At 36.5% G+C, this 288358-nt stretch overlaps 5 protein-coding genes across 6 annotated transcripts; 1 reads left to right on the forward strand and 4 right to left on the reverse strand.

The window, feature by feature from the left end:
- Positions 1 to 6319: 6319 nt before the first annotated feature.
- LOC131152157 (FHA domain-containing protein At4g14490) lies at positions 6320 to 7898 on the reverse strand. The gene has a single exon (XM_058103844.1). The coding sequence runs from the start codon at positions 7684 to 7686 to the stop codon at positions 6502 to 6504; it is 1185 nt and encodes a 394-aa protein (XP_057959827.1). The 5' UTR covers positions 7687 to 7898; the 3' UTR covers positions 6320 to 6501.
- Positions 7899 to 20085: 12187 nt separating this feature from the next.
- LOC131152278 (cellulose synthase-like protein G2) lies at positions 20086 to 26568 on the reverse strand. The gene is made up of 8 exons (XM_058104058.1): positions 25934 to 26568; positions 25248 to 25346; positions 22700 to 22831; positions 22290 to 22502; positions 21943 to 22042; positions 21626 to 21804; positions 21186 to 21533; positions 20086 to 20822 (listed from the first exon to the last, which is right to left on the reverse strand). Exons 1-8 carry the CDS (start codon positions 26522 to 26524, stop codon positions 20358 to 20360), a joined length of 2127 nt encoding a protein of 708 aa, XP_057960041.1. The 5' UTR covers positions 26525 to 26568; the 3' UTR covers positions 20086 to 20357.
- An 18145-nt stretch (positions 26569 to 44713) lies between these two features.
- LOC131150472 (uncharacterized) lies at positions 44714 to 55955 on the reverse strand. The gene is made up of 5 exons (XM_058101200.1): positions 55724 to 55955; positions 55305 to 55669; positions 54683 to 55022; positions 53150 to 54203; positions 44714 to 44816 (listed from the first exon to the last, which is right to left on the reverse strand). Exons 1-5 carry the CDS (start codon positions 55953 to 55955, stop codon positions 44714 to 44716), a joined length of 2094 nt encoding a protein of 697 aa, XP_057957183.1.
- A 20911-nt stretch (positions 55956 to 76866) lies between these two features.
- On the reverse strand, positions 76867 to 124626 carry LOC131151881 (uncharacterized). 2 transcript variants are annotated; one of them, XM_058103344.1, is made up of 8 exons: positions 124405 to 124626; positions 124290 to 124333; positions 123453 to 123569; positions 99012 to 99081; positions 98372 to 98628; positions 84566 to 84682; positions 83878 to 83929; positions 76867 to 77584 (listed from the first exon to the last, which is right to left on the reverse strand). In XM_058103344.1, exons 3-8 carry the CDS (start codon positions 123546 to 123548, stop codon positions 77016 to 77018), a joined length of 1161 nt encoding a protein of 386 aa, XP_057959327.1. In that variant the 5' UTR covers positions 123549 to 123569; positions 124290 to 124333; positions 124405 to 124626; the 3' UTR covers positions 76867 to 77015. The 2 variants fall into 2 exon arrangements, with proteins under 2 accessions (XP_057959327.1, XP_057959326.1); XM_058103343.1 differs by lacking the exon at positions 124290 to 124333.
- Positions 124627 to 144298: 19672 nt separating this feature from the next.
- LOC131150614 (TNF receptor-associated factor homolog 1a) lies at positions 144299 to 161078 on the forward strand. The gene is made up of 13 exons (XM_058101441.1): positions 144299 to 144462; positions 145405 to 145622; positions 149948 to 150059; positions 152071 to 152159; positions 152242 to 152310; positions 152399 to 152528; positions 153226 to 153384; positions 153801 to 154149; positions 155325 to 155437; positions 157800 to 157950; positions 158103 to 158578; positions 158661 to 158856; positions 159533 to 161078. The coding sequence occupies exons 2-13, from the start codon at positions 145445 to 145447 to the stop codon at positions 160922 to 160924; spliced, it is 3414 nt and encodes a 1137-aa protein (XP_057957424.1). The 5' UTR covers positions 144299 to 144462; positions 145405 to 145444; the 3' UTR covers positions 160925 to 161078.
- The last annotated feature ends 127280 nt before the right edge of the window (positions 161079 to 288358 follow it).

Genomic DNA, 288358 nt, shown 5'->3' on the forward strand with positions numbered 1-288358 from the left:
AGAAGTGGGAATTGGAACTGGCTGGTGTGAGTCACAAAATGTGGGAGAACTTTGAGTGGTTTGGTTTTGAAAAATATTTTTTATTTTTTAATTTTAAAATAATTATAAAAATATTTATTTATTTTAAATTTTTTTAAGTCATATAAAAAGGATAAAAAATAAATTGTTTACTTGCGCAAAAATCAACTTAAAATCAACCGACATGGGATGACTTGCACAAGTGAAAATTTCTAACAAATTTGTTGTAGTAGTGAAGAGTTCTTGGACCAAGTACCGAAATATTTTGATTTAAATTCAAAAAAAAAAAAGGAAAAGAAATGTGTCCGAAATTCATGCTTGGCAATTGTGCTTTTGTTTATAAGAAATTTCAAGAGAAAATTTTGTGCAATGTGATACAAATGCAAATGTGTTAAACTATGCAGGGATTTCTTATTTTGGGTTTCTCCACATTCTTACAAAGTAAATATTTTACCTTCCACCCATTCGAGAGTACTGTGCATGCTAATCTGATAAAAATTCTAGTAATCACGATCATCATCATCCCACTCTTCTATAATATTTAGCTATATAGATCTTAATTTTTGCAAATATAATCTGTTATTAACTAATGTAATATAACTTTTGTATCTAGCTATGTCCAAGCTACAATGGTAATGTTTATTGTTATGCATCCTTAAGAAAACATTCTAATGGTAAATTTGAAATTTTTATATTGAAATTTGAGTTCAAACCTTGAGAAGGGTATAGAAAAAAAGTGTAGGATGAGAGATGGTTATATCCAATTGTATAGCCCAAGTCCAATAGACCTCTAATAAATCCGTAAAGAAAAAGAAATATATATTCGCTATTATATATTAATTTTTTATTTTTAATTAATTTGTTTTATTAACTTTGTCATATCATGATTCTTGAATCCTTTTTTTTTTTTTTTGAAAAAATGGGCTCAAAAGATCCTCATGGTTTAGATGAAAATAAAGGATTATCAACTAATCAAGAAGATGAAAAATTAATAAAATCTCTTCTCCATTCACACACGTAAAGAGCTTTCATTCATCTTTCATTTGTCAATTACTTTGTCATCATCCTCCTTTAAGCTCATGCATCCGCACCCTCGTACTCATATTCGAAGTCTTTTTCACCTCATCTTCTGCTTCATCAACTTCCTTTTCTTCACCTGGATCCATATCCACAACAATGAATAATACAGACCAAGGAATCTTCCTCTGGTCTCTATATTCATCCTCATCCCTAGTGGTAGAGCACTAGGTGCTCGGAGGGTGGAGAGACCCTAAAAGTCTTAAGGGCTCAGAGCCAGAGGCGCTTTCACTGCCACATTCAACAGCCTCTTCACGGGCAAGGCCACATGCACTTCAACATAGCAGAACTTTGAGGTGCTGAACCAATGGCAAGAGTGTTGAGAATTTCACCTGTGAGTTTGTCCCATATTAGAAAATTTGAGTGAATGATGAGTATTTATATACACGGTTGGACCCAAGACCCAATGCTTATGGGTCAAGTTAATGTTTACCCATGTGTATCAAATCCACTCATGAGCTCCTCCAATCCTAACAAATGGTATCAAGGCCGACATTTCATAACTCTGGGTGAGCAACATCGTAAAAAATCAAAAGGTAAATCTAATTCTCCTGACGTGCTAACAATTGGAGGACCAAATGTGTAGTCGAGGCCAATAAGGATTATCTAAGATAAGGTCAAGACGTGAGAGGTAGGATTGATTCGAAGGCAAGTGGAATACAATCCGACGCACGTAAGGCGCCAGTGGTAAGAGATCCACTTGAGCAACTGTTGGGGAATTGGGCTTACTCCCATAAGGGAGACGATTTCCGTTCAAGGGGGAGCTCTACTTGTAAGTTTGTCACATTGAAAAATTTGAGTGGATGATGGGTGCTTATATACATGGTTGGACCCAAGACCCAATAAGCTAAAGCTTTTGGGTCAAGTTGGTATTCACCAATATATATCAAGCCCACCCATGGGCTCCTCCGATCCTAACAAAGAGGACTTTTCTGTTAAAAGGAAAAAGGATCATGAGAAAGACATGGCAATTTAGCAAGAAAAGTCTCCTACAATGGAGGAACCGGAGCCTAGGAGGTAGAGTCCTCGATGGAAGGAGTTCCCAATTCAGAGGGGCACCTTTGGGCTTGTTAAAAGGTAGAAGCAGCTTCTTTCGAATGATACCCTGCCAGGCAAAGGCAGTTATGTAATTGGCAATGGCAAAACGGGAGGAATTAGGAGACAACAGCCATCAAAAGAGAGAAGGGTGAAGGAACTGTGACAAGGAAAAGCTGAAAGGGGAGAAAAAAAAAAAGTCAAGGGCAATCTATAGAAAATAAAGGAGACAGTTTGTTTCCCTCAGTATTGAGCAGTGTATTGGTTCAAGACAGCCCACCCAGTTAACAGAATCATGTTGCATGAAAAATTCAAGAGACCTTCACAATAAGAATTGGGATCCACCAAGATATGATTCTCCAAGCTTAAATAAAAATGAAACACCAAGTGCACAAGGTTCCATGCTATCGGAGATAGTCCAGACAACAAGACGTAGTCTTAGCTTGGAGAGATTATTTCCGTGATTTAAACATGTGGCTTCAGGTTTGGATATACCCTTACTGTTGATTCTCCAAGCTTGTGTTAGTTCTCAATTGCCCAAAATTCACGAGTAGCTATCTTTTTTCTAATACAAAACCTTAAATGTCCCTCCCTACAAGGATGCAGAAGAATGCTAATTGTATAATAAGCGTGGAAATGAGACCACTGTCTAGAACATGAATGCTAATTGTATAATAGGCGTAGGTAAGAGACCACTGTGTAGAACATCTGCCTATTTGACAAAATAAGTATAAGACCACCTTAAACATTCAAGCAGTCCAACCGAGCTTTTTCACAACCAAAACATGAAGTAAGCGTTAACAAAATATCTAAAACAACCAGAAAATATAAAATATCCATAAAAATATAAGATACATATTAAAATAATCTAAACCTCCAGCACAATCACAAAATACCATATAGTTCTCTAAACAGACTTCGCCACACCAGCTGCATGATCATAGAGCATTAAAATTACTCGACATAGCTAAGCCAATAAAAATCAGCTTCATCAAAAACAATGAATCAATTCCTCTCACATTTCTCAAACACAGCATTTTGAAATTAATAACTTATTTTCACTTAATACACAACTATGCAGATTAGATATCATCTAAATTCTAACCTGTCATAAACATGTGATTTGAACCCAACCTAAGATGGCATGGCACAACTCCATCATGCAAAATCAAATTTCCCCGCAATGTATGTCCATGCTACCTACCATCAATGCAAAAACCAAGAGCAGAGGCTACATTTACACTCACATCCGTAATTTTTACCAGTTTGAAATTAAAGTAGTCCTTGGTCACATATCAATTTTAGCATCCCAGGAAAGGAATAATAGATAATGATTAGAGCTTACCTGATAAACACAGCTGAAAACATAAAGAATCGATCCCTGGGACTTCAGTGGCTGTTCAGCTAGGATTAGGAAGGGGAAGACAATCAAGGAAAGGTAGTGCTGCAATATCTTTCATGATTAACCATCTAATCCAGATGATTCTGCCCCCACTCAAGGCATCAACTTATCAATCAACATTCAGTTGTACATTTAATTTTCATCAGAGAGACAAAATATATATGCCCAATAGAAGCTACAAGAGATCAGATGATGTCAATTAGGAGCAGAATGACAAAAGAAGAACTTGAATTGACCATATTAGTAATACATATCCGACAACTATGCTAAAGGGGGCTAGAAGCTTAAACAATTGAAAATAAAAAAGGTAGAAGTAAATTCTCACTCTATTGGAATCAAATATGTGGGTTTGTTTCAACTTGAAAAGTATTGGAGAAATCTTTCAATAACTGAACTTCATATCACATGACAATATTGCAGCACAAAAATTATTTACAGCCCAGACACACTCTCAAGGTTCTATTCGCCTTTCCGTTAAATTTGCATAAAAACTAGCCAGATTAACTTCAAAGCTGCAAATACAAAGAGGAGTTAATTGGTTGTTGAAGGACTAGAGATTATCAATTCACAGAAGGGAAGTTTCCTTTTTCAGATCCAGCCCTAACCTGACCTAACAAATTCAGTAGATAGTTGACAATGTCCTTCAATGGGACATGAAATATATAAAGATGTGGCTGTTGAAGACAAATGCTTCAATAGGTAACAATCACGATTGATGGGACTATGAGAGTGATACTGAAAATAAATTAATCATGCGCTAACAAGACTACCTTCAACCATGAATCACTCAGTTGCATAAAAATGCATCACACCAAACAAGATAAAATATGAACACAAATGTTCAATGCCTTAGTGAATAACAATCATATACATATCAAGCCATATGTTAATATGAAATTATGGAGGCAATGATCTGAGAACATGGAGATAAGTGGATCATAGCCAAACATATCTCAAAATTTGTCTATCTTATGTTGATCCTAAGTTTCCAACAAACCAGCCTTTGAAGCTAGTCTAAATAATCCACACACTCTTATAGAATCTTTTGTCTAAAAATCTAAAAATGGAAATACTGATAAAAATTTGTTTTAATGATTTCTAATAGGTAATAGAGATCCAGAACAAATCTGACAAAATACTGTTCACATTACTGTTACATTGCTGTAGTGTGGTTACTCTTCATGCTCTAATGTAGCAGCATAATTCTTTAGATTTGTACGGGGGCTTGATTCTTTCTAGTTTATTTCATTCTGTATGGCTGGGAGTACTTTAGCACAAGGGATGGTATTTAATTACTTAATGTTGTTAGGATTTCTAGAGCTTACTCAACATAAAAAGATGTTTAGGACTCACAGTAAGCAGTTTGACTCTCAATAAATTCCAGCTTTTGGCTTTTAAGTTCTAGCAAGAACCTATCATTTCTTTCTATAAAAGTAGGCTTCAATAGACAAATGAACTAAATCCTTTATCTCACAGTGCTCCCAACTGTGTCAAGTTGGGAAGCAGAATTAATTTCATTTGGTAATCAAATATGTACCTGCTGTGTACAAGCAGAAACTGCAAAATTCTTTTCATAGCATTATAAACACAAGAAAGCACAAGTTTTATCTGTTACAAGCACCATAAATCCTCTATCCCACAGCACTCCCAACTTTGTCATGTTGGGAAGTAGATTTACTATGTACCAATAAATCAATAATGATTTACCTGTTTTGTACAAGCAGGAACTGCAGAATTCTTTTCATAACATTGTGAATATGAGAATGCACGTGTTATGTGTTAACTTATTCACACTAACACTCATTTCTTGGAACACATACTAATTTTTTTATTGCTTTGATAACACCCATGAACACATATTTGAAGTCATTCCTTTTTCTGTTTTTTTTTTATAGAAGGGATCATACAAAATATGTTTTACTTCAGATTGATTATGAATTAAAGACAAGCATAGAGCATTCAATAAATTTAAAAACTCAAACCAGGTGTTTCTGCACATAAAATGGGAATGCTCAGAACATCTAAGAGTGTTGTCAAATATCAGGGCTCACCAAGTGACAACCAGAGAGGTTTTTCTGCACCAAACATGGGAATACTCAGAATGTCTAAAGACTGTTGTCAAACAACAGGGTTCACCAAGTGACTTGGGCGGTTGGACCTGACATTTATAACATGTAGTGTTCTACCTGTGCAATAAATTGGTGCAAATCTGCAGTAATGTCAGCATAACTTGTGAAGGACTTTATTATGACTTAAATATATCAAATTATTATAAAATACACTAATTATTTAAATATCAAATTTGATATATTATTTACCCATAGTCAGCAGTTTGTTATGAATTGAGTCATATCCCGGACCTGGACTTAGGGAATCTGCTAACAGGAGTACAACAGCCAGGCCTTTTCCAACTTGTTTTTTTCTCCTATAAAAACTATTTAAGCTTGGCTTAATGGATCACAATTCAATTCAATTTTTTTTAGGCCATTGCTTTTACTAAACTAAATCTTATACTCCAAAAAGCACTTTATATTATCTCTGTCTTAGCCATCATACCATGATGCAATGTGTAATGTCTTCTTCAAACTAATGAAATAATCATTTTTACGGGTCTTGCCAAAAGTTTCCCGCACGCTGTATCCAAAGCACACATCAACGAAAACAGATTTTTTTTTTCCCTCTTGGCCATGCACTAGGTGTCATTCCCTCCTCTAAGACCACAAAAAATAGCTAGGCATCTTAGCTGTGAGCATGCATTTTACAACTGTGACAAAGGAAAGGATATAATGACCTAAATACAGCATATTTATTGCAGCACAAATCAGGTATGATGCAGTGATTAGAACGCTATAACATCATGCTGAGAAATACACGAGACCCTAATGGGAAGGAATATTTCACATTACATCACAAAAAGTCACAGAAGTAAAGCAACTCAGGTGCTGATTAACTTATAAATCAAATTGCTCCTACGTATAATCCATAGGTAGTTTACCCTTCTCATTCATCTGCTGGGCCACATACTCACTTACCTGCTTGGATTTTTGTCTCATAGCTTCAATTATTTCATCAGTTGCTTCACAAATCTGTTTTGGCAAATAGACTTCTAAATAATCAAACCACTCCCCAAGTGTCATCTTCTCCAAATCAGGCACATCCACAACTTTCCCAGTATCACTCTCTTTAATACCAGAGGTACTCTCAGATTGGTTACAAGTTTCTTGCCCAATATTGAGTTCATCTACATTCTCCTTGTCATTCAAAACATCTACTTCAACCACCTCCGGAGGGTCATCCTTTAAGTTCTTCCTCCTCGTCCTACCAGCTCGTGCCTTCTTACCTTCCACTGGAGCCAAATTCTCCACTTCTCTGCATTCATCTTGATTGAAACCAGAAGCTTCCTGCACTGTCTGAAGCATAGAATTAGAAGTCGACTGTTTCTCATTCTTTGAACTCCGAGTCCTCCTTGAACTCATTCGCCGCCCTTGTTTCTCTTCAACAGGACCTAGAGTGTCTACTTCTTCGTCTTTCCTAACCTTCCGCACACCCTCTTCATCCTCGTTTTTCAAAACCCCAGCTTTCTTTGTCCGCCCATGCCGGGACCGTTTATCCGCCACAGCCACGGCCCCATTCCCCAATTTCCCATCAAGCCCTTCCTGCAAATCACCATTTTCAGTGCCTAACCCCACACCAGCTTCCAAATTCTCTTCTTTCAAAGCCCTAGTCCGAGCTCTCCGGCCCCGAGTCTCGGCAACCGGAGCCGCAATCTCCGAACCCCCATCTTTCGCCGCCGCCCGCCGCCTCAAGTTTCGCCGCACCTGAGGTGCTTGATCGCTGGCGTCGATTTTGACCTCGATCGAGGTGCACTCGCCGATCTTGATGGCGTCTCCATCGTGAACTTCGAAGGGGGTCAGCGGCTGGAGCTTGTTGCCGTTGAGTAAGGTGCCGTTGGAGGAATTGAGGTCCTGGATGGCCCACTTTCCAGAGGTGAATTCGATAGAAATGTGCTTTGAGGAAATGCCAGCGTCTTTGATAGCGAAGGTGTTGCCACGAACAACTCTGCCGATTCGGATAACTGGTAGGGAGTTGGATTCTAGGGTTTCACCTTCTCGAGGACCTTTCACTACTATCAGTTTCAGGGAGGGGCCTTCCATTGCTGCGTGTGAGAGAATGGGACTGCTAGGACTTCTGGAAGGATTTGCTGCGGCTGAGGCCGTTTGAGGACATCTCCGGCTGGACCGGCTCTCGAGCTCTCAGCTAAAGGTCGACGACCATGGGATGTGATGGGTGAAAGAGTGGCGATGATGAATTTTGAATTGGCGGCAATGGCGTTCTGAACAATAAATTTTTTGAGAATTATCAAAATAACTATATTTAATTTTATAGATAAAAAGAACCTTTATATAGTCGAGCAACCATTGAATTCATGTGAAAAATTAGATTTTAATATTGATAAAATAATATTTTTATCCTTTTATTAAATTGTAATAAGATAAATTATAAAAATAATTTTAATTTAATAAATTAGGTTGAGAAAATTAGTTTATTAAGTACAATATTTCAAAAATCGGACTAATCAGTATTTTCAAGTTATTAAAATAATTATGACAAACTATGTTATTTCAAAATTCTAAAAAATTATATGAAAAATATACATATAAAAAATACTAATAATTCAAAAAAAACAATTAGACAATAAATTTTAATTTGAGCATTATAATTTGCAATCCTAGTACTAGTATCTAATATTATTATAAAGCATGTAAAAATTGTCCAAAAATAATAATTGGAATATATATAAAATTGTGATACTAGAACTATCATCACTTTTTTCAATGTTCTAAATGTCACGCTCCGAACCCGGAAATGAGACCCGATGGTGAAAATATAATCTAACATATCCCTGTATCATACAAATCATCACAGATACAATATAAAGAATGAGAATCCAACCTCGTGGGGTTTTCAGGAACCCTAAACACATCCAATCATAATCATATACGCAGCAGAAAAAAGTCTTCTATATACATATGCAGTACCATACTAGAATCTATACAAGAGCAGAACATGGCTCTAACAAAACGTACAAATTGGGTGCCCAAACACAACTCAAAATGGCAATCCAACAAAACTACAGTCCTAGCACTTACCCAAGCGCTAACGCAGTACATCGGCTACTACGCTCCCTACACTAGGACGCTAGTTCCGATTACCCGAAGAACCTATAAAAATGTACCTACAGTAGGGGTGAGACACCTCTCAGTAAGGAAGAACATAGGTTATATCGATGTGTGGCATTTGAGTGTTATCATGATACAATATACACGCAGTTAAATGCATTCCAGTACTAATTTATAGAGTGCATACACGCACACATACAGCGGCCATTTATACGTAGCCCCGTCACAATACATACACATGATCAGTAATCCTCAATGTCGTCACACTCTTCAGCCCGAAGCCGACCCGCAACATACGGCGTTGACCCGTAGCCAACCCGCGAACACTGTGCCACCGACACATAGCTAGTCCCTGACTCCCATGGCATCATACCGGCGCTAAGCTAGTGGATCCACACCCTTCGGCCTGATCTGCCGGAATAGGCTCATGCCCTCGAATATAGAGCCGAACACTCTTGCCTACATGGCAGGCGATAACACGCCCTCGGATATAGAGCCGGACACTCTCAGTACCTAGGACAATTTTGGAACCGCATTTCTACTAACATTTCAACATATCACACATACATGCATGCTCATATAACCAAACAAACCACACTCATTTGGTAATCTAAATCATGGTTTTCCAAACAAATACAGTTTAAACAAAGTCAAGGCATGGTCATCCCAATATCACAGTATAAATCACATATATACTCGGTTTTCAACAAAACCCAGGATTCAGCCCGTCGCCCCCTTTTTCCCAAAACTGTAATAATGAAAAACTCATAGTTTCCCCGGTTAGATCCCCCCAAATGAGTATCCAAAACACACACAGAACCGTGGACCACAGTTCCACCGAGTCTAATTTCAAAAATAACCAATATAAACATAGTTCCCCTTACGTTAACCCCATAAGCAAATCCCGAACTCCAAGGTCCCTAAACAGCGAACCGAGTTTCAAAACCTACAAATCACAGTACATAATATGTTCACAAGACAATTACCTACAAATCTACTGGATCAGAATTGAAAACCAGCCTTACCTTGGTTTTAAGCCAAAACCCAAAAATCTTTGAAACGAGATTCCAATTCCATAGAAGTTGTAGAGAATCCTTCCACGATCCTCGTGGTAGCTTCCATTTTTCGACTCCGTCAACGATCGACGAAGAATTCTAGAGAGAAGGAGTAGGGAGAGGATTAGAGAGAGAGAGAGGGAGATAAAAATCTAAGTTTGGTTAGCTTGGAAGAAATGAGAATTTCCTTTTATAGCCCTTTGACCCGAGCAATTTTCAATTTTGCCCCTCTCTTAATATTTAACCCATTTTTCATATTTCGAGTTCTTACAATCTCCCCTCCTTACAAAAATTTCGTCCTCGAAATTTGCCATCTCTTATTCTCAGATTCATACATACAATCAAATACATAGACACAACTCAAGAGCGAACTGGTGATCATCATAGCGCAGTCCCATCATACACATAGACATACATACCCTCACTTATGGCGGAGGAATACCGTGGTTACATATACAACAGTCTTAGGAGTTCACGATACTCACACTCCCGACGACTAACCACCTATCCCAACCCATAGTAGGATCATGTACAAGTGCTCAAAATAACTGTGGATACTTCCGGCATATTTCCGTTTCCAGTTCCCAAGAAGCTTCCTCAACCTCGTGGTTTCGCCACAATACCTTCACTAACGGTATCTCTTTGGTAGGAAGCTTTTAAACTTTACGGTCTAGAACCTGAATAGGTATCTCCTCATACGCTAAAGTATCCTCAATTTCCAACTCATCATAACTAATCACATGTGAAGGATCCAACACGTACCTCCTCAACATGGAGACGTGAAACACATCATGGACCCTCGAAAGTGCTGAAGGTAATGCAACTCTGTAGGCTACCGGACCCACTCGCTCAAGTACCTCGAATGATCTGATATACCTTGGGCTCACCTTGCCCTTCCTGCCGAATCTCATCACTTCTTTCATCGAAGAAATACGGAGAAATACCTTACCTCCCACTTCAAACTCTAACTCACGGCGGCGAACATCTGCATAACTCTTCTGCCGACTCTGAGACGATTTAATCCTCTCTCGAATCAAACCCACCTTCTCAGACGCCTGCTGCACAAGTTCAGGTCCTAACACCTGACATTCACCAACTGTTGACTTTATAGGTCACACCCTGGTTTTGATAATGACAAACTCAATTGTATTTAATAAATATCCAGTTCATGTGCAGGTTTATACTAACATACATTCAAGGGCACGCGAAAGCTTGAAGACAATTTCATATTCCCAATTGTAATATCTCTAAGTGAATTTTGTCTGTAATAGTAATTAGGGTTTTTCGGTTTGTAATAAGCTCACACACATCACATGAATGATTTACTTTGTAAGCTCAAACCGAACCATAGAAAGACCTTAGAGTGTACCTTCGGGCGACCGAAGGTCGACCGACACCGGATTTTTTCGGTGTCTTCAAAATTGGACCCCAAAGTGACCTTAGGACACTCACCTTTGCACTTGTATGTAATAGGCACTTGAATAGGGTTTGATTGTTGCAAAAAGGGACCGAAATGCACACTTGGTGCACTTTCGGTCGACCGGCCAACTCAGTTCAATTTGGCCCGGTCGACCGAAACTGGTCAGGGTCAACTGTTTGACCCAGGCCCGGTCGACCGAGCACTTATAGGTCATTTGACCTCGGTCGACCGAACCTCCTTGGGGTCAACAGTTTGACCCCCCCCGGTCGACCGACCACTTTTGTACTCCAACAACTCGGTCGACCGAAGCGCCTCGGGAGAATTCCCAACAACTCGGTCGACCGAGCCGTGCAGTTCAAAAAGGCCTCGGTCGACCGAAACTCGGAGATTTCAAAAATCGCCCTTACCCGGTCGACCGACCCCTTAGTTCAAAATGCCCTCGGTCGACCGAGCTACTTGAGTCCCGGTCGACCGAGCTACTTTTGGTCGACCGGACCTCTCGGGTTGCCCTGATTTTTTTACCGCGATTAAATTTTTTAAACAGGGTTAAATTTTCTTAAGTGTCATTAATCTTTTCTGAAAATTCCTAATAAGTCCCCAACGGTCAAAATTCTTGGTATGTCTATATATACTCCTTCATTTGGTGGATTAAGCACGGATTAGCAAATAAATTAAGAAAAATTTTCTCTCAAGCCAAATACTCATATTTGCCTCCTACTACTTACATTACTTTGAAAACCTACTCAAGCTTACACTCTTCATCTATCCAAATCATTTGTAAGTGTATTGAGTCTTTTATTTTTGGTTAGCTCTTCATATTGCTGTGTATTTGAATCGATTTTTGAGAGCATAACCTAAGTTTTCTTAGGAGGCTTTGCCAATAAGCCTGCCCTAAGAAAGACTCTTTGTGACATCCCAAGTATTGCACTCTAGTTGCAATATCTTAGGAAGTTCATTTTTGTTTGGAGATTGCAAAAATACTTTCAAACATATTTGAATATCTTGTGGTGTTCATATTGATATATTTGGGAAAGGATATTCGTGTGTGTGTGATATATAAATCTTTGTGGTATTGTTTGTACAAGTTTTATAAATATATATCATTTACCGAAAACAAAGATTATCTACTTTGCAATACAAGCACATACTCATTCTATTGATTGATAATATTGAGGCTTGCTTGGTATTCTGTGTGAACACTCTTGACTGAATATTTTGAAGTGCACAGATTATTATTGACACTCTCACGTACGTGTTACACTGATAGAAAACATAGTTGAGAGATTGACATTTTAGACCACACAGAGCTTACATTTTAAATCACTTGTGGTGTTTGTGGTTGTGCGCATTTGTGGTACATATCTGCTTTACTTGAAAGCACAATTGTATTGTACCTTTGATTGTATATCTGAGAGATTCCAGGCGTGGCCTGAGGGGGCGGTAATCCAGCCCGGTAAGGATTGGTGTAAAGGTTGAGGTCAGCCCCGCTAATTGACCTGGTTAAGGTTGAGGTCAGCCCTGTGGTAATTTGACCTGGTTTGTATAGGTGACGCTCCACCCGTTTAAGCGAGCAAGGTATTGTGATAATCCTTGTGCTGGTTAGCCAAGGCGGGGACGTAGGCGGTTGGCCGAACCTCGATAACATATCCGCGTGTCATCTTCTTTTTACTGCTTTCTGATACTTGTGTGATTGTTTAAACTGCTTCATCTGATCTCTGGCACATTTACATCATTTGCACTAGATTGACCCTAGGCTTGTGGACATACTGCTGCTAGGAGGAATACTTAGAAGGTAAAATTTAAAAATACCAATTCACCCCCCCTCTTGGGATCACGGTAAAGCTAACACCAACCTCATCCCAACACAAAGGAGATTGACACCTCCGACCATACAAAGCCTTGAACGGTGCCATCCCGATACTAGATTGGAAGCTGTTGTTATAAGCAAACTCCACAAGTGGCATAAACTGTATCCAGCTACCACCGAAGTCTAACACACAAGCTCGCAACATATCTTCCAATATCTGTATTGTCCTCTCCGACTGTCCATCAGTCTGGAGGTGGAACTCTATACTGAAAGTAAGCTTCGTCCCTAATGCCTCCTACAAGCTCATCTAGAATCGGGAAGTAAATCTCGAGTCCCAATCTGATACTATGGACATTGGTATCCCGTGCATTCTCACAATCTCATGCACATACAAATCTGCTAGCCTACTCAAAGGGTAACTAACTTTCATCGATATGAAATGAGCATATTTCGTCAATCTATCCACGATCACCTAAATAGCATTCTGCCTGTGAAGCGCTGGTGGCAAACCGATCACAAAATCCATGGAAATATGCTTTTATTTCCACACCGGAATAGGCAAAGGCTGCAACGGCCCTGCCGTCCTCTAATATTCAACTTTCACCTACTGACACATCAGACACTGCTTCACGAACTGAGCAATCTGCCTCTTCATATTAGACCACCAGAAGGTCTCGCGAAAGTCTCGATACATCTTTGTACTACCAGGATGTACCGTATACATAAAACGAGGCGCCTCCTTTAGAATCATCCTTCTGATCTCATCATCGTTCGGAACACACAGTCTAGTCCCAAACCTCAACACACCTCCTTTAGAGATGTTAAACTCTGTAGTCAATCCCTGCTGTACCTTTTCCATAGCCTCTGCCAACTCTGCATCACTAGCTTGCGCGACTTTTATACGCTCAAATAGGGTCGGTTGGACCACCAAACCAGCAAAATAAGCCTAATGCTCACCAATCACCAACTCTATACCTGAGCTCTCCAAATCCCGTCTGATATGACATTAAGTTACAACCGCAGATACAGCTGTAGGTCCTGACTTCCGACTCAACGCATCAGCCACCACATTTGCCTTCCCCGGGTGATAATTGATCATGCAATCGTAGTCCTTGATCAACTCTAGCCACCACCTCTGCCTCATATTCAACTCCTTTTACGTGAAGAAATACCTAAGGCTCTTATGGTCAGTAAAGATCTCACACTGCATCCCGTACAAATAGTGTCGCCAGATCTTTAGTGCATACACAACAATAGCCAACTCCAAATCATGCGTAGGGTAATTCTTCTCATACTCATTCAGTTGCCGAGAAGCATACGCCACAACCTTATCCTACTGTATAAGCACACATCCTAAGCCCTTCAGAGACGCGTCGCTAGAAATCAAAAATCCACCATCCCCCGAAGGAATGGTCAACACTAGAGCAGTAACCAGCCGGTACTTCAACTTCTGAAAGCACTGCTCGTAATCATTGGTCCACTTAAACTGGACTCCCTTCCTAGTCAATCGAGTCAAAGGTTTAGACAGTTTAGAGAAACCCTTTACGAACCGACGATAGTATCTCGCCAGTCCTAGAAAACTCTGAACCTCCTGTACATTCTTCGGCCTTACCCTGTCGACCACAGCTTCAATCTTTCTAGGATCAACTGATATTCCATCCCCAGTAACCACATGGTCTAAGAATGCAATCTGACTCAACCAGAATTCACATTTCTTCAACTTAGCATACAGCTTCTTCTCTCGCAGAATCTGTAACACTAACCTCAAATGTTCCACGTGTTCTTTCGTACTCCTCGAGTATACCAGAATGTCATCAATGAATACTACCACGAACCGATCTAGGTACTCATGGAGAACCCTGTTCATCAGATCCATGAACACCGCCGAAGCATTCGTCAACCCAAAAGGTATGACTAAAAATTTGTAGTGGCCATATCTGGTTCATAAAGCCGTCTTCGCTACATCCTCCGCTCTAACCCTCACCTGATGATATCCTGACCGCAAATCGATATTCGAAAAGACCCGCGTCCCCTGCAACTGGTCAAAGAGATCATCTATACGAGGTAAAGGATAACGATTCTTCACAGTTACCTTGTTAATCTCACAGTAATCAATGCACATCCGCATCGACCCGTCCTTCTTCTTCACAAACAGTACTGGAGCTCCCTAGAACGAAACACTAGGTCGAATAAATCCCCTATCCAGTAATTCCTGCAGCTGCTTCTTCAACTCCCGAAGTTCTGCTGGAGCCATCCGGTATGGAGCTTTAGAGATCGACGCCTTACCAAGAAGCAACTCTATCACAAACTCCACCTCACGATCCAGAGGTAAATCTAGTAAATCATCTAGGAACACATCCGGGAATTCGCTGAGTACCTGAATATCCTCGAGTCTCAACTCATCCCGTGGCGGTTCCTCCACACAAGCTAAGTACCCCTGACATCCGTTCAAGAGTAGCCTCCTTGCCTGTAGTGCCGAAAAAATTTGTAGCGCTGAATGCACACATGATCCCAAAAACTTATACTCATGCTCCCCAGGAGGTCTAAAAACTACCACCTTTCTACGACAGTCGATCACGGCATAACTGGAGAACAACCAGTCCATCCCCAGAATGACGTCGAACCCTGACATGTCGTATACCACAAGATTCACCGATAACAACTTTCCCTGAATTTCCACTGGGCAGTCTATCAACATCTTCCTACAGAAAGATACACTCCCAAATGGCGTAGTAACAACTAATACCTCATTCATGTCTCGGGTCTCAATCCCACACCGTCCCACAAAATTTACAGATACAAAAGAATGGGTTGCACCCGAATCAAACAGAACAGAAGCTTTATTCGAAAGCAATAATAAGGTACCTGTCACCACGTTACCTGCATGCTCAGCGTCCACTGGAGTAAGAGAGTATACTCTGGCCGGAGTTGTATTCGTCTAAGTGGTTCCCCGAGGTATCTGATTACTCCCTCGATCCCCACTAACTGTAGGCACGTCTCGCCTCGATACTTGACAATCACGAGACATGTGGCCTGGCTGGCCACAGTTGTAGCAACTACCCCCAAATGACCGGCACTCTCCCTCGTGCCACTTGTGACATCTGGCACAATGACCACCGATCTGGCTCATCTGAGAGTCCTGGCGCTTTGTATTCTGGCGGTAAGCCGAGCCCTTGCTCCTCTTCTTCCACAATCCCTTACGAGATCCTGTGTGAGAACTAGTAGATACCGTCCTCTTCCTCGATTCCTGATCTACCTCGTCCTCTCGGATACCAGTCTCGATCACCATGGCTTTATCCACCAACACCGAGAACTCGAAGATCTGAAGCATACCCACTAGTCTGCGGATATCCTTCCTTAAACCCTTCTCAAACCTCCGAGTATTCTCATACTCGCTCGAGATCATACATGGTGCAAAGCGGGATAGCTCTATGTATCGAGTCGCATACCCCTGCACCATCAAACTCCCCTAAGTCAACGCAGAAAACTCATCTGCCTTTGCATCTCGTACGAAAGCTAGGAAGTATCTGTCAAAGAACACCTCCTTCAATTAGCTCCTCGTCATCTCCTCAAGACCAGCTCTCTTCTTCTCCAACAGATTCACCGCAGTCCACCATCGACCTGCCTCCCCAGACAGTTGGAAGGTAGCATAAAGAACTCGCTGCCTATCCGTGTAGTGCAAGACCTCCATGATCCTCTCAATCTTTTCCATCCAGTCCTTTGCTATCGTTGGGTTAGGTCCTCTAGAGAACGTCGGAGGATGCATGCGTGTGAACCTCTCAATGGTGCACCCCACAACAGTAGGAGAGCGCTCACGTCTCCTTACACTCCGCTCGATCTCCCGCAATACCTGCCTCGTCAAACCCCGAGGCACAGAAGGAGACTCATCACTTGCAATCTCCTTGGAGCCACTTCCCAGATTATTATCCTTGGGGTCCATTCTATGACACAATAGGAATCAATCAATATCCCTACAACACATACAGTTAACATAATAATCTACACTAATCATGTTAACTACTCCCTGCCAGGTCTAGGTCTGTCCTATCACACCGACACGAAAGTCATCAATGATCTGCCCTGCTTTTATTGGAATCGTCATCCCAGGAAAAACACAGAATACCGTCGACGAATCCCAATCTAGCAACCGAACAACCCTCAACCAACTCTACCCATATACACATCCTATACGTTGGTATGTACTCATAACTAAGCCTAACCAAGTCTACAAGATCTAGTAACCTGGTTAGCTCTGATACCAAGCTGTCACACCCCGAACCTGGAAATGGGACCCGAGGGTGAAAATATAATCTAACATGTCCCTGTATCATACAAATCATCACAGATACTGTACAAAGGATGAGGGTCCGACCCCGTGGGGTTTCCAGGCACGCTAAACACACCCAATCATAATCATATATGCAGTGGAAAAAGGTCTTCTATATACATATGCAGTACCAAACCAAAGTCTATAGAAGAGTAGAACATGGCTCTAACAAAACGTACAAACTGGGTGCCCAAATACAACTCAAAATGGCAACCCAACAAAACTACAGTCCTAGCACTTACCCAAGCGTTAACGCAGTACACCGGCTACTACGCTCCCTACACCAGGACGCTAGTTCCAGTTACCCGAAGGACCTATAAAAATGTGAGTACAATAGGGGTGAGACACCTCTCAGTAAGGAAGAACACAAGTTATATCGGTGTGTGGCATTTGAATGCTATCATAATACAACATACACGCAGTTAAATGCATTCCAGTACTAATTTATACAGTGCATACACGCACACATTCGACAGCCATTTATACGCAGCCCCGGCACAATACATACACATGATCAGTAATCCTCAGTGTCGCCACACTCTTTGGCTCGAAGCCGGCCCGCGACATATGGCGTTAGCCCGTAGCCAACCCGTGAACATTGCGTCACAGACACATAGCTAGTCCCCGACTTCTATGGTATCGTATCGGCGCTAAACTAATGGATTCACACCCTTTGGCCTGATCTGCCGGAATAGGCTCACGCCCTCGGATATAGAGCCGGACACTCTTGCTTACATGGTAGGAGATAACACGCTCTCGGATATAGAGCCGGACACTCTCAGTACGTGGGACAATTTCGGAACTGCGTTCCTACTAGCATTTCAACATATCACACACACATGCATGCTCATATAACCAAACAAACCACACTCATTTGGTAATATAAATCATGGTTTTCCAAACAAATACAGTTTAAACAAAGTTAAGGCATTGTCATCTCAATATCACAATATAAATCACACATATATTCGGTTTTCAACAAAACCCGGGATTCAGCCCGTTGCCCCCTTTTTCCCAAAACTGTAAATAATGAAAAACTCATAATTTTTCCCGTTAGATCCTCCCAAATGAGTAGCCAAAACACACACAGGACTGTGGACCACAGTTCCACCGAGTCCGATTTCAAAAATAACCAATATAAACATAATTCCCCTTACCTTAACCCCGTAAGCAAATCCCGAACTCCAAGCTCCCTAAATAGCGAACCAAGTTTCAAAACCTACAAATCACAGTACAGAATATGTTCACAAGACAGTTACCTACAAATCTATTAGATCAGAATTGAAAACCAAGCCCTACCTCGATTTTACACCGAAACCCAAAAATCTCCGAAACGAGATTCCGATCCATAGAAGTTGTAGAGAATCCTTCCACGATCCTCGTGGTAGCTTCTGTTTTCCGATTCCGTCAACGATCGGCGAAGAATTCTAGAGAGAAGGAGTAGGGAGAGGTTTAGAGAGAGAGAGAGAGATAAAAATCTAAGTTTGCTTAACTTGGAAGAAATGATAATTTCCTTTTATAGCCCTTTGATTAGGGTAATTTTCAATTTTGCCCCTCTCTTAATATTTAACCCATTTTTCATATTTTGGGTTCTTACACTAAAAATTTATTAAGAATACAATATACAAATCTGGACTTGGTTTGTGTTGTTTAAAATTGATTCCAATAGGGCACTTAGCTGAATTAGGAACTAGCTCACTTTTTAGGTCAAGTTGAATATCATATTTAATAATATAACAATTTAAATATATAAAATTTAAAAAATCTACGAATCGGCTCAAATAGAGTTCATCCAAATTAACATAAATTTAAATTTATTTATTTATTTATCATTCACATTTTACACATAGAAATACAAAAAAACTTGTGAATCTTATGGATACCACCTCAACACACACCTCTACCAAATGAAAAAGCATCACCTCTCTCCTTTTTTATTAATTAGTAGGACATGGTAAGTGGTGGCCTATAAGAATTAAAATTTTTATAATTCTTTAAAAGATTAAAAATTTGGCCAATGTGGAAACCTAATCAACATAACCCTATAAGCAAGAACTTTTTTCTTGTTTGTCTTTGGCACCTTATTAGGCCCTTATTCCAACTCTCACAATAGGGGATAAGTCTCAATCTCAACCACCCATTTACAAGGAAGACATCGATCCAATATTTATAGTTCAATAACCAATGACGGACTATAATTTTTATTTTTATTAGTTTTATAACATAGATATCCTGTCTAATCACGTAAAATCTGTGTGCGTGTTTCTTTCTTTCTTTATCTCTATGTGATTTCGTATTATTCATCGTAATTGCTAGTTCATCATCATAGTTACACGACAAAGAGAAACTCACCCCTTTCCCAAAGTTTAACCTAATACCTGGGAAATGTACTTTTCCTTTCACATCCAATTTTGGCATTAAGGCATACTAACACTTAAAAATAAATTAGCTTTCCTTTAAGACAATTCATGCTCTTCCATAGAAAAATTGGTGCACGAGGTTCATAGCATGTCCTCTCCAAAATACAATACTATAACTAAGCGGCCAAATTTGAGAGGCTACAAGAAGAAAACGAGGAAGAGGAGAAGAAGAAGAAGATTTATAATTATTTGTGAAGCTATTTTCTTAAAAAAAATACAATAATTTTCAAGCGTTTGCTTCTCCCCTCCTTTCATACCCGTGACTGAGTACTCCATACACCCCGCATGATCAATATTTTCACACATATCAACAAGTATATTGAGGAAATTCTCATCAACGAACGTGGGACAATATTTTCTTTATTTTTTTATGGCTGAAATACATTTAGATGTCCCATAATCAAAGCATTCGACTTTCTCCCGAGGGATTGGTCTTTTCATTACAGACATAAAAGGAACAATATTCAACTCTTCAATAATATGCCTCAAACCTCACAAATGTATGACTAATAATATTGCTAATACACAGAGATTGCCGAGTCTTGTGTGCCGATCAGTTCCATAAAAGCATAAAACTTGGCCGTTTGATGATGAAGCCAACAGATGCTCAAGGCTTTCACTTGTTTCTCCTTGTTATCAAACCTTCAAATATTGGATAACTCATGACCAAAAGAAGGGAGGAGAGGTAAACCTGTGTAAACATCTCTCCAATGTTCTTCTCAATGATCACTCTTCTCATGCCACCGACGAAGCATACCAGGTTAAAAATTACTAACATTGTCAGGGGAACCATGAAGGTTGCAGCCCCCTCGAAATTGAATTTTCCTTGCTCATATTTCTCGAGCTTATCTTTATCCACAACTTTGTTTGTCAACCTGAAACTTGCTTTTTGTATGCCTACCCATTTCAATAAAACGTCCAATAGTCCAAACAAGCTAGCTGAAACTGTCTTTATTACCCAAATTCTCTGCTCATTCCACATGGTTCTAACAGTCCCATCGCTAGAGAGGACCTCAAACAAGTGCTGACAAAGGGAGGATACATGACAAACAACGAACACAGCAAACCATGGATCCGAAACCTGAAATAGTATGCAATCAAAATAAGAGCAAGTTAGACCCTTCTTTTGGTTAGCACGTAAGTTTGAGTTTGCTTGCACTATTAAAAAAGGTAAAACTGGATAAACAGAAATTATAAAATGAAACAGAACACACAGTAATTTACATGTCTTGTCACATAAGCCCAAGCCAAAGATAGCTATGTTTCCCTTAAAAAAAAATTGGAATACATCGAAACAAAGCAACATCAAATATGTGAAATAAATTCTAATCATTTGAATGACAAATTCTCATTGTTGGTGAATAACTACTGAAAGGTATAAAGGGTTATAGGATAAGGTGCCAACATTGAACAAGTGACTGAAGGCAAGAAACAACATTTTTACCTTAGGGAACAAAGGAATGCCATTAAAGAGACACAGTTGGGGAGCAATGCCATATATGACGAGAGCAACTGAGAGAAGGGGTGTGAACATGAAATATCCATAGCACATGCTTTGAAGAATGGACATTCTTGAAACCCCGTATGTGAGAGGGCAAAACCTTGACATAGCAACTTGGAACAATCCAGAGGACCATTTCATAAGCTGAACCAAGGCATCCTTCATGTCAATTGTGGTACAACCCAAGAAACAAGGCCTTTCTGGATAAAGGTAGACTGAAGTCCATCCCTTGCATTGCAAAATGTAACCGCCAAACGTGCTCTCCAACAAACAAGCATACAAGAATCCTATCTGTTACATATCCGAGCAACATGAGTTTAATATAAAATAGCATCAAATATGGTGCTGCATTAGAGGTTGATGTTTATTAAATCTGTACTTGCCTCCTGGCCCCATTTTGTGTTCTTTTCAAAGGCACAAGTAGCCAAATACTTTGCCTCCTGTAAAATTTCATCCGAGGAAAGATCTTTTGCAGCAACATAGGTTTCACCTTCACCATCTAGTGAAGCAATGAACTGGCTAGAAAATCCAAAATTCTTTTCGGGTGCATGCAGATTCTCATCTGTTTAAAGAACACAATTTTAAAAAAGATAATAAGAGTCTTTCACAGTATTGATTGTTCATCAATCATCAGCAATAAGTAAAATTCTACTATCTTGGATACCCGAAGGATGATAATAGAGAGAAAACTTGGGCATACCCTCATGCTTAGGACTTCCAAACATTGCTTTTCTCTTCATGTAGTATCCTGTACCCGTCAACACGGTTCCTCTCAGCCCATCCATACCTTGCCACTTTGTCTGCAATTTGATCCGTAGGAATTAAATAATAGACTAAGAGCATCAAATAAAGTCACTGCTGCAAAAAGCCTATAATTTAAGACTGCATTTTCAAGTTTTGGATTTGGGAAAGTGTGGAATTGGACAAATTGACCAATTCCACTTTCCCAAATACAACCTCAAGGAAGCAACACTGGCTTTAAAGGGTAATTTCCAAGCAAGACATTGACATCTGTCGAGGAGTTGGTTTTAGTTTGTAAGTATAAACCTTGTAAGCTGATCTAGCCTGACCATCATAGATATCGTTCTTGCTAACATTGTAGAAAATCTGAGGGTATTGCACAAAAGCCAACGAAGGAGACTTGTGAGGATCGAGATGGAAACACATTGCTTGCCGAGCTGAGGTTGGGTCATTGCAGTACATATCACAGTCCAACACCAAGAAGTATGAGCCATTGCTGATTATCCCAGAAACTCGAAGCTGCAAGAGTAATAACACTACCCATTCAAACAAACATAAACACAAACATTTCCGCTGCATTTAATGGGAAAGTGCAATTGGGAATTGGGATTTCAAGTTAGGTATGAAATTCGACAAAACCCAATAGAAAACTCTACTGAGTCCAAGGCCCAATTCATGTTTCCAAAGACAAGGAGAGAGAGAGAGAGAGAACTCACGAGGGCGTTGAGGGCGCCGGCTTTGAAACGATGAGGATAGTGCGGTGATCTTTCGCGGGAGACGTAGACGAGCAGAGGCATCTTGGTTTTGTTGTCCTGGTTTTCTCCATCCTTTCGATTGTCATGTATGATCTGGGGAAAATTATACGTATACAGATAAGATCAGGCACAGAGGAATTGCACGGTTTTTCAACTTAACTCCTTCGTTCCCTTTGATTCAGTCATTTAAACTTCTCCCATCCATGATTGCATTAGCATCAACGGGCACAGATAATTATGGCGAACTTTCTCGTCTTCGATCATAACCTTTTTAATTTTTTAAAAAAAATAAATATCTACCTTAGAAATAATATCTCAATGAATTGCATATTCAAAATTTCACCGAAAATAGAGAGCAAGTTTTTTTCAGTGTGAAAATAATAAATAAAATTATAACTTTGATATATAAAAAAATATGAAGTGTTCAGTAGTATTTTTTAAACTGCTAGTAGGACTTTTTTTTTTAAATATTCAACAAATTGTAAGTGGTAAAAAAAATTTCCCGACCATTATCAATAATTTTTAAAATTATTTTTAAGAGTTTACCAAAAATTATTGTGTAAAAGTTATAAATTTACTAAGCATTACTCTCATTTATTATATATTAACATATTCCATAAATTAATAAATAAAAAATTAAATATAATTATTTATTAGTTGCATATCACATATATTAATTTTTAACTACATATATTTTTTAAAAGTATGGGCAGAGAATTGGTGTTCACATGGTTGCTAAATTTTTTTCCAGCCATGTGATTGTGATCTGCACAATTTTTCATTGCATTCTGGTCGGCCACCAATGCAACAAGCTCCTTTGTTAATGGTTTTGTCACATGAGATCTTTATTTTATTTTTCATTGAGATTGTGAGTGGATCAAGTTTTGTTACCAAAATTTTACAAAATAAATCAAAGTCAATTTTAAAGCTTGTTTATCAATCAATTTAAATTTAAATGCATTAAAGATCATTTAAGTTTAATTTTAGTTTTATTTGTTGGGAGCAACTTTTCTCACCATCTTAATAATATAATTCTAAGCTCATTCTTTTCAAACTCGATAATATTTTTAGAAAGCTTTGATGAATCCAACTCACTTTTATATTATTAAGAACAAATGACTGTCTTAATCCAATATTAGTAAAAGATATTAGTTCCAGATATGAAAATAAAATGATTTGTTTATAGTATAAAATTAATTTACAAAATCTTGAGGCACTAGGCGTCACATTCTTATATGTTTTTCTATAATAATTGTCCTTCGATAGTCGTATCTACTTTATTTAAATTTGTCCGATGAAACTTTACTTAAATCTTATTCAATTTATTTATTTACTTTCCTTTCATGCCATCATGTCTTTATGAAGACTCCGCGCATATCTACTTTTGACTTAGCATGTAATTAGTTTAGCAAATCAAAAACATTATTAATTTGTTATTGCAACCGTTTATGTTGACCACTATGGCAAGCTTTTTAAATCTTAATTTATGTGATAAAATTATATTAATATTTTAATAATCTTTATAAAATGATCGACTCACCTTTCGAGCGCTACACGCCAAAACTGGTGACGAATACTATTACTTCATACATAGGTGTGTGTGTGTATATATATATATAATTTGAAGGTAAAGAGTTCGTGTGTCCTACAACTCTAAGGGTTTTAAATAATATTACTCAAATTAATTGTTTACTAATTGAAATTTTATTTTAAATATAAACTTAAAATGAAGAAAGATACTTTAAGATTAAGTAAGAAAAATATATAAATGAATAATTGCCTCATGTTCCTTCAATGAATATGTACATACGAACACACAAATATAGACCTGGTAGAGCGGACCGGGTTGGATAATCTGTGACGAATCAGGTGGATTATCAGGTAAAAATATTGCTATGCATATTCGACTCATTTAAGTTGCGGATTTATGGCATTTCGAATCGAATAATCCATCATTCTCATCTCCAATATAGTTTTTTTTATCATATAATGAACAATTTATTTTATAACACAATAACTAAAGTTGTTTTTAAATTTATAATTTGATAATATATTAAAATTCTAATACCTAATCACAAAATTATAAATTTTTAAAATTTTTCAGAAAATAAATTTAGAAACTTTTATTTTGATCACAAAATAAATTGAGCATTTGGACTTAAGTTTGAATGTGGGTATAAGATAGACCTAGAGACACATATAGGTACTGTAGATGTTGAGAGTACAAGATTAGGTCTTGACCAATAGAGCTCATGCTAATTGATTTGATGTCTAATAAGCATGAATATATTGGATTATCAATGAATTTAAATATCAGTTGTTAAAGAATAGGCAGATATCCTCGAATAAATTCATAAATTCTCTAACCGACTTATTTAAAGGCGGAAAAAAGAAGTTCAAATCATATTCGACTCATTTAAATGTATGGATCGATTATAAATCAATTTAAGCGGTTCGGAGATTAAAAAATTTAATTTAAACAGTGAATAAGTTAGGTATTAGTGCGCACCTCGACATGTGGAGCTCGGTCTAACGTGATAGAATTGGAGGCATCTCCGAGGCTTGCAACTGCTTTTTCTACATTTATCTTGAATAGTTCATACTTCGACTGCATCAATTAAGATTAATCATACATTAATTAAACAATAATAAAAACGTTGAAAATAACCTCACCCACCTTAAAAGAACAAAAAGAAAGAGACATTAGTTATTTAAATAATTTCCTCCTAAATTTCTAGGCAGCATAAAAAATAAGGGTCAGACCATGACAGCATATATCCAAAATATTTGAAAATTAACATTAAAAAACACCACCAACTAACATGACACCATTTTTATGACAACGAAAAATTTAAGACGCATTTCCAATTTTTAAAAATTATATTTTACTTTTTTTGCTTGCAATTTAAAATTTTTAATAATAAAATTACCATTTAATACATGTTTAAAATAAAAATAAGTAAAGCATTTAGTATAATCCATTTACTTATATCTATATATATATATATATATATATATATATACATAAATTTAACAACTAATCACAAAATTAATCACGTAACTTTACCCTCCATTTAATTCAATATGGTTCATGTAATATAATATTTTCCTCATTAATCGCTTACTAATAATGAAATTGATTATTATTATTTTTTAAAACAACAACAGTTTAGCTCACGCCAATTTCAAAATTACCTTTATATCCCTCTCGTCGCCCGCAAATTCCTCACTCCGAGCGAGACGTTCGTCGTCGGCTAACGACGAGAAATAGGCTTCCGGGCACCTGGTCTTGATCCCATACTTTCGGCAGAAGGGAAGCCACGCCCTCCCGAACACACTTGCCTCCTTTATCGCAGCCAGAGTCACGGCCGATCCGCCGTCATCGGATAGGTACACGGCCAGCTTCTCCGGCGGGTAGTCCAGCGCCATCGCGGACAGCACCGTGTTCATCACCTCCACCGTCGGCTCCTTCTTGGGGTCGGCGGTGCAGATGAACAAGTCCACCCCCGGCAGCTCGCTGTCGCGGGGGAGGTTCTCCGGGTAAACCCGCCGGGTCACGGGGCGCCACCGGAAAGACTGCGAGAGGAACCAGACGAAGGAGATGATGAGCTCGGAAATGGTGACGAAGGCCCAGGGCAAAACGGCGACGTTTTGACCGCGGAAGAGCACGGAGAATCGGTAGTAGAGCAAGGTGAGAATGGCAGCGAGGTGGAAGAAGATGTGAGCTCTGGCAATGGCGGCCTGAGGCTGCAGGACCTTGCAGCTGTGGAGGGAGGGCGACGCCATGGTTGCTTTACCGTTTCCGAGGTTGGATTTCTTAGTACAAGGATGGTTTCAATAGCAGCAGCTTCGGAGGGTTCTTTTATAGAGGGCAATCTGAAATAAATTAATGGGGAAAATGCAGAGCAGGGGGCGCGAGCTTGGACGTGTTTTTCCTTATTATTATATGACACTATTAAAAATTAGGCACGCGCACCACGAGGTTGAGCTTAATGGGAATTTAGTGTCTGTACCAAACAAGGCATAAAAAGTTGTTTGAATATACATACATATATATATATATATATATATATGGGAATACCGACAAGTACATTTAGCTAGATCATGAGTTTAATCAGTCAGCCCTTCACTCCTTCATTGTACATGTCTTTTTTTTGGGTCCCCCAACCAAATTATAATCATGCTTTGCACGAATTTGTCAGAAATTTGAGATTTGATTAGAAGTTAAAGGATAAATATCTGAGAAGAAAATAATGAAACATTTGATTTAGTACTTAAGATAATAGTTTAATGAAGTATTAAATAATGTGCATTTTCCTGCATAATTATTGGTGTACATATACCATTTATGTCCTGTTTAGGTGAAATATGTGTTATGGTTTCTAAACTTAGATTAACCGTAGAGCTTTGGACTAAAAAATGAGGAAAATAAGAGATGAACTTGTTGGCCTAGTATGAATTGACTTGAATAAAAGTCAATATTGGATCATTGATCAATGGTGAGAAAGGGAAAACCACCCCGTAACATTTAAATTTTTTAGAAATATTTTATTTTTAATTTTTTATTAACATTGTATATTATCTCCTTATTTAGATGTGTATCGCATTGCAATAGCATAAGTGTATACTTTTTCTCCACATTTATATTTATATGATTTGTTATCTATTGAGTTTCATCTTAGTAGCCTCAAAAACCTCTATTCCATTGCTCTTCAACCCTTAAATTTTTACTTCTTAAAAAAAATATAAGATTAATTTTATTGAGAATTCTATTTGTGAATTTGCCTCACATTGAAAAAATAAAATGGATGATGGGTGCTTATATACATAATTAGGCCCAAAACCCAACATGTTTAAGCTTTTGAGTCAATTAAGTTGGTGTTCACTCATGTGTATCAAGCCCATATACGGACTCCTTCGGTGCTAACAAGTGGTATCAGAGCCGACGGTTCACAACTCAAAGCTTGTTAGCCTCGGAGGAGTCTATAGATGGACTTGATACACATGCGTGAATACCAACTTAACCCAAAAGTTTAAGTCTGTTGGGTCTAACCATGTATATAAGCATCCATCATCCACTTTATTTTTTCAATGTAAAACAAACTCACAAGTGGAATTCTCAACAATCTTCCCCTCGCTTGTGAGTTCCAATTGCTCCCCCTTGAACAAACCGTCTCCCCTATGGGAGTAAGCTCAATTCTTCAATAATTGCTCAAGTGGGCCTTACTACCGTGCCCTGCGCGCCTCAGATTGCATTCCATGTGCGTTCAAACTAATCCTACCTCCCACGTCTTGACTTATTCGAATTCATCTTCCAGGCCTAGATGATCTTCATTGGCCTCAGTCACATACTTGATCTTCCAACTGTTAACACGTTGGGAGAATTAGCTTTACACCTCAACTTTTTTACGATATCGCTTACCCAGAGTTACGAATCGTCGCTATGATACCACTTGTTAGCATCGGAAGAGTCCATGGGTAAGCTTGGTACACATGGGCGAGCACCAACTTGACCCAAAAAAGAGAGATATGTGTTGTATTGTGATAATCAGAGTGCTATTAATCTTTGTAAGAATCACACTTTTCATTCTCAATCGAAACATACTGATGTGAAATATCATTGGATTAGAGATGCCCTAGATTCTGACTTGTTAGAAATCCAAAAGATTCATACTAAAGAAAATGGTTCAAACATGATGACAAAGTCCCTATCAAGGGAAAAACATAAAACATGTTACATGACTTCCAGTATGTGAACTTCTCCACATGGTCAGGAGGGGTAAATCTGTTGGGTTTCCCTCATATCTGAAGGATGTGTCACACCCCAAACCCAGAAACAGGACCCGGGGGTGAGTTTAGTAACCTAACCTGTCTCTGTATCAATTAAAACATACATGATACCATAAACAAAGAGGGTCCGACCCCATGGGGTGAACAGATGCCCTATATACATACATACATACATACATCCATACTCATCAAAATACGCAACGGAATACGGTCTTTTATACATAACCAGTATCATACCAGAGTCTATACTATACATGCTAGGATACACATTCCCATAATACAAACATACCCCAGGTGTCTACAAAAACATCCCGACAACCTGGATACCAAAACTCGTACCTAAAAGGTACTAGCAATAGCTACGACACCCCTTGCTTCCCGACGCTAGGATGCTACTTACCTCTACCTGAAGGCCCTGAAAATATTGTACGTACATTCAGGGTGAGACACCTCTCAGTAAGGAAGAAAACAGTTTATATCAGTGTGTGACATACTAGTATCATTTTACATACTTCATAACACTATACATATGATACAGTTTCAAACAATTCGTACAGTTTCATACAGTTCCAGTATTTTCACAAAAACCATTCCAGTTCATACGATATCCAACATACATACATACATACATACGGTCAGTGTCGTCACACTAGTTGGCAACTACACCAGGTCACCTCGTCTTACAGCGATTACATTGCTACATACACAACTACGCTGGCAACGATCAAGGCCCAATGGTGAATCCATTGCTTCATAAGCAACTATACAAGATCACCTAGTCTCACAGCGATTACGTTTCTACACATGCAACTATGAAGATCTACGACTCAGGCCCAATAGTGAATCCATTGCTACATACGCAACTACACAAGGTCACCTAGTCTCACCCCGATTACATTGCCACGTGCCAACTACGCTGCGATGACCTAGGCCCACTATGAATCCATTGCTTCATACGATGTAGCATATAGCTCACACCACTTCGGTGACCAACCGGAATTAGACTAGTGATATTTCCCACCCTTGGATATAGAGCCGGACACTCTTGCCTAGGGTAGTTAACTGTTCCATGGCATAGCATACGGTAATTAGCCGCCACTAGCCGATTTCACAAAACCTGGAATCATTTTGGAACTCATGTCCCTATACATTTCAGCATACGGTAATTAGTCGCCACATAGCTGTTTTACAAATACCTGAAACAAATACATACATCCATACATACCACACATATTTGGTTTACGGCAAATCATATCATTTACCAATTCAAGTATACAGTTTATGCAAATATGGATTACAGTCACCTCAATAATACAGTTTAAACACAACCAACAGTTTTCCAAATAAAATAGAGATGATACCCGAAATTTTTAATTTTCTTGAAAACTGTAACCCAAAAATCCCATATTTTTACCCAATAGATTTCCCCAAATAAGTAGCCAAAACGTACATAGGATCGTAGCCTACAAGCTTACCGATCCTGATTTCGAAAATGAACTGATATAAACAGAATCCCCTTACCTTAACCCGAATCTACGAACTCTACGGTCCTCAAAACTATGAACCGAGACTCCAAAACCTACAAACCATAATATAAAACATACTTACAATCTGTACTACTATACATATACCGAATCAAAAATGAAAATCGAGCCTTACCTCGATTTTAGCCTGAAACCCGAAAATGCTCGAATCGAGATTTCGATCTGCTAGAAGCGTAAAGAATCCTTCACTAATCCTCGCAGTAACATTGGATTTACAAACCGGGCATCAATCGACAAACAAAGCTAAAGAGAGAGAGTGGAGGGAGAGTTCTAGAGAGAGAGAGAAAGAGAGAGAGAGAGAGAGAGAGGATTTCCATAACTTAGCCAAGAAGAAAACTAACATATCTTTATAAAGACCTTTGACCCGAGTGGATTCGTCGATGAATTGGGATCCTCGTCGACGAATTCTTCAGAAGATTCGTCGACAAATCGGTGGCCTCATCGATGAACCAGATATTTCCATTTTCTTGAGCCTCTCTGTATTACTTCGTCGACGAGCTTTTGAATTTCGTTGACGAGTTCTTCACTATCTTCATCGACAAATTGTGGCCTCGTCGACGAAAACTATAAAATTCCATTTTTACCCCTCTTTTACATAATAAACCCATATTTCACGGTTCGGGTTCTTACAGGATGTGTGATTACGCGCTTAAATTGTGTAATTAGGTGGTTTAATTCATGCATTGAAGTTTATAATTTTAATTAAATACCTAATTACTCTCAATATTTTAACACTGTATCTTATTTATAATATTTGGGTTTTATTGAGTAATTTATGGATTTTTGGTATTTTTTTTATCACAGGCCGATTATTGAAAGCTAAAACCGATGCTACATCGTAATTTGTGTATAATTTTCTCATTCAAGTTCCGATCGAGATGATTCAAAATTATATAGAAACCAAAGAAAATTATCTACAATTTTTGTGTTTTAAATTTCGAGAGATACGAGCTCTAAGATGATCAAAATTTTCCTCGTTCGTTGGGAAACAAAAAAAGGAAAAAAGGAGAAACAAGAAAAAAAATATATATATATACAAACCTGATTTGACCTGGCCATGCAACCGGGTCTGGAATTCGCTTGCTTGAGCGTAGGGTAGCCTCCCTTTTTTCCCTTATATAATTCAATTTTTTCTTCTTCTTGGCAGCACACCCAAGCCCCCTCTTTTCCTTCCTCTCCTCTCCTTCCTCCTTCTCTTTCTCCTTCCCTTCTCTTCTCTTCTCTCTCACTCTCGGCTCTCTCTCCCTCTTCTCCCCTTCTCTTTCTTCTCCCTTCCCGTACCTGTTGCTACTCCACGGCTACTTCTCCCTGCTGCAACCAGCCACCCGAGCTCCCTCTCCTTTCCCTTCTCTCCAACTCTCTTCTCCCTCTCCCTCTCTTCCCTTCTTTCCTTATTCTCTTCCTTCTCTCTTCTCCTTTCTCTCCCTCTTCCTTCTCCTTATTTTCTTCTCCCTTCTCTTCCTCATCCCTTAGCTATTGGTGTTTCCAAAGCTCCTACTCCCTCAACCCAAGAAGCCCCTTGTTCTGGCTATTGTTGCTGAAGGACCCGAAAGCCTTGCCCCTCATGCTGCTGCTAAAGATGAGCATACGACTGTTGTTCCTTGCTGTAACCTCCCCTGTTGGCAGCCACCTTAAGTCCACGGCCAGTTGCTGCTCCCACGACCAATTGCTGCTTCCACGGCCAGCTACTACTCCCACAGCCAGCTACTACTCCACCGGCTAGCTCCTGCTGATAGACACACACTCTCTCTCTCTCTCTCTCTCTCTCTCTCTCTCTCTCTCTCTCTCTCTCTCTCTCTCTCTTTCTTTATTTCTATTTTCTTGTCCTTAATTTTCTTTGATTATTGCCTTTAAAAATTTTTTTGTTATTTATTTGGTAGACCTTTAATTAAAGTATCAATTTTTAATCTTGTTTGGGTGTTGTTCTTGAAGTATTTAAATTTATTCCCTCTTAGTTAATATTAGTATTAGATTTAATTTTGCTTGAATTAATTTTAATTGCTTAAGGTCCGGTTTGGTTTTTGAAAAAAAAAAAAAAAAGAGAAGAAAATACAAAAAGAAAAAAAATATTTTTTTTTATGATTTAAATTTGTTGTCTTTCTTTAGAAATTAAATTTTGCTGGGTTCTATTTAAATTAAGTTTGTCTAATTAAAGTCAAAATTTTTACCGTGTTTCCGTTTAATGTTTAGTTCTTAAAGTTTTTATTCCGAAACTCAACTATGTCTCAATTCGTGTTCGGTTGTTAACGTAAGATTTTCGTTTCTCGTTGTTAAATTTAGTGTGTGTTAGGAATTAGAATTTAAATTGTATGTTCATTTAATTTATTAAAAGAAATCTCGAACAATCTAGAAAATCCTAATCTGAACTGTGTTTAATGCCATTTTGTTTCTTACTTTCTGATTGGAACTATGTAAAATTTGATATTAAACTGCATTCTCTGATGAGATGATTTGGCACTTGGGCTAAGTATAACACGACAAAACTCCTATACTTGGAATAGCTTCCAAACTGCTCATTTTTTGAGTAAGTCAATGTAAAAAAAAGAAAGAAAAAGAATTAAAGATGATTGACAAGTTGATTAAGCAAACTGATGATTAACTTTAAATTTGATTGAGCAATCAAATTTGATTGGTAAATCAAATGGAATGCAAATCATTCTTTAAGCTCTATAAATAGAGGAACATTAGACAAAGAAAGACAGAGAAATTCATATAGTGAGAAACACACAGTGGAAAATTTATGTTGAGAGCATAAGGATATGTCCATGGAGAAATTCGCACAGATTGAAAGTCACACAATGAAATTTTCATACAAAGTGAGATTTGCACTGTAGCATTTACATTGTGGAGGATGTTCTGGAAGTTTTGGTAAAAAGGTTAGAGAAATTATGATCAAAGAGGAAATCTTGAAGAAATTCCAGAGGATTTGAACTGCGAGGTCAAACCAAACTAAAGGAGAATTGAGATGGGAGGCTATTGGGGTGATTTAAAAGTCAAAATTCAGGGCAGAGGAAATTGTAGACCAAACCAAAGGGGAACTAAAGATTGAAGGACTTGAGAACTAAATATTGGTTTTACATTTTTGTTTTTTTGTTTCATTTTTGTTCTGCTTATCATTCTTAATCCATTTCTAAAAATGGACTGATGGTTCGGATATGATTGGTGTATCCAACCCGTCAAACCAGGTCCATTAACCCAATCCATTGAACCTAAGTTGGCTCGACCCTTCTGACTAAAGGATCCACAAAACCCGAGACCTGAGTCCAATGTGGACCTATGTCTGTTAACCCTAAAGTTTAGTCAAAGCCCAAATGTCTTAGCCTAAGCATAGGCCAAGCCCAGGCCTACACACAAAGCCCAAATTCAATTTATAATATGGGCCCCAAACCCATTAGTTACCTCAGAGCCCAAAGCCCAAATGTCTTAGCCTAAGCATAGGTCGAGGCCAAGCCTGCACTTAAGGCCCAAGAATGGGCTGAGCCCAAATTCAATAATTCAAAGCCCAAACCCATTAGTTAATTAAGAGCCCAAGCCCATTAGTTAACTAAGATCCAAAACCCAAATCCTCATACCCAAACAAAACCAAACTTCATCCCAGAACTAAACAAACCTTGACTCAAACCCTAGTCCAAAACTGTAACGACCCCAAAAAATAATATGTAAGTGTCAAAAAAAATAAAATAATATCCCTTGCAAAATCTTTTGAGTGAGTATATCTTGATAGATCCTACAAAGCTATAACTCTCATTGTGTTTAGTTTTGTGATTGATTTTTTGATTGAGAGTTTAGCCAAAGTTTTTCCCTTGATTTAATTAATAATCTTTGTGTGGGAATAACTTAGTAGCTTGTGAGTCTTAGCATTTTTATTGTAAGATTCCTAAGCTTGTATTTTGATTTGTGAAGTAAAATATTTTTACGAGCTTTGACAACGAATATCTTTTGTGTTAGATTGTTGAGAAAATTATTTTATGAGATATTTTTATTACACTTGTTGGAGATCTTTGAAACCATACTTGTGATTAATATACTTTGGTTTATTATTTCAAAGATTGTTTGAAAATACACTCTTATGCTTGATTGAATATTGACATAAGATTGAGTGTTTAACATACGTATAGCACAGAGCTTATAGTTCATATCTTGTTGATGTGCATTGATTGATATTGGTACAAATCTTCTTGTGTTTAGAAGCAACTTTATTTGTACGTAAAATTTGTATTACATTTTTTGTATTCCAGGCATGGGCATGAAGAGGGAGACTAGTCCTAGTAAAAATAGCGGATTGACTTATACCCGATTAGGAAAGTTAGGTGCACCATCTTGGTAAGTTTTGATTGTAGGTTGAGGTCAGCCCTGTGCTAATTGACCTGATTGTATACAATGCCACTCCACCCGTGAAGTGAGCCTTATAGTGGAATCCTTGTACTGGTGAACGAAGGCGGGGACGTAGGCACTTTGGTCAAACCTCGATAACATATCGTTTGTGCAATTTACATTTATGCAATTTATTTACTGCATGTGTATATTTTATTGTGAATGATTGGATTTATAATTGCATAAACAGACCCTAGGTTGCGCAATACTGTTGTTAGATTGGTTGACCTAGAAAAGAATTTTTAAATATCCAATTCACCTCCTCCTTTTGGGATTGTACCAAAATTAACAATATGTGATTACAAAAATTGATATATATGTTTTCTGTGTATTCGAATATATGGAAATTAGATTTTGGATTATTATTATTATTATTATTATTATTATTATTATTATTATTATTATTATTATTATTATTATCATGAGTTGATTAAACTGGCATTTGTGAGCCTAGGGAATTTATAATAATTGTTATTTCAAAGATTAACCGATTAAATTTAGAATTTGGATACTAAAACACTATATATGATTTTTCTAATTATTTAGGCATATGGAAACGATGATTTTTGGTTATTATATTATGGTTTAATGCTTAAATCGTGTGGCATGAGATTAATATTTTTTAAACAAGGTTGTGATTGCTATGGTGCATTTAACTGATATGTTATGGTATTGTGTTGTTATTCATGTAAATTATAATATAACGTTGGCAGGAGTGACAAGTTCGTTATATTGTACCTATTATAAATCACAATATAACATTGGTAGGATTTGAGGAGGTCGTTATATTGTCATTTATATAGATGGGGGTAAGGCGTTGTGAAACGACCTGCTAATAAAATAAAATATTTTCCTCTAGTTTTAATATCAACACCTTTACCTGAACAACGGAATGCCAGACATATAAAATAAAACCACATGTAATGCAATACCAGAGTGTCAAACCAACCCACAATATATAATTATCACTGTTTTCCTGAATCTACCCTTCCTGATACCAAGGGTTTACAAAAACATGTCATCTAAAAATACTCACTTTCAAAAAGGGCAGTACAACAGCCCCTCTACCTACGAGCCTGCTCCGCTCGCTTAGCTGGTTTACCTGAAAACAATTTAACACTGGGATGAGTCAACACTCAGTAAGACGAAACATGCTATTACTAGTGTGTGGCTATTGAGTTATCTTTTTGTATTAATGATCTGATTTAGAAATAATATCATGAATAACTAAAATGGTAATGCTGGTATAAATAACATATGTTAAAACTATATAAATTTACTTTTCATAATACTACTACTATTTCTGGAAATCTACTTAAACTTATAATATTTAAGAAACTTTCCTTGGATGGTTGTATGTCATGATTTAACCCCTCACGATAGGGTTGTGCGGTCTGAAGGCGGGACCTATCCTGGCTGGCTGACTAAGGTAAGTCAACTAAACTCCGACAGTCTGATCGGCCCCCTCAATCCATATCTGATGGAGAGCCTATCCCGACGTGGGTACTGTGATACCTCATGGATGAAAGATTTAAAAGATTAGATGTTACTACCCATATTAACAAGGTGCACCTTTCTTTTCGGGAGCCTTCCCATAAGAACTTCATAGTTAAGCGTGCTTGGTTTGGAACAATATTGAGATGGGTGACCTCTTAAAAAGTTTTCTCGAGAAGTGTGTGAGTGAGGAAAAAACACACTGAAAAGAACACGTGTTGGTTTATGAGGCCAGTCATTAGTCCGATAAGGCATGCCCCCCTATTGTCTGGTCCAGGTGGAGGAGGAGAGACGCAGTGCTCCCTAGCAGACCCAGGTTAGGGCATTACAAGTGGTATCAGAGCCAACACCCAGCCTAAAGTGTGATGAGATTCACATCGCTTGGGTTTAGAAATGTGGGTTCGCAACGAGGAAATCGCGTTCTATAAGTGGGAGAGAATGTGATACCCCATGGATGAAAGACTTAAAAGATTAGATGTTACTACTCATATCAACAAGGTGCACCTTTCTTTTCGGGAGTCTTCCCATAAGAACTTCATAGTTAAGCGTGCTTGGCTTGGAGCAATATTGGGATGGGTGACCTCCTAGGAAGTTTTCTCAAGAAGTGTGTGAGTAAGGACAAAACACACTGAAAAAAATACGTGTTGATTTGTGGGGCCAGTCATTAGTTCGATAAGGCCCGCCCCCTGTTGTCTGGTCCAGGTGGAGGAGAAGAGATGCAATGCTCCCTGCAACCTCATACCATTTACTATCTGAGTGAAGTGGTTGCACTCTGAACTGAATATCTGTAGTTACGGTACCGTGCTCTGCTGTCTAATCCATCAGGGTCTGATACTATATAGGTAATTGATATCCGTAATATACTGTTTTTATTGTGGTTTCTAAAATAACCATAACCCTATAAAATTTATCTGAAATTCTAAATAAACTGACTGAAAATCTGATTTCTATATAACTGAACTGCTGTCTGAATTCTGTATATTGGGGTATTATGGTACTGATAAACGTGTTATTCTGAATTTACTAAAAATGCATATTTCTAAGTATACTGTACACTGAGAAATTCGTCATTCTATAAACATGCAAATATCATGGTATTTCTGTTAATAACTATAAACATGGCATTCGCAAATTCTATAAATATAGTATTGTTTCTGTTATCAACTCAAGCCACACAAATACATACTAATATTGTCGAGTTCTGGAAACTGTAAATATATATATATAATCTGAATAATAATTTGATAAAAATATATAATTCATGTTGAAATCACAAAAGAATTTCCTAGCATAGCATGTTTCCCTTACCTGACTACTAGAAAGCCCTTATGGTATACTAGTCCAACACCCGCAGGGCTTCCTACTCAACACCCTGAAAACAACATTTTCTAGAATAGAATATTATTATTTCTTTGCCTATTACATTTTCTACAACTGCTAGAAGGTCAAAAACTGACTAAAAGACCTTACTTTGATTTTGGAAAAAAATTCACTCGATTCCACTGACGATTCGCTCTGGTAAACTTGGAGAGAATTTCGCTAGAAGCGTCGTGGTGGTTTCAGATCGTCAATCCGACGACTGAAGGGGCCGAAATTGAAGAGAGATAGAGAAAGAGCCTTAGGAGAGATAGATAGATAGAGAGAGAGAGAGAGAGAGAGACGATGATTTTTGCTGAAGATTCTACGATTAAACTCAATTTAGGGCTATTTATACTACGAGATTCGTCAACGAGCCATGTCACTTCGTCAACGAGTCTTGTAGAAAGTTCGTCGATGAACTTGCCCCCTCGTTGACAAATTTCAGACTTCCCAATAATCCTCTCTCGATATCTTCTTGTCGATGAAACGAGACCTCGTCGATGAGGTCTTGAAGAACCCTCGTCGACAAAACCCCTGTGTTCATCGATGAGGTCTGGAAAAATTTCTTGGGTTATTACATCCCAAAGTACAACATCGTTGACGAACACGAAGCGTTCATCGACGAAGTTGGCTGCCTCCTTCTATTATTGTTCCCATTTACCCTTTTCTTTATTATTTAAATACTATTACTCTTCAGGTCGTTACATTCTTCCCTCCTTATAAAATTTCGTCCTTGAAATTTACTTATCCATATGATTCCTCCTTCTTTGAAGGCAAAATGGTCTACTTATTTTATTACCTACCCTCACTTATGGCGGAGGAATACCGTGGTTATATGGGTAGTTCTGGGAGATTACAATTATAAAAAGAAAATTTTCCCAAAACCAAAACACTACCTATCCTATACTCCATATTACAATTACATTATACAAAACAAAATAAAATTACTACTATTCTAATCTATACATTACCGTTGGGTTCACTACATAAGTGGGGGTATTTTTGTCTGATCTCATCTTCAAGCTACCATGAGGCTTCTTCTACTATGTGATTCATCCACAAGACTTTTACTAACGGAATCCTTTTACTGCGCAATACCTGTTCTTTTCTATCCAGGATCCACACTGGGGCTTCTTCGTATACTAGATCACCACTGAGTTCCAATTCTACATAGTTAATGATGTGGGAAGGATCTGGGACGTATTTCCTTAACATAGAAACATAAAACACGTCGTGAATCCTAAATAAAGATGGTCGTAGAGCTAGCTGATAAGCCACTGCCCCAACCCTCTCTAGTATCTGAAAGGGGCCAATGAACCTAGGCTTCAACTTACCCTTCTTCCCAAACCTATTGATCCCCTTCAATGGTGTAATTTTTAGAAATACATGATCAACCACTTCAAATTCCAGTTCCCGACGACGAGTATCCGCGTAGCTCTCTGCTGACTCTATGCTGCATTGATTCTATGTCGAATGAGTCGAACTTTTTCGCACATATGCTGAACCATCTCTGGACCCAAAACTCGCCTCTCGCCGACTTCATCCCAGAAAAGAAGAGATCGACATGCCTCGTATGGTGTCATGCCGATGTTAGCCTGGTAACTGTTTTTATAAGCAAATACAACTAGTGGCAAAAATTGAGTCCAACCACCCCCAAAATCCAGTACACATGATCGCAACATATCCTCAAATATCTAAATCATTCTCTTTGTCTGGCCATCTATCTGAGGATGGAAAGCGGTCTTGAATGCTAGCTGAGTCCCCAGTGCCTCCTGCAAGCTCCTCCAGAACCGCGATGTAAAACGTGGATCACAGTCCGAGACTATGGATATCGGCACTCCATAGTGTCGAACAATCTCCTATATGTAAATCTCCACTAATCTGTTCATAGGGTAGTTAACTTTAATAGGCAGAAAATAAGTCGTCTTCATCAGCCAATCAACAATCACTCAAATGGCATTTTGACCATGTGGCGCCGGCGTTAACCCAGTAAGAAAATTCATGGATACGTGGTCCCACTTCCATTCAGGAATGAAAAGTGGATGCAACCGACCTCTGGTGCTCAACTTTAACCTGCTGACACGTCAAACACTGCTACACAAATTCTGCTATTTTCCTCTTTATGCCACTTCACCAGAAATACTCTTACAGACCCTATACATTTTCATACTTCCAGGATGAACAGTATATAGAGATCTGTGTGCCTCTTCTAAAATCGTCCTCCTGATATTGTCATCTACAAGTACACACAATCTGGTACGAAATCTCAGAGCTCCATCATCGGAAATGTTGAATTCCTCTTCCTGGCCATCCTGAACTCTGGCTAGCACCTCCACTAATTCGAGATCATTTCTCTGAGCAGCTTTAATTCTTTCATACAATGCAGGTTGCACAACCAAATTGGCCATGATTGCTTGAGGATCATCTGCTACTAGTTCCACGTCGAGCCTTTCCAAGTCCATCTGAATTAGGTGCTGAACTACTGCTGCTAGCTGCTCTATATCCTATAATTTACAGCTTAAAGCATCAGCCATCACATTTGTTTTACCTAAGTAGTAACTGATGGTACAATCGTAATCCTTGATGAGTTCTAACCACCTTCTTTGGCGCATATTCAACTCTTTTTGTGTGAAGAAATACTTTAGACTTTTGTGATCATAAAATATCTCACACCTCTCACCATATAGGTAATGTCTCTAGATCTTCAATGCATGTACAACTGCAACCAATTCCAGATCGTGAGTAGGGTAGTTCTTTTCATATTCTTTCAACTACCTGGATGCATACACTACCACCCTACCATGCTGCATCAATACACAACCCAACCCTTTCAAAGACGCATCACTGTAGATAACATAACCATCACCTCCAGATGGAATCGTCAGGACTAGTGCAGTGATGAGCCGCTGTTTTAATCCCTGAAAACTTTGCTCGCATTCTTCATCCCACACAAATCAGGCATTTTTCCTGGTCAAACGCGTAAGAGGTCCTGATAAAGCTGAAAATATCTCAACGAATCGACGGTAATAACCCGCCAGCCCTAAGAAACTCCTGACTTCCAGCACATTCCTCGGCCTAGCCTAATTCACCACCTCGTCAATCTTGCTGGGATCCACTGATATACCATCTCCAAAGATCACATGGCCTAAAAATGTAACCTTCTCAAGCCAAAACTCACATTTACTAAACTTGGCGTAAAGCTTCTCCTGCCTGAGTGTCTGCAGTACCTACCTCAAATTCCCCTCATGATCCTCAGAATTCTTCGAATACACCAGTATATCATCAATAAAAACTGCTACAAAGTGGTCTAGATACTGGTGAAAAACTCTATTCATCAAGTCCACGAACACAGCTGGGGCATTTGTTAGACCAAACGACATAACGAGAAATTCATAGTGCCTGTACCTGGTCTTAAAGGTCATCTTAGCAACGTCATCTGCTTTTACTCTCACTTGATGGTACCCTGATCTGAGGTCAATCTTAGAATATACCCGTGTACCCTAGAGCTGATCAAAAAAATCGTTTATATGGAGTAGAGGATATTTATTCTTGATAGTAACCTTGTTGATTTCCTTATAATCAATACACATCCTCAACGACCCGTATTTCTTCTTTACAAACAACATTAGAGCTTCCCATGGAAATACAATGGGTCATATAAACCCTTTGTTCAGAAAGTCTTGCAACTGCTCCATTAATTCTCCCAATTCAACTGGAGCCATACGGTAGGGAAACTTAGAGATCGGCACTGTCCCTAGAGGCAAATCTATAGGAAAATCCACCTCGCATTCGTGAGGCAATCTTGGTAGTTCCTCTAGAAAAATATCTGGAAATTCTCGCGCGACTGGGGTACTATTGAACTTTGATTCATTTTCTAACGCTTCTTTTATAAAAGCCACGAATCCCTGACTTTGGTCCCGGAGTAATCTGCTTGCCAGTATAACTGACACCATCTGCGGTAGAGTACGTACCTGAGAACCAACGAATCTAAATTCTTGCTCATCAGGGATCTAAAAATTACTTCTTTCTGATAACAATCAATGTTGGCGTGATTAGCAGCCAACCAGTCCATACCCAGTATTACATCAAACCCACATATATCCATTACAACCAAATCAGCTGGTAACACTCTCCCCTAAATTTCTATTGGATGGCTTCAAAGTACCCTTTGACATCTCATCACTGATCCTGATGGTGTAGCTACTGACAATGCTATATCTAACAATTGGGTCTCACTTCCAGATAATTTAATATAAGATGCAGAGACAAAGGAATGAGTGGCACTTGAGTCAAATAAAACAATAACTGGATATGATAAAACAGTAATTGTACCTGTCACCACATCCGCGACAGCCTCCGCATCACCCGGCGTTAAAGCGTAAACTCGCACTGGGGCTACATTCCTCTGCTGGCCTCCATGAGGCGCTTGATATCCTTCTTGAGCTACCTGATGTCCTCCCCAATAGGGCCTTGGAGCTAGAACCTAGTCCTGCAGTCCTGGGCATACACGTGCCATATGGTCGGGTGTAACAACCTCCTTATAAAGATAAATTCCTTCGCATCACCCGGCGTTAGAGTGTAAACTGGCGCTAGGGCTACATTCCTCTCTTGGCCTCCATGAGGCGCCTGATATCCTCCCCAAGCTACCTGATGTCCTCCTCGATAGGGCCTGGGAGCTGGAACCTGGTCCTGCGGTCCTGGGCATGCACGTGCCATTTGGCCGAGTGTAGCAACCTCCTTATAAAGATAAATTCTCTACTATTTTAAATTAAAACAATTTCCTACACAGCGAAAAGCAAATAACATGAAACACAACCTTATATATATATACAATACCATAGTGTCTAAAAAAAATTTCACAAATATTACATATTATACTGTACTCTCAAGAACTGCTATTACTAATACCAGGGTTAACAAAATTGAACTCCAAAACATTCGCCCTCAAAAAGGGTAGACTAACAGCTCCTCTATCTGCGAGCCTGCTCCGCTCGCCCAACTGGCTTAACTGAAAAATAATTCAACACTGGGATGAGCCAAAACTCAGTAACACGAAACATGTTATCACTAGTGTGTGGCTACTAAGAAGTAGATTTGTAAATATTAATCCGAGTTAAGAGTAGTATAAATAACTAAAACTGAAAATGATGATACCACATAACATATTATAAACCTTTAACTACATAATTTAACATGTCAAATTGTATGAAATTACTTTTCATAATAATACTACTATTTCAAAAAATCTGATAATACTATAATATCTGAGAATATTTCCCTGGATGGTTGTATGTCATGATTTAACCCCTCATGATAGGGTTGTGCGGCCCGAAGGCTGGATCTATCCTAGTTGGCCTACCAGGGTAAACCACTCTACTCCTCAGTCAGATCGGCCCTCCTCAACCCATATTTGATGGGGAGCCTGTCCATAACTAGGCACGATCGACCTCATACCACTTACTATCTGAGTTAAGTGGTTGCACTCTGAAATGAATATCTGTATATCTGTACCTACGGTACCATGTTCTGCTGTCAGATCCATCAGGGTCTGATACTATATAATACATTTCTATATACAACTAACTGTTTTACCATGATTCTGTAATAACTGTATCTTTCTGAGATAAATTGTAAATCTACCTATTATGGTGCTGTAAAACTGTAAAATCATGCTATTCTAAAAGATACTATAAACGCATTTCATTGTCTGTATATTTTGTAAAACATATTCCTGAAAATACTGTATAAACATGTTTATATACTGTATTCATACTCTTATACCATAAAATAATTTAAAACACTTTAATTTCAATAATAAATTGCATAAATTTCTGCTCTGAATAATAATATGGTAAAAACACAAACTTCATACTGAAATCATACTAGGTTTTCCTAGCATAGCATGTTTCCCTTACCAAACTGTTGAAAAGCCTCTTTCGTACATCAATCCTACACCCGTAGAGCTTCCTATTCCACACCTTGAAACCCACATTTTCCATAATAGAACATTAATATTTCTTAGCCTACGTCATTTCCTACAACTGCCAGATGGTCAAAAACTAGATAAAAGACCTTACCTTGATTCTGGGGAGAAATTCGACTCAATCCCATCGACAATCCGCCCCAGCAAACTTAAAGAGAACTCCGCGAGGAGCGTCATGGTGGCCTCAGATTGTCGATCCGGTGACTGATGGGGCCGAAATCGAAGAGAGATGGAGGAGAGGTTGTAGGAGAGAGAGAGAGAGGAGAGAGAACGGCGCTGAATTTCTGTGTTTAACCGAGGTTTTGCACTATTTATACTGCAAGATTCATCGACGAGCTACGTCACCTCGTCGACGAGTCCTATGGAAAGTTTGTCTACGAATCTGCACCCTCGTCGATGAATTTCAGACCTCCCAAAATTCCTTTCTCGGTATCTTCTCATCAACGAGATCTTGAAGAACCCTCGGCAACGAAACCCTTGTATTCATCAACGAGTGCTTGGAAAATTTCTGGGGTTATTTTATCTAAAATGCAATGTCGTCAACAAACGCTTTTGTTGTCCCCTTCTGTTCCTGTTTCCATTTCCCTCCCTCTTTATTATTTAAATAACATTATTCTTCGAGTCGTTACACCGGGTCTCCCACACTGGTAACATACACCTCTCTCTGCCAGATACTCCCCCAAATGACGTCTCTCGCATGTCTGGCACGCTAGAAAGGTCTGCATACCCTGGAACTCCCGAGATCCTATCACCTGCCTCTGGTCTCCTCTATCACGGCCTCCTCTCCATGGACCCCTACTAGAGCCAGCCTAATAACCCTGAGGCGCCGCTCTCTTCCTCTGACTCTGAGCTGCTAAACTCCTCTAAATACGACTCTCAATGATCGCAGCTCTATCTACAACCTCCGTAAATTTTTGAGCTCTGAAGCCAATCACCTGCTCAAATAAGTTCTGCCTCAGTCCCTCTTCATACTTCCTGGTCTTTTTCTCTTCATTAGGTACTAGATGTGGAGAAAAACGTGACAACTCGATAAACCGAGCTGCATACTGGGATAGGGTCATCTGCCCCTGTACCAGATGCAGAAACTCTGCTTCCTTCGCGCTCCAAATGACAAAAAGAAAATATCGCTCGAAGAACAACTCCTTAAATTGATCCCAAGTCACTGGCACTGGAGCCGGCCTCTGCTCCTCTATCAGTCGCGCTAATCTCCACCAGCGCTTCGCCTCCCCTATCAATCTAAACGCTGCAAATACCACCTTCTATTCATCCGTACATGGAAGCATAGCCAACGTCTCTTTGATATCCTGGACCCAATTTTCAGCTACAATCGGGTCATCTCCTCCAGAAAAAGATGGGGGCTTCATCCGCGTAAACTGCTCGATCAAACAGCCCACGCTCCACAGAGCTCCTGGCCATCTCAGCCATCATCTACTAGGTGACGCTGCGCAATACTGCATCGGTATCGGCACCTCCCATACTAGAAGGTCCTGCTCCATCCCTCCCAGCATTCGTACTGCTACTTCCTAAATCCATCCTGAAAAACAAGAACATACTTAATAACCTTATCTTCTGCACAGACCCTATCTATTTCATTCTACTCAAATCCTATATTTATAATTAACTACTCTCCTCAATCTTAACTCAAAATCCAATTCTGCCACCTAGACACATGACCCAACAATAGTTTACTATGGTTTTCCTAAAATCGTCACCCTAAGAAAAAACATAGAAACCACCATGGAAAATCATGTACCCAGACCACAGAACAAGCCTCAAATTCTTCCTTATACTATGGTATTACTTCCGCTGTGCTCTAAAGTCTATAGAACCTAACAACCTAAGCTCTGATACAAAATTGAAACGACATGCCAATAAAATAAAATATTTTCCTCTAGTTTTAATATCAAAACCTTTACCTAAACAACGGAAGGCCAATCATATAAAATAAAACCACACGTAATACAATATCAGAGTGTCAAACCAACCCACAATATACAATCATCACTGTTTTCCACCCTTACTGATATCAAGGGTTTACAAAAACATGTCATCTAAAAATACTCACTCTCAAAAAAGACAGTACAACAGCCCCTCTACCTGTGAGTCTGCTTCGCTCGCCTTACTGTTTTACCTAAAAAACAACTCAACACTAGGATGAGCCAACACTCAGTAAGACGAAACATGCTATTACTAGTGTATGGCTACTAAGTTATCTTTTTGTATTAATAATCTGATTTAGAAATAATATCATGGATAATTGAAATGTTAATGCTGGTATAAATAACATATGTTAAAACTATATAAATTTACTTTTCAGAATACTACTACTATTTCTGGAAATCTACTTATACTTATAATATTTAAGAAACTTTCCCTGGGTGGCTGGGTGGCTGTATGTCATGATTTAACCCCTCACGATAGGGTTGTGTGGCCTACTGGCCTAATAAGGCTTACAATTCTTATTTTGATGACAACAACTCAATGATATGTTTAATATGTTTCTAGTAAAAATTTTTCATGAAAGTGACAAAGCTCAAATGCATAAAGAAGCCTATGGATTACAAAGAATTCTTGAAGAACACAAGTATAGTTTATGGATTACAAAGAATCCTTGAAGAACACAATGAAAAGCTTATGGATTACAAAGAGCGCGAGGAATAAAATTATACTGGTGAAAAGCTCAAATAAAATATTGAAACAACAAAGATGATGGAAGAACAAGATTTATATTTTAGGATGTTCTTAATGTAAGTATTTCAAAGGTTAAACTCAAATATAAAGTGGTTTGAAACTCATAGAAAATCAAAAATATTTTTTTTAAACATATATACTCTAAAATTTTTTTTTTTTTTTTAATAAATAAAAAGGGCTTAAGAAGGGAAGATTTTTTAAACCATTTTTTAAACATATATACTCTAAAAAAAATTTTTAGTAAATAAAAAGGGCTTAAGAAGGGAAGATTTTTTAAACCATTTTTTAATCATATTTATTTCAAAATATTTGGAAATGAATTTTAGGAATCTTTGGGAGTAATGGATGGCTTCTAAAAACATCTATAAATAGTCAAAAGTTTCAAAGGTTTAAAATAATGATCATAGAGATAATATTGAAAAGTTTTTGAAATTAAGAAATTCTCAAAAGTTTCAAATCCAAAAATCTTCAAAAGTTTTAAATCTAGAAATCTTCAAAGTTTCAGATCCAGCAATCTTCAAAGTTTAAGATCAAGCAACCTTCAAGGTTTTTAGATCAAGTGATTTTCAAATATTCAAATTTCTCAAAGGATCTAAATTTTCTTGTGCTTAAACTTTCTGACCTGATATTGATTTATATTTTTGAAGCAAAGCTTTAAAAAATCAGAATCTTTCATTTTCTTTGAAAAATCATTTGGTAATTCATACTAAGCGTTGAGCTTCAAATTTCTTACATTTGAATTACTTCAGAGTATAAGTGAGCTGATCGTTGTACTAATCTACTTTATTATGAGAGTTCTCTTTTGTACACAAATTTCTTTATCATCATTCTTAGACGATTCAGAGTTGTTGAATCGTTGGACCAAATAAGGAGTTATTGTTTGGAGAGGCGGACTCTAGCCTGACAGGAGTGGTTATAAATTGGTATTGTTCCACCAGGTAACGGAACTGATATAGTGGAATCCTTTGGTGTTTTGCCAAAGGCGAGGACGTAGGCTGTGTTGAAGTCGAACCTTGTAAAAATCTTGTGTCTTTCTCTCTGCTTTACTTTATATTATTTACTTTCTATTGTGGTATGATTTAAATGTGCAGGTTGCAGATTCTTAAGTGAGAAAGAAACAAAGGTACTTAATATTTAGAAAGTACGTTTTGATTAATCATTTGCAAAAACCCAAAAAGGGAGTACGTTGGTTAATCTCCGAAAATTTTGATCAAGTAAAGTGCATACTAAGAGTTTACAGAAAAATCAACTAAAGTTCTAATATTTTTGGTTGAGTGATTGAATTACGTTGATTTCATTAATTTACTTGTGAATTTAAATTTCAGTATTTTTAAGTGTAGTTATCGTTTATATATCTTGTTTTCTGGGTAATTAAAATTAATAGCTTAAAAATCATTAAAATTTAAAAATAATCCAATTCACCCCCCTCTTGGGAAGCTATTCCTTATTTCATAGCCCGAAGGCGGGACCTATTCTAGCTAGCCAACCAGGGTAAGTCAGCTGAACTCCGATAGTCTGATCGGCCCCTTCAATCCATATCTGATGGAGAGCCTATCCCGACTTAGGCACGATCGACCTCACACCACTTACTATATGAGTAAAGTGGTTGCACTCTGAATTGAATATCTATAGCTATGGTACCGTACTATGCTATCTGATCCATCAGGGTCTGACACTATATAGGTAACTGAATCTATAATATACTATTTTTACTATGGTTTCTAAAATAACCATGACCCCATAGAATTTATTTGAAATTCTAAATAAACTGACTGAAAATCTGATTTCTATATAACTGAATTGCTATCTGAATATCTGTATATTGGGGCATTATGGTACTGATAAACGTGTTATTTTGAATTTACTAAAAATGCATATTTTTAAGTATACTGTACACTGAGAAACTTGTCATTCTATAAATACACAAATATCATGGAATTTCTGTTAATAACTATAAACCTGGCATTCACAAATTCTATAAATATAGTGTTGTTTCTGTTATCAACTTAAGCCACACAAATACATACTAATATTGTCAAAATCTGAGAACTGTAAATATATATATAATCTGAATAATAATTTGATAAAAATATATAATTCATGTTGAAATCATAAAAGAGTTTCCGACCATAGCATGTTTCCCTTACCTGACTATTGGAAAGCCCCTATGGTATACTGTTCCAACACCCGCAGGGCTTCCTACTCAACACCCTAAAAATAACTTTTTCCAGAATAGAATATCATTATTTCTTTGCCTACTACATTTCCTACAATTGCCAAAAGGTCAAAAACTGACTAAAAGACCTTACCTTGATTCTGGGAAGAAATTCAACTCGATCCACCGACAATCCGCTCGAGTGAACTTGGAGAGAACTTTTCCAGGAGCGTCGTGGTGACCTCAGATCGTCGATCTGGCAACTCACAGGGCCGGAATCAAAAAGAGATAGAGAAAGAGCCGTAGGAGAGAGAGAGAGAGAGAGAGAGAGAGAGAGGATGATTTTTGCTGAAGATTCTGCGATGAAACTCAATTTAGGGCTATTTATACTGTGAGATTCATCGACGAGTCTTATAGAAAGTTCGTCGACGAACCTACAACCAACGAATTTCAAACTTCTCTATAATCCTCTCTCAGTATCTTCTCGTCAACGAGATGGGACCTCGTCGATGACGTCCTGAAGAAACCTCGTCGACGAAACCCCTATGTTCATCGACAAGGCTTGGAAAAATTTCTTGGGTGATTACAACCCAAAGTGCAACGTCGTTGACGAACGTAAAGCGTTCGTCGATGAATTCGGCTGCCTCCTTATGTTATTGTTCCCATTTATCCTTTTCTTTATTATTTAAATACTATTACTCTTCGGGTCGTTACACGTTAGCTGACATAAGGAGGTCGTCTTACTGTTTAACTATGAATAGGGTTGTGTGTTTTGTGACTGTAGAAGTGTGTGAAGTAAGAACGTGGGGGGAACGATGAGGAGGGATGCCCTAAGAACCACGGGTTATGAAGTAAATTTGCATTTTCAATTATGGGTGTGAGTACATGAATATGGATTGAATGTATGGTATATGTGGATGTGTTGTCGTATATGTGTACGTAGATTATGTGATATGATTGATGTTGAATGTGTGTGAGTATAGTTACAAGTGTCCTTACTGTTGTTGTTAATTAATAAACGAGTATATTTTTTATACACTAAAACTCATGTTGCCACACACTGATAATAATTTATTTCATCCTTACTAAGAAGTGTCTCACCATAATATACAACTCATTTTTCAACACCTTCACGTGATCGAGCTTAGCGAGCTCGGGGCGGGATTGGTTAGCATAGTGTAGTGTAAGTGTTTGTAAGAACTTTAAAGTCTTTAAATTTATGTTGTTTTAAAATTCTGGTTATGTAATGCGGACAGATGGAAATTCCTTTTTGGTCGTGTAATATAGTACTCTTGTATTATATTTTAGGATGTTTAATTATATTCCGTTGCTTGGATGATATTTATGGTATCAGAGATAAGTGAATGAAACACATAACACCCTATGCTCCACTTGGCGGGTTTGGGGCGTTGCAAAAACAACCTTAACCCAACCTAGGTGGACTTAGGTCAATTGACCTTGTTTGCTTCGTGGAGAAATGAAAATCTATAAAATGAAAAAGAAAGGGAGGACTGTGAAGGAGGGAAAAAAAAAATGAAGAAATCGGGTGTTGCCACGTGGCAAGGTGACGTCATGCTGACGTCACTCTACTACAGTGAATTTTTTAAATAAATATATAAACAAGTAAATGAAAAAGGATGCCACTTGTCACCACTCTGGGTTGACATGTGGCCCCCACTGAGCCAAACCGGTTGACTCGATTCAGACCAACCGAACTAGTCTATTTGACCTAAATCATTTTTTTATTTATATTTATTTTTTTATTTTAACAAATATTTTAGAAAGTAAATAAAAAAGATGTCACGTGTCACCACTCTGGGTGGACACGTGGCCCCCACTAAAAGAAGAAGAGATTTTGATTTAAATAGGCATAAAAATACATTTAGATATAAAGGTTGGGAGTCCAAGAATTTGAATTAATAGGTATAAACTTTAAAAGGTCCATAATGAAATGAATAATACAGGACTCTGGTGATCCATAATAAAATAATGATAAATATATAAGAAAGAATCCAAATCAAAAACTTAAAATTAATTTTCTAACACAATTTTATTAGTTAAATTATATTCCTTTAAGAAGAAGACGAAAATGAAGATGCATCTGTAAGTTTATATTACTGACAATCATTCTTAATTTGGGTGTTACCTAAGCTAGTTTGCAGGCATCCTCATTATTGTATGATGCCACTTGCCAGCGACGCCATTCCAGGTTCTTCTTGAAGATGGGATTTTTGTTTGGTAGCCCATCACTGCAGCTCAATCTCACTTTGAAGTCTCAGCCCATTTCAACATAACTGCGGACTAATAATGCTTCAACCTAGCCCTCAGGGCATGAGCGCAGTGGAAGGGTGCTGGCATTTTAGTAGAGGGATCGTGTGTTTGATTCCCGGTTGATGCATTCAGTGATTAGATTTTTTCAATCCTGACATGTGTCCCAGGGATTAGATTTGATGAAAGCCTAATCGGCCTGTGGAAGGTACAATCGCATCCGATTAATCTAGCCGGCGAGCCAGGGGGGAAGGCCGCTGACTCGTGAGTTTGGTGTCGCATCGGGGGGTCCGAAGAGTGGCTTGTCGATGGCTGGAGTTCTCACGATAATCCCAAAAAGAAAAAAAAAATGCTTCAACCTCACTCTCCTCTTGTCACATTAATATTTGATCTTACAATGAGTTGATTCCAAGACATTTAATTTCACAACCGTAAAACTTGCATTTACTATTGGGCTACCATCTAGGGGATAAACAAACTACCCTCACCATAGTGAGTATCAAATAATACAGTAGGATTTCCATAGACAATTGAATACACGACCTTTGACAATCCCTCAAATCATCATTATCTTTGTTCTTATTATCAAGTAATATAATAATTAATAATTATAATTATATATATTGTAGATACCCTATTTTGTTCGGGCCTTATACAATGAAAATTAGGCAATTTTTTTTTTTTTTATTTCAATGAAGTGAGAAAATACAAAAAATTATATATAAAATATAGAGAAATTGAATTTTTTACATTAAAAATAAAATTAATTGGTATTTTAAATATGATTGAGCAATTTAAATTGGTTAATCAATTTGATTACCCAATCAACTTTAAGTTTGATTGATCAATTTAAAATTAATTTATCAATCAAATTTAATCCAAATTGTTTTCCGTAGACCTATAAGTATGGGTTTTCTGAAGGTGAGAGACATAGATTTTTGAGATTGTATGAAAGAAAATTGAGAGTTTGAGAGAGTCAGAGAGGAGTTGTTTTTGTTGAAAAATTAAGAGTGAATTGTTGAGATATTGAGTGGCTGAGAGCAAAGAAATCAAGGAAGATTGAAAATTGAAGGGTTCGAATTACAGCAAGGGCTTGGAATTGAAAGGCTTGGGTATAGAGAAAGGACAAAAGCTTTGGTTTGAAGGGCAAGTGCAATAGAAGGGAATTCAAGAGGCTTGGAGTGGAGAATTCGAAAACAGAGGTAAGCACAATTTGATTTTCCATATCTCTAACCAATGTTGAATTTTAAATTTCTATAGTGTGTTCAAATTAAAATGATTTTCTTAAGAATTTAGACCAAATTTGGAACATTCACACTCAATTACCCGGATTTGAGTCAACTTGACCCGAATCTAACCCATTGACTTGAAGACCCGAGACCCAATTCCATTGACCTTTGACCCTGGCCCATAGCCCATTTAATTAAATCCAAAACCCAATTTGGCTTGAGACAGTTAAGCCCAATGTAGAATTTAGTTAAACCCAATTTAGAATTTCATTAACCCAAAGCCCAATTGGGGTTGAAACAGTTCAGCCCAATTCAGAATTTAATTGATCCAAAGCCCAATTCAGAATTTAATTGATCCAAAGCCCAATTTCAACCTAATCCAGAATTTAGAAGCTGAAAGAGAAAGAAAAATAAAGACAGTTGTGTAGAGAATGAAGAGAGAAAAAGAGCATAGAGGAAGAGAGAACTACAGAGAAAGAAGGAGAAATAGAGGGAAAACAAAGAGAATGGAAGATAAGAGAAGGAGAGAAACAGAGAAAAGAAAAGAGAGAGAGAGAGAGAGAGAGAGAGAGAGAGAGAGAGAGAGAGAGAGAAAGAGATTTTATATATATTAGTGGGACACGTGTCACCGTCGGTACGGTGACACGTGGCACAAACAGGGAAAATTGATATCAAGATTTTGAAATGGATGTGTTGTGTAAATTATAAATTATGTACAAAGGTTTTACAAATATCCCTAAATTTTCCAAAAAAAAAAAAGTTCAAAAGAAGTGAATCGTCACAAACAATTAATATCAAGAGTAGCTATTAGTGATTCATGGAATTCATCAAGAATAGTTAGTATTAGTGATGTTTTGCTTCCCTCACTAATACTCAAGACTTATTGGTGACTATTATTTATCCATCACTAATAGTGATAAATAGTACTAATAATTATTAATGATAATTTTATTACTATTTATTTATTTATTTATTTATATACCTATCAAAAATTGCCACTAATATTTATTAGCAAAGGATCTATATTTTTAGTGGTGATTGTTTTGAGTAACTATATCTGGGTGCTACCTAAGCTAGTTTGCAGGCATCCTCATTATTATTATTATTTATCAAATGGTAAATGTATATTGATCAAAGTATGTACAACTACTCTGGGCATCCCCAGGCAATACCAAGGAACAAAAGGTTCCAAACATACAAAAAGATACATCAACTTCCAAGGAACAAAGGTTCCAATCATACTAAAATTACATCAGGAGACTCGGGCATACCCAGGATACATCATTAGCCATACATGAGTTATATCAAAATCACATCAAAGCCTAGGCATCCCTAGGGGTCATTTAGACCATTTCATAAATAACTAGCTTTGGGTGATATACTTGGAACTAACTAACCATATACATATCAAATTTGTTAAATACGACCATGTAAGTGTGTCTTTGAATGACTTTAACAAGCTCAATGGGAGAGATAGCTTGCCCCTCAAATATGAATTTGTTTCTAAAATGCCATATAAAATACATGGTTACAGCCAAGCCAATTTTCTTCCCTGTAGATACAATGTTGTTTCCTTTAGCTTCCTTATGCTTCCATTTCACAGCAGCCTTTATGGTTGTCGTACCCCTCTTTAAGCCCAACCATTCTTTAATGATCTTCCAAACCTCATTTGAAAAGTTACATTTAAAAAAGATATGATCCATAGTTTCAGTTTCAGCTTTACAAAAGGTACATTCCATTTCAGTTTCGACCCCCACCAGCTTATCACATGTAGGGAGTCTTTCCTTCACTGCCAGCCAGAGACAGAAGGCTTGTTTTGGCTGGGTTCCATTGAACCATACTTCCCTAACCCAGGGAATTTTATGTTTTCTTTCTCTCCAAAAATCATAGCATCTATGGGAGTTACATTCCCACTCTTCCAGTAGTAGAGAAGCTCTTTCCACACCTCCAGATTTTTCCACTAGCTGATCTCGAATCTCCAGCAGTTTCTTGAACAAGTTAGAGTCCTCCTTCTTTGCTGTAACCTCCGATATGCTACAATTGCTTAAATAGTTATGGTGAATCCACTTAGCCCATAAGGAATCTTTCTTGGCATGTATGTTCCAAAGGGCTCTAGTCAATAAGGCCATATTCCAGGATTTCAAATCAACAACCCCGAGTCCTCCTTCATCCTTAGGGAGACAGATATCCTGCCAAGCTACTAGTGGTTTCCTTCTTCCATTCCACAAGAAGACCCTACATAGCTTCACAATCTCATTTAGCACATTCAAGGGGATGGGAAAAATGGCAAGCCAAAAGCATTCCACCCCTCGAATGATTGAATTAATAATCTCCAACTTTTCTACATATGAGAGGGTATTCCTTGGCCATACCTTCAACAAGTCTGATATACGATTCACCAAGGGACTGTAATGCAAATATGTCAACCTAGAAGAAAGCAGAGGAACACCTAAGTATCGAATTGGGAATTCACCGAAGCACATACCAGTTAAATTCAGAATCTTCCCAAGTTCCTGATCCTTAATCCTTGCTTGGAACAGATTTGATTTTAGGGAGTTAGCTGCAAATCCCGAGCCACCTAGAGAAGTTTTCCAAACAATCTATTAAATATTTTACAGACACAAAGTCACCCCTAGAAATTAACATGAGATCATCACCAAATATCAAGTGTGTTATTCCCTGTTCTTCACATCTCGAGTGGAATTTAAAGAAAAATTTCCCTTCCAGTGATTTCAGAAGACTTGACAGATACTCCATGCAGAGAACAAATAAGAGAGGAGAGATGGGATCACCCTGTCGAAGGCCATTCCTACCTTTAAAGAACCCACAGAATCTCTCATTTAGGGAAATGGAAAAGGAGGTGGAAGAGACACTCCATAATCCATCTGACCATCATAGGGGGGAAATTCAAGTGCACCAGTAAATCTGAGAGAAAAGTCCAGTCCACTATGTCGTATGCTTTCCTTAGATCTATTTTCAAGAGGCACCTAGGAGATATTCTCCTTCTAGCATATCCCTTAATTAACTCCTGCACTAGATAAATATTTTCCACCATACTCCTCCCTTGAATAAAGGCAGCTTGAGCCAGGTTTATAAGGTCCACCAGGCAAGGCTTGATTCTGGCTGCCAAGATCTTAGAGATAATCTTATATATTACATTGCAGCATGAAATGGGTCTATAACCACTCACTGAGTTGGCATGGGAAACTTTACGAACTAGGGCAATAATGGTATGATTAAATTGCTTCAACAATCTACCACTATTGAAAAATTCTTTAACAGCATTGGTGACATCCATCCCTACTATGGACCAGGCCTTCTTGAAGAAACCAGCTGAATAGCCATAAGGGCCAAGAGATTTTCCATCCTCAATGCTAAAAAGGGCATCCCTAATCTCCTAATCAGAGACAGGAACAATCATGATCTTACACCTTTCATTACTAAGAACAGGGCCTTTAGCCACCACTTGGGCATCCAGCTTTGAGCATTGTAACTTTTTCCCTAGTAACTATTTGTAGTATCTAAAGAACTCCTCTGCCACTTGATCATATGATTCAGTAATCTCCCCATTCTATTTAGTTATAGTAGAAATATGGTTTCTTATTCTGTTCCTTTTCAGGATAGCATGAAAGAAGGCAGGCCCTCTATCACTACCTTTTAGATACTTGTATTTAGCCACCTGTGTCATAAATAATTTGTTGGCCTCTTCTAACCTAACTGCTTCCTTCCTCTTATCCCCCAACAACCTTTGCAGCTCAGGGCAAGTGGGGGAGTCATGCAATTTCTCTTGTAACTCTAAGAGCTCATTACTTGCTCTTTCAGCCCTAGAAGTAATATGAGAGAAATGCAGGTTATTCAATGCCTTCAGGGGTTTCTTAAGTGATTGAAGTTTTCTTGCCAGATAGAATTGAGAACATCCATCATAATGGCCCATCCATACCTCCTCAACTATCTTTTGAAAGTCCTCATGGTTAGTCCACATATTATAAAACTTGAAGGGGACTATATCCTGCTCCAGCCCTGCAAGCAATGAGACCATGCCCACTGAATGGTCAAACAAAACACCAGGGAAATGGAAATGCACCTAAGCATGCCAACCTTTCATTAGCCATTCCTGGTTCACCATTACCCAATCCAATTTACACCAGACACTGTCGTTGTTCCAGGTGAGCAAACTCCCAGAAAAGTTAAGGTCAGATAACCCAACCTCACTGCAACACTCTCTAAAGTCTTTCATCTCATATTCTGAAGGGGGGACTCCATTTCTCTTTTCCTCCACACTGAGGACACTATTAAAATCGCCCAATAACAGCCAGAGACATGAGTGCATGCTACTAACCAAGCTTATATCCCTCCATAGGTCTCTCCTGGCTACCAGAGAGTTGAACCCATAAATAAAACTCACCATAAACTCCTTTGAGGTAACCTTACATTTGACTGTGCAGTGAATAGCCTATGGGTTCATTTTAAACACCTGAATCTGTACCTTCTGTGGGTTCCACAATACAGCAATCCTCATTATTATTATTTTTTTTTCGATTACGCATCAGGTTACCACGTGTCCATTTTACGGTCCACGTGACTAATCATGCACCCCTTGAAGCTGACCCCACAACTCCAAAGGAAGGTAAATTTCAGGAATCTAGGGGCGGAAACGAACCCGGGAAGGTTTGAACACCTAACCTCGTGAGAGGTACTCCCGCAACCCGCACTACCACCTGAACCACACCATGGGGGTCAATCCTCATTATTATTATTATTATTATTATTATTATTATTATTATTTTGGATTACGTATCGGGTATCCATGTGTCCGTTTTACGGTCCACGTGACTAATCTTGCGCCCCTTGAAGTTGACCCCACAACTCCAAAGGGAGGGTAAATTCAAGAGTCCAGAGGCGGAAATGAGCTCAAGAGGGTTTGAACACCTGATCTCATGAAAGGCACTCTCACAACCCGCACTGCCACCTGAACCACACCCTAGGTGTGTCAATCCTTATTATTATTGATACTGTGGGAAGATGCCACTTGCCAGCGACGCTACTCTAGGTTCTTCTTGAAGATAGGATTTTTTTTTTTGGGGAGCTCATCACTGCAACTCAATTTCACTTTGAAGTCTCAGCCCATTTCAGCATACCTGCAGACTAATAATGTCTCAGCCTCACTCTCCTCGTCACTTTTTATTAATTGCAACAATTACAATTGGGACAGGTAATGTGCTTTAATTTATATTTATAAAATATAATATAATAATATACGAGTTCAAAAAGATGTTGGTTTCTTCAAATATTTAGTATTAAAAATAAAAAAAAATTAACAAAAACAAGTTCAGTATGCAAATATTCTAAAATTAAATATTAATAAAATATCAGGAGAGGTCCGTATATTTTACCTAATTTCAGGGAAGGCCTGTAAGATTTTTAAAACTTAATAAGAGGTTGTCTAGGTATGATAAACCTCGAGTGAGATCGCTATTTTTTACGCGTAATTTTTCTTATCATATCATGTAGCATTATCATTTAATATAGTATTGCAACATAATAACGTATTATGAAATAATATTGTATTATTAATAAAAATAAACTAATAAAATATTGGAACTAGAGAAAACCATTATTATATTTGAATAATATAATATTATTGTATTAACAATTATAGTAATTATATATGCAATGATATTATAATAATATATAAAATTATAACATATTAATTTTTTTAAAAAATGAAAATTTAATTGTAAATTAATTAGTTGATTCTGGGATACCTGGCCCTACAATTCCATCGCAAATTTTCACTTAAATATAAATTTGATTTCACAAGGAGCTGATACCAAGACATTAGATTCGATAATTGTAAAACTTATTTACCATTGGGCTACCATATGAGAGGATAAACAAAATGTACTCACTATAGTGAGTATCAAATAATTCAGAAAGATTTCTGTGGAGAATTGAATGCATGACCTTTTACAGTGCCTCGAATCATTGTTGTGTTCGTTCTTATTACCAAGTAATATAATAATGAATAATTAAATATATAATTATCACCATATATTATTATTTTAATTATTATTAAAAATATCATTATTATTATTACTCAAATAAATACTTAGTTCTAATTTCTATTAGACAAAACTCAATCTTAAGTTACTAAATTTATTACAGAGTTAATAGTAATTATTAATTCAAGTTCATTTTTTTCTAATCCATAATTATTTATTAATAACTGTAATTGTTTCCAACGATCGGTTCCCAACACATGCAAGAATGGGATTCAAGAATTGTAAGGCATCCCCACTAGAAGCACATGCAAGCCAAATGCAAAGAGATAAAAATTTTATTATTGTTGTGAAATAAGGGCCTCTTCCAACAATGCACAGTCAAATAAACATTGTATAAAGAATCACACATACACACTTGCAACAAAGTAAATGATGCATACAGAATTATATCCACAACCATAGCAATATAAAGAGAGTAAAGATAAGAGTAACGACACCAGGAATTACGTGGTTCAGAAAAACTATATCCACGGGAGCAATCGGCAAGAGATTTCACTATGAAAATCAAAGATACACACTCAATGATCTTCTCTCCTTCTCTCACCCCTTTGTTACTCTCTTACATGTCAAAATATGCTCAGAAGAACATATATAACAAGTCCTTGGAGGTTTCCCTCCGAATCCCCAACCGTCACACCGTTCAAATTCAAAATTCAAATAACTTCTCGCTGCCCAGGTGCACTCGTCGATGAGAACAGGGGATTCGTGGATGAGTCCAAGAAGCCCATTCATCGATGATTCTATCTTCTCGTCAATGATTCTTTAATTCTAAAATTTTCTGAATCTCAGTATCTTCTCGTCGACGAGCACAGGGCACCTGTCGACGAGTCTTCTGCTACCAGCATAAGACGACTTCTCTCACATGTTTTTCTTCCTTTTATTGTGATCCCACTAAGTATAACAGCCACACACAAACAACAATTATAGAAGTTTGTGGAGGAATGGTTACCACTCAAATCAAATAAGGAGACAATGGTGACAAACAAGTGCACTATAAAGGTAGGAAAACTAAGATAGAATAAAAATTGAAGTAGTTGAAAATTATGACATGTTTAGTTTGTGAAATGGATTCAAATTAAAAAAAGAAAAGAATAAAATGAAAATTTGAATCGTAGATATGACGAAACTTTGGAATTGGTGTATTCTCAAGAGAGGGTGAATTGAAATTTTAAAAACTTCTTCCTAGGTTTAATTAGATATCAATAATACACAACCTAGGGTCTTTCTAATCATATACCAATAGTGCAAATAATGATATGCCGAAATTAAATCATGCGCAACATTCACAATATATTAAATATAACATACATATGCAGAAATATAAAGTGTTAGAAATTAAAGTAGACACACAATATGTTATCGAGGTTCGGCAAATACTGCCTACGTCCCCGCCTCTAGCTCGCAAGCTCGAGGATTCCACTATGGCTCACTTAATGGGTGGAGCAGCATCGGTTACAACCAAGTCAAATTACCAAGGCTAACCTCAACTTTTACATACAATCCTTCCCGGATGGATTATCACCCCTTCAGGCCACGCCTGGAATACAATAGATATTCAATTTAAATTTCATGTACAAAATACGTGCTTCTCCAACAAGTAGATATGTACCAATATTTACAATCAACTACACTTCAGTATGATACGGATGTATAAGCTCAATGAAGTCTAAATGCCAACTCTCAGTTAAATACAATAATAACAATTTATATATGAGAGTGGTGTGAATACATCTTTGAGTCAAAAATATGTATGTCAATTGCAAGCCATAACCTCAAAGATCTTAAGAGCACACTCAAATATCTCTATAACAAATATCACGTATAAAATATAGGAGATATTTGAAATTAGACTTGTTTGAAAAGTATTTCACAAAAGCACAAAAAACAAGCTCAAGAATCTTGCAACACAAATGCAAGACTCACAAGCCTTTGAGAGTTATTCCAAATGAAGACTTATGAATTAAATCACAAGGGAACTCTCAAGCATACTCTCAACAAAATCAATATCAAACAAATACGATAAGAGTGTATGCTAATATGAACAATCTCAATAATACTCTTACTAAAAGATTTTAGCAAGTAGGATGGGTAAGAGAGCGATTTTTAGCTTATGTGAGTATTTGGAAATTCAAAGCATTTTGGCTAATGATATTTGCTAATCTCTCATTAATCTTTCCAAATGAACTAGTATACATAGACATTCATAAAATTATGATTGTTGGGGGACATAAATGGAATTTTAGAAAAGATTAATGAAGGTTAATTAAAATTAACCCTGGTTTAACGCTATAAAAATAAACCAACCCAAGAGATTCGGTCGCCCAGTCCATAGGGTCGGTCGCCCGAACAGAAACAAGCCTATTCCAGGTTTCTGGTGGCTGAGGAGAGTTCGGTTGGCAGAATGTCAGGGCAATTTCCCAACCTTCGTGGTTTCGAGCGCCTGGTCCATGGTTCGGGTTGCCGAACGTCACAATTCGGTCGCCTGAGCCTATTTTGAACTATAAGTTCGGTCACATGGGGACAATGGAAAAAGTGAACTTTCATATTTGGTCGACCATGGACAATATGCACAAAATCAGTTCGGTCGCCCAAGCCATAGTCAACAATTTGACTTTAGGCTAGTTCGGTCGACCGGGCCATTTATAACACCAAGGTTCGGTCGCCCGAAGCCCTCTGAAAAATATTTCCTCTTCTTTTGACCTTATATGATTTTATCCCTATTTGTATATGCTTGCAATTAGGCTTGAGGGGATTTTTTCATGAAGTGAACTAAGGTCAATCTAGGGCCTTGAGTTAACCCAAAAAATATGACGTCGGTCGACCAAAGGTGATCCCTAAGGTCATTCTATGGTCATTGTCGAGCTTTCATTCATACCATGCATGCGATGCATTATTACACACCAAATAGAAAAACTAAATGCAATACAACTTAAATTTAAATATTTTCAATCTTCGTTGCTCTTATGACTTCCTTGGAATGCGCTAGATGATGTACATGTTTTTCGAGTATCTTCTGACTTCCATTTTCAGTCTCCTTATGTGTGTGTTCTGAAATGTTACCTATTCAAGCACTAAATACACACATAAGACACTAGTGGTTTTTTAGCATCAAAATAGAGATCGAACTCAAAAAGTCAACACAAAATTAAGTCAGAAACTCAATTTCACTTTTCTTGATTGCATTATATTCCTACGTACTAAATATATCGTTAATGATATAATAAAAATGTCAAGATAAATGAATAGTTTATAATTAGAATGTAGGTGATGAAAAACCTATTTGTTCTTGTTTTTCTTCTATCCATGCATCAAACCCAATCTCTCAAGATTCGATTAGATCCTTTGACTTGCTCCCTTCTCTTATCTTCACAGTTGCATTTGTTTATTGTTTTTTTCATGTGTTTAATTATATGTCTAAATCAATAGTAATAATTTTTTGCACCTCCAGAAGTGAATATATTGACATCTCGAGTATCTGTTATTTAACTGGCGTTACTATAACCTTCTATTAGATTAGAAAAACCTTTATAATGAAATATATAATCAAATGCTCCTTTTAAATATTTAAAAACTCTTTCCAAAGTATCCCAATGATTATCACCAGGATTTTTAGTGTATCTACTAAGTATGCCTGCTACATTTCTAATATATAGCCTAGTTCTATTTGTCACAATGTCCCGAAAGGAGTCCGGAATGGCGAGGGGTGAAGGATTAGTCTAATTGAATGTTCGATAAAGTTATTATTAACCAATTATTTACTTATATGCGGTTAGGCCACCTAATTACTACTCCTTGATTAGTCTTTAGTCTAATCCTAAGGCCAAAAAACCAGTAGTCTCGGTCTGCTCTTACCAAAACTAGGATTGGGAGTACAATTATGTGATGGAAATGTATTAGCATCTCATACGCACTCATTCTATGAATCATACCTAATAAACCATGAATTAGCTCAAATCGAATTAAATGATTCTTAATTAACTCTTAAACAATCAAAAGAACTCTAATTGAAATTTTAAAAGTGAACACACAAACAGGTGCAATTTAAGAATTTCTAATAAGACATACAAAGGAAGGGGCCTTATTAAATAAATCTCTCTCATAACTAATATATGTGAGGTCTCAAACACCTTTTAACCTTTGTTTTATCATCGGGTTGAACACATGTACAAGCACACAAAATATGATGCATGCAAATATTAAACATGCCAAATAATCATGCAAAAATGACCTCTAAAATAATCCCAAATTTTAAGAAATTTTTCTAGAAATTTTTGAAATTTTTCAAGATTTTCCTACAATTATCTGAATTTTTAGGGAATTTCTACAATTTTATTTATTTTTTGTAATTTTGGTTTTCCATTTTCTTGGACACCCTGAGTCAAAAAAGACTCATAGAATTTTTTATTTTATTTTTTCCTAATTTTTTTGGGTACTTTTTCTCTTTTTTTTTTTTGAATTTTAATGATTAAAAATTAATTTAAATTATTTTTTAATTAAAAAAAGGAAGTAGTTCAGGTTGTTTGAACTAGGTCAAATTGGTTTGACCAAGTCAATGGGGAAGACCCGATTTAACTCGATTCAAGTGAGAGAACATGGGAAATTGCCTAGACCTGCCACGTGTCACCCATCTAAGGGTACCATATGGCAGCCAACGGGCAACCTGATTCTTTTTTTTTCTTTGGAAGTTGACACGTGGTAGGGTAACGTTGTAACGACCTAAAAATTATGTCATTTTTTTTTCATATAAAATATAAACTACTCTAATACCCCTGTAATATTCACTATAACATCTCAGGTCCCAGATGAGCACTGAGGTATCCCTATACACAAATTGGCACACCTATGCAGCGGAAAACATAACGTCATACACCCATATTTACAATACCAGAATTCAGTGTTTTCAAACCATATATATACATATTACACATCATCCCAATACCATCTGCTCAAAAATATAATCCCCTGAATACACTTACCCTATAAACAGGGTAAAATAAAAGATCTCTCTATCTGGGAGCCTAATCTGCTTTCCTAACTGGATCACCTGAAAATCGTTAAACCATTGAGATGTGACAACACTCAGTAAGAGGAAATATGCACTAGTGTGTGGCAACTGAATTTCATAAATATAATAATGACAATATCTGAAACTGTATAAGCTGATAAATCGATATACGGTATAACTCGCATTTATCATAGTTTAAAGTATAATTGTAATATCTGACTTTTCTACTTTTCATACTTCTGGTATCATACTATATTGCTGATATTCTTTAAAACTGTATACATATACATAACTGAAATTTTTACCCTGAAAAATTGTACGTCATGATTTAATTCCTCATGATAGGGTTGTGCGGCCCGTAGGCTGGACTTTATCCTGGTTGGCCTACCAGGTAAGTCAACTGTACTCTATCAATCCTCAGCCTGGCCAAATTGTGTCCTCTCTTGGGCACGAAATTGGTAACTCCCCGTCAAACCGGCCTCCTCAACCCAGAATATTGGGGAGAGTGCAATCTCTCCATAGACACGGTTTGACAGAAACCACATATTATCTGAGATATGTGGTTGCACTCTGATCTGAAAATAGCAATGATACCATGCTCTGCTAACTGAACATAACTTGATTCATCAGGGTCTGATACTATATATATTATTTCTATAGATATCCTAATGTTTTCATCATGATTCCAAAATAACCATAACACTATAAATTTGATCTGAAAATACGATAATATCTAACTGTAATAACTGTAATATCTGGCTGGATAATCTGTAATATTTGAATGTTATGGTTTTGGAAAACATGGCATTCTATAATTAATGTAAAATACTTGTCTTTATAATATCTATAAATAACTATCTGGTAAATATATATCTGTCTATATATGTATACTGTAAATCATGATATTTGTAGCTAAGTAAATACCATGCTAATATGCCACACAATATAAATTAATAAATTCTCATGCTCTAAAATCTATATTTTCTGCTAAACACACACACACACACACACACACACACACACACACACACACATATATATATATATATATATATGTATATATATTATAATCTGAATAATAATAATCTAATAAAACATATAATTTCCGCTAATAATCATACTAAAATTTCTAGCATAACATATTTCCCTTACCTGACTATCTGAACACTAGTTGCTATCTACAGTCTCACACGTACGACATTTATAATTTCAACATCCTACGATTTACACATATATTTCCCAATCAAACCACTGAATTCACCTAGATAACTATCATTTACATATTCCCCAAATCCACATATGGACAAATCCTAAACTATAATCCATACATCATTTACCTGGGTTCCTGCAATACCCCCCCCCCCCATTGGGGTCCTCAACCCTTGCCTGCAGGGTCTCAAAACACCCTATTCCTGAAAATATAATACTCAAATTTTACTTCACAAAATTCCAGTATATTCGCATATAATACTAAATCTAACCTCAAATGAACTGGGATAATACTGAAAATGCTCACATAACCCACTCATCCTAGTTTTGGGATGGTTCCCAAACTTCTCAAATCAACATTTTACTTCGGCTAATAGAGAATCTCCCCAGGATCACCATGGTAACTTATAATCATCAAACCGGGAGAGACAGAGCCGGATTTCTAGAGAGAAGTGAAAGAATACGTTTAGAGAGAGAGAAAATTGTTAAAAATAAATTTCCTTCGCAGAAAATCTGTTTTAGGGCTATATATAAAATGCTGTCCACGTGGCCTCGTTAACGAGTCACGTCACCTCGTCGATGAGTCCAAGCAGTAGTCTCATTGACGAACACCTACTCCTCGTCGATGAGGTTCAAGTCTTGAAAACGGCTCTCTCGGTAATTTCTCGTCGACGAGACGAATGTCCCCGTCGACGAACCCAAGAAGGATGCTCGTCGACGAACACCCTATGTTCGTCGAAGAGGCCCTGTGATTCCCTTTTATAATTTTCCTGTTTCTTTCTTTTCTTTTATTATTTAATTACCATAATTCTATGGGTCTCTACAAACATCATTATGATGTCACCTAACACGTGGCACCACACCACTAGATGACTCAAAAGACATGGATCGTTGACATGAAAGTGATCTAGTTATTCGCAAAAAAACATAACGCGAATGGTTGAAATTGTACCATGTTGCAAGGTGACGCCACCTGGCAAATATGGTCCAAAACGTGCCACTTGTCACATTTTGATGGGTGACACGTGGACAACTATGGTAGATTTTTTTAAATTAAAAGTTAAATTTAAAAAAAAAATTTCTTTTTCTTCTTTTCTTTCTCGATTCTTCTTCTCTATCTTTCTCTCTACTCTTTGTCCCTCTCTAACTTTATCATCTCTCTCCAAATCTCTCCCTTTCTCCCTCTCAACTCCCCTATCTCTCACATCATTCTCATCTCTCTCTTTCAACTCTCTACTCTCTGCTCTATCTTTGTCTTTCATTCTCTTACCTCTTCGCTCTCTAGTCTCAACCCTCTATCTCTCTCAAATTCTCTCACTCCCTCCAAATCTCTTCACTCTCAACCTCTCTTTTCTCTCAAACCATAGTCGATGCCCCCCACTAAGGGTGTTGAAATGGGCTTCAAGTGTTCTACCCATATCTTCATTTTTTTTTTAAACCAACCAAAATATTATGTTGGTTGAACTTCCACTATCTATCAATATCATTCTTACTCAATAATTGGCAATAAGTAGTGACAGTACCAAAACATCACCGTTTGGCTGTTGAATTACTCTTGTATCTTCTTCTGTGAAGGTAATAAGCTCATCCTGCCGCAATTTTTTCCGACTTTACACATGGTTAGCATCCAGGAAAACTTGCTTTGCATACCTTTTCCTTGCCCCTCCAATATCTTCTCCACTAGCTAGTCCTCCAAAAATCATTGCAATCTCTCCTACAACCTGCTCTTTTTTTTTTTTTTTTTTAGTGGCTTCTAGTTTTTGATAATTGAGTGCTTTGGCTTGATGATCATGGTTTTTTAAAAAATTTGACAAGTGACCTCGCTATATCAAAGCTTCAATTTTTTCTTCCACATGGACTCGTTCCTTTATATCACGCCTATGGTCTCTGTGGAACTTGCAAAACTTCAATGTCTCTTGAGTTCTTCCTTTTCAAATAGGTCCTACTCCTTCTTATGGTGATAACCTCTTTTAAATTGATATACTTTTGGGCTTATGTCGTCAGCTCAATTGATCAGGGCCTTCTTTCCTAACGATTTTAAGAAATCCCATAGTTGAAGAGTTGTTTTCAAAGCCGCTATTGCTACCCTGTGATCTAAGTTTTAGTTTCTAAAGTTGCATTGACGAAGTGGCGCATTAACTATCATCGTCTTCCCACTGGGTGTTGTTTCTAACTGGGTAGCTTCTGGAGCACATTCTGTGTAATCATTTTTTTTTATACAAGATCATACTAAACATGTCTTGCACACTTTTTTTAAAAGTCAAAAATTCACTTAGGAGCATTGTTGACTTTTTGAGTCTGATCCCTGGTTTTGATAATGACAAACCGTATATTACTAATGTGCGTGCCTAAGTACTTGAACAGGTTAATCTTTCAGAACACACACATGAAAGTGAAATGGATGCCATAAAGACCTTAAAGAGCACATACTCACGGCATATTCATATATGGCATCTGAAGTAGCAAAATATTGAAGACCTCTCTCTTTATTGTATTTGCATTTATTATTTTGGGTCTGTAATATTTAATATGGTTTGTAATAACTGCATTACATGCATGATAGGATGCACAAGCTCAAAGACCATAGAATAACCTTAGGGATCACTTTCGGTTGACCGACGTCAAATTTTTGGGGTTAACTCAATGACCATAGTTTAACTTTAGGCCCCCATAAATTCTAGTAAAAATTTGGACTTAAATTAATATTTAAATGGGTTTCAATTGACCGAACTCAGTTAGGTATATTCATCTTAGTCGACCAAACCATTCAGTGGTCAACAGTTTGACCAAGGTTCAGTCGACCAAACCTTGGCAATGTAAATTGCCTCAATCAACTGAACTGGGTGGAAGTCAACATTTTGACTTCACTCGGTCTACTATATATTTTTGAATGTGTCTTCCTCATTCGACCAAACTCGGACGAGTTTGACACCCAATGGTTCAGCCAACCGAACTTCCAAGATCATTTATGATATAGTCGACCGAACTTGATGAACAGCAAACCAAACTCAAATACAGCCGACTAAACCTCGAAGGATTCCAAAATCACCCTGATTCAATCAACTGTATTCTGTAGTTCAAAAGCGGCTCGGTCGACCGAACTTATAAATATAGTCGATCGAACTTAAAATATAGTCGACCGAAACTCTCGGGTTGACCTAATTTTTATTGAGGTTAATTGGGGTTAAACAGGGTTAATTTTATTAAACTCACTCAAAACAATTTTAACAATTCCCTTGGTGTCCCCAACAATTAAAATTTTGGTCAGGTCTATTAATATGAGTTCTTTTGTTAAGATTAAATGTGATTAGCATTTTGATTAACAAAAAAATTCTCTGTATTTTTTAAAGACCTTTTTCCAAACAAAAATCTCATACACTCTCATAATACTATTCATTTGCTAAATCAATCCTTGAGAGTTGAGCATAAGTTTTCCCCCGATATAATTTAATAAATCTTTTGTGTGGGAATACTTAAAGTTTGTGGGTCTTGGCATTCAAATTGCAAGACACCTTAGCTTGTGTTTTTGTTTGAGTAAAAATTGTTTTCACAAGCTTACATTTCAAATATCTCTTGTGGTTGATTTTGAGAAAAATATTTTTGAGATATTTGCATGTGTGCTCAAGATCTTTGTTATTACACTTTGTGATTGATATTATTATCTTGACACAAAGATCCTAACACATGCACTCTCACGTACTGATTGCTATACTTGCATTATTTTTTAGAGTATACTTTTAAACTACATTGAACTTATCATATCCTATCATACTGTAGTGTGTTGATTATACTGGTACAAATCTACTTAATGGAGAAGCACATAATTTGTATACGAAATTTGTATTGATTACTTGTTTATTCCAGGCGTGGCCTGAGGGGGTGTTGATCTAGTCCGTAAGGATCCAATTGTAAGGGTTGAGGTTAGCCCTGGTAATTTGACCTAACTGTAACCGATGCCGCTCCACCCATTAAGTGAGTATTAATGGAATTCTCGGAATTGCGAACTAGGGCGGGTACATAGGTAGTATTGGTCGAACCCCGATAACATATCTTGTGTCAACTTTAAATTTTAGCACTTAAATTTAAGTACTTGAATGTTGTTATTTTGATTACTATTGTTGGCCTAACAAGGCTTACGATTCTTATTTTGATGATAACAAATCAAGATAAATTTGATATAGTTTCAAGTTGAACTATTGCAGGAAGCAAATAATAGAAAGCTCAAGTGTTTCAAAGCTAAACTCAATGATAAAAGCTCAAGATGGGCATATTCTATAAAAGCTTAAAGAATGAAAGAGTATTGAAAGCTCAAAGAATGCTTAATGATCGAGGAAAAGACTCAAAGCAAGGACCTTCATGAAAACTTAAGAAGCTCAAGGATTTAGAGTCTTAAGAAAGTCTTTATATGAGTACTTCATGTAAAGTTTAATATAAATTGAATTGAAACTCATTAAGAACAAGAATCTAAGAAACCAATTTTTGAAGACCATAAAATATGTTTTCCTAAATTAAAATAATAAAGGTCTTAAAAGAGAAGAAGTTTTCAAAGTTAAAATTTAGTTCGCTGGAAGCAAGGTGACTGCCCAACTCGAGCAAGTGATTGCTCATTTTAAATATTTAAAATCTAGCAGATAGTAGGGTCCTAGGCGATTGTCAGGAACTTGCCAGGCGACTAGGTGGTCAAGCCAGGAACCTTCCTATGCTTTGGCAGGCGACTGCCTACCGTCTGTGTTTTAGGAACCTTGGTAGGTGACTGACCAATCATGGCAGGCAACTGCCGCTCGAACAGATTGGTTAAAACTCTAATGGGAAATGTTTTAAATTTGGTTTCTTAGGCACTATACTTTTCAAGAACTTGGTCCATACTCTAAAGAAACTTGGGGGACAATGTATTAACTTTTAAACATCTATAAATAGCCCCTAAAAACAAGATTTTCAAGAACTCTCGAAGTTCTCTAAATCTCTCTTGTTCACATCTTGCTTTCATTACTAAGTTGTTGTTGATACTAACTCCGAATTTGTGTCTTCAAAGTTCTAAATCTTTCAATCCACGGAAGATAAATTTGGTGATTTAATTCAATGGAGCTTCAATCTCTTTATATTGAATTACATTGAAGTATATTGTGTTGATTATTGTACTAACCTGCTCTGTTTGAGAGTGTCTCTTGTACACAAATTCTTCCTTATTTCTTTGTTGTTTCTAGACGATTCACGGCTTTTGGATCGTTGTAACCAAGAGAAGGGATATCGTTTGGAAAGGTTTCTCTTCCTGAAAAAGAGGGTTTTGTAAAAGGTTTGCTCCACCCGGAAAGGAGCGGTTCATAGTGGAATCCTTTGGTAATATTTTCCAAAGGCAAAGACATAGACTGGGGATAAGACGAACCTCGTAAAATCTGGATTTCTTCTCTCTACCCTTCATAGAAGACTCTTAATTCTAGAGAGTACGTTGATTAATTTGCAAAATCTTGGTTAAGAGAGTGCATTACAAACAATCAAAACATGGCTTGCATATAACCACAGGGCTGTTATCAAAAGTATCAAGTGTTTAATCGATTGATTTCAATTTTGTTGATTGATTGGATTGTTTATCTTTCAAGTACTATTGTTGAGTGTTTGGGTTGTGATTTTTATTTGGTTAACTTAATTAAGTTTGCTGTTGTAATTAAAATACAAAAAATTTTAAAAGAACATAAATTTTTAATTAACACAATTTACCCCCCCTCTTGGGAACGCTATTCTATTTTCAACAGTGAATATTTCAGAAATACTAAGATTGCTTCAATTGTCTTACATTTATGCTCGGTTTGATTTCTGCTGAATTGGTTAATACTTAGAAAGACCCTAGGTTGGGAAATACTGATTGTGATTTGAATTTAACCTAGGAAAGTTTTAAATTTCTAATTCACCCCTCCTCCCCCTCTTGGGAATACACCAATTCCAACAAGCACACTTGGTGACGACTTCTTTGTTATAGTGGAATGAATCAATCCGAGTGATTGATCCCCAACAACAGGTTCTGACTTGGAATTAAGCAACGTGATCATGGTGAAAGATAGAAATCCTCCTATTTCCCATAGATAGCGCCAATTGTTACTGTCAAAAATTGACTGGTTGATGTAGACTTATTTTTGACTACGACCACCTACAAAGAATCAAACGAGATAGGCTTGGAGGACTCGGGGCGTACTCCATGGAATAGCTCCAATGTTGTTGTGAAAATAACGACCGTGCAATGCAGCAATCACGATGAATTATACGGAAACAGACACAGATTAATGAAAGCAATAAAAACAACATAAGGATTTAAATTGGTTCAACAGAATGCCTACGTCCACGGGAGCAAACGGTGACTGAAATTCACTATCCATCAAAACCAAGGTTACAACATTATATTTATACTAACCCCTAGATGTACAGAGGCATTAGAGAATCCCTCAAATACCCATGTAACAATTCGCGGAGGATTTACCTCTATATCCTTAACCTATTTATCTTCCCAGTTCAAATTTCAAAAACAAAGCCGAACAAAACCATTGATAGTTCACTGGAGGAAATCGTCGATGTGCCTACATCAAACTGTCGACAGTTTTCTTCCTAATTGGCTACTGGAAGAAACGGTAGATGTAATCGTCGATGCACCTAGCGAACCGTTTTCAGTTTGTCTTCAAACCAGCTTCCTTGTTTTCCTCAGCCTGCTTTCTTTGTATATGTGTTTGACTCGATATGAGCCACATACTTCAATTATCTCCACCTTGGCGAATATTCACCCCTTAGGAGAAAATAAAAACATAACCTGATGCTCCACCTAGGACAATAGGTTGGGACGCTTCCCATTTAGCACTTGGAGACGTTAATCCAGTCAAAGCAATGCTTGAACTTGTCCGTAGTAACAGGCTTTGTCAACATGCATGCTGCATTCGTAGAAGTGTGAACTTTCTCAAGCTATAGTTCACCAGAAGAAACCAATTCCCTGATCCTGTGAAACCTCTCATCTATGTGTTTGGTCCTAGCATGATACACTTGGTTCTTTGTCAAATAAATGACATTGTGACTATCACAATATAGTTGAACTCTACCTTAATGAACACTCAGCTCCTTAACCAATCTTGTAATACACAACACTTCCATGGCAACCTCAGTCACTACCATATACTCTGACTCGGTTGTAGATAGTGCAACTAGAGACTGAACCATCGAACTCCAACAAATAGGCCCTCCTACAAGAATGAATACATGCCCTGTGGTTTACCTCCTGTCATCCAAGTCCCCTATATAGTTTGCATCCACATATTCCATAACTGAAGGAACACCTTGTTGTCTGTCAAACATGATGTCATAGTTTGTAGTACCCCTCAAGTATCTAAAAATCCACTTGACTGCATCCCAATGTTGTCATCCTGGATTTGATAGAAACTTGATCACCATACTAACAGCTTGTTCCAAGTCTGGTCTTGTACAAACCATAGCATACATCAAGCACCCCACTGCTCTAGCATATTAAACATTTGACATGTCTTGAACTTCATCATCTGACTTCGGGCACTGGGTGATAGACAATCTAGAATGATTCACCAACAGTGTACTTACTGTTTTTGCATTATCCATGTTGAACCTCTCCAACACCTTCTCAACATAGCTATGCTAAGATAATCACAATCTCTTGGAAGCTCTGTCCCTGCGAATATTCATCCTAAGAATCTTCTTGGCCGCACCCAAATCCTTCATGTCAAATTCTTTGCTCAACAAGGTTTTCAGCTTGTTGACCTAGTCATACTCTTCGCAGCAATCAACATGTCATCCACATAAAAGAACAAAAAATAAATGAACCATTATCAAGGCTTCTCACATAAACACAACAATCACACTCACATCTCTTATAAGCAATTTGAATCATATAGGAGTCAAATGGCTTGTACCATTACCTTGGAGACTACTTCAGCCCGTAAAGTGATTTCCTCAATTTACAAACCAAGTGTTCTTATCTAGGCTGACTGAACCCTTCTGGTTGTACCATGTAAATCAGCTCCTCCAAATCACCATGGAGAAACGTTGTCTTTACATCCATCTACTCCAAATTCATATCAAAATGCGCCACCAGACCCAACATTGTCCTGATGGAAGTGTGTCTAACCACATGGGAGAAGATCTTATGATAATTAACCTCTTTCCTCTGTGAGTAACTCTTTGCTACTAGACAAGCCTTGAATTTTTCTCCTTCTTTTTCTAATACTACTTCTTTCTTCTTATACACCCATTTGCATCATATCGCTCTTTTCCCCTCTAAAAGCTCCATCAACTCCCATGTCTAGTTCTTATGCAGAGACTCTATCTCCTCCACCATAGCACTCATTCATATACTCTTCTCTTGGTTCTGCACTGCCTCTTGAAAATTAGTAGGATCCCCGCTACTAGTATTGAGTGCATAAGAAATCATATCATCAAAATCATACCTAAGGGTGGCCTAATAGTGTGTCTAGACCTGTCTATAGCTATACTGTGATGTTGCTAATCTCCTAAGCTAGAACTTCCTACATTCTGAACGTTCTCATCTCTACCATGAGTCTCTGGCTCCACTTGCACCACATGTTCATCGCTGCTGCAATTTTCTTGCACCTGTTTCTCTTCTTCCTAAGTATGCTACAACATGAATTCCTCATTAAAACCCACATCTCTACTGATCTCCAACTTATTTGCCTTCAGATCTCAAATCTTAAAATCTTTCACCCCTTTTTGATACCCCATAAGGATACACTGTCTATACTTTGCATTAAGCTTTGATCTCTCCTCACTAGAAACATGCACGTAGGCTAGACATCCAAACACTCTCAAACCATAGTAGTCTACCTCACTGCCTGTCCACATCTCCTCTGATACTTTCCCATCTAATGTTGCCCTTGGTGACCTGTTGATCAAGAAACATGTCATACTCACTGCCTTTGCCCAGAAGTTCTTTGCAAGCCCTGCATTCAACCTGAAACACCGAGCTTTTTCACCTATTGTTATGTTCATACTTTCCGCCACCCCATTCTGTTGTGGTGTCTTGTGTACTATAAAGTGTCTCCTAATTTCATATTACTCGCACAACTCCGAGAACTTTGAATTTGTGTACTCAGTACCATTGTCGGACCTGAGGCATTTGATTTTTCTCCTTGTTTGGTTTTCTACTTCAGCTTTCCACAACTTGAACTTGGCAAACGTTTCTGACTTGTGCCGCATGAAGTACACTCAGACCTTTCCTGAGTAATCATCGATAAAACTCATGAAATATGTATGTCCTCCCCGTGATGCTACCCTTACCAATCCCCAAACATCTATATGAACATAGTCTAGAATTCCCTCCGTTATGTGAATGACTGTCTTGAACTGCACCATATTATGTTTCCCAAGAACACAATACCTATATAAATTTAGCTTGCATGTTTTAACACACTTCAAAATATTTCTCTTATGAAGCTCCATCATCCCACGCTCACCCATATACCCTAACCGCATATGCCACAAGACTGTACTATCTAACTCAAACTCTACAGTTGCAACTCCACTTACAACTGTAGTACCTAGCAGTGTATAGATATTTCTTGCTAATTTATGCCCCTTCATCACTGTTAAGACACCTTACTAACCTTCATTACTCCACTTGCAGACTTGTAATTAAACTCATTACAATCTAAAACGCCAAATGAAATCAGATTCACCTTAAATTAGATATATACCTAACATCACACAATGTTTTAATAACACCATCAAACATTTTAATTCTGATATTCCCTATTCCAAAAACTTTTCATGTTGCATCATTACCCATCAGAACAAAACCAAAATTTACTAACATGTAGGTGTTAAACCAATATTTATTGGGTGTCAATTGATAGGATCATGCTGAATCCAGAATCCAAGAATCTATGAGATGATTTGAATTGGATGAAATAGAAAGCATATCCCCGTCACCGCTCTCTGAGTCTGCTTTTTCCACTACTTTCACCGATTTTGATGTACCCTCTTTATTCTCTGCATTCCCCTTCTTCTTCTCTGGGCAATCTTGTTTTATGTGCCCCCTTTTCCCGCACTTAAAACACCATATGTCCTTCTTATTTCTAGAATTGGGCCGAGATTTATTGTTACTTGGTCTGCTCCGGAACTTGCTTCTCCCACGTTCCTAGTTACCCCTCACCATAAGTCCTTCACCTTGTGAATTCTCATCACTAGCTTTCTTGCTCTCATGAAAGCCTAAAAGAGCACTTGTGATCTCCTCCAATTCGAGTTTCTTTTCCCCATATCAGAGTTGTAACCAATTTTTCATACGTAGGAGACATAGGTAGGGAATTAATAACATCAACGCCTTGTCTTCATCTTTGAACTTCACATCAACTCGCTTCAAATCACTGATGATCTTATTGAAAACATTGATGTGTTGGTTTAGATTCGAACCCTCTGTCATCTTAAGACCATACATTCTCTACTTAAGATAAAGCTTATTCTTCAACGACTTGGACGTATACCGACTTTCCAATTTCAGCCAAACTTTCTCCACTGATTCCTTATCCATGACGTGATACATCATGTCATCAGTCAAACAATGTCTGATAGTTTTCAAAGCCTTCGCTACCATTTCCTTCCAACTCATGTCGTCCATGCCTTCAACCTACCTTCCGTATAATTCCTTCACCGTGCCCTACAGCACTAACAAATCCTTGACCCTCCTCTGCTATAATCCAAAATTTCCAATTTTGTTGAACTTGACCATATTGAACTTTGCAGTAGAAATCCCAGCAATCATAAACAATGACTATGATACCAATTGTTGTTGCAGAAATAACGATCGTGCAATGCAGCGACCATGATAAATAATATGGAAACACACATATATTAATGAAAGCAATAAACACAATACAAGGATTTAACGTAGTTCGACAGAATGCCTACATCCACGGGAGCAAGCGGTGGCTGGAATTCACTATCCATCAAAACCAGGGTCATAACATTGTATTTGTACTAAACCCTAGACATACATAGGTATTTAAGAATCCCACAAATACCCCTATATCAATCCGCAGAGGATTTGGCTTCGTATCCCAAACCTATTGATCTTCCTAGTTTAAATTTCAGAAACAGTGTCAAACAAAACCGTCAACGGTTTTCCTTCACTGAAGGAAACCATTGATGTTTTTCCTTCACTGGGTGAAACCATCAATGTGCCTACATAAAACTATCGACGGTTTTCTTCCTAATTGGCTACTGGAAGAAACCGTCGATGTAACCGTCGATGTACTTAGCAAATCGTCGCTGGTTTGCCTTTAGACCAACTTCCTTATTTTCCTCAACATGTGTTCTCTGTACATGTGTTCCACTCGATATGAGCCACATAATCCAATGCCTAAGTCAGGGGACTGTGAGAGGAAAAGATTGCAACAGTTAGAAAAAATAGACGAGAATGAGATGCTTACCTTCTCTCCAAATGTCCCTTTTATAGTTGGGGTGGCATGCCCCTATTAAATTTGATATTTATTTGCTAGTTATTTTGATGGTGGGAGGTTTCATTTGGTTTAATAGTTGTAGTTCCTCCTATTTTTCACAGATGGCGCCAACAATTATTGCCAAAAAATTGGCTAGTTAATGTAGGCTAATCTTTAACCGCAACCACCTACAAAGAATTAAACGAAAGAGGTTTGGAAGACTTGGGGTGTACTCCAAGAAGTAGCTTCAATGCCCAAGTCAGGGACTGTAAAAGGATAAGATTGCTACAGTAAGAAAGAGTAGATGAGAAAGATGCTTACTGTCTCTCTAAATGTCCCCTTTATAGTTGGAATGACATGCTCCTATTAAATTTGGCATTTATGTGATAGTTATTTTGATGGTGGGAGGCTTCATCTTGATTTAATAATTATAGTCGGTCACATAACAAAAATATTGAAATTGAGAATCACCAATTTATGGCCATATTTGCATATACGTATTTGCACCTTTAATTTTCAATCTATTTATAAAACTATGAAATCTCCGTCAAGCTTCATAAACCAAATAAGAAACTAAATGAAAGTATCTTTGAGCTTGGAGACAGTTAAACAAACAGTTTGTGTGTCACTCGTTTCTTCAATCCCATCCAACCCCAGTCAAACGGGTAGCAATTTTGATAAGCGCCGTCGATTTATAATCTGACGATCACAAGTCGTTTGATCTTCACGGGGGAGAGCTGCAGGAGCCATCCCACATCGATAAATCATCACCTTTTTTATATCTAACTTATTAGACAGGAACGGCACCGCACGTGGAAGTCGGGGGGTGCGGGGTGTGGGACTGCACGTGCTTCGTCAAACCCTAAACCGTCTCTGTTGTCAGGGATAATAAGTAAGGGGGTGGTTTATCCGGTGTTTTCCCCGCGGTTGAAAAAAAGAAACACCGATGCAGCGCACGTGCGAGTTCCAAGGTCGGTCTGCCCTGGAGAGGCTAGAAGGTGGTGCTGCCACATGGGCCACATGTCTCGCGGTCACTGGTTGTCCTCGCCTCTCTGGCGCCCCCATTTTGTTTGTATTTCTTCCAAAATTATAATTTTAATTTTAAATTATTTAAGAAATGGGCGCAAATTGTTGTAAGTAACTTGAAAACTCATTTAGGAAAAAGGAAACATCGTGTTCGTTGTTGGTTGCAAGTACATTAAGTTAAAAAAAAATAAAAATCTCATGCAAGCGATTCTTCAGGCGAACGCAGTGTGCGCAGCATATTCAATGGGACTGATTCTTGTCATACGACCAAATTGCGGCGTCCACAATCAGGCAGGATAACTAGGAAGTAGGAAACATAACAGCAGGCCACGCCTGGCGACAATAGCACTGCAAAGCCAGAGCAGGATTTGGGGTCTAATATCATTAGCCCAAAACACAGGCAAGTATATTCAAAACTAAGAAAAGAAAATGCACCACTCTGAGCTTCTAAGTGTAAATTAGAATTGATTAGGCATGCAACGTGAATGGTTAAATTAACAGTAGTCACCTTTATTTTCCCACAAAGTTAGCAGGCTATGAAGAGACAAATCTGTATACTCGATTAGGGTAAGCACTATGTGTAAGAGCCTAAAAATTGAACTGGCCTAGTTGATGATACAAGCATTTTGAAGCACTCATTTTTGCATAGATGGTGCTCGATGTTCCAAAAATTTCCAGGGAGGGCGCACCGCATTGGACAAAGGAATTCCAAACTCTAAAATTCCTTTGAGCCATTTAACTTTGTTTGCAAGTTCCTCCAAATCTAATATTGAGGCTTCTAATGTATCAGAACACATGGAATTCAAGAATGTGTCTCCACCTGTTCTCATCTTTTTTGACGACCCACTGTTAGAATATCGGTCTTTCCCCACCTTGGTTCCCATCAATCCATCCAAATCATCTCCAAAGTGTGAACTTGATACACTATCAGACAAACTGGTTCTCCCGGTGCTACCATCTGCTACATCCAAATCCATATTGGTTTCTGGTGCAGACATCTCTTTCTTGGATCCAGTACCAGTACTGCTCAAAGGTTGCTTTGACATTTCCGTTGCTAGAGAGTGCTCAGATCTATCTGGAGGAGGAACTGAACTACCAGAAATGTGAGAAGAAAATGAAGCAATAACGCCAGTTGGCGAGCCAGCAATGCCCTGACCATCCCTTCTTTCTTCATCCACCATCAAGTTTGGAAGCACCCTTTGAACTACAAACAACTCATGTCAAGAAGGTTCATCAGTGAAGCATGATAAAAAGAAACACAATAGCAAAATGCAATTTAGATATCATATTCAAAAACCTCACTGCAATAATTTTCTCCAAAGAAAAGAAAATTTCAGGGGTAGTTTTTTTAAATTTGGAAGAGAAGGATCGAGTTTCTAAACTCCTTTTGGCAATTCCCTTGCAAATCTTTCTTTTGTCCTTTGAACTCAAGTTTGTCATTCTACTCATTTGTAACATTCTCTTATTTGGAATTTGGAAAGCTATCCGGCCTTCGAACTTTTAAGGTTTTTACTGACTCTGATCCTAAATAACACCAAGGCCCCATCTCTAGTGTTCTTGCATTTTCCTTTTGAATGGGTTCAAACAATTTGTCTGGGGTTCTTGGTTCGAATTAGGTTTGTCCCTCATCTTTGGATGCTTCAGTTTATTAATTTTAGAGGTTCTGGAAGGTGGAAGGAGAGAGAAGCCTTGTGGTTATGCACAGTTCTTGTTATTATTTGGTGTATTTGGATAGAGAGTAGTGCCAGAATTTTTAAGGGTGTTGCTGCTGCTCATCATTTGATCTGGAGCAGGGCAATTTCTGGTGTTCCTATGGTGTTTTGCAAATGGCTGTTTTTGCAGGGCGATTTCTTGTGTTCCTATGGTGTTTTGCAAATGGCTATTTTTGAAGTGTTTTTCTTGAAGACATGTAGGGAGATTGGAGTGTTTTGCTCGCTAGTGTTGTATTCTAGATTTTTTTTTTTCTATGGCATTTATTGTTTTCATTGAGTTGTTAGAGGATACCTTGTCATCCAAGTCATTTTTCCTTCTGTAAGGTGGAAGGAGAGGGAAGCTTTGTGGTTATGCACAGTTCTTGTTATTATTTGGCGTATTTGGTTATAGAGTAATGCCAGAATTATTAAGGGTGGTGTTGCTGCACATCATTTGATCTGGAGCAGGGCGATTTCTTGTGTTCCTATGGTGTTTTGCAAATGGCTTTTTTTGAAGTGTTTTTCTGGAAGACAGGTAGGGAGATTGGAGTGTTTTGCTTTCTAGAATTTTTTTTTTTTTTTATGCATTTATTGTTTTCATTGAGTTGTTGGAGGATACCTTATCCATGACATTTTTCCTTTGTGTGGTTCCTTCTTTCTTTCCTTCTCTCTATAATAAAGTTTTATGTTTATCAAGAAAAAAAATTAAAAGAAAAAATAACAATCAACAAGCCTTGGCTGCACAATCTCAGTCCAAATTATCATAGGTCTAGCCCTCCCCCAACGCTCCCCAAATCTCTTTCTCACGAATACCTTATCTAGAAAACTCCAGCTCACTCAGCCATAAGCTTTCTCGAAATCTACTTTGAAAACGAACCCCCTCTTCTTATTCCTATGGATGTCCACCACCTCATTAGCCACCAGGATAGTATTCACTATTTGTCCCCATTCCCATTCCCCCCCCCCCCCCCAACCCAAAACAAAAGCAATCCGGGCTATCATTGAGCACCTCACTCAACCTATTAGCTAAGACTTTAGTGATGATGTTTATACAAACTAGAAACAAGACTAATAGGTCTAAAGTCCTCAATCTTTGAAAGATCTAGTTATTAGGCACCAAGGCTATAAAGTTGGAATTGATACTCTTGCTCAAAATCCCATTCCCATAGAAGCCAGTTAAAACTGGCATCAAATCAACCTGAACTATCTCTCAACAATCTTGAAAGAAGGCCATGCTAAACCCATCTAAACCCGGAGCCTCATCCCTACCTATCCCAAATACCACCCCCCTCACTTCGTCCTCATCAAATGGTCTCTCTAATCAGTGCAGTTGATCAGCAGAGATAGGATCCCAATCAAACACTCAATCGCAGGTCTAAAATGACTATCCTCCAAATACAAATAGCGAAAGAAGTCTGCAATAATATATGATATCAGACGTTAATCATTAGTACGCCTCCCATCCCCCAAATCCAGCTCTCTCATCAAATTTTTCCTCTTGCTACCATTGGCTAATCTATGGAAAAAAAGAGGAACTGCAATCACCATCTTTCACCCACTTAAGTTTGGTCTTTTGCCTCCAACTCCTGACTTCCTCCAGCTCATTTGTTATGGAGACTCTTCTAGCCTCCTCACTATCCGACAACATTACCTCCTCCTTTCCATCCAAACCCGCCAACTCGCCTAAAAGACTAGACTTTCTAAGTCTTAACATCATTGAACTCCCCCATATTCCAAGCTTTCAATTTTTTCTTCAGCATTTTTAACTTCCTCATCAATCTAAAACCATCCCAACCACTCTCCGCTTCCTCTACCCACGAATCCCGAACCAAAGGCATAAAAGTTGCATGGTTTAGCCACATGTTCTCAAACCTAAAAGGGGCAGGACCCTATGACACCTTACTAGACTCCAAAAAATAGGGAAGAGATCGGAAGTATTCCTATGAAGAGTGGTATGAGAAAGGTTAGGAAACTCATCCTCTCATTCACTGCAAAACAAAAATCTATTTAATCTACTAGCCACCACTCTTAACACCCCCCCCCCCCCCACCCCACCCAAAAGAAAAAAAAAACTAACCAAGTGAAAGAAGCATTCCCTAAAGAAAGATCTCAAACCTGCAATCCCTAATTAAACAATCAAACTTAGGCATACTTGCAGTAGTTCTTCACCCCCGCTCCCACCTTTTTTTCACTCTAGGAAATCTAACCACGTTGAAATCTCCTCCAACTATCCACCTAGCGGAACAAAAGCCAAAGATAGAGCAAAGCTCTTCCCAAAAGGAGTTCCTCAAGGTAGGCCTAGAAGGACCATAAACCAATGAGACCCACCACTGCCCCCTCCCTCTGATTTCAAATGAAACCGACACAAGAAAAAACCCTGTCAAAGTATCCACTTTTGAAATAGAGCATGAATCCCATTTGATAAGAATGCTGCTTAAAACGCCTCTTGAAGGCAAAAATTCCCAATCACTACAACGCCAGCCCCAAACAGTCTTCATTAAACTCCCATCTATCCAGTCTAATTTAATTTCCTAGACAAGGACAATATCGGGGAAATTATTATCCAAAACTCCTTATCAAGCTCCTCTTCCTCAAACTACCTAAACCCCCCCACATTCCAACTATCATTATAATCGAATATATTTACCACCCTTCCCGACGCCTTTCCCACCCCCATAATTAATTTAAGAGACCAAAATTTCAGCTCCAGGACTTTCTTCTTCCTTCTCTCATACATCCTACAACTCAAACCCAACCTAATTGCTTTACCAACCGAGTCTACCAACTCCAAACCCATGTCTTCAGGGAGTTGTTGCGGGTCAAGACAGTCTCTCTCACCACCCTTAGAGCTAGGATTATGACCCTCCCTAGAAAATCATCCCTACAACAAAAAATTACTGGAGAAGGCGAATGTTTAATAGGGATGAGCAGATTGCATTTTCTTAGATATACAAGGTTCCCCTGAAATAAAATCTATTTTCCCAATATGAACCCCGCAGACATCACAAAAAGGAACAACCGACTCAGAAACAGGGTAAGGACTAAGCCCATGGCTAGGGTCAAAAGGCAAGATTCCCACAATATTTAAAGCATTCACCTGGTGACAATCATGCTTAAAAGAATTTATATCTGCTTGTGCAAGATCTGAATTCGAGTGAAGTCTATCATCACTCTCCATTTGCCACGAACTCAATTCTGTAATTTTCTCCTTGTTAGCCTCCCCCTCTTCCAGCTCTCCAGTGGGATTTTCGAACAATTGATACAATCTTTCATCCTCAAATTCAGCTCCCATCTGACCAACCAGAAGCTCCTTCTCAGACACAGCCCTACTCTTCTCAGACATACATTGAATCTTCTTTCATATCCCCTTCTGGAATCATGTTTGTCAAGTCAACATGAGCTCTTGTTGAAAAGATCAACTTGCTTGCCAAGATTTGCAGCCTCTTTATCAAAGCACTCTGTCACAATTTCTCCTGAAAGCAGACAGTCCCCTGAACTCAGCCCATCCACCTCTACTTGATTCTCCTGTTGACCCTTCTCCCTCTCCAAACCAGGCCTAGTATGCTGTAATTCTGAAGTTAGGCCTTCAGAATTTAGGTCCTTATTTTTAATGACCCATACAGCTTTTATCTGCCTCTGCTCAGTGCACCCCTTATGATTGTGAACGGCAGCCATACCTGAACCTGTCCTCAGTGTTGAACCTCCTCTTACAGCATCAGCATAGGCTATATTTGGCGAAAGTCTCTGGAACACACTTCTCTCACTACTGCCCTCTGATTTCATATTCGATGATCTGCAATCCAAACACCCCCAGCTAACACTCTTAGCAGGAATCTCAGCTGTGGTAGACAAGAATTTCAGCAGGGCATAAAGAAGGGCCCTCCATCCCCTTCTCTGATCACCCTCCAGAATGCGAACAAACTTGCTGTAACCTTTCTCCAGGCATATATATCTGCCCCTACCATTTTCAAGAAGTTTTAGACCCACTCTAATCCCAGACTTGCTGAATCATGCTCCTTGTCAACTCTCAGCAGTCCCTACTTTAGCCTCACATATCACTCCCAGCATCGTAAGGACCCAGACAAATTCCTCCTTCTCCAACACGGTGAAAGATACAAGTTTCCCGGCATATTCGTAAATCAGTATGTCCCAAAGTCCAACGAACTACAGAGAACACTTTCCTCTCAATTTTGAGACAAGAGAACTCTCCCATCCCTAATTTGAGCATTTGCAAGGGCCTTAAACAAACTAGAAAAGTCAAGAGGGATGGGGTAGAGAGACCAGAGGTACTCTGGCTCATAGAGCAAAGATTGAGATTGTAGGCTAACAAGAAAGGATTCGCGAGGCTAGGATTTTTCTCGTGATCTGTCTGATGATCGAGATTGGGAGTTCGATCGTCACAAGGGATCAGGGATGTGATTTCAAACGTCGGGGAGTAGAGAATGATCATCGCAACCCCAAGGGCGTTTCGATCGTGGTGTATACACAAACACTCCTCTTGATTCACCTAAAATCTCTTTAGTTATCTTTTTAATGAGATAGTTATCCTACTCCGAAGAGTGTGGGTGTATACACCACCCCTATTACCCAATCACCATCTTTGATCACTCTATCTTTAAATTTTATTACATTTTCTCCATTTAAGTTCCACCACCTAGTTCTCTTGCCTTTTTCTTCCATTTTCAAATACATATATCTAACACTAAAACTCTTATGTTGCATGCTTAAGCTTTCACCTAGGATAATTTTACAATCATTACATGATAAATAATCTACCCACCTAGTTAAGAAAAAATCTATTTGACCTTTATTTTATCCACTTTCGAATGTTGTAAGTGTTCTTCTCTCCTCTTAAAGCAAGTCTTCATTGTAATAATATTATATAACATGGCGAAGTCTAAGAACATATAACTAGACTCAATTTTATCTCCATATCCATGTCCTCTATATATCCTCTCATATCCTTTCGAATGGGTCCATTCAAACCAACTCCTATGAATATTTTTTCAATCCTTGATATCCCTTGTATAACAATATTCTGTATCCTCCCAAATTGTCTCCTAAGGTTTTATGCTCAACCTATTTAAGGAGCATAAGCACAAATGACATTCATTATCTCTTGGCCTAAGACCATCTTTATTTTTGTGGTTTTACTACCTACTCTTTTGACATCTACAACACTATCTTTTAAGTCCTTGTCTAAAATGACTCCGACCCCATTCTTATGTTTTTCTTCTCCGGTGTACCAAAGTTTGAATATTGATTTTTCAATTTTCTTAGCTTTCTCCCCTACCCACTTAGTTTCTTGAAAGCAAAATTACATTTATTTTTCTTCAAATCATTGTGTCCACTATCTTCATGCTTTTACCCGTAAATGTCCCTATATTCCAAGTCACTAACTAGATCCTAGTCCCTTGAACTAACTTCTTTACTCACGTAAGTCCAAAATTATGCAAGGATCTTCACATATTTGACACCATACCTAGGCACCGACACAACACATCGCTTCGCAGTGATGATCTAGCCCACCCTCGCTTATTTTTTATCTACACTCAGGTGCTATAGGTGCAACACGTTGCTCATAGAAGCAATCAGCAAGGATTCATATCATATAGATCTGACAACTTTTATGATGGCTATTAGCTACCTAATGCAAAACTCCTTTACAGGGCTTGGGACTAGCTATGTGTGAAAAGATTAGGACATTGAGTGCATCACAAGAAGAAACTATGTTGAACAAGAGACAAGCAATCGCCACTACAAAACACACCTCAAGTCACAAGTTGAACTAATCAAGAAACTTTACCTTGATTCACAGGTTGAATTAGTCGAGCACAAGGACAACAATTTTCAAGCTCCTGTAAACGGCAAAACATTGTAAAATAATAAGTAATGACGAGAGAAAATATACATCTATAAGTTAAGATGTCCCAACTAACAAGACAAAAGAAAAAGCTACAAATGAGAAGACAACCATGGTAACCTATAGTAATTGAAACATAGTTAGCACAGGATTTTCTGTCAATAAAAATTATGGTTAGTATCATGGATCAGGAGACTCTAAGATCTTTTGAGTCAAAATTTATGGTTTGTGCCATGGATCAGGAGTCCATGGATCAGGAGTCCACCAAGTTAAAAAGTAAAGAGTGATGATAAATCCTAATGACAAAGAAAAAAGATCAATCGAAGACAAATCCACCACTGGATAGCTAAAGATGAGAAATCCTCCACAGCACGCATAACATTAGAGAAGGAGCAAGGATAAATTTTCCTACTATTTGATAATTCAAGAAACATCAAGCAAATATTTATAATCCCTTTTGATATGATAAACTTAAAAGCGCAAATTATCCTATAATGCAAAAGGCATGGTAATGTGCAAATTTAATCTCTTAAGTTAATCTCCCTACAATGTTTGAGTAGCAAAATGGGAAAAAAAACAAAAAACAAAGCAAATAGATACAATTATACAAAGAGGAGAGAGAGAAAATCACTGTAGGGGTAGGCACTGTCCACCCAACTTCTGGACACCAATCCAAGGATGGGCGCAAGTCCTCAGAGGAAACTTCATATGATAGCCCTTCACCCAGAGGAGGAGGCGGCAGCTCAACCTAGAAAAATAAGAAATTTTAAAATAAAACAAAATTTAACATAATTCTAGCAATAATTATGTACAAATTCTTTACTTTTCAATAGTACACATTATGTCACCAAGACAAACTAAAAGGAGCTTGCAATAAACAATCATAGAATTAGAAGGTCAGTGATCCCATTGCAATGACATGGATAGAAGTTTTGATTAATTCAATTCTAAATGAGTAACCATCTTGGGGGGGGGGGGCACACTAGTGATTTTTACCACAAAGTTCATGCATGCTCCTGAAATTTATTAGAAATTGCAATAAGCCTGGATATGTGACCACTATGAATGGACAAATTATAGGAAATGATCTTTTTGAATAAAAGAAGCGAAGCTACCAATTCACTAGGATTTTCTTTGCATAGATTTCTAGATGGGAAACATTTTCGTACTTCAATACAAACCATGAGAGTGCATGGTATTAGATAAACAATGGCTGCAAATCGGCAAGCAAGCAAAATGATATGGAAACAACATATATCTTTTCCACTTATATCATAGAATAACAAACACAAGAAGCAAGCTCATTGCAACAATGACAAGCCAAACAGGAAATTTATTTTTAAAAGAAAATGACACAGACAATTTAAGGGCTGTTAAAATTTAAGAAAATGAAATCAAAAATGAAAACTAAAAATCAAAAATAAAAACTAAAAACCAAAAACCAACAACCTAATCAATTAATACTTCTAAATGAACAGAAAATTAAAATTGGATTAAAAAATTCTCATTTTTGTCTTGGTATCAAATAATAATTAAAAATAATAACAAACTAGAAATTATTATAATTATTTTACTTATTTATTATATTTGAAAATTCACTTTTTAGTGCTACAAGAACAATCTTATTGTATATGACAACTGAAAATAGTAAAAATATTGTATAAATAACTTCTTATTTTTTCAAATTTTAGAAATTTTATGAATTTTTTTACTTATATTTAAAATTGACATGGTGATTTTATATTAATTTCAATTAAGAATTATGTATAAAATGAATGATTTAGTCCACAATAGTTAATTTTGGCTGGTCAGGTTGTCAAAACAATTGAAAATCATAAAATTTAATTTTACATTTTTTGAAAACAATAAAAAAAAAAACCGACAACAAAAGAAAAAAATTGGCTACGTTAACTAACATGTTATTATAATCTAATTCTTCACCAACGAACACAAAGAGGGCAAAATTGCAACTGCACATCATTTTATCGCACTTCTTTAACTTCTAAAAACAGCTAAATTTACTATTTTTAAGCTTACTATAATTTTACCTTTAATTCACACTATTTACGCAAATAGATATTGCCAGAAAAAATTGTTGTTTCCACAGAAAATCAAAACAACTAATTACATGTTACTTCCTACAAGGCTTCATATATTTGGAATTATCGGTCTTGGGCACATAAATACATCTTTGAGCAACAATTGTCATTGAACTAATTACAAAAGTTTCAAGCAAACTTTGTCTATCAATACATGAGGTTTACCACTGGTATCATTTTAGAGTCGTCAACAAGTAATTATGATCATATCAAGCTTTCACTTGGCATAGTGTTTATTTCTGTAACAATTATGACGATATTATGTATTATAAAAAAAGTAATTCTATTGAAGGCATGAAATATGTAAATAGTGAACATCCATATCTTGCTACATCAATAGCCCCTAAAATGTTGATCAGTATTTGCATATAATGAATATCACGATAAAAGTGGAATTTAAAAGAATAAAAAAAAAAAAAAAAGAGTAAAACTGAAACTCAGATTTCAAAAACCTAACTTGACTGTTTAATTAAAAGAGGATATGCTGATGGAAAAATTCCACAAATTGAAAATATATATATATGAGTATTGGATAATGCTGGAAGAGAAGTGCCACACTTGGTTTGCTTTTTTGATGATAAAAAAATTGTATTGAGAAAGAAGAATAAGAGAATACATCCTAGGAAAGGACAACCTATCATGATAATAATAAAACAACAAAAGTAAAAAATAAATAAATATAGTAAATCTTAGCAAAAAACTAAATTAGAAACCCCTCTTTAAGCCTTTTCCATCATAATACACAGAGCTGTGCAAGTTTTCTAATTCACACTGGCCTTTCCTCAACTTCCATTTCACCACCAAGACGAACTTCATTTCCCCTGGAATGAGAAAGCCACAAACCCACGTTATCTAACAATTGTTGAGCTTCTAATTCCTTACCATTAACCTCTTCCATAAGAACAGGCAAAATTCCATCCATAGACTGCTGCTTTTTACCCACTCCATCATCTTCAAAAATAGGAATTCCCGCAAATTCTTCCATTGGAGGTAGTGGCACACATGATATCCCCAAGTATATCAGATAATTCATAGTGTTCCCAAACTCATCCAATAATAAACCATAATCAAAAGCAAACTTGCTGGCAGCATCTCGTCATCCGACACATCTCCCCATTGCTTCTTATCCTTACAGACCTTACCCTTGTTTACCTTTTTCTCTATATTACCCTTTTGAACAGGAGGAGACTCCACAATACACAACTTACCCTCAAGCTTTTGTTTTAAGAGTTTTTCATCATCCCTTTAGGGTTACCCCATCTGTCTTCAAATTCTTTCCACCACTCTCCTAAATCTCCATCTGACACAAATAAACTTTGTTGCACCTAGCACTATCAGAACTAGTTCCCTTCTCAACGCACTTTCCACCCCAACCTCAATTGTACCCTGCACATCATACCCACAAACTTCTTGATTCTTCGTAAGACCGTTCCCCCCCCCCCCCTCCCCCCAAAAAAACAAACAAAAAAAACAACAAGAGCATCAACCAAATACCCATATTTGGCCAATGCAATTACGTCCTTTAAAGTAGCATGACCCTTTACGGTGAAGAAGAAGAAGAAACCAACCTCTCCTTCTCCAACTATACAGCAACTCTAGCAGGGTTACGTGAATTTCCCCTTCACACCAAGCCTAGATGTGAAATTTGATTAATTCCACACTCATTACAAAAGCAAACAGCTCTAACATTGTGAACCCCCAACCCTTGAACTGTGTCCTCCTTTAACTTGGAGGAACCAAATTTAGGCCCAAAGCATTGAAGCAAATTTGGACTATAGGCCTGGTTATTATCAAAGACGATGGGCTTTTCTGGTTCAGATCTAAAGCCTAATTTAGAAGTGATGGGCTGACTGAAGCATCAACTTGCCCATTAGATTTTATGAAATCTAACCCTATATTGCCCAGCAACTAGCCCAAATGCGAAGAGACATTAATAGTACCTGAAAAATCCATAGGTAGCCTTGCTCACCACTCAAAGGAGTTTGCCAAAGAGATACAAAAGCAAAGAAACTCACCACTCTAAAGATACAAATAATTCACCATTTTAGAGATATAGAGCTTAAAGGATAAAGTTCACCACTCACAAAGGAGATACATAATTGAAGTGAAACAAGGCAAAGGCTAAAGTCTCCAATTTTTATTCAAAAACACTCCTTATTCAGCTAATATATGCCTGTATGTCGCAAGCCAATCTTGTTGAAGGCATTATGCTTACCTATGACTATCTGCCTTCTATGCATCGGATGTGCTACCATCATGTAAATAGTAGTATAGGTTTTATTCATAGAGTGTGTCAGTGCCTTTTCTAAAAAGGGAGTATAACTCTTCAATCAATTTTATGTTTCCTACTGCCAGAGACAAAATAGCATATAAAGCTCTTTAGGGGAGGGGGAGTGATCATCAATCATTATGCAAATCACAAGCATTTGTAAACGTGTTTAGCCTATTTGCCTCCCTCGCCACAAACACACATTGCCTACACAGATGTTGTTAATGAATTACATTGCTTTACAACGTAACTCTCATCTTCTTACATGCTTGCTCATTGCTTTTGCTTACTATATATTTGATGGTCGTGAATGTGTTTATTGTGGCAAACTGTGGTATATTCCTAACTAACTAGTTTCGCAAGAGTGCTTTTTAGTTAGTGCCATACAGCCCTTCACATGGTGTGAAGTGTTTGGTCCGTGACAATTGGTATCAAAGCTTGGTTAATTGCTTCATGAATTTGATTGCCTTAATGTTGTGGGATTATGTGAAGCATCAATAAGAGACTATGAACACCAATACTAAGAGAATTGAGGCGCTAGAGGCGCAAGCTAAGTTAGTCGACCATTTGGCCATGAAGATAGCGAAATTTGATGAATGTGCTGATGTATTGGAGGGATCACAAAAATATCAACAAGGTTACATTGTGGAAATGTCTAAGGAGTTCCACACTACTATAGAAGCTTTACATATCCAATTGAGTTATATGCATGCCAAGATGAACATGATAATTCATGCTATGGTAAATTCCAACTCTACGGGGATAAAGTATGGAAGAACGAAGGTGCCAGAACCCCCAGCGTATGGGGGTGCTTGTGATGTTAAGGATTTGGAGAACTATTTATTTGACATGGAACAATACTTTTGTGCAGCAAGGACCAACTCAGAGAAGGCGAAAGTATTATTGGCGACAATGTGCTTGAGTTGTGACGCTAAGCTGTGGTGGCTACCAAGTACAATGAGATAGAGAACAAGCGGTGTGTAATTGACTGTTGGGCAGACTTAAAGAGAAAGCTCAAGGCCCAATTACTTACTAAGAATGTGGAGTACAATGCTTAGTGCAAACTATGAGATCTCAAACACACTGGTACAATTGGGGAGTATGTGAAACAATTCATTGCTTTGATGTTGGATATCCAAGACATGTAAGAGAAAGGTATATTGTTCTACTTTCTTAAGGGGTTGAAACCGTGGGCAAGGGCAGAACTTCATCAACAAAGAGTTCAAGACTTGCCTACCGCAAAAGCTGCCAAAAAACACTTGACTGACTACGCTATAGAGAGTTCCACAATGTCTAAAGAGAAAGGCATGGGTAGAAATAGCAGAAGTCTTTCAAGAGGGGCAAACCCAAAAGTGGGCGAGCTGACACCAAAGCATCAACTTCAAAGAAAGCTTCATTGTCTCAATCTTTCAACACATCCAATGTAAAGGTAAGATGGCATGTTTTGTATGTCAAGGCCCTCACAAAGTTGCTAATTGCCCTCACAAGTCATTGCTCAATGCCTTGCAAGCTGTCATTACAGAGGGAGCACAAGGAGATGATGAGAATAAGGAGGAACCCCAAGGATGGATGTAATTCAATCACTCAATGCGTTGAGAAGGCGAACAAAAGAACCAAAAGTTACCAAGCAAAAGGGCTAATGTTTGTGGATTTGCGAATCAATGGGAAAAGCGTCAGTGCTATGATGGATACTGAGGCTACCCACTACTTTGTCTCACAAACGGAAGCACAGAGACTCAAGACTCAACTTGAACTTGGAGATGGACTTAGGAGACATGAAAATGGTTAACTCTACAACTCAGCCTTCTATAGGAGTAGCCAAGCAACAGTGAAGCTTGGACAGTGGGCGTGACATGCAAATTTCATAGCTATGTCAATGGATGATTTACAAGGGATAATTGGGCAAGAATTCTTAAGGGATATTAAGACGATATTGATGTTGTTTTCTAGTTCCCTTTGTTTGATGGAAGATCAGGCTCACATTGTGCAAGTTGTTACAAGGAAAGGAGATCACAAGGAGTTTCTCTCAGCCATGCAGCTCAAGAACGGTTTAAGGAGGGGTGAGCAGACATATCTCCCCACATTGGTAGTGAACAAAGATGTTGGCCAATAGCGGGGGTGCCTACTAACATCCTAGTGTTGGATGAATACAAAGTTGTGAAGCCAAAGAAGCCACCTCATAACTTACCTCCAAAACTGGTTGTGGGGCATGAGATCAAGTTGTTACCATGCATGAAGCCTCCTACTAAATGGTCGTACCAAATGGCACTTTTAGAGTTAGCAGAGTGGAGGAAGCAACTTGATGAGTTATTGGAAGCTAGGTATATATATCCTTCCAAAGCATCATTCAAAGCACCAATGTTGTTTCAGAGAAGACATGATGGAAGCATGCATGTGTGTGGATTACCACACACTCAACAAGGTGACTGTATGCAACAAGTATCCCATTCCACTAATTACTAATTTATTTGATCAAGTCATGTCAAGTACTTCACTAAAATTGATTATTAGTCAGGCTACTGTCAAGTGAGGATAGAAAATGTTGATGAGATAAAGACTAATTGAGTGACACGGCATAGGGCATGCAAATTCATGGAGATACCCTTCAGGTTGACAAATGCACCAACGACATTCCCCACATTGATAAGCCAAGTGTTTCATGAGTACCTTGACAAGTATTGATCTTGCTAATTAACATTATTCAAACACAAAAACAAGAGAGAGTGAGAGAGAGAGAGAGAGAGAGAATCTTGATTGGTTATTATGTTTAAATTTTGATTGGAACTAGGCCAAGTACTAATCTTGCTAACATATACAAACAAACAAATGAGAGAGAGAGAGAGTATTTGAATTTTAATTAAGGCTTGAAATTGAATTATAGAAGGAGAGTCTACATATGGGTCCCCAAGTTAGTTTTCCACTAATAATTGTTTACACATACGAAATTTGTAGATTTACTTTAGCAGAGTGAATGAGTACCTGGATTCATGTCCTTCTGGGTATCGCTTCACGCCGCTTGATGATGAACTCATTGCACATTACCTCCTTAAGAAAGTTGCTGATGACCCTTTACCTCCTAATAATATACCCGAAGTCACTCTTTATCAAAACAACCCCGCCGACCTTGCTGGTACTATGTTTCTACCTCCTAATAATATACCTGAAATCACTCTTTATCAAAACAACCCTGCCGACCTTGCTGGTACTATGTTTATAACTTTATATATATTCAATATTCATAGTTACTAGAATAATTGAAAATTTTCTTCTTCGTCATAGCAAAATGTTTTGAAATTTAATGGACTAAATTTTTAAAATCTCTTATATATGTTTTTAGTTGGCTTCGTGTGATTATCTACTACATGCAGGAAGGTATACGAATGATAGACAAAAGGAATACTTTTTCTTCATGCCGCAGGATAGAAAGTATCAAAATAGGAAACAACCAAGCTAAAGGATGAGGAATGGGTGTTGGCTTTTTGAGTTTGATCCCTGTTTTGATGCTGACAAAGTATATGTATCTTATGTGTGCACTTAGTGTGTCAACAGGTTTACATTTCTGCACGGACATAAGATACGAGTAAATGGAAGCCTAATGGACTTAAAGATTATGCATTTTAGGCGAATTCCACGCAGAAGAGCAAAGAAGAAAGAAGACATTTGTTCATTTTAGTTGTAACTGCATTTAGTTTTTTATATTATGGTCTGTAATAAATGCATCTCGTGCATGATAAGTATTAAATGCTCAATACCACAGGCTGACCATTAGGACCTAAATGCTATAACTTATTCACACATGGTTGAATAAGTTCAAGGACAAAAACAGGGCTTACACTTTAGTTGACCGACGTTGGATTTTTTGAGTTTAATTAAAAAGCCTAGGCCATAGAATGGCAATAGGAACTATGACCCTTACACTTGAATGCCACATGCTTTTTCACCAGGGTTGAAATAGCACAAGAGACCAAACGGGACATAAAGGCCATTTTTGTGATGTTTCGGGCGACCGAACCTTGGCAATATAAAATGTCTCGGTCGACCGAACTGACTGGAGGTCAACAAGTTGACCAAGCCTCAACCGACCAAGCGGTTTTTGAACTGACTCTCCTCAGTCGACCAAACATTGGATGTGACCATCCTCACTTCACTCGGCCGACCGAAATGTTAGTTCAATTTGTGCTCGAGCGACCGTAATTCGTAGCTCAGCCAACCAAACCTCTCACCGGGCAACCGAAAGCTCGAAGCTTTGGAAAATCGCCTAGCTCAGCCAACCGGCCAGTGGCCATGGGCGACGGAACTGGAAAAATCCCTGAGAACTATTGTGAGTGTTCGAGCGACCGAACCTCTCGGGTTGAAAATGTTTACCATAGGTAAAACAGGGTTAAAATTAATTAAACACAATTAAATTTTCTTCCAAAAGGACCTCCATGTCCCCAACGGTTAGTTTTTATGAAAAATCTATATATACTCTTTCATTTGGCTTAATTAGCAAGAGATTAGAAAAATCATTAGCAAAAAATTTTCTGGAATTCTTTTCGCTCATAATACTCATATAGCTCATATTCTTCCAATCTTTTGAGGCATATTGCTCATTCTCCTTGTTCCTTGATTGCAAAACTATCTCTTGAGGAGAATTATTTATTATACTCCTTGGCTACAAACCAATTGCAACTTGCAAAGGAGTTTAATCTCTTGATATTTTGCTTACATCTCCTACATATTATTGGTAGCTTACAACTCTCTCATTGTGCCGTGTTTGAAATTGATTTTAGGGAGTAAGCTACAGTGATTCCCATACTATTTTATTGATAAATACTATTCAAGAAGAAATCATATTTTGGCTTCTAAGTCTTGGCATTTTCATTGCCAGATTCAAGGGCTTGCTTGTGTTATTTGCTAAATATATATATTTGCAAGCTAGAATCCCTTATCTCAATTGTGCTTAATACTTTATATAAATTGTGTTGAGATATTTGCATAGAAATTTGAGTTCCTTTGATTATTGCTCTTTGATTATAATATCTTAAAATCAAAGGTATCACTCTCACATATATACAATATATACACATTGGTTGAGAGTTGACATATAACTTGAGCAATCTCACCTTGGGCATTAATACTTATCATCTGCGAGTGCATTGGTTGTGTTGTGCATATCGGTACATATCTGTTAGTGTAAGAAGCATATGGTTGTACGAAATATTTTATTTAATTATCTATTGTATTCCCAACGGGTGGTCGGAAGAGGGAGACTAGCCCTATGAATAGTCCCGAATTGCTTAGACTCGGTTAGGTGAGCACCGGACTGGTTCAGACCCGGTTAAGAGAACTAGGTACACCATCTTGATAAGGTGTTGTAATCGGTGTCGCTCCACCCGTAAGTGAGCTTTAGTGGAATCCTTGGGCTTGCGAGCTAGAGGCAGGGACATAGGCGGCCGAACCCCAATAACATATCGTGTGTCGCTTTCTCTTTTCCTTATCTCTTCACTTTCAGTATACGTATGCTTGCACTAAAATTATCGTGAATGATTTATTTGGTTTGAATTTCTACATACATATCTACTTGGGAAATACTGAGTCTGCTATAACTGTTACAACTTTTGCTCAGTGTTAAATTATTAGGTGATTGGTATTTGCGTAGACTGACCCTAGGTTGTGAAATACTACTTGTGATTAGGATTTAACCTAGGAAGAAATTTTAAATTTACAATTCACCCCCCCCCCCCCTCTTTTTTGGGATTACACCAATTCTAACAATGGGTATTGGGGGCCCGGTGCAGACATACCAATTTGGCACAACAGTGCAAAGATTGGGTCCAGGAAAGTTTTGGTCTACTTCGAGGGAAAACCCCCCAATGGCACCAAAACCCAATTGGATAATGCACGAGTTTATGGTTAATAATTTTGAGCCTAGAGTTAGAGGTGACCCAGAAGGCATGAGGGTATATGTTTAATTAATTTGTCATTAATAATATAACTCATCTCCTTTTGATCAAGCCTTGAAGTTTTTCTTCTTAAATTAAGTTTTTTGTATTATCTTGTTGGGTGTAGTTGGATGATTGGGTTTTATACAAGATTTATGAGAGAGGTGGAAAAGCTAGTGGCAGACCGGAGGAAGGCAATGAGGTAGCACATGTACAGATGGAAGTGCAAGTTGTCATGGATACTTCTGCTAATGATGCAATGAGGGATATTAACAATAATATTGAATCTTCTAATGATGAATTAATGGAATTGGATTTTGATGCAATATTGGATTGGGATCTTAGTGACACCAATGCTGAAATCTTAGTTGATGATGATCATGATCCACAACCCAATGAAGCAGCTACTGCACCCCCCCACTACTACTTCAGCTGCTCATGCTGATAATATTGTCAATCATCAAACTTTTGTACCATCTGATCATCATCAACAACCACTTGGCTCTTGTGATCAAGTTTTTGTACCATCTGATGATCAAATTTTTGTATCCTATGATGAACATCAAGAACGACTAGTTGGTTCTTATGATCAAATTGTTGTGCCACCCTCCGATGATCATCAACAACCACTTGGCTCTCATGATCAAAATTTTGTACCCTCAGATTATCATTTATAACAACCACAAATTGTTGTGCCATCCTTGATCAGCATAAGTTACTTCTTCTTCCTTATTTGAGCCATCTCCATCTTCTATCTCTTCCATTATAAAAGAGAAAATTTTGCAATTTGGACATCCAGAAGAAATATGTTCATAACTCCAACACTTAAAAACACTTTTTTGAACTATCACTTGATGAACTAGCTGACTTCGGGACAGCCTCAACATTACACCTTCTGCTGCCTTAGAAGAAGAGGATTTGGTTGTTGTATTAGGCTTCAACATGGATGCACTCCCTCAGTTTGAAGAGCTCTCCCTGATTCCAAATTTGAAAACCACTCTTTCAAACTCTATAGTTTGTTGTTTTCTACTATCAGCGCAAGTTTCCTCACATTGTTGCAACTCCAATAAGGCTGTAAACTAACCATTTCACATATTCCCTCCTTCAAGCCACCCAAATAGCAAGCTATTGTTTGTTCTTCACGTTCAACTATGTCACACTTCAACACTAGCTTCCCAAATTCCATTGTGTACTCCTCCACAGATAGATCTCTTTGCCTCATATTATGAAATTTTAGAAAACCTTCTTACCTAGTCTTCTGGCAAGAACATCTCCAATGACTTGCTTTTGCTCATTTTTTCATGAGATCTTTGCTTTTTGATATTTTCCCTCCATAAATAAGCATATTTTGATTATTTTCTAATTTTTACAGAAAATACCTTCAGTATGCATTCATCCAAGTACTCCTTGAAATTGAAGACCATCTCAACAATTTGAAGCCAATCAATGAAATCATCAAGTTGCATTCTTCCTTCAATTTTTAGAATATTCAATTTCACATCAGCAAACTTTCGAACCTTTCGCCTGCGGTGAGGAGAAGAAGAGTCATCACTTTGAGACATGATTTGGAATATGAAGGAAAGGGTTAACATCACCATCATCATTGCTGGAACCAGTCCTTCACCAACACATTTCTCATAATGTTTAACATCTAGCTGAAGTTCCTAGATTTGCCTTATCATCTCATCCATTTCCAAATCATGGATATCTCTCTTATGTTGTTCTTACTTCTTGCACATAACAACCAACTAAGCTCTGATGCCAACTGATAACCAGTTGTTAAAAATGAGGAACTAGCAAACCACACACAATAAGTAGCCTTGCTCACCACTCAATGGTATCCACTAATGAAATCCAAAAGGATAAAGTTCACCACTCACAGAATTGAAGAGAAACAAGGCAAAGGCCAAAGTCTCCAATCTTCAGAAAAAAAAACACACTATTTTGCTAATGCACGCCTATGGATGTTTATATAGAGTTGGAACCACCCTCCAAAAATAGGAAAATGCTCTTCATGTTTTCTAGCTATAAGTAATTAACGTTGTCTAAATAAAGACTCAAAAGAAGGGCAAAACACGTTTCTTACATGGGTAAAAGTAAAACAAGCAGACACATAGAAAGCTTAAACTGGAAGAATGCACACAAAAAATTCAAATGACCATAACTTCTAGCAGACAACTCCAATTAATGTGTAATTTAATCCACCGAAAAGAGCACTTATTCAACTTTAATTCCACAGGTGACATGCATATTTTCAAGCTCTATAAACTTTTCAAAAATTGGTCTCAAAATTGGACCAAAACCGTCCACAACTTCAAGAACCGAATTCTTTGCATTAAGTCACCTTCCAGCAGCCCAAATTCACTTGAACTCTTTGAGCGCACTCTTGTGTCACTGCCCCCAGCCCTTGTCTCGCAAACCCTAGCTAGTCTGAAGTTTTCTGCACTGTCATCCACTGCCACTCCTTCCCAGAGATGCACTACACTTCCAGAGCTACTGCAACACCTCCCAGCCTGCTGTTTATTGGCTTTGAACCTTCCACCATCACATCCTTCCAAGTCCAGCGATCTTTATCACCTGCAGTTTCCTCACAATCAAATTCTGGCAATCTCTAACCTTCTTTGCATCTACCACCAACCCCAACACTTAATAGATCTTCACCAACTCTCCCCATTCAATCCCCCTGGTATAAGAATGGAATTACCCTTGCCATTCAAAAGCAATCCCAGTTCCAAGAATCTGCCTTTATGATTCATCTTAATTGCCACCCAATACAGAATTTTACCAAACTTCGTATATCGAGTGAACTGCTCTAATCTTGAGAAGCCCATGGAAAAACAATTGCACACCCATTGTGCAGCCAATATCGTGATCCAAATCCACCTGCTCCTATATCAGGATTTCTCCTCCAATTGAACAAAAGCTCCTTCCCCAAACTTTTCCAAATGCAGATCGAAAGTCTTCCTTTCAATCTGGATGGACTTGATACTTCTCCTCCATCCCCAACTTTGACAACATCTATGAAGGAAAGGTAAAAAAAAAAAAACAAGTGTGAAAGCGAAGCGAGTGCGAGAGGCACAACTTTTTCTATGACAGGTTTGATCAGCAATCACAACAGCATTACACAACACTTGGTTTGTCATACATACATACATACATACATATATATACATACATACACACACACACACACACACACACACATATATATATATATATTATTGTAACCAGCAGAAACTTAATTGACTTCATCCCTCCACTTAATTGACTTCATCCCTCCACAAGAAGATCCACAGATCAAGAGATACAGAAGATCAATTAAAGACCTTCAACAATAGGCAGTATTGGGCAGGGCTAAATTCACTATGGATGAAACGGGAAACATCACCGGTGCTTAATTTGTTCTCGAATAATGCAATTTGATTATTTTACAAAAACAAAAGATTCAACAAGGTTCCCAGAAAATTAATTTTCCACTCTGTTGCACACCTGCACTACCATCTTGTATCAGCACATTAGTCATTTTGATGGTTTTAATGCCTATGTCAGAGGCCAGGCGAACACTTCCTGTCAGGTCTTATGTTAGCAGTTGAGGGATTTCTTTTCACATATATTAGCAAGTAAAGCACAGTAAATCACCATTCCCAAGCATTGGGTAAAAGTCATGTTTAGGCTTCTAAGCAAAATTTATAAGCTAGAAAAACCACTGAAATCAGTTAAACAAGATCAATCATCATAACTAGTTTGTTTGACCTTCAAATCAAAAAATCAAAGCTACAGTGAAGTGGATTTGAGTCCACAATGTCTCCATCAAATCTAGTAAAATTATACAATTTACACAAAGATAATATAACAGATGGTTATGCAAAAGAAAAGCATGAGTGTGTTATCAAAAACATTGTGAGCAGAGAAAGTGGTTAGAGTAAACATAGGGGTGTGAAAACAACAGTGAGAAAAACAAAGCAGTCGATTTTTACCTGCAAAAGAAAGACAAAAGGGATACAGCATGGAAACAAATAAGGGGGAAAATTAAGTTAAAACACCATTCAATATCATGCACTCATAGCATTGCAAACTTAAAAAATTAGCATACTGCCATACAGAACAATCAGAGAATATACAAACAGGCAAATAGAAAATGTTACCTGAACCTTTCCATCATCCAATATTTGAGATATTCTTCCACACCAAAAACATCCGTCAGTCCACCAATCCACCAAATCCCCCACTTTCCAGGCATCATTGACAATAACTACAACCTCTGAGATTGCATTGATGTCAGGTAGTTGGCTTTCACGATATATTTTAGGAAAGGAAGGACGCACCATTAACTGCATCTTTATATCCCTTCCCTTAGCTTTAGGAATTTGGGGTCTCTGATATAACTTTGTCCAATTAATTTCTGAAAATGACCACATTAACGATCCTATGTAAGTGGAGATGGAACTATAAAATCTAGTTTGGAGAAAGGATTTCTGGCATAGTATTTAAATTGTAAACCAGCATAAAAAATAACCAAGGATTTGAATTTCGGCGTAAATTTTTTACTACATGCCCGCACCATCCTTCAGCTCAATATAGAGATTTGCCTTCAGGATATGTAATCATGAGATCAGAAAATGTTCAAATCCAGAGATACTTCTTACAGATAAAAAATAGCAAAGGACAGCATATTATTAATCCCTGTAATGCCAAATCAAAACACAATCTGGAGTACATAGTTCAACACTACATGCCATTTCACATGTAGGTATCTGCGCAAAGGCTGCCAGGTGGCTAACTTACTTTCATCAGGAAAGTCAAAATATTCCAACACGTGCCCCAGATGACCTCTTTTCGAGCCAATCTCCTTTATCTGACAAGTACATAAACATCATACAAGGGCAAGAAATGTTTCTAATCAGGAGGTTGTCAATCACCAAACTACCCAAAGCAAACTACACAAAGGTCTTATAATCTGAAACAAAATTAAGAGTCACACTTCAGAAGCATGAGTTTATTAGAGCTTTATTTAAAACAACACCAATATAAATTATGTAATGTATATGAACACTAAGATAAGGCAGTTGATAATAAAAAAAACCTTTTTCATATCTAAATTTAGTCCAGAGAAGTAATTGACGATATCAGAAGAGTTAGATTCGGAATGGGAATTAGGAATAATATGATTTACTAGAGGTGATCCAAACAATAGAAGCTCTAGCACGCATCACACAAAAATTTTATTTTATTTTACAGTGTGATAACTCAACCCTCAACGTCAAGCCTAAGACCAAGCTGAAAAAAAGAGGTTGGTTGTGTTATTCTGCATGCGATCTTTCATTTTTTGTCCTATTCTTAGGAGATGGACTCATTCTCCTTTTATATCTTTCCTTTTTAATAAAATTTCTTATATCAAACATATATATTGTGATATATTAACATTAAAAACATAACATTTGTCATGTATAATGCAGTTACATATAATATTATATAATTATTAATTAACATGTCGCCACTGTATCATACCACATACTTAAGATTTGTCAGGTCCTCAAATCCCCTCATTCATGTCCTATCCTACCTATGTACCTTGTTCGTGCCCAAGCTTCATATTGAACTATCATGCCTATAATTTTACATGCATATTATGTCAACGATACAGCAAACAGCAAAGCAAAAGATTTCTTTCCTTAGTTCAGCCCACAATTATTTCCTTATTTCTCAATTCATTATTTTGAACAGTTAGCATATATTTAGTTTACATGTATAAGGCTTGACAGATTATAGTTTACATGTACAGGGCTAGAATCATGCTAGAACTTATTTACTATCCATGTATAGCATTCTTGTAAAGTCTATATATAATATACAGAACTCAAGGCCAAACCATTCAGTCATATTCACACAATACTTTGACATGGTATCAGAGCCAGCCAACTGCAAAGTCTTTTTTTCCCCCTTCGAATTTTTTTGTCTTCTCGGTTTCGAAGGTGTCTCTCGTTTCTGTGGCTGTTGTGGTTTTTTTTTTCTCTTCTGGAATTTTTTTGTTCTGTTCTTTTGGCATTTCTGTAGCTGAGTGGCTGTCGGCACAGCAGGTTTTCTGGTTTGCCATTTATTTTAGTGCAGGCAACAGCTTTCTGTTGCTGTTTCTGGTGCTTCTCTGTCTCGGCACAGCAGGTTTCTATCCTTGTGATTCTCGGCACAGCAGGTAACAGCTTTCTGTTGCTGTTTCTGGTGCTTCTCTGCCTCAGCACAGCAGGTTTCTTGGTTCAAGATTTATTTTTTAGTGCAGGAAGATTGGTCTTGGTTCTCTCTGTTGCTGTTTCTGGTGCTTCTCTGTTCTTGTGATTCTCGGCACAGCACGTTTTTTGGTTCAAGATTTATTTTTTAGTGCAGGCAGGTTGTTCTTGGTTTTCTTTGTACCTGCGTTGATTTATTTTTTGGGCTTCTAGATTTTCTGGTAGTTTTTTTTCTTCCTGCACAGTCTGCTTTTTTTTGGCTTCTCGGTTTTCTCCTTTATTTAGCATGGACTCCACACCTGTGTACCAAGTTTACGGGCAACAATTATTCTAAGTGGGCATGTCAATTTAAACTTTTCCTAAAAGGAAAAGATCTTTGGGGTCATATTGATGGCACGGATTGTGCACCCAATCCTGATAAATCCAAGGAGTCAGCGGCTTGTCCTTCATGGGCTGTGCTTGGTGCCAAGGATTCAGCACCTTGTCCTTCATGAGCTGTGCTTGATGCTCAAATTATGTCTTGGCTCCTTGGCTCAGTTGAGCCACATATTGTCCCCAACTTGCGATTTTATCACACCGCTCAATCCATGTGAACTTATTTAAAAACAGTATATCATCAAGATAACGGTTCCTATCATTTTCAATTAGAGCATGCGATTGCCATGTTTCAACATGACAATCATTCCATCCAAGACTATTATTCGAAGTTTCTGACTCTTTGGAACGAATATTCTGATCTGGTCACTGCGGATGTTCCTGTTACCTCTCTTCCCATTATTCAACATCTTCACGAGACTAGTCGTCGTGATCAGTTTCTTATGAAACTCCGTCCTAAGTATGAATTTGTTTGCTCGTTTCTATTGAATCGCTCTCCTGTTCCTTCTCTTGATGTTTGTTTTCGTGAATTACTTCGTGGGAAACAACAGCTTAGTACTCAAGTTACTCTGGCACAATCTCATGGTAGTTCAGGGTCTGTCCCTGTGGCTTATGCTGCTCACCGACGAGGATCACCTGTGCATTCTAGCACCTTGCATTGCTTTTGCTGCAAAGAATTTGGACATACAGCTGCTAATTGCTCCAAGAAATTTTGCTCTTATTGCAAGAAGAATGATCACATTATCAAAGACTGTCGTATCCGCCTGCAAAATCGTCAGGCCTTGGCATTACAGACTTCTATTATTGTACCCCCCACAATGACTTTTGCGGCCCCTGGCTCTTCTTCAAGTGACTCCTCTGTTCCTACACCTTTTACAGCGAACACACCCGAAATGGTGCAACAGATGCATATTTCATTATTATCAGCAATGGGGCTCCAAGGTAACAATTCTACTAAACTCTGGTATATGGACTCGGGTTCCTCTAATCACATGACGAACAATCCCACTACCCTATGTCATGTTCGGCCCTACGCTGGTCAATCCGCTATTCAGACTGCCAATGGCAGTTCTTTGCCAATAGCTACTATCTGAGATGCCTCTTCTAAGTTCACTGATGTGTTTCTTCAGACTCCTCGTCATCTTCATTTGGCTGCTCTCCATAGGATCATACACTATGTTCAGGGCACTTCTGCCCATGGTTTATTCTTCCTTGCAGGCAATTTGCTGCTTTTAGCGACGTTGATTGAGCTGGTTGTGCAGATACACGTCGCTCCATCACTAGTTGGTGTGTGTTCTTAGGTGATGCATTGATCTCTTGGAATAGTAAGAAGCAAGACAGAGTTTCTAAGTCATTGACAGAACCTGAATATCGGGCGATGTCTCTTGCTTGTTCTGAAATTATTTGGCTACGAGGATTGCTTGCTGAGCTAGATTATTCAAAGACCAATCCTACACCTCTACATGCCGATAATACGAGTGCTATCCAGATCACGTCCAATCGTGTCTATCATGAGCGCACGAAGCATATTGAATTCGATTGTCACTCTATCCATGAAGCATTTGAAGCTTGTGTTATCACTCTTCCACATATTTCCACTGAATTACAAATTGTGGATATCTTCACCAAGGCTCTCAATCGTCATTGACATTGCTTCCTAAGTAGCAAATTGATGCTTGTTGATCAACCCGCATCAATTTGAGGAGGGCTGTCAATGGAACAGCAAACAGCAAAGCAAAAGATTTCTTTCCTTACTTCAGCCTACAATTATTTCCTTATTTCTCAATTCATTATTTTGTATAGTTAGCATATATTTAGTTTACATGCATAGGGCTTGACAGACTATAGTTTACATGTATAGGGCTAAAATCATGCTAGAACTTATTTACTTTCCATGTATAGCATTCTTGTAAAGTCTATATATAATATACACAACTCAAGGCCAAACCATTTGGCCATTCACACAATACTTTGACATATTATACATCCAAAAACGAAAATTAGTATAAATTTTGAGAAAAATATTTAATTGATATGCACCAGCCTTTCATATCCTAGTTTTTTTTAGGTTGTTGTATATCTATGAGTGAGGCAAGCTTTGATTCAGTGGTGAGAGCATTATATCCAAATCTAAGGTTTGTACCACAGAAGCTGCCTCCAAGCATGGGGCTCAAATTACATACATCTTGCCTTTCCCCGACCTTGGGCTGCATGGGAACCTTGTGCATTGAGTGCTACACATTACATGCATGTGTATCTATCATGCCTTGATTGTATTATGAGTCGTCAGCAGTTCATAGCCAAGATATGTCTCCGCTAAGTAGACCTCTAACATCTGTTTTCCATTTTTGCCCCTCTTGGATATAGGGAAGGGATTATAGGGCATAAGGTGTGCAGTTCCATCCTATAACTGGTTTCAATTAAGTAGCACAAGAATAAGAGTATCATCCACATCATGCTCTTAAATTTCTGCAAAATTGTCAAAATTTCTGCTTTCCACCACCCTCGAAATCGAAATGACAATCAATCCCCTTCTGGCAAAATTTCTGTTGAAATTTCCACAAATCATCCAAAATTTAATATGAATGATAAATTTCATACTTACGAAATTGTATGGAAAATTAAAGTTGTATAATATCTACAACATTTTATTCGATCAATTATAATTATTGGTATTTATATAACAAAATATTTAACTAATTTATGGATTTCATTTACTTTAATTGAATACGAATAATAATATTACTGTATTACTTATAGAACCTTATACACCACATACATGTCATTGATGTATTTTATACAGAACATTTAGTTCTAAATATTGTATTATTATGTTTTCTGACAATTTCTAAAGGATAAAAAAATTCCTTGCTTTACTAATAATTTCCATCATTTTTTAAAATTGAAATTGAAATCAACATTGATATCAAAATTTCTGTATTTTGCTAGCCTCCAAATTTTGGTTGACATCGAAATTTAAGATCTCGATCCACATACAACAGAATTATGTTGCTATAGTCCCACAAGTGTCTTTCCATTAGAGTAGGTGCACTCTTTGAAATATCTCTGAACTTACCTTTAATATGTACTTTATATAAGGCTACAACAGTAGGGATAGCGCAAAACATTTTGTTGGAAAAAAAAAAGAGCCCTAATCCCTTGTCCTTTACAAGTAAAACAAAATATATTTAGAAATAATTAAATTCAAACAAAATCATTTAAAACCACATTTAAGAAATTTATTTTTATAAGTTAAGGTTTAAACCTTTAAAAAAAATTTAATTTGATTAAAGAAATAATAAAAACTAATCATGCCATAAATTTGAAATAAAGACTGCACATACGCTGAAAAGAACAAGAAGAAATATCGTTAGAGATGAAACAATGTAAAAAAAGGAGCATAAAAGATCCTCCTAAGAAGAAAAATGAACAAAGAAAAAAAATTGCAATCAAAATAACAGAGTCTTCCAGTCACACTGTAAATCCGAAAAACACACCCCCTTGAAGCACCCTGCCGCAAAAACCATAACAGTACAGGAGCAAAGGCAAAGACATCTTCTTCCCTGTCAGTACATTCCTCTCCAACCAAATACCTCACGAAACATCAAATATCCCACACCTCCACAAAGCCAAATCATTTCTACTCCTACCAAAAACCAGTGGAGGAAATAGCCAACAAATCCTCAACCAAATGTGGGCAAACCCAACTCTTGCCAAAAAAAAAACAAACAACTTATTCCACCCTCCATAAAAAAGATCAGTGCAAGAATACATGAGAAACAGATTCAAAACTGTCAAAACAAAGAAATCAACATCCAAAGTTGAATATTTTTAAAATATGTTTTTTCAAATCTCATACTTCTCCAAATTTTCTCTAACACTGAAGAAACACCCTCAATTTTTTAAAACATGCTTTAAGACATATAATAATTCATTTAAAAAAATTGTATTTTCTTCTATCTCATTCAAAAAAAATCAAAATCATAAAAGAAGAATAGTACAACTTTGGATCTTTTTCCAAAAACCCAAATGCTGACATTTTCAATAGATGTTGAATATTGAGGGTTTTTACATAATAAAAAGAAAGAAGATGAATGTTGTATGTATCTATTAGATTCCTTTTAATATATAGTGGTGTGTAAATATCAAATTTTAATATTTTCAATACTCTTAATATTTTTAAATATATATTACATAATTTTATTTCATAGTCTTCCTGTTATACTTATACCATGAGTATCGATCCTACATCAATATTTTATAATTTCAAAGAAAATATAAATTTTCATAAATAACTTCAAACTAGTAAAAAGAACCCACGCTTTGTGGCGTGGTGGAATTTGGAAAGTGGAACAAGAAGAAAAACATAGACTCTACAAATTTTATTGGAACATGCAAGAACAAACAAAATTAATCAATGATAATGAATAAAGGGCTATAAACGAAACAAATAACAATTCAATTAGGTTAAGAATAAATAAGATCAATCCCATACAACTTCTTTGTTGACTCTATGAGTCCAATCCGGTTTTGATAATGACAAATCACTTGGTATTTGATCTGTGCATTGAGAGTGTGAACAGGAACAATCTTTAGCATGCACAGAAGGCTAGCAAGTCATGGAAGCCATGAAGATTAAAGAATATACATCTTGGCAAAATCCATGAAACTAAAAGAGGAGAAAAATGAAGATGCAAGCGGCAAGTTTAAGAAAGTCATGGGAATGGGTATTTAGAACTAATGTATTTGCATATTTCATATGATTTAATTTGAGGCTCAAATTATACCCTAGACTGACCTTAGGATTCATGCATCTCATGAACATCAATAGGGGATATTTATGGACTTAAACATATTTTTGAAACCCCAAAAAATATTTTACAAAAAAGCAAAGAACGAGTGCAAAAGCAAATTTTTCAAATAAAAAGGGAAAATCCAAGAAATGAACAGTTCAGAAGACTAAACTCCACGTTCATTCGTCTGAAGATGTAACTTTAGAAGACTGAAGTTAAGCTCAGTCGTCTGAAGAATTTCTTCATAAGACCGAAGATTAAGTTCAGTCGTCTGAAGAATTTATGGTGAAACACAGAACCTGACAGAAGCACCTCAGAAGACTGAACTCAGACTTCAGTCGTCTGAATCCGACACTTCAGAAGACTGAACCCCAACTTCAGTCGTCTGACCCTGTGTCCTGGTTTATTTTTCGAAACTCTAAGGAACTTCAGTCATCTGGGCTTTAACCCTCAATCGTCTGAACCTGCAGGAAAGATTTAAAATTTAATTTTAATGAGAGAACTCGCGACTTAATTTTTGATCCAATGGTTAAGATTCATTCTAAGGGCAAGGTACTTATATAATGAACATCTAAACCCTAGTGCCTTAACTTAGATCAACAAAGATCAAAGAGAACAAGAAGAACAATAAGAAACAACCACAAGAAGAAGAAAATCAAACCTTTGGCATACGATTGAGCATATTAACACAACTTGGGAGATCACACTACTGAGGTTGTGATTGGGATTTCAAATCTTATACTACACATCTAAGCTAAAGCTACTTTGATCCTCAAAAGGTTTTCTTGTGATTATTGTGCAAGCATTTTGATATTGAGGTTTGGTAAATCAAACTACTTGTTAATATTTAGTCTCATAGAGTTCTTCATATAAACTAATTCACTTGTTGATATATATTTTTCAAAGAACTTTTCATCTCAAAATCTATTATTGAATATAAGTTGAGTGATTGAACTTGACTGTATTTATTTATAGATTATCTAGATAAGATCACTACTTAAGAAAGGTTTTCGCCATTGGTTAAACAGTTTTGATTCAAATGTGTATTTAGTTAAAGGCTCTATATTTTAGATATCTTAAAACCACTTGATTAAATATCCTTAGTGTTCATAACTATATATTTTATTGAGGGATATTTTCTGGAAAACATTATATTCAAATTTTGATCTTTGGAAATCATATTATATATATATATAGACTTGCGTATTACAAAGATCGTATTGTGGTTGAATATTTGATAGAAAGCTTTTTAATTTTAATCGATATAATATTCAAGACAAAGCTTTTGATAAGTTCACATTTGTTATTCGTGCATTTTCACAAAGTGAACTAGAACCCTAATTTTCTCCAAAGCTTTTACTTATATTATTACTTGGGAGATTTGATAAAAGGGAAATTGGTTAAGCATTTCATGCATATAACGATTGTATCGTTTCATACATATCGAGCTTCAAGTTTCATCATATGTATGTGTGATAGGTTTCAACTCACTAGCTTTGTTAGAAGCGAATCTTTAGTTGTTTTGCAGATTTGATATTATATTGTAATTACGGTTCGGGTTGTGAATCGGGTGAGGAGGAGGTTGTGGCCCTTGTAAGCAGCGGATGTAAGGGAAGCTCCATCCTGATTAAGGGAGTAGGGATATAGTGGAATCCTTGAGTGGGTTGCTCAAGACAAGGACGTAGGCCGGGTTGGCTAAACCTCGTAAAATCATGTTTGCCTTCTCTCTTCCCTTATCCTTTTATTTTCCGCACTGCATTTCATTACTTGTATTTTATGTGTGTATGTTTGAATAACCTCACACGCACTTAATTGGGTAAAAAGAATTCATTGATAAAATAAATTTAAATCAGCCTCAAACTCCTGCATTTAATTTGTTAAACATAGAAATCGGGGTTAAGTGGTAATTAATTTGAAAGATTTCAAAAATACCCAATTCAACCCCTCTCTTGAGATTACACCTTAATTAACATTCTTGTTTACCCCGATCCCTACATACATAAATTTAGCAAGATACATGAAAAGATCATTGAAAAAATAAGAGTATAAGATATAAAAAACAACCAAGTGAAAAAGTAGAATATAGTTAATAGAGCAATTTTATTTTGTTGCCAAGACATCTTTAATTTAGAACTTTATTAATAATTAAATAATCTGACAAATATTGTTACTTTATTATTTAATTATTTGTGAGAGAGAGGGAGAGAGAGAGAGAGAATTAAAAGGGAAAAGAAAGTAAAAAATAAAAAACAAAGGGAAAAAATCTCCAGTCAACACATGTCCATACTTTTTGTTATTTAATTATTAGATGGAGAGAGAGCGAGATAGAAATTAAAAGGAAAAAGAAAAGAAAAAAAAAAGGAAAGCAAAAAAACATTACTTTATTCTTTAATTATTAGAGAGAGAGAGAGAGAGAGAATTAAAAAGTAAAAGAGAAAAAAAAAAGTAAGTAAAAAAATAAAGAGAAAAAATCTACAGCCAACACGTACCATTCTTATTATTTAATTGTTTGAGAAGAGGGGGAGGGAGAGAGAGTGAGTTAAAGGAAGAAGCAAGAAGGCAAAGTGAAAAAATAAATCAATAAATAAAAAAAAAGCCAAAAAACTTTGTATCGACGCCTATCCAGCCCAGGGTTCAGCTTTAATACATAGTAAAGATAGGCATTCTTAATTTAGTTTATACACTTAATTATGAAAATGTATAATCACTTTTAAAAATATATAAATTATGTTTAGAACCATCAAATTATATCAATCAAGATTATTCACTTATAATTATGTGCAACATAGTTACTAGTTGTATGAAACATCTAGATACAAGGGAATAACAACCATACATCTTCATATCATTAGCCATTAAGAAAGGGAAGAACCAAAGAACACACATCTTCTACATAGAAGTAACATATGTGTTAAAGTTGTAAGCCGATGTGTTGGACCAAAATATCTCAACTTCTAAACCCTGATTTGGTTTATGGAATTAAGCCTAGAATGAAATCAAATCTCAGGAACAGAATTGCATTTGCAGAATCAAGGATGGAATCGTATTATGACCGGAATATGATTCCTGCAAATGGAGGAATCACAATTCTAGTCTTCATTCCATGGATTCAGATTCATTTTATAATAAAAAAAATCTAAAAACAAAAAATACTAATAATACTAATTATTTTTATATTATAATAAAAAATAATAACAATTAATGATAATAGAAACAATAATAAATCATATTTATTATAAAATAATAATAATAACAAGAACAATATTAATAATAAAAAAGGCCAAAATAATAGTAATTATTATTTTAAGGATAATAATTATTATAAAAATAATAAAAAACTAATAACAACTAATAGTAACTACAATAAAAATAATATATATTATTGTAAAACAATAATAACAGCAAGAGCAATAATAATAAATAAAAAGGCAAAAATAATAATAATTATTTTAAGGATAATAATTTTTTTATAAAAATAGTAAAATAGTAATAACATTAATAAATAATAATAACAATAATTGTTATTATTATTATAAAAACAATAACAACTAATAATAATTACAATAAAAATAATAAAAATTAATAATAATATTTTTTAATTTTAAAAAAATAATTAAAATAGTAATAACAACAAAAACAAAAACAACAACAAATAATAATAATAATAATAATAATAATAATAATAATACTAATTCTTGTTATTATTATAAAAACAACAACTAATAATAATTATAATAACAATAAAAAACAACCAATAATAATATTTATTTCTATTAAAATAATAATAACAAGGACAATAATAATTAAAAATGCAAAAATAAAAATTATCACTATTTTATGGACAATAAATATTTCAAAAATAATAATAAATAATAATAACAACTGAAAAATTACAATTGCAATAATTATTATTATTGTAAATAACAAAAATAATAATAATAATAATAATAATAATAATAATAATAATTTATTATTTTAACAATAATAACAAGTATAAAAAATAAATAATAAATAACAAAAAAAAATATTAAAACTCATAAAAATCACTATTATAAAACAAAAAATAATACAAAATTAAATAATTATGCATTAGAGATTTTTAATTAAAAATGACTATTTTTCACTCCATTATAAAATCCATCGAAGAATACCAAATGTTGAAAAGAAATTGAAACTGGACTCCTATAGTCATTCCATGTTACTAACCAAACGCAATAATTGCATTCAAAAAGCAATTCCATTTCTATCTTAATTCCATTCATTCCTCAATTCCTCTCTTGCTTCAATTTCATTTCGCAAACCAAAAGGGAGGAAAGAAGTACACATATAGCATTATACAAGCCTACCTTGTGCACAATATTGTATTTGTGAAAATATCCTTATTTTTCTTAATTTGTTTACACCAAAGTATCCTTATATGGCCTACCTAGTACAATATAACACTCGGCAAAAATACACTCATATTTAAATTCATTTCCATAAAAAATACTCTTTTCTGGACCTACCATAGCCAATCATTTCTAACGTTGAAATAAATTTGTATTAAGCATGAAAGGTTATCTTCTTAAAACTGCCAAACCCCCCAATTTCTCTCCTGAGGGATGCTAGAGGCAGTTGCCCCATGCACTCTCCTTATAAACTTGCATAATGATTGGGCAACTTGGCATCTTTTTAAAAAACAATTCCCATTCATTTGCATCATGTAAAATTAAATAACTGCAGAACCTCCATTAAAGCGCATGCATGATTAAATGTTGTCGGTTTAAAACATTATGTTACATTGTTACATCGTTACAGAATAATATACTTGACTATTTCAAAATACCCCTTACATGACTGTTATATAACAACTTTTTTATATCTATACGAGTTTCAAAATATTATATCCACAAATCTATCACTATCGGTCCAGGTTGTTTGTACTCCCCCTATCAAATAATAGCGTAACCATGATTTTTTCAGTATTTATTTAGTAATACACATTTTAAATAGAAATTTTTATTTTTAAAATTTAAAAATAATTGTACTATGTGTTATGCTATTTTCTTATGTTTTTAGTTAGTAAAAAACATGGGTAGTTATAGGAGTTTTAGGGAAAGCCATAAAGGTTCTTTTTTTAGATAAAAATAATTCATTAAAGCAAGAACAAAAAATAATTACAGAGAAGGAGGATAAGGCATCCTCCAAACAAACAAAAACAGAAAAGGTAAAAATATATACATAAAATAAAAAATATTAACATCAATGCTGCCCTTCAGTCCCTATGGATATTGGACAGTGAGAGACCCTCAAAAACGCCAAAAGAGTGAGCCCAAAATGAAGCCAAAAATGTAGATTTCTCCCACATAAAATTCAAGGGAGTCCTCTGATCTCTAAAAATTCTAGCATTTCTTTCAAACCAAAGTATCCACAAGGTAGCAAAAGCTGCAGAATTCCAAAAACTTATCCTTTTCCCATTCCTTCCAAAACCCCAAAAGTGCACGACTATTAATTCATGAAAAGTCTGCAGAACCACCCAAACCTCACCAAAGCAGGAAATGTCGCCACCCCACAATGCAAAAATAGATGACGATTAGTCTCATTCTCCTCATGACACATCATGCAAGCATTCGTCTTGAGAGCTTTATGATGCCTCTTAGTCTAGAGCAACTCCTTCATGTTAACCCTGTTGCGTATCAAAGTCCAAATGAAAGCTTAAATCTCAAAAAGGACTTTAGCCTTCAACATAACTTTATCTAAATGGAATGGATTGAGATTTTGAGATTTTAAAAGACTTATAAGAGAAAGACCTCAAAAAGTAAAAGTCCTCAATCCAAAGCCTAGCATTCCACCTCCTGTTAGGATTGAAAGAATTCAAAACGCTCAATAGGCAAGGAAGCTCATATACCTCCTCTCGTCAAGACTCCCAGAGCATGGAAGTCCCATAACACAAAACCCACCTTAGAATAGAATTCTAAAATTGCTGCATTATTGATGGAAGATAGTCTACAAACGAGGCACTAAAAATTCCAACAAAGTCTCACCCACCCAAATATCCACCCAAAAACAAATACTATCCCCAATGCTGATAGTGAAACAAATGAGGGGAAAAAAATAACTAGAGAACTATGAAAAAAAAATTCCAACGGCTCACATGAGTAACAAACCATGCCACTCCCCTTAGTATCCCACCCAATCCTAAGAATACCATACTTTCTCTTAGTTACCTTGTGGCATAAGGAATTGGGCTCTAAGGGGAATCCCCATAACCATTTACCTATTAAGGAGATGTTTTTAAAACCACATCACCCAACCCCAAGTCACCCGCTATAGAGGTATTGTACCATCATATTCTTTTAACTAATTTAGTGGATGCTTTTCTTAGTGAGAAGTATTTGGGCTTCTAGACTGAGAGATTGGACAGTATCTTTTAAATTTAAAATTATCTTTATTTTGGAAAGCATTATTTGAGTTTATGATGCAATGCAACTATGAGCTTCAAGGCCTACAACTGAAATTCAACACATTTTCAATTTTTGATATTTTTCAGTAATCTTGTAGTTTTATTGTTTTCCAAGATTTTTTTTAATATTTTTAGCATGTTTATAATAATTTTATTAGATAATAAACTAGTAGATTCCATGGTCTTATATTTCCATGAATTGTCGAATATTCTACTTTCCACCACCCTTGAAATTGAGATGGCTGTCAATTTCCATTTTTACAAAATTTCTGTCTAAATTTTCACAAATCACCCAAAATTTATTGAAATCTCAAAATTTGAGTGAAAATTTTCAACATTTTAACTATAAAATGATATTTCCTTGAAATTCAAATTTGAGATTCAAAACCCAAATTGAAATTTGTCTTAATTTATCTTCTTTCTAATTGAAACAAAATAACATTACACGAAGGATGTGAATAGATTTCAGATTTTTGAAATTATACTAAAAATTAAACTTTGATATCAAGTACAAACAGTTTATTTGACCATTTATCTCTAAATCTATATATAATATATAATTTTTAACACATTTATGAATTTCATTTATATTAATTGAATATGTTTAATATCATTTTAAGTCATTGCACTTCTCTCTCTCTCTCACAAACCTCATAAACCACAAGTACAAACAGTTTATTTGACCATTTATCTCTAAATCTACATATAATATTTAATTTTTAACACATTTATGTATTTCATTTATATTAATTGAATATGTTTAATATCATTTTAAGTCATTGCACTTCTCTCTCTCTCTCACAAAACTCATAAACCATATGCTTGTCCTCATGCATTCTATTTACATATAGTCATATCATGTCACCCCCTAAGAAAAGCACAATGGTGGTTGAAAGGAAGACTTTCAACCTAGTTCTTGAAGATGGGAATTTTGACCTCCTCGGAATCACGGGTTACAGAATGGCCATGAGCATTTCGATCTTTGATATAGATGAGATCAAGTGGTTCTTTGCAGCTTGGGAATATATCTAGGTTTCGAGAAGCAAAAGATCCACGACAACCACTTAGTATTGCCAAATAAGGAACAAGTGCAAAACTTTGTTGCAACAACTATATAAGGACAAACATGGTAACTACATTGCCCTAATGGAGATAAACAATGATGGCTGAAGAAACATCACTTTTCTACAAGATTTCAACTCAAAGGGATGGCATAAGATCTCATTTAAAGGTGTATTCAAGTTTTGTCGAATTGACATAGTAAAATACTCGAACTCAATCAATCACAAAATTCACAAAATTGTTAAACTTGAAGTCGACTCGACTACAAGTTCTTTAAACTCGAGCTCGAATCAATTATAAATTAATATTAAATGCATGTATAAATATACATAATATACATAATTACATATAATATTAAATATATTTACAAAACATATATTATATGACTTATAATATATAAAAATAATAAAAATTAAACACTCAATTAGGCTCGAAATTCAACTCAAGTACTATTACCCACCTCAAACTCAACTCGTTAAAATGCTAGTAGCTCAAACACAACTCGAACTCGAGTCGAATTCAGTTGAATTGAGTTAGGGATTGAGTTGAGTCTAAGTAAATCACGAGTAAGCTTGACTCATTTACACCCCTATCTCGCCTTTGGTTGTCAAGCTAAGTCAATGAGTGATTCCCACCTTAAAAAGGAAGGCCAAGGCCTATGCATCAAGAAAGATGATGCCAACCAGTTCGTAAATGAAGAAGAAGGTGCCCTTCTCTCTCAAAGCAATCCCAACTCTCACTCAATATGAAATTGTGTGTCCCTACCCCATTGCGGTAACTACATTAGGGGATTCTTGGTCATTGAGTAGAGCCATGATTTGCTTCGCAAGTATCATTGGGCTGGGAAACAATAGCCAAGGAACTTTTGGCCATTGGTTTGAATTTTATAGGCCAAGCCCAATCAAGCTCAAATCTTTCTCTTCCTTTGCAGACCTAAAGATGGGGGCTCTAATAGCACAAATGTTGGGGCTTTTCTAATTGGCCTCTCACTACCTCAAGCATCTAAACCTAGTTAGTGAAACCATCAAAGTCTCCTCTAAAGGATTTGAAGACGAGGCATTGAAACTATTTGAAGAAATTGGAACAAAGAGAAGGGAGGAAGGAAAAATTATTCTCAAGAAAAAAAAAAAAAAAACATAGGCAATAACAAGAAGATGGACACCAACAGTGAGTTAAAAAAACAGGAATTTTCAATGAATTACAAAAAAAAAATGAGAGGATACTCAGACATGGCGGACGCTAGTGATTGCCAAGGTCCCATAGTGAACTCATGTTAAGGAAGCTTATGTAAGGGAACGAGAGGGGACTCAATGATAGATCTAAAAAACAACTTCGATCAAGTCCTTTCTCAACGATTAGAGAGGTGATGTTGTTTGTTTGTAGGAACCCAAAGTAGAAATAGTGTATCATTTTTTGGTCAAAAGTTTATGGGGATAGATATTTTTTGTGGATTTACCTAACAACAAATGGTAGTGTGGGGGTATTATTGTTCAATCGAAGCATAGTGTAGTGGAATTGCTAGACCACTTTGTTACTTCCCTCTCGGTTTCCTGCTTGTTTAAGAACCTAGAGAATAACTTCCATTCGATCCTCACTGAGGTCTATGGCTCAAGTGAAAGCCCCTCAACTTTTTTGGAATAAGCTCTTAGATATTAAAATCTAATGGGATGCTCCTTGGATCATTAAGGGAGACTTCAATATGGTTGTTCATCCTCATGAAAGATGTAGGTGACTCTTAAGAACACTTGCATAAGAGAGTTTTTGGACTTTCATCAATTTGCCACTCATGTGTGGAACTTTCACTTGGTCCAACTCTAGGGAGTCTCCTTTCTCAAAGATTTATAGGTTCCTAATTTTTATAGATTGCGAAATTCACTTCCCCAAAGTTACTCAATCTCCTACCAAAGTCCATCTCGAATCACTTCTTTGTACTCCCTAACATGGGAGGGGTGAAATGGGGTCAACTCCTTTCCACTTCAAAAACATGTGGCTTAAGCACGATGGTTTCAAGGACCCTATTAAGCAATGCTGGTCCATGCTCCATTTCAAGGAAAAGCCAATTTTGTTTTTGTCTCAAAAGTGAAGGGCATTAAAGGTTATTTTGGTCATTTAGCACTATTAGTACGTGCTAGAGTAATGTAAGTGTGAGTTAGTAAGGGCATTATGGTCATTGAAATGTTCGACTTGGCATATATTATAAATAGAGGGAGAGGCCAATCATTGAGGTTAGGTCTTCCATTTACCCAATTATTCAACATAATATCAAAGCAAGATCCAACCTAAACCCTACCACCAAACCAAACTCAACCATCCCTAGAAAACACCCAACACTCGCTGCACTTCTCAGAATCATCAAAACCCTTCCATATTTCACAACAGCAACCACATACCCAAAAACAGAACCCTCCGATCAGTAGCCCTATAAAATCCCATCACTAGAAATCACCCCACACACCCTTACACACTGGCCAACCGCCGACAGTCCTAAGCCCACAAGCCGGCGTGTAAGAGAGTTTCCGACCAATTTTTGCCGCACTTGTTCTCCAGAATGTCCTGATTTCTTCCATAGACCATATAACCAAGCTCTTGCGCATGTTTCTTGTTCAAAGATCCAATTTTTTTTTACCATGCACTCGTGGCAATCTGTTAGTTGTTATTCGGTACTAGAAAAGACCATTGGTGAGTCTCTTGGAGCAATGGTAGTGTTCATACATTGAATTTGTGAGGCTACGGCAGTGTTATGTCCAGCCATTGGTGACCAAGTTATAAGGCCATGGCTCACACTACATGTCAACTTGTTTGGTTGAAGAACAAGTTCGAAGAACTAGGTTCTCCACATTCTCAGCCTATGGAGTTGATGTGTGATAATCGAGCTGCTATTTGTATTGCCTCCAACCCAACCTTCCATGAGTGAACATAGCACATTGAAAAAAATTGCCACTTTTTTTGAGAGAAACTTGTGCAGAAGCTCATTACAACCTTTAATGTGAAGCCTGATTTGCAGCTTGCTGATTTATTCACTAAAGCCTTGGGAGGTGCTCATGTTAAATTCATTTGTAACAAGCTAGGAGCATATGATATAAAATTATGTATGCTCCAGCTTTAAGGGGAGTGTTAATGTTTATTTTGGTCATTTAGCATTATTAGTATGTGCTAGAGTTATGTTAGCATGTGTCAGCTAGCAAGGGTAATATGGTCATTTGTATGTACCACTTGTCATATATTATAAATAGAGGGGGAGGCCTATCATTGAGGTTAGGTCTTCCATTTTACCCAATTATTGAACAAAGGGGTTGAATCTTACGTGTAATATAAGTATCTTTGGAAATGTTCACTGAGGTTAGGTCTTCCATTTTACCCAATTATTCAACAAAGGGGATGAATCTAAAGTTGTATAATATAAGTATCTTTGGAAATGTTCACGTGAGAAAGACCACGATTCTTAATGGCATCAAAGAGCTGGATGAAGAGGAGCCCGGCCAAGGTCTTACTGCTGAAAGGAAGGCCAGACAATTTTTACTCAAGAAAGAATTAGCTGATGTTATTAATCTCGAAGAGATCACATGGAGGCAGAATCCAGAGCATTATGGCTTTAAGGAGGGAGATAGAAACTAGTTTCTTCCACCAAACAGCAAATGCAAAGATTCAACACCTTATCTAGCATTGAAATTGGGAGGGCCACCTTGAGAGTTGAAGAGGATGGAAAAATGGCATTTGCGACTTTTTCAAGGATCTTTATGCTGAATCTGAAGCCTGGAGACCAGAAATGGACAGAATCAACTTCAAATCTCTTAATCTTCCACTGCGGCATGGTTTAAAAGGGCTTTTGGTAAAGCATAAATCTTTCAAACCATTAAGGAATGTAATGAGGATAAAGCACCTGAGCATAATGGTTTCTCCTTAGCCTTCTATCAAGCAAACTGGGGCCTACTCGATCATGATATTCTCAGCAACTTTTAGGAGTTCTATGGAACAGGCAGATTCATGACTTGCATTAATGCCACTTTTGTCACCCAGACTCTGAAGAATGCCAGGGCTTGCAACATCAAGGATTTTTGCCCAATCAGCCTTGTGGGGAGTATCTACAAAATCATGGCCAAAGTCCTGACTACTACGAGACTCAAAAAAGTCATTGTTAAAGTCATTGGGCAACACCAACATGCTTTCATGGCTAGCAGGCAGATCATGGATGTAGCTAGACCTGGAAAAATGAGTCGAATATGGTTTAAACTTTTCTTATCAACCTTAAAATGAGTCGGTTGGCAGATTTAGGATTTTATCCAATGGATCTCCGCCTATCCACTAACAACTAATGTTTAAATTGATTGAATTTCCATATGCCCATGCTTATTAGGCATCAATTCAATTAGCATAAACTCTATTGGCCAAGGTCTAGTCCTACACTCCCAACTCTTGCACTACTATATGCGCCTCTGGGTTTACCCCATGCCCACATTCAAATTCAAGCCCAAATACTCAATTTTCTCATGATCAAAATAAAAGCCTCTAAATTCATGTTATGAAAAATAAAAAATTATAAATTTTAAACAATTACCAAATTATAATTTTAAAAATAACTTCAATTATTATATTACAAAATAAATTGTTCATCAAAGGGTAAAAAAAAATATATTAGGGATGGGAATGATGGAATATCAACAATCTGCCATAGATTATCATATCCGAACCGCCATAAATCTGCAACTTAATTGAATCGGATATGAATTGTAATATCCTCACCCAATAACCGCCTAATCCATCATGGATTATCTGACCTGGTCCACTTTACCAAGTCTAGATGCAGCCCTTGTTGCAAATGAAAGTGGGTTCCGGGGGCGATCTACAAGCTTGACACATGTTAGCTCGAACTTTCTGCTTTACATCCTAAGGAGAATGGACTTTGGAGAGCTATGGTGCAAATGGCCTAATTGGTCTTCTAGGCTGCAAGATGGGGATCTTCTCCATAAAGTACCTTGGTCTCCCTCTTGAAGCCAATCTAAAGATAAAGGAGTTTTGCATCCTACAGTTGAAAAGTTCAAGAAAAGGTTGGCAAGCTGGCAAAGGAACTTCTTGTCAAAAGATGGAAGACTTGCACTCATCGAGAGCACATTGACTAACCTCCGTATCTATTAGATGTCACTTTTTCCTTTTTCCTTTACCTACTTCAGTTGCCAAAAGGCTTGAAGGAATTCAAAGGAGAGTCCTCTAGGGGAGCTCCAAAAGGAATTTACATACCACCTTGTCAAGTGGGGGTGGTTAAACAACCCATTAATTTAGGAGTTTTGGGGCTGAAATCCCTGTATACTTTCAATGATGCCCTTCTTGGGAAATGACTTTGGAGATTCATGAAGGAAAAGATCACCTTAGGGAATCATTGCTTCTATATAACGGCTCCAGCACAATGAATAAATCACCCACGCCATAATAGGATACCTAGGGAAGTTCTATGGTGGGTTTTAGAAAAAAAGGGTGTATGTTGTAGGTATACCGATGTCATTAAGGATATGTACGATGGAGTAATGACTAGTGTAAAGACTATAGATGGAGAAACTAGAGAATTTCCAATTACCATAGGTGTACATCAAGGATCTGCTTTAAGTCCTTATCTTTTTGCTTTAGTGATGGACCAATTGACCAAGAGTATTCAAAAGGAGGTTCCATGGTGTATGTTGTTTGCAGATGATATTGTATTAATTGACGAAACTAGGGATGGAGTAGAGGCTGAGTTAGAATTATGGAGAGAAGCTTTGGAATTTAGAGGATTTAAGATAAGTAGAAATAAAACAGAATATATGAAATGTAATTTTAGTAATGATAGGAGGAATATTGGAGACAAAGTTAAACTTGATGATGAAGAAATAAATAGCACTTGTAGATTTCGATACCTTGGATCTATTATGCAAGCTGAAGGAGAAATTGAAGCTAATGTAATGCATAGAGTTAAAGCAGGTTGGGTAAAATGGAGAAGTTCTTCAAGTGTTCTATGTGATCGTAGAATACCCTTAAAATTGAAAGGGAAGTTTTATAGGACAGCTATAAGACCAGCTATGCTATATGGATCAGAATGTTGGGCGACGAAGAAACATAATATCCAAAAAGTAAAAGTTGCCGAGATGAGGATGCTTAGATGGATGAGTGGTATAACATTGAAAGATAAATTAAGGAATGAACATATTCGTGGTAAGTTAGGTGTAGCTCCTATAGAAGATAAGATAAGGGAAGGGCGACTCAGATGGTATGGACACTTACAACGTAGGCCTTATAGTGCACCTGTGAGGAAGAGTGACTTAGTTACTGTGGGGGGTAGTAGAAGGGGTAGGGGTAGACCTAAAATAACTTGGGAGGAGATAGTGAGTAAGGATTTAATATCTTTGAATCTATCAAAAGAAATGGTCTATGATCGCATAAATTGGCGGAAAAGGATTCATATAGCCGACCCCACTTAGTGGGACTAAGGCTCGGTTTTGTTTTGTTGTTTTGTTGTTGCCAGAAGAGGATCCTTCGGAATTAGGTTTGGAAATGCATCAGGAAAAACTGGGGCAACCTTTTTCCCCTTTATCAGTTTTCAAGTGGGGAACGGGGAAATTTTACTTTTGGCACAATGTTTGGTGTGGCCAAAGGGCCTTAAGAGCTAAATTTCCATCCATTTTCAGATTTTCTTGCCATAAGGATACCCTCATTAGTCAACATCTTCAGATTTCATATCAAAGGACGCTTTGAGAACATTCCCTTGATTAGAAACGTCGCTGATTGGAAATTGATTACCTCGCTGACTTTTACAGCAGTTTGTGCAAGTTCCTGTACTGGAACATCGACATTGAACCAAAATAAATCCTGGACAGCAATGGTAGATTCACGGTCAGATCTTTATACAGGAAATTCTCCCCACAGGGAACAAACTGCATCAACCTCCCCTGGAATCACATATGGAAAACAGGAGCTCCCACAAAGGCTGCTTTTCTTGCATGAAAGGCAATGCATGGGAAATTTTAAATGATTGATAACTTGCAGAAAAGAGGACTGCCCCTCCTCAACAGGTGTTTTCATGTATGGTTAATGGCTTAATGCTGAATCTGTATTCTGTAGACCACACCACTGCCCCTGGACAAGAAATCTTTGTAGCATGGCCTTCTCCTTGACCAAGCAGCAGTGGGCCACTGCTAGTTCTGCAGGAGAGGAGTATTTTTTTTTTTTTATCAGCAAAAGGAAAATATATTAGCAAGGCATCAAGGGGATGCCAGATTGTCAGGCCATGGTACAAAACATCAACCAATCTGAAGAGCGTCGCAAATATCAAAGATCACAAAATGATCATTAACAATTTCCCCACTAAGCCAGCTGGAGCCAGCAGTAATCCATTGGGCTTTGCAGGTCTGAAGCAAAGTAGATGAATCTTTGAAGGCTCTGTTATTTGTTTCTTTCCAAGCACACTTCAAAGCCTTTCACTTCTACTTTATGGCTCTAATGCCTTTCCAAGCCCAAATCTCCCTTCCAACTGAATTTTCATAGGGGTGTATATGGTCTAGGGAAAGGACCCCCTAAGTCTCTTTTTTGGAATGAGCTCTTCGAGATTAGGGGTAGATGGGATGCTCCTTGGATTATTGGAGGTGATTTCAATATGATTGTGTATTTGCATGAAATAAGTGGGGGTAGCCTCGGGACCAGTAGCATGAGAGAATGTCTTAACTTTATCAATGTGAATGCCTTTATTGATCTCCCTCTCATTGCTGGCAACTTCACCTGGTCCAACTCCAAGGAGCCGCTTCCTTTTCAAGGATCGATAGATTCCTAACTTCGGTTGAATCAGAATTTCATTTTCCTAACATGATTCAAAATCTACTTCCTAGGCCCATCTCAAATCATTTCCCCATCTCCCTTGACATGAAGTCTACCAAGTTAAAATAAAAAATAAAAAAATAATAAAATAATAAAAAAATAATAATAAAAGATAAAAGAAAACAAAAAACACAAGATCACAAAATAGAACTGAACGAAGTTAAACAAGAAACCCTTTTTTAAACCCTTTCCATCACAATTAACTAAAACCTTCAAACTTGCTAATTCCCTTTTGCCCTTCACCTGGCAATTTTTTCCATCATCCAAACGCACTTTATTTCCTCCAATATCACCCAGGTTTAAATCCATCCAATAGAATTTGAGCTTCTAGCTCCTCCTTCAGGATTTCCTTCACTGGTATAGGTAAAATTCCATCACCATGTTGTACCGTGTTTGCCAACCCATCATTGTCAAAAATAGATACTCCCTCCAAACCTTCCAACAAGGGTGGGTGAACATAAGATAAATTTCCTATTTCATCGTAGGAATCCGAAACATTCCAATATTTTTCTCGTATCTCATCTAGTAACAACCCACCTCAACAACCAAAATCACTATTATCCTCACTGCTTGGAAAAAAAATCCCCCCATTTCTTTACCTCTTTGCCTTTTCTAGTCTCACTAGAACCCTCGGCATTCTTCACAACTTGAAGAACTTCCACAATACTAAACTCTCCCTTAGAATCTCTCCTTAATAACTTTGTCGTAGACTCACTAGAATTTTCTATCTTATCTTCAAATACCTTTTCATTTCAACACCCAAATAAGCTTCCTTTCGATGAGCATAAACCTTATTACCTTCAAATTTATCAGTATAGATACAACAATCAACTAATTTCTCCCGCAAACCATCTTCTTCTTACTCTTTTTCAAACTACCTTCTGAAAATTCTATGGGACTAGATGCAGATTTATCACCATATTCTTGAAACAAATATGACCTTCTAACATCCTAAACTTCCTTCAACTCTTGATCATTTCAATTCTTATTCTTAGTACTTGTAGGCTGAATATTGTTTCTTTTAACTAAATGTTGAATAATAGTTTCATTATCATAGGGTATAACTTCCTCCTTCCCAGTGCACATCTTCTGAGAAGTAGGAGCATTACTTTGGGCCTGGATTTTATCCGAAGCCACCATAGCTATACAAGAAGCCATCTTTTTTTAACCACACATTTGCTTATCACCAAGGCCCTTTTGTGAGAAGCCCATATGAGGTGAGCCTCCCCTTTGATCCAAATTGAGGCTTGTATCAACATCTCCTAAACACTGGGCCTTTTCAAATAATTGGCCCAATTTAGTGAAAAATAAATACTCGGTTTATGAATTACCTACACACCAGATCCAAGAGGAACCAAAAGAGAACCAATCTACGCTACAACTAAACTAACGACAACCCAAAAGCACTCACAGACCCTAGTTTCCTTCTCGCTCCAGACAATCGAAGCCAATTGATTAGTGACTACCTTAGATTCATTTCAATGCAACTTGCCTGCACACTGGCAGCACAAATCTAGTTTTCCAACTTTCAAACCATGATTTATGAAATAGGCTTGATTACCACATCCATCATCATTGTGATTTTTGCTTTCCAAGACCACCTGACTACATAATCTGTGTCGTGAAAAGCTATCAACACCCACACTGCCAGTTTCCTCAAGAAAGTCCTTTGCTATCTCGCAGAAGGCACTCATGAAGCTTCATTATTATCTTATTATTCTTAACAAAACATATTTACAACCGTCAAAATGCACTTAAATATTTTTTTATTATTCTAACAAACACTTAACGAGCATTACAATACTCTTTTACTAATATATTTCTATTCTTTTTTCATAAGCCTTAACTTATTGTATGAATTACAATCAATCTCATGAGTTGAGTTTTAGGAAGAAAAGTAACTGATGTTAGCAAACCTTATAGAATAAACCTCTATGTATTATTATTTGTAAATTACAAATTATTATCATATTATACTTGATAAATTCATTGACAACATCGAGTTTTTATTAAGTCTGCCACAAAGTGATTGCTTATCACTAATTAAAAATAAAATAACAGTTAAAATGACCAAAAAAAATGGCTGACTTTAAATAATTTAAAGAAATTCACTTTTGATAGGCCAACATACACACTCCTAACACCACATGCACATGTGGAAGTAGGGGAAATTTGCCTCCATGTGGAGTCCAAGAAATAAGTCACTGGGCCACAAGCCCATATTATCAACCAAATCGAAATCTTGATCAACTATAAGAGAACATGTGGAAACAACACAGAACATGCATAAATAACAGAGACACTGGCCACTTTTTTTTGTTCTGGAGCTCATTGTTAACAAGGTAGAAATTGATAGATTAAAACCCAGCAGTCCAGCCAATAAACAAACTTTTGGTTCTAAATTAAGTGTGGCAGCTACATTGACAGTATTGAAGAGACATGCGAAAAAGCATGGGAAGAAAAATTAATCTTCAATGTACATTAATTCAGAACATACCCTGCATCGGAACCATGCACCACGAAAACCTACAAGGAAAGATCTCGATTCTGCCAGTTGACCAACATTAAAAGGTAGGAGACTGTTCTTGTCCATTATGGCCCATTAAACATGTAGCTGCAGCATAAATATTACCCGATTCAGACACAAGTTCAGAAAACTAACTAGATAAATAAATAATTGAATAAAAAAATGGTCCATCCTACAAGACAATGAATAATTCTACTTACTTCTAAATTGAATAAATATTTCTTCCTTCCCTCATTCTAATTAAAGAGATTTAAGGCATGTTTTTTTCTGCCCAATTATTAGTAAAAAAGAGTAAATAATTACTGATGTGGATCCAGTAACCAAGGCGGAATAAAAACCCATCCCTCACCCCCTCCCCCCCCCCCCCCCCCCCCAACAATAACCACCGCAAAATTGCCTTGATCACTTGAAGGTTGCCATTAGGATTGTTAATTGCCAAATAGTCACGGCAGACACAACAAAATTCTAAACATGAAGCACAGATCAACATATAGACTCTGAAATGGCCTAATACATATGTCTACTTGATAGAAAAATAAATTTATTAAGAAAAAAAAATGTACGGGGATGATGAGGAATCTTCAGAAGGCAAAAGAAACGGAAAACTTTTATTTCCATTAAAATTGTTAATATCCCAAATCCAAGTCCGACGAAAGGGGGTTTGCATTATCAAGAACCGCCAGCATCACTAAAAGTTCAAATAAAATATTTTCATTCCAAAAAAGAAAATCATAGCTAAACATTTTATACCATCTCCAAAAAGTCAAAAAACAAAAACAGACAGCCACGAATAAAGAAGCAACATGCCTTCCCCGTACTCAATGTCCATTACTCCCTGACATTTCCATTTCCTGCAATATATCCCACGGATCCTCAAGTGAAATAAGATGTCGATAGCATCATAAACAAACGACAATATTACCTTTCTTAGGCCTTTCATTATGCCGCAGCAACAGAGAAGAAAACAATAGGGAGAAAAGAGGGGAAGGGAAGAGGAGGAGGAGGAAGAAGAAGGGTGAAGTGTTCCACGCTAGAGAAAGGAGAAAACAACGGTAGCTGGGGTTGGAATTTCTGGTTCAATTCCAAATTGAGAAACTCGCAAGAAAGCAAAATGGATAAAAATCTCTCCCGATCGTTTAGGTCTACTCCTTTTTTTTTTTTTTTTTTTGATATCGCCGGGTCCTCAGCCGTCATCTACCAGATTACCCTGGGATGCAACACAGCCAAGACTATTCCCACGCCCCATGATACCGGCCCCACAGCACCACGAGGGTGTAAATTCAGGAACTCGGGGGAAACTCGAACCTGGGAGGCGCAAAGGTTGAACTCGTGAGAGGCACACCCAGTGGATGAGTTTACCACCTGAGCCATGCCCTGGGGGCAGTCTACTCATAATTATTTGTACATTAAATGAGTGGAGTATAATTTAAACATTTTTATTTGATAAACATTATGTTTATTTATTAGACATCAATTCAATTGGTATAACTTCTAGCCCCAGGTATAAGTTTAGGTGTTAAGAAGGTTCACTGGATTGTCTTGGGTAAAGGTAAAGTTTGGGATTCAAACTCTACCGTCTGCAGCGTATATTCGCAATTTACCTCCTATTTGTTAGCTAAGGGCACAACTAGTGTAGGTGTGAAATTAGTCTGGTATGCAAGCACAAGAAACCTAGTTTAAAAGGTCGTACCTAGTGCACAAGGCTCCCACTTTGAGTGGGGTCTGGGAGAGGTGGATGTCGGCAAGCCTTACCCCCATTTTTAAAGAGACCACTCCCAAGTCTTGAACCCAAGACCACCCATACCGACGCGGAGGCACTTGCCATCGACCACGTTAACAACTCTGATACCACTCACATGACTCGACCTGCATTGGGTACCAAGTAAACAGACATTTTATTTATACTAGCCTAACAGCGAAAGACATAATGTACATACCATTCAAAATACAATATCTAGAGTTTCAACATACATATACACACATTTCTAGCATACCCAAAAACAATACAGCCGTAGGGGAATTACACCTCCCTAATCCAAACTCACCCTGTATATCAGGGTATCCACTCCACACTATCTCGGAGCTCTTTCCTCTGGTCTATCTCTGTTCCCTGAAAAGTTTAGATAATTCGGGTGAGACACATCTCAGTAAGACGGAATAAATTATTTATAGTATATGGCAATATGAGTTCAGTTATAACACATTTTACTTTTCAAATCATCAATTCATCTAAAAAAAATACACTGATATATATATATATATATGCTCGTGATCATATAGTTACAAAACACAAACTTTTATAAGCTTTTAATTCCATTTCCAATTTCATTCGCATGCAACCCATGTTTATGAGCAAAGTTCCCGATAATAGGGAAGTCTACCCACCCATACAAGTAGTTTCCCTTTACCCTAATACATTATGCAACCAGATATGGCTACATCTGATACCTATCAGAGCACTCACCTTACTTAGTAAGCCCTCAAACGTAGAGTTTTACTTTGCTTAATTATTTAGATTATTAAACTCACACTCTTTTATTTTCCATTTTTATCATTCTTTCCTTTTCCATTCCCATTTCACAATCCAGCCCATGAGTGTCCTTGATACTCAATACTAACATTGCATCTGTAACTCATGGCTGCCATGAGGATTTTTCTCCACGTCATGCTTCTCCCTATGAATAGGGTCATGTGGCCCAAAGGCTAGATCTAACTACGGTTGGCATACCCGGTTAGATCAATATGGAAATTCATCCATGCGTTTATAGTATAACTAACCGGCCTATAGCCCTGATCCAGACTCAATGGGCACAACAACACAACAACTCTACTAAACGGCTCAGTCGACTGCCCACACCACACTCTCCATGAGACTGTGTGGTTGCACTAACACCTTACTAACAACGATACCGTGCTCAATATCACAACCCATCATTAGGGTTTCCATATCCATCAATCAGGATTATCATTACCACATACCCGTAATCATTGTGTGATATTAGTATTTCATCGATCATATTTCAATAATCCCATTGCAGCTTTCGCACTTTACAATGTTCACATTTCCCAAGTATTCACAATCAGTATTCTCTTTCATCACATTTCAATTTCCATATTGCATTATTCACGTTGCAATATTCTCATTTTATCATTCTCAATTCAACATTTATTTTGCCATATTCACATTTTAGCATACTCATTTCAATATTTACATTTCAATATTCATATTTATATTCCCACATTTCAATGTTCATATTGCAAAATTTACATTGCTATATTCTCATTTTTATATTCATTTTCTAATATACATATTTCAGAATTCACATTTCAAAATTCATTTCATAATAATACATATATATCTCATTTCACATTAATTTCATTCTCATGCTAGCATATAACTCATTTCATGCTTTTCAATACTTCTCAACATACTCAAATCAGTATTCATACTTCTCATTTTCATAAAAATCATTTTTATACATGTATTTATATATCATTTTCATCATTTCCAGCAAACATATTGATACTTCTCATTTCATCATTTTCTTAGAAGATACTCATCATCATATTTCACATTTTTTAGTATACATCATATGCCACACAATTCTTATCTAATATTCATAATATATTAATTTCATGGGGGGAAATATCATAGCTTCATTTTTCACATATTCATTCAATAAATAATATAAAAAATACTACTATAATTTATTCCTCTTACTTGGTTTCTTGAACTACGCCTGCAGGGATCTCGAAATTATACTCGTGGCGCTCACCCGAGCTATGAATTCCAAAAAACCCTACTTACTCTGTAACGACCTCAAAAATCTTAATATAAAATGAAATATAATAAATAGAAAAGTCGACTCGAACCCGTGGGTAGCGGGGATATATGTCAATCACAGCGGAAACCTAAGCAGCAGTAAGTGTAAAATCTCAATCATCAAACCATAAAACATAAGACCAGAGTTTACTACATCATTAAAATACTGTATTTATATACAATTTCCAAAACATTAAAATAACTCTAGGATCATACAACAAAAATAATCCTGATCCTAGTACAAAATCTTACCCTCCTAGTGGGGTAACTTAATAAGCTCAACGGTGGCCATGACCCGCCGATCTCTCAGGGTCTCCTGAAAAAATAATTAGGTTCAGGGGTGAGACACTTCTTAGTAAGGTAAAATAAACTAAATACAGTTGTGTGGTAACATGAACATTTAAAGCAATTATGCATATACAGTACATTTCATATTTTTGTAAACATTCGTCATATCGTACTGAATAATCATATATTTTCATATTTGTTAATAATTCATATCGTACATAAAACATTTGTAATAACTGATAATACTGAAAACATACCTAGGATGAATAGCTAATTGATGTCATGTATTACCCCCCATGATGGGTTTGTAGCCCGAAGGCCGGACCCGACAATGATTGGCTGACCACTACCGAGTCAAAAATGTCTGTAAGTACGATGTGCCCGCCACACCCTGGTCCGGACTGCCAAGTGGACGTCTACAACTCTACATTGAAAGCCATATTGACTATCCATCTCCCACCCCCTCATGGGGTGGTTAGCACAAGTCTGAACATAAATATCTGATCTATATAGCTACGGTAGCGAGCTCCTAAATTGAACTAAACTAACATCCGGGTTCTGATAACATATAATACATGATAATATAACATATTTCATAATTTCGTATATACGGCCTCGTGCCGAAATCATTTAATAAATACGGCCTCGTGCCGAACATTTCTTAAATACGGCCTTGTGCCGAACATTTTATAAATACGGCCTCACACCGAATATCTCATACATATCATTTTGAAAATAAATCAATTATCATGTATTTTCAAAACTATATAGTACTACATTATTTCATGATTCCTGAAAACATGTTTTACACGTAAAATTTTCCATATCATAGTACTTTTCATGAAAACTAACATTCACGCCACACAAAGTTGGGTAAATCATACATTTCATTCTAAAATTATAATTCCCATACAACAGCAATATTTTCCCAAATATGCATTTATTCCATAATATTCAAATATCATACATCTTTTTCGGGAAATCAATTTGCTCATAAATAATAGTAATTTGCGTGAAAAATAACTGTTTTAGTTTATTCCTTTACCTGGCTACTGAGAAAAGCCCCTATAAACTTTGGTCTCACACCCATAGGATTTCCTAATCAATACCCTGAAAATGAAAACTCTCAATACTAAACTTCAGTATTTTCATGTGTATATCATTTCCTATAACTACGGTAAGATCAAATTTGGCTTAAAAAGTCTTACCTCAACTTAGGGATGATTTCCAACTTGCTTTCACCAACGATCCGCTCCGGTAGATTTGTAGATAACTTCCCCATGAGCATTGTGGTGGCTTCAAATCATCGAACCGGCGGAAATCCATCCCAAAATCGAAGAGAGAAGAGAGAGAAACCGTTGGGGGAGAGAGAGTGTGTAATTTTTCTTTAATTTTGACGTTTAATCCGCGTTCTTGATACTTATAAGACTGGATTCGTCGACGAGCCGCGTCATCTCGTCAACGAGTCCTTCAATAATTTCGTTGACGAAACCCACACCTCGTCGACAAAATTCAGATTGCTCAAAACCTCTCTCAGTATTTCCTCGTCGACGAATCCTGTCTTCGTCGACGAGGTCCTCTTATACCCTTGTCGACGAATCTCATGTGTTCGTCGACGAGGCCCTGATGATTTCCCTTGATTATTCTTTCAAAATTGCAATGTCGTCGATGAATGCGAAGCGTTCGTCGATGAAGTTGACTTCCTCATTCTGTTACTATTTCCATTTCCCTTCCTCTTTATTATTTAAATCTCATTATTATTTGGGTTGTCACATACTCAGTTCGAATGGAAGAATGTTTAACAACCGGAGAAAATACCTCATTATAATCAATGTCTTTCTTCTGTGCGTAGCTCTTAGCTACCAATCTAACTTTGAAGCGAACATTATTTGCATATGGAAATCCTTATTTCTTTACATAAACTCATTTTCAAGTAATTGCTTCTTACCCTTAGGCAGTTGGACTAGCTCCCAAGTCCGATTCTAATGAAAAGACTGCATTTCTTCATTCATCGCTCTCTTCCACTTGTCTGATTAAGAGTTTCTCATTGCTTCTTTGAAAGTGCAAAGAACACCATCATCTACAATTGGAAGTCCATAGACCACCATATCAGCATACCAAGGAGGTTTTTGAATTTCTCGTCTTGGCCTCTGAGAAACAATTGATTCTTGTTGCTGTGAAGATTCTTGGATTGAAATCTCTTCTTCTTGTACACTATTTCCCACCGTAACTGGAGAGTTACATCGTGTAGTCTCATTTCTCGCTGGGTTTTCCAAAATTGTCTCAACCTCCGCCTGTTGTTGAGTACCACTGGTATTTTCTTCAATTGGCGACTCCCTTGCATATTGTTTTCTTCATCATTGCAAATTCATCAAAAGTCACATTTTTGCGTAAAATCATTTTTTTCGTAGACACCAAAGACGGTATCCTTTGACTTATGCACTAATCCCCAAATATATTACTTTCTTAGCTATTGGATCCAACTTAGATCCTTTAACATGATAATAAGTCATAGTACCAAATACATGTAAAGAATCATAATCACTAACAAACTTTCCAAACCATATCTCATTGGGTGTTTTTCCTCCTATTGCAGATAATGGTAGACGGTTGATGAGATGACATGCATATCTAACAGTCTCAGCCCAAAACCTTTTGTCCAACCCAACATTAGACAACATACAATGAACTTTCTCCAGCAAAGTCCAATTCATGCGCTCTGCCACCCCATTCTATTATGGTGTATCTCTAACTGTAAAGTGTCGAGCAATACCTTCATCCTGACATACTTTCATAAATAGGTCACTCGTGTATTCACCACCATTATCTGATCTAAACCGTTCAATCTTTTTGCCATTTTGAGTTTCAAACAATTTTTTCCACTTAAGGAAAATATCACACTTCATTTTTATTCTTCATTAAATACGCCCAAAACTCTTCTGGAAAAATTCATCAACAAAAGTGAAAAAATAATGTATACCACCCAATGAAGTAGTTTTAGTAGGTCCCCATACATCTATATGGATGTAGTATAAAATACCTTCAGTCTAGTGGATTCCAGTGTCAAATTTCACTCTAGTTTGTTTTTCCATAATGTAATGCTCATAAAATTCTAGTTTGTGCACATTTGCACCCTTCAACAAACCTCGCATAGCCAATTGTTGCAAAGATTTTTCCTTTGCATGTATCAATCACATATGTCATAACCTGGTTGTATCTAAACTTACATTTTTTTCAAAAGCAACAACTGTTGAGCCAATAACTGTACTACCTTGTAAATAATACAAGTTATTTTTTCTTATTGCTTTCATCACCACCAGCGCACCTGATTTAATCTTTAAGATTCCATCTCTTAAAGTGATAGTGAACCCTTTAGATTCTAAGGCACCCAATGAAATCAGATTTTTCTTTAGGCTTGGAACATACCTAACTTCAATCAAGGTTTTAACAGTTTCATCTTAACATCTCAACTGTATTGATCCTATTCCAATTGTTTCACAGGTATTATCATTTCCCATAAAACAACCCCACCCTCTAATTTTTTAAAATTAGAAAACCATTCCCTATTGGGACACATGTGATATGAATAACTATAATCAAAAATCAACTCACCAAAATAATGTGACGAAGATGTTCCAACAAGAGAAAAATCTGACTCACTTCCATCATCATTGGCTATATTGACATTATAATGTGCTTCGCCCTTATTCTTCTATTGTAATTTAAGGCAATTTTTTTTTTCAATGCCCTCTCTCATGACAAAATGCGCATTCATCTTTAGTAGGTCTCTCATGAGATTTACTCCTCCCATAAGATTTACTCCTCCTTCCAGGCTTACGACTCTGAGAACGTCCCCTTATTGTTAGTGTTTCTATTATTTTCTTATAGACCCTCTAATCCTTCTTTATGCATTCAGTACTAATCAATGCAGTACAAACAACATCAAAAGTAACTTTATCTTTCCCATACAATAAAGGGTAGTCAAATGTCCATACTTATCAGGGAGAGAATTCACTAATAATAAGCCTTTATCCTCATCTTTCACCATTTCATCCAAATTTAACAAATCAGCCAAAATTTTATTGAAAGCATTTATGTGGTCATTAATTGAAATACCTAGTTGATACTTGAAACGAAACAATTTCTTTTTCAAATAGAGCCGATTTTTCAGACTCTTGGTCATAAATGTATCTTCTAATGTCTTCCATAATTTCTTTGCAAATGTCTCCTTCATAACACGATATTTCTAATTTTTAGCGAGACATAGATGAATCGTATCACATGCCTGGCGATTAATCTTTTCCCAATCTCTATCACCCATATCCACTGGTTTATCATCTAAAGAAATATCTAATTCTTGCTGATATAGGATGCCCATCACCTCACATTGCTGCATACCAAAATTATTGGTACCACCATCAAATTTCTCCGCCTCAAACCGAACATTAGCTATTGTCTTTGACGATGATGTCAAAGCCGTTGGGGTTGGAGTTCATGTGGATAGAGTTTCTTCTACTTCAATTTTTGCCATCTTCTATATATTCAATAGCAACCAACAAAGTAAAAGGTATAGAATGAATAGTACGTACCAATTGTGTCTACTTTTTTTTATCCTATGAAATTCCACTTTGACCAGGCCAACCTCTAGGGAGCGAATGAGCTGCAATGGTCTCTGAGGACTCGCTAAGATAAGGTATTTCTTAAGCATCAAATGTGGAAACAAGGATCCTAACAGAGGAACACTCTGTATCGACACTATTCAACCAAGCTCTAATACAAATTATTGTGTTGGGCACCCCACTTGTGTCAAACACCAATACTACTCTTGGAATTGGTGTATTCCCAAGAGGGGAGTGAATTGGAATTTTAAAACTTATTCCTAGGTTAAATTAGATATTAGCAATATTTCACAACCTAGGGTCTTAATTTCTAGGCAATCCCAAATACGCAGATAAATATAATATGTGAAAATTTAAATCATGTGCATCATTCACACTATATAACATACACGTGCAGGAATATAAATTGAGGAAATATAAACAGACACACGATATGTTATTGGGGTTCGCCCAATTGGGCCTACGTCCCCGCTTCTAGCTTGCAAGCCTGAGGATTCCACTAATGCTCACTTAACAAGTGAAGCGGCACCAGTTACAACTAGATCAATTCTTAGGGCTGACCTCAACCTACAATTTACCAGGATTGTGCACCTAACTTTTCTAACCTGGTCTAAGCCAATTTGGAACCATTCAACAGTACTAGTCTCCCTTTTCAAGCCCATGCCTGGAATACGACAAATATGAAAATTTACATACATGAAAATGTTTCTTGTACTAAGCAGATATGTACCACTATGCTCAATCAATTTATGCACTCACATATGATAGGATTTATGCTCAAGTGAGATCTTAAAATTTTAATTCAAGATAATATATTCAACAAGTGAATATTCAGGGTTACCTCAAAAACCCTAATCAAGTATGACCCAAATATTCTATCAAATATAATCACAACAAATACTTAAGGTTTAAGCTTGCAAAAGATTTATCAAATAAAATATGCAAGCTCTCAAGTCTTACAATTTGAATGCAATGACTAAGAAGCTAAAAACAAGTTATTCCCAATCAAATATTTACATACGAAATCTTATGGGAATAAACAGTCAAGCAAAACTCTCAAAAAGATTTTTCAAATATATATGAATGTGTGAGAGTAATGCCTAGAAAATAATTTGAAATGATGCACAATACCACAAACAAATCTTTCTACACCATGCAATTGATTTGCAAGTTAAGAGAACTTAGAAAAACAAACTTTTTTTTTCAAAATGATATTTGCTAATAAATATGTAAGAGAGTGTATAAAAATATGTTTGAAATATTGAGTATATAGCAAAAGGAGTATAAAATATTTGAGAGGATTTTTACTGATGACTTTTGCTACTCTTATGCTAATCAAGGCAAACGAGGGGGTATTTATAGATATCTCTCAAATTTTGACCGTTGGGGACCTATTGGGTATTTTGAAAAATGTTTAATGATTTTTAAAACAAATTAACCTTGATTTACTGCGGTAAAAATTTTGCCAACCCAAGAGGTCCGATCGACCAAATTCAAGGTTCGGTTGACCGAGTGTTTGAGTTCAGTCGACCAAGAGAAATTTGAACTAGAAGGATGGTCGACCGTACTTAAGGATTTCAAAGGCGATTTTCCAAATCCACACGGTTCGGTCGACCGGGTCATTTTTGAATTAAGATGTTCGGTCGATCGGACGGTTTGAAATTCCCACGTGGGGGTTCGGTCAACCAGGGCGTTGCCCATATATTTTTGGTCGGTCGACCGAGCAGTCAACTTGTTGACCCAAGGAGGCTCGGTCGACCATGACTTACCTATATACTTCTGGTCGGTCAACCGAACGATCAACTTGTTGACCCTATTGGAGTTCATTCGACCGAAGATCTTAATATAACTGAGTTTGATTGACCAAACATGTCATTTTTGCATTTTCAGTTCTTTTCTCTTTAAAATGTTATCCCTATTCATATAATGATTAACTTAAATTTGATAGGACACTCATTTATGCATGCATGGGGGACCTAAGGTCAGTCTAAGTCTTTTTGAGTACACCAAAAAAATTCGGTGACGATCGACCGAAGGGTGATCCCTAAGGTCTTGTGGCTCCCTATGGTCAGTCTATGGTCATGTTGAGCTAAATACTTATTATATATTTGATGCATTTATTACAAACCATAAATTATTATAGACAAATTAATGAAACAAAAATATATATACAATTAAAACAAAATATCTTCTTCTTTTCTTCAGTGGAAAAGGCCAGTTGATGTGAGCTTTAAGATTTTTTGGCTTCCACCATCCTTTCCTTTATGTGTGCGCTAAATATCAAGTCTGCTCAAACACTGGATACACACATAAGAAACTTGCAGTTTATCATTATCAAAACCAAGAATCAGACTTAAAAAGTCAACAACTACAACTAATGCTATTAAATATATAAAAAAAATTAAAGCAATGCAGAAACTAATAATAAAAGACAGTAAAAAGAACAAGACAAGAATTTAACGAGGTTCGGTACAAAATTACCTACATCCTCGGGCACCGACGATCAATCCACTACTTCTTGACAATGTACAAGTTTGAGATTTGTTTTACAAATGGAGAGTTAAGCTCTTTATATAGTTTCAACCTTAAGTCCAAAAAACATTTCTCACAAATGTGGGACAAATAAAAAAAAGAGTTCAAAACAACTTTTCTACCAATTTGGAACAAAAAACCAATAAAACAATGGAATTCGTGGTGCAAGGTACACTATTGTAAAATCCTAAACCGTTTTATGTCCATATGCTTACGACAGATTTTGGATATTGTAATTGTGTTTGTCGTGAAGTTGTTGTTGTGTTATGCAAAACAAAACAATTATTAGCCTATTTATAGGCGATTTTTTAAAAATTGATTATAAGAGCTGACCGTGGAATTCCTTAATGGTGAAGGATGGCTCAGGGATTAGCTTGTAGGGGAGGCGTCATTCCTTACTAAGGAAGGATGCATCGAGATTGGCTTGCAAGGGAGTGCGATTTCCCACTTGTGATTGCAACTTGTAGACATGATATTATTATTTTCAAATAAAATAATAAAAAAAAAGAATTTAGTATGATTTGGGTCTCGATTTGCTTTGAGCTAGATCAAATTTGGGTATTGGTCCAACTTTGAGTTGGCTCGAGAATGGGTTTTAGTTTGAGTCCAATTAATTCTATATCAAATTTAACAAAATTATAACAAGTGAAAAGTTAACATAATTTTAGCTCATAGTCTCAAATGGTCAACTAAAAATGGGTCCCAGACTTAAAAAAAGAAGTTTCAAAATCCGCTCATAATTCAAAATAGAAATGAAATTTAATTTAAATTTAACTTCTAAAAAATTCAAGACCCGATACAATAAATTTTTTAAATTTTCAAATATGTTCTTAAACTAAAAAATAATCGGGAGTTTAAAAATGGAGCAATGTAATTTTTTCCAACCTCGAAATCAATTTTGAAATGTCAATAATTCAACTAAACCCAAACTCAACCTTAAATTCAATGTTTTTTCATTTGAAAATTTCAATAATTGACCTTAAATGGATAATCAATTATGAGTTTTAGGTCAAAAATTAATTCAAACCAAGTTTATTTATCATCTAGTGGCGCACAAAAATAAGAAAAATGCACGAGTAAGAGAGCGTGTATTAGAGTGAATTTGTCACGCAATTTAAAACTGAAAATAGATATGTCAAAATTCATTTTACAAAAATAAAATTGTTTTGAAGGCTAGAATGTAGGTCAGACAAAAGTCGGTGCTAGAGTGATTTTTTTTGAAAATTTTGGAAACCCTACTTTTTGCAAATACCCAAAAGAAGACTCTATAAGCCTAGAAAGCAACCTAGAAAATTTATAGAATTTTCTACATTTTTGGATTTTTAAAAACATTAAAAGACAATTAAGAGGGATTAATAATAGTTATAGTAATAATAATCTACCAATTCTAATGATGAAAAAAAAACCAATTTTATTGATTTCTAATATTTTAAGTATAAAATAGTACAACAACAAACAAACAACAAAACCAAGCCTTAGTCCCACTAAGTAGGGTCGGCTATATGAATCCTTTTCCGCCAATTTATGCGATCATAGACCATTTCTTTTGATAGATTCAAAGATATTAAATCCTTACTCACTATCTCCTCTCAAGTTATTTTAGGTCTACCCCTACCCCTTCTACTGCCCCCCACAGTAACTAAGTCACTCTTCCTCACAGGTGCACTATAAGGCCTACGTTGCAAGTGTCCATACCATCTGAGTTGCCCTTCCCTTATCTTATCTTCTATAGGAGCTACACCTAACTTACCACAAATATGTTCATTCCTTAATTTATCTTTCAATGTTATACCACTCATCCATCTAAGGATCCTCATCTCGGCAACTTTTACTTTTTGGATATTATGTTTTTTCGTCGCCCAACATTCTGATCCATATAGCATAGCTGGTCTTATAGCTGTCCTATAAAACTTCCCTTTCAATTTTAAGGGTATTCTACAATCACATAGAACACTTGAAGAACTTCTCCATTTTACCCAATCTGCTTTAACTCTATGCATTACATTAGCTTCAATTTCTCATTCAGCTTGCATAATAGATCCAAGGTATCGAGATCTACAAGTGCTACTTATTTCTTCATCATCAAGTTTAACTTTGTCTCCAATATTCCTCCTATCAATACTAAAATTACATTTCATATATTCTGTTTTATTTTTACTTATCTTAAAGCCTCTAGATTCCAAAGCTTCTCTCCATAATTCTAACTCAGCCTCTACTCCATCCCTAGTTTCGTCAATTAATACAATATCATCTGCAAACAACATACACCATGGAACCTCCTTTTGAATACTTTAGTTTAAGTATAAAATAGTAGAATAATAATAATAATAATAATAATAATAATAATAATAATAATAATAAAAGTAAAAATAAATTTACCATAATTACTCAGTGATTGACCAAACAATGTCAATGACTTTTGGTCACTGCTCCTTAGTTAAGAGATTGCAAACCTCTTCCTACATGGAATGACAATGCATAAGAAGAGTTAGGGCTCTTATCCGTGAAGCTAATTCTTTTCCAATACCCAACCAAATTTGTTGCTACTATTTCTCACCTCTCTCTCCCCCCCCCCCCCTCACCAAAAAAACAAATAAGCATAAGAAGATGACCAGACAAAGAAGAAGGGAAAACCCTTTATCATGTGTGGTCAAGACTATGCATGCTTATACATATGGTGTTTTATGTATCTCGGGTATGTGTCATTGATGTGGGTGGTGATAGAAATGTTGTGATAGGTTGATTGCATTAAAGATCTTTAGCCCAATAATGGAAAAATATGGATACAAAGAAGCAATTATGACAATGAATTAAAAACCTTGCGCCTTATAGTGAAAGGAGACTCTATAAGCCTAGAAAGCAACCTAGAAAATTTATAGAATTTTCTACATTTTTGGATTTTTAAAAACATTAAAAGACAATTAAGAGGGATTAATAATAGTTATAGTAATAATAATCTACCAATTCTAATGATGAAAAAAAAAAACAATTTTATCAATTTCTAATATTTTAAGTATAAAATAGTAGAATAATAATAATAATAATAATAATAAAAGTAAAAATAAATTTACCATAATTACTCGGTGAATGACCAAACAATGTCAATGGCTTTTGGCCACTGCTGTGCGCACCTTAGTTAAGAGATTGCAAACCTCTTCCTACATGGAATGACAATGCATAAGAAGAGTTAGGGCTCCTATCCGTGAAGTTGATTCTTTGCCAATACCCAACCAAATTTGTTGCTACTATTTCTCACCTCTCCCCCCCCCCCCCCACCAAAAAAACAAATAAGCATAAGAAGATGACTAGACAAAGAAGAAGGGAAAACCCTTGATCATGTGAAACCCTTTATCATGTGTGGTTAAGACTATGCATGCCTATACATATGGTGTTCTATGCATCTCGGGTATGTGTCATTGATGTGGGTGGTGATAGAAATGTTGTGATAGGTTGATTGCATTAAAGATCTTTAGCCCAATAATGGAAAAATATGGATACAAAGAAGCAATTATGACAATTAATTAAAAACCTTGCGCGTTATAGTGATGATAAACAAGAAATTTTAGCCTATATTATTAAGCTCACTAAAACATAGAAAGAGGAGAAAAATAAGAGCCACATACCTTGAAGCCCCTCAAAAACTCCTTTAAGATTGACAAAGAGATCCAAGAAACCCAAGCATGAATAGTTCTCCAAATACTTCTTTCCATATGCTAATTCAAGCTATTACTTAGGTCTTTCATTGCTTTTCAATATGTGTATCCTTGTTTTTTGTTGAACGTAACCCTTTACCTTCTTGAATGTTAATCCTTACTTAAAGATGTCTTCTTTAGTTTTGAAGTCATTCCAGTTAGGTTTTGAATCTCCTTCCCCTCCTAATCTTTATGATATTGAACACTGTAAAATTTTTACCCCTTTATTAAAGAGCCCAAGTCAATTCTTTTATAGGTTTTAGGAGCTAGAGTTTCCTGCCACCAAATCAAACCATTATCTTGCTACTCCTACATCCATATTTATTACTTTTGTTATATAAATGCATACACAATTGCAAAAAAGACATGATTGCCATACATAGGATGTAACGACCCAGAAAATATTGATATTCAAATATTAAAGAGAGAGGAAAATAGATACAGAAACAGAAGGAGGCCGTAGACTTCGTCGACGACATTACATTTTGGAGATAACATTAAATAAAAATAATTTCAGAAAAATTGCCAAGCTTCATCGATGAACACAGGGTCTCGTCGACGAAGGTCCTCAGAATTTCATAATTTCGTGGACGAACACAGGGTTTCTTCGACGAGAAAATACCGAGAGGGGTTCTAAGGCAGCCTGAATTTCGTTGACGAATACAGGGTCTTTTTGATGAAATTTGTGAATGACTCGTCGACGAATACAGGGTCTCGTCGACGAAATCACCTGTTATATATATATACAGAATTCGGGATTCATTTCATGTTTTAAGAAAACCTCTCTCTCTCTCTCTCTCTCTCTCTTCTTTCTCTCTCTATGACTCTCTCTCCCTTCTCTCTTCGTTTTTGGCCCCACCAGTCGTCGGATTGACAATCCGAAGCTACCACAATGCTCCTGGCGGAGTTCCCTACAAGTTTGCCGGAGCAGATCGTCGAGAAAATGAAGTTGGATTTCATCCCAAACTCTGGGTAAGGTCTTTTATTGAGTTTTTGACTTCCTGACAGTTATGGGAAATGATGTAGACTAGGAAATACTGATGTTTTGTTCTGGGACATTGTATTTCAGGATGTTGGGTTAGGAATCTTGCGGGTATAGAGCCAGATTTTTATAGGAGCTTTTCAAAGTTGAGGTAAGGGAAATATGCTATGCTAGGAGTTTTAATAGAGTTAATAGAGATTTTATAAGCATATTTTTATGTCAGTCTATTATAAAGTTTTTATAGAAAATAAGCATAAATGTTGGTGTGGCCTAAGTAGACTTTCATGTGAAGAATGAATTTATACAATTGTTATGAAACATCATACCATACTAAATACAAAGATATAGATAGTATATACATTTGATATGGTTTTCCAGCATATGAGATTATATAGATATAGATTTATATTCACAGAGAAATGTACATGCTTATACAGCTTTATATGAATGGATTCATGAAACAGTTATATACATATATCCATATACATGTATACAGATACTCAAATCAATATTTTACACTACAGCTTATTACAGAACAGTATATATACATATACAGTGGTTATCTTTTTTTATTTTTTTTATTTTTTTTATAGCATTATTTTTATGGTTTTTTTTTTATAGCATGCCGTTTTTATAGAATGGCCATTTGTTATTCCTATGTACCCAGACATACAGAACACCACAGGAACCAAAGTATATATAATTAAAAAAGAATACAACAGATTAGATATATAGAAGGGGGGGGAGGCATCAAAGGATGCGTACAGATACTAGTTAGTTATTTACAGTACAGAAAAGATTAGAGTTTATGTTAAAAAAATTTTGGAGAACATTGATTAAAATTATTTTAAATTTAATTTTTAAATTAGTAAAAAATATATATGTAGATATGTATATAGTAATCATATTTGCCCTGAGAAAGATATCACAGGACAGACAGGATACAGATTAACAGAGCACGGTACCATTGCTCTGATAAAGATAGTTAGAGTTTGACAACCACATATTCAGGATAGTTATGTGGGGGTAATGTCAGCCGCGCGCGGAGAACTTATGCAAGCTCCCAGTTTTACTGGGTTGAGGGTTGCTGGCGCCAGGGCGGGGCCCTGGTTTTTTTGACAGTGGTTAGTAGCCAAACAAGTCTCAAGGCTTAGGAGGAGGGGAGGATTGCAGAAGTTTGCCGGGGCTGAGGTAGTAGTGTAGGTAAGTTATGGATGACTTATTTAGAGGGGCCCGGACCAGATATAGTCCCGCATATTGGGCCGCACAAAACCCTGTATGAGGGGGTCAAATCATGACGACCAGAAGGTCCTAGGGATAAACGCAACAGTTAATATATAGATATATATATATATTATATATAGATCAGTTTACCGTTATATGATGAGTAGAGTTTATGATATTATCAGTATGAAAAATAGAAAAAATACAGATGCGATGAGGATAAAAAGAAAAAAAAAACAGGATGGGATGAACGGTGTATTTTTGTATTTTTTTTTTAAAAATGTGAGGAAGGACGAAAGAATAGATATGGCTTCTTTTTTAAAAGATACGTTTTTTTACAAAATTTGTTGGGCATTACAATTAGTTGTTATATTTTTTAAAGTACTTTTTTAAAACTCGTTTGCCCACCACACAATAGTGATAGTAATTTTCCACTTTTGAGCGTCCGGACTCACCCATTGACCTTTACTTCCAATATTTTTCATGGTGGAGCCAGATAGACATACGGTGATGCAGGAATCAGGCATGCGGAGGATAGAGGGGAGATGTGTTTGGTCCAACCCTGGGTTAATTTTTTTGAATTTCTTTTACTTTGTATAGGTGTGGAGTGTTTTGAGGGTTTTTATTTGTGGATTGGCTTTATGGGGTGAAACGTGGCGTGTTTTTTATCCGTTTGAGTTTAGCAGGGCGTTGGTATGTTGTGTCTAGGGGTGTTTTGGGAAAATTATAGCGATTGCTTTGGGACTTGGTGGAGAGTAGTGACCATTTTTGTATATGGTTTGTATATTTTAGTTTTAGGAATCTGGTTTATATTGTACATGTTTATGAATTTTTAAAATGGTTTTATGATTTATGTTTCTGCTGCGTAGGACAGGTTATTATATATATATATATATATATATATATATATATATATATATATATAATGAATAGAATTTTGAGGGGTCGTTGACCATGGAGAGATGCAATTCGGAGTTGGTGATTTCTTGTTGTCTTTCTTCAAACAAAACAATGTTTCTCTTTTGAGCTTTTGTAAAGTTTTTTGATTTTTGAGATTTATGAAAAAAAAGAAGGAAAAAAAAAATTGGGCAAATGAAGAGGGGGGTAGGAAGAAAAATGAGTGGGGAAAGTTTGTAATTATTAAAACCAATTATTAGGGGACATCCATGGAAAATTTATAGTTAGAAATAGGAATTATCTTTGGAAAAAAAAATGTAAAGTAGATTAATCTGGTAAGGTTGATGGGTGAATGTGATAAGGGTGTTAATACATTCATCACATAATCACATTTTGCAACATATTCCTATTAAGCTGACTAAACTTATCAATTTATGCACCTAGGACCAACTTAACATTTAATAAGGTTTTAAAAATTAGGCTGAACTGCAATGATGGGAATCGATCCCCTTCTTTTGTTTGGGCTAAAGGTTAAATTAGTGTAATTGATACTTGGCAATTAACTAGGGAGGGCGGGGTCGAATTAGTTCCTACCTTAATTCCTATAGCTAGTTTCTAGATTTTTTATGGAAAGTCCTTCCCTTGCATTTTGTTTTAACTAGATAACCCTAGACCTAGAATTTCATTTGCTATTAATCGCATAGTTTGTGCTTGGACTTGGTTTAATTCTCCAACATCTCCCCTCGTCGATATCTCCTCGACCCTTCTTAGCTCTTAAAGAACCTTGCCATGAGAATGAGTCCTTGTTGTCATGAAAACATTGCTTTTACTGAACTAAAAGACCTTGTGCTAGCAGGTATACTCTTCTCCTCCTCCTCTCTCTCCATCCCTTTCTTTCTCGTGAAGAAGGGGGGCTATGTTTATTAAATGAATTCTTTTATGACTTATGAGGACGTGCTAAGACTTTCATTTCATTTACTTTATTTACTAATTATTAAATATAAGTGGGATAACTGCTCCCTTGTCTTGCTAGAATTTCATTGTAAACTAATCAATCAAATAATTTTGTAGTGTTTATTTAGGTATTCCCTTATTATTTTGCATTTTGGATATTTTATTATCACTTTTTCACATTTTTCTTTTGAATTTTTTGAAATAATTGTATAATAATGATGTATGTTGACATCACTTGGTCGACCTTGACTAGTTGATTGGTCACTCAGGAATGGCTACCAATTTACCTTCCTATCCAATTTGCAAAACATCTTTTAAAATTAGGGTAATTACATAACACGTCGAGTAAAATAAAGTGTTTGCAGAATTAAAATGTCGAGTAAAATAGAATGTTTGTAGACTTCAATATATATATTTTTTTGGAAAAATAACTCTTTGTGCATTCTTAATGTTTGTGGCTATTTCATTATTATTGGATCTCAAGTTTGGATATAGTGATGAGGAGAATTTCTTCAACGTAATTGAAGTGATTTTCTAATGAAATATTTTTACTCTTTCCTAGGTGTTTGATATATGGCCATAAACCCACCCTTTTTGGCTTAATTTATTTCATCAAAATTTCATTAAAAGTAAAAAAGAATCGTATTTTCTTGCAAAGCATTAGATGTGTACGATAAGTTACGAACTGCTAATTGATGAGTATTTTGATGAATAAGCATTTTCTAGTAAACATAATACAAAATCTTTTTTATAAGTGAAATTTTATTTTTGGGGTATGAAACTGTACTATTTTTTATCAAGAAAAGTTTTTAAAATTTTATTAATGTCTTATGTTAATTTTTTTTATTGTCCTCTATGCACTATCGTAACTTTTAATTATTTAAATAAGTGTGCCATCTTTCAATATTTTATGCGTATGTAATACAAAAATTTATTGAAAAATTTTAAAGTCATTATTGATCATAAATATACATAAATAACATTTCTAATACATTGCTCTAACAATTCTTTTAATAAAGATCTACAGATAAGATTTTGAAAAGTTCTCTGACCTTTATAACATTGCCATATATTTTGCCCATCCATATTATGAGTTGATTCATCATCATCATTAAAAGGGAAAATAAGCGTCTCTACTATATTTTTTTCAAAAAATTTTCAAGTCAAAAACATAGGTGGGGGCAATAGCTCAATAAAACCAGTTCATTACCTTTCATAATTCATAATAAACAAGTTAATCCCAACTTAACCCAACTACTAAAGAAATAAATTATAACTTAGGACCAATCTATCCGTACAATTTTTCTTCCAAATTCTCACTTATACTTGTGTTTTTTTAGTTAAAAAATTAATGATTTTTACTTATGATATATTATAATGTTGAAGGGTGGCCACTGCAATTAAGGAAAAGAGGGCTTTACTCAATTTCCAGTTCTTTCATTCAAACTGTACACTCATCCGTATTAAATGTCTTGTCCACGGTCTAAATAAGGAAAAGCCACACCGGGCCAGGCCCAGCGAACAACGGCCGAGTCCAAACCCAGCCCTAATTGTGAGGTCTGGCCCACAAAAAGTTGGGCCGATGAACCAAGCCCTAGGTACCCAAATCAGCCCAGCTCAAGTCCTAAAGTGGCAAACCGCAAAGGAAAAGAACCCTATTCGGCTTCCCCCACCCACCAAACGTATGTATATATAATAAAAATACATAATTTTTTTTTTACTTTTTTAATTTTAATTTTTTGCATTGGGGCGGGGGGGGATATCTCGCAGGCGATATATATATATATTTATTAATAAAAGCACATTATAAATAAATCGAAATATAAATATATATTTTTATTTGCGCCTCTGCTCTGCTGCTCCTTCGACCTCTCTCTCTCTCTTGCTCGCTCTCTTCTTTTTCTCTCTCTTCTCAGACCTTCGAATCAGCTTCTCGTCGCCATTAACGAAGTTCTGTTCTTCACCCTAGGTTCGATCTGCGAAGCCCAGTCTAGCGCTTCGATTGTCATCGATTTTTATTTGGTTTTTGATTTTGGGTTCTCGATTAATTGTTTGTCGTCTAGGGTTTGATTTTTGTCTGGGGTTTTGAAGATTTTTATTTGCGATCTTCTTTGATTGGATAGTGATTTCCAATGGGTGCTGTTAGATGTGAAGTTGGTGAATTGGGTTCTTGTAGATTATTTTGCTGTTTGAGGTTTTCTTGATAGTTTGCTTTATTTTTGAGGCTTTTGGTCATTGTTTAGCTTGGTTTCGAATGCTTAAGTTTTGTGGCCATTAAGGTTGGAGCAATTTGGTTTGTAAACGCGGGTTTGTTTTTTGTTTTGGAATTATAAATGCTGGGTGCTTCTTGATTTTTTTTTTCCCTAATGACGATATTTTAGGTTTGGATGCTGAGATAATAAAATAAATTAAAGTTTTGAATTTTATGTTGTAAGTTGTTCTGAACTTGCAAGAAAATTTGCATCAATTGAGCCATATTTTAATTTCAGGATCAGTTCGAAGCTTTCTGTTTTCTGCGGTCATATATATTGAAAATTCTAAAATTCAGTATTTCTTATCTCCCCTTAATTTTTGGAAGCAGAACACACCATTGTGCTTATTTAAATAAGTTGATTTGCATGGTCAGAATGAGTGAGCATGGACTGTTTCAACTGTTTTTAAAAATTGAACTTCTCGGATATATGTATGTATGCATATATATACATATATTATCACAGTTTGATTTAGGGATTTGAGGTTTTGGTCGAAAAGAAGCCCAAATGATTGCAAAATATCTAATGTACTATATTTATATGTATGTGGGTGTATCCATGTTCATGGCTTTTGGGAATGTGATATTCCAGTGAAATTTTGACTGTTACTTGTATAGAGATTAATTAATTAATTTATTATATGTATATTTTTTGTGCAGTTGGAAAATTTGAAGTGGGAAGAAGTTTTGGAGTGGGGAAATGGCGGGGATTGGGAATGAGGAGCCTGGAGTTGGAAGGTCTTTGGAGGGTATTTCAAGCGGGCAGCGTTGCCAATCTGGGGAGGTCTCTGCAGAATGGCGGTCTTCAGGGCAGGTGGAAAATGGGATCACGTCAACTTCACCTCCCTATTGGGACAGTGATGATGATGAGGAAGGCGGTAATCCTTCTATTCCTTCCATGCAACTGTCTCTTTTGCTGCAGGAATATGGTACAAAACTTTTTCTGGTTCATCGTAACTCATGCCATATCTAAATATAGGTAACTGCGAGGAGGGAAGAAAATTACCATGTCATATGATACTGCATTCATCTCACTTTCGTTTTGGGTTTTGTTGAGTAATTAATTTGGAGATGAGATTTGTCACTCCTAGATACTGAAAATTCTGTTGAACAATGGGGAGAATTCTGCAAATATTTTATGAAAGAAAACCATACTTGGTCGTAAGAGTGCATCGCAAAGTTGGAGTTGCCAAATCTTCCAGTTTGTGGGTGCTAGCCCACATGCATGCACTTTGTGCCTGCTTTGGGGGCATTTTTTGGAATAGAACTTGAACAGAAAGAGTGCATTTTCAGGGAAAAAATTAGGGCATTTTCAGGAAAAATAGGGGTCAAGGGAATTTTCCAAAATGGAGATGAAAGTGTTTCTTTCACAAATATAGGGATAATTGGATAACGACCATTTTGAAAACAAAACTGGAGACCAAAAAGGCTAGGACTTTGCTTAATACTTGTATAGATGATGCTGATTGCGACTTAAAACTGTTATTTTTGCATAAACTGTCCTTAGGCGTCCTCATAGATTTGCTGATTTGCAGAATAATATTATAAACTGATTAACACAATCACTATTCTGTCTCCTAAAGGGCAACTTAATGTTTGATTTGGAGACTAGGAGACTGGTGCAATCCTTAGGATGGAGTGCAGACATTTGGGGAAGTGAGATGGACTATTGTGTAGCCTAGGTCCAATGGGCTTCGTAATGTACTGAAAAGGAAAAAAAAAATATCAATGTTTGTGTTTCATCATTAAATTTACGTATTTTGGTGACTATACTGGGATATGCATCTTAAATTTTCTGAAACCATTAGCTAAGACAGTTTCCTTTCAACCAAAAATAAAAAGTTTCTTGTTGTTTTGGGTTTTGATGATTTCATCTTGAAAAGATAATCCTATGGAAGAGAAAAACAAGTGGTAGTACAAGAATTGTGCATCTTCTAAGCCTTTTGGCTTGATCTTAGTTCCTGGTTCACCCTCACTGAACAAAAAGAAAGGAAGGAATAAAGAAAAAATGCGTGGGGCATTGCTTTGGAGAATGGAGACATTCAAGGTGTTTGTTTGGATGTATTTTGCTGAGTTGGGAATTTTGACAACTAACGTTGGAAGTGTGATTATTGGTCGATCATCTCCAGGTGGCGTGTCAAAAAGTTAGGGCCCTAAGAATCTAGCTGCAAACATTATGAAGTGTTTTGACCATTTCTTGCAACTTAGCTCCTTTAGATAGGTTATAAAGTAAGGCTGTATTGAATGCTATGATGAGGTTCCTTAGTACCTGGTCTTGAAAATCTTGTAAGTTTAGTTTGAGTTATGGTCAGTTTTAGGAGTGTCCATGATTCATTGTTTTTCCGCGAGTTTCTATCTGCTCCTGACTCTTGAGTTAATAACTTACTATTAATATTTTTATTAATCTAAAAATGAAAATTTTCTGTGTGCATCTGTCCAGGTAGGTAGGTTTATCATCTGGCTTCATTTCTTCTATTTTACAGTTTAGGGAGACTTTAGTGTTATACACTTAAATAGTTCAATTTCACTTGCCAAACAAATATTATTGACATATGCAGGACGAAACATGCCGACTTTGACTGTGTCTTGTTTTTTATTCTAGATTTTAATACATATCATACAAAGTTACACTGCAGATGCCCATGAAGTAAAAATAATAAAAATTCATTACCACTTAACATTTTGGGAATACAAGTTGTGAGCTTTAGAAGAATGATTTAATATTCGTTTTTAGCAACTCTAGAAATACTACAAGAGAAGCATTCTTGTTGGATTCAATTTAGAAACTCAAAAAATGTGGTATTCGGCTTAGCTTCTAACATCTCAAAAGTTGAGGAACAATCTGGAGGGTATTTCCACCTTATCCCATTGTTATTTCTATCACTTTACTTTCTAATGATATTAGGTATCTTCCCCTTTTTATTTATTATTGTTTTTTAAATTTTTTGTATTCATAAAAATAAAGCTGTATCTTCCTTTGGTTGGTAATCCTAAATTTGTTGAGATCTAAAATATTTTGCTGGAAAATTTATTCTACTTAAATTTCTTGGCTCTGGAGTCTGAAGTTGAATTTCTTTTCTATATCTAATTCATTCCTGGGGCAAGTGGGGTTTTGAGGAAAATATCTTACTATTTGGTTGAAGTGTTGTCATCCCAAGTTGGTTTGATGCCTCAAAATTTGTCATAAAATATAACTTTGAAAACAAAGCATTATACAGTCATTACTGCTTATGGAGGTATCCGTGTGCTCATAAACCTAGTAGTTTATGGTACTTCTGTCGTTATGTGCTTGAAGGAAAGCTGAATGGGCTGGATTTGAATGCTAATTATCTTGGAATCAATTGTTTGTCGTTACATTATACAATTTTTCTAAGCTAGGAATAGGAGACTTGGTTTAAAAAGCAAACAATAAGTTATTAGATGAATTTTTGGTGAAAGAATGCTGGATGTTGCATTTTTTTTGTCACAATTTGTATGGGAATTAAGTGTTGTCTGCAAAATTTTGTTTTGTTAAATTATATAATTTCTCTGCACACTAGATGACTTGATTAAAGCCAAACATAATGGTAGAAGACTTTTGATATGGCGAAACAGTCACTTTGTTTTTGATAGGTATATGGTGAAACAGTTCTTTAGTTGCCTTATGTTGTTCCTCTTGCTAGGTGTTAAATGTTAATGATGCTTTCATTGCCTGTGTAAATGTTTCTTAACTGGATATTTTTATTGGAATTTGAAATTTGAGCATGAAAGCAATCAACTATACCTTAAGAACTCTTTGATGCATTTATCTTGTGACAGTGCTTACTTTGCCATGAGGGACTTGTCTTGATTGGTTTTAGTCTCACAAATCAAGTGTTCGATATCTTTTAATAATTGTGATTTCCTCATTCATTTGGGCATTGGAATCAGTGTCGTGGGAAGGGGAGAAGAGCATCTTAACGTTCTTGGGAATGAGGCATTCCCACAAAACATGAGCATTCCATTCCTAGCCTCTTCCATGAGCAAGAATGGAAACCTACTTTTAGGGTCAAATTGCCCTCACCATTTTGGATGGTTGGACATCAATGTTTTTGTTGTGCTGTACTATTACATGCTATTACTATTATGTTTAAAATATTAAATTATAAATGACCATAAAAGTAACATTATAATTTTGTTATAATAGCATAATGTAAGTTTTGATTTGTGTGATAAAAAAGTAATGGTTAAGATTTGGAGAGCATATTGCCCTCAATTATTTTGGTCTATTTGATTACTATTTGTTGTATTTTTAAATTTATGATTATTGAAAATTTTACGATGTGGATTTAATTAGATACATTTCTTAGTAGGTTTTTGTGTTGAAAATATAATTATTCTTATATTTTTTGTGCACATGTCAAGGGTAGAAGGATTCCCATATTGGCTCAAACGCTAACATGTACGTCTTGGTACATTCCGAAATCACAAAAAATATTCCCATAAGGCATTCCGTCCCTAAGAATGAGATTCTAGGAAATCACTCGATGGAAATATTTTTAATGGCATGAACCAAGTGCCCCTGAAATTCTATTTTTTCGTAGTTCAAAGACACCTCCAAACTGTTGTACTTGCATTATTTGGATGGGTTTCTTGGTTTCCAGTTTGTTTAGTCATCTGCTTTTTGGGACTTATCTTTTGATCAAGTATGTGTAGTTTTAGTTTTGGAAAATGATATTCAACAGGGCTCATGACACTGCTCTTTCCATGTCAAAAATTCATGATGGTTATGGGCCCATTTTGAAATGCACCGGCTGTAAGTGCGCATTATGATTTTATGTAACTTCTAATAATGATTTGTGCTGTTACCATTGCACTTTCACAACCCCATCACTTTTGGGGGCATACAAATATTTACCTAGGAACAAACCTGAACTTTTGTCCATTTACTGTACTGTAATTATTGTGCTTGCCTCTATTTATGCATGCATTTCTTGGTACACATCTGTTTATACATATATATATATATATATATACATAATTTGATATTTTGTGTTTTTGTATTTTAAACTTTGCTTTTAAATAATTTCAGTATGTAAATTAATTTTTTTCAGGAAAGCACTTTCTTTTGCAACACATATGTTCAATAAATCTTATTGAAATACTTAAATCCTGCTTTTGGCGCCTTATTAAATTTTGCACACTACAATGGGATTAAAGTTCTTATGATGATTTTACTTTATAGGGGCAAAGCCTTCCGAGTTATATGGAAAACATACATGGAAAATAGAGAAGTTTTCACAGATTAACAAAAGAGAACTTCGTAGTACTGTATTTGAAGTTGGCGGTTACAAATGGTATGAGTTTCTGAATGTAAATGCTTGTTTTCTCAGCTTTATCCATTGTCTCAAATGCTGTTCTCATAAGCACTCATTTCAGACATTTTTATGTGTAAAATTAATGTGTAGGTCAGAAGCAAATTGTGTTCTATGGCTTGTGTATATGAGTGCGCTTGTGTGTGAGAGTTTCCAAAGATTTATATGCATGCGTGGATAATAATTTGCATATACTTCAAAAAATTTCAATCCTTGAGGTACTTGTAATCCAGTAATAGATATGTGATAAAGCCATAACAGGTATTTGGGTGGATAAAGATACATGTAAGATCTTTTTATTTTTATTTTTTATTATCATATGTGAGCGTTTAATGTGTTTATGGATCATGCATGTGTATTTTCTGGGGGCATGTATGTTGTAGACTGTTATAGCATATACATTCTATAAATAAACTGTTTGATATATGTTACAGAGTGTGAGTTTGTAAGGCAAAAGGATTTCAGAAAATTTTAATTCAACATTTCATAGAATTTATCACAGAATCATATGCCAAATTTCCCTGATTATTCCAAATGTCGGAAGAGACAAACAAATAAGAAGAGGAGATAACTAAAATGGAAATAGAGTATGGATCTAAGATATATTTTTCAAAACTGTCAATCCATAGTTCCTTAACTTTAGGAAGTTGAAAAATCGAAATTGAATACAATATTTCTTTAAAAGTAACTTATATCAGGGGTAAGCGTGAGTTGGTTTGGTTGCAAACTGTAATTGAACCAGAATCCAACCAAACCGTCAGTGCCTTGAGTCAACAATTTAGACATTAACATGAAATTTTTATTAAATTGAACCCTTATGCATGAAATTTCATGCTTGGGTTAAAAGAATTTATAATTAAAAACATGTCAAAGAAGCATGGTCTATTATATATTTCGAAAGATATATATGAAACATATCACAGCATATGATATCTCAGTAAATATGAAAATTAAGAGGACTACAACACCGACGATAATCTTAAAACACATGTCCAAGCATTAAACTTATGAATCCCAAAAACTGTGCAAGAGTACAATTAGTTCATGTTTTTTATATATTGGCCAATGAAATTTTAGCATGTAGTTATACCATATTACTATATTACTATTCACAAATTTCTTAAAATTTTTTAAGATTATAATTATATATATGCTGATTTTGGCGATCAGGTTCAGTTTTTTGTGTGCCAAGCTGCAATACAAACTGAACTGTTTGTTTGGAAAAATTTTCAATCCATAACCAAACTGACCTAAAGTTCCTGGTTTGTCAGATTGGGGGTATGACCTAACTTGATGTTGACTCCTAGCTTAGTTCGTGCGAGGCTGTACAAATTCGTGAGCGACATATTACAACCTCAATATCCATTGGGAGTATGCGCATGTAGCTGTACTAGTTTTTTTGAGTTCATATATGAAAAAGAAAAGAGGAACAAAGGAGTGATAGCCCCAAGCTGAGTTTATCATGATTCATGCATATCTTATTGTATCTTGTATTGTAGTGTATTGTAGTTATATCGTGTTTTCTGTTATATATGCTGTGTGATACATATTGATTTCCTCCACAAAAAAGAAAGAAACTTCTATCATATTGTATATCATATTTTTATATTGCAAACACTTGGTAATTTTCATGTTTGGGCATCGCTTGCTTCTTAAGGCGCTGCCCTTATAACGAGGAACATTTGTTTCAGGCTTTCATACAGTGTTATTGTTGGGAATGTTGATGCTTGTCTTTCCAACATTTTCTCTTGCTGCATGTCAATCTATGAATTTGAACATTTTTATGCACAATTTCATTCTGTAACATTTTTTGTTAGGTATTGAACAATGGCAGCCATGGTATGAAACCAAGTGTCACATCTTTTTTTTGTTGTTCATTTTAATAGATGACAACTATTTTACATAAATTGGACAATGCGAAATCCAAAAGAGTATTATGCTATGAAAAGGTGCTATACTTAGTTTTAATGCAACCTTTCTGCAATTTTTGCAGGTACATTTTGATCTATCCCCAAGGCTGTGATGTTTGTAATCATCTCTCTTTGTTTCTTTGTGTTGCAAATCATGACAAGCTTCTTCCAGGTCTGATGATATTTAAGGATTTAAAGATTTCTTTGATGTATGCTTGTGTGAGTTCTGTGATTGATTGTATAGTTCTTTACAGGGTGGAGTCATTTTGCACAATTCACAATAGCTGTCGTGAATAAGGATCCAAAGAAGTCGAAATATTCTGGTTTGTTCGATAGATGTTTGGTTTAGTAAAAAATTTGGCACTGACTATCATTTATTTTACATTAATGCTGCAAATGAAAATTTTACAGATACTGTACATCGATTTTGGAAGAAAGAGCATGATTGGGGATGGAAAAAATTTATGGAGCTATCAAAAGTATTGGATGGGTTTATTGATGCCGACACTCTTATTATAAAGGCTCAAGTTCAAGTTATCAGGTGTTCTATATTGCATTGTCTTACTAATTTCTGATCAGCACCTCAGTAGTCTCTGTTTTTGTTTGCTTTGTTGGGCTGATGTTCATTGATGCTGTTATTTATTGCTTTCTGCTTATAATTTTCAACTTCCTAATTTGTTTTGCGAGATTGAGATTCAAGCTGCCAAGTATGATTATTTTTGTTATTGTATCCTGTTGATTTATGTTGTATGTATAAATTTCTTTTCCATGGGTAAGCCTTAGATTAGGAATTTCCAATGGCAATCATTTGTGAAAAAACTACTCCATTGTGTGTGCTAGGTAAGCTTTTGGAATATGTTGCTTTAAGAAATGGCTTCATTAAGTTGTTATGGGTGTGAAGCCCAGTTTTTTGGTTAATGACGGAAGGTGTAGCAATATAAGTGAGTTTAAGATCCAAAGCTTTGGATTGAGAATTGAAGTTTGGGTCATATCACTTTTTGCGTTGATATGGAAGGTCATTTGGCTTTAGTTTTCTGTGGCCTTATCCATGCCATGGACTTAATTTTTTGGATTTGTGAACAAGTAATTTAGAGATACTCAATTCTTTGATTAGGCAGTCCCATTTCTTTCAAAATTATTAGTTCTGGATTTTATAACTGGATGCATACTATTACCTTTTTTCCCACTTCAAATAGTTTTTTGATTGCCTTCTTCGATTTTATGCTTTTGATTTGTAGGGAGAAAGCAGACCGTCCCTTCCGTTGCCTTGATTGTCAATATAGGAGAGAGCTACTTCGGGTATACTTCTCAGATGTAGAGCAAATTTGCCGCAATTTTGTGCAAGATAGGAGAGGCAAGCTTGGGAAATTAATAGAGGACAAAACTAGGTGGTCAAGGTAGTATATGTTTATTTTGAATGTATTGCAAGTGTTTTTGATTTATTACATTCAAGAAAACTGGTTATTGTTTATAATTTCTCAGCATATCTATTTACACATTGTCTTCTGTGTTTCGAAGTCTACCAGTGTGGTTTCTGGTTCCTTTGGCCATTTGATGTTCTGATGTGTTTTATCTTATTTACTTGGGGGACGAATATTTTCTTTAACCATTTTCCAATGTCAAACACTTACATTGCGAGCTCTGCAGAAAACCTGTTGGACTTTTTCTTCTTTTCCATTTTGGGGCTATGGCATGCTGATTCAAATTTCAAAAATTCTGTTCTGATACTAATTTGTCAACTGATCCAACAAATTTTTTCATTGTCAGTTTGTTTTTTGGTACCGTGATGATAGAATATTTTCAATAATTGCAGCTTCTGTGCTTTCTGGTTGGGAATGGACCAAAATGCTAGGCGCCGCATGTCCAGGGAGAAGGCAGATGTGATTTTGAAAGTAGTTGTAAAACACTTCTTTATAGAGAAGGAAGTCACTTCTACTCTGGTGATGGATTCCTTGTACAGTGGACTCAGGGCACTTGAAGGCCAGTCCAAGTGCAAGAAAGGGAGGCTGAAGTTATTGGATGCTGAAGAAATGCCAGCTCCCATTGTTTGTGTTGAGAAAGATGTGTTTGTTTTGGTTGATGATGTATTATTGCTGCTTGAAAGAGCTGCCGTGGAACCGTTGCCTCCAAAGGATGAGAAGGGTCCTCAGAACCGTACAAAGGTGAGCATGGAATATTAGTGTTTGCCCTCCCCCCGAGCATTACAAAAAAAAAGTTCAGTGATAGACATAGCTGATTAGTATAAGGCATGGTTGTCTTATTTTTCTTATGCAATTAGGCCCTTATTGTGGCTCGGTGAGAAGAATCTGTTTCTATCTTTTGTTTTGTTTTGTTTTGTTTTTTTTATATTAGTAACAATTATTCTTGGAGTAGTTATATTTCTCTTCTTGAACAGTTTTACTTAAAAAAAAATTGATTTGCTTGCTGGATGTTTTAGGAAATTCATGCCCAACATTGGAGACAAACATGGTAGGATATTAATTTTGAGACTCTGTTTGACTTTGGTCTGCTATAAATTTTTACTCTAGACCACCAGGTTGTGTATTATTTTTGGAATGATAATTTGAATATTTGAGTTCTCATTCATGCAACTTAAACTAAGTTCATTTCTTAACTAGTTTTAACAATGCCAAGTTCTAACAATGCTAACGTTTTGGAGAGTAACAAGTTCCAAGCATATGCTAGACAGAAATCATTTACATGATAAAAAATACAGAAAATCTGTGGCATTCTATGTTCTGCATAGAAAGGCAGTTTGTCTAATACACTGTAACCTTAGGATCTGTATGGTTGTGGAGAACAGCTTTCATTTTCCATTTTCAATTTTCTGAAGAATTACAAAAATGCTACCTTGTTTTCTAATTTTCTGACATTTATGTAGGAAACTTGGTAAAAAAGGTAGCCTGTTCTATTTTCAATTTTCTGAGTTCCCTGTATAAATGTTGAAAAATTTGAAAAAAGGTGAAACTTCTGTAATTCTTTAGAGAATTGAAAACTTCAAATGAGAACTGTTTCCAACAACTAAACAGGCCATAAGTACTAATTAATTCCCTTATTTGTGTCATGAGGTCCATTAGTTTTTATATTCTTTATTTTGAAATATTTATTGATTTTACATCAATTGGTTGTAGATATTGTAATTTTTTTCTCTAATTGGCGCCTTTCCCGCAACATTAGTGCTACTACTTGATTTTATCTCTTGGCCTTTGAAGTCATTCATATTTTCTTTTCCTTGCCATCATGTCCCTTACTTAATATGATTTTTCATATCCATTTATTAGATTATATTAGCCATACATTTGTTTGATGGCTCAATAATCATTTCCTTTACATGTAGGATGGGGGTTCTGGAGAGGACTTTAACAAGGATTCCATTGAACGAGATGAAAGGCGCCTTACGGAATTGGGGCGTAGGACTGTGGAAACTTTTGTTCTTGCCCACATTTTCAGGTAACCTGCTCAGACCATTCTTCATTATATTCTTTTTGAATCTAGCCCTCCTCAGCCTTTATTCCCTCATTGTTACTACAGTGTTTTGATTTATGCTTTGCCTTTTCTTCTAGTCACCTAATTACAAAAATGATTCTTGAGCCTGACTTATGATCTGTTGACACTGTTTTATTTATTTTTAATTTTTTTGGGGGTTTAAAACCTCGATCATTGCTGTTTAAGTATTTCTTTCTGATTTCATGTATGCCATATACTTGTTTTTCAATTGCAAGCTGTCTCGACTGTAAGATCCTTTAGGTTGCAGTTGCAGACATGAATATTAATATGACAATTATTTGTGTTTTTTAGCACATTACAATCCTATTTTGCCAATTCACCTCAATGATTGTGCAAATCACTGGTTTCTACATAGCTTTAAAGTTTATTTCATATTTGATGCAGCAGTTTTATCCGTCCTGTATATAGTGCAGGTGGCACGGAAACTACTTTGGTATTTCAGAGAAGTGGCCGGTTTTTTGCGAATATATTAGAAAATGATTTTTGGCATTGCACCGGAAGGGATCTTTTCCCCCTTCAACCACTTTTTTTAGAAAGTTTTGTTTTTGGATGGTTACATATTATCCACCTGTGATTTGGTCTGATTTCATTTCCCTTGGTGATTTAGAGTTAATAGACTTGTCATTTATTACACTTAGCACCATAAGACCCGATACTTACATGTGTACTAGTGCAAGTCGTGTACAATTTACCTACTTGTGATTTGGTCTAATTTCATTCTGGCGACCTATGGTTAAACAACACTTGATGTCTCCTGCATGAACTTGTTTAAAGAGGGGTGAGCATAGCTAACCTCAAATGGATTAAATGCAACTTTCTAAGCTATAGGTGGGTAAAGTGAGATCAAGCTGAATCTTGGATGGAGAAATTTTATTTATTCCTTCTTAAATAGAAAATGACCTTTTGAAAGTGATACCAAATATGCCTTAAACTTCCATAGGCATCTGTATCACAAATCTTGGAATCTATTTATTTTATTATTTATCGCTTTTGAAGGAGAGAAATTAAAATGCTTGTGTCTGGGCCATGGTCAAATATAAAGTTCATAGCACTTTGTCCTTGGCATGGAAGCCAGAGTTTCTTGTGAAAATTTTGATGGAATTTCATTGTTCTGTGTGTGTGTGAGCATGTGGTGTTTTTCTCAATTTTACAAATGGTTTTCATTTTCTGTATGCCATTAGCAAGTGGCTTATAAAAAAGTAGGGGTAAGGCTGCGTACACTGTGATGACCCTCCCCTTACCCTCGTGAAGCAGGGGGCTTTATGGCCCGGGGATGCCCATTAGCATGTGGCCCAATAACAGACCCACCAAGTGGGGTCCTGGCCTCTTGGGAAGGGTGGTTTGTAGATGGCCCTAACCGTCGCTTTTTTTTTTATGGCACAAACTGGTCACTGTCAGGATTCATCACCCTTGTGCTTGACGTCCCAATTTTTTTTTCTGCTGCAACTAATGGCCGGTGCATGTGATTGTTTCTTGAAAATTCCATGATTGAATTGAAATTCAGGGACATAGGGCATATAAGAAATTTTAAGGACTTAATGAACTAAAAGACATGGTACTGGTACTGGACTGCCTTGTAGAGATGTTAATCCTGATATCTCGTATAGAGCCCTTTTGCCTCTTCGATAAATGCTTTGGCAGGTTCTATGTTTTGTGTTTCTAGAGCTAATTTTGAAAGAAAGAAATACGAGATTGGTCTTCAATTTTCAATATAGTGTGATTTCTACTGGTGGTGTAGGTTCTTATTTTTTATTTTCGTAGGTGTATGTGGCGACGGATTTTCTATATGCATGTTTGCACTTCTGAAGAAGCCATTATGTTGCCCTTTATGTTGGAATCCCAAATGTTAAGCTTGCAAGGAGGAATAGAGGCAGTGTGAAAATAATTTTTTGCTGGAAACTGCTTTCATAAGCAAAGTGAAGCTAATATTGGAGGGGGTGATGGAAATGTTGGTCAGAAAAGGGTTTTGATAGACGTGTTTATTGCCCTCTCCCCCTGATTGTAGGTGATAGTAAATGAATAAAGCTTTTTTTTTTTTTTTTAAGTTCAATTTCTATAATTATTTCTTCTGTTGCTATGAACTATGTAAGTATGTGGTGTGTGGGCAATGAATTCTTTCCTAATATACTATTTTATTTGGGCCTTTGATTGGATGACTCAACAGTGGACTACATTAATGCTTGGAAGAAAGTATTTATGGCATGTTTTGCATTTTACATTTCTCTTTTGATTTGTGATGAAGTGATGGCACTCAGTTTTGTTCATCTCTATCTATAGATGTTCTAATTTTTCCTTCATTGTGCAGCAATAAAATTGAAGCTGCCTACCAGGAAGCTGTTGCTCTGAAAAGGCAAGAGGAACTTATCCGTGAGGAAGAGGAGGCATGGTTAGCTGAAAGCGAGCAGAAGGCAAAACGTGGAGTAACTGAAAAGGAAAAGAAATCTAAGAAAAAGCAGGTTAGATGGTTTTTCTAATTTCTACCTTTAGGGAGTTTCTAGTAATTTCCATTCTTAAAAGTCTGATCTGGCTAGCATGTTTGTCCAAGTAAAAATCTTGGTCCTTTGTTTTCAAACTTCAAAATGTTTCCCTGCTTCTTTTTACATTACAGGCTAAACAGAAACGGAATAATCGCAAAGGGAAGGATAAAGGAAGGGATGACAGAAGCTGTGCAACTGTACCAGATAAACGAGAACAAGAAAGCGCTAGTGATGAAATGAAAGACTTAATGATGGAGCAGGCACAACCAGTGCTTGAAAAACCTGATCTGCTGGATGATGGTTCTGATGTGTCTGATTCAGTTGGTTTTGTTGCTGAAACACTTCAACCCGATTCAGAGGAGAGAGACACTAGTCCTGTTAATTGGGATACAGATGCATCTGAAGTTCATCCTCCTACTGAAGCGAGTGGTAGTGGAATTTCTGGCCTGTCATCTGTACAAAATGGAATTGTAGAAAAGAAGAGCTCGTCTGTGATGGATGATAGTTCCTCAACATGTTCTACAGATTCAGTTCCGTCAGTGGTAATGAATGGGCCCTATAAAGGGAGTTCTTTTCCTAGCAATAAATCCCAAAAGTCACCTAGCAGGTAAATATATAGCCCATTTTCTGTTTTGCTTATACTACACAAAAACTTTTGGTATTAGTTGTTTTTATGCTTCATTTTATAGAGGAAAGAGCCAGCAAGGTAAGTTGGCACGTGATGGGCCTAGTTGGGTCAATGAGACAGATAATCAACCATCTGGGCCAGTGACAGATGCAGGGGATCTAAATGATTCAGGGAGTTCTAAGGCTGCAGAATCTGAGGCTGAAGCTGTTACATTTTTGCATGATCGAATAAAGTGGCTTGAACATGTGGTGAAGAAGGTAGGGTTGCTATAATATTTGTTTATGGGAAAAGAAAGTAGGGTTATTATCATTGTCGTCTGTTCTTTTGCTTCCAATTTTTCTTGCTCAAGGATTTTGAAAGGGTGACACCATGGTTTAGCACATATAGTAGAGCATTGAACTGGCAAATGGGCTGTTTGCAAAATATGGTGACTTCAACCTTTTGTTAGTTTTTCATTCTTAAATATCTTCTGGCATGGTTCAGGTTTGTCTAGCTTGGGCAATGTTCTTGTGCTTGTTAGAACTAGGGTGTATTTTGCATGTATATTTCTCATCTTTGGCTTTCCTTTTTCCTCTTCATTTTTCAGATTGCTAGTTATTCAGGTTGGGGCTTGGATTTTGCTTATGTAAAGGACTGCTGCCTATTTGCATGGAAAAATAATTTTAAATATCAGAAGTTTTTACTTTTCTATTACTTTCTTTTAATTTCTTATTTTGTGCCCTTTGAGCTATAACAATACTGCAGAAGGACTCTAAAGTTTGGTCCTTCTATTTTATTTTCTTTTTACAATTTCTTCTACCTTTGGCTTTCTATTTTGCAGGACCATGGTATTCTCATTATCATGATTACATGTTTTTGTTATTGCTTTTTTCATTTTATTTTCTTAGAAATTGATCTTTGGTCTGAGATGAACTTTTATTTTCTATGTATTAGGAAGAAGAGGTGGTTTTGCTGCAAAAGAAACTGGGCAGCAAAGACCAGGTTGAGGTGGAAAGGCCCTCCAAAGAGAAGATAGCTGCAGTGCCATCCTCTCCCAGGAGTCCTCCCAGAAAATTTCCCTCTGCTGTTCAGCTCAAGTTGGAGTCCAGGAGCATTCCTGTTGCGGAACCTGTTCCAGTTAAGAAGTCATCCTCACGTAGCCCCCAACGAACTGATAAATCAGCACATTTGACAGCTTCCCAAGTTTTGGCTGCTTCCAGGCCTGACAGCCAAAAGGTGACTCATTCAAAACCAGCTGAAAAATCCACCACGGCACCCCAAGTGTCTGCAATGTCAAGGCCGTCTAGTGCTCCTCTAATCCCTGGTTCCCGGCCACCTGCTCCTGTTGTTTCAGTCGTTCAAACAACTCCTCTACTTGCTCGTTCTGTTAGTGCAGCTGGACGGTTGGGTCCTGACCCTTCGCCTGCAACTCAAAGCTTTGTTCCTCAGTCTTACAGAAATGCCATGATGGGTAGCAATGGTGCTCCAAGTCCAGCTGGATTTACTCATCCTCAATCTCCAGGGTCAGCTGCAAATCCTTCTCCTGCATACTCGCAACCACCTGCCTTGGTACCTGCAGCAGTGTTTGTACCTCAAAGCTCTGAAAGGATAGAACCCAACACAGTTAAACCCGCCTTCTCTTTTGGCCATGTGAATCGGGATGTTGCACAGAATGGACACCAGTGGATTGAGAGTCCTCAGAAGGATGCCAATAGAGGCATGCCTTCTGATGCTTCTTCCATCCTCAATGACTTTCACAAGTTCGATTTATACAAGCCTGTACACAGTGGATCCAGGGAACAAATCTCCATGGAGTCTCCAGCTGGTACATCTGGGCGGCAGACCCAAGGTCTGTTGGCAGATGAGTTTCCACACCTTGATATCATCAATGACCTTCTCGATGATGAGCACAGTATCATGAAGGTAGCCAGGGCAAGCAGTGTTTTCCAAGGCCCTGGCGGTGGGGCACACCACCTGAACCGGCAGTACTCTTTTCCTGGTGATATGGGCATATCAGATGATGTAGGATCCTCCTCAACCAGCCCATGCAGGTTTGAGCGGACAGTCAGTTACATTGACGATGGGTTCCAACGAGGCTACAGCTCTTCAGGCAACCATTTTAACTCCTTCCGGGATTTTATTCCACAGGGCAATCCGCTGCCTTATGCAAATGGACAGATTGATGGATTGATTCCAAACCAGTGGCAGGTGCCCAGTTCAGATCTGTCTTTAGTCGGCATGAGGAACACAGATGGTGATTGCTACCCGTATCATGTTCCCGAGTACCCAAATATGGCATGTGGCGTCAATGGATTTACTGTATACCGGCCGTCAAATGGACATTGAAAGGGAAACTGACGGAATTGCCTGCGAACTAGTGGGTTAATTTCCGTTGTAATAATGTATTTCAGGAAATTATTGGGTCTTAGATTTGGAGTGAGGTTGTAATCCTTTGATAAAAAAACCTTTTTGTAAAGAGTGATTCTGCCGTCTTTGCTTCCAGCTGTCTTTTTTTTTTTTTTTTTTTAAAATTTTTCTCCCCTTCTAAATAGAGGATTTGCACTGTTCGTTCATATGGGATTGTGTGGATGATGGCTGCTGCCTGTCATCTATTCTGAATCAGTGCATTGAGCGCTGGCTTCCTGCAATGGTGGGCTGGAGCCTGATATCTGGTTCTGAAAGCTGATTGATTTAAAGTTGCTTTATTTTACCATAGAAGTAAAACGAAAGGATTCCTTCTTATTAAACAGACATCAAATGATGCAAGGTTATTTGCTATGGAGGAATCGGCTGTGGCATGGAGACATCACCAACCTTCGACATGATGGAGATCAATCATCCATGGACAAAGGTGGGTGATTAACTGAATGTTAGAAGATGGTACCCCAATCTTGAAGTCCAGGAGGTCTAAATTATGGAGACATTCTTTCCAAAGCATGAACGTAAGATTGCGTTCCCAGTTGTGTGCATTTATGTTCCCTCTTGATCGCACCCAGAGCCTTGTGCACGCTTGTGTGAGAAGGGCAAACTTCCCCTGCTCTGTTTTGATATTTAAACAATTGGATCATGGTTCAAATTTGATTTGCTAGAATTATTTTTTGCCATTTTTCGTACCATTGCATATCTAGTATGAGTTTTCAAAGCCCAGCGCTGAATTTTGGTAGATGATACAATGTATTTCATCGACTAACTATTTGAAAATTGTAAAATTTACAGCATCAAATTCAAAATAAAACATGTGAACACACCTAACTCTATATCCAAATGATTGTTGGAACTATATTTATATCATTGATTTTCTTTGAGTACCTTTTGATAAGGTGAATGATGTTAGGAGAAAATTTTCAAATAAGATTACTATTATCCAAGACACTAGCGCGCACAAAAAAGTTGATGCTTGTACATAGTAATGTTTAGGGCATATCTAGCACATACAATTATCTAGCTCATATAATTAATATATTTTGAAATTTAAAAAGTTAAGTTACATTTTGCAAGTTTATCTTGGTTTAAGTGGGTTCTCATATAATTGTAAAATTATAACTTGAAATATGAGCTCTAGAAGCTTAATTAATGACTTTGATAAATAATATAATGTATTTTGTCAATTAAGATTACATAATTCATACCCACACAAACACAGGCAGTTTACATCTAACAAATAATTTTATTTTATTATTTCTAATGCAACACGCGATATTTTTGATTTTAATAATAAAAACAAAATGACTACTGAAATGATGATTGTGACATTGATTTTCATGAGCGAGCATCTTGACAATATAATAATGTTAAAAAAAGTATTTTGGCTTATTATGATTGTCAAATGAAGAGCTTAGACTTGACATTACTAAGTACTTTTTTTTCCCCTTTTTTGGAATGATGTAATAAGTATGTTGCTCGAAATTGACTTTTTTGAATTTCAAAAACTTTCACTTTCACTTTGCACCTCTCTCTCTCTCTCTCTCTCTCTCTCTCTCTCTCTCTCTCTCTCTTGTATTAATATTCAAAGGCACCAAACTTGCATCTCCCAATTATAAGTGTAATTTTATCAAAAGATATAAAATTATATCATGGAGATGCAAAATTATGAATAATGTACATTCATGATTAGAAGTGATACATACGTTTATTTGTTTTGTTAGTAGAAGCTCAAGGAGGAAAGTGATGATGATATGTTAATGGTGTGAAAAGGCCACAAACCACATTAACATTTGCCACTCTTGCCCTATGATTTTTATCCTTCTATAACATGTCTCTTTTTCATTGGTGTTTCTTATGCCACTCTTTTTTTTTTTTCCCCTGTAACCCTATTTGATCTTGCTTGTGCTCCTTATCATCATCTCCATGGTTGTTTTCTTTTGGGTACATTCTTATAGTGTTTGTTTCATTTTCTAAGTTATGGTTGTATGTGCGCTTTAAAGTCCATCCTCATTCATTCGTCAAATTCTAGGTTCCATGCCTAGAGATTCTTCTTTTCTTCATTTTTTTGGGGTCTCAGGGAGCTTCTTCTAGAAAGTTTAAAAAAGACGAAAACCACTATATTTTTAGAGGGCATCTCAGTGTGAGACCCATAGGCTCCCTCCCTATAAGGTCATTACTAGAAGGAGGAGTTAATAAAACTCAACAAACCAGGGCTCGATGTAGCATCTACTAATGATCTATCTTTGGGAGGTGGAAACTATCCTTTTTGTAAGCACCAGAGGAGCCCATGGATGAATTTGTTACACAAAGATAAACACCAATTTGACCCAAAAGTTTAAGCCTTTGGTTATTGAACCCAACCATGTATATAAGCTCCTATCATCCACTCAAAATTTTCAATGTGGGACCAACTCACAAGTGAAATTCTCGACAATCTTCCCCTCATTTGTGAGTTCCAATTGCTCCCCCTTGAACGGAAACCGTCTCCTTTATGGGAGTAAGCCCAATTCCCCAATAGTTGCTTAAGTGGGCTTTACCACTGACGTCTTACGTGTCTCAGATTGCATTTCATGTGCCTCTAAATTAGTCCTACCTCCCATGTCTTAACCCTAATAGGATCCATCACAGGCCTAGATGATCCCTATTGGCCTCAGTCACATACTTAGTCCTCCAACTGTTAGCATGTCAGGAGAATTAGTTTCACGTCTCGACTTTTACGATGTCACTCACCTAGAGTTACGAATCGTCGGCTTTGATACCACTTGTTAACACCGGAGGAGCCCATGGGTGGACTTGATACACATGGGTGAACACCAACTTGACCCAAAAGTATGCACATTCACATTTTTTTTTTTGGCTTTGTTTATTAGAACTACATTGGAGAGATAGTCTAGATAGTTTACCTCTTAGATGAAGCCAACTTTTAGTAGTTTGAGACCTCCTCATCAATTTCTTTGTTTCTTTCATGGTGAAAATTATTTTTCTTTTGTATTCCTATTTTGTTGGTTGGATTCAACCCCAACCGTTGCATAAGGGTTGGTGGACTTATTTTAGACATGTCTCTCATAATCCACGCAAATACCTTTGCATCCCACATTAGGGAATTTGGCCATTTAAATTTTTGATTTTGTGCAAAGGGAGCGGATGCAACATAGATTATCTTTGATGTATCTCTATTCTTAACTACCATAATTTTAAAGTATTATCTTTGATGTATCTCTATTATTAACTATCATAATTTTAAAGTCTATTGTAGGCAATTTCCTCTCCATTTGACGTGGAGCTTTTGTCATCTTCAATTTTCCTTGTTTTTAGAGTCATCTAGCCATGATTTGATCTCCCTAGAGCTTTTTTACTCCTTTTCCCTTTTCACCTCGAAATTCATAAATAATGGGAAGTAGATACAATGGCCTTGGTTGAGTTTAGACATGGGTGGCTTAGAATAAGATTGTAGGTTGACGGTGCCATTACTACTAGAAAATCCACCATGATCATGGTCTTCCTAGGAGTTACTCTATGGGACATAGGTAAGGACATTGTTCTTGGAGATGGATGAATGAGAATTTAAGTATACTCTTAAGAGAGGATGAATTGGGATTAAAATTTTTTTTCTTTGCTTGTTTTGTTTTACAAATTCCTTAATTGAATTTCAATTTCAGAAATATTTTCTTTCAGCAATTAATCAACCTTTACAATCAGTATGCTATTGATAATCAATTTTAATTAATATTCAACTCAAGTTCAATTCTTTAATATTGAAACCCAGTTGGTAAATTCAAGAATCAAGTTAGAATAGTTTAGAAACAAATGTCAGGTTTTAAACTCAAACTTAGAATTTATTCATTCACTTTAATCAATGAAAGATAATTTTCAGAGATTTGGTTATGTAGTACTTTCAATTCAAAATAGCTTTCAGTTGTTGATATTTAAAAATCAGAACTTTATTTAATATATCAAACCAACCAACAATTTATAGTATGTTGATTTTAAATATGGATCAAAAACCAAGATTCTAGTAATTCCCAAAATTTAGCAAGATGCAAAGATCATACACGCATATAATGTTCTTACAAAAATTTAAAGAGAGTAGGGAGAAGAGCTAAGAATTGGATTTTTTACAAGGTTCGGCCAGCAGCCTATGTCCTTGCCCCAAGCAACCGTTGTGAGGATTTTCCTTTCCAACATTTTTAATAGGAAAAGTTACAACTTCTCTCCTTCTCAGGTGGAGATCCCTCTCTAACAAGAATACCCCTTCTTGCTAGACAATGATCCAATACCCCTGAATCGTCAAAACAATAACAAAGAAACAAACTTTGTGTCGTACAAGAAAACTTTTTGTTAGAGTAGATTTGTACAAATAAAGAGCAATATACTTCAACAAAATAACAATATAACAATTGAAGCTCACGTAAATATCACCGTGGTTCTATCTTAAGTTGAAAAATCTCAGTGCAAGAGCAAGAACCAAGAGCTTTTATTCAACAAGATCTCGGCAAAAACTTTTAGCAAAAGTATTCAGCAAGATAGCTTTGAATGTATAAGAATTTGATTGATTGCTGATTGTTGGTGTATTTAATTATTGGGTTTAATTTGTATTTATAGATAGAAAAAAGTAAATTTTTGTATTCCCCAAGTTACTTGCAGTGTTTCCCAAGTTTTCTCAAAGATTGGGGACCAAGCAATCAAATTTGGAAACTTTCCCTTGCTGTTTTTAATTTGAAAATACTTTCATCAGTCGACTGAGATATCGGGGTTAGTCGCCTGTGCCTTTTGAGTTCAGCGTATTATTTAAACACAGAATGAGGTCAGTCGCTTGAGCCTACAAGGTTAGTCATTTGTCTCTAGATTGTTTGTTCAGATTTTTAACAGCATAAAAGTATCAGTTGCCTAATGAGGTTTCATCAGTCGCCTGTCCTTGCAAAACATATGCTTTCAAAAAAAAAAAATCTTTGTTTCCAAAACTTTTTAGCTTTTAAACTTGGAATATTGAAATGAGACTTAAAAAAAAAAAAAAAAAAATTTTTTTTTTTCAGGGTTTTCAAAAACAGGTCTCTAAGTCAATAATAATTCTTAAGAGCTTCAAACATTTATATTGAAATGTAACGCCTCGATTTTTCATACCATTTTTTTCCATATAAATAATACATACACCACATATCGGCCACGTCAACTATTGATACCATAATATATAACTCGACCCGAAAGTGGGTACTGGGTATACAATCATATCCATACACAACCCTAACAGCGGAAGTCATTTTAAGTATATATACATACATACCATAACGAATACACCTACCAGAGTACTACCATTCATAAATACAAGTCAACCACAAAACTCTAGGGGAATCAAACCTCCCTAGTACAAAATACTCACCCTGACTACTCAGGGTATCTGCTCCCCTCCACCTTGGAGCTTTATCACCGGGTCTAGCTTGGTTTCTTGAAATATTTAAATGATTGGGTGAGACACATCTCAGTAAGACTGAATAAATTATCTACAGTGTGTGGTAGTATGAGATTCATTATGTCATAACATATATTCGTTTTAGTAATATTATCTTCTGAGAAAACATACCATTTCCACAATCATAATCATATAGATATACAACACAAGCTTTCATAAACTTTTACTTTCATTTCCAAAACCATTCGTACACTATTCATGTTTACCAGCGAACGAACCATGGATTTAATGCATTTTTTGTCCAAAAAGAGTCATATCAAGATCTTGTAGTAGGCCATTAAGGTGATAGGATGAGTTCAATATAGGAGATAACCCTTTGATGCAGAAGTTATAAGGAGTTTTAACATAAGTGGGCTTTGCATAGAAAATCTTACATATTTTTGGGCATGTTGTCCTTTCATTTATGGGATTTGGATGAGAGGTAGTTTTCGAAGGTGGCTTTAACTTCTCTACCACACATATTGATGCATAGCATGTGCTTTGCTTGCTTAAATATTTGAAACGTAATAACAATTCATTAATGTAGGTTAAGTGATCTAAACCATGTTAAAGGAGATTTTTTTTTTTGTCTATTATGTGATAAAATATTAGTACGCAAATCATGGGTGCAATGTCTCAGTGTAACGCCCCGAACCCACCAAGTAGGGCCCGGGGACATTATGTGATCCATTCACCAATCTCTGATACCATAAATACCATTCATGTAACGAAAATAATTAAACATTCTTCATTAAAATACTAGATGTAACGCCCTAACCCGTCAAGTGGGCCCGGGGTGCTACTTTAGTGACGTCTGAGTACCTGATACCATATTCATAATATAAATGTAGCGGAAATGAATGATACATCCTCCAAATACATTACTAGAGTTCTAAACTATTTTATACACAAAAGTCTCCAAATATTCATATTACAATCCATAATATCATACAAAACCACTAAGTCCATACAACCATCATACACATCCAGAGACTTCAAATATAACTTAATATATTAGAGTTCTTATAGAGACTCACAAAAACTAAATTGGCTATCACCCCGCCCTGAAGTTTACTAAGCATGATCTCGAGATGGTCCTGAAAAGATGATTTGTATATTGGGGTGAGACACTTCTCAGTAAGGCAGATTAAGTTAATACCAGTGTGTGGCCAACTTGAGTTTTAATGTATACAAAATATCATTAGTTGTTAATTAACCACAATTATAAAATCATTCTCCAACCATACTCACACACACACACAATTATTTATCAGTGATAGTTCCCCGAGGATAGGGGAGATTACACGCCCATACATGTAACTCCCCTCTGCTCTAATACGTTATGCAACGTGATATGACTACAACTGATACTTATCAGGGTACTCGCCTTTCTCAGCAAGCCCTTGGGTGGAGAGTTTGCTTTGCCATAAACATTCATGCATTTTAAATAGTGAACAAATACTCACACCTTTACGGTTGAAAAGTATGCATTTGCTTCCTCAGTATAAACCAGTTTAATATATAATAACACCATTTAACATAAATTAACATATATGCATAAAAGACACTCCCTGGAACTAAACACCATTTACTTCCCCCATGGTACAAGTTGTGTGGCCCGAAGGCTGGACTTATGCCCTGAGGGATCAGCTCAGACACAGTCAAAGTAACCATTTGCAAGTACGTTTGCAGGCATCCATAACTCAGTTGCAGGTCCGCTAGCTTTACCACTTCCTGGTCTGGCCCTCAGGAAAGGTACTTCATCCTTACGCATGCTAAATGGCGGAGACCATCCTACACCTCTCAGTATAGTGTGGGTGCACATGGTCTCAATAATTTCCTAGTAATGGTACCGTGCTCACAATACAACTAGTCCTCAGGGTTCTCAAACCATATCATGCAATTTAAGTAATAAAAACTGTAGTATAAATCTCATTTCATTTACAACATGCCATTTAATAAAACTCGACCCTCGGCCGTCAAACAAAACCTGGCTCAGAGCTGTTAAATAAAACCTAACCCTTGGCCGTTATATATAACTTGGCCCCTGGCCATCAAGTAAAACTCGGCTTGCAGCCGTTAAATAAAACCCAGTATTTTGCAAAGGCAGTTCTAGTATATTTCACAAACAATTTAGTATTTTTCACAGCCATACCCAAATTCAGTTATACCATAACCCATATCGATTATTCACTTGCCACACAATTTCAATATTTGAATATATCCATTTAAACAACCAAGAAAATACAGTTTGAAGTTCGTAAGAAAAAACCTAATTTTTCACTATTCGTTTTATCCAAAATACCATATCATATATCCTAAATTTATAAAGTCTGAAATTAGGAATAGCTTTCCAAGAGGGGGGGTGAATTGGTTTTTTAAAATTTCTTTTAATTCATTTTTAGAATTCTTAAACTTATTTTATTTCTTATAACCAATTGGTGAGTGATTTTTTTAATTTGTTAAGCACTCAAGAACTTAATTTCTTTACTTAATTTTTAACCATACAAACATCCAATCATTCAACCATACCAATCAACTAAAATTAGAAAGTAAACAAACAAGCCAACACACAACACTTATGTAATAAAATAACTCAAGATGGTTGTTTGTTTATATTTGCCAAATTTGAACCAAGCCCTATAGTGAATGAGAATTTATGCTTGCTAATGTAAAGCCCTATATAGATGAATCAAATCACTCTTTCAAAATATTTAGAACTTAAATAAATTCTTGGTAAATTTATCTTTAGGATGTTAACCAAGTAACGTACTCCCGTAAGGTTTCGGCAATATATGGTGTAACCAACGTACTCCCTTTCGGTTTTTGCAACCCAAATAAAAATTAAACCTTAAATTTGTTTGATTTCCTTATATTACATAGTATATATGATTATCGAATAAACCATCCATGCAATTTAAATATGCTAGAAATAAAGAGTAAGGGAAAGAGAGAGTGAGACTTTGATTTTTATGATATTCGGCTTATACCTAGCCTACGTCCTCACCTTTGGCAAACCACCAAAGGATTCACTAAACCTGTTCCATTGACGGGTGGAATAAAACCTGATTACAAGTGATACCCCACGCTCAAACACTCCTTCACTAGGCTAGAGCCTGCCTCTCCAAATGATGTCCCCTCGTTCGGTCACTCCTTTATGCTAGAGCCCACCTCTCTAAGCAATGTCCCCTTGCTTAGCCAATGATCCAAACAACCTTTGGAACGTCAAAGAACTATAAGAAATACAAGATAAGATCTGCTTACAAGTATACTCTCTCAAAGAGCAAGTTAGTACAATTTCAACACTATATACTTGAATGTAAAATATCAACATGAAATAAAATGAAGCTCAAGTGTAGAATTCACCAATATACTTCTTAGATGAGGATTAGCAGTAGGAATTCAGAGGAAGAAGGATCAACACTTCAGAATTCTCAGCAAAAGAATTTTTCAATAAGTGAGCAAGAGAACTTAGGAAGAACAAGAGTACTTTCAGCTTTTCAAAACAAACTTTTCAATTCTTGGATATATTTTGATTTGCAAAACCATGTATTTATAGGCTTTTAAACTTGTTTCCATATTGCAAAAGTTTTCTTAGAGAGTTTCCCAAGTTTTTAGAAAGTTTAGAGCTTAAACGACTATATTTTAAAATATTAGAATTTAAAAATTTTTCCTGTTGAACAGTGTTTAGATGTCTGAAGATTCGTGGTCAGATGTCTGAAGTTCCTGAAACCCCTTTAAAGTAGAACTAGTTACAGGGTCAGATGTTTGATGTCTGGGTTCAGACGTCTAAAGTCGCGAGTTCAGACATTTGAACTGCTACTACCACTTTCTATCTTGTTTCATAAATTCTTTAGACGTCTGCACTTAATCTTCAGACGTCTGAACTTAAAGTTCAGTCATCTGAAGTCTCTCCCATGAACAGTGTTCAAATGTCTGATAGTAGTGACCCTACTTCAGTGTTTTGGTCATAACTTTTCCTCTATAACTCCAAATTAGGTATTCTTAGTGTAAAAATAAAGCTAAGAGAAAATAATATAACTTTCATGTTGAATACTTTTTAAAATAATAAAGTTTTAATAGAGAAAAATTCACCTTAATGCGGCTATATAAAAACTGACAGCATTTGGAGAAACTCTTTTTGGTGCTTTTCATTCCAAAAATGATTCTAACCTTTTTAAAATAATTTTTGAATTTATAAAAATATTTTTCAAATATTTTAAAAGGTATTTAGGTCCAAGAAGTTAACCTAAGAGTTTCAAAATATTTCAAACGATATTTTAAGCATTAAAGTACTTACATGAAAACTTCTAAGACTTTTCTCATTTTAGGTTCTTGAGTTTTCATGCTTTGTCCTTGGATTGAGTTCATCTTTTCTTCAAGCTTTCATATTCTTTAAGCTTTCTCACTTTGCCTTTCTTTGGCTCTTTTGGCTTTAATATTCCTTGACTTTCAACAACTCATTCATGTCCTCATATTCTTCAAGGTTTAATAAATCATCTTCAAATCCATGCTTGGACTCTTTTAAGCTTCATTTGATCCTTGTGAGCACTTTGACCTTGCTTTCATCATATTTGATCTTTGTGAGCACTTTGACCTTACTTTCACATATATGAACCCTGAAATATCATTACTCACATAAATACATTAAATTTTATTTGTTTGTTAGCATCAAAACAAGATAACAAGATTTTAAGCCTTGTAAGGCCAACAATCTCCCCTTTTTGACGATGACAAACAAGGAGCAAAAATGTGAGTAAGCCTTAAAAAGGCTCCCCCTTTCAATAAGCTTCATCTTAATAAAATCAATATTAATTATATCAATCATGCTCATCACTTCCTCTTGGTTTTACAAGTTTTTTCAATCAATATTAAATACTTAAATACTTCTTTTAAATAGATATTATGCTCATGCTCAATTTTTGCTTCACAACTTCTCCCCCTTTTGACATCAATCAAAAAGAAAAGAAATGATTTAAATTCAAGTACAAGTCATTTTAAGCATATCAATAATCATGTATTCCAAACATACGTACACACTCAAGTTATTGTTTTTTAATATAGCATGGGTAGTGTGTACCTCACAACATTTAATCAAGATACCAGCTTATATTAACTTGATGGTTTTTATGATACCAATTTAAAATTTAAAATTTAATTCATGATATCAATTGATTAATGATTCATGACACTCCCCCTGAATTCAATACATTCAGTTTTGTTATTAAATTTGGTTTTATCATCCCATGTAAAATATTGAATCATATCATGTATCAAATATCATGTTAAGATTATCAATGTCACATCATGCTCATAAACATAATCATGCTCATAAATAATTTGACTTTGTGATACCAAGTGAGCTTTTAGATTTGATATCTATTGAAATTTTTAACATATGAAACCAAAAATACTTTATAGATACCAAAACTTAATTTCACATAATGTATAGTTCATGGATATCAATATAACTACTATATCTTTCATAGCTCATAGATAAAAAACAGTATGTTTATCCATGTAATTCATTTAAAATCATGCATGTTCAAGAATTATCCTTATATAAAAAATTTATGCTTAAACTCAATAATCTCATTCTCAAGTTTCAACATTGTGAATCATACTTTTCAATATAAATCAAGTCAAGCTAATTAATACACATGTAACATATAGCATATCAATACATCACATGTAGACAAGTAAGCATGTAGCATGTAACATGAAGGCGCTTATATAATAAGCTCAGATTTGATATTTTCCTTATAATTTCTTAAGTTGAGCCTTGTAAAAAGTCATCCTATGATTTTGGCCAACAACGCCATTTTCTATTTTTTATATGTGTGAAGTCATTATTTCATTTTTGGTATCCATATTTTCTTGGGTCCGGAGGATTTTTCAAGGGAGGTTTCTTTTATTTTCCATACTTGCTTGGTTTTAACACCTTTCCTCTTAAATGGACATTCAAACTTTATATGCCCATTTTTCTTCCATTGATAGCATATGGTGTTTGTGTAGGTATTAGAAGATGTGCAAGTATAGTCATTGGATTCTTTCGAGAAATATCCCATGTAAGAATTCATTTTCTTTTTATTTTCAATTCCATTGAAACCAATGCCTTCTTTAATTAGAGACATTCTTTGTAAGCCAATCATCTTATCAAGGTTTTCCTTTCCTTTTGTGAAGTTGTAAATAATTTTATCCTTATCTTTGATTTGATTCTTAAGATCATTTAACTCTATGTATTTCTTATTTTCAACCTTTTTTAATGATTTCTCTAACTCTAGAGATAATTTTCTTATTCTATCCTCTAATTCAGAAATATACATATCTTTCTTATATACGGTAGAGGATAAGGATCGAAGGTCTTTTATCATTTGGTCATTCTTGCTTTCTAGTTTCTCAATTTTCAAGTTGTTTTCTTTTTCAGTAAGATTTTTGGATTCTATTTCTTTCATTGCTGATTCATACTTATGTTCTAATTGTTTGAGTTTTGAGCCTTTATCTCTTTCAACATTCTTTAGGAATTCTAACTCTTTCATTAAACTTTCATTCTTATTCTTTAATAAGGTGTTTTGTTTATTTGCTTTCATCAGCATCTTATGTACTTTGAATAGATCATTTTGAAATTCATCATAAGATGTCATACCCTCATCACTTGTTCATCACTACAAGAATTATTTGAAGATTTAGTTGAGGAGCTTTCTTCGTTATCCCATGCCATAAAGCACGTGAAAGCAACCTCTTGGTCACTTATTTCATTCTCCGAACTACTTGTACTATCCCGAGTAGTGACATTCATGGCCTTCTTGTTTCTTTTTTTAGACTCTTTCTTTAATAGTGGACATTTCGATTTTAAATGTCCAGCTTTATTGCAATTGTAGCATTTAGGAGTTTTATTCTTTGATTTCTTGGTAACTTCTTCTTCTGATTCATCTGATTCAGATTTTTGATTTCTTCTCTTGAATTTGTTTCTCCTTCTTAGTATCCTTACTAGCTTTTGAGATATGAATGTTTCTTCATCTTCATCCATTTCACTACTTGAGTTTTCTTTTAAGGCTTTAATGACTATTTTTTCTTGGGCTTTGGTTTTCCCACTCTTTTCATTCATTGCCATTTCATATGTGAGGATAGAACCTATAAGCTCATCTAAGGATGTATTTTTTAGATTTCTACCTTCCGTGATAGCAGTAGCCTTTGGTTCCCATATGGAGGGACGACCTCTTAGAATTTTTCTTATCATCTTATAAGTAGTGTAAGTTTTTCCTAAGGCATTTAGGGAATTTATTATATGAGTGAACCTAGTAAACATATTTGTAATTGATTCATTCGGGTTCATCTTAAAGACTTCATACTCGCTTATGAGCATATCAACCCTATTATCCCTAACATCTGTTGTTCCTTCATATGTTACTTATAGCTTATCCCATATCTCCTTAGCTGATTTGCAAGCCATTACTCTATTAAATTCATTAGCATCCAAGGCACACTATAAAACATTCATAGCACTAGCATTAACTTGTAGCATCTTATAGTCTAGGTCGGTCATATCATTTTTCTCTTTGGTAACTTGTTTTCCATCAACTATCTTAGTGGGAATTTGATCACCTTCCATGACAACTTCCCACGCTTTCCAATTCATAGTTTGAAGATATATTTGCATTCTCATTTTCTAGAAGATATAGTTCAAACCACAAAAGATAGGTGGCCTAATTGAAGATTGTCCCTCTCCAAAGGGAGCTACGCCTAAGTTAGCCATTATGATCTTTTTATAGCTTCTAGTTAAGAGTTGCTATAACCCCGCTCTGAAACCAATTGAAATTAGGAATAGCTTCCCAAGAGGGGGGAGGGGGTGAATTGGTTTTTAAAAATTTCTTTTAATTCCTTTTTAGAATTCTTAAACTTATTTTATTTCTTTTAACCAATTCGTGACTGATTTGTTTAATTTGTTAAGCACTCAAGAACTTAGTTTCTTTACTTAATTTTTAACCATACAAACATCCAATCATTCAACCAAACCAATCAACTAAAATTAGAAAGTAAACAAACAAGCTAATACACAGAACTTATGTAATATAACAACTCAAGATGGTTGTTTGTTTATATTTGCCAAATTTGAACCAAGCCCTGTAGTGAATGAGAATTTATGCTTGTTGATGTAAAGCACTATAAAGATGAATCAAATCACTCTTTCCAAATATTTAGAACTCAAATAAACTCTTGGTAAATTTATCTTTGGAATGTTAACCAAGTAACGTACTCTCGTAAGGTTTCCGCAAGATATGGTGTAACCAATTTTCTCCCTTTTGGTTTTCGCAACCCAAATAAAAATTAAACCTTAAGTTTGTTTGATTTCTAAATATTACGTAGTATATATGATTATCAAATAAACCATCTACGCAATTTAAATATGCTGAAAATAAAGAGTAAGGGAAAGAGAGAGTGAGACGGAGATTTTTACGAGATTCGGCTTATACCAAGCCTACGTCCTCGCCTTTGGAAAACCACCAAAGGATTCACTAAACCTGTTCCGTTGATGGGTGGAAAAAAACCTGATTACAAGAGATACCCCACGCTCAAACACTCCTTCACTAGGCTAGAGCCTGCCTCTCGAAACGATGTCCCCTCGTTCGGTCACTCCTTTAGGCTAGAGCCCGCCTCTCTAAGCAATGTCTCCTTGCTTAGCCAATGATCCAAACAACCCTTGGAACGTCAAAGAACTATAAGAAATACAAGATAAGATCTACGTACAAGTATACTCTCTCAAAGAGCAAGTTAGTATAATTTCAGCACTATATACTTGAATGTAAAATATCAATATGAAATAGAATGAAGCTCAAGTGTAGAATTCACTAATATCCTTCTTAGATGAAAATTAGCAGTAGGAATTTAGAGGAAGAAAGATTAGCACTTTAGAATTCTCAGCAAAAGAATTTTTTGATGAGTGAGCAAGAGAACTTAGGAAGAATAGGAGTACTTTTAACTTCTCAAAACAGATTTTTCAATTCTTGGATATATTTTCATTTGCAAAACCATATATTTATAGATTTTCAAACTTATTTATAGGCTTTGAAGAATAAGAGTACTTTTGATTTGCAAAACCAAAAGTTTTTAGAAAGTTTGGAGCTCAAACGGCTATATTTTAAAATACTAGAATTTAAAAAAGTTTCCCATTGAACAGTGTTCAGATGTCTGAAGATTTGTGGTCAGACGTTTGAAGTTCCTAAAACCCCTTTAGAATTAGATACAGGGTCAGATGTCTGAAGTTTGGGTTCAGACGTCTGAAGTTCCAGGTTCAGATGTCTGAAGTCGCGAGTTCAGACGTCTGAACTGCTACTGTCACTTTCTGTCTTGTTACATAAATTCTTCAGACGTCTATACTTAATCTTTAGACGTCTGAACTTAAAGTTCAATCATCTGAAGTCTCTCCCATGAACAGTGTTCAGATGTCTGACAGCAGTAACCCCACTTTAGTATTTTGGCCATAACATTTTCTGTATAACTCCAAAGTAGGTGTTCTTGGTGTCAAAATAAAGATAAGAGAAAATAATATAACTTTCATGTTTAACACATTTTAAAATAATGAGGTTTTGATAGATAAAAATGCACCTCAATGCGGATGTATAAAAACTGACAGCATTTGGAGAAACTCTTTTTGGTGCTTTTTATTCCAAAAATGATTCTAACCTTTTTAAAATAATTTTTGAATTTATAAAAATATTTTTCAGATATTTTAAAAGGTATTTAGGTTCAAGAAGTTAACCTAAGAGCTTCAAAATATTTCAAACGATATTTTAAATATTAAAATACTTACATGAAAACTTCTAAGACTTTTCTCATTTTAGGTTCTTGAGTCTTCATGCTTTGTCCTTGGATTGAGTTCATCTTTTCTTCAAACTTTCATATTCTTTAAGTTTTCTCGCTTTGCCTTTCTTTGGTTCTTTTGACTTTAATATTCCTTGACTTTCAACAACTCCTTCATGTCCTCATATTCTTCAAGGTTTAATATATCATCTTCAAATCCATGCTTTGACTCTTTTAAGCTTCATTTGATCCTTGTGAGCACTTTGACCTTGCTTTCACATATATGAACCCTGAAATATCATTACTCACACAAATACATTAAATTTCACTTGTTTGTTAGCATCAAAACAAGATAACAAGATTTTAAACCTTGTAAGGCCAACAAAGTCCATTTTGAATAGTCGGTTTTCAAAATAACCTTTGAAATTCAGTGTATATATATAGCAGTTTAATTGGTTCAAATTTAATAAAACCCTGAGCTTTATTGTTTTTTGAGCTTTCATTCTTCATCACTTGAATTGAAGTGAGCTTTAAAAATGTTCCGTGTGATTATTTTCTTCAAGATTTATTAAATCATCCTTGAATCCATGCTTTAGGCTTCATATGATCATCTAGTGAGCACTTGAACTTTTATTCACATGATTGATCCTTGTGAGTCCTAAAATATCATTACTCAACCAAATATGTTAAGTTTCTCTTGTTTGTTAGCATTAAAACAGGATATTAAGCCTTGTAAGGTCAACATTAACCATCGAAGTTTGCAGAACCTAGCAAACTCAGGCTTTGATACCACCTGTAACACCTCGACTCCCCATGTGGGCCCAAGGTGCTACTTTAGTGACGTCTGAGTACCCGATACCATATTCATAATATAAATGCAGTGAAAATAAATGATATATCCTCCAAATACATTACTAGAGTTCTAAACTATCTTATACACAAAAGTCTCCAAATATTCATATTACAATCCATAATATCAAACATAACTAGCTAAGTCCATACAACCATCATACACATCCAGGGACTTCAAATATAACTTAATACATTAGAGTTCTTATAGACACTCACAAAAACTAAATTGGCTATCACCTCACCCCGGAGTTCACTAAGCACGATCTCGAGGTGGTCCTAAAAAGATGATTTGTATGTATATTGGGGTGAGACACTTTTCAGTAAGGTAGATTAAGTTAATATCAGTGTGTGACCAACGTGAGTTTTAATGTATACAAAATATTATTAGTTGTTAATTAACCACAGTTATAAAATCATTCTCCGACCATACTCTCTCTCTCTCTCTCTCACACACACACACACATAATTATTTATCAGCGAAAGTTTCAGAGGATAGGGTAGATTACACGCCTATACATGTAGCTTTCCTTTGCTCTAATATGTTATGCAACCTAGTATGACTACAATTGATACTTATCAGGGTACTTGCCTTTCTCAGCAAGCCCTCAGGTGGAGAGTTTACTTCGCCATAAACATTCATGCATTTTAAATAGTAAAAAAATACTCACATCTTTATAGTCGAAAAATATGCATTTTACTCCCTCAGTATAAACCGGTTTAATAAATAATAACACCATTTACATAAATTAACAGATATGCATAAAAGACACTCCCTGGGACTAAACACCATTTACTTCCCCCATGGTACGAGTTGTGAGGCTCAAAGGTTGGGCTTCTGCCCTGGGGGATTAGCCCAGACACAATCAAAGTAACCATCTACAAGTACGTCTGCAGGCATCCACAACTTAGTTGCAGGTCCACTAGCCTTACCACTTCCTGGTCTGGCCCCCAGGAAAGGTACTTCATCCTTACACAGGCTAAACAGTGGAGATCACCCTACACCCCTCAGTATAGTGTGGGTGCATACAGTCTCATTAAATGATTAAACTCTCAAAAACATCAAATATGCTTAATTTCCAAAATCTTACGCTAGCCTTGCAGTGGTGCCTAGAAAGGCCAGTTCAAAAATCTACCCCGCTAGACTTGTAAAGAAACACTCCTAGATCATCGTGGTGGTTTTTGATCATCATTTTGGCTAAAAATTTGGGAGAAATTGAGGAGAGAGAGTGGGTTTATCTTATCCCAGGAGTGGTGCCTACGACCCTCCTACGATAAATTCACTCTGGTTAAAATGTCGGTTGCGGAGAATGGAACTCAGGGGTATTTTCCATTCTTCGATTGGTGCACGTTTGGTCGAGGAAATCCAAGAGAGAGAGAGATAGAGAGAGAGAGAGAGAGAGGCGTAGAGAGGTGGTTCTGAAAGAGAATAAGAATTTCACCGGGGGGGGGGGGGATTCTGTTTGAAATGTGAAATTGAATTGAGAATGAATATGATACTTTTGGAAGTATCCTTATATATATATATATATATATATATATATATATATATATATATAATAGTTATAACATTACTTTTATCCTTATAGGTATATATATGTATATACATTACTATGTTATTTATTTAATTAATTCAGTTTAATAATAATAATCGATTAATTAATTAATAATTAATAATTAATAATAATAATAATAATTATTATTATTATTTTTACACTTCTATGCATATAATTTTTGGGGCGTTACACCAGAGTTCTATTATATACAACCCAAAACGTGTATCCGTTCACTTATTACACAACTATAAATTTAAACATAATCATTATTTATATTTCATATCTTACAATTACTCACAATATCAAAAACTAAACCCCGCCCTGGAATTTACTAAGCTCAATCACCTGAAAGACCTGAAAAGTTAATAATTTGCTGGGGTGAGACACTTCTCAATAAGGATGAAATAAGTTATAACTGTAACGACCTGCTACTTATTTAACATTTTTTTCCTTTATTTTCTTTTATCTTTATATTTCATAAATGCCATCTGTCTGAAATACTATTAATAATCCCAGGCTCAAGGAGCGCTGAGGAAACTCTGTATGTCATACACACCTAAGCAGTGATAAACAAGAAGCTATAAACTGCCATATATATATACAATACCAAAAAACTACAATATTCTGAAATATATTTACAACACAAAATACCCAGTGACAATACCAAAATCTGGAAACTACCCCAAACCACTGGTATCATAGAACACCTACCCTTCTAGTACGGGTAGTGTAAAATACTCTTTACCCGCGAGCCTGATCTGGTTACGTAGCTAGATCTCCTAAAAAATAGTAAGTCACTGGGATGAGATGACGCTCAGTAAGAGGAAATATACTATTACTAGTGTATGGCAACTGAGTTACACATTTAATATACAGAAATAATACTGATACTGTAATACGAGTAAGCTGATAAACTGTACAGAACATATGTAATGTAGTTTAAAATACAACTGTGTATCTGAGTTTGCTATCTGTACATACTACTAATAAGATAATATAAACTGGATAATATAAACTGCTGCTATGTGATATATCTGTACATAGGAACTTCTGCTATACCCTAGGATCTGTATGTTATGATTTAACTCCTCATGACAGGGTTGTGTGGCTTGTAGGCTGGACTTACTTTGGTTGGCCTACCAGGCAAGTCAATCTATATCTGTAACATCCATCAATCTAGCCCACTGCACTCTCTCTGGGCAATCTCCAAATCTAATTTCGTCTAACCGGCCACCTCAACCCAGCTCGCTGGGGAGACTACAATCTCTTTTGCCACAGTTAGACGGAATTCACGTACTATCTGAGTAATGTTGTTGCACTCTATCTGTAATAGAAACGGTACCGTACTCTGCTGTATATATATCTGTTTGTAATTTCCTCAGGGATCTGATACTGTGTAATACTATATATATAAATATATATGTATATTGCTATTTTAACATGATTTCAAAACAACCATAACACTATAAATCTGAGTTGTGATATCTGATTCATCTAACTAAAGTAACTATAATATCTGTTTGTATTAACTGAAATATCTGTCTGTAATATCTATCTGAAATATCTGCATATCTGTCTATAAAATCTGTAATATCTATATGAAATATTTGCATATTTGTCTGTAAAATCTGTAATAACTGTCTAAGTGTTATGATTTAGAAATCATGTTATTTTGATAAATACTATAAATCTGGCTTTCTGATATTAATCTGTATAATTGAATATCTGTAAAGTTGCATAATCAATCATGCTAAGCTATAATAAACTTAGGCCACAAAATTGTGTAATTAAAATCTCATAATCTATTTCTGTAATTTCACCGTAAAAATAACAATCATGATATTTTGGGAAAATAATCTGATCAACATGCTTTCAGATATACAATCATAATTTTCTGTTATACATTATAAAACTCCCTAGCATAGCATATTTCCCTTACCTAAGTTTTGAAAAGTCCTTACTGTATCCTGACTTTATACCCGTAGGGTTCCCCGCTCAACACCCTGAAAACAACATCCTCCATAACCAAACATCAGTATTTCTTCGCATACTACATTTCTTATAACTGTAGGAAAGGCTACTATTAGATAAAATGTCTTACCCTGGGATTGGGACGAAATTCAAGCCAGCCCCACCAATGATCTGCTCTGGCAAGCTTGCAGAGAACTTCCCCAGGAGAGTCGTGGTGGCCTCAGATCGTCAATCCGACAAGAAATGGAGCCGGGATCGAAGAGAGAAGGGGAAGGGAACGTTTAGAGAGAGAAAGAAGGGTTTTCATGCGCCAGAATTCTGCCAAAAATCCGAGTTTCAGCTATTTATAGCCCCGGATTCGTTGACGAGGCATGTTATCTCGTCGACGAATCCCTGAAGAAGTTCATCGATGAACCTACACCCCTCGTTGACAAATTTCAGACTGTCATAAACCTCCCTCTCGGTATCTTCTCGTCGACGAAACGTGTCCTCGTCGACGAGATCCTCAAGTATCCTCGCCGACTAATCCCCTGTGTTCGTCGACGAGACTCTAATTAATTTCTTGGGGTATTACAATAACAGTTTGTGGAAAATGAGTTTTAGTATACATAAAATATATTTGTTTGTTAATCAACAACAATATCGGCTAATACACTTATATATTATAGTCACACATACATAACCAATCATTATAGCAAAAGTTCTCGAGGATTGGGGAGATTACACGCCCATACATGTAACGCCCATTTCCTTTGATACGGTTTGTAACTTTGCCCTTTTAATTTGGGTGAGGCTATAACTGATACTCATCAAGGCACTCACCTTACTCAGTAAGCCTTCAGGCGAAGAGTTTTACTTCGCCCTAAATATTCATACATTCAAATTTACATACATATATCCATACACACATTCCAGTCACATCCACACAGGATACTGCATAAGTTCACATCCATACAGGATACTGCACAAGTTCACATCCACACAGGATAAATGCACAAGTTTCACAACAATCAACCTTCACTGCTTCATTTCCCAATGACCTATTCATAGTATATCAGTAAAAAAACTCCTTAGGCCTGCTAATGTTTTACCTCATTTATATAAATGACAATATAACGAACTTCTGAGGCCTGCCAACGTTATATCATAATTTATACCTAGGCAATATAATGAACTCCTCAGACCTGCCAACGTTATATTGTGATACATACGAATAACCACACAAAACAATTCATCTAAAACATATCAATCATTCACCACAGTAATCACAACTAGTTTATTATGAAGAATTATTCTCATGCCACATGGTTTGGATGTTAATCCTACTATTACATACTGGTAAATAATTAATATACCCTACTTACATTGGATTTTCCCAAAATATGAATTATAATCAAAACCTTCACTTTCAAATACCTAACCAGTTCAGAAAATCATATATATATACACAGGTTTATATACTCGAAATTTATCGGTTCAAATTTAATAAAAAGCTAGTATAATTTATTCCCCTTACTTGTTCCTCAAAGTTCTACCTAAGACAAGCGAAAAAATGGAAACCCTAACTTTACGAACTCGCCGTCGAAACTGATCCGGCAACCTAAGAGAGGAGAGAAAGATGCTCGGGAAGTGAGAGTGGCTTCGGGTGAGCATAGAAGTGAGAGAAAATCATGTGAGGAATGAGAGAGGGAGGGGTTCGAAACTTAGAGAGAGAGAGAGAGAGAGAGAGGAGTGAATTTTAAAAACAAATGACCTAATATCTATTTATAGGCAGGTTGACCCATGTGAAACCATCGACAGATTCCTGTAGCCGTTGACAGCCGTCGACGGTTTGCCTTGTTTCTCCTTTTCAAAAACTCTCGATAGATTAAACCGTTGATGGTTTTCTGAGAGGGTCTGAAATCGTCGATGGTTTGGTGCTGAACCAAACCATCTCCATCATTTTTCTTATTTTCCCCTTTCCTTTATTTATTTTCCTTTTCTTTTATTTATTTTTCTTTTATATTCTGAGTTCGGGTTATTACACTCAGTGCATAGGTGGAGGAGACAAGGTCATTGTGGGGTTTATTTAGTGATGTAGTGGAGGTTGGACTCGTGTAATTGTCTTTCCTATTTGTAGACGATTCCCTAGTATTGTCACCACCAACTTCCATGAATCATGCAAGGCCATTCACCCCCATATTGTGAGAAAATATTAGGTATACTCAGTGTGTTAATTAGCATACTAATTGGTACATCAAGGCCACTATAGTAATGCCATGTGTTTTCGTTAGACCACAAACGGATGTTAACATCCGGTCCAATCAAAACACATGGGTCTCCCATCTAACACATGGACACATCGAAAAATGTTAGGATCGGAGGAACCCATGGGTGGGCTTGATACACATGAGTGAGCACCAACTTGACCCAAAAGCTTAAACCTATTGGATTTTGGACCCAGCCATGTATATAAGTTCCCATCATCCACTCTAATTTTTCAATGTGGACAAACTCACAAGTGGAATTTTCAACAGAAAATATTGCCTGAGTTCCAGTATACCAATTAGTATGCTGATTCGCCCACCAAGCATGTGTACTTACATTTTCTTTCATACTAAAATTATTTTGAACGGGCTGCAAAATTGGCGGTAATTCACTTCTTGTGAAGAGCTAATTAATCAACTTGTTTGAAAAACATTTGGAAGCAGACAATATAGAATGAGTTTCCATTAATTAATCGTTCTTTCTTTTCTTCAGCGCAGACAATATTTGTTTTTAATGGGAGACAGAAGAACAGTCCTGGTTGGCGGAATACTAATTGCATGTCTTCGTAAATAAAATGACTTCAGAGAATTTGGCAAACATTCAATTAGGCCCGTCCATGCAACCCAGCTAGCAACTGGTAGTTCCAGGAAACTGCACACATGAAGGCGTAAATGGTGAGAAAAGAAACCGCTGTTAACCATTCAACTTCAAAGCCCATTTTTCTTTCTTACGACCAATTCAATTTTTGAAAAATCATTTATATGAGAATTAGAATGTACACCTAGGTAGCTAACCATAGCTACCAATTAGTCAACAGTCAAAACTTGTCAGCAAACACAAATAACTAATGGCATATGGGCCACATGGCTGCCTAGCTCTTCCAATATATATTATTTATATATGCTGATTTAATCTCACTCTCCCATCATAAAATTCTTAGTGGTTAATTGCTCATATATATATATATATATATACATAGTTATTGTCGCAGTCCTGCAGATAGCTAGCTAGGCGGCATGAAGCTCCTTAGCATATTGGGTTTAGTCCTTTTGCTTCTGCTTCTTTTGTGCGTCCAATGGTTACCATACAGAGCCGGAGCTAGTAGGATATTAGTAATGCATGGAGAAGAAAGGTGGGTGAAGGTGGGAGAAGAAGTGGTCGTGACAGGGTTGCTGTCGTCCCTTCAGAGGGGTCCTGTCCCTCCGTCTGGGCCTTCCGGCTGCACCTACATCCCGGGGAGAGGCGGAATTCACTGTCCGATCAAGCGAATGAACTTTGCCGGCGGGTGATCATATACATAACACATGCTTAAATTGGCTCGGAAATGGCCGGAGCTCATCGCTGATGGAAGATCGAAGATCAATGTTAAACTGTATAAATAAAAAGAAGTAACAACTCTCCCTGCAACCCAAAAGAAAGAGGTTGTAAGCGTACTGTGCATATATTGATTTTGAGTTTTGCAGAAGTTAAATTCATTCGTTGTAAAAAAGAGTATATGCATCTGTGTTGAGTTTTCAGGTGTTTATGTTTTAAAGACTATTATATGCAGCATTATGGAATTGTAATTTAAGTAGAAGAACGTTGACTGCAGCTACGATGGAAGAATCTTGTGATCTGCAGGGATGTTCAAAGCCTTAAATTTGCTGAATCAATTAATTAATTTTTCTCTGATGAATGCCGTGGGATGAAATGAAACGACAAATTAAATGAGAAAAATGAAAAATTTGATTTTATTCCATTGATTTATTTTCTTCCTTCGTGCCAAACATGTGATCATGATTGCGCTAAGCTGATGATGATATTGGCTATACCATATGGAATGCACGTGCTAGATGATCTGTGCAATTAAGGGTTAATTTCTATAGTGCACGCACTTATATTAATGACGGGAGAAGTCACTATCAAATGTGGTGCTAAGCTTATGCTTGGAAGAGATCGACCTACTTGGAAGGAGACAGTTTTTTCATGATCATAGATTTGTTTGTTGGCATTTAATTTGTTTTGGGAATGAAAGCTATTCTCACAAAGTCCAGCTGGGAAGGCTCAAGTGTTAAGGACAACTCGAAACTTTAATGATCCCAAGGTCACTGGTTCAGTTCTCTCTTGAAAGTTTACTTTGCTGAATTACTAGGGTTGCGTAAATGGGCGGGCGACTTTCACCCCGTGAGTTTGGTACCATACTGTAATGACCCCAAAAATTATACGTATGGAAATACAAAAAATAATTAAAAAAAAAAATACTAAATATATATATATATATATATATATATAAAATTAGCATCATATAATATTTTAACTATTATAATAGTTAACATATATATATGTAACTCATCTGGAAGTCAAAGACTTTGAGAGACCAAATTGATTTGAGATTTCAATCCCAACGCTAAAGGTTTTCACCGTCTCTCTCTCTCTCTCTCTCTCTCTCTCTCTCTTCTCAATTTTATTGGCCTAACGAGCATCGATCGGAAATTGGAAAATATCACTAGGCTCCATTCTTTGCCACTGACATATCAATCGAAACAGATTTGTTGTAAGAGCGACGTAGACATATTGTGACAACCTGAATAAAATGGTATTTAAAATAATAAAGAAGAAGAGAAATTACCAGAGAACTCATCGACGAACATAGGGGTCGACGAGGGTATAAGAAGATTCGTCGACGAAAGCAAGATTCGTCGATGAGGAGATACCGAGAAAGATTTTGAGTTGTCTGAATTTCGTCAACGAAATTATTAAAAGACTCGTCAACGAATGACGTGACTCATCAACGAATCCAGTTCTATAAATATCAAAAATCCGAATTTTTTACTTCAAGATTAAGCAAACACTCATCCTCTCTCTCCTCCCTTCGGTTCTCTCTCTCGCTCTCATCGATTTTGGGCCGGATTTATGCCGATCCGACAATCTGAAGCCATCACGACGCTCTTAGGGAAGTTCTCTCCAAATCTGCTAGAGCGGATCGTTGGTGAAAGTAAGTTGGAAATTATCTTTGAGTTGATGTAAGACTTTTTAAGCCAAATTTGATCTTATGGTAGTTATAGGAAATGATGTATACGTTGAAATACTGAAGTTTAGTACTGAGAGTTTTCATTTTCAGGGTATTAATCAGGAAATTCTATAGGTGTTAGACCAGGATATTTTAGGAGCTTTCTCGGTAGCCAGGTAAGGGAATAAATTAAAACAGTTATTTTTCACGCAAATTACTATTATTTATGAGCAAATTGATTTCTTGAAAATATGTACGACATTTGAATATTATGGAATTAATGCACGTTTGGGAAAAATACTGCTATTATGTTGAAACGTGTATATATGTATGAGATACCAGAAATCACGATTTTCAAAATACAATGTATAGTTTTATACAGCAAATGTGTAGCATGAATATTATTTTACGTGGAGAAATATTATGATATGATAATGATATGAATGCAGTATGGTTTGAGAAATTATGGAAGTATACAGTACATTATGATTCTGACAAATACATGATAAAATGATTATTTTCAGAATGACATATTTATGTATGATTTTAGCGCGAGGCCGTATTTATGTATGATTTCGGCGCGAGGTTATATTTATGTATGATTTCGGTACGAGGCCGTATTTATGAAATGTTCAGTGCGAGGCCGTATTTATGAAATTATGAAAGATGCTATATTATCATGTATTATATGTTATCAGAATCTGGATGTTAGTTTAGTTTAGTTCAGGAGCACGGTACCGTAGCTATATATAAATTAGATATCTATGTTTAGATTCGTGCTAACCACCCCACGTGAGGGTGGGAAATGGATAGTCGATGTGACTTTCAGTAGAGTGTGGACGTCCACTTGGTAGTCCGGACCAGGGTGCGGTGGGCCCATCGTACTTACAGACATTTTTGACTCGGCAGTGGTCGACTAGCCATTGTCGGGTCCCGCCTTCAAGCTGCACAATCCGTCATGGGGGGTAATATATGACACCAGCTAGCTATTCATCCTGGGTATGTTTTCAGTATTATCAGTTATAACAGATGTGTTGAATCAGGTGTAATCCCAAGAGGGGGGGGGGTGAATTGGGTATTTAAAAAATATTTGACACTTATTTACCCCTTAAACCCTTCTTATTTATTTACCAATAAAATCTTGTTACTCAATTTACTTAACTGTAAGACTATCCAACCTATGCATGCAATATACACAATTCAAACATAATGCTGAAAATAAATAGTAAAGGGAAGAGAGAAGACAAACACAGTTTTACGAGGTTCAGCCAACTTGGCCTACGTCCTCGCCTTGAGCAACCACTCAAGGATTCACTAAATCTCTGCTCCTTAAATTGGTACGGAACTTCCCTTACAATCCGCTGCTTACAAGAGGTACAACTCCCTCCTACTTTGCTGCTTACAAGATATACAACTCTCTCCTCACACACCGATTCACACACCGAGCCATGTATACAATAGAATCTGAAAATTAACACTCAAAACAATGCTTCTAACAAAAGCTTGTGAGTACAATTCAATTTTCTAATACATTATCATATGATATAACTTGAAGCTCATGAATGTATGAAAACGATACAATCATTTTATGTATGATATGCTTCAACACACAAGTCCCTATTTAACCAAAACTCCCAAGTAAAGATATATTTAAAATGTTTTGGAGTCAACTAGGGTTCTTGGTTCACTTTGCAAAAATGCACAAGTATGTTTGATGTGAACTAGTTAACAAAAACTTTATCTTGAATACAGACTCAATCAAACTCACAAAGTTTTATTTCATGTATTCAATCACAAACTGAGTATATTAATTTTTAGAAAATATCCCTCAATTAAATGTATAGTTATAAGTACCAAGGATATTTAATCAAGCTTTAATATATCTAAAATATAAATCCTTTAGAAAAACACCCACTTGAATCAAAAAATCAATCAACCAAGTTAAATAAGTTTTCTCAAGTAATGATCTTTTCAAAACTAAATTTTTATATGAATATGCACACTCAAGATCAAAACTTTTCTAATGATAGTCAAGAGCACGTAATAAGATGAGATGAGATGTGTTGACTTAACTAGACTTTTTAATCTTGTTTTGATGATAACAAAATGAAGGATGCTTTAACATACGATATTAAGTGATGTGTTTTAGGTAAAAGAACTCTCAAGGTTGATAGGTTGAAGCTCAATGTTAATCTAGTGAAAGCTTCTCAGAATGTTAAAGACAATGAATGACAAATGAAGAAGTTTAAGGGCAAGCAAACCCAGAGTCAAAAGTGAACTTCAAAAGGTTGAAGAATTTAAGAAGATCATAATTAGAAGAACTGTTGTAAGTACTTCAAAGCCAAATGCTAGTTAGATATGTGAAGCTCTCATAAGTCAAAAGAAACTAAGAAACACCTTGTTAAAAGAGCTTAAAATATGTTTTTTTTAATATTTTGAAGCTCATTAGGCAAAGAGACTTAGAGAGTTTAGTTTAAGTCTTGGAACACATTTTTCAAGGTTAAATAAGTTAATATTCCCAGATTAATTAAGCAAAGAAGAGTTTAATTCAACAATTTAATTAAATGAGGAAATTGTTCTTTGGAAAATTTTGAATTTCAAAATTAGTTCAGTAATTTAATTAAATGAGGAAATTGTTCTTTGAAAAATTTTGAATTTCAAAATTAATTCAATAATTTAATGCTACCTAATTAAATGAGAAAATTGTTTTTTTGGAAAAATTTTGAATTTCAAAATTAATTCAATAATTTAATGCTACCTAATTAAATGAGAAAATTGTTTTTTGAAAATTTTGAATTTCAAAATTAATTCAATAATTTAATGCTACCTAATTTAATGAGGACATTATTCTTTGAAAAAGCCTATAAATACCTTTTTGGGTAATGAAAAAAATAAGATAAAGAAAACACAAGAAAAGAGAGAAATCAGATAAAATTTGAAATTCATCTTGTGCTGAAATTCTCCTGAAGTTCTTCTTTGCTTACATCTTTTGCTCAAGAGGAATTCTACAATTTTGGTAGATTGAAAATATCAAAGTTCGGTTTCGAGTTGCAATTCCATTTCTCTTTTAAACGAACCATTGGTGACTTCTAAAAATTTTAGAGCTTCATATACTCTAATTTGCTTTGGTTTTTTTGAAGTACAATTTACATCTCAATTTGTACAACCTGCTATAAATTTTGAGAGTATTTTTTGTAAGCAGAATTTAAATTATATTCTTGTAGATTGTGATGATTCTAGGTTTTCTGGATCGTTGGCTAGGCGAGGGATTATCGCTTAGAGAGGTGCTGCTCTAGCAGTGTAAAGGTATTATTCCGCTCGGTAAAGGAATAGGTTTAGTGAATCCTTTGGTGGTTTTTCCAAAGATGAGGACGTAGGATGTGTTGAAGCTGAACCTCATAAAATCCCGTGTCTCACTCTCTCTTTCCCTTACTCTTTATTTTCAGCATATTTATATTGCGTGGATGGTTTAAATTTGAAATCATATACACTACGTATATTTGGAAATCAAACAAACTTAAAGTTTATTTTTGAGTTGGGTTGCGGAAACCAAAAGGGAGTACGTTGGTTAAACCATACTTTGCGGAAACCATACGAGAGTACGTTACTTGGTTAAAACACCCAAAGAAAATTAACTAATAGTTTACTTGAATTCTGAATTTTGGGAAGAGTGTGGATGTGTGGTTGTAAATCATATAAAAGAAGTAAATTTATTTTAACAAGCATATCATTCAACTACAGGGCTTGATTCATATTTATAAGGCATACATAAACAAACAACCATCCTAATTTCTTACTACTGTATATCTTAATTTTGGTTTGGTTGTTTGCTTTCAAATAGTGTTTGATTAGTTTGGATAGTGTGGTTGATTGAAAGGTTGTTTGGTGATTTAGTTGTTTAAGTGCTTGTGTTGTTGAATATATAAAAGAAACCAAGTTATTGTGTGTTTGACAAATTAAACAAACAAGTAAAAGAATTGGTTAAACAATAAAAGAAGTTAAGTATTCTTAAAAGGAATTAAAAAGAAAGTTTTTAGATTCCCAATTCACCCCCCTCTTGGGAAGCTATCCTAATTTCAAGATGTTCTTAAGAATAATAACTTGAAAGATCAAACCTCAATACTAGATTGAAGTACAGTTGAGTAAACAAGTTCCCTTTGAGAATCTGAGTTGATTTGCCCAAGCTTGAAGTTTCAAGATTGAAGTGTAGGCAATCGGATGTAGGCAATCGAATAGCACTAGGAGCATATTTTCAACGTTCTTTCAACAATGTGTGTTCTTCTCTTTCTTGTGTGTCTAACTTGTGTTCTAGGGTTTAGATATTCAGAATATATAGTATATTATCCTTAGGATTGATCTCAGCCGTTGGATCAATAACATAGCTCGTGAGTCATTTTAATAAAAATATGATTTTTAGACTTTCCCGCGACTTCAGGCAACCGAAGTGGGGTTCAAGCTCCTGAAGTGGCTACTTCATGCGCCTGAGGTTCCAGGTCAGGCGACCGAAGTACCTCTGTCAGGTTCTGTTATCCCATTTAATTCTTCAGGCTACAGAACTTAATCTTCAGGCAACTGAGGTTGAGTTCAGGCTACCGAAGTCCCCATTTTCTTAATTATTCATTTCCAGTTTAAAATTCTGCTTTGCTTCTTTTCTTGGGTCTTTTATAAAACAAATTTTCCATGATTTTAAAAATATTTCTAAGTCCATGGAAGTTCCCTAATGATGTACATGAAATGCATGAATCCTAAAATCATTCTAAGTTATGTTAAGCCTCAAATTAAATCATACGAAAATGTAAGTACACGAGTTCTAAATACCCATTCCCAAGATATTCTTGAACTTTGCCGCTTGCATCTTGATTCTCGTACTCTTTGAGTTCCATGGTGCTTTCCAAGATTTGTAAGCTTTACTTGAAGGCTTCCATGACTCGTTATCTTTCCGTGTATGCTTAATATGGTTCCTGTTCACAAACTCAATGCACAGATCAAATACCATGTGATTTGTCATTATCAAAATAGGATTGGACTCGTAGAGTCAACAAGATGTTTTATATACGATATGATTTATTAGCAAATATGAAAGTAAGTGATTATTCAGTGCAATATGTTAACCGTTTACAGAAATATGAAATGTACTATATATGTATAATTGCCTTAAATGTTCATGTTGCCACATAGCTGTATTTAGTTTATTTTCCCATACTGAAAAGTGTTCTCACCCCTGAACCTAATTAATTTTTCAAGAGACCCTGAGTGACTAGTGGGTCGTGGCCGCCGTTGAGCTTATTAAGTTACCCCACTAGGAGGGTAAGAGTTTGTACTAAGATCAGGATTATTTTGTTGTATGATCCTAGAGTTATTTTGATGTTTTGGAGGATGTATATAAATACAGTATATTGATGATGTAGTAAACTCTGGTATTACGGTTTATGGTTGGATGATTGAGATTTTACACTTACTGCTGCTTAGGTTTCCGCTGTGATTGATAGGTGTCCCCGTTACCCACGAGTTCGGTTGATATTATTATTATTTATGTTTTATTATTTGATAAGTAAGCGAGTTGTTACAGTTTGTTATCAGAGCCTAGGATACTAGGTTCTGTAGACTCTAGAGTGCAGCAGTAATAATACCAAAGTATAGGATAAAAGAATTTGAGGTCTGATTTTGTAGTCTAGATGCGGGATTTCCGTGGTGATTTGTGTGATTTTCCTGGGGTGACGATTTCAGGACAGTCATTGTAAACTATCGTCGGGTTGGGTATCTAAGTTGTAGGATTGAATCTTGAATTAAGATCAGGAGTGACGAGTTAATTAGGAGAATATACTATATGAGTTGAGTGATATGTATAGTGAAAGGGTTCTAAGTTAAGTTATTTGTTTTCAAGATGGATCTTGGTGGTAGTAGTGCCCACGCTAGTGAGAGTAAAGGTGCTGGACCCTTAGGCGCTGCGGGTAGTGATTTAGATGTCGTTTTACGCAGCGTGGCACAGCAAGTTATGGCAAAAATTTCTAGGAATTCGAAGGAACCGGGTGGTCCATCAACAGGCCACAGTTGTAATGCCCCGAACCCTTAAACCCGGGTCCGATGCGTTATACTTGATCATATCCTGATACACCATAATCCATAACATACGCAGCGGAAAACATAATCATAATCTCCATATAACAATATACCATAACATTGTAATACCAGAGTTTACTAATTCTAACTATAATCCATAATAAACCATCAAACACCTGCATTTCCATAATTGCATATATCTTCAAAACATTTCAGTATGTTCACAAACTTTCTTTTCTCCACAGACTTAAAATATAAGGACTTAAAACATAAATATTTGCATCCCAAAATTAACATAGAAATATACCCTTTTATTTTTCTATTTCCCAATAATGCTATAAAAACCTCGAGCTTTCAAAGCTCGATCTCGAGGAAATCTTGAAAAAGATAAATTCATATTCGGGTGAGACACATCTTAGTAAGGGAAGAAACCATATATTAAAACAGTGTGTGGCCAACATGAGTTTATATATAACATAATATTTAACATTTAAAAATCCTTAACATAATTTTCGAAATCATTCCCTGATCCTAATCAAACATGCAAATGTTTAACCCACGAGATTACCTAAGGATAGGCGTGATTACCCGCCCATACAAGTAGCACCCCTCTGCTTTGATACATTTGACAATCCAAAGGTCACAACTAAAGCATACCAGGGCACTCACCTTACTCAGTAAGCCCTCAAGTGATAAATTGATCTCGTACTCACACAGTTCATACAAAAGTTTACCGGCAAAGACACTAAGGATAGGGAATTCTACCCGCCCATACAAGTAGGTTCCCTCTGCCCTAGTGCGTTATGCAGCTACTGCCACATCTGAGGCTACTAGTGCACTCGCCTTACTCAGCAAGCCCTCAGGAGAAGAGTATGCCTCACCTAATCGTAACATGTTCTACATACATAAATACTTCTAATATCATAATACATAATTCTTTCCATCATTATTCAATCATTCGCATTTCTTCATGTTCATAACTTAACATTTCATTGTGTTTCACTTTAAGTGACTCTTTCCCATTTGTATCATTCACATTTCACATTTCATTTCATTGCATTGTCATTCCTTGTCATTTCATTTCATAACATTTTCATTTCATTCCTTTGTACTACAGCCGCTCTTTAGCCGTCATTTGTTAGTCCATATAGAAATGCGCTAGAATATGCTAACACAGCTCCTTTTAGCTGTCATTAGTTAGTCCATATAGAAATGCGTTAGAATCTGCTAACCCAGCTTTCAGCTGTTGTATCTTTACATGGTTGCATTTAACATACACAGGCAACATTGTCCATATCATATTTTATTCTCATTGTTTTACTTACTTAACTTGCATCTCATACATTTAACGTATATTTGCACACATCATTCCATTTACTCATGCCACACAATTTAGTAATAAAATTTATACACTACCTGTAAAATAAGCCAACCAACATTTAATGTTTATATACTAAAAATACCTTTCATGTCTTACATAAATATTCTGAAAATATTTTTCCACTTTCATCAGTTCATTTTCGCATATACATATCTAATAAACAACCCTAAACTCGAAAAAAATATAATTTAAACAGTTGGCATTTTACCCATACCAAAACATATACATGTACATATAATACAATTTATTTTTCCATTAAATTCATAAAAATTCTGATTTAATATATATATTTTTCCTTACCTGATTTCTTGAACTACGCCAACAGGGATCCCGAAAAGATGCCTGCGGCGCTCACCCGGACCCTGAAATTAAATTCCTAGTTCCAATAAATTATTTCTAAATAAAATATTATTTAAATATTTCGTAGGGCCATAATTCCTAAATAAATAATAATACCCTTAAATATAGTCAAATTTCTAAAATCCCACTTTCGCTTTGGAGTAGGGTCAAGAAAACCCCAATTGGAAAATTACCTAAGCCAAAATGACGACGATGACGACAACGACAATTAGGACCTCGTGGTGGTGTTCGATCGTCGATTTAATCGCATATTAATAGCGAAATTGAGAAAATAGGAAAAAATTACCTTTCCCCAAGAGCAGTACCTAAGTCGTTCCCATGAAAAATCTGCTTCAGTAAAAATATCGGCAGTAGAACTAGAATTCCAACGGCACCTTCCGTTTCCCGATCCGTCGCAAACTCATCAAGAAATTGAAAGAAGGAGAGAGATGGAGACGAAGGTGGCTGGCCGCAGGAAATTTCTCAGTTCAGGGGGGGGGGGGGTGTGCTGCGCTGTTCTAGCTTCTTCTTCTTTCTTCTTCTTCTTTTAACTTTTAACTTTACTTTATATATATATATATATATATATATATATATATATATTTTAATAACTTACTTATATATATCATTCTAATTAGTTTTTTTTTTTAAATCTAATGTAAAAATATTTAATTTAATAACTAATTATTTAATTATTTAATTTATCTTAATTTAATTTAATTTCTTTATTTTTAATTTTTTTTCTTTTTCCCGCGCCATTCCTTTTATTTATTTATCTATTATTTTATTTATTATTTTTTTTTCTAAATTATTTTAGACCTTTTAAATTTTTGAGTCTTTACAACGATAATTCGATCGAGAAGTTTATTAAGATGAGTCCTCCGGCTTTCTCAGGAGGGATAGATCCTGTAGTCGCTGAAAACTGGGTGCAGGAGATAGAGAAAATATTTGCAGTGCTGCAGCGTTCAGAGGAGCAGAAGGTGCTGTTTGCCACCTATAGACTAACTGGAGAGGCTGAGAGATGGTGGTTGGCGGTGAGACTTTTAGAGCAGTAGAGGACTATACCTGTGGAGACGACGTGTGAGCGGTTTAAAGAAATTTTCTTTGACAAGTATTTTTCAGCCTCGTCCAGTGAGGCTAAGATTGAGGTGTTCCTGAATCTGAAGTAGGGACAGCTATCAGTACAACAATACGCGTTGAGGTTCATTGAGCTATCTTGCTTCGCCCTGTACATCATTCCAGATGAGGTAAAGAAGGTACGACAGTTTGAGAGAGGCCTGAGGAGAGAAATTTATAAGCAGGTATCGATTCTGAAGTTGCAAGATTTTGCTGAACTAGTGGATAGAGCCACTATAGCAGAAATTTGTAATCGGTTGGAGGCCGAGGAACAGAGACAGAGGAAGAGGTCCACACCTTCCGGTTCCCAGCAGGGAGTCGACCGTGCTTCATGGAAGAGAGGTGGCTATTATAGATACCAGAGGCAGGAGACCGGGAATCACGATTTCCATGGTGTGCATCCATCTCCAGCTTGCCCATCTTGTGGGAAAAGACACTTGGGGGAGTGTCGTGCCGGACGAGGTGTCTGCTACAGGTGTGGGGAGCCAAAACATATGATGAGGGAGTGTCCAACTTAGATTGGTGCTACTCCTGCTCCTAGACCTACTCGAGGAGGCTAACAGGCGCCATGTGGAGGCCAGCAAAGGAATATGGCCTCAGCCAGGGTTTTTGCTTTGATGCCGGGTGATGCTGAGGCGGCCGGCAACGTGGTGATGGGTACGATTAATGTGTTTTCATTTAAAGTTATTGCACTTTTTGATTTTGGTGCCACACATTCGTTTGTGTCCTTGGATGAATTCTAAGATCGATCTTAGGTCAAGCTACCATTTGGTAGAGGTGAGAGCAGAGGATGTATCGAAGACGGCCTTCAGGACCAGGTACGAGCATTATGAGTTTCTTGTTATGCCATTTGGTCTGACGAATGCTCTTGCGATATTTATGGATTTGATGAATAAGATTTTTCATCCTTATTTAGATCAGTTTGTGATTGTTTTTATTGATGATGTACTTGTCTATTTGAGGAGCTATGAAGAGTATGAGATACATTTGAGGCAGGTTTTGCAGGTGTTTAGGGAGAAGAAGCTCTATGCAAAATTTAGTAAATATGAATTCTGGCTTGAGAAAGTCATGTTTTTGGGGCATGTTATCTCAGGAGAAAGAATTTCTGTAGATCCCAATAAGATTGAGGCGGTAGTGAATTGGGCTAGACCGAGAAACGTCCAAGAGATTAGGAGTTTCTTGGGGTTAGCTGGTTATTATCGCCGTTTTGTCAAGGGGTTCTCAGCTTTGTTAGGACCTTTAACACGACTGACTAGAAAGAATGCCAGATTTGAATGGGATGACAGCTGTGAACAGAGTTTTCAGGAAACTAAAGCAAAGGTTAGTCACTGCACCTGTATTGATCATCTCGTCTGGGGGTGAGGGCTATACTATCTACAGCAATGTGTCCTTGAAAGGACTTGGCTGTGTATTGATGCAGCACGATAGGGTAGTGGTGTATGCGTCTAGATAGTTGAAAGAATACGAAAAGAACTACCCTACCCATGATCTTGAATTAGCTGCAGCGGTACACATATTGAAAATTTGGAGACATTATCTATACGGTGAGCAGTGCGAGATTTTCTCTGACCACAAGAGCTTAAAGTATTTCTTCACCCAGAAGGAATTGAATATGAGACAAAGAAGGTGGTTAGAGTTAATTAAAGATTTTGATTGTACCATCAGTTACCACCCTAGGAAAGCAAATGTGGTAGCTGATGTGTTGAGCAGGAAGACTGCGAGCCCAGCATTGGCAACTATGGAGATCCAGTGTCCAATCATGATGGATCCAGAGAGACTAGGCATTGAAATGATTGAGAGTAATACACCAGTATGTATCGCCAGTTTAGTGGTAAAACCTACTCTATAGGAAAGAATTAAAGCTGCTCAGAAGGAAGATATAGAGTTTGTAGAGGTGATGGACAGAGTGTGGAGTGGCCAAGGAGAGGAATTCTGCATTTCATATGACAGAGCTTTGCGGTTCCGTTCTAGACCGTGTGTTCCTGCTGATGCTGACATTAGGAGGACTATTTTAGATGAGACTTATAGATCTTTGTATATGGTTCATCGCGGTAGTACGAAAATGTATAGGGATCTGCGAGAGTTTTATTGGTAGAGTGGTATGAAGAGAGAGATTGCCTAGTATGTAGCCCAGTGCTTGACATGCCGACAAGTAAAAGCTGAGCACCAGAGGCCAGCGAGTCAGTTGCAGTCGTTATTTATCCCAGTGTGAGAGTGGGATCATATATCCATGGATTTCATTTCAGGGCTGCCATCGACATTACATGGCCAGAATGCGATTTGGGTGATAGTAGACCGGTTGACTAAGTCTGCCCATTTTCTCCCTATCAAGATCAGCTATTCCCTCAACCATTTAGCGGAGATTTACATTCAGGAGATAGTTCGTTCTTATGGGGTGCCTGTGTCTATTGTGTCAGATCGAGACCCACGATTCACGTCACGATTTTGGAGGAGCTTGTAGGAGGCTTTGGGGTCTTAGTTATCATTTAGCATGACATTCCATCCTCAGTCAGATAGACAGAATGAGAGGATGATACATATACTAGAAGATATGCTCCGTGCATGTGTACTAGATTTTGGGGGTAGCTAGGCTCAGTTCATGCCACTGGCAGAGTTCCCGTATAATAACAGTTACTAGTCTAGTGTTGACATGGCACCATTTGAGGCCTTGTACGATAGGAGATGTCGATCTACTTTATATTGGGATGAGATAGGTGAGCGGAGAGTTGTGGGACCAGAGCTGGTACAAAAGGCGTATAATAAGGTTTGGCTCATCAGGGAAAGAATCAGTGCAGTTCAGAGACGACAGAAGAGTTATGCCGACAATCGCTGCAGAAATTTGGAGTTTGATGTGGGTGATCACATATTTTTGAAGATAGCTCCGTTAAAAGGAGTTATGAGGTTTGCTAGGAAGGGTAAACTTAGCCCTAGGTTTATCGATCCATTTGAGATTTTAGAGAAAGTAGGGCCGGTGGCTTACAGGCTAGCTTTGCCACCTACACTATCTAGAATACACGACGTATTCCACGTATCTATGTTGAGGAAATACGTCCCAAATCCTTCTCATATTATCAGCTATGGTGAGATAGAATTCAGTGATTTGCTAGTTTATGAGGAGGTATTAGTGCATATTCTGGACAGAAAGGAACATGAATTACGTAGTAAGAAGATTCCTCTGGCAAAAGTTCTATGGAGGAATCATGCGATAGAAGAGGCTTCTTGGAATTTAAATGTAATTAGAAATGTAAGTAAATATGTAATATTTCTTTTGCAGGTACATGTAATACTTTAGTTAGTATGTTATCTTTTAGTTTCGGGGGGAATTTCTTTTGGTATATGTAATCTCCCAGAACTTGAGTTGTAACCATGGTATTCCTGCGCCATAAGTGAGGGTAAGTAATAAAATAAGTAGACCATTTTGCCTAAAGGATGATAAACTACCTGAATTGTAAATTTCGAGGACGAAATTTTATAAGGAGGGGAGAATGTGACAACCCGAATAAAATGGTATTTAAAATAATAAAGAGGAAGAGAAATTACTAGAGGACTTGTCGATGAACACAGAGGATTCGTCGATGAGGGTATAAGAGGATTCGTCGACGAAAGCAAGATTTGTCGACGAGGAGATACCGAGAAAGATTTTGAGTTGTTTGAATTTCGTTGACGAGGAGTGGATTTCATCGATGAAATTATTAAAGGACTCGTCGATGAATGACATGGCTTGTCGACGAATCCAGTTCTATAAATATCAAAAATCCAGATTTTTACTTCAAGATTAAGCAAACACTTATCCTCTCTCTCCCCCTTTCGGTTCTCTTTCTTTCTCTCTCTCTCTCTCTCTCTCATCAATTTGGGGCCGAATTTACGCCGGTTCGACAATCTGAAGCCACCACGACGCTCCTGGGGAAGTTCTTTCCAAATCTGTCGGAGCGGATCGTTGGTGAAAGCAAGTTGGAAATCATCCCTGAGTTGAGGTAAGGCTTTTTAAGCAAAATTTGATCTTATGGTAGTTATAGGAAATGATGTACACATTGAAATACTGAAGTTTAGTACTAGGAGTTTTTATTTTCAGCGTATTGATCATAAAATTCTACGGGTGTTAGAGCAGGATATTTTAGGGGCTTTCTCAGTAGTCAGGTAAGGGAATAAACTAAAGCAATCATTTTTCATGCCAATTACTATTATTTATGAGCAAATTGATTTCTTGAAAATATGTACGATATTTGAATATTATGGAATTAATGCACGTTTGGGAAAAATACTGCTATTATGTTGAAACGTGTATATATGTATGAGATGCCAGAAATCACGATTTTCAGAATACAATGTATAGTCTTATACAGCAAATGTGTGACATGAATATTATTTTACGTGGAGAAATATTATGATATGATAATGATATGAATGCAGTATGGTTTGAGAAATTATGGAAGTATACAGTACATTATGATTCTGAAAAATACATGATAAAATGATTATTTTCAGAATGACGTATTTATATATGATTTTAGCGCGAGGCTGTATTTATGTATGATTTCGGCATGAGGTCGTATTTATGTATGATTTTGGCACGAGGCCATATTTATGAAATGTTCAGCGCGAGGCCGTATTTATGAAATTATGAAAGATGCTATATTATCATGTACTATATGTTATCAGAACTCGAATGTTAGTTTAGTTTAATTCAGGAGCACGATACCGTAGCTATATATAGATCAAATATCTATGTTCAGATTAGTGCTAACCACCCCACGAGGGGGTGGGAGATGGATAGTCGATGTGGATTTCAGTAGAGTGTGGACGTCCACCTGGTAGTCCGAACTAGGGTGTGATGGGCCTATCGTACTTATAGAGATTTTTGACTCGGCAGTGGTTGGCCAGCCATTGTCGGGTCCCACCTTCGGGCTGCATAACCCGTCATGGGGGGTAATACATGATACCAACTAGCTATTCATGCTGGGTATGTTTTCAGTATTATCAGTTATAATAGATGTTTCATGTACAATATGATTTATTAGCAAATATGAAAGTATGTGATTATTTAGTGCAATATGTTAACCGTTTACAGAAATATGAAATGTATTGTATATGTATAATTGCCTTAAATGTTCATGTTGCTACACAATTATATTTAGTTTATTTTCCCTTACTAAGAAGTGTCTCACCCCTGAACCTAATTAATTTTTCAGGAGACCCTGAGTGACTGGCGGGTCGTGGCCGCCGTTGAGCTTATTAAGTTACTCCACTAGGAGTGTAAGATTTTGTACTAGGATCAGGATTATTTTGTTGTATGATCCTAGAGTTATTTTGATGTTTTGGAGGATGTATATGAATATAGTATATTGATGATGTAGTAAACTCTGGTATTACGGTTTATGGTTGGATGATTGAGATTTTACACTTACTGCTGCTTAGGTTTCCGCTGTGATTGACAGGTGTCCTCATTACCCACGGGTTCAGGTTGATATTATTATTATTTATGTTTTATTATTTGATAAGTAAGCGGGTCGTTACACATATCTTTTGGGGTAAGGTAAATTCTCACTCTTACCTCAATTTTTCTTAAATCTTAAATCCAATGGATGATCAAATACCACCATGAGAATCTATGAATGATTATGTACAAGTCTAGTGGAACAGATTTCACGTGGGGTCGTCGTAGGTTTAGCCCCAAAATTAGGATAAGGGGGTTATTTAGAGATTAATTTTTATTTAATTTATGTAGATTTGGAAATGTTAAAATATTGGGCATTTTGGGATTGAACTAGGGTTATTGAATTCAGAGTTCGGGTGAGGGCCGCGAGTATGATTTCGGGATCCCTGCAGGCGTAGTTCAGGAAACCAGGTAAGAGAATAGATTAAATCATATATTTTCAGAAATTTATTTATGAATTAAAGTATTTTTGGGAATACTGGTGCTAAACAGAGGAAGCAAGTTTTATAACATATTATAGTATAATACATAATAGTACTTACTCATGTCGCTTGAGTATAAATTTTATGTAATATCAGTATGTTAGAAAATGTTATTATTTCAAAGAATATGTATAATTTTTCAATAATTTTTAGAAGATCATAGACAATACAGATGTTAAAGATATTTCCAATATAATATGATATGATAGTCGGCGCAAATGCCGAGATATGTTAGCCGACGTAGATGCCGAGATATGATAGTCGGCGCAAATGCTGAGATATGATAGCAGGCGCAGATGCTGTGACCAGCTTTATTATGATATGTGTATATTCATAATTTATGAATGACAAGTTTCTATACAGAAATACATTTATATTAGATTTTATTCAAAAACCAGAAAATAATATTACTTACGAGCAGAAATATAAATTATGTGAAATGTATTATATACTAATAAAAATTGGATGGTCACGAATGTTAAAGAGCACGGTACCGTAATTAGCTAATAAGATCGTTGTAATAGGATACCTACTGAGTGCCGACCCCAGAGGTTGTCGGTGAGTAGGCTGGGCGGACTAGATTGGGTATAGCCGATAGTGCAACCACATTGTTCAGGAAGTGTGGGTCGGTGGCCGATTAGCTCGAAAGTGTAGGCGGTAGAGTAGGATACCCACTGTATTAATCACCCCTAGAGGTTGTTGGTGTAGTAGGTTGGGTAAGAAAGGTTCGGTGGGCGATCGTGTATAGTTATGTTATGTTTGACTTAACCTGGTAGGCCATCCATCGTTAAGTCCAGCCTATGGGCCGCACAACCTAGATTATGAGGGGTGGAGACATGATACACAGATATACATTTAGGTTATAATTTTAGTAAAATACAAATTTAACAGATGATTTTAAAGATATGAAATTCATTATGTTATAGTATGAATCAGTTTAAAAGTAGAGATTTTCATATGATAACAATTACAGCTTAAGATATGCATATATTACAGTTACATTATTTGCAATATATGTTTATAATATGATAATACTCACATTGTCACACATTGATATTAGTTTATTTCTTTTACAGAGAGGTGTCTCACCCTAACTTTACAAATATTTCAGGAAATCCCGACAGAGGAGTGGAGCGAGCTTCGTGATAGAGGAGTTCGCAGGTACTACCCAGTTGTAGGGTAAGTAGTCGGGCTCGACTCATTGTTGAATCAGGTGTAATCCCAAGAGGGGGGGGGTGAATTGGGTATTTAAAAATTCTTTGACACTTATTTACCACTTAAACCCTTCTTATATATTTACCAATGAATTCTTGTAACTTAATTACTTATATGTAAGGCTATCCAACCTATGCATGCAATATACACAATTTAAATGCAGTGCTGAAAAATAAAGAGTAAAGGGAAGAGAGGAGACAAACGCAGTTTTATGAGGTTCAACCGACTTGGTCTATGTCTTCGCCTTGAGCAACCACTCAAGGATTCACTAAATCCCCGCTCCTTAAATTGGGATGGAACTTCCCTTACAATCCGCTGCTTACAAGAGGCACAACTCCCTCCTACTCCGTTGCTTACAAAGAGATACAACTCTCTCCTCACACACCGGTTCACACACCGAACCGTGTATACAATAAGATCTGAAAAATAACACTCAAAACAATGCTTCTAACAAAATCTTGTGAGTACAATTCAATTTCCTAATACATTAACATATGATATAACTTGAAGCTCATGAATGTATGAAAACGATACAATTGTTTTATGTATGATATGCTTCAACACACAAGTCTCTATTTAACCAAAACTCCAAAGTAAAGATATATTTAAAATGTGTTGGAGTATACTAGGGTTCTGGATTCACTTTGCAAAAATGCACAAATATATTTGAAGTGAACTTGTTAACAAAACTTTGTCTTGAATATTAAATCAATCAAAATCACAAAATTTTTCTTTCAAGTATTCAATCACAACTGAGTATCTTATTTTTCAGAAATTATCCCTCAATAGAATATATAGTTATAAGTGCCAAGGATATTTAATCAAGTGTTAATATAACTAAAATATAGTTCCTTTAGAAAACAGACACTTGAATCAAACCTTTCAATCAACCACACAATTTAAATCAAGTAATGATCTTGTTTAGAATAACTATATATATGTATAGGTACTTTCAAGATCAACCTTCTAATCAAAATAGGTTTTTCAATAATGAGCTCAATGAATGATATATATATATATATATATGTATATTTATAAAATCTTGAATCAAAAATCAATCAAGCAAGTTAAATAAGCTTTCTCAAGTAATGATCTTTTCAAAAATCAATTTTTATACGAATATGCACACTCAAGATCAAACCTTTTCTAATGATGTTCAAGAATACATAATGAGATGAGAAGTTCTTGAAAACAATAACTTGAATGATCAAACCTCAATACTAGATTGAAGTACAGTTGAATGAATGAATGCCCTTTGATTTTCGGAATAGCTTTGCCCAAAGACAATGAAAGTAGAATGAAGTGTAGACAATCAGCTCAAGTTTCTCTACGATCTTGCAATACGATGAGTTCTTCTCTTGTTGTGTGTCTTAGCTTCGTTCTAGGGTTTAGATATTTAGTATATATAGTATCTTACCCTTAGGATTGATCTCAGCCGTTGGATCAATGAAATAAATCGCGAGTTCTTTTAATAAAAATATGATTTTTAAACTTTCCCGCGACTTCAGGCAACCGAAGTGGGGTTCAGGCTCCTGAAGTGGCAAGCTCAGGTGCCTGAGGTTCCAAGGTCAGGCGACTGAAGTGCCTCTACCAGGTTCTGTGATTCCCATTAATTCTTCAGGTTACCGAACTTAATCTTCAGGCAATCGAAGAAATTCTTCAGGCTACTGAGGTGAAGTTCAGGCTACCAAAGTCCATTTTTTTTATTTCCTTTTTCTTATTTAAAAAAATGCTTTGCTCTTTTTCTTGGGCCTTTTATAAAACATATTTTCCATGATTTTAAAAACATTTCTAAGTCCATGAAGGTTCCCTAATGATATACATGAAATGCATGAATCCTAAAATCATTCTAAGTTACGATGAGCCTCAAATTAAATCATTCAAAAATGTAAGTACATGAGTTCTAAATACCCATTCCTAAGATGATCTTGAACTTTTCCGCTTGCATCTTGATTCTCGTACTCTTTGAGTTCCATGGATCTTGCCAAGATTTGTTAGCTTTACTTTGTGACTTCCATAACTCGTTATCTTTCCGTGCTTGCTTAATATGGTTTTTGTTCTTGCTTAATATGGTTTCTGTTCACAAACTCAATGCACAAATCAAATACCAAGTGAGTTGTCATTATCAAAACAGGATTGGACTCTTAGAATCAACACTCATGATGTATTTTTGGGGTATATATGTGTATAGGTAGTAACAGTGAAACTTTGGTATTGTACATATGTAAAGTGTATTTGATGCTAGATTGCTAGATGTTTTTGAGCAAGATTTTTGTATAAAAAGTGATGGAGACGAAGGGTTTCTGAAGGAAAATGAATGGTCAGGTGCCTGGAGGGTTTTAAAATGACTTAGAATAGGGTTTTAGAACCCAACCCGCCACGAGACAGTTGCCTCGTACCCTGGTGGCAATCGCCAGTCTACTAGAACAACTCCTAAATAACTTCTCGATTATGAAGCATGCCCAATTCTCTTCTTATAAATATAAATCTTTCTTTTGACAAAGGTTTTGTGAAAATATCTGCTAATTGATCATGTGTATTCACAAACCCCAGTACTATATCTTCATTTTGTACATGATCTCTCAAAAAATGATGTCTTATATCATTGTGTTTTGTTCTTGAGTGAGATACTGGATTTTTTGAGATATTAATAGCACTTGTGTTATCACATTTGATAGGGATAGTTTGATATTGTATTTGAAAATCTTTTAACTGTTGTTTCATATATAATGTTTGAGCACAACAGTTTCCTGCAGCAATGTATTCTGCTTCTGCTGTGGATAATGCTACAGAATTTTGTTTCTTTGAAGACCATGAAACTAGAGAATGTCCTAGAAAATGACACGTTCCACTTGTGCTTTTTCTATCTATTTTACATCCAGTAAAGTCTGCATTTGAATAACTAATCATTTCAAATCCAGATTTCTTTGGATACCATAAACCTAATTCAAGTGTACCTAGGAGATACCTAAGAATTCTTTTTACTGCTGTTTGATGTGATTCTTTTGGGGTTGATTGAAATCTTGCACACATACATACGCTAAACATAATATCTGGTCTACTTGCTGTTAAATAGAGTAGGCTTCCTATCATTCCTCGATAATGCTTTGTATCAACTTGTTTCCCTTTTTCATCTCTTTCAAGACTAGTTGAAGTACTCATAGGAGTTCCTATGGGTTTACTTTCTTCCATATTAAACTTTTTTAACATGTCTTTAATGTATTTAGTTTGATTTATAAAGATTCCATTTCTTGCTTGTTTGATTTGTAATCCAAGAAAGTAATTTAATTCTCCCATCATACTCATCTCAAACTCTTTTTGCATACATGTGGCAAATTCTTTACATAGATCTTTATTTTTTGCTCCAAATATAATATCATCCACATATATTTGAACTAGTAACAAATCTTTGTTTTTAGTTTTAATGAATAAGGTACTATCAACTTTTCCTCTTGTAAATTCATTTTTGAGTAAGAACTTACTTAATCTCTCATACCAAGCTCTTGGAGCTTGTTTTAGACCATAAAGAGCTTTTGTCAATTTGAATACATGGTTTGGATGTTTAGAATTTTCAAACCCTGGGGGTTGTTTGACATATACTTCTTCGTTTATATATCCATTAAGAAATGCACTCTTCACATCCATTTGATATAACTTAAAGTCCTTATGGGCAGCATAGGCTAAGAGCATCCTAATAGCTTCCATTCTTGCTACAGGTGCAAAAGTTTCATCATAATCTATTCCCTCTTCTTGATTATATCCTTGTGCCACTAACCTGGCTTTATTTCTTACAAAAATTCCATTTTTATCTTTCTTATTTCTAAAGACCCATTTTGTTCCTATAATCGATTTATCTTTGGGTTTTGGTATTAGTTCCCATACTTGACTTCTTTCGAATTGATTTAATTCCTCTTGCATAGCAATAATCCAAGAGTCATCATTTAAGGCATCTTCAATATTTTTTGGTTCATATTGGGATAAGAAGGCACCATGATTGCAAATATTTTTTAGTGAGGCTCTAGTAGTTATTCCTTTTGATGTTTCACCTAAAATTAGTTCTTTTGGGTGATTTTTGTCATATTTCCACTCTTTAGGAAGTTAAGTTTTTCTGAAAGGTTTTCATTTAATGTATCATTATCCTTTTCTTCCTTTATTTCAAGAACTTCTTCTTTTTGTGAAATAATTTCTTTTTCATCATTCATATTTTTTATATTATAATAATTTAATTCATCAAAGGTTATATGAATTGATTCCATAATTGTAGAAGTTCTTTTATTATAAATCCTATAGGCTTTACTATTTGTAAAATAGCCTAAGAAAATACCTTCATCTGTTTTTGCATTAAATTTTCCTAGGTCATCTTTAGTATTTAAAATAAAACATTTGCAACCGAATACATGAAAGTAGGATATATTTGGTTTTCTATCTTTCCAAATTTCATATGGTGTTTTATCTATTTTCGATCTTATGGATACCCTATTTACAATATAACATGCTGTATTTATAGCTTCTGCCCAAAAATATTTAGGTAAACTATTTTCATTGAGCATTGTTCTTGCCATTTCTTGCAAAGTTCTATTTTTCCTTTCAACAACTCCATTTTGCTGTGGAGTTCTAGATGCTGAAAAATTGTGAGTTATTCCATGTTCATTACAAAATTTTTCTACTTCTTTATTTTTAAACTCTCTTCCTTGATCATTTCTAAAGCTTGTTACATTATAACCTTTCTCATTTTGTAGTTTCTTGCATAAGGTTATTAGTTTTTTGCAAGCTTCATCTTTGTTTGCTAAGAATATTACCCAAGTAAATCTTGAAAAATCATCTACTATTACAAAAGCATATTGTTTTCCACCTAAGTTTAAGGTTCTAGTTGGACCAAATAAGTCTAAGTGTAGGAGTTCTAGGGGTCTTTTGGTGGATATTAATTTTTTCTTTTTAAAACTTGTTTTTACTTGTTTTCTCTTTTGACAAGCATCACATATCTTGTCTTTTACATACTTAATATTTGGTAATCCTTTTACAAGGTTTTTCTTAGTTAATTTAGATAGTAGGTCCATGCTAGCATGTCCTAGTTTCCTATGCCATAACCAACTTACTTCATTCATAGCTGTTAAACAAGTTATGTTTTGATTTGTTATTTTCTCAAGATTTATACAATAAACATTATTTATTCTATGAGCCATAAACACGGTTTCTTTATTTTTGGGAATCTTGATGACACATTTTTCTTTCATGAACATTACTTTGAACCCTTTATCACTTAATTGACTAATACTTAAAAGATTATGTTTTAGTCCTTCTACTAATAACACATTATCTATAGTAAGTGAAGGTTCCTTACCAATTTTACCTATACCAACAATTTTACCTTTGGCATTGTCGCCGAAGGTGACGTATCCCCCATCTTTTTGTGCTAAAGTTGTAAACTTGGTCTTGTCACCAGTCATATGCCTTGAGCATCCGCTATCCAAGTACCATTTGTCTGTTGTCGTTGTTGTCCTAAGGCAAACCTATAATAAGGGACACTAAGTTTTAGTTTTTGGAACCCAAATTCTTTTGACTTTTATTGTTTTACTATTAGTTCCACTATTTGTCTTCCATTCTCCTTGGACTTTAACATATTTTCTCTTTAATGGACAATTAAACATTATATGACCTTTAGTCTTACACATATAGCAAGTGGTGTGTTCATGTTTGTTATTTGATGAAGTGCTAGCATAGAACATAGCTTCCTTGTTAAAGTATCCCATGTATAGCTTTTTATTCTTTTTATTTGTTTTACCATTGTAACCTATTCCTTCTTTGTTTCCATGAAGCCTTTGATGTCCGATCATTTTTTCAAAGTTCTCTTTACCTCTAGTAAAGTTATAGATAATCTTTTCTTTGTCCTCAACTATCTTTTTGAGTTGATTTGTTTCTAAATCTTTCTTATTCAACCCATTTGTATGAGTTTTATCTAATTCTTGTTTTATTTCGTCTTCCAGTTTCTTAATATAAATATTTCTTTCTTCTTCAATAACTTTGAATGATTCTAGTTGCTTTACCAGTTCTTGATTCTGATTCTTCAAAGTTACATTTCTTTTAGACACTTTTATAAACCTTTTATGTAGTAAAAATAATTCAGTTTGTAATTCCTTATAAGGAGGCAAACTGTCACATGATTCATCACAAGACACATTTTGAGATTCTGTTGAAGAGTAATAAGAATTTACCTCTTCATCGTTTGCCATGAAGCATATATTTGCCATCTCTTGCTCACTTGATTCAGTTTCAGTTTCGCTAGAGTTTGAATCATCCCAAGTAGTTTTCATTGCTTCCTTCTTTTTCTTCTTGTCTTTCTTGAGTAGTGGACACTCTGGTTTAATATGCCCTGGCTTTTTGCAATGATAAAAAATTGGTTCCTTCTTACCTTTATTTTCTTTCCTACTTGTATCTTTTTTTTCATTTTTCTTTTTATAAAATTTTCTAGGAAACCTTTTATTTCTTCTATAGAATTTTCCTAATCTTTTAGTAATGAATGCCAATTCGTCTTGATCAAGGTCACTTGTTTCACTTTCTTCTTCACCAGAGCTATGGCCAAATGCTTTTAGAGCTATGGATTTTTTATGTTTTGATTCAGGATTCCTTTCTTTCAGTGCCATTTCATACGTAAGAAGTGAGCCTATAAGTTCATCTAAAGTAGTCTTAAGATTTCTGCCTTCTGTGATGGCTGTGACTTTTGGTTCCCAAATAGGAGGTAGACCTCTTAGAATTTTCCTGATCATTTCGTATGTAGTATAGGTTTTTCCTAAGGCACTTAGAGAGTTTATTATGTGGGTAAATCTGGTATACATGCTTGATATTGTTTCTTCAGAATTCATTTTAAAAGCTTCGTATTCACTTGTCAGCATGTCTATCCTATTGTCTCTAACATCAACCGTTCCTTCATAAGTTACCTTTAGTTTATCCCAAATTTCCTTAGCGGTTTTGCAGGCCATGACTCGATTAAACTCATTTGCATCAAGTGCACAATATAATGCGTTTATAGCGCTTGCATTAATTTGAAGCATTTTATAATCTGAGTCGATCATATCTTTCTTTTCTTTTGGAATGTGTTTTCCATCAACTAACTTAGAAGGTATAAGATTTCCATCCATGACAACTTCCCAAGCTTTCCAATCCATGTGTTGGAGATATATTTCCATCCTCTTTTTCCAAAAAGTATAATTGTGTCCACAAAAGATTGGTGGACGGGTTGAGGATTGTCCTTCACCAAAGGGTGCTACTCCGATATTTGCCATTTGATCTTTTTATAGTTTCTTGTTAGAAATTTCTATAACTAGGCTCTGATACCAAATGAAATGAAGAATAGCTTCCCGAGAGGGAGGGGGTGGGTGAATTGGAAATCTTTTAATTTTATTTGATTTTTAAGTTTTCTAATTTTAATAACCCAACAAAATACAATATATAACAACACTTAAGAAAACTGGAATTTAAAATAATAATTTAATCAATGTAATCAATCAATCAATAACATTTAGGCTTCCGTTGCTTTCCCTGTAACCTTTTATTATTTACTTTACTTGATTAAGATTTCGGCAAATTAATCAACGTACTCCCCTTTTGGGTTTCCGCAAAAGATTAATCAAAACGTACTTTCTATTGATCAAGAACTTAATTTAAATCCTGCAACCTGCACTCATAAATTTTATAACAAAAGCGAATAAAGTATATAAATTAAAATAGAGAGAAGGAGGCAAGAGTTTTTACGAGGTTCGGCTTCAACATAGCCTATGTCCTCGCCTTTGGTAAAAACACCAAAGGATTTCACTATCTCAGTTCCTTTACCTGGTGGAACAATACCAACTTACAATGCACTCCTTCAATTAAGCTAGAGCCCGCCTCTCCAAATAACAACCCCTTATTTGGTTCAACGATTCAACAACTCAGAATCGTTTAAGAAAGATAACGAAGGAATATGTGTACAAAAGAAAACTCTCACAGTAGAGTGAATTAATACACCAATCAGCTCACTTTATACCTCAAAGTAATTTAAATATAAGAAATTTCAAGCTCAATTACTTGGTATGGATTGTCAAATAATTTTCCAAAGAAGATAAAAATTTTGACCGTTGGAAAACTTTCAGAATGTAAATCGATTTCAGATCAGAGAGTTTATCTTAAAAGAATTTCAGATCCTTTGAAAATAAAATTTTGAATACTTGAAGATTAGTTGATCTAAAACCTTTAAAAAAAACTTACTTTGATCTAAAAGCCTTTGAATATCTCTGAATCAGAAAAGTTGTTTGAAAAGCATTTGATCTGGAAACTTTTAGAGGATTTCTCAATTTCAAAATTCTTTTGAATATTTCATCAAAGTTCTTTCTCTCTTTCTTTGTACTTTCTTTTCTCTAATTTAAAATGTTTGAGATTAGAACTATTTATAGAGTTTTTTTTTGAAATCATCCATTACTCCCAAGGATTCCTAAAATTCATTTCCAAATATTTTGAAATAAATATGTTTAAAAACATGGTTTAAAAAATCTTCTCTTTTTAAGCCCTTTTTATTTATTAAAAAATTTTGTTTTAGAGTATATATGTTTAAAAAAATATTTTTGATTTTTCAAATATTTTGAAATAAATATGTTTAAAAACTTCATTATTTCAAAAAAAAATTTCTTTTCTTAAACCCTTTCTTTTTATGGATTTAAGAAATATTCTTTAAAGTATATATATAAAAACATATTTTTGAATTTTTATGAGCTTCAAATTTTTTTATACTTAAGATTTACTTTGAAGTACTTACATTTGAGAATATCCTTAAAAGTATAATCTAGTCTTCAAAACTTGTTCTTCCACCATCTTTGTAGTTGCATTCTTTCCTCTGAACTTTTTACAATATGACTTCATTCTTCATGCTCTTTGTAATCCATGAACTTTCTTTTACACTTGAGCTCTGTTATTTTCCTGAACACTTTTACTTGAAACATATTAAATATATCATTTGATTTATTATCATCAAAATAAGAATTGTAAGCCTTATTAGGCCAACAAGCGGAAACAATGCCAGAGTATAGGAATGTATTTTGAGGAAATAGGAGATGGATGATTGAAAAACGAGGTCAGTTATTGTTAGAGGATGATATGAGAATTTAGGATTCTATCTTGTGGCTTAGAGACTAGAGTATCGAGGTTGTTTCCGTGTTTTTACTGGGGTGACGATTTCAGGAAAACCATAGATACTATTGTTGGGTTTTGTTTCTGAGTGATAGGACTGAATCCTAAATTGGGATTGAGGATGATAAAATGAATAGTAATAGAAGATTATTTTTGGATTTTAGTGTGTTAAGTGTATTAGTGGTATTATGTAGCATCACCTAGCAGGTGATGGCAAAAATGGCTGGGAATTTAGGAGAGCGGAGCTGCACGATTAAGCAGTTCACGCGTATGAAGCCCCATTGTTTTTTGAAGGGGGGCTTACCTACTCGTGGTTGAGAATTGGGTCCAAGATATCGAGGACATGTTGGCAGTGCTTCATGTATAGATGAGTAGGAAGTGCTATTTGCAACGTTCAAGTTGACTGGGGAAGCAAAATGTTGGTGGAGATTAGCGAGACTATTAGAAGAGTAGAGACCTGACCCTATAGCGGTGATGTGAAGTTGCTTCAAGGATATTTTTTTTGAGTGATACTTCTCCGCTATTGTCAGGAGTGCGAAGGCAGCAAAGTTTCTACACTGGACACAGGGGCAGATGATGGTACAATAGTGTGCAGCCAAATTTGTCAAGTTATCCTAGTTTGCCCTGTATTTGGTGCTGGATGAGGAAAGAAAAGCAAGAAAGTTTGGGGAGTGCCTGAGTTAGGGATTTTATGAGCAGGTTGTGGGCTTTTGGCGCCAGGCTTTTCAGATATAGTTGATAGAGCCACAGTGATTGAGAGTGGCCTATAGAAAGGTGCTGCGACATAGAGTTAGAGGAAGAGGCCCGCGCCTCTAGATTTTCAGGCAGGGTCCAGCCAGGAGCCATGGGGGAGGCAGGATAGCAAAGGAGGTCAGAGACAGGGGATGGGAGGTCAAGTGGTACAGGACAGACCGATGCCCCCACTTTGTTCCATATGCTACAGGAGACACCCGGGAGAGTGCTGAGTTAGAGAGATGGTATGTTATCGATGCCGTCAGCCTAGCCACATGGTGAGAGGTTGTCGAGTACCGTCAGTTTTTGTGCCTACCCCTAGACCATACCGAGGAGGTCGCCAGGAGCCTCGAGGCGGACAACAGAGGAATATCACCGCAACACAAATCTATGCACTGACACCGGGAGATGCTGAGGTGGTAGGAGATGTCGTGATAGGTACTGTTTCAATTCTGTCATATAAGTTGCCGCCTTGTTTGATTTAGGGGCGACTCATTCTTTTATTGCTCGGGAATTTGTTAAATTTTGTGGATGCTAACTTAGCTGTTAGATATCAGTTTGTCAGTGCATACGCCGACTGCAACAATAGTGTTGTATAGGAAGGTACTCAAGAACTGTCTAGTTTGTATTCAGGGGAGGTCTTTACCAGCTAATTTGGTAATTTTAGATATTCATGGGTTCGAGGTAATTCTGGAAATAGACTGGCTAGCTGCTAACCATGCCAATATAAATTGTTATCAGAAAGAGGTGTGTTCAGACCTCAAAGAGGATAGGGGTATAGATTTGTGGGGTTATAGGTGTGCACCCCACCATAGTTGTTATCCGCCATTTAGGCGAGGAGGTTGTTGTTAGAGGTTGCTATGGATATTTGGCTTGTGTGAAGGAAGTATCAGAAGGGGAAATTGAGGATATTCCGATAATGAGGGATTTTTCTGGTGTATTCCCTGAGGATTTGTCCGGACTACCTCCTGATCGTGAGGTAAAATTTGTTATTAATCTAGTTCCAGGGACAACACCAATTTATAAAGGGTCGTATAGAATGGCACTGATAACATTAAAAGAGTTGAAGGAGCAGTTGTAGGAACTGTTGGATAAGGAGTTTATTTGGCCATCGTGTCGCTTGGGGAGCGCCAGTGCTGTTTGTGAGGAAGGAAGATGGGTCGATGAGAATGTGCATCGATTACATATTTCCATGTTTCCAAAAGTCAGTCAAAATAGTGGGGATAGTGTAATCCTAAAACTAAGATGCCCATAAGAATGTAAGATACTAAGCGGGCAACAATTGGACTCCTATGTTATGTGGAAATTCTTTATTCCCTAGGAAGTGGGGTCATCACGTTGCCAAATCTTCCGAAGGATCATGTGAACCAAATAACACCTAATAGAATCATCTTTAGCAACCCACCTAGAAGAAAAATCATAATGATACTCAGATCTTTAACAATCAGCTATCTAGAAGGAAAACCATGTATTCTAGGACCTGGAGTTTTATTTTTTCGCTTTATCTTGTGCGAATCCTACTTGGCAATAGGACACCAATTTAACCGTTTAGGGATCGACTCGGTTGGGATTTAACTTGTATACAACTTAATGTGAAATCTTTAGTTGTTGTCTGCAATTGATTGTGACTTTTGGAGCCATCTTTAGAATTTAATTCTTCTACCATTAGCAACACTCTAGTACAAATAAATGTCACCTTTCCTTCCTGATCCATTTTACACTAGATTAATGCTGTCAGACAATGTTCGATCACTGATCATAGCTGACTAAACAACTTTAGTTGTATTGTATTCTATACTAAAAACCAAGACACATGTGTATTGCATATATGTCCATCCACTGGAGCAAGATCAGGGTTGATTTGAGTCAATATAGCAGGACTTAGACTTGCCATAATAGCAGTTCATGTTTTTCATTAAGGATATTTTCTGACTATGTTTTGATATTCAATTTGTGCCACCATAGGTTAGAAGTTGAGTCTTAAAAATGGTTTGAAGCAAGAAAAAAAAGAAAAAAGAAATAAAAAAATCTAGAAACCAATTTGATAGGAAAACTATACTTTACCTTGATTTAAAAGTATAAGCCTGTGCATTAGTTTGGCATTGAAAAGAAATTGGGTGATTAGAATTCCAGGAAATGTTTAGGAGTTCATATAATTTTTATTCAAACGAATTAAAAAGTTATGGTGAGAGTTTTGAAGTGCCTTTTATACAATTGATCTAATAGGAAAATGATTACACATCTTGGTCTAAGATGTCCCAGCAAGTATGGTCCTTGATGAGTATGAGTCATCATTGCAAGTTCTCTATTTAAAGATGAGACTAACTATTGGTAGTTATCTATTTATCATACACCTAGTTGATTGTTTCCCAAAAGAAAGTAGTACTCAGAGATCCAAATGGAGTGATGGTTTCCTTCCAACTAACAAGCACTCATATTTGACATCTTGAGTGCTTGTGAAATGATAGAATTTGGGCACATGTGTGGATTTGTAATAGCAATGAAAGAAATATACGAGTTAACGAATCCCAACTTCTTTACCCATAAGTGATGAATTTTTAGATATTATTCTCAGATGATTTATCGGGGCTATCTCCAAGAGGAGATTGAATTTAATATTAATTTGGTGTTAGGAACAGAGCCTATGTCAACTGCTTCATATAGAATGACACTAACTAAACAAAGGCAACCTAGCATGCAACTAGAAGATTTCCTCAACAAGGAATTTTTTCAACCTAGTATATCATTATAGGTTGCACCTGTGTTATTCACTAAGTAACATAATGAGACCTTGAGGTTATGCAATAATCATTGGAAGTTGAATCACGTTATATTAAGAATTGGCATTGATTTCCAGGGATTGGTGGATTATTATATTAATTGGTAAATCCCAAAATTTTGAAGATTGATTTGCAATTAAATTATCACTAATTAAGATTTGGGACCTACACATCCCAAAGACAGAATTGAGTAAACAGTAAAATCACTATAAGTTTTTCAATAAAACATGATTTGACATAACATAATATAGCATACTAAATTTCTGTATATATGAATCATCTTATATAACTGTACAATACTGAAATAATACTCAAGATGGATAGCTAGTTGGTGTTATGTCTTACCCCCCACATGACAAGGTTGTACGGCCCGAAGGCAAGACCTAGCAATGGCTAACTGACCATGTTAAGTCAACATAAGTCTGTAAGTACGATGGGCTTGCCCCACCTAGTCCGGATTGCCAGTGGGACACCTGCACTACCATGAAACCACATCGACTACCATCTCTCACACTCTATCTAAGATGTGTGGTAGCACTAACGTAAACATAATCTTGAACATACAGCGAAACTAAACTAAACCATCTGGGTTCTGTTAACATATAATATATTTCATAATACTGATACATAACTATTTCATATTTCATTGAAATATCTAACATGATCATATTTTATTGAATCTTGACATAACATGCATATTTACAACATCTACGCCAACATAAATAACGATATCTGCGCCGGCATATCATATCATATAAATCATGGCATTTGTGCCGGCATAAAACATAACATAATGAATCTTGATATTTCTGCACTGTTAGCGTATTATTTAAAAACCATAGTTCCTATATTGTTTTTATGGGTTTTCTGAAAACTTTTATAACATGCTTATTCTGAGAAATCATAATATTTGGCATAACATAATTTTCATGTAAAATCATACTCATGCCACACAAATGTGAATATTATTCTAAATATAAAATCTAAACTGAAACCATGTTTTTTGCTAAAATGTATAAAATCTATTTCCTTATTCAATAGCAGTATTCTTGAACACTATATTATATCATATGTAATTTCTGAAAATAAATGTTGTATAATAATAAATAATTTTATGAAAATGCTGACTTAATTTATCCCCTTACCTGACTTACTGAGAAACCTACAAAATTAACCAAACCTACTCCTATGGCGTTCTTAGCTCAACACCCTGAAATTCACATTTTTCACACAAAACTCCAGTATTATCTCACCTAATACATTTTCCTCAGTTTAGAAATACCAAATACCTTATAAAAATTAAAATAACCAACTTACCCAAATTTTGGGATGGTGCCCAAGTTGGCCTAACCAACAATCTAGTCCAGCAGACTTGTAGAGAATCTTCCCAGGAGTAACGTGGCGGCTTCCGATCCTCGAATCGGAAAAGAACGAAGTTGAAAATCTAGAGAGAAGTCAGAGGGGCGATTTTTAGAGGGAGAAGGAAAATTTACATGCAAATTTCTCGTTGATTCCCGATTTGAGCTTATTTATAAAGTGCGGCCTCATCGAAGAGACACGTCACCACGTCAACGAGTCCAATAAGGGAGTTCGTTGATGAACTCATAATCTTCATCGACAAACTTCATGCTCTGATATAACCCCTTTCGGTTTCTCTTCATCGACGAGACACGTGTCCTCGTTGACATTCCCGAGAAGCCACTTATCGAGGAATATTCTGTGCTTGTCGACGAGTCCTTATTGAACCCCCTTGGAAAAATCCTTTTTCTCTATTTTTCATTATTATTTAATTGTTATAATTCTCTAGGTCTCTACATTCTACCCTCCTTATAAAAATTTTGTCCTCCAAATTTACTATCCATACTATACACCATCCTTTGAGGAAAAATGAGCTACATATTTTATTACTTACCCTCACTTGTGGCGGAGGAATACTGTGGTCACATTCAGGGTTCTGGGAAATACAATATATACATAAAAGAAAAAAATTCTCCCAAAACCAAAACACTACCTACTAACAGAAAATTATTACATGTATTGACTTACCTGTATAAAAGAAACTTAACATACTTATCTGCATTTTTCCTGATTACTGTTGGTCCCCACTAAATAGATGCCAGTATTTCTGTTGAATTTCTTCTTCAAACTCCCAAGAAGCTTCTTCCATTGCATGATTCCTCAACAGGACTTTTACTAATGAAATTTTCTTACTACGCAATTTCTACTCCTTTCTGTCTAAGATCTGCATTGGTATCTCCTCATAAGCTAGTGAATTTTCGAGCTCTATTTCTACATAACTGACCACATGGGAGGGATCTGGAACATATTTCCACAGCATGGAAACATGAAATACATCATATATTATGGATAAAACTGGTGGTAAAGTTAGCCGATAGGTAATTGACCCCACTCTCTCAAGTATCTCGAATGAGCCAATAAATCTAGGGCTCAACTTACCCTTCCTCCCGAATCTCATAGCTCCTTTCAGTGGCGCTATTTTAAGGAACACATGATCTCATGTATCAAATTTCAATTTTTGGAGGCGAGTATCTGCGTAACTTTTTTGCCGACTTTGAGCTGCACTGATTCTATCTTTGATAAGTCGGACTCTATCGTACACTTACTGCACTAACTCTTGTCCCAAAATGAGCCTCTCACCTAACTCATCCTAGTATAGAGGAAAATGACACTTCCTACCATATAGTGCCTCGTAAGATGCCATGCCGATACTGACCTGATAGCTGTTATTGTACGCAAACTCTACTAGCGGCATATACTGGGTCCAACTACCCCCAAAATCCAGCACATGTGTCCGTAGCATATTCTCTAATATCTAAATCGTCCTCTTTGTTTGCTCATCCGTCTGAGGATGAAACGCCGTGCTGAATGATAACTGAGACCCCAGAGCTTCCTACAAACTCTTCCAAAACTGTGACGTAAAATATGGGTCTCGGTCTGATACTATAGATATTGTTACACCATGTGATCGTACTATCTCTTGAATATATATATTTCTACCAGTTTGTCCATAGGGTAGTTGAATTTAATAGGAATATAGTGGGCAGTCTTCATTAGTCTATCTATAATCACCCAAATCGCATTCTGCCCATGCAACACCGGCGGTAAACCTATAACAAATTCCATAGAAATATGGTCCCACTTCCACTCAGGGATGAGAAATGGCTGCACCTATCTTGCCGGTCTCTGGGGCTCAGCCTTCACCTACAGGCACGTCCAACACTGTTGCACAAATTCAATTATCTCCCTCTTCATATCGCTCTACCAGAATGATTCTTGAAGATCCCTATACATTTTAGTACTGTTAGGATGAACTGTATACAGGGACCTATGAGCCTCCTCAAGGATCACCCTTCTGATATCCTCATCTGCAGGCACGCATAATCTGGTATGGAACCGCAGAGCTCCATCATCTGATATACTGAACTTCTCCCCCCGTCCATCTTGCACCTTCTCTATTAATTTCATCAACTCTGTGTCATTCTTCTAGGCTACTTTAATATTTTCGTATAGCGTAGGCTACACCACCAGGTTGGCAATAAATGCCTGGTGATCACTCTCTACTAACTCTATGCCAAGCCTCTCCAATTCCATCTAGATCGGGTGCTGAATTTCTGCTGCTGACAATGCTGCTAACTGTGCTATTTCCCATGATTTTTTACTTAATGCATTAGACACCACATTAGCCTTTCCTGGGTGGTAGCTGATGGTACAATCATAATCCTTGATGAGCTTTAACCACCTTCTTTGCTGCATATTCAACTTCTTCTGCGTGAAGAAGTACTTTAAACTTTTATGGTCTGAAAATATTTCACATCTCTCTCCGTACAGATAATGCCTCCAAAATTTCAATGCATGAACCACTACAGCCAATTCTAAATCAAGGGTGGGATAATTCTTTTCTTATTCTTTCAATTGTATAGAAACATATGCTACAACTCTACCTTGTTGCATTAACACACATCTGAGTCCTTTCGAAAATGCATCACTGTAGATCACATAACCATTACCTCCTGATGGAATGGTCAATACAGGTGCAGTGACGGGCCTCTGCTTCAATTCCTGAAAGCTCTGCTCACAATCATCGCTCCATTCAAACATGACATTCTTCTAAGTTAGTCGCGTTAAAGGCCCTGACAATCCTGAAAATCCCTCTACAAACCGACGGTAATAACCTGCCAGTCGCAAGAAACTCCTAATTTCCTGAACGTTCCTAAGCCTGGCCCAATTCATCATTGCCTCTATTTTGCTTAAATCTACTAAAATTCCATCCCCTGATATAACATGCCCCAGAAATGCAACTTTCTCTAACCAAAATTCACGTTTGCTAAACTTGGCATACAATTCCTTTTCCTTGAGCATCTAAAGTACTAACGTCAAGTGCGTCTCATGCTCCTTAAAACTCCTCGAGTAGACCAATATATCATCAATGAAAATCACAACGAACTGGTCTAAATATTGGTGAAAGATTCTATTCATCAAATCCATGAATACAACATGAGCATTCGTAAGACCAAATGGCGTAACTAGAAATTTATAATGTCCATATTGAAACGTCTTCTACTTTAACTTTTACCTGGTGATAACCTGATCAGAGGTCGATCTTGGAATAGACCCGTGTGCCCTGAAGCTAATCAAATAAGTCATCTATACGGGGTAGAGGATACCTATTCTTAATTGTTACTTTGTTTATTTCGCTGTAATCTATGCACATCATTATAGTCCTGTCTTTTTTTTTTTTTTTTTTTTTCACAAATAGCACTGAAACTCCCCAGGGCGATACACTAGGTCTAATAAACCCTTTATTTAATAAATCCTACAACTGATCCTTTAATTCTCCCAATTCTGTTGGAACCATTCGGTAAGGAGCTTTTGTAATAACCCCAAAAAAGGATATAGAAGATTAGTGGAGTGGTTCCAAAAAAATAAAAAAATAAAATTTTTTAAAAAAAGAATTAAATTTTTTAAAAAAGTTAAAGTCAAAAAAATTTAAAATTTTTTTAAAATTAATTAATTAATTAATTAATTGGATTTAAAAAAAAGGAAAAAAAAGAAAAAAATAATTAAAATTTATTTTTATTTTTATTAATAAAATATATTATTATTAATATTAATTAAATATATTATTATTATTATTATTATTATTATTATTATTATTATTATTAGTCATCTTCACAAAAAAAAAAAAAAAAAAAAAAAACTGTGTAGCCCCTGAACTCACTCACTCTCTCCTCTCATTCTCTCTCCCTCTCTTCTCGATTTCATGGCGGATTTTCGCCCAATCGAAAATCGGAAGATACCGCTGGACTCCATTCTCCGCTACCGTCATTTCTACTAGAGCGGATCGGTGGTAAGAGCGGCGTAAACGTATCTCCTGGGTAAGCCAATTTCCCCTTTTTCTTTTATTTCTTGCAAATTATAAGCCCAATCGACGAACGAACACCACCACGAGAATTTAGGGATGATTCTTTACAAATCTAGTAAGACAGAATTCTCGTGGGGTCGTCGTGGGTAAAACCCTAAATTTGGGGTATGAGTTATTAAAGGGCTTATTTTTAATTAATTAGGATTAATTTAAAAATGCTAAAATGTTGAGCATGTGGAGTTGAAGTAATATTTTCAAAATTTAGGGCCCGGGTGAGCGCTGTGGGTGTAATTTTGGGACCCACAGGTAAAATTCAAAAAATTAAGTGGGGGTGTAAATAATAGTTTAAATGATAATTTGGGGTATATGAAGTTTAGGGAAGGTTAGTTGAGTATTGTTTTGGGAGAAATTAGTTAATTAATTTGAAAAAAATGTAAATTTCAGGAGTTGAATTTCGGGCGCTAAGGGCGTAGAATTTGAGTATTAACGAGTCTCTCAGTAAGTTAGGTAAGTGGAATAAATTATACCAGTATTTTTAGAATTATTGTTTAAATTAATATATGAAAATGTGCTTATGGTATTTTGTCTGGAAATTATTACGATATAATATCGGATAAATTGTGTGGCATTTGAGTAATTTTAAAGTGTGATATTTTGCAGTGTAAAATATAACGATGTGTAATTTCTGAGAAAATATTGAAATGAGAATATTGATGTGATTAGTGAGAAATAATGAAATATGGTATTTATATGTGAGTGTAAATGTTTTGCCTGAAAAATGAGATTTTGGGAATTACAGATATTGGAAAATAATGAAATGTGGTATTTATTTGTGAGTGGAAATTATGTGCATGACAAATGAGTTTGTACAAATTATTGATATGAGTATTTTGAAAAAAAAAATGAAAATACGTGAAATACGATATATATTATTACGAGATGATGAAATGTGCATAGAAAATGATGAGAATATTTATATTGAATTGAATTATGATATACTGGATTATGATTGATAAAATGCCAATACCGTATAATGATTGTGGGTATGTGGTAGTAAACCCTGTTGGATGGTTATGATATTGAGCACGGTACCGTTGCTAGTGGTGTTAGTGCAACCACACAGACTCTTGGAGCTTGTGGGGTGATAGTCGACTGTGCCATTTTGTAGGGTTATGGGCGCCCTGAGTCCGGATCAGGGTTATAGGCTGGCCATTCATACTATAGACGCGATATGTGATATGATATTTGATCTAATCGAGTTGGCCAACCGCGGTTAGATCCAGCTTTCAGGCCTCATAACCTTGAATATGGGGGGAAGCATGACGTGGATAGAAAGATCCTCAGGGTGGCCATGAGTTACAGACGTGATGTTGGTATTTGATACCAAGGATGCTCATGAGTTGGAAAGTAAAATTGGAAATGGAAAGTGAAAGAATGATAAAATTGGCTAAAATGAGAAATGAAAGAAAGAATGGAAATTGAGAAATAAAGAATGTTAAATATGAGAAATGAAGTGTGTGAGTTAATGACATAAATAATTGAGGCGAAGTGAAACTCTCCGCTTGAGGGCTTACTGAGTAAGGTGAGTGCCTTGATAGGTATCAGATGTGGTCATACCTGGCTGCATAACGTGTTAGGGCAGAGGGAAGCTACCTGTATGTGAAGGTAATCTTCCCTATTCTCAGGAACTTCGCAGATAATTATGTGTTAAAATTATTGAATTTAAGAGATGATTTTAAAGCTTATAAAAGCTAGTGTTTTATATCTATATGACTATGAGAATATATTTGCCAATGTATTTTCTTAGGTGAAATGATGATTTGAAAAGTAAGGTGTATTATAATTGTACTCATATGGCGACACACTGTAAATAGTTTATTCCTTCTTACTGAGATGTGTCTCACCTAAATTGTCTAAATTTTTCAGGGAACAGGGAAAGACCAGGTGATAGAGCTCCGTGACTATTAGGAGCTGAGACCCTGATACACAGGGTGAGTTTCTGGACTAGGGGAGGTGTAATTCCCCTAGTGTTGAGTAGTTTTTTTGAGTTTGTAATAATGATGTATATGTGTGTATGTAGATACTCTGAGTATTGTATTCTGAATGATATAAATACACTGTCTTCCTCTGTTAGGTTTTATAAATAAAATAACTTTTTACTCGGTACCCAATGCGGATCAGGTCGTGCGAATTATAGTAGGATTGTTGACATGGCCGATTTGTGATTGTTATGGATGACGTATGATTATTTATTGATTTTAAGAAAAAAAAATTGTACGAAAATCGGGGCGTCAAAGTTTGGTATGAGAGCCTAGGTTGGTATAGGAGTGGATTTTGAAGAAAATAAGTGATGAGTAGACTGAAATGTAGGTTAGTGGTTGTTTGAGGATGAGGTGAGAATTTAGGGTTATATCTTGCGGCCTAGAGACAAGGGTACCGAGGTTGTTTCTGTGTTTTTCTTGGGGTGACAATTTCAGGAAAATCATGGATACTACGGTTGGGTCTTTTTTTCTGAGTGGTAGGACTGAATCTTAAATGGGGATTTAGGAAGTGAATAGAGGAATAATTTATGAGTTATTGCAGTGTATGGGTTGCGTGATAGTAATTGTATGCTGAGATTAGCTGTTTCCTTTGCAGGATGGATCTAGGAAATAGCAACATGAATGCGGGAGGTGATGGAGTAGGACCTTCCAGTATGGGTGGTGCAGACCCTGACACAGTATTGCGTAGCGTCACTCAGCAGGTGATGGTTGAGATGGCAAGGAGCTCGGGGGAGCGGAGCTGCACGATCGAGCAGTTCACGCGTATGCGACCCCCATCTTTTGCTGGAGGAGTGAACCCACTGGTAGCAGAGAAATGGGTTCGGGACGTAAAGAACATACTGGTAGTCCTCTCATGTACAGACGAGTAGAAAGCATTATTTGCTGCCTTTAAATTGACTGGAGAGACAAAGCGCTGGTGGAGGTCAGTGAGAGTACTAGAGGAGCAGAGGCGGGATCCTATAGTGATGACATGGAGTCGCTTTAGGGAGATTTTCTTCTAGCGGTACTTTCTCGCTACGATTAGGAGTGCGAAGGCATCGAAGTTTTTGTATCTGGCACAAGGGTCTATGACGGTGTTGCAGTACGCAGCGAGGTTTGTTGAGCTGTCCCAGTTCACCCAGTATATGGTGCCAGATGGGGAGAGAAAGGCGAGGAAGTTTGAGGAGGGCTTGAGGCAGAAACTGTATGAGCAGGTGGTAGGTTTCTGAGCTCAGACTTTCTCAGAGATAGTGGACAGGGCTGCAGTGGTTGAGAGCAGCATACGGAGAGGCGCAGCAGCCCAGAGCCCGAGGAAGAGGCCCGTACCTTCTGATTTTCTAGCAGGGCCCAGTCGAGGGCCATGGAGGAGATATGATAGTAGAGGGGGACGATGACAGGGAGGAGGAGAGTGAGCAGTACAGGGCAGACATATGCCCCCTCCTTGTCCCAAATTTTTAAGGAGGCACCCAGGAGAGTGCCGAGCGAGAAAGCTTTTTTGCTATCAGTGCCATCAGCCTAGGCATATTGCGAGGAACTACCAGGCACCACCAGCGGTAGCGGCTGCTCCTTGACCATATAGAGGAGGCCACCAAGCACCTCGAGGTGGACAGCAGAGGAATTCTGCCGTGGCACGAGTTTATGCACTGACGTCGGGAGATGCTGAGGCGGCAGGAGATGTGGTGATAGGTATGGTTTCAATAATGTCATTTAAAACTACTGTTTTGTTTGATTCTGAGGCGACACATTCGTTTATCGCTCGGGATTATGTTAAATTGTGTGGGTTTGAGCCTCAGCAGTTAAAAATTAGTTTGTTTGTTGCTACGCCGACTGGGGTTGTAGGGGTATGTAGAAAGGTACTCAAGGACTCTCAAGTGAATATTCAGGGAAGGTCTTGGTTGGCTAATCTGGTGGTTTTAGACATACGTGGGTTTGAGATAATCTTGGGTATGGATTGGCTAGCTGCCTACTATGCTAACGTTGATTGCCATCAGAGAGTGGTAGTATTCAAACCTCAAGAGGGACATGAGTACAGATTTTTGGGATCACGTGTGCGCACCCCACCTCAGTTACTATTCGCTATTCAGGCATGTGGATTGCTATTAGAAGGTTGTCAAGGATATTTTGCCTGTGTTAAGACAGTATTAGAATGGGAGCTGAGGGTGGAGGATATCCCAGTGGTGAGGGATTTTGCTGATGTATTCCCCAAGGATTTGTCGGGACTACCTCCTGATCATGAGGTAGAGTTTGTTATTGATCTGGTTCCAGGGATAGCGCTGATTTCGAAGGCGCCGTATAGCATGACACCGGCAGAACTGAAAGAATTGAAAGAGCAGTTGCAGGAACTGTTAGATAAGGGGTTCATTTAGCCCAATGTGTCCCCCTAGGGAGCACCAGTTTTATTTGTGAGAAAGAAGGATGGGTCGATGAGGTTGTGCATTGACTACCGAGAAATAAACAAAGTGACTATCAAGAATAAATACCCACTCCCGCGAATCGATGATTTGTTTGACTAGTTATAGGGGACACAGATCTTTTCGAAGATAGACTTATGCTCTGGGTACCATCAGGTGAAAGTCAGGGCGGAAGATGTTCCGAAGACGACATTTAGAACACTGTATGGTCACTATGAATTTCTCGTTATGCCGTTTGGTTTGACGAATGCTCCTGTAGTGTTTATGAATTTGATGAACAGGGTTTTTCACCAGTATTTGGATCATTTTGTGGTGGTATTTATTGATGATATACTAGTGTATTCGAAGAGCCCGGAGGAGCATGAGGAGCATCTGAGTATAGTGCTTCAGGTATTGCGAAAGAAGAAGTTATACGCAAAGCTCAAGAAGTGTGAGTTCTGGCTGGAACATGTTACCTTCCTTGGACATGTTATATCCAGGGGTGGTATTTCTGGTGATCTGAGTAAGATTGAGGTGGTAGTAGACTGGGCACGACCAAAGAACGTGCACGAGATCAGGAGTTTCTTGGGATTGGCTGGGTACTATCGTAGGTTTGTTGAGGGCTTCTCTAGACTGTCAGGCTTGTTGACTAGATTAACCAGGAAGGGAGTGAAATTTGAGTGGTCTAATGAATGTGGACAGAGTTTCTAGGAATTGAAGCAGCGGCTCATCACTGCACCTGTGTTGACGATTCCTTCAGGAGAAGAGGGGTTCGTAATTTACAGTGATGCGTCCCATAAAGGGCTTGGATACATGTTGATGCAGCGATGGAGAGTGATAGCCTATGCCTCACGAAAGTTGAAAGGATATGAGAAAAACTACCCTATCCACGATATGGAATTGGCGGCGGTTGTTTACGTGCTGAAGATTTGGAGGCACTATCTATATGGGGGTAGGTGTGAGATATTTACTAACCATAAAAGTTTAAAGTATTTCTTCATGCAGAAGGAATTGAATATGAGGTAGAGGAGATTACTGGAGCTAATAAAAGATTATGACTGCACTATCAGCTACCACCTAGGAAAGGCTAATGTGGTCGTTGATGCTTTGAGTCAGAAATCAGCGGATTCATCTGTGTCTGCATTGGAGATACAAAATCCGATCTAGATGGATCTAGAGAGGCTTGGTGTGGAGCTAGTAGAGGGTGATCACCAGGCGTTCATTGTTGACTTGGTTTTGCACCCGACTCTACAAGAGAGGATTAAAGCAGCTTAGAGAAATGATGTAGAACTAGTAGAGCTTATGGAGAAGGTACATGATGGTCAGGAAATAGAGTTCAGTATTTCAGATGATGGAGCCTTAAGGTTCTGTACCAGGTTATGCGTTCCTGCCGATTCTGAGATCAAGAGGGTCATTCTGGAGGAAGCACATTGGTCCCTATATACTGTACATCTAGGTAGCACTAAAATGTACAGGGATCTTCGAGAGTCCTTCTGGTGGAGCAACATGAAGAGGGAGATAGCCCATTATGTGAATTAGTGTTTGACGTGCCAGCAAGTGAAGGATGAGCACCAGAGACCGGCGGGATCATTGCAGCCACTCTACATTCTTGAGTGGAAGTGGGAGCGTATAGTGATGGATTTCGTCACAGGATTACTGCCAGCGTTGCGTGGACAGGGCACTATTTGGGTAGTGGTGGATCGACTGACAAAAACTACCCACTTTTTGCCGATCAGAGTTAGCTACTCCATGGACAGATTGGCAGAGTTATACATCCAGGAGATAGTTAGGCTCCATGGCATCCCAGTGTCCATAGTTTTAGATAGAGACCCACAGTTCACATCTCGTTTTTGGAAGAGTCTGCAAGGGGCCAAGGGTTCTTAGTTGTCGTTCAGCACAGCTTTTTATCCTCAGACATATGGACAGATGGAGAGGACGATACAGATTCTGGAGGATATACTACGAGCATGTGTGCTGGACTTTGGAGGTCGTTGGATGCAGTATTTGCCACTAGTCAAGTTTGCGTATAACAACAACTACCAAGCTAGCATTGAGATGGCACCGTACGAGGCATTGTATGGCAGGAGGTGCCGATCCCCATTGTACTGGGATGAGGTTTGAGAGAGATAGGTATTGGGGCCAGAGCTGATACAACAGACTCAGGATAAAGTCAGACTCATGAGAGACAAGATCAGGACAGCGTAGAGCCGGCAGAAGAGTTATGTTGATACTCATTGGCGAGAATTGGAGTTTGACACAAGAGATCACATGTTCCCGAAGGTGGCGTCGATGAAGGGAGTTATGAGGTTCGGGAGGAAGGGTAAGCTGAGCCCTAGGTATATTGGACCATTTGAGATTCTTGAAAGAGTGGGTCCAGTTGCCTATCACTTAGCATTACCACCGGTCTTATCTAGGATCCATGACGTATTCCACGTTTCTATGCTGAGGAAATACATTCCAGACCCCTCTCATGTGATCAGATATGAAGCACAAGAGTTGAGAGACACTTTAGCTTATGACGAAATACCAGTACAGATTCTTGACTAGAAGGAACAGGAGCTACGCACAAAACAGATTCCACTGGTGAAAGTTTTGTGGCGCAATCATGCTGTTGAGGAGGCTTCCTGGGAACTAGAGGATTAGATGCGCCAGAGATATCCACACTTATTCGGTGGAACTTAAAGTTGAGCCAGTTAAGTGAAAGGAATAATATTGTATATTTTTATTTGTATAGTGTAACGTAGGATAGATATGATTTTTAATTTTGAAATATGAATGACTTTGGGAGAATTTTGGAAAAGTTGTAATCTCCCAGAACCCTCGTTGTAACCACGGTATTCTTCCACCATAAGTGAGGGGAATTAATAAAATTGGGGTGTTTCTCTCTAAGGATGGGAAGTAGATGAAGAGCAAATTTCGAGGACGAAATTTTTATAAGGAGGGGAGAATGTAATAACCCCAAAAAGGGATATAGAAGATTAGTGGAGTGGTTCCAAAAAAAAAAAAAAGAAAAAGAATTGAATTAAAAATTTTAAATTTTAAAAAATTAATTAATTAATTAATCGAATTTAAAAAAAAGAAAAAAAGAAAAAAAATAATTAAAATTTATTTTTATTGTTATTAACAAAATTTATTATTATTATTATTATTATTATTATTATTATTATTATTATTATTCACTCCTGAAGCTTCTTTGAAGCTTCAGGAGTCATCTTCACAAAAAAAAAAAAAACCTGCGTAGCCCCTGAACTCACTCTCTCTCTCCTCTCATCCTCTCTCCTCGATTTTGTGACGGATTTTCGCTCGATTAAAAATTGGAAGATACCGCTGGACTCCATTTTTCGCTGCCGTCATTTTTATTGGAGCGGATCGGTGGTAGGAGTGACGTAAACGTATCTCCTAAGGTAAGCCAGTTTCTCCTTTTTCTTTAATTTCTTGCAAATTATAAGCCTGATCGACGAATGGATACCACCACGAGAATCTAGGGATTATTCTCTACAAGTCTAGCGGGACAGAATTCTCGTGGGGTCGTCGCGGGCAAAACCCCAAATTTGGGGTATGGGGGTTATTAAGGGGCTTATTTTTAATAAATTATGATTAATTTAAAAATGCTAAAATGTTGAGCATGTGGAGTTAAAGTAGAATTTTTGGAATTTAGGGCCCGGGTGAGCGCCGCGGGTGTAATTTTGGGATCTGTAGGAAAAATTCAGAAAATTAAGTGGGGGCGTTAAATAATAGTTTAAATAATAATTTGGGGTATATGGAGCTTAGGGAAGGTTAGTTGATTATTGTTTTGGGGGAAATTAGTTAATTAATCGGGGGAAAATGCAAATTTCAGGATTTGAATTTCGGGCACCAAGGGCATAGAATCAGGGTATTAACGAGTCTCTCAGTAAGCCAGGTAAGGGGAATAAATTATAGCAGTATTTTTAGAATTACTGTTTAAATTAAAATGTGAAAATGTTCTTATGGTATTTTGTATGAAAATTATTACGATATAATATCGGATAAATTGTGGCATTTGAGTAATTTTAAAGTGTGATATTTTGGAGTGTAAAATATAACGATGTGTAATTTTTGAGAAAATATTGAAATGAGAATTATTGATGTGATTAGTGAGAAATAATGAAATATGGTATTTATATGTGAGTGGAAATGTTTTTCCTGAAAAATGAGATTTTGTGAATTACAGATGTTGGAAAATAATGAAATGTGGTATTTATTTGTGAGTGGAAATTATATGCATGAAAAATGAGTTTGTAAAAATTATTGATATGAGTATTTTGGAAAAATGTGAAAATACGTGAAATACGATATATATTATTACGAGATGATGAAATGTGCACAGAAAATGATGAGAATATTTATATTGAACTGAATTATGATATATTGGATTATGATTGATGAAATGCCAATACCGCATAATGATTGCAGGTATGTGGTAGTAAACCCTGTTGAATGATTATGATATTGAGCCCGGTACCGTTGCTAGTGGTGTTAGTGTAGCCACACGGACTCTTGGAGCGTGTGGCGTGACAGTTGACTGTGCCTTTTTGTAGGGTTGTGGGCCCCTTAAGTTCGGATCAGGGTTATAGGCCGGCCAGTCGTACTACAAATGCGATATGTGATATGATATTTGATCTAACCGGGTCGGCCAACCGCGGTTAGATCCAGCCTTTGGGCCACACAACCTTGACCATGGGGGGAAGCGTGGCATGGATAGAAAGATCCTTAGGGTGGCCATGAGTTATAGACGCGATGTTGGTATTTGATACCAAGCATACTCATGAGCCGGAAAGTAAAATTGGAAATGGGAAGTGAAAGAATGATAAAATTGGCTAAAAGAGAAATGAAAGAAAGAATGGAAATTGAGAAATAAAGAATGTTAAATATGAGAAATGAACTGTGTGAGTTAATGACATAAATAATTGAGGCGAAGTGAAACTCTCCGCCTGAGGGCTTAATGAGTAAGGTGAGTGCCCTGATAGGTATCTGATGTGGTCATACCTAGTTGCATAACGTGTTAGGGCAGAGGGAAGCTACCTGTATGGGCAGGTAATCTTCCATATTCTCAAGAACTTCGCGGATAATTATGTGTGGAAATTATTGAATTTAAGAAATGATTTTAAAGCTTATAAAAGCTTGTGTTGTATATCTATATGACTATGAGAATATATTTGCCAACATATTTTCTCAGGTGAAATGATGATTTGAAAAGTAAGGTGTATTATAATTGTACTCATATGACGACACACTGTAAATAATTTATTCTTTCTTACTGAGATGTGTCTCACCCAAATTATCTAAATTTTTTAGGGAACATGGATAGACTAGGTGATAAAGCTCCATGACCCTTGGGAGCTGAGACCCTGATACACAGGGTGAGTTTCTGGATTAGGGGACGTGTAATTCCCCTAGTGTTGAGTAGTTTTTTTGAGTTTGTGATAATGATGTATATGTGTGTATGTAGATGCTCTGGGTATTGTATTCTGAATGATATAAATACACTGTCTTCCGTTGTTAGGTTTTATAAATAAAATGACTTTTTACTGAGTACCCAATGCGAATCGGGTTGTGTGAATGATAGTAGAATTGTTGACGTGACCGATTTGTGAATGTTATGGATGACGTGTGATTATTTATTGATTTTAAGAAATAAAAATTGTACGAAAATCTGAGCATCATAGCTTTATAGATTGGTGACGTCCTTGGAAGTACGTCGATAAAAAAATCTATCTCGCGGTCAGGAGGCAACCTAGGTAGTTCCTTTAGAAAAACATTGGGAAACTCCTTTACCACTAGTGTACCGATAAGCTTCAATTCATTTTCTATTGCCTCTTTTACATAGACCATAAACCCCTGACATCCATCCAAGAGTAATCTCCTCGCCTGTATAACTGACACTAACTGAGGCGGGGAATGCACTTGTGACCCCACAAATATGAATTCTTGCTTTTTCAGTGGTTTAAATGTTACCTCTTTCAGATGACGTTCAATATTAGCATAGTTAGCTGTCAGCCAGTCCATACCTAGTATTACATCGAATCCATGCTTATTTAGCACAATTTGGTTTGCTGGTAATACTTTTCCTTGAATTTTTACTGGATAGCCCCTGAGCACCCTACGACACCTCACCACTGACCCTGTCGGTGTTGCTACTGACAATTGAACATCTAATAACTATGTCTTAACACCAGAAAATTTAATGTATCCCGCAAAAACAAAGGAATGGGTGGCACCTGAATCAAATAAAACAATAGTTTGATATGATAAATCAGTAAGGGTACCTGTCACAACGTCACCTGCGACCTCCGCGTCTCCCGGTGTTAAAGCATATACCCTTACCAGAGCTACATTCCTATGTTGGCCTCCACGGGGCGCCTGATAACCTCCCTGGTATGGTCTGGGAGTAGGAGAGGTACCAGGAGGTTTAGGGCAATCTCGTACCAAATGTCCTGATCTGCCGAAGGTAAATTTTGTAGGCTCCGTCGACGAAGTTATTGTTCTCATCGACGAAGGCCTTCATAATCTTAATCGCCAAAATTCAGAGCCTCGTCGATGAAGAGATACCGAACACATTGTAAAATATTGGAATAGGGTTCATCGCCAAAGGAGTTGGTTCGTCGATGAAATGTATGGATGATTCGTTGACGAAGGTGCCGTCTCGTAGACGAGGTTGGCTGAGTCAAAGGGGCTATAAATATCCCATTTTATTGCATAGGTGCTAAGAAACATCAAATACTCTCTCTCTCTCTAGGACCAGTAGGATCTCTCTCTCTTTCTTCGATTCTTCGCTGTCTGTCGCTTGATTCAACAATCGTACGTTACTACTTGGATTAGGGAAGGAATCTCTACGTTTTTAGCGGATCGGAAAGTCATTTCGGGGATTTTCGGGTTTTGACCCAAAACTGAGGTAAGAGTCCTATTTCAGTTTTTTTTTTGGAATATATGTAGTAGTACGAAGTGTAGTGAAGTATAGTTCTTGGATGTTTAGGTTTTGGTGTCTCGGTTCGTAGTTTTGGAGCCGTAGAGTTCGTATTTTGATATTCAGGAAGAGGTAAGGGGACTGTGTTTATATCAGTTTATTTTTCAAATCGGGATCAGTAAACCTTTAGTTTACGATCGTATGTATGTTTTGGTTACTTATTTTAGAAAATCTATTGGTTGAAATGCATGATTTTTGGGTTACAATTTTTTGAAAAATTTGGGGGTTTCGGGTATCATCTCTATTTTGTTGGAGAAACCATATGTTGTATTAAAACTGTAGTATTGAGATGACCGTACCCATATGTGTATTAAACTGTATTCTTTAACTGAAAACTATAGGATTTGCTCTATACCAAATAAGTGTGGAATGAATTGCTGTATGTAAAATGTTCCAGGTTTTGTAAAAATAGTTAGGGGCAGCTAATCACCGTACGTTGATGAGTACAGCAAAATGCCCCAAGGATTTATGAAATCAAACAAGGGATTGCTGCCCTGATGCAGCAAAAAGATTCGGTGAATTGTTACTTCTCCAAGCTGAAAACACTTCTCGATGAACTGATGAACTATGAATCCATCCCTAGCTGTAGCTGTGGTGTCTTGAAGATAGTGATCGAAAATAAACAAAGGGACTGGGTAATGAAATTCCTAATGGGACTCAATGACTCCTACAAAGGTTTGAAGGCATAGATATTGCTTATTAAACCTTTCCACAATTTGAATGAGGTTTACTCAATCATCTAACAGGAAGAGAAGCGTAGAGAGATATCTTCTGACTCTTCTCCCACTAAACCCCTTGCTCTCCTAGTCAAGGATAGCACCAGACAGCTCACACATCAAAACAGTTCTCAGAGACGTGACAAATACTATTGTTCTCATTGCAAAATTCATGGTCACTCTCTAAAGAGGTGTTTCAAGGCCAACCCCAGCAAGCCAGTGTGCAATCACTGCCATATTCCTGGACATACTACAGAGAAATGTTACAAACTTCATGGCTATCCTCCAGGGCACAGACTTTATGGTAGAACTCCACCTATTGGCTCGTATGCTCATCAGGTTTCAACATCTCCTCTACCTATTCCAAAATAAGGAACTCATGAAGGTCAAAGCACAATAACCCAAGAGCAATACCAGCAACTAATGGCCATGCTTAGGCAGACCAGTCAAGCCTCGGGGCATTCTGTTCAAACCGCCATTGCTTCTCCTTATGATGCACACATTCCTCAGTTCTCTAGTATACCTCTATGTCTCTCAGCTTACACAACCAAACCCAAAGATTTTTCAACTGTTCCCTGGATAATTGACACAGGTGCATCAAATCATATGGTCTGTGCAACCTGCTTCTTCACTTCCATAACAGTTGAAGTCTCCTACTCTGTAACCTTGCCTAATGGAGAAGATGTCTCTGTGACCCACATTGGCACAGTGAGACCAACAAAAGACCTTATTCTTCACAATGTCCTGTGTGTTCCAACCTTTTCTTTTAATCTCATCTCTGCCTGAAAATTGGCTCACACCTTGAAGTGTTGTCTTATTTTCTTATCTGAAAATTGTTTTGTTTAGGACCTTTTGACTTCGCACACAATTGGAATGGGTGAGGTGAAGAATGGGTTATACCATTTATTGCAGAATGAAGTCTCTCCAGCATCTTTGACTCAAGCCCTGTCCAAAGTCACCAACATATCACCAAAAGCAGCTGCCATTACCAACAGTTAGAACATGGACCTTTGGCACTATCGCCTAGGACACCCTTCATCAATAAAATTAGATTTTCTTAATCTTGAACCTGTATGCAAAACTTCACTAACTACTAAGCCTTGCTTTGTTTGTCCCATAGCCAAGCTTCACAAGCTTCCTTTTCCTTGTAGTCAACACAAATCTGAACATCGTTTAGAACTCATTCATTGTGATCTCTGGGGGCCATGTAATGAAGTTTCTTATGATGGTTTCCGATATTTTCTTACTATAGTTGATGACTTCAGCAGATGCACCTGGGTATATCTTTTGAAATTTAAATCTGATGCAAGTTCTACCTTAAAAGGATTTTGCGCCCTAATAGAAACTCAATTTGCAACCAAAATCAAAACCATTCGAAGTGACAATGGAGGGGAATTTGATCTAAAACAGTTTTACCATAAGAAGGGCATCATTCACCAAAGAATTTGTGTGGAGACCCCTGAACAAAATGCTAGAGTTGAAAGAAAAAACCAGCACATCTTAATGTTGCAAGAGCCTTGACATTCCAAAGTGGACTTGCTGTCAGATATTGGAGTGACTGTGTGCTGACAGCAGTCTACCTCATTAACCAAACTCCATCTACCATTTTAAAATCCAAAAGTCCTTTTGAACTCCTTTTTAAAGCCAAGCCTGCATATGCCCACCTCAGAGTCTTCAGTTGCTTAGCCTTTGCCTCAACTCTTTCAAATAACAGACACAAATTTGATGCACGAGCCAAAAAGTGTATTTTCTTGGGATACCCCTTTGGGGTGAAAGGATACAAATTGATGGACCTCCAAACTAAAAAAAATATTCATCTCAAGGAATGTCGTTTTTTCATGAAGACATTTTCCCCTTCCAATATGGAGAAGCCACTTCTGTCCTAGCTACTCAGCTTCCCTTTCCTCAGCCTACCATTATGGACTTCTCCTATGAAGACTCTCCTACACCAGCTAATGCCACTGTAGAACCTGACAGTCCACAAAACACACCAAGTCAGCCTTCAACATCACCTCAACCTCTTGGTGAGACCTCAGACCACACGATAAATAGTCCTCATCTCCCAAGGAGATCTACTAGAACCAAGAGGCCACCACCTCACCTTGAACACTTCATCTGTCAGCAAGCTAGCTGCGTTGGCTTTCTCACCCATTCACAGGAGTCCAACAAGAAACAAGGTCCTGCAGCTCTAGGTAGTCCTTCTCCACTTTGTGCCTCTTTATCCTATCATAACATTACACCTAAACACAAGACTTTTGTCACAACAATCACTAAAAACACTGAACCCCATTTATATCATGATGCTGTTAAGGATCCTAATTGGGAGAAAGCTATGCAGACTGAAATTGCAGCTCTTGAACAGGATAAAACCTGGACTATTACAAATCTTCCTCCTGGTAAGAAAGCCATCAAATGCAAATGGGTTTACAAGATAAAATACAATGCCAATGGGACCATTGAACGATACAAGGCCAGATTAGTCTGCAAAGGATACACACAGGAAGAGGGCATAGACTATCATGAAACTTTCTCCCCTATAGCTAAGATGGTATCTGTCAGAGCCTTACTAGCATTGGTAGCAATCAAAGGCTTGCATTTACATCAATTCGATGTCAACAATGCCTTCCTTCATGGTGATCTTGATGAAGAAGTGTACATGAAGCTGCCACCTGGCCATCGCACATCAGATGAAACAAAGGTCTGCAGGCTGCTTAAAAGTTTGTATGGCCTTAAGCAAGCCTTGAGGCAATGGTATGCTAAACTGTCCTCCTTCATCATCGAGCAAGGTTACACCCAATCTAAAGGAGATTACAACTTGTTTACTCGAATGTATAATGGTTCCTTCACAGCCATCTTAGTTTACATTGATGACATAATTATGGCCAGCAATGACATGAGATCTATTGAAAAACTTAAGGGAGCTTTGGATGAAAAGTTTAAAATCAAAGATCTCGGGAAACTCAAATACTTTCTTGGCATCGAAGTTGCACGATCAACAAAGGGAATCCATCTTTGTCAACCAAAATATGCATTGAACATTCTATCAGATACGGGGACCATTGGGTCTACACCTGCCAAAATTCCCTTGGATCAAAATCTCAGGTTGTCAAGAGATGAAGGAGAACCTATTGGAGATCCCACCATTTACAGAAGACTCATTGGCCGCTTGATGTACCTGACCATCACTCGACCAGACCTCTCTTATTCTGTCCAACTTCTCAGCCAGTTCATGGGAACTCCACGAGTCCCTCATCTAAATGTAGCACATAAGGTTCTTAGATATATCAAGATGGCACCAGGTCAAGGACTTTTCTATCCATCAGATTCCAGTTTACAGCTAAAGGCTTATAGTGACAGTGATTGGGGTTCATGTCCTAATAGCCGAAAGTCCATAACCGGCTACTGTGTTTTCCTTGGTTGCTCTCTGATCTCTTGGCGATCCAAAAAGCAAAGCACCATCTCCAGGTCTTCTGTAGAGGTAGAGTACAGAGCCATGGTAATGGTTTGCTATGAATTGAATTGGATCCGTTACCTCTTGGATGATCTCCAAGTGCCTTATCCCCAACCTGCCACACTCTTCTGTGACAACCAGGTTGCCTTACACATTGCTGCAAACCCAGTTTTCCATGAACGCACAAAACACATTGAGCTAGATTGTCATCTTATTCGTGAAAAAATTCAAGATGGTAGTGTGATTACTCACCATGTTAGCAGCAACTCGCAAATGGTAGATATGTTCACCAAACCTATAGCCTCTTCTCTCTTTTATTCTCACTTGTCCAAGATGGGAGTAGAAAACATCTACTCTCCATCTTGCTGGGGGGCTATTACAAATTAAGGATGCTAGGTATTCAACTCCAGCTCAGCATGCCCAGTCTTCAACTCCAGCTCAGCTCCCTAGCTCCCACCAGAAACCTGAAGGAAGAACCCCCACGTGAATGGGTTCAACAGATTGTTATTCCCTTTTTTTGTTGTTATTTCCTTTTCTGCTTGGGCTCTGCTCGTGATTCCCTCTTTCTGTTATTTTTCCTTCTCCCTATTTATCTTGCTTCAGTGTACAGTTCTGCATGTAAGAAAGGAAGACAAATTCTTCTTTCTCATCTTCATCTCTCTCTGTTTTTCTGTACTGAATTTTCTTCTTGCAGAGCTCTTGTTATTCGTTTCAATTTGTTTCACCCCCAAAGGATGAATTCCTTGTCTTCTCTTAATGTTGAATTCCTTTCCAAGAAAATCACATTTCTCTGCATTTGAGTGAATGAAATTGAGATCTTGAAAATGAATTAAACATAATATAAAGTTGTATCAATTTTATTTCAAATCACACAAACTCAAATCCAAATGCATAAATCTGTGCTTTAAAACATTACATTTTCAATTCAAATCTTTCCATTATAAGAAATTAGTTAGCGAAGAAAAATGTACATAAAATAAGGAAACTTCTTACTTTGTTGGTTAGGTTCAATCTTTACTTCTAGTAATATATATATATATATATATATATAAAATGAAACATGCTAGTGTGCTCTTTGATAAGGTGAACTTACTCCCAAATTAGCGACAAACTCCTTATCTTTCACCATGAAAGCCAATTAAGTTAGATAATCAACAGCAAATGCAAAACCTGTGGCTAATGGTAGTTGAAACTAATGCATAATGTACTTCTACATTTTTTAAAAATTTTGTAAGATTTTTTTAATAATTATTCATTTATAATCATAAATTGGTATACTATCAATTTAGATTTTAGACATAGTTTTAGAGCTCTAATCAAAACAAAAAATTCAAACTTTCACTACATTGGATTTCTTTCTCTATTTTTTTGTTTTAATTTTGGAAAGTCCTCCAAATTTTATTTATCTAGACTTAGACCTTATACAGCAACAAGTTGAATGGGTACAATTTCAAAAAAAAGGTTTACTACTTTAAGTTTTTTTTGCAAAGATAATATTAATTTTTTTTATTAATTGGGTCCACACTATAGTGAACAATGGGCCTTATGTAGATCTGCCCATGGTCCATGGGTTAAAATGTCGTTTTGAACTAATTACATCTGGAAAAAAACAGTTGCTTTCATTGATCCAATATATTCGCCTGTGATTTCAATTTTGTTTTTCATGATTAGACAAGGACTCAAATGGAAGGTGCAAGTGGAAAATTGAAATTTTCTTTTTTGAGTAGTGATAAAAATAAGAAATAGTATTAGAATATTACTAGAATATTGCGGCCTTATTCACATTTCATAATAGAAATTGCTTTGCCTTCTGAAAATTAAGAAGAAAAAGAAAGTTGAAAAAGTATTTCACGTTTTTCTCACAAGCGCAAAAGGGTAGAACTTTGTGTAAGATCATATTTGACTAAGCTATGGTAAACATGAGTAATGGTGCATAATGACCAAGAATTAGATTACAAACTTTTTCAAGATTGAAATTGATCGGAAAAATAAAGTTTGTGAAATATAAATTAAACATGGGAACCCTCATGGTAAGATTTCTTGTGCAAATCCAAGTGCCATAAAGCCACACATTTACGAAAAATTGTTTAACTAGATAAATTAGAAAAATATTAAGACCATGTTTATTTGTTGAAAATAATTTTATGTTTTACTTTTATTTTTAAGAAAATAATAAAAATTACACTTTTATGTTTTACTTTTATTTTTAAGGGGAACTATAATTATTATAAACATCTAGTTCAATGGCGGGCAAAAGAAAGTAAATGTAGGGGTCTCTTGTTCAAATGCATGTGCTTATGACTGGGTAATATTCAAAGTAGTAGGGGGGAGAATTGATGACAGAGAGATTTGATTTGGTTACACATAGACTAGCTACCAAGACTTCAAATTAATTAATTACTATAGTTCCAAAAGTTCTTATTTTATTTAATTAATCAGAAAAAAATTCTCAATTTGTCTTCTTTCACGGAATGGTTGTGGGTGTTGATATATTCACCAGTACTCACCTATTTTATTAATGTCCGTCCAGTCCCACATCGTTTCTGTGAGCAGTTCCAAAGATAATATAAGATCCTCTTAACTCTCTCTCCTTAATATTTATGTTATATTTCAAGAGTTGCAACTTATGGAAATTTGATATAACCCCACCACTCATTTATTGCTCCAAATTTGTTCATTTTGTATCCTAAAATTATTAGGTGGTGTCTTACGTGGGACTGGTGGGAGGCCCTAATTATCGCTTATTTCTTTAAATTTGTTAAGATCTATCATCTATTGTATACCAAAAGCTCAAACAAAGACTTTGACCTAAGCTGATTTGAGATTTTCTTGGCTTTGAGTCCTTTCAATGCTGCTCTTCAATCTCTTAGACTTCTATTGGAGCTTTCATTTATAGAGTGTTGATATTCTCATGAACTTCTTCTTCTTCTTCTTCTTCTTCTTCTTCATTTTCAGCTTCTTCTTCATCAAAATTCTCATTACCCTCGTTATCTGAATTAGTGTCATTTCTAGTGACATGATGCTCTATTTTAGCAATTCGATTATCTAACAAGGTATATTTGTCATCAATGGTTGAGATTTTATCCGGAAGAGAAGCAAAATTTTCCCGTATTTTAGAACTAAAATTGGTATAATTCTGATAAAACGGAAAAAACAAAGGTGGCATATCAGCTTCTTTAGGAGCTGGATTCCTTTCTTCTTGTGCAGGTCTTGCCGGTCTATTGCCCCGAAACATCCATTTCTCGGTATACTTTTTGTAACCCATTCGTTTCAGTGTAGTAGATGAGAAAACCTAATAATGAGTTCGTTTCACTATTTTGAAGCTGGAGAGAGGCCTTGAAATTGAACAGAGATCAAGGAAAGAATGCCGCCATACGGAAGCCCAATTCTAGGAGATTCGAGCTTCATAACCATCCATTTTAGTATAATGCTGGATAAGTCTAATTTCTTCCCTTTTAGTAAGCACCACATTATGAAACAATCGAAGAACGATAAATGATCAAAGGATCCAGACCTTAGAATTATATTGTATGCAATGATCTTATGCAGGATTTGGGCTTAAAGATTGAGCTATTTATATGGTGGAGGATGTCTAAAATAAACAGATGCATCGTTTATCACAAGAGGCAAAAATTCTTGAGGTGAGAAACTCTGTTACATAGTCCATTGCTTTTCAACTGGAGTACACTCAAAATTTCCATGCTTGATGTGAAGAATTTTCCTTAAAGAGTGTGGGGTAAGAGTTATCTTTTGACCATAAATTTCGGTAGAAATTCCAACTTCTTTCTTTACCAAGTTTGAATAAAAAATCTTAATCTGATCTGGGTAATACCCCTTCACTTCTTGAAGAATGAACTTGTCCCATCCTATAGTTTTGAACATTTTGATAATTTTAGGAAAATCTTCTTCAAAGAAAGTTACATCTAATACCTTGCAGAACATTGGATCGATTCTCAAAATTTGATTTTGATATAATGCTTTCGCATGCAAAGAAACCAACCATTTCTCTATGTCGTCATAGTTTGTCGGCTTTGAAGAAGACGAGGAAGCTTTGTCCTTTTTCCCAACTGTTTTGGTACGAACCATTCTAGTGAGGCTGAATTTGTAGGAAACCCTAGGTGTGAATGGATTAGGGTTATGATGGATGATTGTTGGGAGCAGTTTAGGAGAGAAAGAACTTTGAAGAAAAGGAAGAGAAAGTGATTTAGAGACTTATAGACAAATGGATAGACGTCTGGGGGGGTTTTAAAATAGTGTTTTGTGAGATAAACATGACCCGTCGCGAGATAGTGGCCTATCACTAAGTGGACAATCATCTGTCCACTGTCTTTTACACAAACAGTAGCCTGCCAGTCGCTTGCCAGATCTCTGGTAGTCGTTTGCCCTCACCAATTATTCTCCTTCTTTTTTAGTTAACTTCTCTGATATGTAACATGCCTAATTCATGTCAGATAAATACAAATTGATCCTCAGCTAATGGTTTGGTAAATATATCAGCTAATTGATCATGAGTATGAACAAATTCAAGTACTATTTCTTTCTTGTCTACATTATCTTTTAATAAATGATGACGTATATCAATATGTTTAGTTCTTGAATGTGATACAGGATTCTTTAAAATATTTATCGCGCTTGTATTATCACATTTTATGGGAATTGTTTGGTATTGAATTTTGAAGTCCCTTATGTTGACTCTACGAGTCCAATCCTGTTTTGATAATGACAAATCATTTGGTATTTGATCTGTGCATCGAGTTTATGAACAGGAACCATATTAAGCATGTACGGAAAGATAACGAGTCATGAAAGTCACAAAGTAAAGCTAACAAATCTTGGAAAAATCCATTGAACTCAAAGAGTACGAGAATCAAGATGCAAGCGTCAAAGTTCAAGAACATCTTGAGAATGGGTATTTAGAACTTATGTATTTACATTTTCGTATGATTTAATTTAAGGCTCAACATAACTTAGAATGATTTTAGGATTCATGCATTTCATGTACATCATTAGGGAACTTACATGGGCTTAGAAAGGTTTTTAAAATCATGGAAAACTTGTTTTATAAAAGACCCAAGCAAAGAAGCAAATCATAATTTTAAACTGGAAATGAATAAGTGAGAAAAAGGGGACTTCAGTAGCCTGAACTCAACCTCAGTCGCCTAAACAATTTCTTCGGTTGCCTGAAGATTAAGTTCGGTAGCTTGAAGAATTAAATGGGAAAACAGAACCTGGCAGAGGTACTTCGGTCGCCTGACCCTGGAACCTAAGGCGCCTGAAGTTGCCACTTCAGAAGCCTGAACCCCACTTTGGTTGCCTGAAGTCGTGGGAAAGTCTAAAAATCAGATTTTTATTAAAAGAACTCGCGAGCTATTTTATTGATCCAACGACTGAGATCAATTATAAAGGTAATATACTATATATTCTGAATATCTAGACCCTTGAACAAAAAAAAAAAAAAATGGCTGAGACACACAAGAAAGAGAAGAACACACATTGTTGAAAGAACGTTAAAAATCTGCTCCTAGTGCTATACGATTGCCTACACTTCAGTCTCGAATCTTCAAACTTGGGGAAATCAACTCAAATTTTCAAAGGGAACTTGTTTACTCAACTGTACTTCAATCTAATATTGAGGTTTGATCATTCAAGTTATTATTCTTAAGAATATTTCATCTCGTCTTTTTACGTGCTCTTGACTATCATTAGAAAAGTTTTGATCTTGAGTGTGCATATTCATATAAAAATTGAGTTTTGAAAAGATCATTACTTGAGAAAACTTATTTAACTTGACTGATTGATTTTTTGATTCAAGTGGATGTTTTCTAAAGGATTTATATTTTAGATATATTAAATTGACCCTTTGCGATTCCACTCTTATTGACCGTTCGCGGTCCCACTCTTATTGATCCTTCATGGTCCTACTCTCATTTACCCTTCCCGATCTCACTTTTATTAACCCTATGTGGTCTCACTTTCATTGACCCTTTGTAGTCCGCTCTTGTTGACCCATCGCGGTCTCGCCTTATTGATCCTTCGCAGTCCTACTCTTATTTACCCTTCGAAGTCCCACTCTTATTGACCCTTCGTGGTCCCACCTTATTGACCCTTCGCGATCCCACTTCTATTAACCCTTTGCGGTCTCACTCATGTTGATCCTTCATTGGTCATTTTTGGGAAGTCACACTTTGGTTTTTTTTGTTACATTTGGCCCGGTATAAAATATTTGTATAGTATGATAAATTTATAGTACATATATAGATAGAAATTATATAGTATATTTAGAAACATGATTTACAGTATATGTACAGAAACATATATTTTCAGTAGTTTCAGAACACCATGATTTCAGAACCAAAACCTACAACCAAAAATACAGAAGATACTCACAATACAATTCTCTACTAAACTTCCAGATCAGAATTGAAAACCAAGCCTTGCCTCGATTTTACGCCAAAACTCAAAAATCTCTGAAACGGGATTCCGATCCATAGAAGTTGTAGAGAATCCTTCCACAATCCTCATGGTAACTCATATTCATGATTTTAACGACGAACGACGAAGAAATCTAAACAGATAGAGAGTAGGGAGAGTTCTATAGAGAGAGAGAGATATTTGAAGTTTCTTAATGGTTAAGCAATGAAATTTCTATTTATAGCCCCTTTGACCTGGGCAAACTCGTCGACGAGATGGTGTCCTCATCGATGAGGCTCTATAGTCCTCTCGTCGACGAGACGGAGGATTCGTCGATGAACCCTAATATCACCGGTTCCAGAAACTCCTCGACTTCTCCTCATCTACAAGCCTCTGAACTTCGTCGATGAGAGATGCATGGCCTTCATCGATGAATTTTGGCTTCGTCGACGAAGCTTGTTCAAATACAAATTTTACCCCACTCTCAAATATTTACCTATCTATCACGGTTCGGGTTCTTACACCAGCCAACTAACCTTCTAGGGTGGTTTTCATATTATTATTATTATCATATGAGATGAATTATGTTTATGAAAATCCATTATGTTTTGCCATGCAATGATTATATATGTTTTTCCCAAATACGATACAGACAGTTTTACTGTATATGTTTATGTGTGGTTATATGTATAACATACAAATAATCATGTTGCCACACACCGGTATTAATTTATTTTACCTTACTGAGAGGTATCTCGCCCCAAATTATATGAACATCTTAAGAACCCCTGATAAGAGAGCGGATAAAGATCCGCTGAGGTAGTTACAGCTGGTCTGCCCTTTCTGAAGGGTAAGTAATTGCTAGGGTCAGATGGATTTTGGGCGATGACCCTAGGACTGGTTTTTGACTATTTTGAGTTGTATATAATGAACGTAGTAACTCTGGTATTGTGTTAAATGGTGCATTGGGATATATATGATTTTATGTTGCTTGCTGCTTAGGCTTTCGTGTTGTGTTTCAGATGTATCTCTGGTACCCACAGGTTCAAGTTGATTATGATCTGCTGAATGTATTATATTGGTTTTTATTATATTATAGGAAAAAAATGGTAAAATAAGCAGGTCGTTACATATGAGGTTTGGGAAGAAGGGTAAGTTGAGCCCTAAGTTTATTGGCTCTTTTGAGATACTTGAGAAGATTGGGTCAGTTGTCTATTGGTTAACTTTACCACCAGCTTTGTTTAGAATTCATGATGTATTTCATGTTTCCATGTTAAGGAAATACTTCCCAAATCCTTCCTATGTCATCAGTTATGTGTAATTAGAATTCAGTGATGCTCTAACATATGAGGAAGCTCCAATGCAGATTTTAGACAAGAAAGAACAGGAATTGCACAGTAAAAAAATACCACTAGTAAAAATCCTGTGGAGGAATCACATGATAGAAGAAGCTTCTTGGGAGCTTGAGTAAGAAATCAAACAGAAATACCTACACCTGTTTAGTGGGGTACAGTAGTGATTTGTAGAGTTCAAGTGATAATAGTTTTATTTTGATTAATACAAAGTAATGAATGTGTAATTGTAATTAGAATATAGGACAAGTAGTGTTTTGGTTTTGGGAGAATTTTCTTTTATGAGTATATTTGTAATCTCCCAGAACTGCTTATGTAACCACGGTACTCCTCCACCATAAGTGAGAGTTAGTAATAAAATAAGTAACCCGTTTTATGTTAAGAGTGATGCTCAATAAAAATAATAAATTTTGAGGACTAAATTTTATAAGGAGAGGAGAATGTAGAGACCTGTAAAATATGGTAATTAAATAATAGAAGAAAGGAGGAAGAAAAGGAAAATTTTAAGAAGGTTAGCAGGGTCTCGTTGATGAACGCGGAGTGTTCGTCAACAAACAAGCTTCTTGGGATCGTCGACGTGGACACGTGTCTCGTCAATGAGAAGTTACCGAGAAAACATTTTTCAGGACATGAATTTCGTCAACGAGGAGTAAGGGTTTGTCGAAAAAACTCCTTTTGGACTCATTGACGAGGTCACTTGGCTCGTCAATGAGACCACATGTCAAGACATTATAAATATGTAGGAAACGGGTTTTCAGTGAAGGAATTTTTCTCTCTCTAAAACGTGGTTCTCTCACTTCTTTCGAAGTTTCCGGCTCTATCTCTCCTCAGTTCGACGATCAGAAGCTACCATTGTGATCCTAGGGAGATTCTATACAACATAGCCAGAGCAAAATGTTGATTTGAGAAGTTTGGGAACCATCAAAAAACCAGGGTGAGTGGATTATTTGAGTATTTTCAATATTACCCAATTAATTTGAGGTCAGATTATGTATTATATGTGAATATACTAGAGTTTTGTGAAGTACTAGTAAAAATATCCTAATAATAATAATAATAATAATACTAAAAGTAATAATACTATTAATAATAATAGTAAAACGGCGCCTTTTTATATTTGGCCCGGGCAAAATGGGGTGTCGACAGCTGCCCCTCTTTGTAAGTTTCGTTGCTTCAAAGTAAAAGTAGGAACTCTCCTACATTATTTGTAGCAACAACCTGCAGAGAACCAGATTCAATCAGCAAAGCACGGTACCGTAGCTATTATCAGTTCAGAGTGTAATCACATAACTCAGATAGTATGTGGATATCAGCAGTTGATCGTGCCTATGTTGTGAATAGGCTCCCCATCAGTTAGGGTTGAGGAGGCCGATCTAACTTTTGGAATTCAGTTGACTTATCCTGGTCAGCCAGCCAGGATAGGTCCCGCTTTCGGACTGCACAACCTAGCCATGAGGGGTTAAATCATGACTTTCAGTTATCCATCTAGGGAAATTTTCTCAGTTATAATATATATATATATATATATATATATATATATATCCAAATTTATAGAAACCGTAAACATACCTATAAATACTAGAAGTATTATGAATAGAATATTCATAAATCAGTTTATGTTAAGCAACTTAGGTATGAGCTATGTTGTAATATTTATACATATTTTCTCATACTCAACTATTTATGGTATTTCTAAATTCAGTTTTTATAAATATGTAAACTCACCTGTCACACACTAGTAATAACATATTTCGTCTTACTGAGCGTTGTCTCATCCCAGTGACTTAATATCTTTCAGGTGATCCAGTTAGGCGAGCAGATCAGGCTCACAGATGGAGGGGACTTCAGTACTGTGCTATCTATAGGGTGAGTATTTTGGGACGTCAGTTTGAGAAGTCCCTAGGTTCAGTTGAGGGTATTTTTGGGAATGGTTGTGTATGTATATTTTAGGAAATATTCTGACACTTTGGTATTGTATATATATCATTATGGTTATATGACTTCTACTTCTCTCTGCTTAGGTAGTTTATTGTGTCATAGATTCCACGAGTCCTACCTGGACCGTGATGATGGTTTAATTTTTATTAAAAGGTATTAGAGTAGTGAAATTTTGCAGTTAATTTAAAAAAAAAATGGCATGTCAAATAATTAGGTCGTTACATTTTTGGTATCAACAGAAAGTTAAAAGACAATCCCTCAACTTTCATGTTGAACATGTTTTAAGATAAGGAGTGTTTGATAGAGAAAAGTGTACATCAATGCAGATAAAGAAAAAATAACAGAATTTTGAAAATCTCGTTTTAGTGATTTTCATTCCAAAAATAATTTTAACCCTTTTGAAATAACTTTTCACCTTATAAAAATATTTTTCAAGTATTTTAAAAGGTATCGAGGTTCAAGAAATTAACCCAAGAGCTTAATGCATCCATATTGAAATTGTTTGAAGTACTTACATAAAGACTTCTTAAGACTTTGACATTCTAAGCACTTAAGTCTTCATGCTTGTCTTTCTTTGACTCCATCTTGTCTTCAAGTTTCAACATCCACATAAAATATATACAATACCAGAGAGTCAGTATCTCTCCAAAATATACATACTTAACCATTCCCAAATGCCCTCACCTGAATCTAGGGACTACTCAAAAAGTGGTTTCCCAAAATACTTACCCTCCAAACAGGACAGTACTGCAGTTCCCTTTACCCGCGAGCCTGATCTGCTCGCCTATCTGGTTCACTTGAAAACTAATGGAATACTGGGATAAGACAACTCTTAGTAAGATGAAATATGCTATTACTAGTGTTGTTGCGACGTCCTGGAGTGCGTGTGCCCTAGGGTGGCAAAAAAAAAAATTACGGTTTATATTTTCAGGAAAAACAGGATTGGAGTCACCACTAACCTTTTAATATGGTTAGAACACTTAATTACTACTCAGCTAAGGGTAGAATTGGTCTGCGTTACCAAAGTCGGGATCAGGAGTTTGGTTCTGCAAGGGGAAGGTACGAGCACCCCCTACGCGACCGTTCTTACGAACGGTACCTAATTAATCAAGAATTGTCACAAATTTAATTTAATAGATCTTTAAAATTATTCCCTTTTAGTGAATCTTTGAAATACACATTTAAAGAAATAAATCACACAAAAATATATATGATATATATTCCCTTAGAACTGGGGTACATGAAGCCCGAAAGCTTATACCCTTTTTTGAAATCATAGGGATAAAAATCAAGAAAATATTTTAAAAAATACACTCCCAAATTTTGAAATTGTAAAGAATTTTGTATAGGAAAATACTAGTGTGTGAGGTTTTTGAAGCTCAAATGGTGTAAAAACGAAGACTTATAATTCTCAAAAATATTTTTTTAGATTTCTCTCTTTTTTATTTTTATCATGAGTTTTCTGATGCCATAGGAATATTGCTTATTTAAATAAATAAAACCCTAAATCTTAGAGACACCACATGATCATAGAATATTTAAATGAACACTAAGTAGTAAACATACCATATTAAACCTACCACATAAAACTTTACATATTCAAATACACAACCAAAGCTGAAATATAAAACCTACTACATAAACCTTACATATTCAAATACACACAACCAAACACTACATATTAAACATATCATGTAAACCTTTCATATTCAAATACACACAACCAAACCCTAAATATTAAACCTACCACAACAACAACAACAATAATAATAATAATAATAATAATAATAATAATAATAATAATAATAATAATAATAATAATTAATATCTATACTAAAATAAGTAATACCATACATACTAACATGTTTACCAAGTACAATAAAAATTTACACTTTTAAATGTTAACTCAAACTAAAACTTCTAAAGATAAAACACAGGAACTAATAAAAATGAATTAATAAAAAAAAAAAAAAAAAAAAAAAAGCATGTGAGTGTTTGTGCGTGTGGTGTGTGTAACCGGCATGCAGAGGAGCTTACCGAGGGTGCTACCAGAGGTGGGTCACCGGAGTTGATGAAAAGATCTGGGTATGGCGATGCAGATGAGCAGCGCAGGCCACGGCGGCGGCGAGGATAAGGGGCGACGTTGACGGCGAGGATGATGACGGAGCTGCTGGGTTGTTGCTCCAGCGGTGGCTGCTGAGTCTTCTACGTGCGGCGGTGCGCACGACGGCGTCTGAGAGGCTGGTGTTGGAGGTTAGTGAGCGTATATTCGTGCTCGGTTGCTGGCTTGGTCGTGGGAAGCTTCCGGAGTTGATGGGGGTGCGGTTGTGTGGTGACGGAAGTGTGGGAGAGGCTAGCCGTGAGGGGCTGTGTAGGAGATGGAAGATATGAGGTGAGGAAGATATCTAGATTGAAGTGGTGGTGGTCGTAAGGGCTACTGCTGCTTGGCAGCGAGGAGAATGAGTGAAGAGAGAGAGAGATCGTGTGTGGGGTTTTTGTTTTTGATACCCAGCGCCCCCTCCAGCCGTGAGGTTGTAATGCCTTTTTAAAGGCTTTTTTTTTTTTTTTCTAAACCCTAAGCTCCTTCTTTTTTTTTTTTCTTTTTTCTTTTTTTGTACTTTTATGGTAATAATAAATATAGTAGCAATAATAGTAATAATAACAACACTAATATTGTTAATAATAATAATAATATTTAAAAGTAATGCTACTATTAGCAATAATAATACTAATAATGATTATAGGAATAATAATAATAATGATAATAATAATGATGATGATGATGATGATGATGATGATGATAATGATAATAAAAATAACCTAATAATATCCTAAAATAATAATGGTAATAAGAATAATATTAATAATAATGTTTAGGGACTTTAGAGTTCGGGATTTTCTATTCGGGGAAAAGATAAGGGGAATTGTATTTATATCGGTTATTTTTTAAATTGGATTCAGTAGAACTATGGTTCATGGTCCTGTGTGTGTTTTGACTACTCATTTGGGAGGATCTAACGGGAAAAACTATGAGTTTTTCATGATTACAGTTTTGGGAAATGGGGGGCAATGGGCTGCATCCCTGATTTTGTTGAAAATTAAACGTATATGTTAATTTATACTGTGTTATGGGAATGGTCGTGCCTTGACTTGTTTTAAAATGTATATGTTTGGAAAATCTTGATTTTAGATTATCAAATGGGTATGGTTTGTTTGGTTATATGAGCATGCATGTGTGTGTATGATTGTTTAAAAACTAGTAGGAATGTGGTTCCGAATTGTTCCAGGTACTGAGAGTGTCTGGCTCTATATCCGAGGGCGTATGAAATTGCTGGCTATAGGTTGGCAGAGGTCCGGCTCTATATCCGAGGGCATGAGCCTATTCCAGAACTAACATCCTGGTGTAGGGAGCGTAGTGGCCGGTGTACTACGGTTAGCCCTTGGGTAAATGATAGGACTGTGTTTTGATGGGTTGCCATTTTGGCATGTTTTTGGCACCCAGTTGTACGTTGTATGATAAAGCATGTCTTTGCTCATGTGTAGACTCTGGTATGGTACTGCATATGTATATATAGAATGACATTTTTCCGCTGCGTATATGATTGTGTTTGGATGTGTTTAGGGTGCCTGGGAACCCCACCGGGTCGGACCCTCATCCTTTGTACTGTATCTGTGGATGATTTGTATGATACATGGACATGCTAGGTTACATTTTCACCCCAAGGTCCCATTTCGAGGTTCAGGGCGTGACATACTGGTATTAGAGTTAGGTTGTTAGGTCTTGTAGACTTGGTTAGGCTTAACTGTGAGTACATACCAGAGTATAGGATGTTGGATATGGGTAGAGTTGGTTGAGGGTTGTTCAATTGCTAGACTGGGATTTGTCAATAGTATTCTGTGTTTTTCCTAGGATGGCAATTCCAGTAAAACCAGGGCAGATCATTGACGACTTTCATGTTGGTGTGACAGGACAAACCTAGACCTGGCAGGGAGTAGTTAACACGATTAGTGTAGATCATTGTGTTAACTGTATGTGTTGTTGGGATACTGATAGATTCTTATTGTGTTACATAATGGAGCCCAAGGATAATGACCTAGAAAGTGGCTCCGAGGAGACTGCAAGTGATGAGTCTCTTTCTGTGCCTCGAGGTTTGACGAGATAGGTGTTATAGGAGATCAGGTAGAGTATGAGGAGACATGAGCGCTCTCCTGTTGTTGTAGGGTGCACCATTGAGAGGTTCACACGCATGCATCCTCCGACGTTCTCTAGAGGACCTGAACCGACGATAACAAAGGATTGGGTGGAGAAGACTGAGAGGATTCTCGAGGTTTTGCACTGCACGGATAGGCAGCGAGTCCTCCATGCCACCTTCCAGCTGTCTGGGGAGGCAGGTCGATGGTGGACTGCGGTGAGTCTGCTGGAGAAGCAGAGAGCCAGTCCAGAGAAGATGACGTGGAGCCGTTTCAAGGAGGTGTTCTTTGACAGATACTTCCCGGCATTAGTATGTGATGCGAAGGCGGATGAGTTTTTTGCTCTGACTCAGGGGAGTTTCACGGTGCAGGGGTATGCGACTCGGTACATAGAGCTGTCCCACTTTGCACCATCTTTGATCTCGGGCGAGTATGAGAAGACTCGAAGGTTTGAGAAGGGCCTGAGGAAGGATATCCGCAGACTGGTGGGTATGCTTCAAATCCGTGAGTTCTCAGTGTTGGTGGATAAAACCACGGAGATTGAGATCGGTATCCGAGAGGACAAGGTGGATTAGGAATTGAGGAAGAGGACAGTACCTTCTGGGTCTCAAACAGGATCTCATCAGGGATCGTGGAAGAAGAGGAACAAGGACTCGGGTTAACGTTAGAATACCGAACGCTAGGATTCTCAGATGAGCCAGACTAGTGGACGTTATGCTAGATGCCACAAATGGTATGAGGGTGAGTGCCGATCGTTTAGAGGTAACTGTAAAGACCCGAAAATTTAAAAGGATTAAAATAATTTAGAAAAAAAAAGTATAAATAAAATAACAGATAAATAAATAAAAGGAATGGCGTGGGAAAAGAAAAAAAAATTTTAATTAAAGAAATTAAATTAAATTAAGATAAATTAAATAATTAAATAATTAGTTATTGAATTAAATATTTTTACATTGGATTTAAAAAAAATAATAATTAAAATGATATCTATAAGAAAGTTATTATATATATATATATATTTAAAATACTATATATATATATATATGTAAAGTGAAAGAAGAAGGAAGAAGAAGAAAGAAGAAGGAATAAGAAAGAGAAGATGTCAGACACGCCCCCCCTGCAAACTTTCCTGCGTTCAGTACACGCAGCCACTCCTCCATCTCTGCTTCTCTCATTCTCTCAATTACTCAGCGAGTTTGCGACGAATCGGAAAACGGAAGGTGCCGTTGGAATCCTGGTTCCGCTGCCGATATTTCTACTGGAGCAGATTTGTCATGGGAACGACTTAGGCACTGCTCCTGGGGAAAGGAAAAATTTCCCCAATTTCTCAATTTCTGGTTAAATTTGCTGTTAAATCGACGAACGGATACCACCATAGGGTCCTAGTTATCGTCGTCGTCATTCTGACGTAGGTAATTATTCAATTGAGATTTTCTAGGCCCTACTCCAAAGCGAGAGTGGGAGTTGGGAAATTTGCCAATTTGGCTAAATTTAAGGATATTATTATTTATTTAGGAATTATGGCCTTAGGAAGTATTAAATTAATATTTTATTCATGAATAATTTATTGGAACTAGGAATTTAATTTCAGGGTCCGGGTGAGGGGAAAAATATATATTAAATCAGAATTTTTATGAATTTAATTGAAAAAAAAAAATTGTGTTATATGTACATGTATATGTTTCAGTATGGGTAAAATGTCAACTATTTAAATTATATTTTTTTTCGAGCTTAGGGCTGTTTATTAGATATGTATATGTGAAAATGAATTGATGAAATTAGGAAATATTTTTAGGATAATTAAGTAGAAATGAAAGGTCTTTTCAGTTTATAAACATTAAATATTAGTTGGCTTATTTATAGGCAGTGTATGAATTTTACTGTTAAATTGTGTGGCATGAGAATCTGTGCAAATATATGTTAAATGTATGAGATGCAAACTAAGTAAGTAAAACAATGAAAATGAAATATGACATGGATAATGTTACCTATGTGTGTTAATGCAACCATGTAAACAACTGAAAAATATTGGGTAAAACAGCTAAAAGTAACTGGGTAAATGTGAAACAGCTAAAAGTGGCTGGATAAATGTGGAATAGCTAAAAGTGGTTGGGTAAATGTGTCAAAGCTGAAAGTGGCTGGGTAAATGTGTCACAGCTGAAAGTGGTTGGGTAAATGTATGACAGCTGAAAAATGTTGGATAAAATAGCTGAAAGATGCTGGGTATGAAATGAAATGAAATGAAAAGGGAAATGAATGAAATAGAAATGAAATGTGAAATGTGAACAATGTAAAATGGGAAAGAGTCACTTAAAGTGAAATACAATGCAATGTTAAGCCATGAATATGAACAGATGTGTATGATTAAATAATGATAGAAAGAATGATGTATTATGATATTAGATGTATGTTTGTATGTAGAACATGTTACGATTGGGCGAGGTGTACCTTTTGCCTGAGGGCTTGCTGAGTAAGGTGAGTGCCCTAGTAGCTTTAGATGTGGCAGTAGTTGCATAACGCGCTAGGACAGAGGGAACCTACTTGTATGGGCGGGTAGAATTCCATATCCTTAGGGCCTTTGCCGGTAAACTATTGTTGAATGCGTGAGTACGAGATTAATTTATCACTTGAGAGATTACTGAGTAAGGTGAGTGCCTTGGTACGCTTTAACTGCGACCTTTGGGTTGTCTAGGTATCAGAGCAGAGGGGTGCTACTTGTATGGGCAGGTAATCACCCCTATCCTCGGGTAATCTCGTGGGTTAAACATTTGCATGTGATTGATTAGGTTCAGGGAATGATTTCAAAAATTATGTTAACGATTTTCAAATGTTAAATAACATGTCGTATATAAACTCATGTTGGCCACACACTATTTTAATATATGGTTTCTTCCCTTACTGAGATGTGTCTCACCCAAATATGAATTCATCTTTTTCAGGATTTCTCAAGATCGAGCTTTGAGAGCTTGAGATTTTATAACATTTTTTGGAAGATATGAGAAAAATGGTATATTTTTATGTTAATTTTGATATGTATATTTTATGTTTTATGATTTATGTTTTAAGTTTTATAAGATATGGATGGTTGTAAAACCTACTGGTATTAGTGAATAATGGTTTGGAGAAATGCATATATTTGAATACTGGTGGATGATTAATTTATTATGGTTGGTAGTTAGAATTAGTAAACTCTGGTATTATGTTATATGGAGATTATGGTTATGTTTTTCGTTGCATATATTATGGATTATGGATTATCAGGGATTTTTTTTTTAGGCATAACGCTCCAGACCTGGGTTTAAAGGTTCGGGGCGTTACAGTAACTGCTACAACTGTGGCTAGTCAGGTCACATGTTTCATGAATTTCATGCACCGAGGTAAGACGTGCCTGCATCTAGTGTGAACCGAGGGAGCAATTAGATACCTCGGGGAACTGTTCAGACGAATACAGCTCCGACCAGAGTATACTCTCTTACTCCAGCGGAGGCTGAGCATGCAGGGAACGTGGTGACATGTACCTTATTATTACTTTCAAATAAAGTCTCCGTTTTGTTTGATTCGGGTGTAACCCATTCCTTTGTATCTGTGAATTTTGTGGAACGGTGTGGGGTTGAGAATCGAGACATGAATGAGGTGTTATCTGTTATTATGCCATTTGGAAGTGTATCTTTCTGTACGAAGATGTTGGTAGATTGCCCTGTGGAAATTCAGGGAAAGCTGCTACCGGTAAATCTTGTGGTATACGACATGTCAGGGTTCGATGTCATACTAGGGATGGATTGATTGTTCTCCAATTATGCTGTGATCAACTATCGTAGGAAGGTGGTAGTTTTCAGACCTCCTAGGGAGTAGGGGTATGAATTCGTGGGATCGTGTGTGCATCCAGCACCATAGATTTCGTCGGCACTACAGGCGAGGAGGTTACTCTTAGACGAGTGTCAGGGGTACTTAGCTTGTGTGCAGGAACTGTCGAGGGATGAGTTGAGGCTCAAGGACATTCGGGTAGTCAGCGAGTTCTCAGATGTGTTTCCAGATGATTTACCCAGTTTACCTCCAGATCTTGAGGTGGAGTTTACGATAAAGTTGCTGCCTTGTAAGGCACCAATCTCTAAAGCTCTGTAAAGGATGACTCCAGTAGAACTTCGAGAGTTGAAGGAGAAGTTGCAGGAATTACTGGACAGGGGATCCATTCGATCTAGTGTTTTGCCCTATGGAGCTCCAGTATTCTTTGTGAAGAAGAAGGACGGGTCGATGCGGATGTGCATTGATTACCATGAGATTAACAAGGTGACTATGAAGAATTGCTATCCTTTACCTCGTATTGATAATCTTTTTGACCAGTTGCAGGGGATGCGGGTCTTTTCGAAGATCGACTTGCGGTCAGGATATCATCAGGTGAGGGTTAGATCTGAGGATGTAGCTAAGACGACTTTCCGAACTAGATATGGCCACTATGAGTTTTTGGTCATGCCTTTTGGGTTGACGAATGCTCCGGCGGTGTTATGGATTTGATGAACAGGGTTTTCCATGAGTACCTAGACCTGTTCATGGTGGTGTTCATTGATGACATTCTGGTATACTCGAAGAGTTCGGAAGAGCATGAGGATCATTTGAGGTTAGTATTGCAGATTCTACGAGAGAAGAAGCTGTATGCTAAGCTGAATAAATGTGAATTCTAGTGTAGTCAGATTGCATTCTTAGACCATGTGGTAACTGGTGATGGTATATTAGTTGATCCTAGCAAGATTGAAGCGGTGGCGACTGGGTGAGGCCGAAGAATGTGCAGGAGGTTCAGAGTTTTTTGGGACTGGCGGGTTATTATCGTCGGTTCGTGGAGGGGTTCTCTAAACTATCTGGGCCTCTAACTCAATTGACTAGGAAGGGAGTTCAATTTGAGTGGACCAGTGATTGCAAGCAGTGCTTTCAGAAGTTGAAGCACTGGCTAGTTACTGCTCCAGTGCTGACCATTCCTTTGGGGGATGGTGGGTTTGTGATTTATAGCGACGCGTCAATTGCTGGAGCATGGTTGCCACCTGCGCTATACTATCATTAGAAGCTTTCTTTACTGGAATGTGGGCTAACGCTAGTTGGAATCCTGGGGGTGCGTAGCTCTGGGAAAACTATTGCGGTTGATACTGCGATTGAGGAGCTACGACTGGATTGTATGTCGGTTGCGGAGGCAGTGCATATGATTGAGGTGCCTGCTGATACCGAGAAGATGATGGACCAGGTTGATCATTTCTCCATTGAAGGTTTGGATGATTCCGCCACCCTGGGTTGTAAGTGTTTGAGAGCGGCTAATTCTGCGTCTTGTTGACCCAATTTGCCGATGACACCTGATCTGATCTGCTCTCTTGCAACATAGGTAAGAATTGACAATGCTGAGATCTGTGGTCTGAAGTCTCACAAATCGTGCAAATCTTAACTTTCGACTTTTCGGATTCCATGACTTCCAATTTCTTAGATAACGCAGTTACAAGGGCCTGTAAGCTAGTGTCCTCTTTGACCTCATATCTGCCCCTGCCACTAATTGTTCGGATAGGTTGGGCAGCTATTGACACCCGTTCAGGTCGTGCGTTCTACTGCTGGGCACTCTCAGCGAGATAGTCTAAAAATGATAAGCCCTCGTCTGGTTCCTTACGGAAGAACATCCCTGAAATGAAGACTAGCTTCCCAAAAGGGGGGTGAATTGGAAATTTTTTAATTTTATTTGATTTTTAAGTTTTCTAATTTTAATAACCCAGCAAAATACAATATATAACAACACTTAAGAAAACTGGAATTTAAAATAATAATTCAATCAATTTAATCAATCAATCAATAACATTTAGGCTTCCGTTGCTTTCCCTGTAACCTTTTATTATTCACTTTACTTGATTAAGATTTCCGCAAATTAATCAACGTACTCCCCTTTTGGGTTTCCGCAAAAGATTAATCAAAACGTACTTTCTATTGATCAAGAACTTAATTTAAATCATGCAACCTGCGCTCATAAAAGCGAATAAAGTATGTAAATTAAAGTAGAGAGAAGGAGACAAGAGTTTTTACGAGGTTCGGCTTCAACACAGCCTACGTCCTCGCCTTTGGCAAAAACAGCAAAGGATTTCACTATCTCAGTTCCTTTACCTGGTGGAACAATACCAACTTACAATGCACTCCTTCAATTAGGCTAGAGCCCCCCTCTCCAAACAACAACCCCTTATTTGGTTCAACGATTCAACAACTCAGAATCGTTTAAGAAAGATAACGAAGGAACATGTGTACAAAAGAGAACTCTCACAGTAGAGTGAATTAATACACCAATCAGCTCATTTTATACCTCAAAATAATTTAAATATAAGAAATTTCAAGCTTAATTACTTGGTATGGATTATCAAATAATTTTCCAAAGAAGATAAAAATTTTGATCGTTGGAAAACTTAATTTCAGAATGTAAATCGATTTCAGATCAGAGAATTTATCTTAAAATAATTTCAGATCCTTTGAAAACAAAATTTTGAATACTTGAAGATTAGTTGATCTATAAACCTTTAAAAAAAAAAAAAAAAACTTACTTTGATCTAAAAGCCTTTGAATATCTCTGGATCAGAAAAGTTGTTGAAAAGCACTTGATATGGAAACTTTAGAGGATTTCTCAATTTCAAAATTCTTTTGAATATTTCATCAAAATTCTTTCTCTCTTTCTTTGTACTTTCTTTTCTCTTATCTAAAATGTTTGAGATTAAAACTATTTATAGAGTTTTTTTGAAATCATCCATTACTCCCAAAGATTCCTAAAATTCATTTCCAAATATTTTGAAATAAATATGTTTAAAAACATGGTTTAAAAAATCTTCTCTTTTTAAGCCCTTTTTATTTATTAAAAAAAAAAAAAAACTCTTTAGAGTATATATGTTTAAAAAAAATATTTTTGATTTTCCAAATATTTTGAAATAAATATGTTTAAAAACTTCATTATTTTAAAAAAAATTTCTTTTCTTAAACCCTTTCTTTTTATGGATTTAAGAAATATTCTTTAGAGTATATATATATAAACATATTTTTGAATTTTTATGAGCTTCAAATTTCTTTATACTTAAGATTTACTTTGAAGTACTTACATTTGAGAATATCCTTAAAAGTATTATCTAGTCTTCAAAACTTGTTCTTCCACCATCTTTGTAGTTGCATTCTTTACTTTGAGCTTTTCACAATATGACTTCATTCTTCATGCTCTTTGTAATCCATGAACTTTCTTATACACTTGAGCTCTGTTATTTTCCTGAACACTTTTACTTGAAACATATTAAATATATTATTTGATTTGTTATCATCAAAATAAGAATTGTAAGCCTTATTAGGCCAACAATCCCATTGCACATAGACTGGACAAATTGTTTGCACACAGGGGTTAAAGCAGTAAAAAAATAGTTCACTAACCTCCACGATTCGAAACCATGGTGCGGGCATATGTTCATCAGGTCCTTGAATCTCTCCAACATGCCTGGAATGTCTTGCCATCTTTTTGCATGAACCGACTGATCTGCTCCTGTAGGTACTGAGTTTTCTGAAGAGGAAAAAACTTATGAAAGAAGTCACGCTGCATTTCAACCCAACTAGTAATAGAGTTAGGGCGCAAAGAATTAAACCATATTTTTGCCTTGTCTTTCAGAGAAAAGGAAAAAAAACGCAGTTTTATGTATTCATCAGTCTCAGCCCTATTAATGAAAGTGGTGCAAACCATCTCAAAGTTTGTCAAGTGTTGGTATGGACTCTCAGAGTCCATCCCATGAAACTGGGGAATCACAGATAACATGTCATGCTTAAGAGTGAAATTCGGTGCATCTTGTGGCAACACAATGCTTGAAGGTGTAGATGTGCGTGCAGGCTGTAGAAAATCTTCAAGTGTACGTGTTGCATGTGCAGCCATAGCTTCTTCAAAATAATGGCCAAACAAATTATTTAGCTCAAATTCAGAATCACTTGCAGGACTAACAGGTGAACAGTCAGACTCGGTACTATGTGTATCCCTACTGGTGTTAGGTGAAAGTCTACACAATCGATTCGAATTATCTCGAACCCAGGACATCAAACGTCACAATGGCCAGCAGAAATCCACTAACACGGCAACTAGACAAATTTTTTTTTTTTCAATTTTCAATTTTTTTTCATTTTTTCTATTTATTTGAAAAAAAATCATAAAAATAATTGCAAAAACGCAAAATTCGAAATTAAAACTGACAATCCCCGGCAACGGCGCCAAAAACTTGACTCACTCGAAAAATGAGTAGCTCGAGAGTTATCCCAAGTATAGGAGTTCTGTCATGTAATATTAAGCCCAAGGGCTAGATCGTCTCCTCAGGGAATGCGTTTTAATCTCAAAATTTACGTTTCTCCAATCGAAAACAAAAAGGTTACCGAACTCAGTTCAGATTCAGAGTTTTTAAGGTTGTTCAATTTTACTTCTGATGAATTAAATGACACGTAATTTAAAAACCCTAAAACTAACATTCACTAAATAAAAAACAAGTATGGAAATCCTAATCTACTTAAAGAAATACCTAAACACACATTATTAAAGATGGCAACTACGAATAAGCAATTAAAACATGCAATGGAATTTCAATCAAAGACACACACACGCACTAAAAAATGGAACTTTAACACAAACCAAGAACTCAAATCAAAATGCAACACATAAAAAAAAAAAGAATAATGACAGAAAATAAAAATACAAACTTTGATAAAACCGGTCCTAACTAAACCGAAGATCGAAAAAAAAATTAAATCTTGGAAAGAAAAAAATAACTAATTTAAATTTGAAACCAAGTGTAATTAAATATGAACTTCCAACTAAATCTACCAATAAAATAAAATACAAAAAACAAATAATTAAACAATCAACTATTGCAAAGATAATAAAATATTCAAAACCCAAACTTTTTAAATACCTTCAGTAAATAAAAAAACAATACCATCCTATATCAATATTAAAAGAGAAAAGATAAGAGAGAGAGAGAGAGAGAGAGATCCATGGGAAGATGCTTGCTGAAGCTATTGCTGGAGAGGATGGTGTTGCTGTGGAGGCTCGGGTTGCTGCTGTGTGTGGTTGCTGGCAGCAGACAGTTGCAGCAAGCTGGGCTGTGACGGGCATGGGAGGTTCATGCAGTGGATGAGTTGCAGGACTGAAGGTGTTGCCGGAGTTGGTGTAGCAGAGGAGAACTCAGAGAAAGGAGGGGAAACAGAGGGTGAGACAGAGCTAAGGTAAGAGAGAACAAAGTAGAAGAGGAAGAAGGAGAGGGAAAAGAACTAGAGGGAGAAGGAAGGAAGGAGAAGAGAGAACGAGAAGAAGAAAGATAGAGAGAGAGCTGAGAAGAGAGACAAGATCGAAAGAAAGAAAGAAAAAAATTAAAGAAGAAGAAGAAGAAGAGGAGTAGAGGAGCAGCTGCGCAGGCCAGTTATAGAGAAGAGAGAAAAATTGTCCTACCCAGATTAGCAAACCCAACCCGACTGAGAGATTCGACCCATTTAGAGGACCCGAATTATTATATTTTTTTTATTTTTTTTGTTCTTTGTTCATCACAAATCTGACTCTTCTGGAGTTGGTTTCTCGCAAAACGTAAAACACAAAAGTTGTAGATAATTCTTTCCTCTTTTTCCAAAAATTTGAACTGTCCAGATCGGAGTTTGGATGGAAAAGTTATGCACAAAATACGAACAGGTATTGGTTTTGGTTCCCGGGAATTTTCCTACAACAAAAAAATTACCAAAACTTCATAAATAGTGCAATAAAGTTCAAGAATGATGATTTTGGCACTTTATTAAAATATTGGACAAATTTGGATATTTAACTAAAAATATAAGCCGTAAAGATCGGATTAAAATGCCCAATTATGCAGTTTTCACGCATAATCAGTATGCTTCTCTGCAATTGAAAGAGTATGAGAAGAATTACCCTACGCATGATCTGGAATTAGCTGCTATTGTATATGCACTGAAGATCTGGCGACACTAGCTATACGGGGTGCAGTGTGAGATCTTCACTAACCATAAGAGTCTCAGATATTTCTTCACACAGAAGGAGTTGAACATGAGACAGAGGCGGTGGCTAGAGTTGATTAAGGACTACGATTGCATGATCAGTTATCACCTGGGGAAGGCTAATGTGGTGGCTGATGTGTTGAGTTGGAAGTCAGGACCTGCGGTTGTATCTACGATTGTAGCTCAGCATCATATCAGAAGAGAGCTGGGAAGCCTTGGCACGGAGTTAGTGACTGGTGATCATCATGCTTTCTTTGCTAGCTTGGTGATCCAGCTGACTTTGTTTGAACATACAAGGGCCGCGCAGGCTAGTGATGCAGAGTTGGCAGGGGTTATGGAAAAGGTACAGCAGGGACTGGCTATAGAGTTTAACATCTCTGAGGGCGGTATGCTGAGGTTTGGGACTAGGTTATGTGTTTTGAAAGAATGATGGGATCAGAAGGACGATTTTGGAGGAAGCACATCGCTCTTTGTATATGGTACATCCTGGTAGTACAAAGATGTATCGGGACTTGCGCGAGATTTTCTGGTGGTCTGGTATGAAGAGGCAGATTGCTCAGTTCATAGAGCAGTGTCTGACGTGTCAACAGGTGAAAGCTGAACATCAGAGGCCGACAGGGGCGTTGCAGCCTTTACCTATTCCGATGTGGAAATGAGAGCATATTTCCATGATTTTTGTGACTGGATTGCCCCTAGCACTTCACGGGCAAAATGCTATTTGGGTGATCGTGGATAGATTGACAAAATCTGCTCATTTCATACCAATGAAGGTTGGCTATCCTTTAAGTAGGCTAGCTGATATGTACGTGCATGAGATTGTGAGAATGCACGGAGTACCAGTGTCCATTTGTGTCAGATCGAGATCCGAGGTTTACTTCTCGATTCTAGATAAACTTACAAGAGGCACTGGGGACGAAACTTACTTTCAGTATAGCGTTCCACCCCCATATTGATAGACAGTCAGAGAGGATGATACAGATCTTGGAAGATATGTTGCGAGCTTGTGTATTAGACTTCGGTGGTAGCTGGATATAGTTTATGTCACTAGTAGAGTTTGCTTATAATAACAGCTTCCAGACTAGTATAGGGATGGCACCGTTCGAGGCTTTTTATGGTCGGAGGTGTCGACCTCCTTTGTGTTGGGATGAGGTTGGTGAATGTCAGGTGTTAGGACCTGAACTCATGTAGCAGGCATCTGAGAAGGTGGGTTTGGTCCAGGAGAGGATTAAATCAGCTCAGAGCTGGTAGAAGAGTTATGTAGATGTTCACCGTCATGATTTAGAATTCGAGGTGGGGGGTAAGATATTTCTGCGTATTGCTCCGATGAAAGGGGTGATGAGATTTGGGAGGAAAGGCAAGTTGAGCCCAAGGTATATCGGACCATTCGAGGTTCTCAAGCGAGTGGCTCCGGTAGCCTTCAAGATTGCATTACCTCCAGCACTTTCAAGGGTCCACGATGTGTTTCATGCATCCATGTTGAGAAGGTACGTGTTGGATCCTTCACATATCATTAGCTACGATGAGTTGGAAATTGGGGATACTTTAGCGTATAAGGAGATACCTGTTCAGGTTCTGGACCGTAAAGTTTAGAAGCTTCATACTAAGGAAATACCATTAGTGAAGGTATTGTGACAGAACCACGAGGTTGAGGAAGCTTCTTGGGAACTGGAAACAGAAATACACCGAAAGTATCCACAGTTGTTTTGAGCACTTGTACATGATCCTACTTTGGGTTGGGATAGGTGGTTAGTCGTTGGGAGTGTGTGTGTTTTGAACTCCTGAGACAGTTGTATATGTAACCATGGTATTCCTCCGCCATAAGTGAGGATATATATGTGTATGTGTATGAGGGGGCCATCTTGTAGTAGTTGCCAGTTTTCTTCTTGGAATGTTGTATTTGTATTCAGTGGTATGAGTTTGTAAATGAGAGATGGCAAATTTCGAGGACGAAATTTTTTTTAAGGAGGGGAGATTGTAAGAAACTGAACCGTGATAGATAGGTAAATAATTGAGAGAGGGGTAGAATTTGTATTTGAATAGGTTTCGTTGACGAAGCCAAAATTCTTCGACGAAGGCCATGCATCTCTCGCCGACCAAGTTCAGAGGCTCGTAAACGAGAAGAAGCCGAGGAGTTTCGAGAACCGGTGATATCAGGGTTCGTGGACGAATCCTCATCTTGTCGACGAAAGGACTATAGAACCTTGTTGACGAGGAAACCATCTCATCGATGAGTTTCCCCGGGTCAAAGGGGCTATAGATAGAAATTTCATTGCTTAACCATTAAGAAACTTCAAATCTCTCTCTCTCTAGAACTCTCCCTACTCTCTATCTCTCTAGATTGCTTTGTCGTTCGTCATTAGAATCGTGAATATGAAGTTACCACAAGGATCGTGGAAGGATTCTCTACAAGTTCTATGGATCGGAATCCCGTTTTGGAGATTTTCGGGTTTTGGTGTAAAATCGAGGTAAGGCTCGATTTTCAATTCATATCCGACAGTTTAGTGGAGAACTGTATTGTGAGTATCTTCTGTATTGTTGGTTGTAGGTTTTGGAACTTGGTTCATTGTTTAGGGACTTTATAATTCGGGATTTTCTATTCAGGGAAAAGGTAAGGGGAATTGTGTTTATATCGGTTATTTTTGAAATCGGACTCGGTAGAACTATGGTTCACGGTCCTGTGTGTGTTTTGGCTACTTATTTAGGGGGGATCTAACAGGAAAAACTAGGGGTTTTTCATGATTACAGTTTTAGGAAATGGGGGGCGACGGGCTGCATCCCTGGTTTTGTTGAAAACCAAACGTATATGTTGATTTATACTGTGTTATGGGGATGGTCGTGCCTTGACTTGTTTTAACTGTATATGTTTGGAAAATCTTGATTTTAGATTACCAAATGAGTGTGGTTTGTTTGGTTATATGCGCATGCATGTGTGTGTATGATTGTTTAAATGCTAGTAGGAACGTGATTCCGAATTGTTCCAGGTACTGAAAGTGTCCGGCTCTATATCTGAGGGCGTGAGCCTATTCCGGAAGATTAGGCTGAAGGGTGTGGATCCACCAGTTAGTATCGGTATGATGCCATGGGAGTCAGGGACTAGCCATGTGCCGGTGGTGCTGTGTTACTCGGGTTGGCTAAGGGCCAACGCCATATGTCGCAGGCCAGCTTCGGGCCGATGGGTGTGATGACACCAGGATTGCTAATCATGTGTATGTGTGCGTGTATGCACTGTATAAAATTAGTATTGGATTGCATTTAACTGCGTGTATGTTGCATCATGATAACACTCAAATGCCACACACCGATATAACCTGTGTTCTTCCTTACTAAGAGGTGTCCCACCCTTACTATACGTACATTTTTACAGGTCCTTTGAGTAACTAGAACTAGCATCCTGGTGTAGGGAGCGTAGTGGCCGGTGTACTGCGGTTAGTGCTTGGGTAAGTGCTAGGACTGTGTTTTGATGGGTTACCATTTTGGGATGTGTTTGGCACCCAATTGTACGTTGTATGATAGAGCCTATCTTTGCTCTTGTGTAGACTCTGGTATGGTACTGCATATGTATATATAGAATGACCTTTTTCCGTTGCGTATATGATTGTGTTTGGATGTGTTTAGGGTGTTTGGGAACCCCACGGGTTCGGACGCTCATCCTTTGTACTGTATCTGTGGATGATTTGTATGATACAGGGACATGTGAGGTTACATTTTCACCCCTGGGTCCCATTTCGGGGTTCGGGGCGTGATAGCTGGTGTCATGTATTACCCCCACATGACTAGGTTGTGTGGCTCGAAGGCAAAACCTGATAATGGCTGGCCAACCACTGCCAAGTCAAAAGTACAATCTATAAGTACGAAGGGTCTGCCAGATCTGGTTCATACACCAGGGGCGCCAACACTTTAATAAACCACATCGACTATCCATCCTCACACTGCCCCATATGACAGCGATAACACTAATATCTCGATGATCATTAACACATAACAACGATACCGTGCAAGTGCAAGCCTAGACCAAGCCAACTAGAATCTGATAACATATAACATATTCCAAATCATGATACATTGCTATTCAATAATAATAATTGTCAATTCAAGATCATCATATCATATTTCATATACATAATGTGAAAATCATCGGTCCATACACCGACATTTCATATTTTATCAATCGCAGCCTATATGCCATATCACATACCAATAAGGAGCTCGGCCTGTACGCCGACATATTATATAAATGGCTCGACCCGTACACTGCCATAACATGTAACAAGCTTAGCTCGTACGCTAACATATCATATAAAAACATCCTCGGCCCATACGCCGGTACATCATACAAAATTCTCAACCTATACGGGGGTATATCATATAAAACTCTGTATCATTTAACATTTTCCCAGGAAAATAGTAATTCATAATAAATTCTACTCATACCACACAGAATTGGTGTTATGTATATTCAGAGCATATCATTATTTACAGCAGTATTTCCCAACATAATGCATATATATATATATATATATATATATATACATGTATTTTCATAAGACAACTAGCTTAGTTTATCCCTTTACCGATTCCTGAAAAAGCCCCTAAAACAATCACTCCAACACCTGCAGGGTTCCCCGATCAACACCCTGAAAACAACATCTCCCAGAACTAAACTTCACTATTTCTTCGTATATAACATTTCCTACAACTATGGTAAAGCCAAATTCTAAATAAAAAGCCTTACCTTGAATCTGTGATGAATTTCAAGCTCGTCCCACTGACGATCCACTCCAGCAGATATGTAGAGAACTTACCCAAGAGTGTCATGGTGGCTTCGAATCGTTGATCCGGCGAAGAACGGACCTAGAAATTAAGAGAGAAGGGTAGGGAATCAAAGAGGAGAGAGAAAAGGAAATCTACACAGGAAATTTTGGCCAAAAATTAAGTTTAGACATATTTATACATTGGCCTTCATCGACGAGCCACATCACCTCATCGACGAGGTCAAGAAGGTCGTTCATTGATGAACGTTTTTTCTCAACGACGAAATTCAGAGATGGGCAATTAGCCTCTCGGTAACTTCTCGTCAACGAAATTCACCCTCGTCGATGAGCCCAATATGCCACGTCGTCGACGAGGCCTGCTATTCCTTCTTTTTTTAAATTTTTGTTTTCCTCCCTCTTTCATTATTTAAATACTATAATTCTCTGGGACACTACATCATGACTCCCTTTAGGAGTGCTATTTTCAAAAACACATGGTCACCCACTTTAAATTCCAATTTCCAGCAGCGAGTATCTGCATAGCTTTTCTGCTAACTCTATACAGCACTGATTCTAGCTCGAATAAGTCGGACTTTATCATACGCCTGCTGTACTATTTCTGGCCCCAAAACTCGCCTCTTACCTACCTCATCCAAGTATAGAGGAGAATGACACCTCTTACCATAAAGCGTCTCATACAGTATCATGTCTATGTTGGGCTGATAGCTGTTGTTGTAGGAAAATTCAACTAGCGACAAATATTGGGTCCAGATACCCCCAAAATCCAATACACACGCTCGCAACATATCCTCAAGTACCTGGATCGTTCTCTCTGTCTGACCATTTGTCCAAGGATGGAAAGCGGTGTTGAATGCTAACTGAGACCCCAAAGCCTCCTACAAGCTCTTCCAAAATAGTGATGTAAAGCGTGAGTCACGGTCTGAGACTGTAGATACTGGCACTCCATGGGGTTGAACAATGTTCTGAATGTAGATCTCTGCCAAACAGTTCATAGGATAGCTAACTTTAATAGGTAGGAAGTGAGCTGTTTTTGTCACCCGATCAACAACTATCCAGATGACATTTTGACCATATGGTGTCGGCGGTAGCCCAGTGACAAAATCCATCGATATGTGGTCCCACTTCCACTCAGGGATGTAAAATGGTTGTAGCTGCCCTGCCGACCTCTTGTGCTCAGCCTTAACCTACTGGCAAGTCAAGCACTACTGCACAAATTCAGCAATCTCCCTCTTCATGTCACTCCACCAGAAATACTCTTGCAGATCCTTGTACATTTTAGTACTTCCAGGATGAACTATATATAGAGATCTGTGAGCTTCCTCTAAAATAATTCTTCTTATATCATCATCTGCAGGTACACACAACCTGGAACAGAACCTCAAAGCTCCATCATCAAAAATGTTGAACTCCTCTCCTATACCATCCTATACTCTGGCTATCACCTCTGCTAATTCTGGGTCATCTCCTTGAGTGGCTTTAATCTTTTCATAAAACGTAGGCTGCATAACTAAGCTGACAATTAATGCTTGAGGATTATCCTCCACTAACTCCACGTCGAGCCTTGCCAAGTCCATCTGAATTGGGTGTTGAATTACTACTACTAACTGCGCTGTACCATTTGATTTACGACTTAGTGCATCAGTCACTACACTTGCTTTACTTAGGTGGTAGCCGATGGTGGAATCATAATCCTTGATGAGCTCCAACGATCTCCTTTGCCGCATATTCAACTTTTTTTTTCGTGAAGAAATATTTTAAACTTTTATGATCAAAGAATATCTCGCATCTCTCACCGTACAAGTAATTCCTCCAAATCTTTAGTGCGTGTACCACTACAACCAATTCCAGATCATGGGTAGGGTGGTTCTTTTCATATATTTTCAACTATCAGGAGGCATAAGCTACAACCCTACCATGCTGCATCAACACACAATCCAGCTCTTTCAATGACACATCACTGTAAATTATATAGCCATCACCTCCAGATAGAATCGTCAGTACTAGTGCAGTAACGAGTCGCTGTTTTAATTCTTAGAAGCTCTGCTCACATTCATCATCCCAAAAAAATCTGGCATTCTTCTTGGTTAATCGCATCAAAGGCCCTGATAGACTCAAGAATCCTTCTACAAACCGACGGTAATATCCCGCCAGTCCCAAGAAACTTCTAATCTCCTGAACATTCCTCGGCCTTTCCCAATTTACCACGGCCTCTGCCTCTATCTTAATGGGATCCATTGAAATCCCATCCCTTGATATAACATGCCCCAGAAATGCAACTTTCTCTAACCAAAACTAACATTTACTAAACTTGACATACAACTTCTCTTCCCTAAGCGTCTGAAGTACTAGCCGTAAGTGTGCTTCATGCTCCTCAAAACTCCAAAAATAGACCAATATATCATCAATGAAAACAACAAAAAATTGGTCTAGATATTGATGAAACACCCAATTTATTAAATTCATAAATACTTCTGGTGCATTATTCAACCCGAACGATATCACCAAAAACTTATAGTGCCCGTTTCTGGTTCGAAATGATGTCTTAGAGATATCTTCCGCTTTAACCCCCACCTAATGATAGCTTGATCTAAGGCAGTGCATCTTCATTTAACTAACTCTAAAACTTCAATAGAATGAACCTGAACTTTAGTAGATTGAACATGAAGTTTAGTAGACTGAACACTGTTAACAACTATATTTTTTTAAAAGTTTTTAAATTCAAATTCGTACTTCTTATGCTCCAAACTTTCTATAAACTTGGGAAACACTCCAAGTCACTTGGGGAACACGAAATAGACTTAATTTCTCATCTATAAATAAGCCCCCAAGGCTAAGGATTAAACACGGCAAGAAAATACAACAATCAAGCTTTCTTACTCTCAAAACACTTAATTCTCTCAAAGCTCTCTTGTGCAATCAACTTCTGAATTTCATTACTGAGATTTTTCTAATTTAAAGGTCACGGTTCTTTTGTTCTTAACTGAGTTTTACAACTAAAAAAGAATCCCAGTGATATCTTCTTGAGCTTCATCTTTCCATATTGTGATTTTTTTTTTAAGTATATAGATTTCAATTGTACTAATCTACTCTTTTGGAGAGTGTCTTTGTATACCAATATTATTTTCTTATTTTGTAGACGATTCGGGGTCTTGAATCGTTGTTAGACCAAGCATGGGGTATTGCTTGGAGAGGCGTTGCTCTAGCCTATTAAAGGAGTCACCAAGCGTGGGGTATCACTTGGAGAGGGGGCTCCACCCTGAAGGAGGGATTGTAACAATTTGCTCCGCGCGGAAAGGAGTGGTATAGTGCAAACCTTTGGTGGTATTGGCCTAAGGCGAGGATGTAGCTGGGTATAAGTCGAACCTCGTAAAAAATCTCGGTCTCACTCTCTTTCCTACTCTCATTTAATTTCTTGTTTATATTAATTGCGTGGTTGGATTTTAATTCTTGATCATATATACTACGTGGATTGAAAATTAAATAAACCAAGGTTTAATTTATTTTTAGGATTGTGGAAACCGAAAAGGAGTACGTTGATTGATTAACACCCAAGACAAATTAGTTAAAAGTTTATTTAAAGTTTGAGTTGTTGGAAGTTTGAGTTGTGGTTTGTATTAAGGAAACACAATCCATTCATATAGGGCTTGAATCAAATTCATATGTACAGGGTGATAAACAAACTCTACTTTGAGATTTTGTAAAATCTAAAAATTGCAAAAGTACTACATATCATATCTTGATTGAGATATTGTAATTGAATGGTTTAATGTTTGTTTAATTGATATTGTTGATAATTATTGGGTTGTGTTGATATTTAAGTTGTGGTTAATCTAACTAAGCATTAGAAATTAAAACAAACTCGTGTGTTCACTAAATTAACAAAAGGTTGCAAATTTGTAATAAGAGTTAAAAGAAAATTTTAATAACCCGATTCACCCCCCCCCCACTTGGGACTACACCTTAACTTTCACTTGGAAACCCATATAATTTTTGCTTGAACGAATTACAAAATTATGATGAGAATTTTGAAGTGTCTTCTATACATTTGATCTGACAGGCAAGTGATTCTACATTCCAGTCTAAGATATCCCAACAGGTATGGTGCCTGATGAGTATAAAGTCATCATTGCAAGTTTTTTGTTTAAAGGTGAGGCTAACCATTGGTGGGAATCTATGCAATGGGTAAGAGATGTTGAGGGTCGAGGCTATGAGTTAGGACTAACTTTAAAATTGTTTTCAATGTCAAATATTTTTGAAAAAGCACTCCAAGAAGCCCAATTACAGGAATTTATGTAGTTTAGTCAAAAGAATCTATTTGGTAGCTAATAATATAAAAGCAAATTTGTTGAATTATCACGGTTTTACCAAGAACTAGTCAACACTGAAGAATTGAAGGTATGATTCTTTTACGCAACACTTGGGCAAGAGTTTTATTTGATTTTGGTTCTACTCACTCCTACATTGTTGCATCCTTTGCTAATATGTTGTGTTCATAATTTGAACATTTAGAGTATTGTCTTGTGAGTTACTTCACCTGTGGGGAAAACTAACAATGTGGACAGAATATGCAGACACGCATTTAAATACTAATGCGAATGACTCTCCAGTTGACTTATTAACATGGATATTGTGGATTATGATGTGATCCTATAAATGGAGTGTTTATCTATTTATCATACACTTAGTTGATTATTTCTAAAAGAAAAGTAGTACTCGGAGATCCAAATGGAAGGACGGTTTCTTTCCAACTAACAAGCTCTCATGTTTGATATCTTGAGTTCTTGTGAAATGATGGAATTTGGCACATGTCTGGGGTTAGTAATAGTAATGAAAGAAAATACACAGGGTAATGAAACTCAAACTTCTATACCCATAAGTGATGAATTTCTAGATATTTTTCCAGATAATTTATCGAGGCTGCTTCCAAAAGAGAGATTGAATTTAATATTGATTTGGTGTTAGGAACAGAGCCTGTATCGACCTGTTTATATAGAATGACATTAGCTGAGCTAACGCAATCTAGAGTGCAACTAGAAGATCTCTTTGACAAGGCAAGGAAAGAAATTTGTATAGAGTGAAGAATGTGATTGAGGGTTTTAGTAATTAAAACATCAATTAACAATAGTTCCAATAGTAACTCTTCCAAACAATGAGGATCGTTATGTTGTGTTTATAGATGTATCCTTAAATGAATTGGGATGTGTATTGATGCAAAAGGAAGAGGATGATAAAGGGAGTGGTTACTAGAGATCCTAAACGTATTACAATTTGGATACTAAATTTTGTAGATACCATTTTTTTTTTTAAGGAAGGATCTAGAATATATTATCAGTTGAGAGAGAAAAAGGTTATGATGGTGTTAGATATTTGGGGAACTGAACAATGAGAATTAAACTTGTTAAGTGTTGATTAGGAAATTTTGAGGATGAAATTTTTATGAGGGGAGAATATAACGACCCCAAAAATAATATGTAAGTGTGATCCTAAAAAAAATAAAAAATAAATAAATAAATAAATAATTAATTAATTAATTAATAGGAATTATTATTTTAATAATATGATATATTAATATATTAATATATTAATATGATATAATATAATATTATAATATAAAATAATATATATACTTAAAGAAGTCTCCTGATGCTTTGAGAAGCATCGTGAGCAATCCTTACAGGAAATTGAAGAATTCTCCCCCTCCCCCTGCAATTGTGCACTCTCTTTTCCTCTCTCTCTCTCTCTCTCTCTCTCTCTCTCTCTCTCTCTCTCTCTCTCTCTCTTGTCTCTTTCTCTCTCCTCAACTCTTTCTCTCTCCTTAATTTTCTCAGTGAAACGTGCACCGATTGAAAAACGAAAAATATCCCTAAGTTCCAATTTCTATCACGAACATTTTAACCGGAGTGAATTCGTCATTGGGACGTCATAGACACTACTTCATGGTTAAGATAAGGAGAATAAATTACGTCAATTTTTTTTAAAGATTAATCAATTAAATTGGAAAATAAGAATATATGGATAGCAAGTCGGTTATTATTTCAAAATCTAACTTGTTAAATGGAAGTATGTGAGCCTAAGGATATATAATAGTTGTTATTCCAAAGTTGAACCAATTAAACTAAAGTATATGAATATAGGGCTTTGTGCTCCGAATGCTGCAAACATCGTTTTGGGATCCCTGTAGGCATATCTTCGGTAAACAGTTAAGGGGAATAAATTGTGTCAGTTATTTTAGAAATTCACCGGGTTGAATCATGGTATGTGATTACAATAATATTGTATATGATTTTCTGAGTAATTTTATGGGTATGAAAATTATGGTTTATTTATTAAATTGTAGTATTTGATTATTAAATTATAGTATTTGATTAAATTAGATTTTTGGGAATATTCTGAAATTAAGTTAAACTGCAGGGATTTGATTAAATTAGATTTTTGGAAATATTTTGGAATTAAGTTAAATTGCAGGGATTTGATTAAATTAGATTTTTAGCAATATTTTGGAATTAAGTTAAGCTACAGGGATTTGATTAAATTAGATTTTTGAGAATATTTTAGAATTTTGTTAAACTGCAGGTATTTGATTAAATTAGATTTTTGGAAAAAAACCCAGTATTATGAGTTTAAGAAAACCCTAGAAAAGGTCATATATTATTTTTCAGCAAAACCTATATTTTTCCGTGGTAATTATAATATTAAGAATTATTACTCAAATTGTATAGCATGAGAAATGACTATACGATTACAATTAAAATATTTATGACGATATATAGCATATTATGATTTTATATTGAGTACAAGAAATGTTATGCATTTGATTTTATACTGATTTTAGAATTTTATGAATATGATGAAAATATGATATGACAGTTTTATGCAGTAATTTGACACGACAGATTTATGCTAAGTTATGAAATGATAGTTTTAAGTCGAGTTATGATATGGTATGCCAATTTTATACTGAGTCAGTTATGATATGACGGTTTTATACCGATTATGATATGATAATGAAAACATGCTTTATACAGATTTATGAAATGATGATTATGGAATGAGATCACGTTATCAGTTATGTTATATAAATTGTTCTATATGATATCAGAACCCTAATGGGCTAGGTAGGTTCAAAGCACGATACCGTAGCTAGCTAGTAAGATCAGACAGTGTAATTCCTCTAGGTGCTGACCCGAGAAGTGTTTAGAAGAGCAGGATGGGTGGACCAGGTTGGGTGTATAGCTGGCAGTGCTGCCATACTATTCAGAAAGTGTCGGTGTCGGAGCCGATTAGCTCTAAAGTGTTGAGAAACATAGGATACCCACTGTGTGCTAACCCGAGAAGTGTTGAGAAGTGTAGGATGGGCAGACCAGGTTGGGTGGATAATCATGCGTAGCTATGTTATGTTATGTTTGACTTAGCCTCGTAGGCTAGCCATGGTTAAGTCCAGCTCTCGGCCCGCACAACCCGATCATGTGGGGTTAATTCATAATGTTATGCTAGAACCATCAAGGGAAAGAAAAGGAAGTATCTTATGTATATATGTAGTTTTATAAAAACAGAATTATTTATTATTTTAAAGTATGTTTGAGTATAAAATATGTGCATTGAAATGTATAGGTGTGAGTCATGATTATTATACAGATGCTTTTCAGTTACATTTTAATTAATAGCCATGTTTAAATATGTAAAACTCATTTGCCACACACTGACATTAATTTATTCCTTCTTACTGAAAGGTGTCTCATCCCATCATGATCAATTATTTTTCAGATGCCATGAGGAGTATAACAGCCATGAGAAGTATAGCAGTAATCACAATGCGCAGTGGAAGTGTTAGTGGGGTAGAAGGTCCTTGGTTAGAATTATTATTTTCTTATTTATGTTTTTTTATGATTTCAGAACTTTACTGTGATATTAGGATTTTTATTGTAATAAAGGATGATTTTTAGTATGCTGGTAATTGTTCTGGATTTTCCGTTGTGTATTTATTGGTATCACATTAGTAGAATTTTTGAGTCGCTACATGGTAACTAGGTTTTCATATGTGTGAGTCGCTGATAAGGAATTCAGTAGCATCAACACCTTATCATCCTCTTCAAATTTCACATCAACCCGCATTAAATCACTTATGATTTGATTAAATGCGTTGATGTGTTGGTTTAAGTTTGAACCATCCACCATTTTAAGCCAATAAAGATGCTGCTTAAGAAATAATTTGTTAGTAAGGGATTTGGACATGTATTGACTTTCAAGCTTTTACCAAACAGCCGTAGGAGAATCTTCTTCTATGACATGATAAAACACTTTGTCGGCTAAACAGAATCGTATTGTAGCAACAACCTTTGCCTCTAATTCTTTTCAACTAGCCTCATCCATACCTTCCTATTGAACACCATATAAGGCCTTCACCATCCCTTGTTGCACAAGAAAATCTTCACACTCCTCTGCCATAAACCAAAGTTTCCGGTTCCATCAAATTTGACAACTTCAAATTTTGCAGATGAAGTGCCCGATGTCATAAAACAACGCTTTGATACCAATTGTTATGTATAAACTAGTATTTGCACAATGAAATCTAAACGCAACAACCAATAAAGGACAAATATAGAACACACACGCAGTATATTTGAAAGCAAGATCAACAACGCAAAGATTTACTTGGTTCGACAATGCCTACATCCACGGGAGCAATCGACCAAGGTTTTTACTATGTAAATGTCAAATGAGACAATACAATACAATTCACAATAATCTTCTCTTCTAATACACTTAGACAAGTGTATAAATAAGTTTTCTTTGAATGTTTCCCTCCGAAACCCGACCAACTTAACGTTCATATTCAAATTTGAATTCAGTCTCACTACTCACAACAAAACCGTTGACGATTTCAAAAAATCCATCGATGATTTCGGGCAAAACATAAATACTGCCTTTGCTGCACTGCTGCATTTTGATATCCATTCATGTTTTCCCTTTGAATATGAGCTATAATTGTAACAACCCGAAGAATAATGATATTTAAATAATAAAAGAAAGGAAAATGGTAACATAAACAGAATGAGGCAGTCGACGACGTTGCATTTTGGATGGGATAATCTTGAGGAATTTTTTTCAGCTCCTCGTCGACGAACATAGGGGACTTGTAGACAAGGGTATAAGAGGAGCTCATTGACGAAAAGATACCGAGAGAGGATTTGTGGAAACTTGAAATTCGTCGACGAGGGTTGAAATTCGTCAACGAACTTTCTACATGACTCATTGACGAATCCCGTAGTATAAGTAGGGTTAAACATGATTTTTCAGCCATTTTCCTACGCTGAATCACTCTCTATCTCCTCATACGGTTCCCTACCCTTCTCTCTAAGATCTCGGGCCAATTTTCTGCTGGTTCGACGATCTAAAGTCACCACGACGCTCCTGGGAAAATTCTCTACAAGTCTTCCAGAGCGTATCGTCGGTGGGGCTGAGTTGGAAACCATCCCAAATCTAGGGTAAGACTTTCTACTCAGTATTTGGTTATTTGAAAGTTGTAGAAAGTTTAGTATGCGTAGAAATACTAAATTTTAGTTCTGGAGAATGTTGTTTTCAGGGTGTTGAGCAGGGAACCCTGCGGGTGCAGGAGTATTTCTCTTAGGGGCTTTTCAGGACTCAGGTAAGGGGATAAACTAAGCTAGTTATTTTATGAAAATGTATTATATTATTACAGCATCTGATTTCTGGGAAATAAATATATTTATATGCGATTTACATTTGGAAAATACTGTTGAAAATGATGGTATGTTGGATATATGAAAAACCTATTTGGTGTGACATGAGTAAAAATGATAATGAAATACTGTTTTCTAGGAATGTATTAATGATATGGATTTTTATAATGGAAAATCGGCGTACAGGCTGAGATTTTGATATATTTGTCAGCGTATAGGCGAGCTATGTGTATGATTTGCCAGTGTACGGGCTGTGCTATATGTATGATTTGCCAGCATACGTATTGTGCTATGTATATGATTTTCCGGCGTACGAGCTGAGCTATGAAAATGATTTGCCAGCGTACGGACTGTGCTATGGAAATGATTTTCTGACATACGAGCCGAGCTATGATAAAGTGTAAAATACCGGCATACGGGCCGATGATTTTCATGATATACGTATATATGCAAAATGATATCATTGATTTGATAATTAATGATATGAAATATCCATGTATCACAGTTTCAATATATGTTATATGATATCAGAACTTGGTTGGCTTGGTTTAGGCTAGCCCTTGCACGATACCGTTGCTATATGTCCATGGTCATCATGATTATGATATTTGTGTTAATGTCGCTGTACAGAATGGTGTGAGATTGGATGGTCGATGTGGTTTTTAAGAAGTGTGTGTGCGCCCTTAGTGTATGGACTAGGTCTGGCAGACCCATTAGACTTACAGACTGTACTTTTGACTTGACAGTGGTTGGCCAACCATTGTCAGGTCTCGCCTTCGGGCCATACAACCCAGTCATGTGGGGGTAATACATAACAACAGTCAGCTAACCTACCAAGAATGTTTTTGTATTATTATTATGAGATGATATATGTTTATGAAATTGCAGTATATTCTACCATGTTTTGATGGTATATATGTTTTCTCAGATTTGACATAACAGTTTATTGAATATGTTCTATGTGGTATATGTATAACACAGAATACTCATGTTACCACACACTAGTATTAGTTTATTTCCTTTACTGAGATTTGTCTTATCTCGAATTTTATAAACTTTTCAGGATCCCCTGATAGGAGAGCGTGAAAAGCCCCACTGATCTAGTGTTGTTGATCTGTCCTCTTTGAAGGGTAAGTTTTAGTAGGGACAGTTGGATTTTGTGGGAAATGTCCATAGATCTTGTTTGTAGGATGTGTATACTGAAATACAGTGGATATAGTGATTCTGGTATTTATGGTATTGTGATGGATGTTTTCGTATTTATGATATTGTGATTGTATGTTTCCGACTGCTTAAGCTTTTGATATGTGTTCTGATGTATCCCTGGTATCCATGGGTCTACGTGGGTTATGATTTGCTGAGTGTTGTGATATTGATTTTATGATATTAAAAATAATAATAATAGGAAATTAAGTAGGTCGTCACAATAATTCACAACATAAAATGCATATTCTTATCTCTTAAAAAAAATAATTTTGTAGAGATGCTTGTTATTCTTCCTTGAAATCCCGTCTTGCAGTAGCATCGTGTGTTTTGGTTTATTTTTTGTGTACTGCTTTTATGTTTTGGGTGCCATTGAAGAAAATAAGAGAAGGCTGAAGGTTGAGAAATTGAGCAATGATTGGGTCCTGGGGGAATTCGAAGTATTGGAGATTTTTGTGCTTTACTCATGGTTGTTATATATACTAGTTCTAGACATGCACTATGTATGCGCTCTACGACTCTTTATTTTTTAAAATTTTTTAAAAAATGATAAATTAAATAGTATAAGGGCATTTTGGGATAGTTGTAAATAGTTATAAAGATATTTTGGAATAATTATAATAGTTATAAGGATAAATTTGATATAATCATAATAATATTTCGAGATAATTGTGAGTAATTAAAAGAGTATTTTAAAATAATCATGAATAATTATAAAAATAGATTTGATATTTTAAAAAAATGACAAAAAGGATAATCCTCTTTAGGGGGAGTGAGAGAGAGAACACGCGTTTTGTTTATTCAACATTTCACTAGGGCATGCATTTGTTGTGCTGTTCAAAATTTCAAAATGGTATGTTGCGTGGATTGATTGACTGGCGCGTAGAAGTGTACTGGCTTTTGACTGGGCCGTGGTCTATGGTTCGAAGTGAAACGAGATAGATGGTTTAAATCAAAACACATGGAACCCTGTTCATATGCCCAAGAGCTTATTTTCTTGCTAGGCATCCAGTCTCTTGACACTTTATTATGGTTTTAAACATCACATGCGCGAAAATCTGGTGAAGTCAATTCTTCAATTGGATCGGGCCAATCAATGGATCAACTCCATGTCCAAAATGATGATATCAAAATTAATATAAAACGAGTCCCAGGAGTCTAGTGAAATTAACTCTAGTTTGTGATGCCGATAGATTGGTAAGTTTTAATTTGATTTGAATTGGACTGACCGAATTTTAAACTACTCTTAAATATATATTATTTTTATTATAATTAAGTTTAATTAGTATTTTTTTTCAACCATAATATATGTAATTTAATCATTTCAGAAGATTTTACATTTTAGGTTTTCAATGCTTATTTACCTTTCCTTTATTTCTTATCATGGTTAACAGTTAAATAAGTAGTTAGTTTATTTTTGTATATCTTTAAAGGTATGATTGAAATCATAAAGATTGTTGATTCGAATGTGTAGCGAAATTCGGACAAGTAATGCAAGCACTCAACGATAAATATACGAAACAAGCAATCACAATGAGAATAAAGGAAAACAATGAAATCAATGACACACGAATTTACGTGATTCGATAATGTATCTATGTTCACGGGAGCAGCGACTGATTTTTCACTATCAAAACGTCAAGCTTATATCAAGGGTTATAAAATATTGTATATTTTTAAATCCTATGCGTACAGAAGGCATAACGACTATCTAAAATTCTTCTGTAATAAATCCCAAAAGAAAATCCTTCAAATTCCCTCATCTGCTGATCTCCCGATTCAAATTCTGTAACCTACGCTGAACAAAACCGTAAACGGTTTCAGAAAAATCTTCGATGAAAACCACCGAGAGTAAACCGTTGACGCGAACATCGATTCCGTTCAAATACGAGCCACATCTCAAACAATAAAGTGATTGTATGATTATATACAAAATTACTAATTTTGGCATTTCCCTTCGTGTTTTGGAAATTGAGGTGGAGGTCAATATTGTTTCTGAAAAAGAGAAAGACAAATAGTATTCAACTGAACGACGTTAAATAATGAATCAATTAATCAAATGTAGACGCAGGTGCCCCATTATTTCGTTCATGTAGAGTAAAATTTGGGAATGGTTACTTTGCGTTGAATGGAAAGGTATGAAAGATGAAACTGCCCATTAGTCATTAAATTATTTGACCCCAAAATACATGTCAACGAAAGTGCCCCAAGTATGTAAAGTGTTCCCTAGAAAGTAGTTGCTGTCGTCAATTAAATGCAGGGACTTCAAACTTCAAAGGCGTATCCCGACTTCATTCAAATGGGTAAATTAAAAATATTCAAAGGCATATCCTGACTTTATTCAAATGGATAAATTAAAATACTAGACTCTGAAATTTCAATTTAATTTTTGATATTTTAATTGCAAAGTTTATTTCTTTAAATTGTTTCATACAATTTTCAAGTCAAGCTCAAACCAAATATCCTATTCTGAACTTTTTTTGGGTGGAGCAGAGGGGTGTGTTTGGGAAGATTGGTCTAACTTAATTATCAATGTAGGATATATATATATATATAATGCGGACGGTGGTGCCTGAAATACTTAAACACTCAACTAATTCTGTTAGGGTGTGGCTCGTATTGGAATCGGTAGCCTCACCACCCAGCCACAATAGCTGACGCTAGAAACCGACAGCCATCAAACAACTATCTACCATGTTGAATTTGCAACCACCTTGTATGACTTTCCCCCCTCCCATATGTATGTGTGTATATATATGTATATATATGTGATGTATGTGAGTGGCAAGATTGTGTGTTGCGTGACTCTCTGTGTATGTGGGCCGAGAGTTGTGTGCGTTGTAAGAGGTGTGGTGTGCTGTGTAAGGCATAGTTAATCTTTGTTAAGAGAGAGAGAGAGAGTGGAGTTGAGAGCAGTAGCCTCCTCTTCCTCCTTGTATTATTCTCTCGGTTATAGTCGATTGCAAGTGCTTCCGTGAACGTAGGTAATAGTGGACCGAACCATGTAAATCTGGTCTTGTATTGTATTTGCGTAATTTTTCTTGACCGATTGTTACCCATAGATCACTTCCCAACAAACCGTATCAGAGCGAGGTTGGAGCAAAATTGCTAGATCAGAGAAAAATTCCCAAATTGGAGCCTCTGCCCAGTAGCTCAAAACTCGTTTTTGAGACCACCACAACGTTCCTCTCGCCGAGACAAAGCCAACGACGATAATAGGAGTTCGAACAGAGTTCAGACGAAACCGCACACGCTTACACGCGCCAATGATGGAAAGACTGCGTCGCCACGCATTCTCACGTGCTGGTAGGAGATTGGAGGGTGGGATCACACGCTCCAGCGCATGTACGACGAGCGACCGAAGGTTGAAGAAGCTGACGTCAGCTGCCATGTCAGCTTTCAGTCAACGTTTGCGTTAGCAAAGAGTCAGGCCACGTAGTGCCATGTCAACGTTGAGTCAACTACACAGTCAACAACCATGTCAGTGGGGGACCTACGCCACCACAGCAGCTGAGACTGTCCCATGTCAGTAGTTAGGACCCACAAGACACGTCAGCAGGTGGATCCCATAGGAGGTGTGCCCCAGTGCCACGTCAACAATGGGTCCCATAGGAGGTGGCCCCCGGTGCCACGAAGTAGGTGGGCCCCATAGGACGTCAAATAACAACATCAGTGACCATTAACGGCATCAGAAATATTTCCTTAAAGGAGGGAATATTCTGTTAATTTTGACTGAGAGTTGACCGTGTTTGACCGGTTTGACCTGAAGTTTGACCGAACTTTTCAGAACCATTTCGAGTCATTTTTTTCAAACGATTTGAACCATTTCTAAGGTATTCGGCCATTCCGGAGCCATTGGAAGTGTTCGTTTTGTGAGATTCAGAGCAGAATGGTAGGTATTGGCACTTCAAAATTTGAGGAGAAGAAGGTTGATGGGCGAAACAACTTCAGTTTGTGGCAGAGCACGGTGAAGGATATTTCGGTTCAACAAGGGTTGATCAAGCAATTGATTGGGAATAAGTCAGATTATATCAAAGATGATGATTGGACCGAATTAGAAATGAATACGGTCAGCACAATCTGATTGTGTCTGGTAAATGAAGTCAAATGTTTGATGTCAGACAAAACTTCACTAATGGAACTCTGGAAGAAATTAGGGCAAAGATATATGTCGAAGTCCCTCACCAATAAGTTGTTTTTGAATAAGAAACTTTATCAACTCCGAATGAACGAGGGAAGTAGTCCTTTCGATCACATAAATGATTACAACAAGATTTTGACCCAGTTGTTGAGCCTCGGTGTAATGACCTGCTTATCTTAATATATAAATAAACACAATAAATAAAATAGTCAACCCAAACCCGTGGGTAACGGGGACACCTGTCATTCACAGTGGAAACTTAAGCAGTAGTAAGTATAAAATTACAACCATCCAACCATAAATCATAATACTAGAGTCTACTTACACCAAAATATCATACATTTATTTTCAATCTCCCATAACATTCCAAATATAACTAGGATCTCACAACAAAATAATCCTCCTAGTACAAAATCTTACCCTCCTAGTGGGGTAACTCAATAAACTCAACGGCGGCCACGACTCGCCGGTCTCTCAGGGTCTCCTGAAAAATTAATTAAATTTGGGGGTGAGACACTTCTCAGTAAGGGAAAATAAAATAAATACAGCTGTGTGGCAATATGAACATTTAATACAATTATACATATACAGTACATTTTATATATCTGTAAACATTCATCATATCGTACTGAATAATCATATACTTTCAAATTTTCTAATAAATCATATCGTTCTTAAAACGTCTGTTATAATTAATAATACTGAAAACATACCCAGGATGAATAGCTAGCTGGTGTCACGTATTACCCCCCATGACGGGTTGTGCAGCCCGAAGGCAGGACCCGATAATGGCTGGCCGACCACCGCTAAGTCAAAAATGTCTGTAAGTACGATGGGTCCGCCACACCTTGGTCCGGACTACCAGGTGGACGTCTACACTCTACACTGAAAGCCACATCGACTATTCGTCTCCCACCCCCTTGTGGGGTCGTTAGTACCAATCTGATCATAGATATCTGATCTATAAGTTACGGTAGCGTGCTCCTGAATTGAACTAAACTAACATCCGGATTCTGATAACATAAAATACATGATATTATAGCATTTTCATAATTTCAAAAATACGGCCTTGTGCCGAACATTTCATAAATATAGTATCGAGCCGAACATTTCATAAATACGGCCTTGCGCCGAAATCATTTCATACATATCATTACGAAAATAATCAATTATCATGTACTTATCAAAATCATCATAATATACTGTATCTTTTCATAACTCCTGAAAACATGCTTTATTCATAAAATTTGTCATATCATTACTTTTCATGAAAAATAACATTCAAGCCACACAAAGTTGAATAATTTCGTACATTTCATTCTAAAATCATATTTTTCATATAATAGCAGTATTTTCCCAATAACATACATTTTCTCAATAATATTCAAATATCATGCATGAAAATAAATTTACTGATAAATAATAATAATACGTGTGGAAATCACTGCTTTAGTTTATTCTCTTACCTGACACTGAAAGAAACCCCATAAAATTTTTGGTCCTGCACTCGCAGGGTTCCCCGTTCAACTCCCTAAAAAAAAAATATCACAGAACTAAACTTCGATATTTTCACGTGAATATCATTTCCTATAACTACAGTAAGACCAAATTTGGCATAAAAAGCCTTACCTTGATTCGGGGACGAATTTCAACTTGCTCCCACCAACGATCCTCTCCGGCAGATTTGGAGAGAACTTCCCCAGGACCGTCGTGGTGGCTATATATCCTAGAATCGGCAGAAATCCGGCCTGAAATCAAAGAGAGAGGAGAGAGAAACTGAAGGGGGATAGAGAGTGTGAGGCTTTCTTTCTGCGTAAATTTGAGCTTTTTGCATTATTTGTAGGGGCGAATTCGTCGATGAGACACGTCACCTCGTCGACGAGTCCTGTAGAAAGTTCGTTGACGAACCTGCACTCCTGTCGATGAGTTTCAGACTTCCAAAAATCCTCTCTCGGTATCTTCTCGTCGACGAAACTTGGCTTCGTCGACGAGGCCCTCTTATATCCTTGTCGACGAATCCTCTGTGTTCGTCGATGAGGACCTGATAAATTTCTCTCAGTTAATACTCCCAAAGTGCAATGTTCGTCAACGAAGTCGACTGTCTTCTTCTGTTACTGTTTCCATTTTCCTTCCTCTTTATTATTTAAATTCCATTATTATTCGAGTCATTACATTCTCCCCTCCTTATAAAATTTCGCCCTCGAAATTTACTATTCATATAATTCATCATCTCTTATTAAGCAAAATGGTCTACTTATTTTATTACTTACCCTCACTTATGGCAGAGGAATACCGTGGTTACATTTCAAGTCCTGGGAGATTACATATACCAAAAGAAAATTTCCCCCAAAACTAAAATACCACTTACTAACTAAAGCATTACTGTAACGACCTCAATTTCTTAACATAAAATGTAACATAATAAATAGAAATGTAATACCCCAACCCTGAAGGGTCTGGGATATTTACTTTTTACTATTGATTTACAGCGGAAGTAAATAAACTCAATTATTATTAAACCAGAGCGCTAATTATCCATATTACAATCTTTTATTTTAAAAGAAGAAAAATTACATAATCATAAATATCTGGCATTATACTAATATTTCTAATCAATCTTTATTTTTCTATCCCCACCTGCATGTTTGTTAAGCCTAATTTCCGACATGCCATTCAGAGTTATCTGAAATAAAAATATGATTGAAATGAGACGACGCTCAGTAAGTAAATAAGATTATTATTAGTGTGTGGCCAAAATGAGTTTTTAAAAATTTCATAAAATAATATTTAATACTATAACTTCAAAATTTCTTCTAAAATAAATGTAAATCTAAAAATTTCTATATAAAACTTTTACCATCAATTATAACAGTAAAATTTATAACCATATACTGTGACCGTTAAATTAAATTTTTAACTTTAAAACTATAAAAATATTTAACTATATACATACATATACTTTTCCTTATTCGTTTCCTTTAAATCGTCATTTAGGCACAACAATGGTCATTTTCATATAAACTTATACTTTTCCTTCAACTCATTAATAACTCTGTACACGTAATTAAATATGTATAAACATATATTGTTAAAATCACCCTTAGGCCTGTTTGCCATAAGTCATGTTTACCCCCATGACTTGGTGGTGCAGTCCGAAGATTGGACTTAACTGGCTGGCCGACCAAACTAAATCAACGTACGTAAACATTAAGTAAGATTTTCCTTATTAAGTCCTGGTCCGGAACCATGTGTGAACTCAGGAGAAATCCACTAACATAAATAACGACTTTATAAACAGCGTGGGTGCACTCTGATCCGTTTAAACTTTAAGTTACGGTACCGAGCATCTGATCCGTTTGAACTCTTGTTGTCATAAGGGGTTTTAAAATCATCTTATTATAATTTAAAATAATATCGTGAAAATCTCATCTTTACTCATATTTTCATAAAAAATGCAACGTAAAAATAAACTCATGCCACACAATTTTTGTGTTAAAAAAATATATAATTTTTTTTAAATAGAAAGATATGCTAAAAATTTATCCGATGGGATTAGAACATTTCTTAACCCCAAAAATAAATGTAAGTATATTAAAGATAGAACTGGTATAATTAAATATACGTAAAAATAAACTCATGGAAATTTTATGGAACTAACTAACATAATTGAAATTTACTTACAAAATAAACTCGGGTATGAATTTTAAATAAAAAAAAAAAAAACTAACATAATCAAATTTACTTACCTTCTTCTTTTACCTTGTGTTTCGAACACAATAACTATCTCTAAGAAATGAGATCGGAAAGAGTGCGTGAGTGAGAACTTACTCAAAAATTCTCTCTACCACAAATTCTTTCACTCAATAATCATTCTCTTTCTTGGAAAAATTGTTGTGAAAAATGAAGGTTGAGAGCTTCCTATTTATAGGAAAATTTTGGGGAAGAAATGAAATTTATAAAAGTGTGGGGAGAGGGGTGAAATTATAATTTTTTAAAATTAAAGAATGAGCAAGGGATGGGCAAGGTATGAGATGGGAATGCAGGTCATGTGGGAGTGCTTGCCATCATTAATTTTTTAAAATTAAAGAATGGGCAAGGGATGGGCAAGGTATGGGATGGGGATGGAGGTCATGTGGGAGTGTTTGCCACCATTCCCATTAAATAAATTTTTAATTAATTACTTAATTAATTAGTTCATTAAGTATTTTATTTTTTTATTTTTTTTAAATCATTATTATCATTATTATTACTTTCAAACTATTTTTAGTATTTATTTATTTTATTATTTATTTTTAAAAAAGAATTAAATTTAAATTTTGAAAAACTCATGTGGGCCCCACATAACTTCGAGACTCAAATAAATCCTACGTAACTCCGATAATCCTCATACAATTTTATGAGCCCTACACAGTTTCGAGACTCAGGTAAATCTCCACACGGCTTTAGGACTCATGTGGGCCCCACACAGTCTTCTAGGCCCTGTAAGATACCTATATTATTATTATTTTATCATATATTTCTATAAATTATATCAGTCAAAACATTATTTTATGTACTTATTTACGTATATAAACAGTGTCTACCCTGATTTATCCTATGAAATCCTATTTTGACCAGGCCGAACTCTAGGGAGCGACTGAGCTGCAATGGTCTCTGAGCACTCGCTTAGATAAGGTCTTTCTTAGGCATCAAACATGGAATCAAGGATCCTAACAAAGAAATGCTTTCTTTTTTATACTAACTAAATGACAAGCCACGTCATTCGTTAATGAATCCTTCATTAATTTCGTCGACGAAATTCTATCGTCGTCGACGAAATTCAGTCGGTTCAAAATCTCTCTTGATATCTCTTCGTCAACGAAATTCAGACTTCGTCGACGAATTTTCTTATACCTTCGTAGACGAATCCTCTGTATTCGTTGACGAAGCCCTAATGATTTCCCTTGGTTATTCCTACCAAAGTGCAATGTCGTTCACCTTCTCCTTCTATTACTGTTTCCATTTCTCTTCCTCTTTATTATTTAAATTCCATTTTTATTCAGGTTATCACAATTACATATACCTGCAAAAGAAATACTACATATTTATTTACATTTCCTAATCACATCTGATCTTCCTCGAAGAGTTGCGGGTATTTTTGTCTGATCTGTTCCTCGAACTGCCAAGAAGCCTCTTCTATTGCATGATTCCTCCACAGAACCTTTACCAGAGGAATCTTCTTATTAGGTAGTTCCTGTTCCTTTCCATCAAGAATCTGCACTGGTACCTCCTCATAGACTAGCGAATCACTGAACTCCAACTCACCATAGCTGATAATATGAGAAGGATCTAGGACGCATTTCCTCAACATGGATCCGTGGAATACGTCGTGCATCCTGGATAGTGTAGGTGGCAAAGCTAGCCTATAGGCAATCGACACCATTTTCTCCAAAATCTCAAATGGACCGATAAATCTTGGGCTTAGTTTACCCTTCCTACCAAATCTCATAACCCCTTTTAACGGAGCTATCTTCAAAAATACATGATCACCCACATCGAATTCCAAATTCCTGCGCCGATTGTCGGCATAACTCTTCTGTCGGCTTTGAGCTGCACTGATTCTATCCCTGATAAGTCAAACTTCATCGTACGCCTACTATACCAGCTCTGGCCCCACAACTCGCCGCTCACCCATCTCATCCCAATACAAAGGAGATCGACATCTCCTACTGTACAATGCCTTCAATGGTGCCATGCCAATACTGGACTCGTAACTGTTATTATACGCGAACTCTACCAGCGACATGAACTGAGTCCAGCTACCCCCAAAATCTAAAACACATGCTCGGAGCATATCTTCTAATATCTATATAGTCCTCTTAGTCTGCCCGTCTGACTGAGGATGGAATGCCTTGCTGAAAGATAGCTAAGACCCTAAATCTTTCTACAAGCTTCTCCAGAACCGTGACGTGAAACGCAGGTCTCGATCTGACACAATAGATACAGACACTCCATGAGAACGAACTATCTCCTGGATGTACTGCTAAGGGGATAACTAATCTTGATAGGGAGAAAATGGGCAGTCTTAGTCAACCGATCTACTATCACCCAAATCGCATTCTGGCCATGCGATGTCGATGGCTGCCCTGAAACGAAGTCCATGGATATATGATCCCACTTCCACTCTGGGATAAATAATGGTTGTAATTGACTCGCTGGCCTCTGGTGCTCAGCTTTTACCTACTTGCATGTCAAATACTGGGCTACATACTCGGCAATATCTCTCTTCATACCACTCCACCAATAAAACTCTCACAGATCCCTATACATTTTCGTACTGCAATGAACTGTATACAAAGATCTATGAGCCTCCTCCAAAATAGTCTTCTTGATGTCAGCATTAGTAGGAGCACATAATCTAGAATGGAACCATAAAACTTCATCATCTGAAATGCAGAATTCCTCACCCTGACCAGTCTGCAGAATTCCTTACCCTGACCATTCTGCACTCTATCTATCACCTCTACTAACTCTGGGTCTTCTTTCTGAGCAGTTTTAATTCTTTCTTGCAGAATAGGCTGTACTATTAAACTGGCGATACATACTGGAGGATTATTCTCTATCAATTCAATGTCGAGTCTCTCTAGATCCATCATGATCGAATGTTGGATCTCCATAACTGCCATCACCGGTCTCGCAGACTTCCAGTTCAGTGCATCAGCTACAACGTTTGTTTTTCCTGGGTGGTAACTGATAGTGCAGTCAAAATCCTTAATCAAGTCTAACCATCTTCTTTGCCTCATATTCAATTCCTTCTGGGTGAACAAATACTTTAAGCTCTTGTGGTCGGAGAAAATCTCGCACTATTCGTCGTACAAGTAATGTTTCTAAATTTTCAATGCGTGTACCACTTGAGCCAATTCAATATCGTGGGTAGGATAGTTCTTTTCGTACTCTTTCAACTGTCAAGATGCATACGCCACCACCCTACCATACTGCATCAATACAAAACCAAGTCCCTTCAAGGATGCATCACTGTAGATAGTATACCCCTTACCCTCAGACGGAATGATCAATACTGGTGTTGTGACTAGTCTCTGCTTCAACTCTTGAAAACTCTATTCACAGCTGTCGTCCCATTCAAATATAGAATTCTTCCTAGTCAGTCGTGTCAGAGACCCTGATAAAGCTGAGAATCCCTCAACAAAATGATGGTAATAACCAGCTAACCCCAAGAAACTCCTGATCTCCTGGACGTTCCTTGGTCTAGCCCAATTCACTACCACCTCAATTTTACTAGGATCCACAAAACTTCCATCTCCTGAGATAACATGTCCTAAAAACACAACTTTCTCGAGCCAGAAGTCACATTTACTGAACTTTGCATATAACTTCTTTTCCCGTAGCATCTACAGAACCTGCCTCAAATGTATCTCGTGCTTCTTATAGCTCCTCGAATAGACCAATACATCGTCAATAAAAACAACAACAAGCTGATCTAAATATGGTTGAAAAATCCTATTAATCAAATCCATAAATATCATAGGAGCATTCGTCAGACTAAATGGCATAACAAGAAATTCGTAATGCCCATACTTGGTTCTAAAAGCCGTCTTCGATACATATTCTGCCCTCACCTTTACCAAATGGTAACCTGACCTAAGTTCGATCTTAAAATATACCCGTGTACCCTGGAGTTGGTCAAACAAGTCATCGATACAGGGTAGAGGATACTTGTTCTTGATGGTCACTTTATTAATCTCTCTATAATCTATGCACATCCTCATAGACCTGTCTTTCTTCTTCACGAATAGTATTGGAGCTCCCCACGGTGATACACTAAGTTGTATGAAACCCTTATCAAGCGAATCCTATAACTGATCTTTCAATTCTACCAACTCTGCTGGCGCCATTCGGTATGGTGCTTTAGAGATCGGTACTGTACCAGAAAGTAGATCAATAGGGAAATCCATCCCATGATCAGGCGGAAGACTTGGTAATTCATTTGGGAACACATTTGTAAATTCTTTCACCACAGGCGTATTGATAAGTTTCAATTCATTTTCTGACATTTCCTTCACAAAAACTACAAATCCCTAACAGCCACTCTGGAGCAGCGTCCTCGCTTGAATAGCTGAGACCATCTGAGGTAAAGATTGCACTCGTGACCCTGTAAATCTGAATTATGATTTCCCTGGAGGTCTGAATATCACTTCTCTTGCACGATAGTTTATAATAGCAAAATTAGCTGCTAGCCAATCCATGCTGAAGATGATGTCAAACTCGTGCATATCCAGCACCACCAAATTAGCAGATAAAATTCTCCCCTGAACATCAACTGAACAACCATGAAGCATCTTACTACATCTCACCGCTAATATAATAACCCGAAAAAAAAATTTTAATTAAAGAAAAAGTTAAGAGTAATTATTAATTAATTAATTTATTAATTAAACAGTATTAAATTAATTAAATAAAAATAATAATACAAATTTTAAACGTAAATTATTTTGAATTAATTAATTAATTAAGTATTATTAAATTTGATTTATTGAATAAATAATATGATATATATATATACACACACACACACATATAATGGTTAAAATATAGAAGTATATATATATGTATAATATAATATTATTATAACATATGAATAGGTAAGTGAAGGAAAAAAAAAAAAAAAAGAAAATAAAATAAAGAAACTTACAGAGAAGGAACCTGCGCTTCTCTGTTCTCTCTCTGGTTCTCTGTCGCCTCTCTATCTCTGCGTCTCTTTCTCCCCTCATTTCTCGGTAGATGTTTGACCGATCGGGAAATGGAAGGTTTCGTTGGATTCCTAACTCCGCCACCGATATTTCTACTGCAGCCGATTTGTTGTGGGAGCGACGTAGGCACCATTCCTGGGGTAAGGTAAATTTTTCCTAATTTCTTAATTTCTCATTAAATTGGCTGTTGAATCGACAATCAGACACCACCATGGGGTCCTAGTCATGATCGTCGTCATTTTGGCGTACATAATTTTTCAATTGGGATTTTCTAAACCCTACTCCAAAGCGAGAGTGGGATTTGGGGAAATTTGGTAATTTGGCTAAATTTAAGGGTATATTTATTTATTTAGAATTTATGACCCTAGGAAATATTAAAA

The sequence above is a fragment of the Malania oleifera genome, chromosome 3 (genome assembly GCF_029873635.1).
Source record: "Malania oleifera isolate guangnan ecotype guangnan chromosome 3, ASM2987363v1, whole genome shotgun sequence".
NCBI classification, from domain to species: domain Eukaryota; kingdom Viridiplantae; phylum Streptophyta; class Magnoliopsida; order Santalales; family Ximeniaceae; genus Malania; species Malania oleifera.

Bases quoted from the DNA above. Each gene is read 5' to 3' on its own strand.
- LOC131152157 (XM_058103844.1), bottom strand. From the start codon at position 7,686: ATGGAAGGCCCCTCCCTGAAACTGATAGTAGTGAAAGGTCCTCGAGAA.
- LOC131150614 (XM_058101441.1), top strand. From the start codon at position 145,445: ATGGCGGGGATTGGGAATGAGGAGCCTGGAGTTGGAAGGTCTTTGGAG. The intron at 152,529-153,225 runs GTGTTCTATATT...TTTGATTTGTAG, and splicing joins GCTCAAGTTCAAGTTATCAG to GGAGAAAGCAGACCGTCCCT. The intron at 153,385-153,800 runs GTAGTATATGTT...CAATAATTGCAG, and splicing joins GACAAAACTAGGTGGTCAAG to CTTCTGTGCTTTCTGGTTGG.
- LOC131150472 (XM_058101200.1), bottom strand. From the start codon at position 55,955: ATGCACTCATGTCTCTGGCTGTTATTGGGCGATTTTAATAGTGTCCTC. The intron at 55,023-55,304 runs GTGGCTAAATAC...GTCTCTGATTAG, and splicing joins ACAAATTATTTATGACACAG to GAGATTAGGGATGCCCTTTT. The intron at 54,204-54,682 runs GTATGGTGGAAA...AAACTTCTCTAG, and splicing joins TGCCTTTATTCAAGGGAGGA to GTGGCTCGGGATTTGCAGCT.
- LOC131152278 (XM_058104058.1), bottom strand. From the start codon at position 26,524: ATGGCGTCGCCCTCCCTCCACAGCTGCAAGGTCCTGCAGCCTCAGGCC. The intron at 22,832-25,247 runs GTGCGCACTAAT...AATTTTCCCCAG, and splicing joins ACCGAGCTCCACATGTCGAG to ATCATACATGACAATCGAAA. The intron at 22,503-22,699 runs GTGAGTTCTCTC...TTACTCTTGCAG, and splicing joins CCGGCGCCCTCAACGCCCTC to CTTCGAGTTTCTGGGATAAT.
- LOC131151881 (XM_058103343.1), bottom strand. From the start codon at position 123,548: ATGGACAAGAACAGTCTCCTACCTTTTAATGTTGGTCAACTGGCAGAA. The intron at 99,082-123,452 runs GTATGTTCTGAA...TGTACTTGTCAG, and splicing joins GTGCATGGTTCCGATGCAGG to ATAAAGGAGATTGGCTCGAA. The intron at 77,585-83,877 runs GTAAAGTTTCTT...AGTTGTTTGTAG, and splicing joins AATTCAACCTGTGAATCAAG to TTCAAAGGGTGCTTCCAAAC.